The 284,146-nt window shown below is 41.0% G+C and overlaps 1 protein-coding gene across 1 annotated transcript; it reads left to right on the forward strand.

Moving 5' to 3' along the window:
• Nucleotides 1-105,882: 105,882 nt before the first annotated feature.
• On the forward strand, nucleotides 105,883-242,105 carry IGF1 (insulin like growth factor 1). The gene is made up of 5 exons (XM_082254087.1): nucleotides 105,883-105,943; nucleotides 106,242-106,324; nucleotides 113,054-113,210; nucleotides 235,225-235,406; nucleotides 240,985-242,105. Exons 2-5 carry the CDS (start codon nucleotides 106,262-106,264, stop codon nucleotides 241,042-241,044), a joined length of 462 nt encoding a protein of 153 aa, XP_082110213.1. The 5' UTR covers nucleotides 105,883-105,943; nucleotides 106,242-106,261; the 3' UTR covers nucleotides 241,045-242,105.
• Nucleotides 242,106-284,146: the final 42,041 nt, after the last annotated feature.

Below are 284,146 nucleotides of genomic sequence, written 5' to 3' on the forward strand. Positions count from 1 at the left end.
CCCCTAAGCACAGCACTCTCAGATTACACGCAGTTAATAATTCTAATTCTTTTAGAAAGCACCCTTTAGTCCAGTTATTATTAAAGATATTAAAGTTTTAAGGGACTCTGTTGCTATATAAAAACAATAAAATAGTATTAAACCCCAAAACAAAACAAAAAAATCATATTGTAGCTTTCCAATATTTTTTTTTATTTTTTTTTTTACTTTTTTTTTTTACCTTTTGATCCAGTTAGTAAGTCTGTTATTTTTCAACTTCCTTTAATACACCAAAGAATTCAGCAAAAGTAACAACTAGAGTGCCTAGACCAGGGCTGGGACAAGGGGTGGGCAGGATGGGCAGCTACCCTGGGCACTGTGGTGTCATGTGAGGTGGGGGGGCACCACAAGGAGATTGGGGGTGATTTGTATTGAGAAGGAGAACTTGGGGGGTGGCAGGGGGTAATGATTGTGGGATTTATGTTGAGAAGGTGAATTTGGGGGGGCTCCAGGGGGTACGAATTGTTCTAGGAGGGCAAATTTGTACTGGCAGGATGGGGAATTTTTGCTTAGGGGGTGGGCGAGCATGCAGAATAGCGCTCACTTCTTTTTTTTTTGAGGGGGGATTTTCACTGACACATAATGCTCATACATCTTGAGGGCGAAGGGCGTAATTTGGCATGTTCACCCTGGGCTCTAGAGGACCTTGTCCCTGCACTGGTTGAGACAAACCATTTCACACTGACAGGGGTGCTAACAATGATCAGCTTTTATTCATTTATGTAAAACCCTTATGCTAAAAAGAAAAAACTGTTACTGTAACTGCTTAAAAAGCATTTTTTGGTGTTCAGCTTCAAGTAATCTAAATCTGCTAGTGCCGCTAAGGCTGTGTTCAAAATGATGCATGTGCAACTGTGCGCCTGCATTTTTGTGTATTTATTTATTTCAGTAGGCTGCCCTACATGCGACAACCACACAAAAAGAAGTGTGGACACCTTTTTTAAATCGGATTGCACTATAACACATTGCAATAAGTTACCATGTGTTGTGTTGCCTAGCACTACCCTCATCACAGGTTAACAATGCTGCTGTCCAGTGGCAGCCAGTCCATAAGGGCGCAGGGGTGCTGCCCCCCAAAGTTTAAACATGTTAGAAAACTGTTAGCTATATATATTATTATTTATTATAAAAACAAACTGTATTTCATTCATAAAGTATGTGCCGGGCGCCAGACTAATGGGTGTCTGTTAGGTCCTTAAAACTTTGAAAAGCATGTGATTGAGGCTAACAGCTCTAAATGGCTAGTTTTAGATTGTCCTTGGGGCGCAGAGCACTGTGCCCCAAACCCTCCTACTTTTGATCTTTGGTTCTCAACGTGTAGGGCAGGGCTTTGAACCTTTTGTTTTCACCACCAGCACCCCATAACATTTTTAGCACCAGCTGTAACTGCTGCTGTCCAATGGTATCTCCCTTAATCCTTTATCTAAAGTGAAGACACCGGCTCCTTCATCCAGCAAAGTGTGTTACTGGCCAGATCACCAGTTAAAAATAACGGGAAAAAAGCCACCACATTTAGGAGCTGCTAAACTGCAATAAGTTTGCACTTTAAAACCACATTTCCATGAGTGTCCATCTTCTGGGTCCCCAACATCTCTCACTGGTTTCTTCTGCTGACCTCTGCTGCACTACTGTATTCTGTAATAGGTGGAGGTTAAAGGGAGGAACCAATTAGCTGTGACCAAAATGCAATGGGACAGGAAATGGGCTTTAAAAGCCCATGATTGGACCAGAACCATTAGCAAAAGCCAATTGAGGGGGCAGGAGAATGCTAGGAATGTGATTGGAGTGACTAGGAGGTCCATAGACCAATCATTAGGGAATACGCCCCCCAGTATATAAGATAGCCCCCGCCAAATTCCTAGCATTGTTATACAGGGACATGGAAGAGAGTGGAAGCAGTTCGTGGACTTCTGCTACAAAGTGTCATTTAGCATTTATTAGTGTGAGGAAAGGGATATCTAGTGTAGTTAGGGTGCTCTTTTACACTTTAGTTAGCTTTAATTTATTCAGTTTCTGTAGGGAAAGTGTTAAGTGTATGGGGACCATAGTGTAGTGACAGTGACTGCTATGGCAGGGTGACCAAACCCTTCCATATCAGGGTGACCGCTATAGAGAAAAGCTAGTTTCTCTGAAGTCACTTTCGCTGCAGTAATATGGCTTCGCCCCCGTCAGCATTCTTTTTGGCTGCAGGCGTCTATAGGGATCTTTTGAGCACATGTTTGGAGTCAGGCATGACATCTGAACATGTGTATAGGGGGTATATATACACACCCATGTATGTATATATACACCTGCACATATATAGGTGTGAAAGGAGCAGAAAAAAACTACTTGCGCTAATAAAATAATTAACACCAATATAGTTACGCTCCTATCACACCTATATATGTCTAAGTGTAAAATACATATAAGTATGTGTGTATATATACCACTATACACAAGTTCAGATGTTTTGCCTGCCTCCAAAGAACCCAAAAAAATGCCCAAAAAAACGCTAGCGCCAAAAAGAAAACGCCCAGGTGTGTTGTTGCAGGCATTTTTTGGGGGTTTTTGGAGGCAGGCAAAACATCTGAACTTGTGTATAATGGTATATATACACACATACTTATATGTATATACACACCTAGACATATATAGGTGTGATAGTAGCAGAAATATATGCTTGCGCTAATAAAATCATTTACACTAATATGGTTACGCTCCTATAACACCTATATATGTCTAAGTGTAAAATACATATAAGTATGTGTGTGTATATACCACTATACACAAGTTCAGATGTTTTGCCTGCCTCCAAAAACCCCCAAAAAATGCCTGCAACAACACACCTGGGTTTTTTTTTTTTTTTTGACGCTAGCGTTTTTTTGGGCATTTTTTTGGGTTCTTTGGAGGCAGGCAAAACATCTGAACTTGTGTATAGTGGTATATATACCACTATACACAAGTGCAGATGTTTTTCCTGCCTCCAAAGAACCCAAAAAATGCCTAAAAAAATACTTGCTACTAAACCGGCAAGGTGTGAAAAGCGAGAAGCCACTAACCTGTTCTATAAGTGACCTAATACAAACAATCTTTTTTTTTATGGTTCTGGACATGCTACCGAGCTGAAACTCCACAGGTACACTTTTTAGACCCCCCAGATACTAAATCCAAAGGAATTTTTTTTTTTTTAATTTTTCTTTTTTTTTTTTTTTTTTCAATAATTGGCTCTCTATCAAAAATGACAATTTTTAAGAACTTTTTTTGTGTGATTTTGTGTCTGGGGGGTCTAAAAAGTGTACCTTTGAAGTTTCCGCTCTGTAGCATGTCCAGAACCATAAAAAAGATGGTTTGTACTAGGTCACTTATAGAACAGGTTAGTGGCTTCTCGCTTTTCACACCTTGCCGGTTTAGTAGCAAGCGTTTTTTCGGGCATTTTTTGGGGTCTTTTCAGGCAGGCAAAACATCTGAACTTTTGTATAGTGGTATATATAGCACTATACACAAGTTCAGATGTTTTTCCTGCCTCCAAAGAACCCAAAAAAATGCCCAAAAAAACGCCTGCTACTAAACCGGCAAGTTGTGAAAAGCGAGAAGCCACTAACCTGTTCTATAAGTGACCTAGTACAAACGATCTTTTTTGTTATGGTTCTGGAAATGCTACAGAGCTGAAACTTCACAGGTACACTTTTTAGACCCCCCAGATACTAAATCCAAAGAATTTTTTTTTTTTTTCAATAATTGGCTCTCTATCAAAAATGACAATTTTTAAGAACTTTTTTTGTGTGATTAATAGTCCCTGGGGAATGACCCAGAACCCTAGGCACTTTTTAGGGGCATTTATTGGGTTTTAGGGCTTCAAAATGGTGTTTTTTGATTACCGAAGTTCGGGTCCCATTGATTTCAATGGGGTTCTGAAATCCGGGCCGAACTTTCGGGAAGTTCGGATGTTCTGGCCGAACCGAACTTTTGAAAAGTTCGATCATCCCTAATCAAGCACTGCTCATCTCCAGGGCAGCTAAGAAGCTAAGAAGCAGTTATCATTCTTTATGATGTTGTATATGTGTTTCCAGTTTGTAATATCCAAGTGGTGTTGGTCAGTAAGCACTGTCTTGACCAGCCTAACCAGCACTGAGACATACAAAATCCTTGTTCTATTTTCTATTTATACCCAGAGATGTATAGTAACGAAGTAGAACTACTTAAGTATTGTACTTAAGTACCGAAATGCGGTATCTGTACTTTCCTAGAGTAGAATTTTTTTCTCCTACTTCTACTTTTACTTCACTACATTTTTTCGATGATTTCGATACTTCTACTCAAGTATTTTTTTTTTGTGCTGCATAGTTACTCGTTACTTTTAAAAAAATTACCACTGCCAGAACAGTAGATGGCAGGTTGCATAAAGCTCAAAAAATGTGTATAATGTCATTTGTAAATCAGCGCATACGAAAATAAAGGCTGTGTATAATAAAAGCTGCTATACCAAATCTTTCCAATAAAAAGAAAATATGAAACAAACAAATAAATGGTGCTACAGCGCTTAAAGTGCATCAAGAAACTACTAACAAACACAGGTTAATCATTTGAATAAATCATTTGAAATAATAAAAACAATATGATGTTCATACTTTTGACTTCTTTCTTTAATAACTACATAACACAGTACTTGTACTTCTACTTTCAGTACTTGAGTAGAAATTTTTTTTCAAAACTACTGGTACTTTTTACTTTTAGTACTTAAGTAGCAAATTTTTTGAAAAAACTACTTGCAATACTTAAGTAAAAAAAATGTTGAATACTTTAGTACTTCTACTTAAGTAACTTTTTCTGCGAGCACTTCCACTTCTACTCAAGTAATTTTTTGATCGAGCACTTGTACTTTTACTCAAGTAGAAATTTCGAGTACTTTATACAAGTCTGTTTATACCACACAGATTAGAAGTAAAAGAGGTGTTCATTAATGATAAGCTGAACTGCCTTGGGTTCTGTTCAAGCAGGGTATGGCGAACCTTAATGAATTTCAGATGCCGAACCCTACTGAAGTCAATCAGGGCAAATCTGCCAAATTAAAAATGCCCTTTTTCTATTATTATTTCAGGTACTTATATAGCGCTGTCAATTTACGCAGCGCTTTACATTTACATTGCACATTCACATCATTTCTAATGGGCAAAAGGATGTCAAGCAAACAGAATGGGGGATGTGGGGAGGGGGCAGTTACTACCTTGGAGGACATGTAACAATACAAACATTTTTAAAAATTTTCACGTGGCCAGGAGTAGTGATTTTTTTAAAAGCACTGACATTTACAAAGTAAAAGGGAGTTCAAATTACATTTTTCTCCTCGCTTCTTGTTTTAAAAGAGAAAATGGCAGAAATACCCTAAATGTCCCCCAAAATACATACCAGAACCCTAAGGCTCTGTTATGTATTGTGGGGTACCTTTAGAAGGGTCTGTGTACTGTAGCAGGCAATTAAATTTTGTTTGATGGCAATTTAAACTGTGTAATTTTTTTCTTTGTAAATGTCACTTTTACAGAAAACAGAATACAGAAAAATGTATTAATCCCAAAGGGAAATTGGGAAATTGTTGAAATTGTTTTGCTGGAGCAGCAAAAAATAAATAAAATACTATGTAGCATCCCTCCCAAATATATTCTAGACCCATTGGATCTGATATGGTTCTTAAGGTTGTTACCTCATGCAAAAAAAAAACTTCACACACAAAAAAAAAAAAGAAAAGAAAAGTGTGAGACCCCCAGGAAATCCAAACCAGACCCTAAGGGGGAACCATGAGAAAAAAAAAAAAAAAATGTGTGTAGTACCACTAAAACTCCATACCAGACCCTTAATCCTAGCATTTAGCCTGGCTGGCCAGGGAGGGGCACTCCCTTTGAACCATACCAGGCCACATGCTCTCAGCAGTTGGAGGATTGCTTGCTAATAATAAGGGGCCTCCAGATAACACCCCCCCCCCCCACATGTCAATGCGTATGGTACCCCTACTCATTCACAAAAAAAATGTATAATCTATAAATAAATACACCCAAATATTTGACAAGTTTGTATGCATCTGTTGCCCTCTACTGGTAGCTGCTATTATCACAGTGGTATGTACACTTATGTATTAATACTTTCTGTCTTGGGAAGCTGCCTTGAAAACCCCAGAAGGAGGAAAAGAAGACAGAGACAGAGAACTGAACCACATGGTCTTATACACACAGGGGCTGCTACTGCTACTGCAGATTCACCCAGATCAGAAGCAGAGACTATTATGCAAGTGTTCCTATGTTCCAACAGTTTAACTGCAGCTTCCCAAAGCTCCTTGAGTTTATTTCTGAATCCTAGTGGCAGGCGAGTCTCTGTCCTATTGTTATTGGTTCACATGCACAGTGCCAGAGAGCTAGGTCTGTGCTACTGTGTGTGTGTTGCGGTCACCTTTCTGTAATTTAGTAGGCAAACCTGTTTATTGCAAAATAGTTTATATGCAGCTCCTGTTATTCTAGTTAACCATGTGTCTTCTGGTCTTGGATTCTATAGCTAGTTTTAGCTTAGGGCTTAATAATCTGCATAGGCAAGAGGCAGGTTAGGCATCTGATGGCCGCTTCTGGAAGTTAGTGTTAGAGTTGCTTGTCAGATTAGAAACCACTAGGAATGGACTGAAGCACAGAGCAGGTAGGATAACTCTAAGTTCCAGTGCCACGTCACTGTCCCTGCCAGTGAAAAACTGCATTTCAGGCTGGTTGGACAATGCCTGGAGGGTCTCCCCATCACCACAAATCTTGACTTCAGGTCTCCAAAACAAGAGGAACACGACATCGTGATCATCCTCTATCCTTATTATATCTTTGTACACATATCTTTTCATGTGACAACACTGAAGGAATGACACTTTGCTACGATGTAAAGTAGTGAGTGTGCAGCTTATATAACAGTGTAAATGTGCTGTCCCCTCAAAATAACTCAACACACAGCCATTAATGTCTAAACCGCTGGCAACAAAAGTGAGTACACCTCTACGTGAAAATGTCCAAATTGGGCCTAAATAGCCATATGACTCGTTAGTGTTACAAGGTCTCAGGTGTGAATGAGGAGCAGGTGTGTAAAATTTGGTGTTATCGCTCCCACTCTCTCATACTGGTCACTGGAAGTTCAACATGGCACTTTTGAGTGGAACTCCGCTTTACTCTTGACCCTAAGGGCCCACTCACACCTAGCATTTGCTAGACATGCATTTTTTACATGACACGTAAACTGTATTTCAATTATTTTATTAGGCTACCCTACGCATGGCAAACACGGTAAAGTAGTTCATGCAGCTTTTTGCAGTATTCATTTCGTGTGTTCTTTACCACATATTTTGCTGCATGTGTTGCTCTTTTTTGTAAAACGCACATCTGTTTACAAGGTTTGGAGTACCATTAACAATGAATGACACCACAAATTCAACACACGTTTTTACCCTTTTCAGAAACGCACAAAAACATGTGATTTTGCCTGTATTTACAAAACGCTAAAGTGTGACAGGAGCCTAGCACTAAGCTAACCAAACTTTAAACCCAATTCCTACTCCCTACTTTAACTGTTTCTGAGGGATATGTACTGTATTTTGTTGCTGGACATGTCAGGACTCAAAAGTCACAGTTATATGCTAAAATTACATGGTACTGAAAATCCCACGTTTAAAACCCATGAGCAAGAATATACTGTGTTTGTGCTTACCACTAAAGATGGGCCGAACACTCCCCTGTTAGGTTTTCACCAGAACATCTCGAACAGGGATGTATAGAGCCTGTCCCCCCCACCCCAAAGCACCTTGTCTCCATGTTGATGGGGACAAGGGCCTCTTCCCAACAACTCTGGGCTGTGGTTGTCGGTGTCTGCGGGTGGGGGGCTTATCAAAATCTGGAAGCCCCTTTGAACATGGGGCCCCCAGATTTATCCCTACCCATTCACAAAAAAAATCAAAAATAAGAAACACAGGAAACTGTTTTTGACCAGTTCTTTAATAAAAAATAAAAAAATAGTGTCCCTCAATGTTAATCCATCGTCAATCACGATACCCACCAGACTCGAAAAATAATAAAAATGAAAAAACGTTGCACCTCTTTAGAGGCGTCCCACCATCTGCCCGGTCTGCGCTTTGACAGTCCTTATATAGGTAATGAGCAGGGGCCAACCGGCTATGTCACCCGGTGGCACCGCCCCTCCGACATCACGTGATGTCACATGATGTCAGAACGGGCGGTGCCATCGGGTGACATATCCGTGTGGCCCTGCCCCTTGCCTATATAAGAACTGTCAAAGCTCTGTCAAACTGTTATTCTTTATATTTTTCCCGGTCCGATGGACGTTTTGATTGACGATGGATTTACATTTAGGGACACTATTTTTTTATTTTTTATTGAAGGACTTGTCAAAAACTGTGAATCTTAATTTTTGAAACTTTTTTGGTGAATGGGTTACTCTTGCAGGAATGGGCTCTGCTGTTAAAAATTTGAAAGAAAAAAACAAGAAATGACATGCACCTGTCAAACAGTTGCAGAAAAATTGGGCCTTGGGTCTTGGTGGTCCCTGAACCAAAAACATTTTGGGAAGCTAGCATCCCAGATCCCTAGCAAATTAAATTTTTTACATCAGCATCAGGGGCTTGATAGCTGCTGTTGATCCAGGAATGATTCATTTTGATAAATGTCAGCCCGTCAACAGAATCTGTGGACAGACAAACTCTTTTATCCGTCACAAAACCTCCAGCAGCACTGTCCCTTTGGAAAGCATGCTGGAAGCAGGACAGGCCAGTAGCTCAACTGCATTTTGAGCAAGTTTTGGCCAGTGGTCCATCCTCAAGACTCAGTAACCCAGTAGATGCTCAGTTGGAAAGGTCTCCAAGACTACTCTTGCCCCTAGATAATCCTGCACCATATGATGCAGATGCTGCCGACGGTTGCTTAAACCTAACAGCCCTGGGCTCTGAGGACTGAAGAATTGTTTAAAGGCATCTGTCAGCTGGCTGCCTTCGCCACCACTCTTACTTTGACCGAACAAAGCCTCAGAAACATGTTGTCCTGGAAATGGTAACCTCCCAGTGTCTGGAAAGGTGTTACACAAATTTTTCTTCAAGGCGTCCTCAAGATGTTTCATCTTCTGCTCCCTCTGCGAAGGTAGGATGAGCTCTGCAACTTTACCCTTGTAATGTGGATCATGAAGGGTTGCCAACCAGTAATGATCCCTCTTCTTGATACCACGAATGCTCTGGTTCTTTTGCAGGCTTTGAAGAATCAGGAAGTCTATGCAGCGTACGTTTTAGGAGGCATCAGATTCTTGAATCCTCTGGGTCACCAAGAATTACTTTGTCAGGAACTACCTCTCCCCAGCCATGTACAACTCCTGGGGTTTCTGGGGAATGAAAACCATCCCTTGAAGACTGCTATATGTTATCCTCTACATCCATGCTGCCACAATCCTCCTCCTCTTCTTTGTGTTTTGCGGCCCCGCAGGAATGATATCTGCATAAAGGGGGCTTTGAGAGGAAAGGAAGTCATCCTCTTCTTACCACTGATCTGCCTCAAGTGCCTTGTCCATGAGTCCACGAAGCGTGTACTCCAACAGGAAGACTAGAGGGATATCGTCACTGATGCATGCATTGTCGCGGCTCACCATCCTTGTGGCCTCCTCAAATGGTGACAAGACAGTGCATGCATCCTTTATCAGCAGCCACTGGTGTGGCAAAAAAGAAGCCAAGCTCCCCTGAGCCTGTCCTTGTGCCATACTCACAAAGGTACTCATAAATGGTCCTCTGCTGCATGTGCAACCAATGCTGCATTGCCAATGTTGAGTTCCACCTGGTGGACATGTCACAATTGAATTCCCGTTGAATGTCAGCCAGCCGAGCACTGGCATTATATGACTGCTGGAAATGGCCACAGACTTTTCTGGTCTACCTCAGAAGATCTTGTAAGCCTGGGTATCTGTTCAAGAAATGCTGCACCACCAAATTCAGGACATGTGTCAAGCATGGAACATGTGTCAAGTGTCCCTGTCGGAGGGCGGAGAGAAAATGTGTGCCATTGTCGCATACAACTATTCCTGGTTCAAGTTACCATGGTGTCAACCACATCTGAGCCTGCCCCTGCAGAGCTGACAGAATCTCTGGCCCGGTGTGGCTCCAGTCCCCTAGACAGACCAACTGCAGCACCGCATGGCATCTTTTAGCCTGATTGCTTGCATAGCCCCTTGAACGCTTAGGGAGCACTGCTGGTTCAGAGGACAATTCAGCAGAAGAGGCCATAGAGAAGGAAGAAGAGGAGGGGGTGGACCAGACAGATGTGGCAAAATCACCACCAGCTTTTTGGAGGCGTGGTGGCGGAACAAACTCCAGCACTGAACCTTGTCCTGCATCCTTCCCAGCTGCCAGCAGAGTTATCCAGTGCGCCATGAAGGAAATGTAATGTCCCTGACCATGCCTGCCGGACCATGAGTCAGCAGTAATTTGCACCTTGCTGCTGACCGCTCTGTCCAATGAGGCCAAAACATTGCCTCCCACATGATGGTACAGAGCTGGAATGGTCTTACATGAAAACAGATTTCTTTTTGGAACCTGCCACTGTGGTACACCACATTCTGCAAAATCGCAACAGGAGGCAGAGTCTACCAGATGAAAAGGCAGCAGTTGTAATGGTAGCAATTTGGCCAAGCTAGCATTTAGACGCTGAGCACGTGGATGGCTGGGACAGTATTTTTTATTTTTTTATGGTTCAGCAACTGGGGTAGTGAAATTGGCCTGGTTAAATCAACAGGTGTGTACTGTTAGCAGATTGGGTGCAAATACCTGTGGTACCCATTGCTATAAATAAAAAACAATGTGCACTAATCACCGTAATCCCAAACATAACTGTGACCATCTTAACCAATATAGTGAAAATATACAAAACTAATATAAAAGCAATAATTGCTGCCATTGCAGAAAAGAAAATGTTTAGAGAGCTTGTTCAATTAGAGGGAGTTTATATCCATTTAATGTTGCAATAAGCCACTGTAGGCAATCAAAATATAGCCCATGCGTATAGAGGAGTGTAATAATATATGGGTATGTACTCCCTGGAATGAAGCTGGTTTTGCATTTTTTTCTCAACTTTTATTTTGTCATTGCAGCCATGCTGAAATTACTGTGTCATAGTACTGGATTGCAGTTTAGGTCATGTTTGGCTGCTTCTTTAAGAACTCTGTAAGGAAGATGGGTTTCTCTCATGGAGTAGGGAACTAGATTATGGGGGCTGTAGTTTGAAGGAAGGTGGAGACCATGCATCGAGGGATGGACTGGACCACACTCCTGGGGGCGGAGTTGGATGCGTGCTCTCTTGCTTCGGGGAACTCGTGGAGAGCGGGTGTGCGGAGAAGAGTTGCAGGGAAAGACTGACCAGGAGAGAAGCCTAAGAGAGAGGCTTAGAGTGAGCAGAGCGCCTTTCTGACTGAGGAGGACAGCGGTAGTCACGGAGAGGTGACCGGTCCAGTGTGGAGGTTGGAAAGACAGTGAGCGGTGCTGAGAGGGCGGCCTAGTACTGAGAGTGCTGAGAACATTGCCTGTGACGTAGCACCAGAAAGAACAGTATTGCAAGAGGATAAGAAGATCACTACTGGACACTTACGCTGCAGTAAATTGCCTGGAAACCTCAAGTATAACTTCTGCCATTAGGATGCATACATCTGCCATTAGGATCCTTATAACACCTACTCCCTTTGTGGATTACAAATATCACTTAAATAAGTGATTAAGAGCCAGCGAAGAAACGCAAGGCCTTGCTAGTGTAGTGACTACATTGGTTAATCCTAAAGGGCCCGCCCCCCCCCAGTTCTATAGTGTCTATTCCAGTTATGCAGACTGATTCTTATAGCTATAAAGGAAGTAACAGTTATTAACTGAGGATATTAAGTCTGAGTTGCCTTGTAGTGGATATTATGGTATTACATTGCAGTCATTCTCATAAACAGTATATTGCTGAGTGTTTGATCTAAACGGGTGTTCGTCCCTCAGGTCCCACCTGAGTTACTGGGATTTGGGAGACTGACACCCTATTTCTTGTTTACCTATTCTGGTGTATTATTATTGTACCTGTTGCCATTACTTTGTTCCAGTAAACAGTTACACTGGTATTTAAGTGTCAAGAGTATTACTGTGACAGTATTCACTGTCACTGGAAGTTAAAAACAGATAATTAATGGTTTGAATTGCTTCAGATGGGACATATTTGTCAGCAATATCTTCATATAGAAATATGAAGATTTATTCCCATTCCATGTCCCTGCATGTCAGACAGGCTTCCCTATTGTTTGTGTATTGAAATGTAATGTGTATTGTGTTAAAGTTTACCTGTCTCATTGTTAGATGTTAATGACTTCACATTGTTCTGTCCAGATGGCTAGATAATTTGTTTACTTCCTGTATACACTTTCATCTGCATATGCTTCTGTAATCAGGCAGAGGAGAGGGATTGTGTACACTGTATGAGAGTCTAAAACTCTGTTTTCATTGGATTGTGAATGTCAGGGTCTGTTTTCAATAAGGTCCACCTGGGCGGTAACCTTGTGGGGGAAAACTGTATATAAGTCTGTTTCTTGTTCAATAAAGTTAGAGTTAGTTCACCCTCAATCTAGAGTCCTGTCTTTTATTGGGGGAATATACTACAAGGGATTGCTATGGTCTTCCATACTCCCTTGGATAATCACTAAGCTCTTGTAAGAGCTTGTGTAGAGCTTGTTCCTGCTGCCCTCTCTGGGGAAAGAAAGGTTCACCCATGGGAATCTGGAGCCTTGTCATAGGTCCGGGGTGGGTAGGAGATGGCGAGACTCTAACCAAACTGTGGCGGTTTGTGGGGTCTGAGGCGGTTACGGTGTCTCTTTGGAGTGCTTGGAGCCCTCGGGAAGCACTAGGAGCATCAATCAACGGAGGTACCCGGTCGGGGTGCCGGTTGATCAGTTACAATTACTATCTGGAAAAATGACTAAACTTGTAGTGCCAAGTGGGTCGGAGGTTCCTCAGGGTCCAGGGAGTGCAGAGGAGGTTCTATTACCAATCAGCCCCCAAGAGGGTCGTGCTACATTTGGGGGGTCATCCGGGATCCTCTGTGCCACTCCAACCCTGAGTGTGCCCGTTTATGAGCCAGTTCCAGGGAGGGCTATGAATTTGATCCTTGCCAGAGTTTGGGGACGTTCCCAAGGAACCCAGCTGGACCAAAGCATCCAGTACTTCCAAATTGTATTAGAAGTTACTGGAAATGAGTGTACTGAGACAGAAATTCGAAGATGGGTGAAAGCTTTAGCCCCTGACCAGAGGGTCTACCTGCTGCATGCCCGAGCTGATTATGAACTGGATGTCGTTCAGGTTTTATTGGAATGGCGGGAGAGCGTACCTGAGTGCTTCCAGGTAAATGACATAATATTGGATGGGAAAATCCTAGCCCGAGTGTTCTTCCAATTGGAAAAGAAAGAAATCATGAAAGAGGGATCACCATCACCGCCTGCCAGTCCCAGCTCCATGAAAAAGGATGTCGATGGAACAGGAGCTCCCCCTGCTTTGTTCTACACGGATATGAGCCGATTAGTTGACAGTATAGTACAAAATGGGTCCAATGGTGCCAGACAGAGTTACCGGAGATTGCGGTTCTTCTCGGGTCAGCTGCCTACTCCGTTGGGACAAGAAGGCTTTGAGAGTTGGATGAGTCAAGCCACTCAGGCTGCGGAAGAGTGGAGAGTACCTGAAGCAGTGAAAAGGCAGAAGCTCAGTGAGAGTCTGAGGGGCCCTGCCGCTGAGGTGATTAAAAATTTACGAATGGGCAATAAGAATTGTACTGCTAAAGACTATCTGGATGCCCTGTTTGATGTCTTTGGACGAGTTGAGAAGACCACAGATTTATTGTATAAGTTCAACCACGCCCATCAGCAAAGGGGGGAAAGACTATCAGAATATGTTTCCAGAGTGGATAAGATGTTTCACCAGATCCTGCTGAAGAAGGGTATAGACCCTAAGGATGCTGACCGGGTGCAATTGGATAGAGTGCTGCAAGGGGCTCGGCCCAACCACCCCATCACCTTGAAGCTGCTATTGAAAGGGGTTCGGAACACCCCCACTTATCCTGAGTTAATCAAGAGAAGTGAGGGAAGAGGAAGCTCTGCTTGTAGAGAAGAGTCAAGGAGTTAGAGAATTGCTGAACAATGAAGGGCGGAAGAAGAGGGCTGTGGCCCGTTTGGTTTGAGTCGAGAACAGTTTCTCGAGTGATGAAAGTGAGATGGAGGTTGATTTGAGCCATCATGAAGATTCAGTGGAAAAGAAGAAATCAGAAGAAAATTCCAATTCTACTGACCTAATGCTCCAAGTGGCGCAGTCCCAAACCCAAATGTGTCAAACTTTGATGCAAGTTATGGAGGCACAAGGGAGGATTTCAGAGCCAAAAAGGAACTTTAAGGGACTGAATCTCTGACCTCTCCGAGATAGAGGGTGTTTTGAATGTGGGGAAATGGGACATTTCTGGGCCAAATGTCCGAAGCGAGGTCTGAATCCTGAAGTGCTGGATGAGTTGCTGAAAGCCTTGCAGAAGTTTTTTTCGTTGCAAAGAAGGCAGAAAACTTCAGGGGACCTCAGTGAAGGAGCCAATTGAGTGTCCCGCAACCAATCAGGGCTCAAACAATAGTGAAATTGTTCATAGACAACGTAGGGTAGGGTTCATTGCGTCGCCCTCCCCTTGTACCTCAGACAGTTTAAGGGGGTCACCTGGTTTGGGGGAAGAGACACAGGGGGTTAGTACATTCTCTCCCCCCCAGGAAGAAGAAAAGGATCTGGTCACCGGAAGTGAGATCTGTAGGAGTACAGACTGCTGAGTTCCCAGGAAGGGACAAGGAGACAGGAAGGACCAGTGCCCAATGCACAACGGAAATTGTTCACTTCTGCCGAGAAACACATGCCCAAGAAGCAAGTGAGGCCATCCCCCATACTCCCGCTCCAAGTGGAAGGCATTTACACTAAAGCCCTGTTGGATACAGGAGCTCAAGTAATACTGCTATACCGAGATTTCTATCGCAAGTACGTAAAGCATTTCCCACCATGTAAGTTGGAGGAGTTGGAAATTTGGGGCCTCGGGCCTCAGAAGTTTCCTTACGATGGATACATTCCAGTGAAAATTTCTTTCCATCCTGCAATGGGGGAGAAAACTGAGGTGTTTGACACATTAGCAGTAGTGTGCCCTCAGCCCCCTGGTGCAAAGCAGAATTCCCTATTTATTGGAACTAATACTGACTTGGTAAGGAGGATGCTTACTCCTTTAGCCTTGAAAGGCTCACCTACTGAAGATGTGCACCCGCAGTTGAAGCGGGCTTTCCAGTGAGTACTCCAGGAACAGAAGGCCCCTGCTGAGGGAGTGGGGAAGCTGTGACAGTTGGACACTCGGGAGCAGGTGTTGCAGCCAGGAGAAAGAGCATGTATGAAGGCCACCGTTAAACTGTCATGGGATCAAGCGGGTCCCTTTGTGGTGTTGGAGGGTGATCTACTGGGAGAAGATAGCAGGTTGTAGCTGGTCCCACAAATAGTCCCTACCAAGGCCTTGTGGCGAAATGGAGGAAAAGTTTGTCAGTGTTCGAAACATTACCAAGCGGCCAGTCAGTTTGAGGGCTCGAATGGTGTTGGGACGAGTGAGTGTTGCCACCCCTCTATCTCCGAGAGGTCTAGTTGATGAGGAAGATGGGGTTGAGAAAGTGGAAGACCCCAAAACCTGGCACCCTGCTGTCCCATTCAAGTGGGGGGTACGGGTGAAGAGCCAGATATCAAGGTGGGATAAGTTGTTCTACAAGAATGATTATGATGTGGGATGTGCCAAGAGTGCTCAACATCGAATTCGACTCAGTGAAGACAAACCCTTTCGAGAGAGAGCCAGGCGAATGCCGCTAAGTGATCTGGAGGATCTTAGAGAGTAGTTGGCTGAGTTGAAGAAGTCTGGTGTTATTCAGGAGTCCCAAACTCCTTATGATTCTCCTATAGTAGTGGTCCGGAAGAAGAACGTGACTATCCAAATGTGTATTGATTATCGCACTTTGAATCGCAGGACTATCCCAGATCAGTATACTACTCCCAGGATAGAGGATGGCCTGCAATGTTTGTCCGGAGCCAAGTGGTTCAGTGTGCTGGATCTGAAGAGCGGCTAATATCAGATTCATCCAGATGACGGGGAGAAAACTCCCTTCATTAGTCCTTTGGGTTTCTATGAGTTTGACCGAATGCCTCAAGGTTTGGCAGGGGCCCCAGCCACTTTCCAACACCTAATGGAGAACACTGTGGGTGACATGAATCTGATTGAAGTACTTGTGTACTTGGACGATATCATTGTGTTTGGGAAAACGTTGGAAGAACATAAAGCCCATCTGGAGAAGTTTTTTCAGAGGCTGTATGAGGAGGGGGGTGAAGCTGTCTTTGGAGAAGTGTCAGTTTTACCAAACATCTGTCATCTATTTGGGGCATGTTGTATCTGCTGCAGGAGTAGCCACTGACCCTAAGAAGCTTGAAGCTGTCACTAGTTGGCCAAGGCCTAGAACCGTCAATGAGCTAAGGTCCTTTCTGTGATTTTGCTCTTACTATAGAAGATTCGTCAGGAATTTTGCTCAAATAGCAAGGCCTCTGATTGAGTTACTGCAGAAGGAGACAAAAGAAGGGGAATCACAGTTAAAAGTCAGGGAAATGCCCCAAAAAGGGCCTCGGGGATCGAGAGAATTTATTCAGGCCCAGTGGAGTCCTAAATGCGAACATGCTTTTTGGAAGCTGAAAGAAAGCCTCACTAAAGCCCCTGTGTTGGCCTATGCCGACACAACGAAGCCCTACAAGTTGCATGTTGATGCCAGTTGGGATGGACTGGGCGGAGTGCTGTACCAGGAGAATGAGGGAAGATTGCTTCCTATCGCCTATATGAGTCGCAGTCTAACTTCTTCAGAGAAGAACTATCCCATACACAAACTGGAGTTTCTGGCCCTCAAGTGGGCAGTAGTGGATAAACTACGAGACTACCTCTACGGGGCCTATTTCGTGGTGAAGACTGACAATAACATATTAACCTATCTATTGACTACTGCCAAGTTGGATGCCACTGGGCACCGGTGGTTAGCTGCTTTATCTGAGTCCCAGTTCAGTCTGAAGTATCGGCCCGGAAGAGGGAACCTTGATGCGGACGCTTTATCTAGGCGGCCACACCCCACTGACAGAGAGGCGAGAGAGTGGGTGCATTAAACTTCAGAAGGAGTGCAAGCCACATGTCAAGGGATGGAGTATCATCTGAAAGGAGCCCCGGGAGCTGAAATGGTGGGAACCTCCCCCCTCAGAAGTGCCACGGTGTTACTGTAATCTTACTTAAGTAAGGAGTTCGGAGATTCCCCAGCTGACAAAGGAAGATGTAAAAAGGATCAGAAGGAGGACCCTTTGGGTGCCTTGGTGAAGAAGTCACTGAGTCAAGGAAATGCTAGGATTTTATTGTAAAACTCTATTGTAGGGGCTAAAGTGATTCATAAAGACTGGGAGAAGATGAAGCTGAAGGAGGGGATCATCTATCGTGTGAATCCAGTGGAAGATCCAGACGGAGTCTGCCAGTTGTTGTTGCCTGAGAAGCATGGGTTGACCATCTTAGCCGCTCTCCATGATTCTCATGGACAACTGGGGCCAGATAGAACATTTCAATTGATTAGAGATCGATTTTGCTGGTCTTTTATGAGGAAGGAGGTAGAAAGCTATTGCCATTCCTGCATTAGATGCATCCAGAGGAAGACTTTACCACAGAGCTGCTGCTATGGGCCATTTGCGGAGTCAAGGACCTATGGAGTTGGTGTGTATTGACTTCCTGTGTCTCAAACCTGATCTGGGTGGGCGTAGTAATGCCCTAGTTGTGACAGACCATTTCACTGGGTATGCTCAAGCTTTCCCCATGCAAAACCAGAAGGATAGCACAGTTGCTAAAACCTTGGTTGAAAAATTCTTTGTCCATTATTGTCTACCACAACGTTTACACTCTGACCAAGGTTGAGATTTCAAAAGCAAGTTGGTCAGGAAATTATGTGAACTATTAAACTAGTAGTAGTAGTCAAGAACCACCCTGTATCATCCACAAGGGGATCCTCAACCTGAAAGGTTCAATCGCACCCTGCTGAATATATTGGGGACATTGCCAATAGAGAAGAAACAGCATTCAAGCGAACACATTGCCATGAGAGTGCACGCCTATCACAGCACAGTGAATAATTCTACTGGATACTCCCCCTACAAATTGATGTTTGGGAGAGAAGCTCGCCTAACTGTAGATCTGTCCTTTGGCACATCACCTCATCATATCTCGCAGATATCTCGCTGGAGCCGCTCATGTGATCGGCTGTGATTGACACAGCCGATCACGTGGTAAACAGCCAATTTCATTGGCTGTTTACCTTGATCGGGGACAGGACTCATTCATGTTCGCCCCGCTGCGCACCCCCGGGGGCATATGAGGGCCGCCCGGATCGATTTTACAATGGCCCGGTATGGAAGTGGTTAGGAACTCTGTAAGGAAGATGAGTTTCTCCCATGGAGTAGTGAACTGGATTATGGGGGCTGTAGTTTGAAGGAAGGTGGAGACCATGCATCGAGGCATGGACTGAACCACACTCCCAGGGAGCTTTGAGGGATCAGCAGAGGATCATGGGAGAAAAGATAATTTGGGGGCGGAGTCAGATGTGCGCTCTCTTGCTTCGGGGAACTCGTGGAGAGCGGGTGTGCGAAGAAGAGCTGGAGATAAAAAAGGATATTTAAAAAAAAACAAAGATACAACAATCCAACAGCAAAACAAAATGGTTGCAGAATGAAAAATACTTAGTCCTGCTTCAACAGAGTCCAATCAAGCAAGATGGTACAGTGGCTCTCATAAGACTTGACAGATTCCTTGGTTTGATGTTAAATGAGAGCTGACAACTGCAGGGGAAGGCCCTCTTTTTTTGTGACAGGGGTGCTGACAGAAATTTGACCAATTAGGCAGCTGAAGAGGGTGTTTATGATCATGTCACAGATCCAGTTTTGGATGTGCGGTTCACCTAGGAGAGGAATTGGGCTGGTTCTGCTCCTAGTACTTCCTAGGGTAGCGGTGTTTAGGCTCAAAATGCTACTAATTAACTGATAGAGGTAGATAAGTCCTTATAAAGGTTGTACTGTTATTATTTCAAAAGTTGTGAAATACACTGCAGTTTTGGATCCTACCAGGTACGAGAGAAAGCAATGTGCTAAGGACTACAAATAGGGTATTTATAATGGGGGGTGATTTGGCAGGATACCTGGTTGCTCTGCTGATTGCTCAAGCTTGCAAGTTTGATGGATTTATGAGGGCATCTAGACTGAAATGGGGATTCAGGTAAGAGGATGGAGAGAGTCTGCATCTCAAGGAACTGATAAGATATTCTGGTATGCAGTCAAAAGTGTGTCGCGTGTATCAAATGTCTTCCTGGGGGATGTACAGAAAATCACTGCTATCATTATGTCAAGTTATTGTTACAAACTGTTGTGGCTGTTTAGGACCTCAGAGCAATATGGCCGCCTATTTGGAATGCCTAGTATGCTTTACCATTACAAGATTGACCAAATATGGCCATGGTATCAGCCAACATCCTTGCCCCTTTCTTTACATTCAATTGTCCTGGAATGTCTCAGCTGCCCGATGAATGGGACTGTGGATGTGTCACTGATTGCTAGGATGCCTGGCTTCCTAGCAACCCTAAAAAGGAAGCTGTTAAGCACAGTCCCATTAGGCAACAGTAGTATGACTTCAGGTTTTTATTCCTGTTTTTGAAAGCATTGGGTATATTTTGCATCAAATATTGTACCTGTCACACCAGAATAAGAAATGGGGGTGCAGTTGTCATCGAGACAGGTTGGCATTGACTATAATAAAACATTGTTAGAAGTTATGACTCTTGCTCTCTAAGAAGGTCGCAATTAGCAATACAACTCTGACAAAAGCAATAACCCTTCCTGCTCTATCTACAAGAAAACAAAATGTTTTGGTGGCTGAAATGGAGCTTTAAAAGCAAGTGTAAGTATTTCTGGTTGTTGTTCATTAGCTCTGTATCTTTTTGCATGTTCCCTTTAGATGAAAAGCAAATTTTGGCATTTATTTCCTAAAAATATGACAGCTTGTCATATAGATTAGTATCCCATGCTTGCATTGGAGGGATATGAGTAACAACCTAGATGAGTAATATACTATTTTAGCTGTTGGTTTAGGCATCACATAGTAGTATTTTTTAAACGTCTGTTATTCTGTTGATTTTGCAATCAGTGTGGTTTGTTTCAAGCTTTTACAATAAAAAACCTGGGAAAAAACACAGTAGAGGGTTAAAAATTTACAATGCCAGAAAAAGCATGTCATTTAATAAGAACAACAAGAAATAACAGTTGTAACTGTTTCTAGATAGATGATAGAAGTGGGAAGTCATATGTGACAGTAAAAATAATGATTGCAGCAAACATTTCAAAATTGCAAATGGAAAACTACAAAGTACCATGGAAATTTACTAGGGAAAACTTTCATGGGAAATGCACATCAGAAATTATAACTCAGCAGCAAAAGTTTAACAATATTAGGTATTGCAGTGTAACTATAAGTATCTTTATAGGAATAAATCCTTGATATATTTCAGTATCAAGCGAAGTATAACTTTCACTAAAAAAACAGCAGTGTTTGAGCGCACATGGTAACTCAAGTGACTAAGTCTAAGTGTAAAAAGTGCATCCTGAGAAGAATGATGCCATCAGTTGGCTGCTGGAAGTATAATGAAAAGATAAGAATGATAAAGAAGGACTGATGAATAGGGATGATCGAACGGTTCGGGTCGACCATCGGTTCGGCCCGAACATTGGGTGTTCGAGGTTCGGCCGAATTTAGAACTTTTTGCCCAAAAAGTTCGGAATTCGGCAACCAGAACCTCCCAAAATGCAATGCTTCAGGAAATGGGCTTTAAAAGCCCGTGATTGGACCAGAACCATTAGCAAAAGCCAATTGAGGGGGCAGGAGAATGCTAGGAATGTGATTGGAGTGACTAGGGGGTCCCTAGACCAATCATTAGTGAATACGCCCCCCAGTATATAAGATCGCCCCCGCCATATTCCTAGCATTGTTATACTGGACATGGAAGAGAGTGGAAGCAGTTCTGTTAATTTTACTTTAAAAGTGTCATTTAGCTATTTTTAGTGTGAGGAAAGGGATATCTAGTGTAGTTAGAGTGCTCCTTTACACTTTTGTTAGCTTCAAAAATGTAGTTTCTGTAGGGAAAGTGTTAAGTGTAAAGGGACCGTAGTGTAGTGTAGGGTTAACTGGCAGTGACTGCTATGGCAGGGTGACAAAACCCTTCCATAGCAGGGTGACCGCTATAGAGAAATGATCATTTCTCTGAATTGCTTCGGCACAGGCATATGGCTTCTCACCAGCCAAGCATTTTTTATGCTGCAGGGGCTGCCACTGCCAGTGATTTTTTGAGGACATGTTTGATGTCAGACATGACATCTGAACATGTGTATAGGGGGTATATATAGACATATATGTCTGAATATATACCCCTAGACATATATAGGTGTGATAGTAGCAGAAATAAATGCTTGCGCTAATGAAATCATTTACAGTAATATATTTCTGCTACTATCACACCTATATATGTCTAGGGGTATATATTCAGACATATATGTGTATATATACCCCCTATACACATGTTCAGATGTTTTGCCTGCCTCAAAAGAACCCCAAAAAATGCCAAAAAAACCGCTAGCGTCAAAAAAAAAAAATGCCCAGGTGTGTTTTTGCTGGCATTTTTTGGGGGGTTTGGAGGCAGGCAAAACATCTGAACTTGTGTATAGTGGTGTATATACACACATCCATATATTTATATACACACCTAGACATATATAGGTGTGATAGTAGCAGAAATATATGCTTGCGCTAATGAAATCATTTACAGTAATATATTTCTGCTACTATCACACCTATATATGTCTAGGTGTGTATATAAATATATGTATGTGTGTATATATACCACTATACACAAGTTCAGATGTTTGCCTGCCTCAAAAGAACCCAAAAAAATGCCAAAAAAACGCTAGCGTCAAAAAAAAATGCCCAGGTGTGTTTTTGCTGGCATTTTTTGGGGGGTTTTGGAGGCAGGCAAAACATCTGAACTTGTGCACAGTACCACTATACACAAGTTCAGATGTTTTTCCTGACTGCAAAGAACCCAAAAAAATGCCTGCTTTGAAACCGGCAAGGTGTGGAGAGAAGCTAACCCCCTGAGCTGAAAGTTTTCTAATACATACAATCCTTTTTTTTTATGGTTCTGGACATGCTACAGAGCTGAAACTTTACAGGTACACCTTTTAGACCCCCCAGACACAAAATCACACAAAAAAAGTTCTTAAAAATTGACATTTTTGATAAAAAAAAGCCAATTATTGAAAAAATTAAAAAAAAAGAGATTTTTTTGATTTTTACTTTGGATTTCAGATCTGGGGGGTCTAAAAAGTGTACATGTGAAGTTTCAGCTCTGTAGCATGTCCAGAACCATAAAAAAAAGATTGTTTGTATTAGAAAACTTTCAGACAGGGGGTTGGCTTCGCTGCTGTAACACCTTGCCGGTTTAATAGAAGGCATTTTTTTGGGTTCTTTGCAGTCAGGAAAAACATCTGAACTTGTGTATAGTGGTACTGTGCACAAGTTCTGATGTTTTGCCTGCCTCCAAAAAAACCCAAAAAATGCCAGCAAAAACACACCTGGGCATTTTTTTTTTTTTGACGCTAGCGTTTTTTTGGCATTTTTTGGGGGGTTTTTGAGGCAGGCAAAACATCTGAACTTGTGTATAGTGGTGTATATACACACATCCATATATTTATATACACACCTAGACATATATAGGTGTGATAGTAGCAGAAATATATGCTTGCGCTAATGAAATCATTTACAGTAATATATTTCTGCTACTATCACACCTATATGTGTGGTTATGATTAAGCGATTTTTATCGTGAAACGCGTCAACCCGACACGTCTGTCCGTGTATTGCACTGTCTGTCTGCTGTATTTATGGAGAATAAAGGAGTCCTATTGATTTTCATTTAACATCTCTGAGTGCGGTCTTTCTCTTTTTGGATGTCGCTAAGACCTTTTTAACATGCACCTGATGAAGATCCAGGGAGGCAGAGAAGATGAGAATATGTAACGCTCCTGCATTTTATGTATGATGTGGATTTTCAGCTGCAGAAATATTCCACTTCAGTAGTCATGTAGAGAAACGCTGAGACACCAATCCCAACTCCCAATGACTCATCATGTGTGGATGATCTCAATTCAGCAAGTAAATACACACACTCAATAAGATGTTTCCTAGAGTGACTTATGTATATAGTAACACAGTGATGATAGGCTGAAGAGACAGGTTGGGTAGAGATGTTAGATGACAGACACTTGAAAGGAAATGTTCTTGAAAGTAAGATAGTAGCAGATGGGATGCAGATAGGTTTAGCAATCATGTATGGTAGCAGATGACAGAGTAGCAGGTGGACATACAAGAGAGATCAACCCAGTGCAAGAACAGGTGGTAGTAGGCTCAAGAGCTAGCAGATAATGCAGATGTAGTAATAGTCCTTAGTATGCAGAGCTAGATAGTGTAAGCTTTAGTATGAAGGTTATAGAGGTTTCCCCTGTGGGGTACTTATCACTAATAGCAATGTAGCAGAGGAGAGGTTCGGCAAGAGCGGATGATCCGGTAGCGGGATACAGGGATCAGCGCAGCGTGGTTCCGACAGCGAGGTATGCTTGCAAGCATGAGAGCTTCAAGACAGGTTTGCATCAAGGCACAAAGCAGTTGTGAGTGAGAGCCGGCGATCTAAATAGCCATCCAGTCCGGCGCTCAGTGATGACAGCATCAGTCTTAAAGGTGTATGCGCACCTTACCAAAAGAGAATGGTGGGGCGCATACACTTATGAAAGAGTAATTAGAGTACCCAAAGGTACCAGAACATTACAGTACCCCCCCCTTAAGGCCGGCTCCTGAAGGCCTCTGGAGCTGGTTTGTCTGGGTACTTCGCATGAAAATTGCGGATTAATCTAGAGGCATGTATGTCAGAGGTGTTTAGCCAGGTGTCGTCTTGGGGCCCATAGTTCTTCCATCGAACCAAGTACTGAAGTCTTCCTCTGTGGATACGAGAATATATTTGCCATTCTTGATCAAGTTCCTCTCCGACAGGTTCTCTCATTTACCTACAGGTTTAGTAAGCACAATATCCTGTTTGGGGAGGGCCATTTGTCATAACACCCCCCCCCCCCCCCAAAAAAAAAGGGGGCTACATTTAGCAAAGGTAGCACAGAAAATATTCCATTAAATTGGTGGTGGGGGCATAAATTAAATACAGCCCCAGGCTCATGGGACACTGCTGCTTATTTCCGAGCTTTGGACTTTAAACTGCATTGCAAATATAACTCAATTTATACAGCACCAATATTTGATAATTTGATAGTGTAAACATTTAAAATACTCTCAAAAAAGTGAACCAAAAATGTGACACAAATAGTCTTCCAGCATGTGGCTAGGTCACAATCAAAAAACTTTACAAGCACTCCTTAGATAATCAATCAATAGTTCAATATGGTGTATCATCGTAAAATTTGCACTACCGTTTGAGTCTTCCAAATGTGTATCTCCCAAAGTCTTCCCTTCACAGGACTCAGGAAATGCACTTACCAAAAGTGCATGCAGATCTCATTAAAGATTAGGCAAACACAGCTTGTACAGCCTCAATACAGATGGAAATCACACTTGCTCTCTGTTTGGACAGTATTCCTCTACTTTCCATCCAGTCATCCCATCCTGCATCTCATTTGCATAGAAATGCACAAAATAAGTCCAGGGTCTCTTTCTTTCTTTCTTTCTTTCTTTCTTTCTTTCTTTCTTTCTTTCTTTCTTTCTTTCTTTCTTTCTTATTCATCTGTGTGGTCTCCCCATTATACAACATCTCTTTTTTTTTCTCTTTTTCCCACTTTGTTAAAGGGCACCGATATATAGTTTTTCTTGGGATATCTATATATCTCCCTGCTGCCCTACTGGAACTGGGATTATAAGAGGGGGCAGATGAATATGGGAAAACGCCAGTATATCACTGCAGATTTTAACAGAATATAGAACTGTTGCTTAGTGAATATTGGCACAAATTGTTCCTGTCATTTTCACATATATATGTAAATGAATAAATTATGAATTACTGATTTTGAAAATTACTTCAAAATGTTGTAGAAGTTGGGATTGTGTCCCTGAAGAAGAATCTATTATACACAAAGAGTATGAAACGCATTGGGCATTCCCTCTTTCTGTGGACCTTCTGGTCCAACTATCCAGAAATCCCACTTTTTTGGGGGTTTTCTGGCTTGGCGAATATTAACACAATTACCTCAGTTTTTGATACTTATCTGTGATTTTATTATTATTACTTATATTATGTATATGTTATGAATGTCTTTTTTATTTTTTATTTTCTATGAATTAATAAACAATCATTTTTAATATAATTTTATGTATTATTGCCTTCAAAATCCCAAACCTAGAGGAGGTGCTCTTTACTTTTTTAAGTTTATAAAGTACAGCTGTATTGCTGTCCTGCTGAATCAGTAATTAGGAGAGACTAAGAGATCTGCTGGCCACTCAGCTCTTTACCGCTCCGCTCTTTGTGCTCCTAGCACAAGCACAGACAGAAAACAATGCAATCCAACTGACAGCATCAGGCTCTGCCCCTACACATTTCATAATTCAGGACTTTGTCAAGGTCCCCTGCAGCTGAGGGACATTTAATTATTGTTTCACTGTATTTTTTGATATTAGTGAATGTACACTTTTTATGGGTTTGAGCCATAGCACGGAAGGCTTTACCAGATTTTTTATAGCTGTCCATCACCATTAAGCTAAGCCTAAACATTTAATGTGGAACTCTGGGCACGAAAAAAAAAATCCCTTCCCACATACATTGTGTAAAATGCTTTTAGTGTTTAGTGTAAAGGAGCCCTAACTGAATGCAGTGCTTACAGTTAATTTTTGCCAGTTGTGCAGCTGACCCGTCATCGACATTATCACATAAAATACAGGAGCAGTTGCCTACCAGTCCATAATGTAGATTCAAGCTTGGAGTTGGTGTTTAACAGTCAAGTCTAGACCAGTAAAGGCCTTTATATAGGCCATGAGCAGACAAGAAGAGACCACCAGCTGCCGAGGGGCTGAGGTACAGACTAGAAGTTTTCTTCTAGCTGAAACCCATAGAAAATAAAACAATCTACAAATAATGTAGTTTCATGGCCTGAGCTGGGCTTTAACACTTCATTCAGAGACCAGTAAAGACCTTTACTGTATATTGGACTGTTTAAAGTGGCAGGGGCGTTAATCACTGGCATGGGTGGGGCTTAATTCAAAGTTTGGTCATTGTTGAATTTCTGTGTTTTATGTGCATCTTGGATCTAGGGATTCCTCAGACATACAGAAATGTATGTGAGAATAAACCAGCATAGTTCCATGTATGAGAAGACGCTTGCACTTTGTCAGCATTGTAAATTTTGATCACTTTCGTATTTATCAATGCTAAATATATGTATGGAACAGATTTAAGAAAACATATTTGTAGAAGTGGCAACTCAACAATGTGTCAATCAAAATGTGTGCAATACTTTGAACTCATTACTAATATGACTTAAGTAGTTTAAAAAAAAAAAGATGTACGTCATGAAACATAATTCCACCAATTCAATTGCTTTTCATGTACTGGGTCATTCTACTCTGCTCTCATTTTGCTACAGATAGTAGTCCAAAGAAAACCCTGCTGACATTGAAATATGTGAAAAAGATGCCCACTTAGACTAAAATTAAGTCTCACGAAAATATTGAAAAACATCTCCTTGGCAACAAAGGTGCACATATGTTTCAGATCTGCTTGGCTCATAAAATCCTGAATTCAGGATTGAATAATTACACTAAGAAGAAATTTGTCATCATAAGTAAGATACAGGAGTAATATAAAACTCGTGCATAAGACCATCATGAAGTTTTTTCAACTATTGCCTAAAAAAGAGCCTGAGTCCAAAAAAAATGTTCTAAGTAGTCATATTTACATACTACCTGAAACATTGTTTCCTTTACAGTGACCCCTATTCTATGAAGCTGTTTTACCCTAAAGAGTGAGAAATATTTCTTTAGCTTCCAGTTGTTTCTTTGTGGAAACATGACACTGTCAGAGCTGCTAACAGGAGAGGCAGTTTGTCTCTTAAACCATGCTAAACCACTTGCCGACCAGGCCAAAGCCGAATGATGGCTACAGTGCAGTTGGCTAGTTCTGGGAGGGCATACTATGACCTCCTCCCAGACTCGCTCTTCACGCATGCCCCCTGGGGCATGCACCTGGGAATGTCCCTGATCGTCACGGATCAGGGGAAAGAGCCAATGGCAGCGGCCCTTTACCAAGTGAACGCTCCATCCAATGACAGAGTGATCACTTGTCAACAAACAGGTACATGTCTGGTTAAGCTCTCTCCTTGCACGCTGTAAACACCAATCGGTACAGCTTGCGAGGAGAGGAGGGAGACTACTCTAGTGCTCACCCATTCCTCATCCGTGCCTCATCGATGCCTCGTCTGTACCTCATTCATGCCCATTTGTGCCTCATTCATGCCCATCTGTGCCTCATCCATGCTCATTCATGCCCATCTGTGCCTCATCTATGCCTCATCCACGTCTCATTCATGTCCATCTGTGCCTCGTCTATCCCGGTCTGTGCCTCATCAATGCCACATCTGTGTCACAATCATACCTCATCCGTGCCACATTCATGCCTCATCCATGTCACATCAGTGCTCATTCCTTGCCTCATCAATGCCTCATCCACCCTCATTAATTTCTCATCCGTGCTCATTCATGCCTCATCTGTGCTCACTCATGCCACATCCATGACAAATTTGTGCTCATCCATGCTATATCAGTGCTCATCCATGCCACATCCATGCCTCATCCATGCTCATCCGTGCTACATCATTACTCGTCCATGCCACATTAGTGCCACATCAGTGCTCATCCATACCTCATCCAAGCCACTGTAAGATTCTGGTACCTTCGGTACCCTTCCAGCCCATTTCTTCCGCATTGCGTCCCACCTTTTCAGCTAGGTGGAACGCATATACCTGCCTATCTCTTTAAGCCGCATGACGTCATCACTAGGCGCCGCTCTGAGCGGCTATTTCAATCGCCGGCTTTCACTCACAAGGTGTTCGTGCAAACCGCTTGTTATACAGCCTTGTCTGACGCTGCCGAAGCCTCCAGCTATTTACCCAGTATCTGGATAGACCGGAGTCTCGCTACTTGATCCTGTATCTCGCTACTGATCCTGTATCTCGCTACCTGATCCTTATCTCATTACCGGACCCCTCATCTCTCTAAACCAACTAGTGATGAGTACCCCACAGGGGATTCCTTCCTATCAACTTACACTATCTACTCTTGCATACTAAAGACTGTTGCTATCTATGCATTACTATTTCTATCATCTGCACTGTTACATAGATTGCTAGCTCTTGAGTCTACTACCATCTATATCCTTGCACTGAGTTAGCAATTCCTGTACACTTCATCTGCTGTCCCCTACCACCTGTTATTTGTACATGATTGCTAACCTATCTGCATACTATCTATCACCATCTGCTAACACTCCTGAACATTACTATTGAGTGCCTATCATTGCTATCACTACTCACGCCTGTCCTTTCAGCACATCACCTCTATACTATCGTATACAACCTATCACTCCAGGAACATCTTATCTGAGTGTCTGTATATTTGCATGCTGAGGCAGGCTGGGCCACAATGATGAGTCTGGAGAGTTGGATATGGTGATTCAACACATCTCTACACGACTACTGAGTGGAAATTCTGCAGCTGCAAATCCAGTTCACTAAACAAACGCCGGAGCGTTACAGATTGCACGAACCAGAAAAAAAAAAATGGATTCAGCAGAATTAGCCACTCATGTGATACAACTAACACAAAAGGTAGATTCATTAATCCTTTCCCTTGCCGAAGTGAAAAATGAAAATCAGACTTTGAGACAGCAGATAGCCCGTGTTTCACAGCTCACTGCTGCTCAACCTCGTGAGCCCAAAATAAACCCTCCTCTAGTGTTTACAGGTGATCGGAAAAAATTTCGTGAATTTAAAAACGCATGTCAATTGCTTTTTAATTTAAAACCTCGTACTTACACTACAGACCAAATTAAAGTCTGCACCACTATCTCATATTTGTCGGGTGATCCATGGGCTTGGGCAGACTCTCTCTTTGAGAAAAATGACCCTCTTCTTAACTCCTATCCTTTATTCTTAGCAGAACTCGCTAGCTTATATGAAGACCCAAATAGGCAGAGCACTGCTGACAGCCAATTGAGGGCTTTAAAACAAGGAAGGAGACCTGTTGAAGACTTCGTAGCAGAGTTCAAAAGATGGACCCTTGATTCAGGGTGGAATGATGCATCTTTGCGAACCCAGTTCAGACTCGGGTTATCAGAAGCCGTTAAAGACGAGCTCGCCCGAGCGGATTTACCTGGCACTTTGGATGCCTTAATACAACTCAGCATCAATATTGACAGGCGACTGCGAGAAAGAAAGGCTGAGAAAATGGGAGTACCATTATCCAATCCTTCTCGGGTTTCGCCCGTTGACCCTACTCCTATGGAGGTAGGAACCATACACCCACCATTATCGTCTACTGAACGAGCCAGGAGAAGATCTGAAAATCTCTGCATGTACTGCGCCTCCCCGGATCATTTGATAAGCGTCTGTCCCCTTGTCCGCAAAAAAGAGGGTGAGTGTTCACATGTCTTGCTGGGGGAATTAACGACTTTTTTTTCTAATCCCTATCTTTTTATTCATTTGACCTTACAGTGGGACCACAATAGGATCACCACCAAGGCTATGATCGACACAGGATCTTGTGGGAACTACATTGACACTAGTTTTGTTGCTTTAAATAAAATACCTATTATTTCAAAATCTAAACCTGTCTCTGTTAGTTTTATTAATGGTATTCCGTTATCTTCTGGTTTAATTACCAATCAGACACAAGCACTCCTTGCTACTGCTAACGAGTCTCATGCTGAGACCACCACTTTTGATGTATTACCTTCACCACATTTTCCCATTATTTTGGGACTTCCCTGGTTACACATACATCAACCAACCATTGATTGGAAAACACGGACTCTAACCTTCCCCTCTCACTACTGCGAGACCACGTGTAACCTCCAATCATATAAAAAAATCCTGTCCATGGTGTCAGATGAAATTTCACCACCACCATGTTATCAGGATCTATCAGAAGTCTTCCTTGAGAAAAATGCTCAAGTATTGCCTCCCCATAGGGACTACGATTGTTCTATTGATCTACTCCCTAATAGTAAACTACCTTTCGGTCATGTTTATCCTCTTTCTCAGGATGAACTTTCTCATCTCAAGGAATACTTGGATGAGAATTTAGCGAAAGGGTTTATTAGACCCTCTACTTCTTCCACAGCTGCAGGACTTTTCTTTGTCCGCAATAAGGATTTAAGTCTCAGGCCTATTATTGACTATAGGCAATTAAATACCATTACGATAAAGGATCGCTATCCTTTACCTCTCATTCCCGAACTCATTGAACAAGTGCCCGGAGCTACCTACTTTTCAAAATTGGACCTAAAAGGGGCATACAACCTCATCCGAATCCGTAATGGGGATGAGTGGAAGACGGCATTCAGAACCAGATACGGATTATTCGAATATCTAGTGATGCCTTTTGGGTTGTGTAATGCTCCCGCAGCATTTCAGCGATTCATAAATGACATCTTCAGAGACTTACTTGATGTTTGTGTTGTGGTATATCTGGATGATATACTCATTTATTCTCAGTCCTTGTCCGAACATGTAAGACATGTAAGACTTGTGCTATCCAGATTACTCGCACACAATTTATACGTAAAATTGAAAAAATGCCTATTTCATAAGGAAGAAGTACTATTCCTAGGATACATCATATCTAAGAACGGTATCAAGATGGATATGAGCAAGATATCGTGTATACTGGATTGGCCTGTACCAACAACTCGTAAGGCATTACAACGATTCCTTGGATTTTCAAACTTCTATAGGAAGTTCATCAAGAACTTCTCTTCTATTGTGAGACCGCTCACACAACTTACAAGTGTAAAGAAACCATTCAAATGGTCTGAAGAAGCAAATAAAGCTTTCCGCTTGTTAAAATCAAGCTTCACTTCTGCTCCCATACTACGCCATCCAGACCCATCCCTCCAATACATCCTGGAGGTAGATGCGTCAAATATGGCTGTAGGAGCAGTTCTTTCCCAACGACCAACGAATACTTCACCACTCCACCCAGTTGCTTTTTTCTCTAAATCACTAAGTAGCCCAGAGGTGAATTACCCAGTGGGTGAAAAAGAGTTGCTTGCCATAAAACTGGCACTAGAAAATTGGCGACATTTACTTGAAGGTACTCGATTGCCAATACTCATATATACAGATCATAAGAATCTCCAATACCTTCAGACCAACAAGACTCTTTCCCACCGGCAGGTACGTTGGTCATTATTCTTCCTAAGATTCAACTTTCTAGTGACCTACACGCCTGCAGACAAAAACAAAAAAGCGGATGCGCTATCACGGCTAACCGAAGATAACTGCGCCGAAATCCCTTCACTTCCTATAATACCCCATGACCGTATTATTGGTGTTGTTCGTTCCTTGAAGGAAGAGATTCTGCACAGTATAGGACTGGATTCACCACCACCACAACTAAGTGCTGATGCAGAAGGCTTCCTCTACTTTAACGACAAACTCTACATACCTCCTGGTATGCGTACCAAGATCTTGGAATTATCACATGACGTACCTATGGCAGGACATATGGGTATGACTAAGACATTCAATTTGCTCACCAGGCAATTTTGGTGGCCTGATATGAAGACGTCTGTACAAAAATTTGTTTCCTCATGTGACATCTGTGCAAGGTCCAAAATTGACACTACAAAACCATCTGGTCTACTTTGCAGTCTACCAATACCCAAAGTTCCATGGGAAGTTGTGTCCTTAGACTTTATAGTAGAATTACCACCTTCCAAAGGATTTACTACCATTCTAGTGTCAGTGGACCATCTGACAAAGATGGCACATTTCATTTCTATTCGCAGACTACCTTCATCTAAGGAAACAGCGGAATTACTAGTGAAACATGTGTTCAAGCTACATGGAATTCCAAAGACTCTTTTATCTGACCGAGGTTCACAGTTCATCTCCAAGTTTTGGCAAGCTCTATGTCATATACTACGAATTGAGCGAAAACTTACTTCTCCCTACCACCCTCAGACCAATGGACAAACTGAAAGAGTCAACCAGTGCATTGAACAATATTTGCGTTGCTACACCTCATACCTACAGGATGATTGGGTGGACCTCCTCCCTCTGGCAGAATTTGCTTACAATAACGCAACCCACAGTACTACTAAGCAAAGTCCATTCTACCTAAACTATGGGTTTCATCCCACACTTCTTCCACCACGCATCCTGCCATCAAGTAACCTAGTAGCCTCTGACTATCTTACCCAAATAAAAGACTCTCTGGGTTTACTTAACACCACCATCTCACATGCTCATAGCCAACAAAAAAGGTACTACGACCTCCGTAGAAGACCTTCTCCTCAATATGCTATTGGGGATCTCGTTTGGCTATCTATGAAAAACTTAAGGTTAAAGATCCCCAGTAAAAAGCTTGGGCCTTTGTTTCTAGGACCTTTCCCAATTGAGAAGCTCATTGGGAGAGCTGCAGTTCAACTCACCTTACCGGCAGATCTTAAAATACACCCCATCTTTCACGTGTCGCTACTGAAACCACATGTTCCCAACCAAGGAATAAGACCTACCATCTCGCCTCCACCTCCAGTACAAGTTGAGGGCGGAGAAGAATTTGAGATTAAGGAGATTTTGGATTCTCGTATCCACAGAGGGAAACTCCAATATCTCATAAGATGGAAAAACTATGGACCCCAAGTCCTGGTTGGATACTTCTGACGTTCACGCTCCCAGGCTTATACGAAGGTTCCACTCCAAATACCCGGAGAGACCAGTGCTATAGGCCTTCCAGAGCTGGCCTTAAGGGGGGGTACTGTAAGATTCTGGTACCATCGGTACCCTTCCAGCCCATTTCTTCCGCATTGCGTCCCACCTTTTCAGCTAGGTGGAACGCATATACCTGCCTATCTCTTTAAGCCACATGACGTCATCACTAGGCGCCGCTCTGAGCGGCTATTTCAATCGCCGGCTTTCACTCACAAGGTGTTCGTGCAAACCGCTTGTTATACAGCCTTGTCTGACGCTGCCGAAGCCTCCAGCTATTTCCCCAGTATCTGGATAGACCGGAGTCTCGCTACTTGATCCTGTATCTCGCTACTGATCCTGTATCTCGCTACCTGATCCTTATCTCATTACCGGACCCCTCATCTCTCTAAACCAACTAGTGATAAGTACCCCACAGGGGATTCCTTCCTATCAACTTACACTATCTACTCTTGCATACTAAAGACTGTTGCTATCTATGCATTACTATTTCTATCATCTGCACTGTTACATAGATTGCTAGCTCTTGAGTCTACTACCATCTATATCCTTGCACTGAGTTAGCAATTCCTGTACACTTCATCTGCTGTCCCCTACCACCTGTTATTTGTACATGATTGCTAACCTATCTGCATACTATCTATCACCATCTGCTAACACTCCTGAACATTACTATTGAGTGCCTATCATTGCTATCACTACTCACGCCTGTCCTTTCAGCACATCACCTCTATACTATCGTATACAACCTATCACTCCAGGAACATCTTATCTGAGTGTCTGTATATTTGCATGCTGAGGCAGGCTGGGCCACAATGATGAGTCTGGAGAGTTGGATATGGTGATTCAACACATCTCTACACGACTACTGAGTGGAAATTCTGCAGCTGCAAATCCAGTTCACTAAACAAACGCCGGAGCGTTACAGCCACATCATTGCTCATCCATACCACATTTATGGCACATCAGTGCTCATCCGCGCCACATCCATGACACATCAGTGCTCATCCATGCCTCATCCAAGCCACATTATTGCTCATCCATGCCACATCAGTGCTTATCTGTGCCACATCCATGCCACATTAGTGCTCATCTATACCACATCCATGGCACATCAGTGCTAACCGTGCCACACCTATGCCACATTAGTGCTCATCCATTCCTTGTCCATGCCACATCAGTGCTCATCTGTGCCTCATCCATCAATGCCACATCAGTGCCACTACAGTGCATATCAGTGCCCTACAGTGCCTCAAAAAGGTAGTAAAGAAATTTTATGTCCCTAGAGAACCTGATGGTGCTCCTTGCATGTCGGGCCTCTGTATGTGGCCAGGCTGTGTAAAAGTCTCACAAATGTGTTATTGCCATACTCAGGAGGAGTAGCAGAATGTATTTTGGTGTGTAATTTTTGCTATGTACATGCTATGTGTTACAAAAATCTTTTTCTTCATTTTTTTTCCACATTTTCCAAAAACTTTTGGAAAAAAATGACATGTTCAAAAGACTCATAGTGCCTCCTAGATTATGAGTTGGAGTGTTTGGTTTCCAAAAGGGGGTAATTTTGTAGGCATTTTCATTGTCCTGGTTCTCCAGAATGTGATAGGTTGTTAGGAAATTATATATGTAATTTATGCTCTTAAAACGCCTGGAGGTGCTTCTTGCAAGTTGGGCCTCTGTATGTGGCCAGGCTGTGTAAAAGTCTCACACATGTGGTATTGCCACATGTAGCAAAATGTGTTTTTGGGGTGTAGTTGCAAGTATGGTATGCTGACACCTTAAGAGTTCCTTTCACTGGAAGTAAGGGGCTAAGCCCAACCCCTAAAAAATAACCCCACACCATAATCCCCCCTCCACCAAATGATTTGGACCATTGCAAAAAGCAAAGTCCAAAAAGACATGGACCTGTCCTGACCTCAACTCGATAGAACATATTTGCGATGAATTGTAGTGGAGACTCCAAGCAAGCATTTAATTATTGGTAGTCCACAAAAAAAAAAGCAAGCTCTCATCTTTCTTCCTGACAAGGACACAAGGTCTGTGGGTGGAGCCCATGGACTTTTCTTGAACAACCTCACTCTGTCTCATATTACGTAGCAAGTCTTTGACTTCCTGACACAAGGCAGGTATTATATTATGGTGTCATTCCCTAAAAGGGTTCGTATCCCCAATAAATAAGTTGAAAAGGAATAGAGCAGCACCATCTAAGGGCAGCAGTGATTGAACATGTCTTGCAAGGATAATACAAAGGGGGTGAGCACTTGTGGTATATTGAGGTTCATCCGCTCCGCTGGTCTCGGCTGCGCCGGTGGCTCCAGATGCCTCCAGGAACACGGGTTCGCTCAGAGGAAGCCACTGACGTCACATCCAGGTGAAGGAAGAAGTGGGCATTGGACACAAGCTATAAACATGCTCCAAGAATGGACAAACAAGTGCTAACTGACAGATCAAGAAGCTAATGCAGAGGAACAACAGGACATAACATAAACTGAACAAAACTCAATGTTGGCACATAATATCTAAATAAAACTATTTATAATATTGGCTAAGCCACCAAATAAAATCACATGTTACAATGGGCGATCTCAGAGCTTAAAGAAAAGCAAAAAATGACTGCAAAGAATATTAACAAGAAAAGAAAAAATGTGTATAAATTGTCTCAAAGAAGTCTGCAGATGACTAAGCGGGTACATATAGTACTTACTGTTGGAGAATATCAAAAGTAGACAAAAGACCATAAAGGTCCAAAACCTAAAATAACTAACAACTTGCCGGACCGCCCCCCACAGATATACTGTGGCAGGCGGTCATGCGTGGGTCTAGGGGGGAGGGGCGCTTGCGTACCCCTGCCATCCCCGCAATGTTCTGACTCTGTTCAGAACCGATCAGTCATCAGTTCCAGGCCAATGATTTTTGGCCTGGACTAGTTGATTGGTTCTGGCCAATTGCAGAACGTCCTGTGTCAGTGTAATGTGAACACAGGCACAGGATATGATGCAATTTCCTCTCCTGGAGTCTTTTTCAGTTCCAACGTGAGAGGAGATAACATCAACTGTGAGTTCAGAAGAAGCACACTGACACCAGTACAGATAGGCACACATTTAACCCCCGGATCACCCCCTAATTAACCCTTTCACTCCCTGTCACAGTGTACACTATATACAGTATACAGACAATTTACTGATCACTGTATTAGTGTCACAGTTAGTGGTGGTTAGAGGCAGTCCCAGATAGGTTTAGGGTACCCGACATATGTCCCCTTATAAAGTTTTAACCCCCTGATCACCCTCAGTTAACCCCTTCATTGCCCTGTCACAGTGTCACTATTATAGTGTACAGACCTTTTTTTCTGATCACTGTATTAGTGTCACAGGTGACATCAGTTAGCGTAACGCTAGTTAGCATCAATTCAGGACAGCGTCAGATTGCCCGCCACATATTTAGTAATACATTTTAACCCTTTCATTGCCAGTGACACACAAACACACACTAAACACCTCCATTACTAGTATAGTGTCTGAACGGATCAATATCTTTGATCTGATCAGAACTATACTAGCATCCCCAATAGTTTAGTGTTCCCAAAGTGCAGCGTTAGCAAGATCAGCCCCGATACCTGGCAGCACCTGCGTTTAGCTTCTCGCCCCCCCCCCCCCAAGCAGTGCAGAATCAGCAGACTACTGTCACTTCCGATATACAGCACACTAAACTGCAGAATTAGCAGAGTCAGGCCTGATCTCTGCTAGCACTAGCAGTTAAATTTTTTTGGTAGCAATTCAAACAGTCTTCAACAACCAGGTGCTTTTTTTACCTGTGAGTCCCACTAGGTACCTATAAATTTATTGGCCAAAATGGCCAAACAGAGGTACACTAGTGAAGAGACCTACATGATGCTGAGCATGACAGATGAGAGCAATGGAGAAGTCTCACTATCAGATTTAGGCTCAGTATTCAAACCTGCAGACAGCAGCCGCGCCCTGACAGATAGCTCTGACGACGGAATAGTGGTCCCTGCTAAGGTCAGGCGTACCCGACCCCGTTCTTATGTTGCTGGGGTGCAACCACCACAGGGTTCTCGTATGCATCAGAGTGTCAGTACTAGTGCCGCTCAACCTTCTGGTGAACTGACAAGCACCAGCGGCCTAGTACATCTTGGTCATAGTTATACCAGAACTGCAGTAAGACTTGGTGACTTGGCGAGTCCCATAAGTGCAGTTCAAGCTGGTGCAGTGGCTAGCACAAGTAGTATCCCCCAGCCACCAATAATTCAAAGACAGGCCCGTAAAGCCCATAGTGTCCTTCCTGATGTGCTTGCAAATCCTTATTGGGAGCCCACCACTTCTGCAGCGCCCGTACTTCCCCCATTCACTTGTCAACCCGGAATTTAGGTGGAAACAGCCAATTTTGCTTCCCTTGATTTTTATGAGCTGTTTTTCAAGGAGGATCTTTACAGATCTATTATGGACCAAAGCAATGTATATGCCGGTCAATTCATCGCTGCAAATCCAAATTTGACCCTTGCCAGAGAATTTGCATGGAAACGTATCACGGTTTCCGAATTTAAAACTTTTCTGGGCCTATCCCTCCTCATGGGCATTACTAAAAAGAGTGAGTTGCAGTCATTTTATTCCACTGACCCAATTCATCATATGCCTGTGTTCTCTGCTGCCATGGCCAGGACTAGATACGAGCAAATCTTGTGGTTTATGCACTTCAGAGACAATGAACTCTGTCGACCCTGGATATGACTGGCTCCACAAAATTTGGCCCCTGGTAAACCCCTTCAACCAGAAGTTTGCAGCCTTGCATACGCCCCAACAAGCTGTCTGCATTGACGAGTGCCAGATTACATTTTTTGGCTGCCTTGCTTTCAAACAGTTTCTCCCCAGCAAGTGTGCCAGATATGGGGTAAAGATGTATAAGCTCTGTGACAGGGCAAATGGCTATACATGTAGTTTTACAAGGGAAAAGATAACAATGCAGAGCCTCCCAACTGCCCAGAGGGGAGCAGTGGCAAAATTGTTTGGGACTTGGTGTCACCCTTTTTCGGAAGGGGTACCATTTATACGTGGACAACTTCTATACAAGCTTGCCACTTTTTAGGCACCTTTTTGATTTTGGAATTGGCGTATATGGCACCATGCAACCTAATTGCCGGGGCTTCCCCCAACTTCTTGTAGATTCCTGACTTAGACAGGGGAAGAGAGCCTGCTTGAAGTCTGAGAAATTGCTTGCAGTGAAGTGGAGGGACACACGGAATGTTTTCATTCTGTCCTCCAGTCATGCACTTACGACAGTCCAAATTGCAACTGCGACTGGTGTTGTTGGGAAGCCCCTCTTTGTCCACGAATACAACCTTAACATGGGAGGAGTGGACTTCTACGACCAAATGATGGCGCTGTACTTAGTTGCCCGTAAGGCCAGATGCTGGTACAAGAAAGTGTCTGTATACTTATTTCAATTGGCTCTGCTGAACGCTTATATGCCATACAAAGCTTCAGGAAGAAGTGTATCCTTCCTAAAATTTCAGGAAGAGATCATGACAGCCCTTTTGTATCCAGGAGATGTTGTGGCCCAAATTCACTATCCAGATGCAGTAAGCCGCTTGCATGAGGGGCATTTTCCGGATGTCCTCCCTAGTACCCCTACCCAAAGAGCACCCCAAAGAAGATGTTGTGTCTGTAAGAAATGTGGATTTAGGCGTGACACCCGCTATTTTTGTCCCTCCTGTCCTGGCCAACCTGGTGTCTACATCGGGGACTGTTTCTGTTGCTACCACACAGTAGTAGAGTATTAGTATAGGGTACAGCACTGCATAGTGTAGGGCACACTTTTTCACACAGGGTCTCGAAAGATGTTGGCTATCGCATTTTGAAAGACCCTAGCCTGGGACAGTCTTTTTACAGTTACAAAAAAAGGGTAAAAAAAAGTTACAAAAAAAAAAATTTTAAATTTTAAAATGCAAAAAAATAAAAAAGCCAAAAAACAGTTCTCATTTTATTGAGGTAATTTTTCTGTTCTTACTTTACTTTTCTACTCTTTCTGCTTTTACTGTACTTTATAATATGCTGTTATACTGTAATGTTTTATTGTTACTGTGTTTTATAGTTAACCATTGTTTGCTTTGCAGGTACACGCATCAGCCGCAGCACTGATTTGTTTATTCTGACACCAATAGGGTTTTCTCTCACCATATACGTAATCAATGATTGTAGCGCTGTAGCAGGTGATTTCACCACCGCAGTTAAAAAATGAGCATACAGAATATGGGGAAGCATAGGGGATGGGGTGGACACAGAGGGCAGATCTCCCCTATGCTTCACCATATATTTTTTTACACTTTTCTTGGCAGAGATCTCTTCATCCACATCAATCGATGCAAATGGAGGAATCTGCTATGTTCTTTTTTCATTCAGCCCATGGGTTGGTGTCAAAAATTCTCACACATTTGATATATAAACAGCAATCGCACTATGCATGTGAGGTATCATCGCGAATGTCAGATTGAGGGCAGTAATTCTTGCAGAAGACCTCCTTTGTAAATCTCAAGTGGTAACCTGTAAAGGTTTAAAAGGCTTTTAAAAATGTACGTAGTTTGTTGCCGCTGCAAGGGCGTGCGCAATTTTAAAGCATGGCATGTTTGGTATCTATGTACTCCGCATAAGATCATCCTTTATATTTTACCAAACAATTGGGCAAAATATAGTGTATTTGGGCATTAAAATTAAAAAAAAATAGTTTTTTTTTTCCAAAATATTGCGTTTGGAAAATCTCTGCGCAAATACCGTGAGACAAAAAAAATTGCAACACCCTCAATTTTGTTCTGTAGGTCCTCTGCTTTAAAAAAATATATAATATTTGGGGGTTCAAAGTCATTTTCTAGTAAAAAAAAAAAATGTTTTTTCATGTAAACAAAAAGTGTCAGAAAAGGCTTGGTCTTCAAGTGGTTAGAAGAGTGGGTGATGTCTGGCATAAGCTTCTAATATTGGGCATGAAATGCCAGGAGAGTTCAAACACCCCCCAAATGACCCCCCCAAATTATCACAGTTTTGGAGGCCATGAAATGCCAAGACAGCACAACCCCCCCCCCCCCCCCAAATGACCCCTTTTTTGGAAAGTAGACACCCCAAAGGTATTTGCTAAGAGGGATGGTGAGTGTTTTGCAGCTCTCATTTGTTTTGGAAATGTCAAAACTTTGTGACAAATAGCGAGATCTGAAAAATACTTAAAATGCCTCTCAGCAAATAGCTTAGGGTGTCTGCTTTCCCAAAAGGGGTCATTTGGAGAGGTTTTGTGCTGTCTTGGCATTTCATGGCCTCCAAAACGGTGATAGGCAGTGAGGAACAATTTACGCCCTTAGAAAGCCTGAAGGCAGTGATTGGTTTTCGGGGTCCTGTACGCGGCTAGACTGACAAAAGAATTTATTGAAAACATGTGCCTTCAGACAGCAGCCATCTGGGCCCATAAATCTTTACAGTTGGTGGTGCCCCTATCCTTTGATTAATCATTAGAAATGGAAGGATTGGGAAACAAGGATTTTGGACACACTAATTCTATAAAATCAATTTTTATTGAATGATGCATTTAAAAATCACAGACTGATACAAACAGTCCTGTGTTGTCTGAAGCAAGAGACCTGTGAATGGTCTACATTATAAAGTATAACGGTTCATAAAGAAATAAACCTCAGTTTACATATACATTGGTATGCACAAGCTTTAACAATTGAAAGACAATCAAGAGTATACTTCACATCAGGAGATTCCTGCTGACGGATACCCAAATATATAAGGTGCCGGCCAACCGGGTCAACTGATGTCGTACTTAGTTTTCACTATTAGTTTTCAGTATTTACAATTTTGCTCATCCTTGGCGGCGGTTCCCCATCCGGGGAGGTTATCTGTATACCTGCACAGGAGCTCAATATGGGCATACAATATATGGGACCTCTTTAGCTGTGGATTCAAACACAGCAGGTTCCCAAATGTATGATTCAGGATACTAAACACAAAGCGAGTACCCCTACTTTGTGTAAATGACTACCCAGTACCATAGGAGCGTCCTCTAAATTCACAATAATCCTCCTCGTTAATCATCAAGAAATTTGAGATATAGGTCTCACCATACAATGTACAGATAAGTCTAGCAATAGCTCCAGATGAAGCTTTCCGAAGTGAAGCGAAACATGTTGAGCAAAATTGTAAATACTGTACGGTGAAAACTAAGTACGACATCAGTTGACCCGGTTGGCCGGCACCTTGTATATTTGGGTATCCATCAGCAGGAATCTCCTGATGTGAAGTATACTCTTGATTGTCTTTCAATTGTTAAAGCTTGTGCATACCAATGTATATGTAAACTGAGGTTTATTTCTTTATGAACCGTTATACTTTACAATGTAGACCATTCACAGGTCTCTTGCTTCAGACAACACAGGACTGTTTGTATCAGTCTGTGATTTTTAACTGCATCGTTCAATAAAAATAGATTTTATAGAATTAGTGTGTCCGAAATCCTTGTTTCCCAATCCTTCCATTTCTAGACTGACAAAAGGTCTCACACATGTGGTATCTCCATACTCAGGAGAAGCAGCAGAATGTATTTTGGAGTGTAATTTCACATATACCCATAGAATGTGTGAGCAATATATCATTTCAGCGACAAATTGGCATTTTCCTGATATATGGCAAAATATAAAATATTCCATGGACTTAACATGCTTCTCAACTAATAGCTTAGGTTGTCTAATTTCCAAAAAAGGGTAATTTGGGGGGGTTTTGTGCTTTCTTGGCCTTTAATGGCCTCCGAAACTGTGATAGGTAGTGAGGAGTAACATCGACAATTTATGCTCTTAGAAAGACTGAAGGCAGTAATTGGTATTCGGAGTCCTGTATGCAGCTAGACTGCCAAAAAGTCTCACACATGGGGTATCCCCGTACTCAGGAGGAGCAGCAGAATGTATTTTGGGGTGTAATTCCACATATACCCATGGCATGTATGAACAATATATAATTTCAATAACAACTTTTTGTAAATATTTCATTTTTTTTTTTCATTTTTCAAACACCTGTGACAAAAAAATTAAATATTCAATGGGCGCTAAAATGGTGGTGGAAATTGGTAGTCAAGCTCAGAAGTTGTACTGCTGAGGTGGTTTTGGCCATTCTGTCAACTGCAGCATTGTTCTGTTTGTAGAAAGTAAAGGCCTCATCGACAATGGTGGAGAGATAACCCTTGTCAAGAAACTTCTGCCTGAGCTGCTGGCTATGAGAGTTGTAGACTTCTTTTTCTTGTACAATTATGTTTAAGACAGCGGTACTGGCTTTTAGTGATGTTATTGACCCAACGAGGATGATTACAGCTTTCATAGTGCAGGCAAGAGTTACCTGTTGGGGTTTTGATGTAATTCTGAGCATAGATAAAGCCATTATCACAGCCTAATAGCAAGTGAAGGAAGACAAGTGTGTTTTCATCACATACAGAGATAAAAGACAAGCCCGTGACATTGGTGTTTCAATGATCCACAAAACACTGGACTGAGGATTTGGGCCATCCCAGATGATGACCACATCATTGATGTATTGCCCATAAAATACCAGGTGTGAGGAAAAGGGGTTGTTCTGCCAAACATAGCAATTCTCCCACAGCCCCATGGTAAGATTGGCATAGCTAGGGGCAAAATTTACCCTTATTGCTGTGCCATGGCTCTTTAGGTAAAATTCGCCATTGAACTCAAAGTAATTATGGGTCAGAGAAAAGTGGGTGACTTCTAGAATGAATGATGCTTGGCACGCACTCAGTAAAGAGTCTTCATTTAGAAAGTGTTGGACTGCTCTCCGGCCTACAATGTGAGGTATGGATGTGTATAAAAAAGCTACATCAAGGGAGAGCCACAGATGGTTCTCAAGCCTACTTTCTGAGTATCTGAAACAAATGTATAATGTCCTTTACATAGGAGGGGAGATTTTGAGCTAATTGCTGTAGGAAGGAATTAATATATATGGAAAAGTGCTAGTAATACTCTCCATAACTGCTATGAACGGCCTGCCTGGTGGATGTACACGGGATCCTTATAAATTTTAGGCAAGTGGTAGAAATAGGGCCTGTGACAGAAGTTGTGCTTGAGGATCAATGTTTCCAATTTATCTTTAATGCCCTCAGATGAGGCCCTATCTATCATCTCGTGGGCTTCTAGAATGAATTTGGGTAGGGGGTCTTGGGACAATTTGATGTATGTGTTGGTGTCTGAGAGTGATCAAGAAGCCTCCAGAATATAGTCTGATTGGTTTTGGATGACAATTCCCCCACCCTTGTCTGTGATTCTAATGCTGAGATTGGAATTATTGATACGGTGCTTGAAAGCCATATGTTCAGACTGGGTGAGTTTTGAAAATGAAGCCAAAGATTAAGAAGTGAACTCACTGAACTGGCATATGTGAAGGATATCTGCATAAACCCCCTGATAATATATATGGACCTTTTGCAAAAGTGGGATCAAACACTGACTTGGGACGGAAAGCAGTGTGTTGGATGGGCAAGGAAGTAGGGGAATGTTGGGTTAGAAGGTCAAAGTATATGTCCCCATCTTCTGTGTATAACTGTTCGAAGTGAGATAAAGCTGTCAAATCAGAAGGGGTGAAATCAGGGACTGGGTCTATAGATGGGACAAGTTCTGTAGTTGCCCCTGTACAATTATCCTCTTTAAGGGCTTTCATCGTAAAATAATGTTTAACTGTAAGATTTCTAATGAACCTATTAAGGTCCACAAAAAGTTGAAATGGATTTGGAGCTGCTGTAGGAGCAAAGGTGGGACCTCGACTTAATAGGGAAATTTCAGGGGGCACGAGGATATGGTTAGATAGATTAAAGATTTTTATAGCCTGCGGACTTTTCTTTTTATGTTGATTTCTTCCCCCTCTTCTGCCTCGTCTATGAGCTTTCTTTTTGCAGCAGGCAGGGAGGGGGTAGACTAAAAAAGAGTTGTCAGATGTAGCCGGTGCAGATGTGGAGGAGGGGTCCACTGGGTGGGATGAATCTGTATAGGACGGTCTAGGTGAAAGAATATGAGAATTACCGCTAGAGGTCTGGGGGGTAGTAATACTAGAAGAGAAGTGAAGTGCATGATGAAAAGGTGGCGAGGGTCCAGACTGCATGGGACCACCAGAGACCTGAGCGGAGTTGGATATACCAATAGAATTAGATAGAACTAGAATTGGTGGAAACCTGATGTGTATTTGGAGAAATACTATGAGAAGGAGGATGGTTAGAATAAACCTGGGGAAGGGCAGGTTTAGTGTAAGGCTGGACAGGGCTCTGAAGATGAGACCGGGACTTATGGAGGATGCTTGATTGGTTATGATGTGAAAAGAAAAGGGGCGGGGGCTTAGTCAAAAGGCAAGAGGGGTCTCGGTCACCCTGAGAGTTTATATTATTATCTTTGCAATAAAGTTCAATCATTGCTGCACTTAGATGGCGCTTCTCTTTTTCTTTTCAACTTGCTCACAGAATCCCTTCTAGCTCTAACCTGAGCTGGCTGCCGTCTATTACCAGTGTTCCATTCCTAGAGACTGTCCAATGTATGGGCTTTTAATGCACTCCCCAGAGACTCTACCTGCCCAACGCTCACACCATCCAGCTAACAAGCACCCACAACTATTTGTTTGTTGTTATCCCCAGTCAATATGAGATGGTTCAGAGCATTAGTACATCTATAATCTTCAGGTCCAGTCACAAACAATAGTACATGCTTTTCTAGGAGTTGGTATAGCAGTCACTGTTTTTGCAAAGAGAACCCTTGTATGAGCAAGGCCAGTTGATATAGCAGATGTTGATATTGGGAGTCTTCAAGGACAGACAAGGCAACTTTCATGGAAGCACAAACAGCCTCTACCCTAGGGTAGGACATTGCAATGAACTTTCTGGGTACTTTATATATGTCAACAACAAGTTGAGCAGGTAACTGGATGATCATGGTCCCCAGGTTGTAGTGCAAAGATTAATGCCGCGCTATGTTAATAAATTATGCCAAAAAACACCAAAAATCACCAAAAAGTGCTGCTGTGCATAAATCAAAATGATTTAAAGAAATAATGTGCAAAATGTAAACAGCGCAAAAGTTGGTGTGGCCAACCTTGTGGGGTGGTCAGTGCAACAAGAATACAAATATTCAAAAAATTAATAATTATAAGAATATAAAAATTATATAAAAATATATCTCCAATAGTGGTTACAACCCAGTGAAATAAATATTAAAGATATGTGAATAAATACATAATTGGTGCTAGTTGATAGTCCAAAATAGTGTGCATTGCATAAAATGAAATAAATAACAATAGTCCCGATTTGTTCAGCAGATGCCCAGTGACAGTTTCAAATGTTGATCAAATAAAGTCCTTAAGTGCTAGAAAGGCAAACACATGCTGCAGTGGTGCGATGCTAAAAGTGACTCCTCTCCCCAAGAGTGATTCCACTTACCGGACGGCGTGGACCCCTAAGCCGTACGGCGTAAAGGTCTCACAGGCAAAGTCCGGTATCAAATCCGGGCAATGATCCTTGAAATCAACCTGGTGGCCAATATGCATCTCCTAGGTTCTCTCACCGGATGGTGGTCATATAGGGGAAGAAAGGATACCAATAGCGTAATCCTGCTACAAATAAGTTTATTTTTGGCAAAAACAAAGCATAAAACTCACATTTCATGTGAAAAGGACAAGCGATGGATTTACAAGGTGGTAGATCCTCTTTGGATGACAGTGTGCAGCGGGGCTTGGCTCCGGCGTGCGTTCCACCGCTACCGGAAGTGACGTTGCTACGGGCGTAAGCCGGAAATTGCGTCGAAGCGTTTCGCCAGCCAATGGCGTTCTCATAGACGTATTTCCGGCTTCTAGATAGGCGGTCTCTTTATACCGCTCCTAATTAATTGGACATTTCCTTTTCCCGTTGGGTGTACCTGACCTCATGTACACCCAACCGGAAGTCAGCTCCGGCATGTTTACTTCCAAATTGGCTTACAAATATTCACATAACAATATCAGAAACAATGTAAAATTATATAAAAACCCTTAATATTGCGTAAGAAGCCGTACGAATTTGGCGTCCTTTTTTTCCCACAAACAGAGCTTTCTTTTGGCGGTATTTGATCACCTGTGCGATTTTTTGATCACGCGCTATAAACAAAAAAAGAGCGTAAATTTTGCAAAAATAGCAATATTCGGTAGCGAACATCTTCCTTAGTAAATGGGAAGAAGAGGTCATTTACAGTAAAGAGAGACCAGAATTGCACCTATACAAACGCTATATAGTTGATATTTTGATAGTGTGGGAAGGAAGTTCTGAATCTTTTCAGGAATTCATGGATGAAATTAGAACCAATGATTATTCCATCTCCTTCTCTGACACTTGGAACAAGGAAAGTATTAACTTCCTGGATCTGGTCATCTCTAAGAACAATGGCAAGTTCTGCACAAAGACCTACTTTAAAGAGGTGGACCGCAATGGGTACATCCCAAAACATAGTTGCCACCATCCAAGGTGGCTAAATACTGTACCCAAAAGCCAACTGATCAGGATCAGACGTAATTGTGGTGATGAAGATGATTATAATACACAAGCTGATACCATCATCAAGAGATTTGAGGAAAAGGGGTATAACACACAGTCTCTAATCAAAACTAAGGAAGAGGTCCGCCAACTAGACAGAAAAGAAATGATTAGGACACATAAGAAATCAAAGAGTAACCAATATGGCACTGCCTTTATGACAGGTTTTACCCGACAGTATAGGGACGTAGAAAAAATAATGAAAAAACATTGGCACATACTACAGAAAGACAACATCCTTGCACAACTATTGCCACAACGACCACATTTTATTTACACCAAACCTACCACCTTGAGACATAGGTTGGCTAGAAATGTGGTCAACCCTCCCAAACCTCTAGGGACTTTTTTAGACTTGGTAGGGTTTTATTCATGTGGCAAATGTGTCATATGTAGGACGTCTAAAAATAGGGTCAGAAAAACTACTAATTTTAAATTCAACAGTAACGGCAGGTCTTATACTATTGACAAATTCATCACATGCAGTACCACACATGTGACATACCTTTTGGAATGCACATGCAAACTCCAGTATGTGGGACGGACCACCCGCCCACTAGGGGTCAGGCTAAGAGAGCATGTCACCAATATCAAAAACGGTTTAAAAAAACATAGTCTCTCGAACCATTTTCGATTGTTTCATAATAAAGACCCCACCGAACTAAAATTTTGTGGTATTGACAGAGTAATACCCAACTGGAGGGGGGGGAAATCTGACCCAGGGTATTTCACAAAATGAAGGGAAATGGATATATTTTTTAAAGACCCTTCACCCTCATGGGTTAAATATAGATTTTGATCTAAACTGCTTTTTATCCAACTGGTAATGATTTTTGTGTTTTTATCCTGCCAATGACCCTATTTTAAAATTATTTTAAAATTATCTTAAAACCTTTTTAAAAATCCTGTTTAGGTCCTGCCCATGGTTTCACTCCATAGTCCCCCTTTTTTTCTCGTTCTTTATCTCATTGCCTATGTTAAAACATTCACCAAACTTTTTTGCAGGGGTTTTAAACCTGTTTTTAAGGCATGGCCTAATTTTTTCCATCCAATTGAATTTTTAATTTTTAATCATTTATTGAATTTTTAATCATTTTTTGTATTTGTATTTTTACTAGATCATTATTTTTAACACATTTTTTTATGTATTTTTACCATTTATCCTTACGTACATAGCAGATCATATACTTCATCATTTGTAAATATATTTATAAAGTACCTTTTCTAGATAAGGGGGGACCCTATTCTTTGGGGGCTGGATATTGCGGAGATGGTCATCCCCACCAGAACCACCCAATAAGTGGGAATTATCCCCATTAGTAACCCTATTACATAGAATGTTGTATTATTCCCATATATGTATCCAGAACCTTTACAGCTTATTGATTTTAATGAATATGAATTTTAATTCGATTAATTAAATAGCCCATTAATTATACACCTGTTATAAAATTTGGCTCAAATATAACTCAAAATACCCTCGTGATTAAAAGCGGACCAACATTAGAAATGGGAGCATTTTCTGGTTGAGTACGGCTTCTTACGCAATATTAAGGGTTTTTATATAATTTTACATTGTTTCTGATATTGTTATGTGAATATTTGTAAGCCAATTTGGAAGTAAACATGCCGGAGCTGACTTCCGGTTGGGTGTACATGAGGTCAGGTACACCCAACGGGAAAAGGAAATGTCCAATTAATTAGGAGCGGTATAAAGAGACCGCCTATCTAGAAGCCGGAAATACGTCTGTGAGAACGCCATTGGCTGGCGAAACGCGTCAACGCAATTTCCGGCTTACGCCCGTAGCAATGTCACTTCCGGTAGCGGTGGAACGCACGCCGGAGCCAAGCCCCGCTGCACACCGTCATCCAAAGAGGATCTACCACCTTGTAAATCCATCGCTTGTCCTTTTCACATGAAATGTGAGTTTTATACTTTGTTTTTGGCAAAAATAAACTTATTTGTAGCAGGATTACACTATTGGTATCCTTTCTTCCCCTATATGACCACCATCCGGTGAGAGAACCTAGGAGACGCATATTGGCCACCAGGTTGATTTCAAGGATCATTGCCCGGATTTGATACCGGACTTTACCTGTGAGACCTTTACGCCGTACGGCTTAGGGGTCCACGCCGTCCGGTAAGTGGAATCACTCTTGGGGAGAGGAGTCACTTTTAGCATCGCACCACTGCAGCATGTGTTTGCCTTTCTAGCACTTGAGCACTTTATTTGATCAACATTTGAAACTGTCACTGGGCATCTGCTTAACAAATCGGGACTATTGTTATTTATTTCATTTTATGCAATGCACACTATTTTGGACTATCAACTAGCACCAATTATGTATTTATTCACATATCTTTAATATTTATTTCACTGGGTTGTAACCACTATTGGAGATATATTTTTATATAATTTTTATATTCTTATAATTATTAATATTTTGAATATTTGTATTCTTGTTGCACTGACCACCCCACAAGGTTGGCCACACCAACTTTTGCGCTGTTTACATTTTGCACATTATGGTCCCCAGGTTGACCATCTGGATAAGCACCTTGCCCCAGTGCACTTTTGACATTTGGACTTTGGAGTCCTTGCCACTCAACCTGCACTTCCAGATCTTGTCAGGCATTTAACCATGATTGCAGACCAGTTTTTTCCAAGTTAATATAGGTAGGGGGAACACCTTTACTTGCATCAGGGGTAAGCAGCTTAGTTAGGTCCAGCTCCTGTAGAACATTTATGCCCAGAACCACTGGCACATCAGTTAGAGCCGATTCCCGGGTCACTACTGTCCCAACACGATCTGCTGTCTTTTATTGAAGACTTGAATAGACAGGAAAGATCCAATCTTGCATTTGTCCTGAATTGCTGTCAATAAAAGTCATACTCCATGCTAGTTACCTCTGATCCTGTAATCTATCAAATGCTGTCCCTGGTGTCCATTCAGCTCTGCAGGGACCATGGGGCATGAAGATGTAATTTTAGAGTCAAACATGGGATGTATTGGAGTAGTTTCTGCAGGTCGTTCCCCTGCCCCTGGAACTCCTATTTTAATGGCTTACATGGGGGTTTGAGACTCTCCTCTACAGTTTCTAGCAATGTGTACTTAGCAACCACTACACAAGCACTTCAGTTTTTATCAGGGCCTGCCTCAATAGATTTTCAACCAGGGAGACCTGAGTCATGTCTCTCTTAACTGACAAAATGTCTTGTCGGATGGACACGATAAAATTCCCACACAGCTGTTTCTAGGGCAGACATAGCAGAGGGAGCCATAGCTGCCTCTCTCAGAAGTAGCCATTCATCTCTCTTAGTCACTGCCACCTTGGCCTCAGTGTCTTCCTGTTCCCTTTCAACTGTTCCCTTTCAACTGCTTTCAGCACAACGTTAATTGTCACCGCTGCATCAGCTCTCCCCAATCTTGTAATGCCCTTCTAAGAAGGCCAGTAGCTACCCCTGCAATAAACTGATCCTGCACTACACTATCAGGGCTACCTATATCAGCACATCTCTGTTGATCTTTTTCTTCTAGCTGCTTCCACACCCGCTAAATGGCAACTGCAAAGCAGGATATATTCTCATCCTCTTGCTGTCTCTAAAGAATGAACTGCAGTGCTGGCGGAATTTAAAAAAAGGAGTTATTTCTACATCCAGCCCCCTAGCTGAGTAACTATCTGGGCAAGAATGAACCATTCCATATCAGGCAGCACTAGGATAGCATGCCTGGCATCCTTCTCCAAGGAGCTGATAGCTAAATCAGGCAAAAGTGTACCAGAGACTTGGTAAAGGCATGCTTCACTCTCCAATCTTTCCTCTCAATCTGCTAAGGAAATGTTCATGTCATTAAATGTTGGAATCATTGCCAGAGTCACTCCCAGAGACACCATGGTGGCAATAAGGCCCTTGTCCCTTCTGACGTTGCATATCCTGTTGACTTTGCTGTAGGCAAGTGTAGGCAGGGCCTGGGGCTGAGGTCCCTGACTTGGGAGAGATCACACACACAGTCTGGGCTGTTGTATATTATCTTGTATATTGTAAAAAGGTTAACAGAGGAGTTTGCAAATAATAGCTTTGGACACTGTTTTTCAAGTAACAAACCATAGGGTGTTCATACATTTGCAGTATAACATTTAGTAAAGGCAAAGTATTGAAACAGCATATTGCTTGGGAAAACTGCTTCTGCTATAGGGATGGCAAATGTTTATATTAGGTAGCGACACTGTATGTTGCTGAGGAGATTCCCCGATTGCTAGTCCAGATATGGAATGTCTGTCCATAAGCATCCCACACCAAGATGGCCGCCAGAGGTCTCCAGAAGTTGCAACAGTCACTCAGACAGCTGCAAGTTCTGTGACAACCTAGTCTAAAAGAACAACTTTCCTCTAATGAATGTGATCCATATTACTGGATGGAGACCAATTTGCACCTCCTTACACATATACCAAATGTCCATTTCTTTATCTCTAGTTATGAATAGGCAGACTTTACACTTAAATACAACAAGACATAGAATGTTACTGCTGGGTCCATGAACCATCTTCTTTGCATTGATCGCCTGCAGTTCCTAGCAATTCCTTTTGCTTTTATGGTAACGACAAAGCCTGAAACTTCAATAAAGCCTTAGTAATGAAGGATGATAGTGATTCGGAAATTCTGCTTTGAATATATCCTGTGCAGCCCGTGTTAATGTTTCTTGCTAAGTGGTTCTGCAGTACTCTGACATTTTATTTTAGCTATATTTCATAATAGGAAGTCAGTAGCGGAAATAAAGCTAGGTCTAACATAATAAATTTATATTAAATGTGATTAGTGTTCTGCTTAACCTCTTATATTGTTCCTTCTTGAAATGATTTTTAGTGGAACGCTGAGCCCATCTGTTACATAAAGTATGCAATATAAAAAAGATTAAAAGGTGATCACTGACAAAAATATTTTCTTTCTCCACAGACACAGGTTTTATGTTATTTTATAGCACACTCTTAGACAGAATGGTTTAAAGGGTAAGTTCACTTTTAAAAAAAATATATAATAATAATAATAAATGCACATTTTTTTGCAGGTAAAAAAAATAGTATTTATTTTTATTTTTTTGCAGGAGCCTGGGAAGCATTGCATCAGTAATCAGCAGATTGCTGATGCCATGCAGGTCTCCTGCACACTATCAGTGTATCGGCTTACCCATTCATCCCATACGAGTAAGCCTATACACCCTGACAGGAAGACTCAATGAACTACCATGGTGCTCCAGAGTGTTGTGGTAGTTTATTGAGAACTACAAGCCGATAGTCGCTAAGGATGTAAGGGCTTGCAATTCATTCAGACACACGGAACTGTGTGTCGGAATGACGCGGCTGTGTTGGCGGAGCACCTCACAGCTGCGCTGTTTTGCAAACAGTAGCAGCTAGAACAAGGGAACTTCTCCCCGTACTGCTGCCACAGGGTGGAACATTTAACATGTTTCCAAAGGTCAACTTATCCTTTATTGTTGCTATGGACGAAATTGTACAAAAAGATTGTATCTGGTTGAGGCTAGGTTTACACTCATGTGTTTTTTAGTGCGTTTTGCGTCTGCAGAAATGCACTACAGTCTATTTAACATGGTTTCCTATGTGACACATTCACATCTATGCATTTTTTAGCTGCTGCATTTTTGGAAAGGGCCAGGGACTTTTTTTCCTGCAGCAGATTGGGTTTTGCGTGTAAAAGACTTCAATGGACCCGCATCAAAAACACAAGTGTTGCATTTTTTTATGCATTTTGTCATGCAGTTTGCATTTTTTTCTCCTTATCTGGAAAAACTGTGAATAGCCAGTTGTTAAGGAGCAGGCGGTTGCCGTGTCCTTAACAACCGATGAGTCATCAGCTGTCAGTGGGATTCTCCACAGACAGCTGAATGTAGAATAAAAAAATAGCTGGCAGAGAAAAAAAAAATTGTGTGGCGTCCCCCCCCCCCCAATCCATACCTGGCCCTTCAGGTCTGGTATGGATTTTGAGGGGAACCCCAAGCAAAATTGTTTTTTAACAAATGCTGTGGAGTCCCCTCAAAGTCCATACCAGGCCCTTTTTGGAATCTGGAAGACCATTTTAACAAGGGGGCCCCCAGATTTCCCCCTTCTTCCTATGTGAATGAGTATAGCGTACATGGTACCCCTACTCATTCACCAAAAAAAAGGTGTAGTGTAAAAAATTACAGCAAGCAGTTTTTGACAAGTCCTTTATTTAAAGGACAAAAAACAAAAACAATGTCAAAGGGCCTGGTATGGAGTTGGGGTGGGGGGCCCACACTGTTTTCTTCTTATTTTTTCTTTGCCGGCAATTTTTTCTTTTTATATTCAGCTGTCAGCAGGTAACTACGCTGACAGCTGATGATGTATCAGTTGTTAAAGATGCAGCGGCTGCCAGGTCCCTAACCATTGGCTATTCACAGTTTGTTAAGGTGAAAAAAAAAATGCGAAACGCATAAAAACCGCATGCAAACAATTGTGTTCAAAAAAGCTAAACACAACGCAAAACACGCCGGAAAATCGCATCAACCGCAACAGTATAGATGTGAACCTAGGGTAAATATCTTTCTACAATGAAACTAATTATTTATGCCAAGTATGTTGAAAATCAAAAGATTTTTAAATGGTAAGAAAAATGTGAACGGTGAAAAAACACCCTGTCACATTTTGTTATGTGTTACCTTTATGCTTCCAGAGAGATTTCCCTTTACTTCCAATCCCAGTAACTCAGCAGGCAATGAGAAGAAATATCTCCCTAAAATCATGTGAATCCCCTTCTAAACAGATTGTAAAGGTCCTTTAAGAAAGCGGGAGCTTCTCCATTTGGGATTGGCTGCAGAAAAGGTCAATCAGGGGAGAAGAACAGAACCTAAATGAATACAGGACAAAGCAGAGATGAGTCAGAGCTCGTTTACACAGACCATATGCTAAAATAAATCATTTTTATGCAAGGTAATGGTTACTTTTTTTTCTAACTTTATTGAAAGGTCGAAATGACATTTCATGCATTTTTATATACACCACAGAACGTTTACATGTAGAGTGCTATTTAAATTCCTTTCCTCTATTGACCACCTACAGAAGTCCTAGGAAAAATAAGAGCTGCCAGTTGATGCCAATGTCTTTTATTACACACTGAATAGTGCTCCATTTTGATGGAAGAATTTTTGAGGCACAAAAACCTGAAGGGGATCGAACCCTCCTACACTTCAATCAAAATTAAAGAAAACATCTTGGCTTTAGATACACTTTGGTGTAGAGCACTATAGTTTGCTATAAAAGACCATTAATGAGAAAATTACGGGATTTTAAAGGCATTGACCCCCTTCTGCCAGAATGATTCCACAAACATGAGTTCACTTCTTTAAAAGCATATTTTTATTACAAATTCATTAAAAATTTTGGAGTATCAAACCCTTTAAAAGCATCAACACAGCATGTCACACTACTGAATGCCAAACCCTCAGAAAGTATGGCACCCCAATTACATGGACCACATTGTATATAGGATCTAATTATATAGTATCAAATTATAAGTATTACACAATGTCCTGCATTATAGAGAAGGATTTAGCGAGGTGCCCGAACCCGATGTGTTTCCCCCTATAGGCTTCCTGAGGGCTACATGGGGTGCAGTAAATTAAGTTGCTGAAATAAAGATAAAACAAAGGATAATCCTCAAATAATATATGGAATATTTACTATAAAATTTAAACATGCATGAGTTCAAAACATTCACATTGTTCAAAAAACTATGTCCATTCACAATAAAGATAAATACGATAACGGTAATCACTCTAAATGCAGTTCAGGATATGGATGGCACACAAAGTGGTCACAAATAGGGATGATCGAACGGTTCGGGTCGACCATCGGTTCGACCCGAACATTGGCTGTTCGAGGTTTGGCCGAATTTAGAACTTTTTGCCCAAAAAGTTCAGAATTTGGCAACCAGAACCGACCAAAATGCAATGGGACAGGAAATGGGCTTTAAAAGCCCGTGATTGGACCAGAACCATTAGCAAAAGCCAATTGAGGGGGTAGGAGAATGCTAGGAATGTGATTGGAGTGACTATGGGGTCCATAGACCAATCATTAGTGAATACGCCCCCCAGTATATAAGATAGCCCCCGCCAAATTCCTAGCATTCTTATACAGGACATGGAAGAGAGTGGAATGCTGTTCTGTTACTTCTGTTAAAAAGTGTTACAAAGTGTCATTTAGAAATTTTTAGTGTGAGGAAAGGGATATCTAGTGTAGTTAGGGTGCTCTTTTACACTTTAGTTAGCTTTAATTTATTCAGTTTCTGTAGGGAAAGTGTTAAGTGTAAGGGGACCGTAGTGTAGTGTAGGGTTAACTGACAGTGACTGCTATGGCAGGGTGACAAAACCCTTCCATATCAGGGTGACCACTATAGAGAAAAGTTTCTCTTGTGTCACTTTCGCTGCAGTAATATGGCTTCGCCCCCATGAGCATTCTTTTTGGCTGCAGGCGTCCATAGGGATCTTTTGAGCACAGTTTGGAGTCAGGCATGACATCTGAACATGTGTATGGGGGTATATATACACACCCATGTATGTATATATACACCTAGACATATATAGGTGTGAAAGGAGCAGAAAAAACTACTTGCACTAATGAAATAATTAACACCAATATAGTTACGCTCCTATCACACCTATATATGTCTAAGTGTAAAATACATATAAGTATGTGTGTATGAAACTTCACAGGTACACCTGTTAGACCCCCCAGACACAAAATCACACAAAAAAAGTTCTTAAAAATTGTCATTTTTTGATAAAGAGCCAATTATTTAAGAAAACAAAAATAAAATAAAAATTAAAAAAAAAAAATCTTTGGATTTAGTATCTGGGGGGTCTAAAAGGTGTACCTGTGAAGTTTCAGCTCTGTAGCATGTCCAGAACCATAAAAAAAAAAAAAATATTGTTTGTATTTTGTCACTTATAGAACAGGTTAGTGGCTTCTCGCTTTTCACACCTTGCCGGTTTAGTAGCAAGCGTTTTTTTGGGCATTTTTTGGGTTCTTTGGAGGCAGGAAAAACATCTGAACTTGTGTATAGTGGTCTCTGTGTTCATCCAGCAAGCCCATTCCCTACAGTTAGAAAGCAACCCCTAGGGACACATTTAGCCCTTTGATTGGACCTGGTGTTAACCCCTTCCCTGCCAGTGTCATTAGTACAGTAACAGTGCATATTTTTAGCACTGATTACTGTAATAATGTCACTGGTCCCCCCAAAAGTGTCAAAAACGTCAGTTAGGTGTCCGATCTGTTCACCGCAATGTCGCAGTCAAAAATCACTGATCGTCGCCATTACTAGTAAAAAAAAATAAAAAAATTAAAATGACATAAATCTTTCCCCTAGTTGTTACGCAAAGCAATCAATATACACTTATTGGGATTTTTCTTACCAAAAATATGTAGCAGAATACATGTTGGCCTAAAATGATGAAAAAATTAGATTTTTAATTTTTTTTATTGGGAAAGTTTTATAGCAGAAAGTAAAAAAAATATATTTTTTTTTTTCAGAATTGTCGCTCTTTTTTTGTTTATGGCGCAAAAAATAGAAATCACAGAGGTGATCAAATATCACCAAAAGAAAGCTCAATTTGAGGGAAAAAAGGACATTCATTTTATTTGGGTACAGCATCGCATGACCGCGCAGTTTTCAGTTAAAGTAACGCAGTGCCGTATCGTAAAAAATGGCTTGGTCATTAAGGGGGTAAAACCTACCGGTCCGTAAGTGTTTAAACACGTAATACCGCAAATTATTATAGTAAAAATGGTCATGTCCACAAAACCCACAATTCTATTATTTTCTAGACTGATGCATTTAATCTTCTGCTTCTTTTTACTTAGGAATTTTCACTAATAAGTAATGTCTGGATATCTTAGCAGGTTTTCTATTATGGCTTTTATAAAGTTTAAGGTAGTTCTTGCAGTAAAAATTAAGATTCACTTATTAGATCTACACCTTTGCCATCTGTAAAAATCACTGTTGCCACACCCACTATTTGCCACCCTATGCTGTGTACCACCTTATTATTCTTCTCTGGGTACCAAAGGTTGCACCAAGTTGTTCACAGTCCGAGCAACACCAAACTATTTTATAATTTGAGAGGGCTGTACCCAACCTTAGAAAAAAAAAAAAATATATATATATCTATGTCCCTGGTTCTAACCATTTTACTTGTTTCTTTCAGGTTACTAGCTATTACACATTTAAACCATTACGTGTCTGTGAAGTGCTTTAGGCCAAGCTGTTAAATGATAGGTACTACATGTTCCATACCATTCTAGAAATTCTTTCACAAGTCATAAATTCATAGCATATTCAAAGTCTGTGTGATGCAAAAAAAAAAAAAAAATATGTAAAGAACACATATAACTGGGACTTCAATAATACTGGCAAGGAGCACAGTGCTTGGCAGTTTTACAGCTGTGCTGTACATATGGGGAAGTGTTCTCTTCACTCATTAAATGTTCCATACTAAAAGCTCATAGGGATTTATCAAGTAGCAAATGCAATGCATGTTTCTCCCTGAAGCAAATGCAGCTTTTAAGAAAATAGACTGTCTTTATTTGGAGAAGGTTATATTTGTAGGAATTTGGAAACTGCGCTCATTGTTTAAAATAATAAAGGAGACCATTGCCCTAGCTTCTAAACTACTTTTGATACCCCCTAAACCTCAATCTCCTGCCTTAGAGTTATTTTTTGGTGGGCAGATTTGCAGATAGTGGGCAACTGAATTAACAAGACAGGAGCATCAAAGAACATTGCCTTCAAGATGGTGTATTAGACACCTGTCATAAAAGAAATGTTAAGCCTTTCATAACCAAACTCTCCATCAGAAAATGCTAGGTCCTTGGCTGTCATGGTGACCCATGACCTGCTTCGTGTGCTGCTAAGGGTCTATTGGAGCGGGTGCAAGTCCTATGACATCCACCACTGGTAGTGCTGGTTCGGGATGAAGCTCGTCTTGGCTCCTACAATGGCTCAGAGTGAAGAGAAAGTCACCCTTTGCCAGCACATCCATGACATCCCTGAGGTGTGTATGTGGCAACCTCAGCCTGCACTCCGACCAGGTCATGCAACCAACACGTCCCGCTATGTCCCTTGAAGCCCAGTCATGGGGAACTTGGCTGTCATGCTGACTCTATTACCTCAATACTGTGAGTCACTGACCTGGAACGAGTATGCAGATACTTACTCATCCAGTATATCTGCAAATACAAGCAGGTACATACTTGTTTTGGATTAGGTTATACTTACAAACTATTAAGCATTAAAGAAAAAGTTAGAAAATTGCAAAAAACAGATGTTGGATCCTTAGGCCTTACAAAATTCATATTTCAGCCTATCGGTTCAAAAGGGTGCATGTAATCCTTAAAGTTTAACTATATTTTGTTTAGACAAAAAATCTTCAAAATATATAAATATAATCCCCATGCTTAGAAATAATTTAGTAAATAGGTTATGATTATAATGCTGCTACTTTAAAGTGAATAAATAATAAAAAATAAAAAATTTAAAAAAAAAAGACAATCAACATGAAACTAATATTACAAATGAAGGAAATTAGCAGCGCAATCTAGCATGACAGCAACTGTATAAATTCATTAAGACTGTCCATGAAAAAAGTATGTCAGCAATTAAAGTATTGTGGGTAATTTCATTTATAGTTCAATTAATAATAAAGAACCATGGTATCCCAATGTGAATATAGGAAGACAAAACCTCAAGATCCACCACCGATGTGTTTTCACACTCCCACTCTCATGACCACTCACCAGAAAATATTGCCTTCCACTTTCATGGAAAAGGCAAAAAATGCTTCACATAATCCATGCCGATCAACTGAACAGCTGGTCCACACCAGGATATATGCAAAAAAGAATAGCCTCTACTAGTACGATATCATTTATGCACTTAACATACTTTATTCACACAATCGGTGTTACACTCACATTTAATATTCTTAAAAAGTTACATAGAATACCCAAGCCAAATGTATCCAGCCAATCTCACCTTCTACATGCTGGTGAAACGATCCGCTGGAGACACCCGCCAGTCAGAATCAGCTGTTTCTGGATGCCATGCACATATATTATATCTACACAACCATTAAGTTCATTAGGACAGTTCTTGAATAGAGGGCCATAAACTGTACTTGCACAAGGACCATTTAATGACTTTAGTTCAACCAGTGGAAGAAGAGATGTTCCTTCCTTAAAAAAAATGTCTCTTCTTGATTTAGACAGTGCTTGTAAATAAATTGTCTGGTGTGGTATAGAACCAGACTGCATTGATAAACTGTCTTGCATACCTCATTTCCCAGATGTTTTATTTCCGGACTTTTAGATTTCTTGATTTATTTTACAGATTTTTTTTTTTTTGCAGATATTAAAAATAAAAGACTTTTTCAGGAACTTGCAAAATTGAATAATGCAGCAATAGTTTTATTTAAATGAATTGATGAAGTGCTTAGTGAAGAAATTAAAATGGAGATAAAATACCATAAACATATATCTTTAAACAAATTTAAAACAAGGGCTTCCATTATCTTTTTTTGTAATTTTGGGTAGTAGAACACAGCCTCCAACATACCAAAAATGTTTTTTGTGGAATAGATTTTAGCGTTTATCATTTTGTTGTAAGTTAGAATAGCTGTACTCCCCTAAGGGTCAGGTTGTTCCAGTGTACCCTTGAACTGAAGGGAACTCGTTACAATTGAAGGTATGCAAGACTATGAAGAAGACAGTTTTTTAATATTTCCTGTGAATGAAAACTCCCACACTTTCATTAGTTTAGTTGTCTGTTGAGCTTTCTACCTATCTCCTATACCTTTCTTACAAAGTGGAGCCCAGAAAATGCTGTACCCCATATTGAAGATGTACTTTAAACTGTTTATACATGGGCTCTAATGCAATACTAACCAGTGTTTTTATTTCCTTTTCCAGTATCCCATTTGTTTGTTTCTACAGCTATAGTAGAGCTTCTTGGCGTACTTTTAAACAGTGCTCCAAGGTCCTCCTCAGAACTGTTTTGCCCTCCTGTGATCCATTCAAATGATATCTCTAGGCAAAATATTTATTTTTTTAGTTTTGAAAAGTGCAGGAATAGGTTAGACACTCTGTCAAATTTTTATTTCTGTATATGGAGAGGAACATACATGGCCAGTTATGATCTACATTGATGTAAGTTTTTATGACCGTGCGTGGAAAATAAATATCTTTTATGCAGAATGCACTATGAGAAGTGTCTCACTTTGTGTTTCATGACGGTTGAATTGTGAACCCTGTGCCATCTATGAGGAGGATCGTTCCTGCACTGCAATCATTTGGCTTATTAGACCTTTGTAATGAGGGTCATCCATCTCTGGTAAGAGGCGGTGTGATTAGTGTGTCTGGTGGTGGTTCTCCGGGCCTGCGGCTCTTTACACCTTTCACTTTGAAGTGGACACTCAAGGACTGTTATATTCAGCTGAGCTTTTGGGACTTTTTTATACTTATGATTAGCGCAACATCATCTTTATGTAGAGCAACAATTCTTTTTTTTCAGATTCTCAGAGAATTCTTTGCCATGAGATGCCAAGTTGAACTTCCAGTGACCAGTATGTGAGAGTGAGAGTGATAACACCAAATTTAACACACCTGCACGAGTCACATGACACAGAGGAGGGAAATGGTTAATTGGGCCCAGTTTGGACATTTTCACTTAGGGGTGTACACACTTTTGTTGCCAGTGGTTTAGACATTAATGGTTGTGTGTTGAGTTATTTTGAGGGGACAGCAAATTTACACTGTTATACAAACTGTACACTCACTACTTTACATTGTAGAAAAGTGTCATTTCTTCAGTGTTGTCACATGAAAAGATATAATAAAATATTTACAAAAATGTGAGGGGTATACTCCCATTTGTGAGATACTGCATTTATACATATAAACACATTTGCATATAAATTATTAATAGATTAAAACATAAGTATAAAAAAGGCCTCTAGAAATGAATAAAATATTGCCACATTAAGTTTCACATTTCATATGCCCCTCTTTGAGATAGTGGATAGCTTGCAGATGCATGCAGTAAGTACTACTGATTATTATCAGAAACTGGCAGTCTATATAGGGAAAGACATGTAGGAGAATTGACAAAATGTATGAAGACAGGGAGAGACATAGAAAATATGAAAAGAAAAAAGAAATATGGAAAGATCAAGTAGAAGGACAACCGATCTCATAAATTAGTAAGTGAGAACGGTTGAAGGAAACATCTAACAGAAAAGGGAATTTCTAGATAGATCATAAAGAGAGAATTTAAAGGAGACATCAAGTTTAGGATTGTAGATTAAAGAACTTAGATGGAAGAACACTCTTTAAAGGATGAGAATTGAAGTTAGTTTCCATGACAAGGTACAATGGAAAGCTTACATTATTTCCTCCTATGAAGAAAGGAAAATAGGTATCTGCAAGTTTCTGAAAGATACACTTTTCAAAGTTTTTTTTTTTTTTTTATGTTGTTGTAAATGTTTTTTGTATATTGTGGTAAACACTTCAAATACTTGAAAGTGGGTTAGACGTGTGGAGTGATTCACTACCACTATAGTGTAATTATATTGCTCCCACAAGAGAACACAGTTCAGTTTAATTAAACTGACAGTGCCAAAATGTATGTGTTTAAATAGTGTTGCAAGATGCTTACTCGGATCCAGAACCAGGACACCTAAATAAGCAACAAACTCACACTTAGCACAGCAATGGTCAACCTCAAATGGCTGTTCAAAGGGCATATGTTGCACAAGATGTACACTGGACATCGTTATTAAACATGAAGGACACAATGTTTAACTACATAGGGTTGATTTAGCAAAATAAAAAAATAACAAAAAACAATAAAATATGTTTGTAAAGTTCTTATGCTCTGGTACCTATTTACTTTAATAGCAATACTACAATTTGAATGTGCTGGTAGATCAACAAAAACATTTAAGGTTTACTTGTTAAAGAAAAATAAATAGAGGATTTCCTTTGCATTGTGTTGATCTACAGTAAGTTCATCTATGAAGCACAGTCAGCTAAATTATATTTGCACACCTAAAGCATGAATCTTTCATGCAAATTTATAATTTGTTCCTCAGCTGAAAGTTTTAAGGAATTGACATTCAGGCAGAGCTGGTAAATTTAGGACCTCTGAATAACTTGGACCTTTACTTCAGCAGAGATCATGGGACCAGTCATCCTGCATTCATTAACATAAACAGCACCAAATAGAGCACAGATCACCTACCAACCCAAAGCATTGATATATTTAGGCTAATTTATTAAAGGAGCTGAGAATCTTCACAAAATAAGTTGTGTGAGCATTCACTTCAATTATCCAGTCACAAACGGAAAATTCCTAATTTAATTTGTCCCTTATTTATTCTGATGATATTCTAAACTTTTGAGTAAATCAGCCCAATCATATTTATATATTACAACGTTTCAAAACTTGCACTGCTCTATATAAAACCCTAGAGAATATATGTCTATATGTACATGTACAGATATCACAAAGCAAATAAATACTCTTTACATACTGTAAGTGTGAAAAGGATGTGTTAACATACAGTATTACCGCTAACATCATAATAAGCCTAGACTTTGTGATGTGAGAAATAAAACAAAAATTGTAATAGCCTATACAAAAGTCCATTCACTGGAGTGAAAAATTCTGTGCCAAAAGTTCAAATATATATAACGTATCTAACTTGTGTCACAAAGAAGACAAATGGTGCAATACACTATTTGTGTTCCCCCACAGAGATGCAATATCCAGTGAGTGTGTAGTCCTTCTGAGCACACAAGTGGCACAAGTAGGATATATTACATAAAACTGGACTTGTGATGTGGATTTTTTTCATTCCAGTGAGACCAGTAAGGTCTCTGCCTCCTGTTGATACTGGGGCAGTTGGGATACTGTCCTCAGTGTAAAGTCAGTCCTGGCCACCACTTTAAGACACTGCTCCTAGATACTGCTTCAACTCACCCCTCAGACACTGCTCCCAACCACAGCTCTGCCCATCTCTTTCTGGTCTACCTTTGTCTCACCCTCCTTCTCACTGTCAAATTGGATACAAAAAGCCTGGAGCTTAGGGACATCTTTTACATTTTTGAAAAAAGAGGGTACAGATACAAGGCTGCCAAGGAGGGGGAGAAGTGAGAAATTATGGGTGGTTTGGGCAAAAAGGACAGCAAGAAAGCTTTTTAATCATTGTAAAAAAACTTAAATTCTAGGACAAAAAGGGAGAACTTGGCCCTTAAAGTGTATGTAAAGGCATTTTTTTTTTTTTTGTTAGACTGATGAAGGGTTAGAACCACTCTAAGATTTATTTTGCTGTCTGTGTTTTCACTGGGGAGATTCCCCCATATCTATCCAAAACTAGCAAAATAAAATTTTTGCTATGGATGTACGTAACGTAGTTATAGTATTAAAATCGGCTGAAATAGGTTATCATAGCTCACAACAATCAACAAATACTCACGAGAAGAGCAATTACTATGGGCCAGATGCTGGTCTATCAGCCCTGGCAGGGATTTCTGCATAGCTTAACATAAGTAGCAGCCTTGAGGAGCAGGACTGCAAAGGATGGCACACGGTCATCCAAGCATCATATTGCTGACTGTTAGAAAACCTTTCTTGAGGATAATAAAAGATTAATACTTCCACCTTGCCTGCCACAGCTATTATCCACCACTGTCTCCCCATCCATGCACTCAAATGCAAACGCGCACATAGGTCTAGCACACATATTTAAACGATGACTGCACTACACATGCGAGGCACTGCCCTGAACATTGGAGTAACAGAAGAAATTCTAGTGCCCTAGTTCACTTTTAACTCTAAGTTGATAATCTGTAAAGGCTTTTAAAGCGTTGCCTATGGACAATTTTTTTTCTTTTTTTTTCACAATAAATGGACAATTGTCTATCAACAATTTATTTTTTTCACAATAAATGGGCAATTTTAGGTATCAGATTTTGTGGCCAATTCACAGGTGTGCAATTTTAAATCTTGACATGCTTGCTATTTGTTTACTAAATGCAACATAAAACATATTTTAGATTTTACCAAGAAAAAAGGCATTATATTGTGTTTTTGTGCACTATAATTCATTTAATTGTATTTTTTTCCTGATAATTTGTGCAAATATGGTGTGAAATAAAAAATTTCAACAGCCATTATTTTATTCTACAGGGCCTCTGCTTTAAGAAAATATGTAATTTTGGGGGGTTCTAAGTAATTTTCTAGCAAAAAAATAAAAAAACAAAAAACAAACAGATTGTAACATGTATGTGAACATGTAAAAAAATTGCCTAAGTAGGCAAGCCGTTCAAGGAATATTTTTTTCATTTATTTCAGTGAGGCTATATCTACTTCAATCATGTAAAAAAAAATTGCATGTGATTGGTTGTTTAAAGTGAACACGAGTTCACTTGGCCAACTGAAAATGTCCTTTAGTAAATTACCCCCAAAGTCCTTGAAATGGTCTTTATCTTAAAATGTGTACGTACTGTGCCCCAGTTGAGTCAATAGCAAACTTGTGTTTCTGCCCAGTATTGCATGAAATAATTACACAATGTATGTCACAAAATGTTCTAAATTAACAAATAATTGATATCACTTAAACAAATAGTCATCTGAATTACTCCAAATGTATTTCTAGTCTTTTTGAAATGTGTCAGAATGAATATTGCATAACCTAATAAAAAATCCCCAGGATATGCTTTTCTAAGAATAAAAAAGGAAAAAAGGCCAGATGAAAAAGAAAAAACAGGAGATTTTAGATGGTTTGCACTGTATGGCCTTTTGTTAATGTAGAGAGTGTTTATAAAAAAAGCTGCAGGGAAGTAGGTTCTATGTTTTTGTTTGTTCCTTCTTCTATAACCTTAATACCCCACCCCCTACCTGAAGCTCAATAGATCTTCAAAATATCTGAAATGTATGTCTATTGCTAGAATATAGTCTCATAAAACATTCTACTAATACACATACATGTAATAACTTTATAGAAAATAATATATCTAATATTCTTTTTGCATGTTCCCTTTTTCCATATTATTATCTATTGCAAAATAGTAAAATCAAATGTGACACAGGAAATATTCTATGACCATTGCTTGTATCATTTGGAAATATTTATACAAAACAATACCTCTGTATATGGGTTTTCTGAGAGGTAATCTGGCACAGCTGTGTATAGGGCCTTGTGTGCTCTTCCTGAATAGTCAAATGTTAAGATTACCTCTAGCTGTCCACAGAAAGAATGCAGAGCAACAACCCAAACAAATAATTTAATAGAAAATTGATTATTATAATATAAACGAATGTATACATCCGAAATGACTCACATTTAAACCCCCTAGAAACATACAATTCCCCCTTCGGTAATATGTAAATTATGTCAGAATGTACTGTGTGTGTGTGTTTATATATATATATGTATATATATATATATATATATATATACAGTATATATAAAAACAACAACACAAGTTAAAATCCAGATCTTATATACAGTATATAATGTAGTAATGAGAAAATCGGTCTGGGTTAAGATTGTTCATCGAATGCATTGGAAAGTCTAAAAAATTGCAAAATTTAATTTGAACCCCATTAAATCTATTGAGGTGAATCTTGTAAATCAATTATGGCCATTTGCAAGGCTAATAGACAAAGTATTGTCAAACTGTAAGCTGGGCACTGGCATGGGGAATATGTACCATTGCAAAAAAACACTTTAAAAATACTGTACAGTGTGGATATGGTTAATTTTTTTTATGATGATGAGGGTGTCACAGGAAAAACACCATTCCTTTTGAATGCATGCTTAGGAGAAGCATTTAAGCTGTATGTGTTGTTGGGTAAGATTCTCATAGATGGCATCAGTGACACCACTTTCTGGCAACACATATTTTGCATGTATAAATGATTTTTGTATAATTTTACATTTATATTGGATTAAATGTATCAGTAGCACCTCAATCTGATTTATTTCAACTTGAAACAAATATGTTTTTACTGTAGGGAGGTGAGAGTCTGGAGAGTATATAAATCTGTAAGCAGCTTGCTTGGGCTGCAACAGAGGATAACAAGATGAAGCAATGTTTATCATAAAATAAAAATTAGAATGTAATATTTAAGAGCCAACAGCCAGAAATATTGTACAGACTCTCTGCACATCATCTAAGCAGTTTTACTAGGCTGTAATTGAAGAGTTGTAATCCCGGCTTTGCTTGCTGGACCAAGTGTCGGTGGTTAGATTCCACATGTTTTTGGAGGGCAGGGATGGCATTCTGGATAGTGTTGAGCGAACACGGACTGTATTATTCGTGTTCGTACCGAATAATTGGATTTTTGTTACCCGAACACGGACACGGACACTTTACTGTATGTTCGGGTAAAAAATCCATGTTCGGTCGTTTTATTTCCGGGTTTTGCATGTTTTGGCGCTCTTTTCATGGCGGGCTTTCAACAGCCAATCAACAATCGTTTAACTGGTGTGCCTTAAGCTATCCCAGCCATGCCTGCAAATGTATGAGTAGCTGTGATTGGCCGTCTGAAGCATGTGACCAAGTCTTTATAAGTTCGAGGCAGCCGCAGCGGCGTCATTCTGCTGCTTAGCTCAGGGACAGAGCACACATACGTGCTGGCTGCTGATTAGGGAAAGACAGGCAGGGAAAACAAATTGGTGTCCGGATAGAATTTAGGGTCAGGTCGGAGTGTTTAGGCAGGGCGAGTTGTAGGCATTTTAGGGATAGAGTCTGCTGAATTATAGGGTCAGTGTGTTCTACAAACTACAATCGATATTGCTGTGTGGGGTGGGGTCTGCACTTAATCCTGATCTACGATCTCTTCTCAATCCTGTTAGGGAGAGGCTGCTGCTGAATTATAGGGTCAGTGTGTTCTACAAACTACAATCGATATTGCTGTGTGGGGTGGGGTCTGCACTTAGTCCCGATCTACGATCTCTTCTCAATCCTGTTAGGGAGAGGCTGCTGCTGAATTTTAGAGAAAGTGTGTTCTACAAACTACAATCGATATTGCTGTGTGGTGTGGGATTGGAGATAGGCAGGTGTCAGTGATCCACATCCATTTTTCTGTGTGTGGGCTGCAGTGAACACAATCTTTTTGGGGTGCAGTGAACACAATCCTTTTGGGGTGCAGTGATCAAAATCTTTGTGGGGTACAGTGAACACAATCTTTGTGGGGTGCAGTGAACAAAATCTTTGGGGGGTACAGTGAACACAATCTTTGTGGGGTACAGTGAACACAATCTTTGTGGGGTGCAGTGAAGACAATCCTTTTGGGGTGCAGTGAACACAATCTTTGTGGGGTACAGTGAACAAAATATTTGTGGGGTACAGTGAACACAATCTTTGTGGGGTGCAGTGAACAAAATCTTTGGGGGGTACAGTGAACACAATCTTTGTGGGGTACAGTGAACACAATCTTTGTGGGGTGCAGTGAAGACAATCCTTTTGGGGTGCAGTGAACACAATCTTTGTGGGGTGCAGTGAACAAAATCTTTGTGGGGTACAGTGAACACAATCTTTGTGGGGTACAGTGAACACAATCTTTGTGGGTTGCAGTGAACAAAATCTTTGGGGGGTACAGTGAACACAATCTTTGTGGGGTACAGTGAACACAATCTTTGTGGGGTGCAGTGAAGACAATCCTTTTGGGGTGCAGTGAACACAATCTTTGTGGGGTACAGTGAACACAATCTTTGTGGGGTGCAGTGAACAAAATCTTTGTGGGGTACAGTGAACACAATCTTTGTGGGGTACAGTGAACACAATCTTTGTGGGGTGCAGTGAAGACAATCCTTTTGGGGTGCAGTGAACACAATCTTTGTGGGGTACAGTGAACACAATCTTTGTGGGGTGCAGTGAACAAAATCTTTGTGGGGTACAGTGAACACAATCTTTGTGGGGTGCAGTGAAGACAATCCTTTTGGGGTGCAGTGAACACAATCTTTGTGGGGTACAGTGAACACAATCTTTGTGGGGTGCAGTGAAGACAATCCTTGTGGGGTGCAGTGAAGACAATCCTTTTGGGGTGCAGTGAACACAATATTTGTGGGGTACAGTGAACAAAATATTTGTGGGGTACAGTGAACACAATCTTTGTGGGGTACAGTGAACAAAATCTTTGGGGGGTACAGTGAACACAATCTTTGTGGGGTACAGTGAACACAATCTTTGTGGGGTGCAGTGAAGACAATCCTTTTGGGGTGCAGTGAACACAATCTTTGTGGGGTGCAGTGAACAAAATCTTTGTGGGGTACAGTGAACACAATCTTTGTGGGGTACAGTGAACACAATCTTTGTGGGTTGCAGTGAACAAAATCTTTGGGGGGTACAGTGAACACAATCTTTGTGGGGTACAGTGAACACAATCTTTGTGGGGTGCAGTGAAGACAATCCTTTTGGGGTGCAGTGAACACAATCTTTGTGGGGTACAGTGAACACAATCTTTGTGGGGTGCAGTGAAGACAATCCTTTTGGGGTGCAGTGAACACAATCTTTGTGGGGTGCAGTGAACAAAATCTTTGTGGGGTACAGTGAACAAAATCTTTGTGGGGTACAGTGAACACAATCTTTGTGGGGTGCAGTGAAGACAATCCTTGTGGGGTGCAGTGAAGACAATCCTTGTGGGGTGCAGTGAACAAAATCTTTGTGGGGTACAGTGAACACAATCTTTGTGGGGTGCAGTGAACAAAATCTTTGGGGGGTACAGTGAACACAATCTTTGTGGGGTGCAGTGAACAAAATCTTTGGGGGGTACAGTGAACACAATCTTTGTGGATTACAGTGAACACAATCTTTGTGGGGTGCAGTGAAGACAATCCTTTTGGGGTGCAGTGAACACAATCTTTGTGGGGTACAGTGAACACAATCTTTGTGGGGTGCAGTGAACAAAATCTTTGGGGGGTACAGCGAACACAATCTTTGTGGGGTACAGTGAACACAATCTTTGTGGGGTGCAGTGAAGACAATCCTTTTGGGGTGCAGTGAACACAATCTTTGTGGGGTACAGTGAACACAATCTTTGTGGGGTGCAGTGAAGACAATCCTTGTGGGGTGCAGTGAAGACAATCCTTGTGGGGTGCAGTGAACAAAATCTTTGGGGGGTACAGTGAACACAATCTTTGTGGGGTACAGTGAACACAATCTTTGTGGGGTGCAGTGAAGACAATCCTTTTGGGGTGCAGTGAACACAATCTTTGTGGGGTACAGTGAACACAATCTTTGTGGGGTGCAGTGAAGACAATCCTTTTGGGGTGCAGTGAACACAATCTTTGTGGGGTACAGTGAACACAATCTCATACTTCTGAAGATTTGAGGGTGCTGCCTGTTTCATCCTCCTCCTCCTCATCCATCCTTTTAGGGGTACAAACAATAGTAATTGGGGCCTAGTGTGCTTCTGTACGTGTGAAAAACATACACTTTTTTTTTATCATATTTCCTATTCCGCTATTCAATAAAAACCTTTGGGGATCAATTAAATTGCGGAATAGTCTGTGTCGGTACGTGTGAGATCCACCTTTCCAAGTTTTTGGGGTTCATCTCATACTTCTGAAGCTTTGAGGGTGCTGCCTGTTCCATACTCCTCCTCCTCCTCATCCATCCTTTTAGGTGTACAAACAATAGTAATTGGGGCCTAGTGTGCTTCTGTACGTGTGAGATACATACACTTTTTTTGATCATATTTCCTATTCCGCTATTCAATAAAAACCTTTGGGGATCAATTAAATTGCGGAATAGTCTGTGTCGGTACGTGTGAGATCCACCTTTCCAAGTTTTTGGGGTTCATCTCATACTTCTGAAGCTTTGAGGGTGCTGCCTGTTCCATACTCCTCCTCCTCCTCATCCATCCTTTTAGGTGTACAAACAATAGTAATTGGGGCCTAGTGTGCTTCTGTACGTGTGAGATACATACACTTTTTTTGATCATATTTCCTATTCCGCTATTCAATAAAAACCTTTGGGGATCAATTAAATTGCGGAATAGTCTGTGTCGGTACGTGTGAGATCCACCTTTCCAAGTTTTTGAGGTTCATCTCATACTTCTGAAGATTTGAGGGTGCTGCCTGTTCCATACTCCTCTTCCTCATCCTCCCTTTAGGGTAGGAAAAAATTTAATCGGGCCTAGTCTGTGTTTGTACGTGTGAGATACACAGTTTTTTATCCTATTCCGCTATTCAATACACACCCTTTTGGTGTAAAAAACATTAAATTGCGGCATAGTTTGCATATTTGACTGTGAGATACAACCGTGCGATACTGTTGTTCTTTTGTTCTGCTATTCAATAAAGACCTTTCTAGGGCAAGATCTTAAATTTCAGAAATATGAGGAGAGCGTCAAATAGGGGCCGTGGCCTGGGTCGTGGTGCTGCTGCTAGAGCTCTTGTTGCAAGGAGAGGACGTGGTCGATCTGTGCCAGCTACACGCACAAGTGAAACACCTTCCTCAAGTGTGAGTAGGCGACAGAACCTGCATCAGTATTTGGTAGGGCATCATACGCCTCTAGAAGTGATGAGGCCAGAACACGTAGAGGCGATAGTAGATTGGTTTGCTGCTGACAGTGCCTCCAGTTCCTTCACATTGTCTCCCACCCAGTCTACTGCAGAAAGGTCAGAGTTGGCACCTGCAGCCAATGTCCAACCGTCTTTCACCTCACCCCCTTGCAAATCAGGCAAGCAGTCTGAGCCCCAAGCCATACAGCAGTCTCTTATTCTTTTTGAGGACTCTGTCAGCAGGGTTTCCCAGGGCCATCCACCTAGCCCTGCCCCAGAAGTGGAAGAGATTGAGTGCAGCGATGCCCAACCACTTATTTCTCAAGATGAGTACATGGAAGGACCATCACAGCACGTCTCCGATGATGACGAAACGCAGGTGCCAACTGCTGCGGCATTCAGCATTGTGGAGACCGACAGGGAGGGCAGGGGTGAAGACTGGGTGGAAGATGATGTGGAGGACGATGAGGTCCTCGACCCCACATGGAATGAAGGTCATGCAGGTGACCTGAGTAGTTTGGAGGAAGAGGCGGTGGTCGCACAGAGCCACCAGCACAGCAGAAGAGGGAGCAGGGTGCAGAAGCGGAGCGGCCGTGCCCTAGACACTACGCCTGCTACTGCCCAACGCAGCAAGGGAACGAGCGCACCAAAGTCAGCTCAAAAGAGTTCTCTAGCGTGGAAGTTCTTTAGAAAATGTGCTGATGACAGGACACGAGTGGTTTGCACCCTGTGCAATCAGAGCCTGAAGCGAGGCATAAACCTTCTCAACCTGAGCACAACCTGCATGATCAGGCATCTAAGTGCAAAGCACGAGCTGCAGTGGAGTACACACCTTCAAAACCAAGAAACATCTCTGGCTCATCCTGCTTCCTCTTCTGCTGCAGTCTCGGCCGCTCCAGCCACCTCTGTAGTCATACCGGCACCTGCCACCCCGCAAACAGACGATCTGTCAGCAACACCACCACCTGGGTCACCAACAACCATCTCCACAATGTCCCGTGGAAGTGTTCAGCTTTCCATCTCCCAAACACTTGAGAGGAAGAGGAAGTACCCCCCTACCCACCCGCGATCCCTGGCCCTGAATGCCAGCATTTCACAATTATTGGCCTTTGAAATGCTGTCATTCCGTCTGGTGGAGACGCCCAGTTTTAAAAAGCTTATGTCGGTGGCTGTCCCACAGTACGTCGTGCCCAGCCGCCACTACTTTTCCAGGCAAGCCATCCCTTCCCTGCACAACCAAGTGGGGGAAAAAAATCAGGTGTGCACTGCGCAACGCCATCTGTGCCAAGGTCCACCTAACTACCGATACGTGGACCAGTAAGCACGGTCAGGGGCGTTATATCTCCCTAACGGCACACTGGGTAAATGCAGTGGCGGATGGGCCTGAGGCGGATAGCAATTTGGCGCATGTCCTTCCACCACCGAGGATTGCAGGGCGCTTCAGTTTCCCTCCTGTTCCTAACTCATCCTACTCCGCTACCTCATCCTCTACCGCCTCCTCACCCGGACAGCGTAATACCTTCACCACCAACTTCAGCACGGCCAGGGCTAAACGACAGCAGGCAGTTTTACAACTTGCCTGTTTGGGGGACAAACCACACACCGCGCAGGAGTTGTGGAGGAGCATGGAACAGCAGACAAATGAGTGGTTGCTGCCAGCGAGCCTCAAGCCCGGCCTGGTGGTGTGCGATAACGGGAGAAATCTCATAGCAGCTCTGGGCCTAGCCGGTTTGACGCACATCCCTTGCCTGGCGCATGTGCTGAATTTGGTGGTGCAGAGGTTCCTTAAAAACTACCCCGATATGTCAGAGCTGCTGCAGAAAGTGCGGGCCGTCTGTGCGCACTTTCGGCGTTCTCACCCTGCTGCTGCTCGCCTGGCAGCGCTGCAGCGTAACTTCGGCCTTCCCGCTCACCGCCTCATATGTGACGTGCCCACAAGGTGGAACTCCACCTTGCACATGCTGGAAAGACTGTGCGAGCAGCAGCAGGCCATAGTGGAGTTTCAGCTGCAGCACGCACGCGTGAGTCGCTCTGCGGAACAGCACCACTTCACCACCAATAACTGGGCCTCCATGCGAGACCTGTGTGCCTTGTTGCGCTGTTTTGAGTACTCCACCAACATGGCCAGTGGCAATGACGCCGTTCTCAGCTTAACTATCCCACTTCTATGCCTCCTTGAAAAAACAATTCGGGCGATGATGGAAGATGATGTGGCACAGGATGAGGAGGAGGAGGAGGAGGATGAAGAGGTAACATTTCAAAGGCTTTCAGGGCAGTCATTCGCAAGGGGCTCTTAGGGTGGGTTCCTGCACACACAAATGCCAGGGACACAATTGTCCAGCAGGGGCACAGTTCTGGAGGATGAGGAGGAGGAGGAGCTGGAGGAGGAGCTGGAGGAGGAGATGGAAACATGTTCACAGCAGGGTGGCACCCAGGCCAGCTCATGGCCATCACTGGTGCGTGGCTGGGGGGATACAGAGGACACGGACGATACACCTCCCACAGAGGACAGCCTTTCGTCGCCTCTGGGCAGCCTGGCACACATGAGCGATTACATGCTGCAGTGTCTCCACAACGACCGCCGAGTTGCCCACATTCTAACTTGTGCTGATTACTGGGTGGCCACGCTGCTGGATCCCCGTTACAAGGACAACGTACCATCCTTAATTCACTCACTGGAGCTCGATCGCAAGATGCGCGAGTACAAGCGCACGCTGGTAGATGCGATGCTGCTGGCATTCCCATCTGACAGCGGGGCCACAGTGGAAGCACAAGGCAGAGGAGGAGGAGGAGGAGGTCGCCAACGCAACCAGGGCACCGCCAGCACCTCAGAAGGCAGGGTTAGCATGGCCGAAATGTGGAAAAGCTTTGTCAGCACGCCACAACAAACAGCAGCACCAGCAGCTCAGATGGAACGTCTTAGCAGGAGGCAGCATTTTACCAACATGGTGGAGCAGTATGTGTGCACACGCCTACATGTAGTGAATGAGGGGTCTGCCCCCTTCAACTTCTGGGTCTCCAAATTGGGCACATGGCCTGAGCTTGCCCTTTACGCCTTGGAGGTGCTGGCGTGCCCTGCAGCCAGTGTATTATCTGAACGGGTATTTAGCACGGCTGGGGGTGTTATAACAGACAAGCGCAGCCGCCTGTCCAGAGACAATGTGGACAAGCTCACGTTCATTAAAATGAACCAGGCATGGATCCCACGGGACTTTTCCGTACCTTGTGCAGAATAGCAATGGATACCGACCTTACCCACCCATTGTTCCATTTTTGCTCTTTCTCACTCTTTTGGGGTGTACCCTCATTTAAAATTTGTGAAAAGAAGCAGTGTTGGCTACCTCGTCCTCCTCCTCAGGGCCAGATTAACGTAGGGGCTATTGGAGCTGCAGCTCCAGGCCCCTACCTTTTATATAGGCCCCGGGTTGGCCATATTCACTGTGACCGCTCTTCTGTCACTTGTAAACACAGAAGTCTGGCTTCTATGCTCGCTTCCCCAGGCAGCACCCTCAGAACCTCCCCACACAGCGCGAAGGCCTGACAAGGAGGGACAGTTGCCGATGCATGGATGTGTTTATGGGCTTCAGAGACAGCATCCCATGTTGAATTAGGCATGCATGGCTGCACCCTTCCTCCTCTGGGTGCATGCCAAGGCACGGCCCTTAAGGCCCTTCAAAATCCTCAGCACCAAGACCATGATGCTCTTAATCCGGCCCTGGTCCTCCTCCACCGCCGCTTCCACCTACACCGCCCATAGGTGTGCGCAGCCTATTGCATTAGGGTGTGCACCCCAAAGTTGAAATACACATGCATGTGTTTGCCTACATGTACATGGCCCCGATACATTACTCTCCCTGCTGGCAAAGAGAAATAGAGCAGAGCAGGTCCGAGGGAGATCTTTCCCATCTCCTCACTGGCAAACAGAGCGATAATGCTATGTGCCCTAGGTGATTAGGGTGTGCCCAGGTACACCCGGCACACCCTGTGCGCACGCCTATGACACCGCCACATCCACCACCACCTCAACCTCCCTCCTACTCCATATGGGCCTCGTCCTTCAGAGATGAAGAACATTGTTTTATTTTTCTGTTTTTTTTTTGTTGTTTTAAGTTATTTCCCTATCCACATTTGTTTGCAGAGCACTTGCCATGCTCTTAACTACGTTTTGCTGCCATTTGCAGCACTCTAGCCCTTTCCATTGGTGTTTTAGAGCCATTTTAGTGCCTTAAAGTTCGGGTCCCCATTGACTTCAATGGGGTTCGGTGTCCGGGAAAAGTTCGGTAAAAGTCCGGGACACGGACCCGGATTTTTTTTAAAGTTCGGCCGAACCCGTCGAACACGGACATCTAGGTGTCCGCTCAACCCTAATTCTGGACAAAAAAAGCTGACTTTCAGATGCTGGGCATAGGGGTGATAGAGTAAAACCTTTTTCTTCCACTCCAGCAGCTGTGATAAAGACACCTGTCTGGTTAAGATGTAGATGGCAGGGTGGGGTTAGAAGGCTTATGGTAAAATTCAAGCCCACGCTTGGCCTTACATAGCCTGGAACCATGCTGAATCTCTTTCCTACTTGATGTCCTGTGGGGTAAGCCTGGTAAACCTCTTGTGAGACTTGAGAACCTGAGAGTTCATACCTAATATTGATTTTCCCTGCCAGACACCAGATCAAGTTAAGTGGCAATAGGAAATACCAAAAAAAAAAGTAAGGCACCCTGAACTCATGCAACATAAATTTTGGCATAATTCAAACACCCAGGAACCCCAGGTGTTGCTCACAGTCACCCATAGTCAGGAATGGCTGTTCACAGCTGGACTCGGGTATACGCCAGTACTTGCTTAAACACTGGTTTAGCATACAGGCATAATTCAAGAATAAAATATTTTCTGCTTTGTAATACACCCATACACTATAGGATTTGTTAAGCTTGTACTAATGTATACCCAAGTGCAGCCATGTACAACTATTTATGTGTTTGCACCTGGGTTTCTTGGGCAGGTGGAATATCCCATAATAATTCATTATTATTCATCAGCAATAACGTGCAAGGGTCCTAAAAGTAGATCAAATATATAAAAACAAAACATCAGTTTTGTATTTCCCAGTGATAAATGAATGAATGATAAATACCTAAAAAAAAAAAAATTTAATTCTATGTGTATACAATGTAAACAGAAAAGTAATTCATGGCAGATATTTTTGAGTAGAAGTGTCAGTTCAACTATTAGGAAATGTGTGTAGTAAGAAAGTGGAAAAATAAAAAAATAAATAAAAAGAAGAAGGCTATTTAGAACAAATTGCCAATACAACAAGAAATTGATATGGGTTTGACTTTGTTAGAGTAAATTCTGATTGGGTGCATTAGGTAAAAAACTAGGGTTATGTTAAAATATCTCTGGTGCTGAAAAATTTACCTACTATCTGACCATCATCTCATCAGCCCAAAATATATTTGTAGCCTTGACCATAATAAAATAAATACAGTATGTACAAAAACACTTTGAAGTGCTAATATCCAATGTAGACATTGGATAGAATTTGAAGGATGAGCTCTAGTATATAATGGTGTATGTTACAGTCCGACATACGCCTTATACAGTCTCAAATACAATGCTCCATCAGTAACGCTCATGATTGGAGAGCAGTAGTTGTGACCGTGATGGTGTTACATCAAATGGCTGGAAATTGACCGCTGCTTTCACACATAGCACACAAGTCTTAATTTTCAGTTTAATACTGGGGAGGGGTATTTTGAAATAAGCTGAGGCTCAATTACAGAAAAAAAAGTAAGACCTTTAATGGCATACCTTTCTATGCACCTTCAGTTTGTGTGACGTATTTACTATGAAGCTACAATGGGGAGTAAAATACCTTTCAAATTAACAAATTCTCATGCGGGCTCAGGCCCCTTTAACTACATTTCCCACAACTCCCTAGGTTCCTGGACAAGATACATTTCTCCACTTACCTCCTCAAGAGACTAGAAAGGCAGATCTGCTGCCAAGTGAGAGGCACTCCACTGTCAGAATCGGCATGTGGGCAGTTGGGCAGGAATCTAATAGCATGCAGCTGTTAGTGGGCCCTGAGGACCGGAGTTGAGGACCACTGATCTAGAAGACCCAGCTACTGTTGGGAACATTTTCCTGTTTGCTACCAAAGTAAAGAATTTCTAGAGGAGTGTTTCCTTGTGTTTTAAGGCCTGGGATCCCTCCAGCTGTTTGCCAGTGTTACCAAAGCTACCCTCAACGTCACTGTGAGGGATGCTTTCTATGAAGATTAGCGCAAGTAGCTGTTGGAGTTCTGAACTATTTTACTGAAGTACTGATTCTCAGCTTGACTGTCTGTTGTCAAAGAATCTTATAGAGACTATGCTATGCAGCCATCTTTCCTTGAATGAGCCACAGAGAGACCACTGTAAAGAGTCCATGTTTGTGCAGCTTTCATTATGCTGCAGTATATGCATGAACTTTTGTCACCCTAAGTCTGTTTTGCAATATTAAAAATAGGTGTATAAATAAAACTAAAAGTCCCACGTATACACTAGCAGCACTTCAGGGCTACTCTACTTGAGCCCTATACTACACCAAAGGTAAAACCACAGATTGGTACTGCACATGAAAGCACAAGTCCCCAAACAAAGTAGTCACTTCACATATGCATAACTTATAATCGCAAAAAGTCCCAATAGTGTGCTATGAAATCCTCTTTGCATTTATCAGCCCGGGCGGATCGAGTGAAGCGCCAGTACGTACGGGAGCAACAGGTGCTCAGGCTCTTTTACATGCTTAGATTTTGAGGAAACAAATGTGAGTGTAAACTTTTTATTTGATTGATGGAATAAAGTTTATTTGTGTTACAGATTACACTATGGGTCCCCTTTATGTGGCCACGGATATTGGAAATTATCTGGAGGAGTGCTGGTTGCTTCCCAGAGAAGGTTCCGGACCAGGGTGTGTACAAGCAGACCGAGGTGGAGAGCCAGATCCATAAGATCATCCAAAACACCAGACTTTTGTCTTAAGGGTACGTTTGCACTACCTAAGGGGCTCAAGGAGGTGTGGTGGAGGTGTTTTTGCCATCTGCTCTTCAAGTCTTGATAAACGCAAAGAGGATTTCATAGCACACTTTTGGGACTTTTTGCGATTATAAGTTATGCATATGTGAAGTGACTACTTTGTTTGGGGACTTGTGCTTTCATGTGCAGTACCAATCTGTGGTTTTACCTTTGGTGTAGTATAGGGCTCAAGGAGAGTAGCCCTGAAGCGCTGCTAGTGTATACGTGGGACTTTTAGTTTTATTTATACACCTATTTTTATGCTTGAATAACCTTATATAGCAGCAGCTGTTAATCTAATATTAGTGAGTATTGTTAATATACATAGCACTATTTCTTACCATTAAGCGCTGAGTGGGTAGGTATTGATATCTTGTCCTCTTACTTCATACCTCCCAACATTTTAAGATGGGAACGAGGGACACCTTTTTTAGCAAAAGCATGTAGGCATAAGACACATCCCTTGCAAGGGCCCCCTAAAAGGAGAATAATACAAGAAAAAAAGTTAAACCCACAAGTGCTTTTTTAAAACCACTACTATTCCTTTATACTAGCTTTTGACTTTTACAAATGCAGCAATTTAGAACTGGGGTGAAAGGTTTAGTACTGTGAAACACTTTATGAAAGATACATAGGGAATTTTCTATACATCTATATAGATCAGACCAAAATGAGGGACAGATTAGGAGGAAAGAGGGACAGAGGGACTTTGTTCCAAATATGGTACAGTCCCTCGAAATCAGGGACAGCTGGGAGCTATGCAAGTTACCTATAGGATCGCAGGCAGTATGAACTCCAGACATGCATAATAAAACAACTGACAACCATTGGATTTCAAATGGTCATGGCCTTATTTATTGGTTTTCACAAATTCTATAAAACTTTATAATGCAATTCATCATATCTTTTTTCCACTTAAAATATTTTAAACTGTTAAAACAACAAAAACCCTGCTCAGCCACTAAGACTCGATCTGTACAATACATTCAACTCCCGCTCAAATAACGGTTCCCTTTCCTAAAGAAAGAGACTTACCACATAAAAAGACAGTGACGGGGGGGGGGGGGCGTTGGATAGGTGGGGAGCTCCTCTGGTGACTGGCCCCGAATATCCTCAGACATCCCCTTAAATTGGGGCTCACCCTGATTCTGTAAACTTCCAAAAGGTCAGCTGACCTTACTATTACAGCTGGCCCCCTGAGGTTTCCAGAAGCTTCTTCGACATGTGACCTTTCCTGACCTATCCCAAGTCCCCCCCCCCTTGAATTTAATCAAAGGGGGGACTTGAAACTTCCCAATCCGCCAGGATCCCATGAGGGAAGGGGGGGCCCTAAGACAGGCATACCACTTCTTCTCCCATTCAGTTAAAATTCTAAACATACCATGATATAAGATCAGCTAAGACAAAGTTTACAAGGCCCGCTATTTAGAAACCGTGTAGTTTTCTGTCTTGAATGATATTTTTTAGTTCTGTAGCATTGTTCTAAAAACAGAACCCCACTGGGTATTATATAATATTATAATACTGAGTAATGTAGAAGGCTGAGACGGAAGCAGACAAAGCTTCATATTCCTCTCCAGCCCACAGCTGACTGCAAATGCCATTTAGTAATACAAGGATACAAGTGTGCATTTTGTACACTGTTTGGTTTCTGACATTCTGGTTTTGCAGATTTATGTTTTTGAACGTCTCTCCTTTGTAGTCTGGAATAATCACAGCTCTTATCATAAATTAACTTCTTAAAGCTCCTCTTATGCAGCTTTCTGGTTGGTTTCTCTATGCCAGCCCTTCTTAGCCAAAATCAAAAGAAACTCTTGGGTTCCTCCAAAGGTTACTAGGGATTTCTTGATAAGTGATAGACTGGTCTCCCACACATACTGACCCCCTAAATAATGTAATGTTATCACTTTGCATCAACTATATTTAGTTTAAATTCATATGAGGAGTTTCCATGATACACAAAGTATTGGGATGCCTACCTCTTTACATGCACATGAATTTTAATGGCATCCCAGTCTTAGTCCATAGGGTTCAATACTGAGTTGGCCCACCCTTTGCAGCTATAACAGCTTTAACTCTTCTGGGAAGGCTGTCCACAAGGTTTAGGAGTGTATCTGTGGAAATGTTTGACCATTCATCCAGAAGCACATTTGTGAGGTCAGGCACTGATATTGGAGAGAAGGCCTGGCTCACAGTCTGCACTCTAATATATCCCAAAGGTCTTCTTTCAGGTTGAGTTCAGGACTCTGTGCAGGCCAGTCAAGTTCCTCTACCCCAAACTCGCTTACCCATGTCTTTATGGACCTTGCTTTGTGCACTGGTTCAAATCATTTGATAGAGGGGGGGGGGGTTATGGTGTGGGGTTTTTTTTTGGGGCTTGGACTTGGCCCCTAATTCCAGTGAAGGAAACTCAGCAATACCAAAACATTTTGGACAATTTCATGCTCCCAACTTTGTGGGAACAGTTTGGGGATGGCCCCTTCCTTTTCCAACATGACTGCGCACCAGTGCACAAAGCAAGGTCCATAAAGACATGGATGAGCAAATTTGGGGTGGAGGAACTGGATTGGCCTGCACAGAGTCCCGATTGCAACCTGAAAGAACACCTTTGGGATGAATTAGAGCAGAGACTGCGAGCCAGGCCTTCTCGTCCAATATCAGCACCTGACCTCAAAAATGCACTTCTGGAAAAATGGTCAAACATTTCCATAGACATACTCCTAAACCTTGTGGACAGCCTTCCCGAAGAGTTGAAGCTGTTATAGCTGCAAACTGTGGGCCAACTCAATATTGAACCCTACTATTGGGCTAAGACTGTGATGCCATTAAAGTTCATGTACGTGTAAAGACAGGTGTACCAATACTTTTGTTAATATAGTGTATATATTGTATTTGGGGTACGTACATGAAAAGTCTGTTTTGGTAGGAATGGGGTACCGGCCAGGTAAGTCTACATTTACTTTTCACTTCCTATAATTCATGTCACATTTTGGTACTGTCATAGATAGGGTAAAGCTGCAATGTTAAAGCAAGTTTGGTGACATCATGCAGAACATACACATATTTGAAAAAAATTATAGCTATGACTTTCAATATTATTCCACATTAGATATAAATTAAATAGGTCCTCTTTACTGGCCAGCAGGGTTACATGCTGAAGAATTGGTCATCGCATTTCCACAGGTTAATAGACACTGGATCTGTTTCATGGTTGCTCCTTTTAATGAAGACTTCACATTAAACTGAGACTAAATGTCATGCTTCAGGTGCTGGAAGGATCCTCTACAACACACAGAGGAATCCTTTCTGGAGACATGGAAGCAAGGAGAGGACAGCAGGAGCAAGTCAGCACATCCAGAAGATCTCCTGAGAAGTCAGACGGGTGGGCTGGTGAGTCTGGGAGGACTGTGGAGAGAGCAAGTGTCAGTCTGGGAGAACTGCGGAGAAGTAGCCAGGAGGGCTACTGAAAGAGGCAGCTGCAGCCAGGTAGGCTGTCAGTGCCTGAAGAGGTACGACTGGGATCAGTAGCCACAGGGATGTATGCTGGAAAGGGATGGGATCTATGTTCAATTTGAATGTACGTTTGAACACACGAACAACCGGGGGGCTCGGCAGGAAGTTCGCCCACCGACAAGCGCCCCATAAAGCACTGCGATCTCGCAGTGCATTGACTTCTGATGATTGGCCAAAGCATGCACCTGACCTGTATGCTTTGGCCAATCACAGCACAATGTACTATGAGAGCCATTATTGGCCAAAGGCAGGGTGCCTTTGGCCAATCATGGCTCTGGGGATAAGTTCACACCCCACACTATATAAGGCTGCTTACACGCCAGCCGTGTAAAGTGTGTGGTAGGGATTAGGCAGGGTAGTTAGTGGATAATGTGTTCAGTTTAAGTGCAGTCAGTGCAGTGTAGTTTTGTGAATCTTTTGAATAACTGAGTATAGTGGTGCCACTGTGTTGGTGTGTACAACATTTCTGTGTCACACCACTGATCCTATTTTTTTCATTAATATTTTTTTGCATTTTTATTTTTGCTGCATTATTAGTACTCCCCCATCTGTGTCGCAGGTGCTATTCCTTCTGCATCTGCAGTGGTTTTCCTTTATTTCTTTTTTGTGGCGCAGTAGCACTCATAATATTTAGGGCATTATTTTCACCCCCCCTTCTTTGTCACAGGTGGTGCTATTCCTTCTGCATCGCAGGTGCTATTCCTTCTGCATCAGCAGTGGGTTTTTTTATTTTTATTTTTTGTGGCGCAGCAGCACTAATAATATTTAGGGAGTAATTGTTCTCCCATCTTCTGCATCCCAGGTGCTTTTCCTGCTATGTCAGCAGTGGTTTTCTTCTTTTATTTTGTGGGACAGCAGCACTAATAATAACAGCGTAGACACCCCACCCTCTTGGGAGGGTGGGGCCCTGAGCTCTAGCTTTAAAATGAATGCAGCACACACCTGCATCATTAGTTGCTTGCTTCCCATAAAACCTGGCCCAGACCAACATATTAAACAGTGGCATTTACTTGCCCTGCCACAGAAGCTTAAAGTGGTTCTAAAGGCAGAAGGTTTTGCATTAAGATAAAAAACCTTCTGGGTGCAGCAGCCCCCCAATACTTACCTAAACTCCATCTCGATCCAGCGATGTTGCATGAGAGCCTCAGCTGTCTGGGACCCGGCTCCTCATTGGCTGGGAGAACAGCGGGTGACATTGGCTCTCACTGCTGTCAATCAAAGTCAGTGGGCCAATAAGGAGAGAGAGGGAGCGGAGCCGAGACGTGGCTCCATGTCTAAATAGACACACAGAGCAGTGACTCAGCTCAGGTGCCCCCAGAGCAAGCTTGCTGTGGGGGCACTCGGCAGAAGGGAGGGGCCAGGAGTTCTGGCGAGGGACCCAAGAAGAGGAGGATCTGGGCTGCTCTGTGCAAAACCATTACACAGAGCAGGTAAGTATAACATGTTTGTTATTTAAAAAAAAAAAAAACAAGACTTTACTATCAGCCTGTTGTTAATTCAGCATAGGAAGGCCATATTTATGACAGTGTGCCTGTGGCTTCTAAAAAACCGTAAGATAGGTAGTGGGGGACCATTTTGATTAACAGTTGTGTAAAGAGCAAGGTGGTACACACCTTATAGGTACAAATACAGTCCTTTTTGATCTGAAAGCATAAATAACAGACCTAAATCCAGTACTGACTGAAAGCAAGATGGAATTGTGGCCATGTGCATATGTGATAGCCAGGCAGCGGTCTTACATTGGCTTTTTGTTTGCCCATACATATGTGTTAGCATACAAGGTTTGTATTTAATCAGCAACAACCACTGTATGTCATTACTGTGTGCATATTACATTGTATGACCACTAGATGGCAGTGTTACATTTGTGAGTTCATGTTTTTGTCTATGCCTCAAAAGGAATAAACGAGTTCCTGCTCCGAACAAAAGCAGTGTTCAGTGAAACAACAGACTGTCTGCCTGTACTTTGTTTAGCTCCAAAAGGTTATGTCTAACAGGTTATGGGCCCAGGACATGTTACAGAAGCCCAGGATATAATACAGATTACCCCCGGATATAGCCAGATACAGTGAGCTAAAGCAAGTAAGTGCAGGAGACAGCAACAGAAAGACGAACAGCAGAAATGGCTGCTGCCATCCCCTCAGCAAAGTTCTCCATTGCAAATCTGACAAATCAGAACTACCAATCTTGGAAATTCAAGATGAAAATGCTGCTTATAAGAGAAGGTACGTGGAAATGTATAAATGAACCAAGACCTGGACAGCCCACAGAGGAGTGGTTAGACAGAGATCAGAAAGCACAGAGCACAATCTCCCTGTGCATAGATGATGATCAAATCATACATATATGCAACTGCCAGACTGCTAAAGACATGTGGGAAGAGTTACAGAAAGCACATGAAAGAGTTAATCTCAGCAATAAACTGTATTTAATCAGAAAGCTCTATCAGACTAAGCTACAGAAAGACCAGGACATGCAGGACTATATAAGACAGACCTTAGAGATGGTGGAGAAACTGAGAGGGATTGGAGAAGAGATAAAAGATTTCCATGTTGCAGCGCTGTTATTAAGTGGACTTCCTGAAAGTTATGAGACACTTGTCACAGCACTAGATGCACGTCCAGATGATGATCTGACACTGGAATATGTTAAAGGCAAGCTTGTTGATGAATACAAGCGCAAAACTGAAAGCATGAGTAATGTGAGTGTGTGTTCAGAGACAGCTTTAAAGACAAAAATCAAAAATAAACACAGTAACGTGCAGCTAGAAAAGCGGGAATGCTTTGTGTGCAAGAAACCAGGACACCTAAAAGCAGATTGTAGAATCTGGAAAGCTAGAATGCAAAAACAAAGTGCATTGCAACAAGCTAAGAATGTCATAGAAACAAAGGAGTATGCATTCGGATCCAAAAATGGTGTCACCTCTGTGCAAGCAGGGTGTGTGGACTCAGGTGCTACAAGTCACATGACAAATGACCGAAGTTTCTTCACTCAGCTTGATGAAAGCAAAACAGAAGGGATAACTACAGCTAATGGACAATTTATGAAATCAGTGGGAATAGGAGATGGCTTTCTATACTGTCCTATCTCTCCAGATATCACTAAAAAGATCCATATGAGGAATGTTCTGTATGTGCCAGATCTTGAAAGCAACCTTTTGTCAGTAAAGAAACTCACTAACCAAGGCAATGTAGTCACATTTCAGGGTGACAGTTGTATCATAACAAAAGGGGATTGCTTGCTTGCAAAGGCTAAAATCATAGATGAACTGTATCAGCTGAACTGCAGTGAAATGGTTAAAATAGCCAAAGAGGATAAATATTCAAACTGCATCCACACTTGGCACAGACGATTGGGGCACAGAAATTCTGATACAATAAAGAAAATAGTTGAGAATAACTATGCAAGTGGTATTAAGATTAATCCATGTGATCACATAATGATTTTTACAAGCTGTATTAAAGGAAAAATGGAAAGGACACCTTTTCCCAAGCAGACCAACAGCAAATCCCAAAAACCTCTGGACTTAATACATTCAGATCTTTGTGCTCCAATGAAAACTATGACTCCAGGAAAGAAAAAGTACTTCCTGACCTTCATTGATGATTACTCCAGATATACCACAGTATTTCTACTTCACAATAAGGATGAAGTGCCAGAGAAATTAGAAGAGTATCTCGCTCAAGTAAATAATATTTTTGGCGGAATGCCCAGAGTGCTACGAACAGATAATGGCTCAGAATATACAAGTGTTAAAACACAAGCCATTCTCAGGAAGCATGGAATTATGTTCCAGACAACAGTTCCATATAACCCAGAGCAAAATGGAGTTGCAGAGAGAATGAACCGCACACTGTGTGAAAGTGGGATGAGCATGCTATTTGATGCTGATATGCCAACTACATAAGCTACAACAACTGCATGTTATCTTCAAAATCGTTTGCCGGGAAAAGCAACAACAAAAACTCCATATGAACTGTGGAACAAAAGGAAACCAGATTTAAGACACATCAGAATTTTTGGAAGTAAAGCCTATGTACACATTCCAAAAGAAAAACGTACAAAATGGGATGCATGTGCAAAAGAAGGTGTACTTGTGGGGTACAGTGAATCTCAAAAAGGATACAGGATTTTACATCAAGACACGAACAAAGTAACAGTCAGCAGAAGTGTAATTATTGATGAAAGTTCTGTGTGCTCAAAGTTTGAACAAACTATTCAAACTGAGAAAGAATCAACATCAGTCACTCAAGAAAATAAGGAAAGTGATACAGAAATAGAAATTTCTGCAGAAGATTTAAAACCTGAAACTGAACCAGAAATACCTTCAGTCAGAAAATCAACCAGAATCAATAAAGGTGTTCCAGCTGAACGTTTCTCTTACATAGCTCGCAGAGCTGTTCAAACTGAACCAGGTTCATGGAAAGAGATGCAGAAACTGCCAATGCATGAGAAACAAGTATGGAATAAAGCCGCTGATGAAGAAATGACATCACTCAAAGATCTCCAGACATGGACACTTTCAGAGCTACCTCAAGGTAAACATGCCATAGGATGTAAATGGGTTTTTAAAACCAAATGTAACTCTGAAGGGAAAGTCTGTCGGTACAAGGCAAGGCTGGTTGCTAAAGGTTACTCACAGAAGTTCGGTGAGGACTATGATGCTACTTTTGCTCCAGTTGCTAAACAAAGTACTTTCAGAACACTAATGACAGTGGCTGCCATGCGTACAATGATTGTGAAACATCACGATATTAAGACAGCTTTTCTTAATGGTGATATTGAAGAAGAAATTTACATGTCACAGCCAGAAGGATATTTGAAAAAGGGACAAGAGCATCTTGTCTGCAAGTTGAATAAATCTCTTTACGGCCTTAAACAATCAGCTCGAGCATGGAACCTGAAGATTAATTAAGTTCTACTAAATGAAGGATTTACAAGAAGCAAAGTTGATCCGTGCCTATATGCTAAACAAGTAGACACTGAGTGGATGTATCTGCTAATTTATGTAGATGACCTGATCATTGCTCACAAAAAACAACAATGAAATTGCAAAGTTAACAGGAGTACTCAACAAGCACTTTGAAACTAAAGATCTAGGTGAAGTGACATATTATCTTGGAATTGACATCCAGCGTTAGAAAGATGGAAGTTTCCTGTTGAATCAGAGTGCAAAAATTGAATCTATTCTTCAGCAATTCAACATGACAGAGGCGAAAGGAGCAAGCACACCTATGGATACAGTCTATCCAAAGTTAGAAGGAGAAGATGATCTTCTCGCATCCAATGAACAATACAGACAAGCAGTGGGGGCACTTCTCTACATTGCAACCACTACACGTCCAGACATTGCAGCCAGCATGTCTCTTCTTTGCAGGCGAGTTGATAAACCACGTCAAAGAGACTGGAATGCGATCAAAAGAGTTATGAGATATCTGAAACAGACAAAAGACTTAAATTTGAAACTGTCAGCAAGTGGTAGTTTAAACCTCGTAGGATATGTGGACTCCGATTGGGCAGGTGATCACAGCACACGCAAATCCACAAGTGGTTACTTATTAAAATTGGGCGACAGTCCTATATCATGGTCCAGCAAGAAACAGATGTCAGTGGCATTGTCCTCTACAGAAGCTGAATACATATCTGCAGCTTATGCCAGTCAAGAAGTTATGTGGTTACAGCAATTACTCAAGGATCTTGGAGAAGCAACATCAGAACCTACCGTCTTATTTGAGGACAATCAGGCTTGCATTAAGCTTGCAACGAGTGAGAAAATTAATGGAAGAACCAAGCACATTGATGTCAGACATCATTACATTCATGACTTAGTTGATCAGAAAGTGATTGTACTTGTGTATTGTGAGTCGGAAAAAATGATTGCTGATGCTTTGACAAAGCCACTAGCTAGAACCAGATTTGTGGATCTTAGATCAGAAATGGGATTGACATAGATAGTAGTTGTTGAGTGGGGGTGTTAGCATACAAGGTTTGTATTTAATCAGCAACAACCACTGTATGTCATTACTGTGTGCCTATTGCATTGTATGACCACTAGATGGCAGTGTTACATTTGTGAGTTCATGTTTTTGTCTATGCCTCAAAAGGAATAAACGAGTTCCTGCTCCGAACAAAAGCAGTGTTCAGTGAAACAACAGACTGTCTGCCTGTACTTTGTTTAGCTCCAAAAGGTTATGTCTAACAATATGCGTCTGTCCACCACTGTGAAAGATCTGGCACATGGTCCTTAGGTTGAGGGGACCGCTTGGGGCGCACACATCATATGTTTTCCCAAAACTCTCCCAATGAATAAAGGCTGCCATTATGTTCTGTTTTTATTGCTACAATATAAACCAGTGCAGGGCTGTTTTAGATTTCAGCAATACATTCTCCACAACACTTTAAGGAAGTCCCCATGGGAAGGGGAGGGGCATGCATTATAGAATGGCTTTTTTGAACAAATGGTGTAGAGTTGCCCTAATATTCTAACATGGCTAGGCATGCAGTCTGAGGGACTTTGAAAAGGAATGCAGCATGCTTTTCACCAACCAAATCTATCGGGGGGGGAACAGGGGGTTGCCAAAGGGTGGAGCCACTGGGGTATGTACCGACCATAAAGGACATCTTCTGCAGCTCGTATCCCATATGTGCCGTGAGTGTGGTGATGAGGTGAGAGCAATTCTAATTGAGGTGGCGGCACATATGATGATAATGAACTAAAAAAGAAATTGAGCATTTCACACTCATTTCATATGGACACTTTATGATTAAAAGGGGCTTTTTTATTATTTATGTTTTTCTTTCTTTCCACTTGCTTGACACTTATTACAAGGTAGTGCATCTTATTGTTTGGTTTATTTAATGTATGGAATACAGTAGAGCTGTTTTTCAGCACAATTCTGGATAAAATGAAAATCACAATTTTTGTGCTTAGAATAAAGATCACGATTCTCGGCATAACATCATCTTTTACATTATACAAAAAATTGGGCTAACTTTACTGTTTGTATTTTTTCCCAAAAAACTGCATTTGAAAGACTTCTGCGCAATTACAGTGTGACATAAAAGATTGCAATGATTGCCATTTTATTCTCTAGGGTCTCTGTTAAAAATATATATATATAAAATGTTTGGGGGTTCTAAGTAAACAAAAAATACTGATTTTAACTTGTAGGCAACAAGTGTCAGAAAAAGGCTTAGTCTTTAGGAGGTTAAACTGCCCTCACTTAAAGACGGAAGTTCATTCCTTTGATCTAAAAGAAAAAAATGATACATTGTAAAGCATTGTGTTTAGGGGTGTTGCTAGGTGGGAAAAAGACCAGGGGCTTCAGCCCAAAGGTATATTTGATCCCACCAACGCCCCCTTCCGACATCAGAAGGGGGCGTGAAGATCACTAGGAAGCTTTGCCCAGAGATGGATTAAAGGTCAGTTTAACACCAATTATAACATTTTGATAGGGCGACTCCTCTGGACCCCTTTAAATTACACAGCCCCCACACCTCTATACCCCTTTACATTACACAGTTCCCCCCTCATACCCCTTTACATTACACAGCCCCCACACCTCTAGACCCCTTTACATTACACAGCTCTCCCACACACCTCTGGACCCCTTTACATTACACAGGGCCCCCACCACACCTCTGGATCCCTTTACATTACACAGCTCTGCCCCTCTGGACTCCTTTACATTACACAGCCCCCCTCCCACACCCCTGGACTCCTTTACATTACACAGGTGATCATAGCAACCAATCACCTGCTTTATAACTTGGAAAGCTAACTCTGCCAGCTCCCACTATCTATTCAGCACTGGTATGCAAACTGTATACTATAGCCCCATACTTCCCAACTTTTGAACTTCAAAATGAGGGACACTTGAGGGAGAAAGTGACCTGTGGCACATGTAGCATGGGAAAATGGGTGTGGCCAAATGCTTAAAAAAAAAACACGCTTCCTTGTACTTATAAAAAAGCTTTGATTGATGTGCCACAAGCTGGAGTCTCAAGGACACAAACCCCAGTACAATAATTAAAAAAAAAAATAATACAAAGCTTTCATTACAAATGGTTTTGCACACACTGTGGAAGAGTGCATTATGCTAAGTGTGAAAGGATTCAAGAGTGCGATTTGTACAGTGTGCAAAGTTCAGGGGTACATTTCATACAGAGCGCACAGTTCAAGAGTGTGCGTTTTACAAAGTGCAAGGTTCAGGAATGCGTTGCACAGAGTGCAAGGTTCAGGAATTAGTTAAACTACATAGACACTAATTAATTAAAGATAGCACACTTATCTTAAAACCTTGATTAGCAGCATACAGGGACAGAGGGAAGAATGGCGGCATCAGATGGATAATAAATAAGTGCAGCCTATAGCAGGACATTCAGCAGTGTAATATCTATCCAGCAGACATGGGAGTAAGTCACACATGTGCAAGTCACAAGCAAGTCTCAAGTCTTAACCTTCAAGTCTCAAGCAAGTCCCAAGTTACTGTGGTGAAAAGCAAGCAAGTCAAGTCAAGTCCCTGCTAGAAGTCAAGCAAGTGAAGTCATTTATTTTGGTCAAGTCACAAATCAAGTCAAAATACTGATCTACCCCAATTTTCACCTTTAAATCAGTTAAAAGTCAGTGGTCAGGAAAGGTTTTTTTTTTTTTTTTTTCAACATTAACAAAACTGCTTAGTGCTTTTATCTTGGTATAATAAAGAAACACTTTGAATGCCCAAACAGCTCAAAATCCTTCGTCCGGTCATGTTTCAACACCACAGTCACTAAAAACATGTTAAGTATTTCCATTGTTAAACAGCCAGTGTCCTAAAAATCAGAACACACTGAGGTGTTTTAAGTGACTGTGGTGTCAGAAACATAACAGGAACATTAATTTTGCTTTACCACATCTTTAGAAAATGCAAATATTTAATAGCTTAAAAAGTAAAGTAATTTCAAGTCATATGTCTCAAGTCAAAGTCAAGTCTCAAGTCATGAATACCAAGTCAAAGTCAAGTCGAGTCTTTTATTAATTTTAGTCAAGCAAGTCTCAAGTACTCAAACTAGTGACCTAAGTCTGACTCAAGTCAAGTCATGTGACTCAAGTCTCCCAGCTCTGCTATGCAGCACATCCATGGATTGGTGGGCGAGCTGGGGGCGGCCGCAATGAGAGTGACTGGAGCTGTCAAATCAAAGCTCTGATGTTGGGTAAGGGTGGGCCTTTTGGAGATCTATTTCTATTCTTGTTGGCAGAGTCAAGATAAAAAAAAACACAGAGAACTTTAAATATAAAGTACAGGAGGATTGTTTGAAGATGCTTCTAACAGGATCTTATCAGCAGAGACATATATTCTATAATGTATGACCCAATTATGGCTGGAGATGCTATAAACATGACTCTGTAAAACCTGCAAAGAAGCGACAAAATACTTACCTCCTCTGCCATCCATGATGCTGAACACAGCTTTGATGTTGAGAAAGAAATACAAAAATGTAAATAAATTAAACCAACATGGAAACATCAGCTTGCAAAAAGATTTATTTAAAGTCTGTAACTTGAAATGTTTATTATTGCAGTGCTAGTAGTGAGATGTTCTGTTAATCAAAATTCAAGTGTAAATGTAAACGGCTGTTTGATTATGTGTAGCAGGTTTTTCAGGCATTGAGCCTGATGTGGGTCTGCCATTGTTACCGGTTACCTCTCCAGCCCTTGTGAGCTGTGAAACTGGGTGTAAGAACTGAGACATGAACAACTCCGGCATCTTTGTTTTGTTGTTTTATTGTATTTAAGGGGATGGGAGAAGGGAATGAGTGGGATACTCCTTTAGGCTCAACTAAGTACAACTTGGGACTTTCTCAGAAAATGTCTGTTAACACTGTCTTGACGCCAGCCGACGCTAGCCAATGCTAGCCAACGCTCACTGACGCTTAGAACACACTGTAACTTGAAGGAAGTGCTGAATCCTCGACTGTGAGTCCAGAAGATCCAAGACTATAGAATAATGAGCTTCTAATGCTGCTGCACTGCAAAGTCACTGACTTCTTCCTCCAGCCTTGCACTGGCTTGAGATAGATTGTTATGAATTCCTGTATGGCTGCAACTCTCAACCAATACACTGTACACTGTCTCTTCAGGGCCCAAACTGCAGGTGCCCCCTTTAACTCTTCAGGGTCCCCTGACTAGGTACCCCCTCTGTCACTTCAGGGTCCTCAACCTAGGTACCCCCTTTACAGCTAGCTGATATCTGGATCCTAGAACCTTCTCCGGTGTGGTCCCCTCTAACACTTCAGGCAGACCCCCAGGGGCAATCCTCAGTACTCACAACCTGTGTAGGTTTTCCTGGGACTGGACCCCTCTCGCTCTCCGCTGGTTCTCGGCACACTGGATCTCCCTCAACTCAACTCAGCACTCTCTGGATTCTCAAGAACCCCCCAGAGACATCCCCTTCCTCAGACAGGAGGAGAGACAGTCGTTTTCTCCCTCCTGGGATTCTGCTCCTGCCAAAGACACAGAGTCACGCATTTCCCTCAAACTTATTCCCACTCCCAGAATCCCTTGCGGCATAATCTGCCTTCTGGGGTAGTTACAAGCCTGAATGTGTCCTCTGATTGGGTTTCCTCCACTACCCTATGAGAAGCCTCTCACAGGAACCAGTGGCAAGACTCCCCCTCTCAGCAGGCACACCTGGAACCCATGACACCCTGGCAAAAAGAAATCACGGCCCTGCTGTTAGGCAGACAAGGCCCACTATACATTTGCCTAGCACCTACCTGTAGGGTGCTACATATGCACTGGACAAAGAGGCGTAGTCTGACATACCGGCCCCACTCTTTGTCCCGTGCATAGACAAACAGCTGGAATGTATACATTGCTGGCCAGAAAGGAAGCTGGCAGGTGGCGGGACCAATTGTAACTACTGCATGTGTACTCAAAGCAGTGTATAACTGAGGTTTATTATACACTGCTGTGGGTACAAATGCAGTAGTTACAATTGTTTACGCCCCCTGCCACCTTCCTCCCCAGCCAGTGGCTGTTTGTCTATGCACGGGACAAAGGGGCGGAGCCCCACATTTTGGCCCCGCCCATCCCTGACATCAGTGATTGAATTTGACAGCTCCAATCACTCTCATTGCGGCTGCCACCAGTAATCACTAGATAGATGTTACACTGCTGATATGCAGCCCCAAGTTGCCGGCCCACCCCAGGCCTTGAAAAATGGGGCTAAAAATGCTAAATAAGCAATAGGAGACCCGGGGCTTTTTGGGGGCCCACTCGGGCTATAACCATGGTCAGCCCCCCCCCCCTCCTGATTGTGATTATAGTTATCTAGCAGCCTTAACAATGTTGATAAACATTTGCTGTAGGCTCTTTTTTTGACAGCTGTGAGTGAGCAGAGAACAGCTCTTTAAGAATTGAGGACATGCTGTTTTAAGATCGTGAGGAGGGGTGAATCGAGATTGCGATTTTTTAACGATTAATCGTTCAGCTCTAGTATACAGTATATATGTATTAAAAAGGAGCTCTTTGGGTGATTTTTATATTACTTTCATCATTTGGGTACAGTGTTATCACATTTAATATTAGGATGATAACTTGCAAGGGTGGGTGGCTAATCCTCCCTCCTTGTATGACATCTTGTCCTCAAGTTGAGAAGACAAGGGCCTAATCTCCATTTTCAGCCCACCAATAGGGATGTAGAGGTTTGTGTGTGAAACTTATCAGAATCTGGATGATACCCAGCCCTAGGGAAATGGGTACAGGGCATATTAGTACCCCTTATTACTCATGTCTACAAAGATTTAAATTTAAATAAACACACAGATCCCTTTGCAAATTCCTTTAATTAAAAGAAAACCTACAGATGTAGAAAAATAGGTTTTAATAATGTTTTCCACTGTAATCACATATTCCTGAGATGTCAATCGCAACGGCTGATCTTTACCAGATGCACTATCATTGCTAAATTATACATTCAAAGCACTGTAGGAATGTACACAGTACAGCTTTCGGGGTTACATGATGTCATTGACCATATTTGGTCCCTTCAAAGGCATAGGCCTCTTGGCTCAATAATTAGTCTAGGGGTTTCTTTTTTGGGGTTTTCTTGAACAGGAACTTGGATAGGGATGGGGAGCATGGCATACCCCAATCTGTAGAACTTAAGGACTGTTAGGCTGAAATGTACTGTCTCATGGCTGACATGTACAACTCCTGGATACACGGGGCACATGTAATTAGTATGGCACACTCCTGGCTGTGTGTATTGCTAGAAAGTTTTTTTCTTGGGAGAGTGCATGTGATCAGCACAAGGCCAATCAGCACTGTCCAGCCAGAAGGTCATGGGTCCTGCGGCCTCATAGAACAGTCAGGGGAAAATGAAAACTTCTCTTACAAGCTTTAACCAGACGTTGATAGAAGTCACAGGACTGCTCTAACTGTTGATGATAAAAGGTGTTTAGCAGTTTATATTTACTAAAACTATTGCATTTCAATGTTCTGTTTACTGTAGGAGACCAGATATAGGGAATGCAGGGTCCTTGGTTTAGTAACACTTTGAGTAAGCTTTGAGAATTTAAAATATATTTTGATTTATTGCCATGCACAACATTCAGATTCTGACTGCTCCAGTTTTGATAAATTTCCATCAAAGAGTTTTACAGATAGACACTGATCATTATTACACCTTGATAATGTTCTTTTTTTTTACCTGGAGTTCTTTGTTGTCTAGAAAGTGCATGTGTTACATTATAGAATCATTTTGCTTCCAGTTTATAATTTCCCAGCTTTTCCGTGTCAGATGTAGTAAACCAGTATTGTAAAAAGTTGCATTCTCTACCGAGAACAACCCAGTTTTAATTCATGAGAACAAAAAGAACAGTCTTCCAACTCCACCAACTATGTGACGTAATTTCTTAGATGATCCTTTGACATGTCACTGCTTTGTTTGTTATAGTTTACTGGAAAACCAATGCCGCTATTTCTTTCTACAATTAAATGGAAAGGTCTAGTTTCAGTCTCGACTTCTGACTTTTACTTTCTACAGTTATGCATTACATCAGCAGGAAACAGGAACAGAAAGCAAGCTACGATTAATCAAATTTATCCCATTTGCTGCTCACATTTGCAATTAGCTTTGCCCCAGCTCTACTCATGTGATTGCATATTACATTTCTGGAGTTCAAAGTTATGTTTAGCCAATTGGAAATGAATTTGAAATTAGTGATCCAAGCTGAATAATGCATTTCAACTCCTTAGGGACAAAAAAAAACATAAGTGGTTTGCCAGTGGCAATGCTAAAGTTGAACATGCCAGTAAGTGTTGTTGATTAAGAATTCACTGGTTAGGTCCCTGAAGATTGTGCCTTGAGAAATCTTTACAGTTTTAAGCCTGTCTGAGGTGTGCAGTGACTCAACAGTCAGCAGGGCACCAGACTATGGATGCCAGCCAGCATTTTTGAAATAAACAGATGTCCAGACTTCCCTAGATTTTGCTTGGTCATTTTTTTTAGTTTACTTTAAAAATACAACCTAAAATATGTTTATATATGCAATCTATTTTTACAACACAAATAAAAAGTTCCTAAATCCAAAATTATATTTAGATAGCAGTCAAATACTAAAATAAAGAAATCAGCATTAGCAACTACATAATTTTCTTTATATATTTTATTTAATTAGCCAAAATGCCAAGGAATATACGCCCAGCAGCACCCAATAATATATATTATAATTTATAGCTATAGTTTTTCACTGATGCCTGTATTAGTCAGCCCAGGAGTCCCATAACAATATATGAGATGACCCTGAATCTTCAAACTGTTTGCAAAAGGAAACATTGCAATACAATATGGCATACAACAATCAAAGCTATAAAAGTGGTAAACACGCAGAGGGCTTGATTTATTAAAACTGGAGAATGCGAAATCTGGTGCAGCTGTGCATTGTAGCCAATCAGCTTCTAACTTCAGCTTGTTCAATTAAGCTTTCACAAAAATAACTGGAGGCTGATTGGTTTCTCCTTCAAATCTTTTATTACAAAAATAAAACAGCAGAGTTGCACCAGATTTTGCACTCTCTTTTAATAAATCAACCCCATAATGTACAAGGTGGTATCAAAAAGTTTTGAGACTAGCTCTGTTTACAGAAAAGTACTTTATTTATCTACGTATGTTTACACACTATCACTTTCAAAAGAGTCCCCTTGCCCAGCAATACAGAGTTTCCAGTATTCCTGCCACTTCTGGAATTTGTCTTGGAAGTCTTTTTTTCAAAGCGCGTCAAGCACCTTCTGCGATTCACGCTGGATCTCTCCAATGGTGTCAAAACAGCGACCTTTGAGCTGGATCTTTATCTTTGGGAAGAGGGCGAAGTCTGAAGGAGCCACATCCGGAAAGTAGGGTGGGTGCGGAAGAGAGATCATGTTGTTTCTGGCAAGAAACTCACATGTGAGGAGAGCTCGATGACAGGGTGCATTGTCATTATGGAGCAGACATGGTAGCGCATGTGGTAAGAATAGCACCAGTTGCAAGGCTCCCAATGTACACAGGACAATGTCTTTTGGCACACTGACTTATGAAGGTCAGTGCTCCCTGTGACTGTGCATGCAGCTTTGTGCTGCCATTTGTTGGAATGTTGCAAAACTAGTCTCAAAACCTTTTGATACCACCTTGTATTATGGTTATGGCTATAGATATTTAAAGTGGCACTTCAAAAGTTATACATTCACTATGGGCCACATGTTTCCTACGATTTTTTTAAAGAGTTATTAAACCAAAAAACAAATAAGTAATTTATTCATTTTTTGGGGCTTTTCCCTCTATGTTCTTTTGGTAATCTGGCCAGTAACACACTTCCCGTATCATACAGACACCACTCTGGATGAAGGAGCACAGGGGGCAGATTTGGACAGCAGCATTGTCAGTCTGCGGGGAGGGAAGTGTTAAAAGTACTAGCAGATTTTAATACACTAACAAATTGACAACACCATAGCTCAGTGGGAGTAATTCCCCCATCAACATTGTGCAAATCACACCATCTATATCTGGCTTAAGTTACATGGACCCACAGATCGATACCAGCTTTTCTAAGGGATACTGCAATCTCATATGCTTTGTCATTTTAAATTATTCTTCAACATTTAAATTGTTCTATTTAGTAATCTTTAAAAAACACCTAAAACTTAGTCATGCACAGAAACATTATTTATTTATATTTTGACACAGTATATGTGTGTACATCACAAGTTTTCATTATAAAAATATAGTTTGCTTTGTATTTAAGGCCCCTTTCACACTATCCGTCCGTCGGACGGACTCCGTTTATCTCAGCAGGGGATCAATCCGCCGATACCCCGCTGAGCAGGAGAATGACAGCTGTCAGTTCCCCATACATCTCTATGGGGTAATCGGACCGTTCTCATCCGATCCCATCCGATCTGCTGGACAGATGGAAAATAGGGTTTCCATCCGTTCAGACTTGACAGATCGGATGTCAGCGGACATGTCTCCGCTGACATCCGATACCCCAAAGGGATGCATGGGGGGACCGTTCATATCGGTCCAAAAAAACAGACTGGGGGATCTGAACGGTCCGCCTGTGTGAAAGAGCCCTAAACACTATGGGATCTCTGAATGGGACACAAAAATGAATGGTATTAGGCTATTTCCTGTGCTGGTTGAATGTTTTTCATTAATTATAACAGAATGTTCCACATTTGGCTGCTAGATGTCAACATGCAATTTGCTATGCATATTTTTTATCAATACACCCCAATGTGTTACTTTAGTTATAGTAGTTTTTTGACAGTTCCCAGAGAGGCAAGCATCTTATGTCACGATAAACCAGACTTACAAAAGCTACTCATAATACAGTCTAATCAACATAAAAGGACATTTCCAAATGATCAAAAAACATTTTGTCATATACTGTAGAGGAAAACAAACCAAACCACAAAGAACATGGAAATTTTTTTTTTTAAATATACATTTTTTAAATAAAGTGGCTAAAATCCATTTTTTCATTAAATCCAGGTAGGGAACTGCTGCTCAGTTTCTATGCTGATCATGTCTCCTTGAATCTGTATGGATTCAGTCCAGAACCTGTATATAAGATCCTCTAAAGCAGGATACACACTATACAACTGTTGTTGTTAGATTTCCTTTAGAATTACCTTCAACTATGTAGTACAGGGGCCTGCCTGATTGCACACAAACTGAAAGTGTTTAGATTTGACCTCATATTATATGTTTTTGGTAAATCTAAAGGAAAAAATCTAAAGACAATTGTATAGTGTTTATCCAGCTTAAGGCTCCATAATGTTCTAAACTGGTTGATGGCTGATCATGGGGCAATGTTCCCTGTTTTTGTACAATGTTGATTTTCTTTAAGGGGTGAATCATTTTCCCTCTATAGCAAGAATTGCATGTTATACACCCCATGTTAAATCACATAATCTGTCTTTTGATGCAGCCTTAACTTTCTTCCATCTAGAACCTATATTCTTTCCCCTTCTTTACTGTTTTTACAATATTAAGACATTTTACACATAAGGATATATTTCTTTTCTCAAAGATTTTTTTTCCAAAAGTTACTTTTTACAAGTAGATTTTTCAATGATTTGGCATGTTATCTAAGGTTCTCATCCACAACTGATTTGTATTTACTATCTGTATGCAAAATACTGTACATCAATGTTTAGTTAATATTTTAATAATCTGATCTGTTTGATTATTGCGTAAATTAATCATCCTCGTTTCTTTATCATTTGATTCACTTCTTTTTATTACTTTTTACCTTTTGCAAGTTCTTCCCTTGTATTCTTTTTCACCATATAATTTTTAGCACTCCCTCTTCATAAATCTAAGTTTAATCCCTTTTGCCTTTTGCCTTCTTTTCAAAATCAACATCCTTACTCTCAGATATTGTCCTTTTGGTAGTGCAATTATAACATGTTTTGGATGATGACTGCCTGCTCTCAATATGTTATTGCTGGCTCTATCCTTTCAATATAATTTAGATATTAACCACCTCTCTTCATTATTCTCCAAAGTTATTTTTAAAAATGTAAAAAAAAATAGAGATTCTGTCCTTGTCCAAAGACAAATGACATTCATATAATGAAGCCATGTTTCAACATATCTCATAAATTTATGTAGACTATCCTCAACAAAGATTTAGTGCTGCTATGACCTTAGAGATGGGCAAACTTGCAAGCATATATAATACTGATGTGTGTGCCATTTGTCCTTTTCATATCCCTTCTTTACTGAGTCAATCTTGTCTGTTCTTTAGATCCCTTCTATCTTTAATTTTATTATTGGGAAAGGTGGCTTTATGCAAATCATTATTCTATCCAAATGCCAAGGCTCCCCTCACATTGAATTACATCTCATGCTTTGCTGGCTTGGGGCCCGTGTAGACGCCTGACCTGACTTGCTATTTCCCACCCTTGTAGATACCATATGAATGGTTGTTCCAGCAGACTCTTGAGCCTGTCATTGATATATATTTTTTTATGTCTCTTGATTATTGTGTTATACTCTTATGTTATCTGGCTTGCCTATTTTTTGAGGCAATTATTATTGCTAATCTATATATAGCTGTTGCTACAGCACTATGTTTATGAGATTGTATAAATGCCACATTAAAAAAAAAAATGTATAAAATAAAAACCTGTCTGGGTGAACAGCTACTGTTATGTAGTGCCCCCTGTGAGGGTCACTGAAACAGGCTGTATTTCTGTTTGATTTTACCTAAAATGACAAGAGTGTGCACTCACAGTGGATTTTGCATCCACCATATACATGGATGTGTCACAGTCTGGGACCAGGCTCAGTGTCCAATAGCTGAAGCAGCAGGCAAGTTTATGGTTATTAACAGGTCAGGTTTGGTACGCAAGCAGGGGGTAGCAGTATAGGTGCAAATAAGAGAGTAGCTGGTGTTCAAGCTGGTGATACCATAGGTATCAGAGCTAAAGTTGGAGAGTGATAAGAGTGGAGAATCAGCAGCCTAAGGTTGGTACATGAGTAGTGGATGTAAGGTTGCAGTGTATCAATAGCAACAAGATGCAACATACTAGCATAGGTACAATATTCTAGCAAACAGAAAGTGTGGGGACATGTTTTAAATAGAAAGTTCAGTGGAGGAACAGTGTGAAGCTAGTTAAATGAAAAATTTAAGATGAAGAAATGTGAGTAATGAGACAATAAAGATTTGAAAATGTCCCAAAAAATGATGGCCCAACTTAAAGTGGAACCTTATGAAAAAAAATTTAGATGGGTGAACTTACCTGCCTGTCTGGCCCTGTACAGTGAGCTGTGCATGCAAGCTTTTAAAGAAGGATCATGTTTCTTTCAATTTTAGAATAAAATAGCTAGACCTTGTCCGCTACATGGAAGGTAAGAAATGCTCTGCAATCTCTGTGATCAGCATGTTTTTTTTTTTTTTGTCAATGCCTTATTTCATTTCTCCCTGGGCTGGTCATACACAGTTCCTGCTGAACTGGCCCAGATTTAAATCGTTAATGAGCAGGCTGAATATACCAAGTTGGTTGATGGTCGATCAACTTGGGTACAACCAGCCTGCCAGATTCTCTTGTGATTATTGCTAGCGGTTGCTATAGCCGCAAGCAATATTCACTGTCTTCTCCCTATGGAGGGGGGGGAGTGAGGGAAGCCAATGGCCTGGCAGAAGGGATGTCTGTGTTGATGTGGGAATCAAGTGAATTTATTTCCTGCAACCCGTGGTCTGCCATTATAAGATAGACAAACCCAATCATCCTGAAGATAATTGAAAAAACACCAAAAGTACTGCTCCAGGGTTTCATTGGTCCTCTCAATCTGACAGTTAGATTGAGGCAGAAGATAAATTAATTGTAACTCCTAGGTCTGTTCAAAGGCTCTTCCAAAAATGTGACACTCAGTCAGGCACTACATTACCTGAGATTCCACTGTATGTGGTCTAAATATTTCTTAAACCAACTGCTCTACAGTCCACTCAGTTATGGAGTAGTGGCATAAAATGAGCCATCTTAATGAGACAGTTGATGATTACTAAAATAGTGGTCATCTCTAGTGTTGAGCGAACACGGACTGTATTATTCGTGTTCGTACCGAATAATTGGATATTTGTTACCCGAACACGGACCCGAAAACTTTACTGTATGTTCGGGTTTAAAATCCGTGTTCGGTCATTTTATTTCCTGTTTTGTATGTAATGGCGCGCTTTTAATGGTGGGCTTTCAACAGCCAATCAACAAGCGTTTAACTGGTGTGCGCCATCACAGCCATGCCTACTAATGTATTAGTAGCTGTGATTGGCCATCTGAAGCATGTGACCATGTCTTTATAAGTTCAAGAGCCCCAGCGCGCCACGTCATTCTGCTGTAGTTTAGAGACAGAGCACACATCATACGTGCTGGCTGCTGATTAGGGACAGACAGTGATTCTGTGAAAAATTGTGTCCGAAAAGAATGCAGGGACAGGTCGGAGTGCAGGCAGGGAAAGTTATTAGAGCATTTTAGGGCCAGGCTGGAGATTAGGCAGGGTCAATCTACATCGATTTTGCTGTGTGGGGGGTGGTGCAGTGAACGATCTTATTGAGCATATTAGGGCCAGGCTGGAGATTAGGCAGGGACAGTCTACATCGATTTTGCTGTGTGGGGGGTGGTGCAGTGAGCAATCTTTTTGCCCTCACTTGAGCCCACTGAGGAGGAGGAGGAGGGAGAAAAAAATCTATTTTTATCAGTCTGTTGTGTGCAGCGTTCAGCTATATTTCACTACAGATTGCTGTTCTAATCTGCTATTAAAAAAATAATTTAAAGGGTTTTTTTTTTAAGAGCACTTGCCATGCTCTTAACTACATTTTGCTGCCATTTTCAGCACTCTAGCCCTTTCCATTGGTGTTTTAGAGCCATTTTAGTGCCTGAAAGTTCGGGTCCCCATTGACTTCAATGGGGTTCGGTGTCCGGGTCAAGTTCGGCTGAACCCGCCGAACACGGACATCCAGGTGTCCGCTCAAATCTAGTCATCTCTTGTCCATGATGAGTCATCTGTCCTTCGTGCTTGTCTAGAACAGTGTTTCTCAACTCCGGTCCTCAGGGCACACTAACAGGCCAGGTTTGCAAGAAAACTAAAATACATCATAGGTGATCTGCTTTGCTGCTCATTGATTGCAGTATTATAGTCTGCATCTCCCCAAGGGAATACTTAAAATCTGGCCTGTAAGTGTGCATTGAGGACTGGAGTTGAAAAACACTGGTCTAGAAGACAGTCTTTAGGCAGAACAGATCAATTCTAAAGGGGGTTGTTTTCTTTCTTTTTTTTAACCAGCAAATTGAATAAAAAAAACACAGATCCCTGTATCAACACAACGATGTTGAAGGGGGGATCTCTCCTGTTGAGCTATTGTATACTGACAGGGGGATTCCCATTGACCATTGGCTGCATGCACTGATTGAATGTTGGTTTTCCTGCATGACCATTCAACAGAAGCCAGTCGTTAAAACAGTGTTGGTCTGTGGTCCCTGAGGATGAGCATTGGCTGGAAACAAGTTGGGCAGAGCTGCTCATGTGACGTCACGTCTTCGCGATCGCTGCTCGTGCCGGCGATCCTGATGTGAGTGGCTATAGTTTGCTTTTTGCTGTATATTGATTTGTTATGGTAATAAATGATATCTTTTTTATTAAGCACTGATATATGTGGAAATTATATGGAGATGAAAGAGTGTGAATTAATCCCTTCTATTTGAATAAGGCTGGATACCTTGCCTAATCTATGTGGATGTGTTACAGAGAATGTTTTAATCTGTCCTTCTACCGTACTAAGACTGGGAACCCTGGGGTGAAGACACCATTTGAGGATAGCCAGTGTGTAAATGATAGGCGTTTAACAAAGTAGCATCTGGTGAGTTTGCATTGCATGTGGGGTGAAGGAGCGAAGCACTACAAGTTTGTGTTAACCATCATGGGTGCACCTCCCCTGTCTGTTTTACAATGGATTAATGACATATTGCACCATGATGCTCTTATTTTTTTTCCCCCCTCTGTTTTTTATGTACCGTTTTGTGGAAGGAACACCTATGAACTTTGACAAGACTCTTTCCTCCTCCCCCTTATCGGGAGAGGTGTACAGGTACTTTCATTGAATCCTGGCTACTTTCGTGATATTTTCACAAAAATCTCCTTTTCATTCAAAAGATTAAGTAACTTTGTTGGACTTTTGGATTGATGCCAGACTTTATTATCTGGTTAATCTAATTTTATTGCATTTCATTAGCACTGCAATTTGACTATTATATCATCCAGGAATGCAATGATAAACTGATCTAAAAGATCTTGCAGCACATCACTGATAAAATGTTGAAAGGCTGTGGGTGTACTGCAAAGGCCATTTGGTATGTCAAATAATTGAAATGTCCATACCTGGTTCCAAAAGCAGTTTTCCATTTGTCTCTTTGACAAATACAGATGAGGTTATATGCCCCCCTAAGTCTATTTGGTGAATATTTCAGTGGGGTGGTGCCTTTTAAGCATTTTAGGAATTAAAGAGAATGGATAATGGTTTTTAATAGTGATTGCGTTTAACTCCCTGTCTAGTCAAAGCATGGATGCAAGGTAAAGTCTTTCTTTCCAACAAAGAACAGGGTTGCCCCAAAGGAGACATTGGGCCCTGTTCACTAAAACTGGAGATTGCACTGGAGATGCACCAGATTTTGCACTCTCCAGATTTAGTAAATCAACCCAATTGAGTTTTTGATAAAATCCTTCTTTAGCATCCTATCCAGAAACTCTCCAAGCATTTTTTATTTAGGCTTAGATAAAGAGAGTAAATATGACCAAATGGTATTCCTGCTCTTTAAGAAGATCTAAAAACAGTCATAAAGGGGATTAGGAGACAATTGATCAGCATTCTTCTTATCACAGACATGTCATGCTGTTGGGTAGATCTTTCCTCAACTTCTAATTTCTTGATCAGAGGATAACTTGATTGACAAAGTTCTTTACAAAATATTCTTTATAGAGGTCTGAAGCAAAAGTTAGTAGACAGTCCAAGGTGTAAGGAAACAGTCCAAGGTGTTTAGTAAGAGGCATGATTGAAGGAAGAAAATAACATTCATGGGAGGACACTTCGACTCACCAAGAAAAGAGAAGTGGTACAGTGACAACTGAGATGGAAGGCAAGGATCCTATGTAAACCCTGCAGAAAGATCTGTGGAGTAAAACATGTATCTAGAGACACAGAATTATCTAGATGGAAGTACCATTATTTCACAATATGGTTTGCTTTTAGTGGTTTGATTTCACTCCTAAATGGTTGCAGCTGTTCACCCTGGTACACACACTGGATCACATTTAGTTTATATTACATAGTTACATACATAGTAGTTGAGGTTGAATAAAGACAATAGTCCATCCAGTTCAACCTGTGTAGGTGTGTGTGGACGTATTCATTTCCCATAACCCATATTCTTGACCTTTTTCACTTTTTGGGTTCTGTGCATACTTTATGTGTTTTTGTTTAAGATTTATTTTAATTATTCATCATACTTTTAAACTTGAAGCACATAGGAGTGCACAAGTATTTTATATATATATATATATATATATATATATATATATATATATATATATATATATATATATATATATATAGTTGTTTACTTGTTGCCCTATTCTGTTATGACCTACAGTTGAATATGAATCCCATAAGAAATAAAAGAAACATGCTTTTCCTGCTCACCCATGTTATCTGTAAAAATGGTACAATTAATTACCAATTCTCTAGAAGAATATAAACTTTTGAGCACAAGTATAGTATGTGTAGGAGAGGCATGACCATGCTGACCAATCAGAAATGCTCTGTTCTGTCCCAGAGTTCCTAGGGAGAGAAGAAGAAGAACAGAATAGTTTCCATGTAGAGGGGGTTTTTGATCTCTATAACCCTATGTATAGTCGGGTTTGCCGTCGTCCCTGGTCAAATGTTGTATAGGTTGTTGGTACCTCAGGCCAATAAGGGGTGGGACTTTTGAGGCAAGTATGGAAAATATGGAAGAAGTACAAGCAAAATCGCAAATAATAAATAATATTTAATCCTTAAAACATATGTACAATGGAGTACAGTTGCGTGAGAGGGTTGATTTTGCTTGTACTTCTTCCATATTTTCCATACTTGCCTCAAAAGTCCCACCCCTTATTGGCCTGAGGTACCAACAACCTATACAACAGAATAGTTTCCAAGCCCCAGGACTGCTCACTGCACTGATGGTGAAACTGTAAAACCCACAGGGGTAAGTTCACTGGGACTGGGGTGGGGTGGGGTGAGCGAGGTGTAGGGCTCTAGCTCACCCTTTCATTTTTTTCTGAAAAGGTGAACTATCACTACCACTATCAAGTTTTAAAACTTTAAACATCTCAAAAATTGTAAATGACAGAACATTTTGAATGCAACGCTCTATGGTGCATCGCTGTGCGTTGCATTGCACTGCAACACTTGTGTTGCCTTAGTGCATCTAGGTGCCTTTCAAAACAAAAGGCAATGCAAAGCATGTGCATTTCCTCAACACGTAGATGTATATCGGTCCTTAAGTTTGTAAGAGATAAACAGGTGTCAAAAACCCAATGGTTTGCTAATGCAAAAATTCAGGTAAAAATCTGTACTGTTACAGACAGTATTTTTATAGGCACCTAAAATCCAAATTTCATCTTTAGACTACTGCTGCCACCCAGTAATGACCTGGTGCCATTCTCTGAAGCATTCTCCTGGGAGCCCAGGGTGGCTTTATGGTGAACCCCATGGAGCATGTCCAAAATAGGAAGAGGGTTCAACAATGCTGGACATCATTCAACTCAGTAGAAGAATGGTGTTGGATCTCGGAGTTTGAAGGAAGCAGCACCAAGCATAGGGTAAATATTGCAGTGAAGGCTGTGTTTGTTTGTTTTTTGTTTTTTTTTTAAAAGTCTGTAGTATTAATTTTCTTTTAAACTAAAGGCTAGAATTACTTTTTTATGGACTGCCTGGATGTTTGTCTTCCCTGCATGTTTTATGCTGTGGTGGCAGTGTGGAAGGAAAGAAGTGTCTTCCAATCTTCTTATGGAAAAGAAAACAATCAAAGATCAATTACAAAAGATTTTCCAATTGTGCCAGCTGGTTGTCCCTATGCCATGTCCCATTGGGGTCCTGTGAATAAGGTGAGGTGCAGAAGTGGCCTTAGCCTACAGTTAGTGCGTCCTGCATGCATAGGGTTAATTACATAAACAGTAACCAAATGTTACCTTGCTGTTAACTAGGAACCCTTATGACACTGACAATATAAAAAGAAGTCACACGATACAGCTGTAAAATTATATAACTTAAAGGTTACATGTTGAAATGCAGCTAAGCACTGAAAAGTCTATGCAGAAAAAAAAAAACACAGCTGACTTGAGGTTTCATACCACTAACTCAGTTAGGGGATTTGAATGACATCACAGCCTATGAGCACATACTGTAGACCAGCTGCAATTATTTAAATGATGCTGTTATTTTTGTTTTATATACAATTTAGGTTTCAATGTTTGTCAGTCATTTACCGATTCTTGGAAATTTCATATGCTTCTCATGGCAAGTATTGTGATTTCACATGGCAACCTATTACAGTTCTGTTTAGAAAAACAAAGGGGGAAAAAACATCTGTCAATTCTATAAAATGGCTACCAGATCATGTTGCAGATTGCAATAAAAATCCATTTTAAGTCATCATATTTTCCTCCTGAACTTTTATCACTGTGTACGTCAAACAGATTGTATTGATTGCTTGCAGAATCCTACCTACATCATGCAAGCTTCATGGTAAAAGATGTGAGAGAGGAGGCAGCACACAAACCAACAGGCTTCTTTCCATGCCTTTTATTTTTTTTTTTTCCATTTTTTTTTTTTTTTTACAATGTCACTAAAGTGCAAGTAAAAATAAATATACTTTGTGATCCGGTCCTGAAATACTAAGGTATGATAGAAAAAAAGTCCTCGCTCAAAGCTCAAAAACTTGCCAGAAGAGGGAGAGAGTGAAAACAACTGTTCTCCCAGCTGTTTCCTGTCTACAGTGTCTGTGTAAATGTAGATAAATGTGAGGATTTTCTTTAAATCCTTCTTCTGTTTGCTAAATCTGACTGTCACTGCTAAAATCAGAGCAGATCATACGCAATGGAGTAAAGTCCTCAATTTCAAATGTGACATAGCTCTGAATATCTCTGTGGATTTCCTTTTTTTTTTCCTGTTATCTCAGCTAACAATCTCATTTGCAGACCCTGTACTTAAAGAAGCCATGGAAAAAAACAACTGTCTCTCAACACAATTATTTAAGTGCTACTTTTGTGATATCTTAAAGGTAACTCATTTTTTTATTTCCTCTCTTTTTTTTTTTTTTTTAAATGTCTTTTTTATGCATTGAAACATTGACTAGTGTCTCTTTTATTTCTGTGAATGCTTGAAGTAGACTTTTTCCTGCCCAGCTGTCATTTGAAAAATGCTGAATTTGCATTTTTTGTATATGCTGTATAACCCTTCTTGTATAGAGCAGCTGCAAATAAATGATAACTTTAATGTTTATTGTAGTGTACTTTAATAGTGATGCTATTTAATAGAATGCTATTGCTGAATGCAACCTGTGATTATTTGCATATTCATTTATTTGGATTGCACTGAATAATGTTTTGTACTTACTATGTATGAATTTTACAATGCAATGCATTGCACCTGTTCTGTTGCACATATTAGTACAGATATACAGAAAGAATGCATCAAGAGTTTGATTTTCTTTTTTTATTACTATAATTCTGAAGCACTAACATTTAAATATAATATATACAATTATTATTTTTTATTATTATTAAGATTATTATTAGTTTTCTTTTTAGCAATTCTAATTATTACTGCAAATCATACTTAGTAATTGATGTAAGGTGCCAGTTTGAGACAGAAGAAGAGTTAACTTTTTTTAAATCCCCTGCATACTTTAAAATGCATGCAGATGTATAATTTCACATCCGTTTTTAATACTTAACTCTGTCAGTGAGTTAATTGTACAACTGCCATTGTGGAGCTCCTTGCTGCAGGGTTTGAAGGGTTAATGTGATGTACTATGTTATTCAAGACATTTATTTTTGCAACATTTTATCTGTTGTATTTGAAAACATTTTAAGCTTATTTGGTCAGACTGGTTTTAGTGACCTTTCTTGCAGTTGCTGGCAATGCTTCAAGTTTCCTTTCTCAGCATAAAAAAAAAAGTTTCTGAAGGCTGGAGTTTTCATTTTTTTTTTTTTTTTCAATAGTTTGGAATGAGCTCATGCCATTAGATCAGCCACTACAAGTATTCACTGTAGGCCTTCTCTATAAAACAGATGATTGCTGCCCATTTGTAATTTATTTGTTTTAGGCTGAAAGAGTGACAAACACATTGTAATGATCATTAAGAAGTAATCTCCTTCTTGGCTGCTAGGTTTTATATTGTTCTGTTTATTCGGAGAATAGGGTATGAACTTATTTTTGGTTAGCTCTAGACTTCAGAGTACAAATAAGTATGCCAAACTTCTGCTTTCATATTTATGTACTACATAACTGAAGAGGAATAACTAAAAATGACTAACCTTTAGATGGACTCTGAAAAAAGCACTGGGATATGCAACAGTTTAATAATTAAAGCAGTGTGTTTCACCAACTTTGTCAGTTTTTATAAAAATATTATTATGAAATATTAAGTTCAATCAGATACCGGTCATTTTATAAAGTCATAGAAAGCTCTTGCCTCCATATAGCGATAGGACCAAAAATGTTAATTTTACGCTGCTGATTTCTTCGCACACAACACTGTGTCTTACATGTTGTGACATATTTGCATCAAAAGATTGGCTCTATAGTAATGTATTTGTCCTTAGTGTGGGGGGGGGGGGGGGGGTATAGAGTCATTTGCATAGACTGGTTACAGAAGTGTTACTGGAACACAGTGGGGTTGATTTACTAAAACTGAGGAGTGCAAAATCTGGTGCAGCTCTTCATTGCAGCCAATCAGCTTCCAGGTTTTAATGTCAAAGCTTAACTGAACAAGCTGAAATTAGAAGCTGATTGGCTACAATGCACAGCTGCATCAGATTTTGCACTCTCCTGTTTTAGTAAATTAACCCCAGTGTGAGTTAGGGAGTAAAACATAAGAGACCTTATAGCAAATTATTTTATTACTATTTGCACTCCTACTAAATACATTGTAATAAAAGGTTAACCTAAGCTCTGCCCTAGATTAGCCTACAAACGTGAACTTGTTAAAGGTAAATTCCAGGTATGGATATTTTCTACATATGGCGCTTTTCCACTACATGGAACCGAACGGTTTGGCTCGCTTTTGTGCTTTTCCACTGCATGGTACTGCATGGTACCACATGGTACGGTGTTGGAACAGTTTGGTATGGTACGGTATGATGGCGCTTTTCCACTACATGGAACCGAATGGTACGGCTCGCTTCAACAGTACCACCTCAGTTGTGGTTCCAAGAGGGCCGTACCGGTACCATATCCCACAATCCTTTGAATGCAGCCTTGACTGTTTGTCACTACTAGCCACTGATTGGACAGAGAATCATTGTTATCCCACCCACTTACTATTAGTTGAAAAGCAAACCGTACCAAACCGTACCAAACCGTTCCAACACCGTACCATGCAATACCATGCAGTGGAAAACCAAACTGAGCCAAGCAGGGCCGAGTGGAGCTGAGACGGTACTTGCAGTGGAAAAGTGCCAATAGTTATATTGGTCCAGTTGAGACCAAGGTAACTAAGTATACACAATACCTGGCTGATGTAGATGGAAGTAGATTCTACTACTCGAGCAATCTCCATTTGCTTCCAGGCTAAGCAGCTGCAATTCTGCTTACTAAACACAGAAGTTAGTCGCTTTGCACCAGTGCCATTCAGAGAATGCTTTGCATTTTCTTTGCATTTGCATTTTCTGAATGAGTGAAAAACATCCTCTCAGTGGACAACGTGGAGAGGAGAGACTGTGATGTCACGCTCTCCATCTTGTCCAATCGCAGAATGCTTTGCTTTCATTCAGAGAATGCAAGGAATTCTCTGAACAGCGCCTGTGCAAGGCAGCCAACCTTCTGTGTTCAGTAGGCAGATGTGCAGCCACTCTGCAAGAAACCCGGAAGCAAATGAAGATCCAGGGGCATCAGCCAGGTATGGATTGGTACATTGGTTCGAGCTGGTAACTGTTTATTAAATATCCATACCTGGAATTTATCTTTAAGGCAAATATTGGTATACCTGATTTTTTCTCTCTACTGCAGGTAGGTAACACCAATCTTGTTCCTCCCCCAGCCTGAGACTGGACAATAAAGAAGAAGCAGCACACTGATAAGCTAATCATAGGCATGCGCAGAGGGTGTGCCGAATGTGCCTGGGCATACCCTAGTCAACCTGTTGTCTGGGCCCTTGCCCCCCTACAGAGCTGCTGGCTTCCCTCCTCTCCTCTTCTGCCGACTGCTGCTGCAGGCACAAAGGAGGATGTTTCAGGATGGAGAGCAGGGGAAGGGGCCAGTAAATATGCCATTTATAGGCCCCTTACTTTTCTGAATAAAAACAGTGAGCGATCAGTGGCAATCACTCATTCATACCTGAAGAATAGTAAACTGTGTTTACTACGCTTTGGTTTGGGAATGAACAGAAAGCCGAACAGAAAGCTGAACAGAAAGACAGCACTGAGCAAATTTTTTCACTGTCCAGTGCAGCTGAGGCTACATGTTTGATTGAGCTTTGGGGTGCACACCCCAATGCAATAGACTGTGCACACCTATGAAGCTAACCTCTCTTTTACTCTGCTTCCGCCTCCTATCAACATGTTTCTTGTCAGCACATTAAACCTTTTGTTTCTTTGTGCTGTTTCTCTACTACTCTGAGCATTGCTTTTTAGGGACTGCAAGAGGGTGATACAATGTCAAATTTAGGTACTTGCATCTTTTGAATCTGAAAAATACATGTGATAATGTATTCATAAGAAACATGTTTGCATCTTTTATATCTGTCTGGAGTTCAGATTTAACCAAGCTAGCAAATATAGGGAAATCAGCCTCTTGGTTTCTTTGAAGGCATAAAAACCTCATAATAGAAAAATAGGTTAATGATTTTACACATTTCATGGTTTGGGATTCATGTTGCACTTTATCACTCAAGAGGCACACAGAAATTTAGAGCGGGAATTCTTTAAATCATTATTTATTAACCATGCAATAAAGCAGTTCATTTAAATATTTTAAACTTTCCAACACTCGTGACCTTAGTGGTAAACCAGCTCTTGTCATAATGCAAATGTAAAACTCCCCATCATTCTCTAGAAGTCCATTGAATTTTATCATTTAACACAACCCATTTCAGCATGTATATTTTAAACGTGGATATTCTGTGTGAAATAAGCTGCACAAAAGATAACTTCATGACACCAAAACAAACTTAGAAGTCTGAACGTTCCACACTAAAATCATTTAGGATTGGGCATATGAGGTATCTTGATTACGTCTATGCTATTTTTAAAGCCAGAAAATGCAAATGCTAGTGTCACATGTGATAGCATTCTAAGACCCCAACAGTAAAAATGAAAAAGTTTATACTCACACAATGAAAGATGGGAATTTGTATTGAAATGCAGGAAGTCTCTCAATGGGGTTGGTTGTCAGTATAAGGTAAATGAGAGTTCTGGAGGGTTTCTGCTGACTGTAGCAGACATATGATAGTACTATCAGACAGTGGTTCTCAACCGTATTTAGACGAGACCCTAGTGAATAGGGATGATCGAACCTTTCAAAAGTTCGGTTCGGTCAGAACATCCGAACTTCCCAAAAGTTCGGCCCGGATTTCAGAACCCCATTGAAATCAATGGGACCCAAACTTCGGTAATCAAAAAACACCATTTTGAAGCCCTAAAACCCAATAAATGCCCCTAAAAAGTGCCTAGGGTTCTGGGTCATGCCCCAGGGACTATTAATCACACAAAAAAAGTTCTTAAAAATTGCCATTTTTGATAGAGAGACAATTATTGAAAAAATTAAAAAAATTAAAAAAAAAAAAAGAGATTTTTGGATTTTGACTTTGGATTTAGTGTCTGGTGGTCTAAAAAGTGTACCTGTGAAGTTTCAGCTCTGTAGCATGTCCAGAACCATTAAAAAAAAGATTGTTTGTATTATGTCACTTATAGAACAGGGATATGGCTCCGCTATTTTCAGACCTTGCCGGTTTAGTATCAAGCGTTTTTTTTTTGGGCATTTTTTGGGGGTTATTGGAGGCAGGCATAACATCAGAACTTCTGTGTAGGGGTATATATACCCACATACTTACATGTATATATACCCATACACATATATAGGTGTGAAAGTAGCAGAACACTATACTTGCGCTAATGAAATAATTAACACCAATATGGCTCCGCTCCTATCAAACCTATATATGTGTAAGTGTAAAATACATATAAGTGTGTGTGTATATATATACCCCTATACAGAAGTTCAGATGTTTTGCCTGCCTCCAAAGAACCCAAAAAAATGCCCAAAATAATGCCTGCACCAAAAAAAAACGCCCAGGTGTGTTTTTGCAGCAGGCGTTTTTTTGGGCAGGCGTTTCAGAAACTGAATAATTAAAGCTAACTATAGTGGAAAATAGCACCCTAACTACACTAGATATCCCTTTCCTCACACTAAAAATTACTAAATGACACTTTGTAGCAGAAGTAACAGAACTGCTTCCACTCTCTTCCATGCCCCTGTATAACAATGCTAGGAATTTGGCGGGGGCTATCTTATATACTGGGGGGCATATTCACTAATGATTGGCCTATGGACCCCCTAGTCACTCCAATCACATTCCTAGCATTCTCCTGCCCCCTCAATTGGCTTTTACTGATGGTTCTGGTCCAATCACGGGCTTTTAAAGCCCATTTCCTGAACCATTGCATTTTGGTCGGTTCTGGTCGGTTCTGGTTGCCGAATTCCAAACTTTTTCAGCCAATGTTCGGGTCGAACCGATGGTTGACCCGAACCGTTCGATCATCCCTACTATTGAATGCTTCCAAAAATCTTTTTTGCCCCTGACAGAAAACAAAAAAGTTAATATTCACAAAATATAAGTATGGAAATACAAAATATGTTGTAAAATGCTGGAAAGCTCTGGGTTCTGGAGGGGGTTAGGTGGCTCTGTTGCAGACTTTTTGGCCCTGTAGTGGATGAAGTTTCGAATAGGAGCTGAAAGCAACTTTGGGGGTTGGATCTCTAGAGAGGGCTGGGGGTCTCTTCAGGAGGCTGAGGGCTTGCAGTGGCACTGTGAGACACTGTTGGAGGTTGGGGGCACAATGGGGAGCTGGAAGCTCTGCAGCAACCTAGGGGGCACTTCAGTGGTCTGGGTAGCACTGCGGGAGGTTGGGGAGCACTGTGGGGGCTGAGGGTTCTTAAAGGCTTAGAGACAGTGTGGGAGGCACTGCAGGTCACTACAGGAGGTTAGGGGATCTGCAGCTGGCTGGAAGCCCCCGAGACATGAAGCCACGGCCTGGTAGCAGAACATGGTATGGGGATTAGGATTTATTGCTCTAGGAGCTCAAACTTTAGAGGTATTCTGTCCCATATACCTTTATGTTACCTGTTGTTTTCCATTGTGTGCAAAGGAGAACAACAGGTAATGCTTGTATGCTAAGCTTATGGAAGACTAAAAATTAAACATACTTTGCATACTGGATGTGCATGTCAGATGAGCATTGGTTTCCAAGTAATCAGACACCATATTCATACATCCAGCGCAGGAAGTTAAAAGGTTATCAGATAAAAGCAGGTGCCAAATGCTTTGACCTATCCAACTGTGTGGCATCATACATCATTATGAACTACAGAAAACTTTGTAATACTGGATCTGTGATTTCAGAGTTTTGTAGGAGTCCAAGGAGAAACAACTCAAATGTTAGAAGGGCAGATCAGTCAAACATTAATTATATTAAACAGCATCATTTGTGCCAAGATCCATGCGCATGTCAAGTATATCAGTGTACAGTCTATGAGAGATTCATATTCACTGTATGTGTTTCTTTCACAGGTTAGGATGCACACAATGACCTACATGCATCTCTTTTACTTGGGCTTATGTCTACTCACTCTAACCCACTCAGCAGCTGCTGGCCCAGAAACTCTCTGTGGTGCTGAGTTAGTGGATGCTCTGCAGTTTGTATGTGGAGACAGAGGCTTCTTTTTCAGTAAGTTTATGGCATTTCTTAATTTTATACCCTGATTTTATCAGACACCAAGAAATGTATTTGTTGTCAGTTTTAAAAATTGCATGAAGCTCATATGAGCTCCTATATGGACTGCATTTTGGTGTTGTGGCTTACAGGCAAGCTTAAATAATGGGCAACTCTTGACAGAGCAACAGACTGCGTTGACAACAAATGTGCCATTTTGTTGGAAGCTTTATTAACAATTTGAATCAAGCTCACTCGTCATACAGTGGGGTTGATTTACTAAAGTAAATCATTTTCCCTTTGCAAACTAAAAGTTAACCTAATTTAGAAGATACTGTGAGCTTATGTTCACTTTGAAATCGAACCCATGTGCAAGGCAGATTAAAAATAGGTTTTTCGTTTGCACATTGATTAAATGATGGTTACACCATTTTTATTTAAATAAACATTCAATAAACATCCCATACTTATTTGTAATACCATTGCTAGCAGTATGGGGTGGGGGTAAAAGTTATGTTTATGGGGGGTTAATGTTAAAAGAAAATACTACTTTAGTTATTTTTAATGTTATTTTGTTGCATATATTTATAGCATACTACATTTTTAACTGCTATATAGTCATTTTGTGTGCATTTTATAGAGTAACAGAAACTGCACTATACCTTGAGTCTAACCAAAGAAAGATTCTCAAACCTTACAATATATACACAGCTTTCTTAAGTATACCCTGATACCATTTGATTTATTTTACTAGTCAAGTTCCTTCTATGATACGTAGCTTAATTTAACCGTTAGCTGTGTTCTAAATGGTGTTATTAAAACTCCAACCACATTTCCGTTAGTTCCATAGTATATTTCGAAAGTGGTTTTTATCATCTTCAGTTTTGCAATCCGCTTTAGTCATTATATGCTTATCTTAGCTGATATCAGAATAGGTAAGCATTTACTGATCTATAGCTGGTGCACTGAAATCATTTGATTGGTATACTGAAGTTGAAGTGTACGCATATATCTAGCCACCTGCACATTAAACAAGCAGCTTTTCAAATTGGATAATTATATCACACAAAACAAGTTTCTGTTTGGCTCTGTCATTCTAATAAAAAAAAAAAGAAAAAAAAATTAGGAACCTTCTGTAAAAAAACAAAAACAAGAATGGGCCAGCATCTTCCAGAAAGCCACTGAAAGGGGATATCTGTCTACCCCAATGGGCATGTACCAGTGGTGCTTCTTTTCCTTCACTTTTCTACATCAACAGAGAGAAGGGCTGAAACCCGCTTGCGGTCCCTGCTTGTTTTAAGAATTTATAAATCTCACTGTGCTATAAATGGACTTGGCATCCCAACAAATTTAATTATCAATGCTGTTGCTTCAGATATTTGCTTGCCCTCTTGTGTGCTTTCCATATTGAGTGTTATCAATTTGGTTGGCCTCTTATTCATTCCATAACTATTTTTAACAGTGGTCTTGGTATGGATACTTTTGGACCGTATTTTTTGATTCACAATGTTTATAACGTAACGGTTCACACTTTCAGTGGTATAGCTTTTGTGATAGCTTCATGCCAGTAAAGCTCATGAAACAACAATATGTAAGTGACTACTCATACCCTTTCTCCTCACCTTTATCTCAGTGGTTTGTTTACATGGCTCGGTGCTCATATTCAGCAAATTTCCTCTATACTAAGAATTCATCAGATATACACTTCAGAAAGAAACTCGGGTGGTTATACCATTTTAATAGTGCTTATAACTTCAAGATTTTAACTCTGTACAGAATTTATAAACATAATGAAACGGGCTATAGTTCACATAGTAATCAAAAACTGTGAACTTAACACACAGAATTATTTTTTTAAAAGCAGCAGTATTGCTCCTTAAAAACAAAGAAAAAACACTAATCTATAAAGAACAGGGGTGTGCTTTACAAACATACATTGCATTTTACTGTCTTTGGGACTCTGAAGCCAATGGAGTGTAATAAAAATGAATGAGAGCAGAAAAAGCTAGTAAAACTGATTACGTGGCCTGTCACATCGCATCACCAGCTTTCCTCCGATCTTTTCTCTGCTGTGTTAAAGTGTATCTAAGAAAAATAAATTTTTTTAGTTTTGAGTACTATGAGGAAAAGTTTGACCCTCTGTCAGATTTTTTGCTGTGTCCCCACTTTTTGTACTGGTGACCATCATCCCCGAGAAAGAAAGTGAAGGCAAATCCAAACTTTTGTTGTTGAGTCTTCAGTTGTCCCTAGCACATGAGGTAACAGGAAATAATTTCCAGGGACAACTGTCTAAGAATGGATTTCACTTACTTTGGAAGGTTTCCCCTAACTTCCTTTTGCATCTCTAGAACAGAAAATGAAGGGAAATTTTCCCAATGGTACACATGCAGACAAAACAAACCCATGGAAGAGAAAACAGAGGTGTTTTCTCTTCCATAAATCAAAAGAGTTTTGGCTATAGACCTTAAGAGAGAGAGTGTGGGTTTTATAGACTGCATACATGGTTGTGTATGACTTAGCGGTTTATGATGGAGAGAGCATAGTAATATCTCTTCTCTGTTGTGAATCAGCATATTCGTTATCAATGGGTTTTCCACTCTCAGTCAAAAGTAGACACATTCAGCAATAGGTAAGGTTAAAAGTTGTGCAATCTTTCTTCTCACCCCTAGAAGGTTGTCCAACCTCCTCGGCCCCATTACCAGGGGGTTTGGGACATCTCTCTACTTGTTGTAATTTCCCCAAAGCAGACTTGTTGCTATTAATTGAAACAATTTCTTTTAGGAAACACCAGAATTTACTATTTGTATCTCCATGATATTAGTCACTATGGTTGAACCATTACGGTTACTACATACTTCACTAAGTTCATATAATGTACTGTATATCAGTGTATTTGAAATGTGAGGCTGTGTTAATTTCCCAATGCTTTACTTACAAAGCAAGCTGTACTATTGTTTTGAAACAGTCCTAATTTTATTGTACTGCACCAGATACAACTGTTGTGGCTCAAAATCTTGCAGCTTCTAGGAAAAGTCCAGCATAATAGAAAAATTTTGCTGAGTGGAAACTACCCACAGTCATGTTCTTACAGTTTTCTCAACTGCGAAATGTGAATTTGATGTTTTCTTAGGAATACGCTTAACATCCTGGAAATTGCTCATTAGCTAGAAAATTTAACCTCTGACTAGATTTTTCCATTGCATTTGTGGACAATGCAGGTGACTTAGTGTAGAGTTCACTGGATTGCTAAGCCTAAGCAATTCCTAAGAATTTACTAATTTCCTTTCCTTTTACAACACACTTGTTTGATGGAAACATAAAGAAACTATTTGGGGGATATATACAGTATCTCACAAAAGTAAGTACGCACCTCACATTTATATAAATATTTTATTATATCTTTTCATGTGACTACACTGAAGAAATGACACTTCCGCTACAATGTAAAGTAGTGACTGTAAAGCTTGTATAACAGTGTAAATTTGCTGTCCCCTCGAAATAACTCAACACACAGCCATTAACGTCTAAACCGCTGGCAACAAAAGTGAGTACACCCCTAAGTTTAAATTTCCCAATTGGGCCCAAAGTGTCAATATTTTGTGTGGCCACCATTATTTTCCGACACTATCTTAACCCTCTTGGGCATGGAGTTCCCCAGAGCTTCACAAGTTGCCACTGGAGTCCTCGTCCACTCCTCCATGATGATATCACGGAGCTGGTGGATGTTAGAGTCCTTGCGCTCCTCTAACTTCCATTTGAGGATGCCCCACAGATGCTCAATAAGGTTTAGGTCTGGAGACATGCTTGGCCACTCCATCACCTTTACCCTCAGCTTCTTTAGCAAGGCAGTAGTCGGCTTTGGAGGTATGTTTGGGATCCTTATCATGTTGAAATACTGCCCTGCAGTCCTGTCTCTGAAGAGAGGGGATCATGCTCTGCTTCAATATGTCACAGTACATTTTGGCATTCATGGTTCCCTCAATGAACTTCAGCTCCCCAGTGCCAGCAGCACTCATGCAGCCCCAGACCATGACACTCCTGCCACCATGCTTGATTGTAGGCAGCATTCCCTCTGCTACACACAGTGACAAACTTTACTAAAAAGTATTATAACTGGTGTGATATACCACTGGCCCCCAAAACGACACATTGAAGCGGGGTGTTATATAACAATATATTTTCGTAATAGTGTATTTGGATACTGCAGTAATTTTGCCTGTTTTGCTGCATTCCCTCTGCTACACACAGTGACAAACATTACTGGAAAAAAAGTATTATAACTGGTGTGATACACCAGTGGCCCCCCAAAATGACAGATTGAAGCGGGGTGTTATATAGCTTCTTCCACATATACTGCGCTTCTCTAGAGACTTTTGTCACAAGGTTATTTAAAAAATGACAGGCAGAGGAAGAGGCAGGCCCTTCCACAGGGGTGGTAGGGGTAAGGCAGGAGCACCAGGCCGGAGCCAAAGTGGGAAGTTGCAGAAGGTGCGTTTGATTACGTCAAAGGACGCACCAGACTTGGTTGAGTTGCTCACTCAGCCTTCCTCTTCTGCACCCTCCTCATCCTCTCTATCTGCACCCTCTTCACTCTCTGCTGTGTGCACCCCCAAATACACAACCACCAACACCACCACCACCATATACCCTCCGCTTCAATCACAGGAATTCTTTTCCAATTCATCACAAGACATTTCCGATGCGCAGCCATGCTTGGCATCGGATCAGGAAGAGGAGGTAGCAACAGCCGCCACTCAGCAGTCTGACGACAGTACCCAGATCAGTCCAAGGAGGTTGGTCCCCGCTGTTGCTGCCTACTCTGAGATCTCTAATGTTAGTGGTGGGGAAGGTAACGTCGATGATGACGTGTCTATGGACGTCACGTGGGTGCCCACAAGAGAGGAAGAGGAGGGGAATTCAGAGGGAGAGATGGACCAGCAGATAGGGAGGAGAAGCAGGCCGAACTTACATTGCACAGGAGGGACAAACCTGACTGCTAATGTATCAGGAGCGAGCCATCAACCATGTATGGTCACATCTGGCACTCCCAGGACGTGGGCACATGGCTCCGCAGTGTGGGCTTTTTTTAACGTGTCCGCTGCTGCCTATAGTATTGCCATCTACAGCCTTTGCAGTCAACGAATAAGTCGCGGTAAGCCCAACACTCACCTAGGGACGACCGCCTTAAGGAGGCACCTGGACTCCCATCACTGAGCCCAGTGGGAGCAACGCCGTCAGAACCCACAAAGCCACACTCCAGGCTCTTACTGTCTGGCCTCTTCTCCTTCTCCTCTCTCCTCACAATTGTCCTCCACTCCACCTTCCATCATGCCATCCTCACGTTTTTCTGGATAAAGGCAGGCTTCCGTGGCCTAAATGTTCAAGCGTAAAAAAAATTATGACGTCCGAAAACCCTCGTGCCCAACGGTTGACCTCTGGCTTGTCGGAACTGATAGCCGCCAACTACTCCCATATAAACTGGTGGACTCTGAGGCCTTTCTAAAATTTTTGGCCATTGGAACACCACAATGGAAGGTCCCAGGAAGGAAATATTTCTTGCAGAAGGGCATCCCAGAGCTATATGGCCATGTTCAGTGGCAAGTGAATGTATCTCTGGCACACAGTGTTGGTGCCAAGATATATCTGACCACAGACATGTGGTCTAGCAAACACGGGCAGGGAAGGTATATAACTTTTACTGCCCACTGGGTGAACCTTCTGATGACCATCAAGCATGTAACCCATGGCACCCATGTAGATTTAGTTTTACCGCCACGGTTTGCATGCAGGCCTGCCTCTTCTTCTCCTCCTCCTACTCCATCCTCCCTTTCCTCCAGCCACAGAATACAAAGTTCTTTGCTGTCAGGTGAACGCCTGTGGGCTAATTTTTGGGACCTGTAATGGCTGACACTTATTTATCCTGTGAATGCCTAATGTATCTCCAGCCACAGAATACAAAGTTCTTTACTGTCAGGTGTACGCCTTTGGGCTACTTTTTGGGGCCTGTAATGGCCGACACTTACTTCTGTATCCTGCGAATGCCTAATGTACCTCCAGCCACAGAATACAAAGTTATTTGCTGTCAGGTGAACGCCTGTTGGCTAATTTTTGGGGCCTGTACCGGCCGACACTTACTTCTTTATCCTGTGAATGCCTAATTTTTCAGACTGAAATTGAAAATCAATGGGTCTGTAAACGTTCCGCTAAATTGTGGAACGGATGCGGACCCATTTTACAGATGTATGAATGGACCCTATATGTATTTGACATGTATTTACCGGCTGCTGTCAGTTCTGGCTGATTTAGGCTAAGCTATTACACTAAAACCGAGCAATATTAGAAAAAACAAAATACACGTTATAACTGTATAAACTATTTATATAACTTAAAAAAAAAAAAGTATAGCAACTTTTCCAATAGCAGGATCATCTCCTGCACCCCTTTCATAGCCTGGCGTTGCCTCTCCTGCATGGCCTTCATGCGCTCCTGAATTTACGAAATTTTGCAGATAAAAAAAGAATGCTTGTCAATCGCAGATTCGCTTAATACTTCTGGTTTGTCAGTGTTCATGTTGTGGGACTATGTGTGCACAGCTAGTAAGTATTTTGTGGCTGCAAATATGACCTGGAGGTTTTTGATGTTCACCTGCCATTAAAATGAATGGGACCCGCCGCGAACCTGCGGTTCGCGAACATTTGAGTGAGTTTGCGTAATCGCGTTCGCAAACCGTCCCATTAGATGTTCGTCCAACACTATTTAGGAGCAGTTGGGTGTTTTTCTCAGCAGCCCCTGAACTCTCCACTATGTTATCTTATCTGTCCATGTACACTGAGACGTTTAGAGTCGTTTAGAGGCAGTTGAGTTTAGTGGCATTCTTTTGAAAGCAAAAAAAAATGTGTTCAGACTAAAGTTTTTTGGCATTTGAAATGCCAAATGCTTGTAACAGCGTGTAAACACATCTAAACACCGTAACTCGCATTTATAAGTGTTTAGTTTATAGGTGTTTTCAATGGGGATACATTTCTGACCGATTTACAATGTAAAAATGCTTCAAAATGCAAACGGTGCTCAACGTGCATAAAAGCGGCATGTAAACACGGCATATCAGACGTTTTTAACCGTCGGTTACTAGCTGTCAATTTCCAGCTTTCAGGAGAGGTTTTCAAACGTCCCGTGTACATGAAGTCTTCATATTATACAATGATATTGATATCTTTAACCCAATATTATCCATCCAACCATTCTAGGACAGCTATATTGCAGTATTGTGTATGTTGTGATGCTATTCTGTTTTTGCATGAAATCTTCAGAAACGGTTCGTTTTAACTTCTATTTCTAATCTTTTCTGGATTTGAAACCTAATACTGAATATCCAATATTTATATATATATATATATATATATATATATATATATATATATACAGTATATTGTTTACATTTTTGCAGTTTAGAAATTGTGATTGCTAATAAGAAAATCTAATTTCTTCTTGTAAACTTTTTGCTTGATCATGCCTGTTCTTCTTTCCTATTGGTCAAAAAGGCCACCTGTACCATTGAAAAAAATATTAGGGAAGCAAAGCAGTTGAAAGAGGCAGAACCAAATTTATACATATAATTCCATAAATTATATGTTCAGCTCAAACTACTTTTAGTTTGACATGCGATTCTCACTGCTAAGTTCTGCACTTTTTTTAACGTATGATCTGTCCAAATTGTGCAGGCATTTATTGATTTATCTTAAGGGGCTGTTGATCTTATGAATCCTTTTTGAGAGCAAATCTTAAAAGGAAGAATTCATATTACTGTACTAAAAATTATATCCTTTGGCCATAATGCATAAGCTGACCAAAGCCATAAACTGACCACCTGTCTTAAAGACATACAGCAAACAGAATGAGATTTATTTAACTGAGAGGTATCAAGTGTGATTGGGATGTAATTTTATAAATGAAAGCCAGTTTTATACTTTATAAACAGTTGTCTAATTTTTTGATACAATTATACCCCAAACGTTTTTTTTTTTTTTACATTTCTTGAACTCCTCCTCCTGCAATCTCCTGGGTTCCCACAATCCCTTTGGCTCCTGGACAAGCATGGCAAATGTACAATTTCCTTTTTTCCACCCTCTGTAGCTTAGAGAGATCATTCTTAATAAGGGAGAGTTGGCTGGGCATGTGATCTGCAGCCAAGTGTTTGGTCCTGAACTGTTAGCTCCGACATGCAGGCATCTGGGCAGGAGTCCAACAGAACGTGTCTTCTAGAGAAGACCCAGCCACTGTGGGGAGTACTGCCAATTCCTACTAGAGTACTGTGCTTTAAGTAGGTGGCCCTTCCTCTCTAACTGCCCCCTTCTTCAAGGCCCAAACAGAACTCATGTTTAGATTGTTAATCCTACTCTGCTCCTGTTTAGAATAGTTCAGGCTAGAGCCACCCTCTATTTATTAATTCAGTGGAATCTTTTACCTGTTACTGGTCTTTGTATGATAAATTTGCACATGACTATAGCATGGATCCTTTTAATTTGCATTTACAAACGTAGATTGCTTACTTGCTGTAGTAACCACTTCGACTGATAAGTCACTTGCATCAACATTATTTACTACATCAATATCCTATTAATATTTGGGGTGAAAAATCTTAACCTGCTCTTGTTGCATGCTTTTGACACATCTGACCTTTTGCAGGAAAGTTCTGCTCGGTGTGTGTTCTAACCCAACCATTCTCAACCAAAGTAGCAAGCATGCATGTTTCTTCCCTGAATGTACACAGACTATGAAAACAGATACATAATCTACATTCCCCTGTGGCACATACATACAGTATATGAGCTCCTTCCTAATAATTTTAATTCTTTAGCAAAAAAAAAAATAAAAAAAGAAAATATTCAGTTCTGAGAATGTTCATGTGATATGTCCCATCTGTTTGTGGAATAGTTTACTCAAATAGAATGATTTTTTTTAACCTTGAATTTGAGCATGGGATATCTAAATTCTGAGTCATGTGGGATGAGTTCAATTGCAGGACTTTCCTCATAGCATTTGACAGTAAAGTGAAAACCTAGATATTTACTAAATGCTCCTTCTTTAATGCACTCTATTTATTTCATAGAAAACTATCTGGTGTGTATGCAATTATGCATACTTTAATGCGGAGAGCATCATGGATGAATTTAGACTTGTTTTTGGTGCTGTCACAGAGTTAAAACATTGCTTTCTACTAAAAAAAATCGAGTACAACTTCACAAAAGAGACAGTTATAGTCACAGAATCTTCTGCACAGCACAGGGACTGCACACAAAAATTAAAGATATGCACGCCTGTGGAAAATAAGGGGTTATTCAGACAGAGGATCAGGGGAGAATGAAAACTCTTCCTACAAGCTTTAAGCAGAGACTCATAGAAGTCACAAGACTGCTATATACTGCTGATCAGAAAAGGTATTTTGTTTATATTTACTAAATTAATTGCATCTCCATGTTCTGTGTACTGTGGTAGACCAGATATAGTGAATGCAGGCTCCTGGGTTTAGTACCACTTTAAGTGTCTTGAAGCAATCTTTCTTCTCTGATTTAATTTAGCATTTAGCCTATTCACATTATTAACTCATTGTAGTAGGGTAAATGGGCCGTACCTTTATTGCAGATTAGTATAACTCATGTTTATTGAATGCAATATTAAAACAAAAAATGTATTCTAACCACTTACAAAACTAAGCCATTTTAGTGACCACATCTGATGACTGCAATACAAAGCTGACATCTAAACCAGAAAAACTCACATTTTTAGATAGCCAAGCAGCAAATCCCTTCAGCTGTGGCTATAAAATCAGTAGCCAGCCTTGTTATTATTGTAGATGTACTAACTTCTTTATCCTCAAGGAACTTTAGCAGCCAATTTAAGCTAAAGCAATTGCACTTCAACTGTCTACTAAGCGTCATAAAGTAAATATGAAAGTGTTGTCAAGTAGACAAAATGGCATTCAAGTTATTTTTTTATTTTTTTTTTATTTTAGATATAATTAAGTATACAGTTTCCATAAGGTTTTAGACCTTTAGGGCATATGGCAAAAGAATATGTAATCGCTGTAACACTCAGTTTGGAGAGCATACTGTCCAAAAAGCAAAAAATCTCCATTATTTAGTTGTTATCCTAAGCATAAAAGGCTTTTACTGTACCTTACTAGAACAAAAAGGGGTCCTCTCAAGTACATCTCATTATGCTGTTTGTGAGTAATATGGAAGCCATTTCTGACCATTCTGATGCGTCCTCCTAGTGCACCATTGCACCCGCTTTCCCCGTTACTGGCAGACATAATCACTCCATCCACAGCACTGCTAAAGTTTAGTACGGGGGAATTCCTACAATGATTACTTAGTTCCACATATAGATCCCCTCAGCCATTTGCTTTCCTCTTATAGAGCTAATTAGGGACATTTTCCAGGGACAACCCTTCAGAACCAAATACGTTCCCTGGAATTTATCATAGTTTATCTAATAAGGATTGCAATTGCTTCAAGAATAAGAAGTCCAACTGCTAAAATATGACACACATGCTGGCACTGGCATATTTGAAAATCAGACAATACAAGGTGTGAACCTGAATTTGCAGGTTTAAAATATCTATAAACCCTTACATCTGTGTAAATCAAAAAATATATAGTTTTCTACTTTTTTTTTTCTTTTTTTTTTTTTTTTTATACTTTGCTGCATTTCAGTGCTGCTGATTTCCTGCACTATAGGAGTGGATGCATGGCATTTCTGATGATAGCTTTATGAATAGTTACCATTTCTTTTATGATTGACAGCTTATGCAAAACTAAAAAAAGTTAGAATCCCAGGCCTGTGCACAGTGTGTGCCGAGTGTGCCTGAGCACACACTAATCACTTCTGAGCGCAAGACACAGTTGGGGGCCCAGCACTAAAACTCTCTGTTCCAGCAGCCAGCACTGAAAGTAATATAGCTCCGATGCATGCAGAGTGGCAGCGGGAGGCGGGCGCTGGAACCCTCTCTGTGTACCAGCACCCGGCACAAGAAGCAATACAGTCTAGGCAGCTGGGCTTTTTATCATCGGAACCGGAACCTCCAGCGCTGGCCTCTAGTGTCTGCACACATGAATCCCTCCCTGCTCTCCTTATACAACAGAGGAGGGAGCAGGCCACATGGCCGCTCTAGCCTCACACCCGCTGTATAAAGAGAAGCTTGCGGCAGCTGTCTGCCCACTCACAGTAAGTTGTAGATTCTGTTCTGTTAGGGAGAGGAGAGCTGCTGTTGTTATGGGACAGGGAAGGCAGAAGAGCTCTGTACTGGAAGGAGGGGAGAGCTTTCTCTTGGGGAAAAATTGTGGGGGAGAGCACTGTACTGGGGGGGGGGGGGGGGGCTGTACCTAGCTCACGTCTTAACTATACATGCACTTTGTATGTAGCGCACACCTGAACTCTGCACTCTGTGCATACCTGAACTGTGCACCCTGTGTTTAGTGCAAGCCTGAACTCTGCACTCTGTGCATAGCGCACACCTGAAGTCTGCACTCTGTGTGTAGTGCAGTCCTGAACTCTGTACTCTACATAGCACACTCTCGAACACCGTAATTCTGTACATAGCACACGCATAAACTCTGCACCCTGTACCTAGCTTACTCCTGAAGTCTGTACTCTGTGCTGGTGCAGTCCTGAACAGTACACTCTGTACGTAGCATGAACCTTGCACTCTGTACATAGCGCACTTCTGAACCCTACACTCTGTACATAGCTCACTTCTGAACTCTGCACCCTCTATGTAGCTCATTCCTGAAGTCTGAACTTTGAGCTGGTGCGCTCCTGAACTATACACTCTGAACGTAGCATGCTTCTAAACCCTGCACTCTGAATGTAGCGCCCTCCTGGGCCCTGTACCCTGTACATAGTGAACTCCTGAACCCTCCACTCTGTACATAGCATACTCCTCAACCCTACACTCTACAAGCCCTGCACTCCTTATGTAATGCACTCCTGAAACCTGCACTTTTTTTGTAGCAAATTCTTAAATGATGCACTCTGTATGTAGTGCACCCGTGAACACTGCACTTTGTGTATTTCACTGCTGAACCCTGCACTCTATATGTAGTGCACTTCTCAACCCTGTGCATGATGCACTCATGGTATTTAACAATGCCCCATTAAGACCTACCTACCCCAGAGTTAGTGCTGTTTGGTCACACCTACCATTTGATGTGGCATGTTGTCTTCCTGTGGGAAGGGGGTGTTTATGTTTATGGTAAATGGTCAGTGGGGGGGGGGGCTTGTTGAGTTCCTACAACTATTCTCTAAGAAAAAAGCCCTGGTGTGCAGAGTTATCCTGCCCCAGTACAAGTAAAGTCCCAGCCAAGAAAGAGGGGCATGTACATTGCCATTACCATGTATGCAGGAGTGTGGGGATGGGAGGGGGTTAGCTTTTACTGCCATTACCACTAATTCATTAATTCAGGACTGGGGAGTGGAAGTTAACTTTCACTGGATCCCCCCCCCCCTCCCTTTGCATTAGTGGTCATGGAAGTGAAATTATAACCCATTATCTCCCCTTCTACATTTTTTGTTATGACAGTAAAAGTTAACCCCCCTCACCCTGCCACACACGCTTTCTGTTGCCATCTCCCTGGTAGGGGCCCCAGTGTATTACTTTGCCCAGGGGCCCATGATTCTTTTAAGACCACCCTGGCTTGTGTGTAGGTGGGGAGATGGGAAAGATCTCCCACTGACGGCTCTGCTTATAAGAGAAGTGTGGAAGTGTGTGTATATGTATGTTTGAGCTTTGGGGTGCACGCCCTAATACAATAGGCTGCGTGCACTTATGCTTAGAATACATCCGGCCCAATGACAGTTTCTCGTGCAGAGTGCATGTTTTTTCAACGTACACTAGAACTCAAAGTATGTGCCCTACATGAGAAATAGTCACAGCAGTGGATATATTTTACCTGTTTTTAGCCTTTGTACCAGCTGTCAATAAAGAAAATACTATGCTGTGAGTGTGCATTGATTCTACTTTACTTTGGCAATTATAATATATTATCTACCAAAGAACACTACCGCCTGCACCTATGAAAAGGAAACAGGATCACTTTGGGCATATTCCTTATTACAGCAACTTTTGTCTACAAGAGTCAGTATACAGTAGGTGCCACACATCTTTCCACCACATCAGGGGTAGAAAGCCCTTTAGAGGCCAAGATCTACCTGAACATGGAGGAGATCAAAGATCACAAGGGAACAGCATGCTTTTTGATAGAAGAGAATGCAGCAAGTCCCTATAAAAAGGAAGGGAGTTTTTCAGGGGTCAGTAGTAAGTAACACCAAGTTCAGTTTTCAATAGTAAATAACACAAAATCCAGGGGTCACTAGTAGGTAACAGAGTCCAGAGGTCTTTATTTAATAGGTAACACAGAGTTCAGAAGTCAGTAGTAAATAGGCCAATCTCCCTTTAAAAGATATATTCTTTTGTTGGGCCTGGAATTCAGACTGCAGAAGAGATTGGGTGGCTCCGCAGCTTGGTCACCCTGGTACACAAGTCTACCTGCCAGGATACCTGGTACCTTTTTGAAGGGCTGTGTCTCAGTAGAAGGGGCTGTGTTATGGATAGTGAACTGACAGATGTTTTTTTATGTGAGAGCAATTGAAGGGTTTGCCCTGTGAGACTGTGAGTTGTATAGGCTGAGGAAAATTGCACTGTATTGACATTGATTTTATTTGACGGGTGAATTGAAGCATTTTTCTGTTTTTTTTGCACACGAAAATAAATGTAAACTCTCAAAGAGACAGTGCTGTTTGGTACTTTCTTGCCCTAGAGCTACTAATCTGACTACGTTGCCTGTCACACCAAGAACAAAAATTATATATATTAAAGGTTACCAGTCTATAGAAATGCAATGTCCTTGTCAGTTCATGTGAGCTGAACTGAAAACACAAACAATGATGTCCAGTCTAGATGACAATCACGGGTTTCTCCATACATACTACAAAGTGTGTCAGTGTAGTCATTCTAGTATAAGAGGTAGAAGGCTGGGACGGGAATACTAATACAGCCACCTCATCTAAGGACTCGTAAGTTGCAAAACATAACATTTTTTGGGGAGGGTTTGGGAGAGAGGCTATGTCACTCTATTACTGGAAGTGTCTGAAAAATCACCTCAATGGCAGGATCACCAGGTAATATTTTATTGAAAGCTGCAGATTAAAAATACTGAAAATTTGTTTTTCAATTACTTTACATGTTCAGGCTCATATGAGATTTTAGTGTGTGTGCTTTTGTCAGTGGCGACCAGGGATGAAGGAAATGAGTGGAATTTTCCAACAACCACTTTGCCTTAAAAAGTCTGGAGATTAGTAAGGGCAGAGATGTGGAAGAAGCTACTTTACTGAAGAGTTCACAGCATAGCAAAGATTAAACTCCATGCACATGTTGACAAAAGAACAAACAAGAGGCCAGACAGAACATTGCAAGGCAAAGTTATATTTATATATTATGTGACCTTTGCAGGTTTTTAGTGTGCATAATGATTCAGAGTATTGAAATAATATGCAGAAACTAGAGTGACCTGGCCAGCTGCTGCCAGTACCCAAATCGGATCTTGTTGAACTTTATCTGTAGAATGGTCCTCTCCATGGCTATGTGGTCCAGCAGCTTTTGTACATCTGGTAGTTTGCTGTTATAAAGCAGCCTGAAGGTAGCATGAAGCCTTTATCTTCCTTCAACTGATGGTTTAGCTGAAAATTGTCCACCTGCATTAACATGGCTTTCTAGATATAGGTGGCCAGCAAGTTATTGACGTACCTAGGACCTCCTCTTGCAGGTGGGGGAGGTGATCTGAAAAACATAAGGATGGCGTTCTGGCTGATGGATTTGCATCTGTCAAATATAGATACAGTATTTGGTATAGCCATTGTCTATAGGATAAATAGGACAAGACCTTTTTTAACAATAAGAGAAAATTTTACATTGAATATAGCATTTTATTAGCTTGATTTTGCACTTACAGTTTGCTTACAATGTCAAACACTTCCTTATCAAAACATAACAGTCTGACAGTATTAATTGCAAGTATTCCAGCTCTTCTTCTCAGCATCACTTTCCCACAGTAAAGTACCAGAGATAGCAAGGCATCTCAGCATTAATGCCTACTGAATAACATGCTGATATCTATATTGCTGTCAACAAACATCATAAGCTTGGCCAAAGCAGATCCAACCAGTGATTCTTTTTTGAGAAAAAAACTTCCCCAAGTAAGATCAAGTACAAAATTAACACCGCAATCAAGTTGAATTTTCTTGTCTTTTTAACACGTGTCTGTAACCTCAACCATGTTGTGTTTAGAGACACATTTTGTAATGTATGCATGAGGATTTGTAAATGTAACCATCAACAGGAGCAGGACAGGTTCATATAATGCCCATGACTGGCAAACAGTATGTGTGGTCCAGGTACAGTACTCCATGCTGGGCTTGGCAGCAATTGTTGGCTGTAATAATAAACCTTACTTGCAGTGGAAAATAGTTAGGAAATATGGGGTGGGGTTACGTCCTTAAAAACCAGGACTCTCAAAACTTTAATGGTGCACTCCAGAACAGCAACAATGTTTTCACTAAAGATAATGTTACCTAACACCATTTGAAATTTAAAGTGGCATTTAAAAAATGTTGATTGAATTGGCTATGATGAGATAGGAAAGTAAAAGGAAAAAGAAATCTAAAAAGTTGCCTCCATTATCAAAAATTCCCAGTCTTGATTTTTTCATAAAAATGTTTTTCAGATATATACAAAGTAAAGATTATAATAAGTAAACTTATTGGGAAAGACAAGCTTTGAGGTAGCTACAGGATGATGATAAAATTAAAATAAAAGATTCCTCATTAAGGGATCAAATGTTGGTATTATGGACCACAAATATGAGTTAATGTGTCACAAATTATTGGACCATTCACAGTTGTACAAAAAACTAAAAAGTTTAGTACCAGTTTAGGTTGGGATAAAGTTGAATTTTCAATCAAATTAATGAAGCTTATGAAATTGGGGTACATAATGGTCAAATTAAACTTATTAAAGGCTGAGACCCCAGATTGCTATCTTTTACTCATTATGTAAGCTACATAAAGACTTTATACACGCACACGCACACGCACACACAGACACTTCCCAGGAAGACTGATAAGTGTGGGATGTGACAGTCAAACTAAAATGGAAAGTTGCTGTATTGAGGACCATCTTAAACCTTTGGTTATTAATCTTCCGAAATTGGAATCCAAAGAGTGCATTTTTGGTAGGTTTGGCCATTGATGCTCTTTTTTCAAACATCCTTCATGATATGGAAATAAAAGTGGTGTACAGCAAAGAGCAAAAAGGAGCTTAATGAATTTATTTTAAGGCTGGTGAGGTCCATGCTAATTTATAACTACTTCATGTTTGGTGGGAGCCACCACACCCAAGAGCAAGTTGCAGCAATGAGCATGACTTGTGCACCGGCCTGTTCTGGTCTGTGCTTAAGTTAATAGGGGGCACCAAACATTTACTAATGACAATTTATAAAAATTTGAGAAATATGTGGCTGCTTGACATCAATTTGTTGATGATTTCATGCTATTGGGGACAGAGACAAAGTCCTGCTTAAATAATTCATTCAGAAATTGAAAGTAAATTGTATGAATTTGGTGGTTATCTTAGCCTATAGTCAACAACATTTAGGGTTTTGAGATTTAATAATTGGAAATAACAAGGAAAGACATTTGATTACTGCATTCAAAGGAGACAGCTAGTAACAATAATCTTATAGAAAATAGCCACTATCTAAAACATACTTTATTTGATAACCTTTAGACCATTATCTCTAAACAAAGTATAATTTTATGGAAGGAAAATAAATTTACATAGAATGAAATGAGGATGATTGCCACCCTTTGTAGTCAAGCCGATGGAAAATATTAGAGAAGCATCAGGGAATCCTACAAACAGATAATACGTTAAAATAAGTTGTTGAAGAAAGACTTTTAGGAAAGCTTAGGAAAGCCAAATCACTTAAAAACATGCTTGTAAGTAGTCTCTCTAGACAGATTGCATTGGATCCCAGAAAGTGAAAAATGTTACTTTAGTCCTTTCCTATACTTAGTTTAATAAAAGGAGAAATGTATGATCTGTTCGCTCCTCTGAGTACCCCCTGTGACAAAGAGTGACGTAACGCATCAGGGCGTGTCAGTCAGGAGATCGGAGGAAGATTCCCGGAGTCATCAAAGCCAACGGGGAAGGGGTGAGGACTCAGGGGAGCGGACTGATCATACTTGACACTTGCTGTTAGCGCTTATATTATGTATTTCATGTAAGTGGATTGCAACTCATTTTAAATAAATGTTTACATGTGTTACGGTATAATACTAGTGGAGCTTTTCTTTTCACATGTGATCTATGGAGTGACCACTAGAGAAAAGGGCAGGAGACAATTTAGCCTATCTAGAGGATTCCACTAAAACTTCTGTTTATCAGTGCTTGTGCCCAACCATGTGAATGGGGGGCAAAAATATTTGGTGAGTGTCCATCTGATGGGAGTGGAAGTGAATGTCACACAGCGGTGGTGGTTTGCGGTGACTTAATCTTTCATTCACGGGACCTATATCTAGTTTTGGCCGAACTAAGTCAACATTATTGTTTTGAATTATTCTGTTTTGGACTGTGCACTGATTACGATTTATGGTTGGACTTATTTTTATTTAATAATTTTTTTGGTATTTTCATCTTTTGGATTATGCTAGTACTCATATCCAAGAGTACTCTCCATATTTAATTAATTCATCATTAATTAATCATGTATTCACTAATTATTTTTGCACTGCTGGTGGTTTACACTTAATGTGGTTTTATTTTCACTTTTTATATATTTTGAATATTTGAAAGCAGCAGCATTAATTCATTTATTTATTTTGTGTTATTTAAGTTTAAAGCGGGAGAGATTTTACATTATATTGCGGCGCAAATACATGGATATCCTTAATCAAACCTCAGCATATAATAGTGACTGCTGTATATGTGCATCACAGTCAGTGCAACATTTAGGCCCAAATGGTCACTCACACTAAATCAATGTCCAGTGATTGCAGGCTTAAAATGCATTATGTCAAGGTTATACTTCACCCATCTCCAGGACCATAATGGCAGGAATCCTCAATTTCCAGGATTATACTGGATATAAGAGTTTTTTTAAAGCATTATGTCCTTCTTCAGACATGATTTCATGAAAAGAAAAAACCTGAAAAATCATCTGTATTTTTGTCTCTGCTTCTAAGTTTCCTTGTTTGCCATTGGTTAATTAACTTCTGTTGTTTAATATCCATTGTACTTATGAATATATTTGTATGATTTCTTAGTTATTTTAACCTTGCCTAAATAAGAAAAAAAAGTATTTTTGAACACTTATACTTCATAATTTACTCAACCAATTAAAGATATTGTCTACAATTCCATTTCCTTTTAAAACATGTAATGAAATTATCAAATAGGTACTTGTGTTGATACACCACAGACAGATTGCGAAACTCCCAGATAATAATCATGTGATCAATGTTTATGGCAAATTGGACTGGTTTTAATTTTGAAGGGTTATTCGACCACTTGAAAACATGTCCATAAATAAATTAGCCTAAATAGGGAAAAAGTTGGTCCCCATTGCTGTACCATGGAAAAATTAGCATGAAAAAAAACAAAACAATTATTCTAATTCATAGATATGTTTAGTAAAATGTTCAGACATTGCTACCTGCTGACACTACTTTCCTTGTGACCCTATATATTTGGAAAATATCTGTAGGGGGACCTGCATTATCTTTGCCATGGTCATCACATCTCTTTGTCGATTGCATTTTAAGCTGCAAGCAATAGTGTTGAAAATGCATATTTCTATGTACTTTGTGAAAAAAAGAGGAAGGAAGAAGATAGTTTAAAAATTAGCCTATGTCGTGTTTTTTTAAATAAAAAACTGCACTGTGTGAATATGACATGTGTCCTTGAGTAAAAATAAAATACAGAAACATTATTTTAGCTCCCTAAAAGGAATGAAAAATGCCCAATGAACTGACTATCCGAAGGGGGTGGGGGTGATTGAATTTTTTTTATTTTGCTTAGAGTCTTAGGAACTAGGTATGAGATTTTTGCTCATAATGTGTGGAATAGATGGAATAGATATGTGATGCACAATGTTTTAGTTAGGTCAGGTACTTGTGCTTTAGCAAGACCTGTAAAACACAGCACATATTAAAAGTTGAACAAAAATATATTAGCTTTGATGGCAAGAATACCATAAACCAGGTTGGCTGGAAGCCAAGCTAAGAATGATAGGCAGGCTCACTTATGGTAAAACTAAGCACACAGAGCACAAAAATTTCATGAACGGTGGTGGCATACATCAAAAATGGTTTGCAGGCTTCCACTCCATTTAAAGAGACCCACTGAACCATCAAAAATTGTATGAATTATTTACTCATATTCTATAAATGGTATAATCTATTGAGAGTCCCAAATACCTTGATTTCTAGTGAGAATTCAATGAGTAGATTTACATACTGTACATACCCTAGACCTGTGTGCAAAGAGAGTTGTCAAAATGGTTAGATAATACTCTGCTATTTAAATTATCAATTGTGCCAATAATACTGTAGGTTGCCCAAACATACGGCAGCAACTTTCCAATTTATCCTTGGTATATGCTACATAAAATCTATTAAAACAGGACCTGCCAATTTAGATTAAAACAATATACTGTAGTATAAGGGCAATAATCATTTTTATATCTCACAGCTGAATTATTAGTAATTCACACTCATTGCTTTATAATAATTCAACTCTTGTACTGGACACAGAGTGATGTTCAGCTTTTGGAAAATTTCCAAATATGGGCTCTAAAAGTACTAATGGGTCAGCAGGGTTTGAAATGCCTGCATCTATGGGGTCCCTGATTGGACAGGACAGATTCTTAACTGAGAAATTTGTCACCCATGACATCGACCTATGTTGTAACCAGTTACTGTAAGATGAGTAAACTTATATTATTTTTTACTTTTTTTTTTTAATTACTTTGTGACTTTAAGCACTAGTGGCATCTCAGAAGGCTTAAACTGAATCTACAAAAATAAAGTATCAGTGTTGCTTTGTAGCCTGATTTTAACAACTTTACTACATTTTGCCTAGTTGGCAAACTTTAGTGCAGCATTTTTGATGATGTTGAAATTGTAAAGTTTGTTGTACAAGTTGCTATAGGAGTGTGTTTTTATGTTACTGGCAATATATGAAGGGCATATATACTTGAGATGCAGTAAAATGGTCAGTTTACCCTATCAAGTATTTGTAAAGGTAGAAGGTCACTGGAGTTTCTTCCTTGGCAGGGTCCCACACGCTATTTGCCAAGCTTTTGTGAAATTTCTGATAGTCATTCCTTCATGGTGGCTTCATCTTCAGAAGCAGTAGCTGAAAGCTGAGTAAGATTAAAATACCTGTGTCTGCAAATGCTAACAGCAGAGGCAGTCCTGCATCTCTGACAGTAATATAGGCTGTGTGGCATGAGCTTAAGATGTTAGGACTGTGATTTTTCAATTTGTAAGAATATGTTCTAGCTGTAAGTGTATGTGTCCTGTTAGGAGAAGTTGTTTGACATGCTTGGAATTTTTAGAATTTGTCTTTTGGTCTGAGCTGAATAAAGCTAGTGGGCGTATTTGACCATGCTGATAAATGTTTCAGTTGAATTGTCTGACAATTCTGATGTTTGTTGTCTGTGTTAGGTGCTTGTAATTTACAATTGTTGGAATAGACCTTTTAACCTTATAACACAAATGTACTGTTCCAAGTGAATGGTCACATGGTATCAGTATTGTGCTGGTACGCCCAGATGCACACAGATACAAAGCAGGGAACAGGTTTGGTCTATAAACATTAATCTTTGCATATTCTTATAATGTAGTATAAGCTTTAACCAATTGGCTCTGGAGCAATTTTTTTTATTTGTTGCATACATGTAAAAATCTTCGTCTTTGGCAATACAATTACTTAAACCCCCAGAACGTTATATATTTTCTGAAAGCAGAGGCCCTGTAGAATAAAAAGGTAATAGTTAAACATTTTTATATCACATGATATTTGTGCAATTCTTTATTACAAATCTTCAGAAAAAATATAATAAAATAAAATTTTGTGCAAAAAACACACAATATAATACCCATTTTTGGTTAAAACATAAAAGATGAAGTTGCATTGAGTAAATAGATACCAAACATTTCATGTCTTAAAATTGCGTAAGCCTACAATATCTCCAAAAACTATGGTGCCCAAAAGTCTCCATAGGTGACGCTTTAAAAGTATTTGCAGTTCATCAATTTAGAGTTAACTAGGTGCTCCTGTGCTAGAATTATTGTTCTCACTCTGATGTTATCGGCGATATGTCACGCATGTGGTGGGACCTCAGTTTACATGCACGTGCGCACCCTGGGCTTGCATTTGCGCAGGGTTGCGGGGCAACAGGGGTTATGGCAAATTTTTCTAAACATTTTTTATTAAAATTTTATTGACTATTACTTTATTAACTTTTTTCTTTATTTTTTTTTATTTAGTTTTACTTGATTGCTATCACAAGAGGTTAAAAAAAACCCTAGGTTAAATAAAAACTGGCGCACAACGGGGAAGAGAAAGTAATACTAGGGACTTCACGAGTATCACTAGGAAAACAGGGGATCAAACAAAGGAATAGATGTCACACAAAAGGACAGTTCATAAGTCCTTATAAAAAGGTCCATAAGAACAAAAATTCCCAAAAGGCAATCCGTAGGCAACTCTTGTGACAAGTAGAAGATGCTTGGAGCCAACTGGAAGGAAAACACAGGCGCCACTCTAAGTGCAGAATCTTGAGATTTATTAAAAGAAAGGAAAGGTACTCACAAAGATAATAGTGTAAAAAATATATACAACTTATACACAATCCTAATTAGGCTGCTGGCACAATATTGCTGCTGGACAACAACATAAGTATAAAAAAGAGTAAAGGTGCAGTGCTATACAATAATAACAAAAAATCATATAAGTTCATATCTTTCAAACCCCATAGGAGATGTCCAGAAGAGATAATAGTATTAAAGTGCAGCTAAATAGCATATGCGTGAGGAGACCACCACCGATACCCGATCGCATTGCCTCTTACCCTCCACTTCAGACCCTCATAACAAAGGTCAAATGTGCTACGGGCAGCAATCAAGTAATATCTCCAATATCAATGTTTCCTCTCCAAAAATCTGGAACGTCTCCAGAAGGATTTTATAAATCTTGTAAAGTGACAAAAGAGACTGTGTAGAGATTTCAACCAGGTTTATTAATTGGCTAAAATAACACTCACATGCTGGTAATGTAAACTCGCATATCTGTTCAAAAACCACCAGTGTTCCCAACCAGCAAGATGGCTGCCGCGTCCTGGCATGTAGTACCATTGTGCTTATCCAGCTCCTCCCTATGCATTTCGTCATCCGATGACATTGGCAGGGGTGTGGCTAGAAAGATGCCTCAGCCCTCCTCTGCTGTCACTTTCAGCAATGTCTCCTCTCTACTGCCTCCCGACTCACCTCTCATATTGCACAGATCGGCTTGGTTAGATGTGTCAGCTTGCTGTACTGGTCATGAAATGGTACATCTGAAACCAGAAGTGACATCACTTCTGGTTTCATTGTTTGCATGTAAGACCGAGGCATGGATTTGCTATGGTGTTACAGCGATCTCTCTCTCTTAGCCTGTGGCTGTGTTCCTGGACTCAGTAAAAGCGGGGGAGCCCGGAAACCACGGGAGGAGGGAGGCACCATGCTGCCGGTTCTGTGAAATGGATCAGCCCCCCTGATACATATCTGACCCCCCCAGCACAAATCTGCACCCCTCCCAAAGCCCCCTGGATGAATCTGTCCCCCCCAACACAAGTCCACTCCCTTCCCAACCCCCCCCCCCCCCCAGCACTTATCCAATCCCCACCAATGCCTCTCCTTCTAACATATGTTCTTTCCCCTCCCAAAGCAGGGTGGGGGGTGAGATGATGAGGGGATTCACCATCCAGTCACAGCAACTGTTAGCCTCTCATTGGGTTTTACAGGTTGCTGACAACAGAGCTGGACAGTGTGCCTGTTCCTTCCAAATGTCAATGCTAGAGTCCTAAAAAGTCCCAAATGCTAAACATCCAGTGTGTATAAGGTCTTACAGGGCAATGGATGCTATCATAAATGTAAGAGAATGCCCCTAATCACCTGCAAAGACTACTCTTTTGACTAAAACAACATTGGTAGGCCATGCACAAAGATGTTTTGGTTTTTAATGCCTGGTTGTGTTTTTAGCCCAGCAGGGTCAGGTGGGTTTTTTCATGGAAGCAAGCTGAAAAGAAAAACATGAAAATAGAAGAGAATTTCAAATAGATCTGAAGCATAGTATATCCATGTAGCTTAAAATGAAACTCTGGTTAAAAAGAAAAACCAGTTCACGTATAGTTAACTATGAAAAATGCCTCCTCCAAATCTTCTTTGCACATGTGCAGCTCAGCAAACAGGCAGGTGTATTTTATTGTAGAACAGACATTCTTCAGCAATAAAAAAAACTGCCTGCTCGCAGTATACAACAGCAGAATATATACATAAGAAAAAAAAAAGTTAAAAAATTTTAATTTGGCAGGGACCAGAGATTTTTATCATTCCTTAAGGGCAACAATAAAATGAAAAATTCCTTAAAAAGACATGTTTGGTGCTGCCTTTAACCTGCCTGTGAATTAGTGTATCTCTATGATGTACACAACCTACTAAGGCAAACTGACATTTGCAAAGAAAAAAAAACATTGTTTATGTAGCACTGCCCCCTAGGGGACTGCAGGTGATTGACACTTTTGGATTCTCCTGGGTTACCCGTAGCAACTGCATCCAGAATTCTTGGCACTTTACGTTCTTGGCTCAGTCAATGATCAGTCTACGGGTAGATGTTTTTGTTGTTTTTATTTTATATTGGGATGGGAGATGGGATGAGTGGGATACTCCAACTTTGAACTATTCACAAGCTCTGAGGACTTCTAACTTGAGGCTGCGGCAAGGTCGCTACTTCATCCTGCCACTTGAATGAAGCTGAAGTAAATGTTCCTGTTGGTATTTCTCGTCAGGGTACTCCCCCAGTACCCCTTTTCTCTATACCGGCTGACACCCATCCACTGACTACACTCTCCGGAGTGATCCCATTCCTGGGCAAACCCCTGGGCAAGATCCTCTGTATTCACGATACTGCTTTTCAGATTCTCGCAGTGCCCCAACTCCTCAGTCAGCTCTCCTGGACCTCTAGGTTCAGCTCCACACTGTAAGTTCACCAGGCTGACTGCCTGTGACCATCACCAACTGCTGCAGAAGAGAAGCCAGCCGCCACCCTCCTTCTGGGATTCTGCTTCCAGCGCAAGACCTCTACCTCATGTGCCCCTGGCTTTTTATACTCTGCCCCACAATGCACCGAGATAAACAGTCTGTGCCAATCCCTGGGGCTGTATCAAAAGCCTGTGTGTCATTGGCCAGGTTTCCTCCACTGTTCAATGTGCCCCCCCATTGGACACAGTGGCGACACTCCCTCAGACCAGATACATCACACACTCGAAATACTGAGCAGACCTAACTCACAGATTCTGCTCCCTGTTAAGCAGAGTGCAATACAGAATTTACCTGCTGCTCCTCTGATAGGTATACAGAGCCAAAACTGTACTCACTCTCTAGCACCGATCTCGGAGGGTGCTACATCTAAATTGATGGACAATGACAACTTTGGTCCCTTTGCTTCTGTTTATAAACAAATGGCTGGGGATTCCTTCATCTATATCAACCCGTTATCCAAGATGAGGGTCTAAAATACAGTACAGTGGGTAAAATAATTATTTGATCCCCTGCAGATTTTGTAAGTTTGCTCACTCACAAAGAAATGAAGGGTCTCTAATCTTTTATTGTAGGTGTATTTTAAATGATAGAGAGTGATAGAGATTTTTTTTTCTGGATTTTTGGTTGATATTCTGTCTCTATTGTTTAAAATACACCTACTGTATGATAAAAATGATCGATCCTTCATTTCTTCATAAGTGGGTAAACTTCACAAAATCTGAAGGGGATCAAATAATTATTTTCCCCACTGTATAGTTTATTGGGGGATCCCCACATACAAAAAGACCCTTATCTTTGATGTCAAGGGGGACAAAAAAAAAAACATTGAGGGCTTCCTACAAAGGTACAATGTTGCAGTCTAATCACTGAGGGGAGAGAGAGAATGAGGTAATGAAACCCCCTGCCTTCAACACGCTGAGGACATTAGTTAATCCTATGCAAAAAAAAATTGTCTTTAATATAATAGTGTACAGTATTGTGAAAAAATAGGTACACCCTTGTCCCAGAAACTGGCATTGCCTCTAAAGCAGAAATTACTTAACCGCTTGCTGACCGCCCGCCACAGTTGTACAGCGGCAGTCTGGCGCTCCAAGGCAAAGTGCCATACATGTACAGTGCTAGCCTGGGAGGAGCTAGGGGGCGATCGCACACCGCAGGAGGCGCGCTCCCGCCCCCGCTCGTCGGCTGGGGAGTCAGTGCGTATGACCGGCAGCTCTGATGGCCGCCGGCCGCTCGCGATCTCCAGTGAGATCTGCAGTGAGAGAAGGACAGACGGCTGATGTAAACACAGCCATCTGTCATTCTCACTAAAGTAATCACAGAGGTTATGCGATTCTGCTATGTAGGATCGCATGTCTCTGTGATTACATCACAAGCCACACCCCCTGACAGTTAGAATCAAGCCCCTAGGGACACACTTAACCCCTTGATCACCAGTAAAGTTAACCCCTTCCCTGCCAGTGTCATTTTTACAGTTACAGTGCATATTTATAGCACCTATTACTGTAGTAATGTCACTGGTACTCCCAAAAGTGTCAAAAATGTCAATCAGGGGTCTGATCCGTCTGCTGCAATGTCGCAGTCCCGCAAAAAAAAATGCAGATCGCCACCATTATAAGTTAAATAAAAAACAATAAAAATGACATAAATCTTTCCCGTAGAAAGTAAATGCAATAACTTTTGCGCAAACCAATCAAAATACACTTACTGCAATTTTTTTGACCAGAAATATGTAGCAGAAAACAAATTGGCCTAAAATGTTAAAAAATTTTGATTTTCATATAAAAAAATGTGAAAAATATTGTTATTTTTTTTAAATTGTCGCTTTTTTTTTGTTTATAGCGCAAAAAATAAAATTTGCACAGGTGATCAAATACCATCAAAAGAAAGCTCTGTTTGTTGGGAAAAAAAGGATGCCAATTTTGTTTGGGTACAGTGTCGCACGACCACGCAATTGTCCATTAAATTCACGCAGTGCCGAATCGCAAAATAGGGCCTGGTCTTTGAGCAGCCAAATCTTCCCGGGCTAAAGTGGTTAATGTTGAGATTTTGCACAGCTGTCCACCAGTCTCTGACACTGATTAGGGGAAATGTTTGGCCACTCCTCAATGCAAGATTCCTTCAATTGCAAGGTGTGTGAAGGTTTCCTTATCTGAACTGGCCATTTCAAATCCCACCACAACATTTCAAATTGGAGTTTTGGCTAGGCTAGTCCTTTACCCTCCAACTCATCATTTTAAGACATTCCTTGGTGGATTTTCTAGTGTTCTTTGGATAATTATCACATTGAAACAATCATTTCTGGTTCACCTTAAACTTTTGAACAGATGGTCCCACATTTTCATAAAGCTCTGGGTCCCAATTGTTAGCACGGGGCCTGCAGCACAAAAAGAGATATGCAAATAGGTGGCCACACAGAAAAAAGCCCAGTCTAGTGGGGCCGCATATTTGTGTTACGTCAAGGGGTTGACTTTAACTGTGTTACTGAGTTTCATCTTACTTTCTTCCCTTGAGCAGCATTACATTCCAGGAAGTTTTAACTTAAAGCAGAACTTCACCCAAAAGGCGAAGTTCCCCTTTTCCTCCACTTCTCCCAATATTTGTAAAGTTTTTTTTGGGGGGGGGAGCGGGTACCCTATTTTGACAAGTAGCCACTCCCATGTCCGGTCAGATTGCCGTGAAGATCTGAGTGGAAGTCCCCCCCCACCCCTCCCCTCCCCTCGCAGGCTATTGGGATATGTGACAGGTCTCAGGAGACTGCAGGAAGATTCATGGGGCTAAGCATGGCTCACGCTTGCGCAGACGGCAGCCGACTGTGAAGCCGCAATGAGTCACAGTTGGCTGCCCACAGTTAAGATGCCAGCGCCTCTACCCGAAGACCGACAAAGAGCCGGATTGGGTGAGCACATCGCTGGATTCTGGGACAGATAAGTGTGTGTTTTTAAAAGTCAGCAGCTACAGTATTTGTACCTGCTGACTTTGAAATGTTTGTTTACAGAGTGGAGAACCTCTGTAAGGATGAACCTTAATCAGCTGGGTGTCCTCCATACCTTTCCCGATATGGTAAGGGTCTAATGCTTATTAAGTTGGGGGTGCTAAGATAGAGAGGAATACTTACCTTTTTCCTCATTCCCTTAACAACTAGTGGTCTTTTATAATCCCACCTCAGCCTCAGAATGTAGGAAAAGTCTTAACAACCTCACGTACAATGCTGGACTGCTGGTCCAGCAATTACAAGTTACCACAGAAGAGGTGCTGCTTTGTGGACTGGTCATACATTGTGGAACTGGTTGGAAATAAATGTACAGGACCAAACAGTAAGGTAAGTATTACTCTGAATTGCACCCCTTCCCCTAAATTAAACAAGCATTAGCTCATTACTACGTATATGAGGGGAGCACTGAAACATTATCTTCATAAGATGGCTGAAGTTTAGCTTTAAATATCTGAGGACTCAACACTGCTAACATTCACAGTATTTGTTCAATGTTTCAAAAGAACTCTATTAAGGTGGCTTAATCAAAACAGGACACTAACACAGTCAACATATATTAAATTAAATCAGACCCCATTTAATATATCTCGACTGTAATGTTCTCCTGTTTTGATTGAGATGTTGCAAATCATTCTGTAACAGTTTTCCTTTTTTTTAACAAACTTTTGTGACCTGGTGCATGTATAGACTATAGTATCTTAGAGTCTGCTATTTACTGAAATAATATGTTATATGCAAACGGGTACCGTATATTCGGGTGTATAAGATGACTTTTTAACCTTAAAAACATCCCCCAAAAATCGGGGGGTCATCTTATACGCGGATTATAAAATGTAAGCCTTAAGATAATTTCAGGTTTACGACTACTTTACATAGTTTGTTTGGGCGAAGCTGACAAAAAACGAATGTCCCTAATCTGTCAGCCCACTGAATGTGCAGTAATACTGTATCCATCATAGCTTTGGCTACATACAGTATTCCGCACTGAGCCAATCACGGCGAGCAATGTCTTCTGTTAACCACTTACCGCAAAGTGACGTATGGGTACATCGGCTGACTTTGCGGGGTTATACCGGGGTGATGCCTCTAGCTAGAGGCATCACCCCGGTACCGTTGTTTAGAGCCAGCAGTCGGCTTTCCGGCGGTAATGACCGATGTGGCTCGGGAGCTGCTCAATCGTTACCCCGGCGAGCGGGAGGGGACGCCCGCCGCCGCCTTCAGTGGCTTTGCCTGGGTCTCCCGTCCCACCGGCACCCAGCCAGAATGTCTGCCAGCTGGATAGAGTCCCGATCTAAGCCGGATGCCAGGTTACTCTGCTACTAAAGGTGGCAGGTTCAAAAAACAAGTGTATTCAAAAATGCGGTTTTCGGCGTTTTGAATACATGGAAGTGTAGTGGAGGGGCCTCAATCCCTCCATAAAGAGTACCTGTCACTGCATATTGCTGTCACAAGGGATGTTTACATTGCTTGTGACAGCAATAAAAATGATCAGATTTTTTTTTTTTTTTAAGAAACCTGTGATGAAGTAAAAAAAATTAAAAAAAATAAATAGGAAAAAAAATAAATACATTTTAGCCGCCCCCGTCGCCGTTAGCTCGCGCATGAAAGAAAACGTATATGGAAGTCAAGCCGCGAATTAAATCACTGTTCCAACCACACATGTGAGGTATCGCTGCGATCGCCAGAGCGTGAGCAATAATTTTAAAAAAAGAGCTACACTCCATCTCTAAACTGGTAACCGTTAAAAAATTTTAAAGCGTCGCCTATTGAGATTTCTATTGACCGTAGTTTGTCGCCATTCCACGGGTGTGTGCAATTTTAAACCATAACATGTTGGGGATCTATTTACTCGGCGTGACATCATCTTTCACAATATACAAAAAAAAAATGGGCTAACTTTACTGTTTAGTTTTTTTTAAATGCAGTGAAATGTGATTTTTCTAAATTTTTCCAAAAAATTGGCGTTTTAAAGACTGCTGCTCAAATACCGCGTGACAAAAAAATATTGCAATGACCGCCATTTTACTCTCCAGAGTCTTTGCTAAAACAATATATATAATTTTTGGGGGTTCTAAGTAGTTTTCTAGGAAAAAATACTGATTTTTAAGCTGTAAACAAAAAGTGTCTGAAATAGGCCTGGGGCTTAAGTGGTTAATGAACACAAAGTCTGCTCAGATTAGCTGAGTCAAAAAGGCAGGCTGATGATGCTACAACCTCTGACTCCAATCTGAGCTGGTTTTTTTATTTATAAATAGAATACATCACTCGCCGTGATTGGCTCAGTGCGGTAAACTGCATGTAGCCGATGCCCCACATCCAGCGGGCTGACAGATTAGTGGGTGTAAACAAAATATCTGCTAGACATCGTGGCTCCACCAGCAAGAATAAATAAAAATGAAGCATTTTGAAGGATTTTAACTACCAGTAAGTAATAACCATTTTAATTAAAATGATTTAAATTAAAACATATGTTTTTAAATGGTGTTGCCTCGGAAGGGGCGTAGTCTTATGCGGCGAGTATAGTCCAAAACCTACATTTAAACTGGAAAATAGGGAGTCGCCTTTTACGCCAGGCATATACGGTATATACACTTTGACTTTTATATTTATTATTTTTTATTTGTAAATTTACTTTTATATTTATGACATTATTGACCTTTGTATTTGTGCTTGTTTTGTAGCCATGGTGAAGAGGGAATGTCTTTGTTCCCCAAAATATGTTGGCTTTTTTTTTAATATGAATCAATTTTAACTTTAAAACCTTGGACTTTCAGATATTTGTCTGGCGCTCTCATCTCTGGATTGTATGTATAAGCAATAAAAACCTGACAGGTGTACTAACCCCTTTCACTCCAAAACTGGAAAAAAAAAAAAAAGTTTTGCTTTCAGTTATACTTTAGGTAGTGGACAATTTGGTGAATTTCAGCTCTCTGGGTGAAACACACAAGCCAGGGCAAGAAGGACATACATTCTCTTTGCATTTGTAGGCTTAATCGAGGATTTTAAATAGTGTAACTTAAAAATAAAATAAAAGATTTTTTGCACGTTACATCTTTTACCTGGCTGAAAAAAAAAACAGTAAAATAACAGAAGGCTTTGTTGTTAATTAAATATACTGTTACAAAAGATATGTTTCAGGTGGCTATAATGCTGATTTCCAATGAACTGGGCTAATGTACCAGATGAAATCACTTCCAATGTGAAACTAAATTGAGTGGAAAATACTGCAAAGAATGATTACTTGACATGATTATTTAAACTACTGTCAGTTTTATTCAGATTTAACGCATTGTTTAGTCTCTTGTTGGCAATAGTCATCTAAAGAAGCACTTGGCAAGCTTCAACATGATTCTTGGCACAGAGACTACCTTTACTTTTCTCTAGACGTAAAATACCAAGAAAAACCCTTGAATTACATGACTTCTGGCAATTTGCTCTTAGTAGTTGGACACAACTTTTTGCACATGGTCTTATACCTTTCCTGACATAATTTCTTTGTAATCTTTGATTAGTCGTTTTACTCCCTGGGCCAAATTGTACAGTTGACAAATACCACACAGTGTTTAATTAAAATCATTTTCTGCTATGGTAGTATGTATGTGCAAATAACCTGCATATTCAGTGTTTTAGTAGAAAGGGCTCATTATTCCACATATTGGAAAGCAAGCATGAATAACCTGAAACCAGCGTTACAATTCCCTTTGTACATGCTGTAATTCTGCTGTAATTCATGACACGAAGAGGCATATATCAAGAAGACTGAAGCAACAAGAATTAGGTTCCTCTTAAGTACTTTCAAGGGTTCATTCGAAACAATTTTTCATGTTGTCATTTTTCCTGGAATGTAAGAACTGTATTTTGTACAATTACAAAGGCTTGATGGAGAACTGTTCATAAAGTTGCTGAGCTATGCTTATGAAAGGCAAGAAGGCAAGACTGAATCACAACAAATCTTCCATAAAAATTCATCCCAAAGGTGTTCTATCGGGTTGAGGTCAAGTTTCTGTGCAGGTCAGTCAAGTTCCTCCACCCCAGACTCGCTTATTTTAGTCTTTATGGACCCTGACCCAATGTCCACCGGCACCTGCTGATCAATCTGTACACAAGCAGAACCACAATCTGCCTATGTAAACAAGGCAGATTGCCGTTCTGTCAGTACAAAAGCAGGAAAACTGATCCATGCCTTCTACTAGTAAAAGCACCTCCCCCACTACACTGTAATACTAGCTAGACAGTTGGATCGCCCCTGATGTTTAACCCGTTCCCAGCCAGTGTAATTAGTACAGTGACAGTGCATATTTTTAGCACTGATCATTGTATTCGTGTCACTGGTTCCTAAAAAAATTGTGTGTTATGTTAGTGTCCAATTTGTCCATCTATAAGTCACTGATCGCCGCCATTACTAGTAAAAATAAAGAAATAAATAAATAATCCATAAATATATTCCATAGTTTTTAGACACTATAACTTTTGTGCAAACCAATCACTATACGCTTATTTGGATTTTTTTTACCAAAAATATGTAGCAGAATACATATTGGCCTAAACTGATGAAGAAATTTGATTTGTTTACATTTTTTTATTGAATATGTTTTATAGTGGAAAGGAAAAAATATTGTTTTTAAAATTTTTGTTCATAGCGTAAAAAAAAAAAAAATACAGAGGTGATCAAATACCCACTGCCGTATTTAGCTATGATCATGTGTGTACATGTATGCCAATAAATATGGGGTGTGCTCTACCTTGTGTGTGGCTATTTATTTATATTACAATTATTGTGCATAGTTTGTTTTTTTCTTTTGCTAACGAATGCTGTTCTGAAGGATTATTACAGAGTAATGTTTGCTATTCCATGAGATTACATGTATTAATCTTTTACAGTCACATATCCGTTATATGCTAATTTGTTTTTCATGTTACATTTATTTTATTTAGACTATAGAATTCTAATTATCTATGTTCGTTCTTTAATAATACTAAACTATTATGCAAGTCTAATGGTACTTAGCACATTGGCTTAGTGGTCTGCGCTCATGAGCAAGAAGCTATTAGGTCATGAGTTCAAACCCCAACCATGCTAACGCCCTGTGTGTTCACTAGTGTTTGATTAGTTTATTTCCACACAATAATATTTTTGCTAAATAACATACCACTCATGCAATGGAGCATGCAAATTATGGAAGCAACTGTTCTGATGTGGAAGTGGCAATTAGGTGTTTGCCAATATTCAGCATACTCTGCTGTTTAAAATTTTGGCAGGTGATACCTTGCTTGGGATTTGAATCCATGGTTTGTGTTTTTCTAGGTACGAGTGCTACCTACTAAGATGAGCACAATAATGCTTAGAATATACAGTAGTACCATGATTAATGAATGAACACAGATCAAGAGAATCTATATTCCCCCTAAAATACAAATGCAAGATCATTGCTAAATCGTCAAAAATTAGTAGATGTGATTTGTTTTTCTTCTTTTGCTGATATTTATATTATGATCATTGATGTAAGAGTTATATCTCTATATATGTCAAACGTTTTTTGTTCTATTTATATATGTTCATTCTGTAATCATGGTACTTCTTTATATTTTAGGTATAATTGTACACAGCACAGTGGTCACGAGTTCAAATCCCACACATGCTACCACCTCCCCAGAATTGCAATGGCAAATGCATATGTGCTTTGGAAAATGCATAAGTGCCATCAGCGAGAGATAAATTGTTTCACGCTGATGGCAAATATGCTATCGCCTATGCGCATATCCATTTGCCATTGAAACTTTACAGAGGTGGTTTGAACCCAGGACCTAACTTTTACTAGATCAGAGTGCTAACCACTAAGTCACTGTGTTGATCAGCTTTATACCTTCCGGTCCAGAAGTGGTTAAGTGAGGCATATGTAGACACACTCAGCTGTCAGGGAAAACTGGTAAAATGTGACCAGAGATGACTCTGTGGCATTTTCTGTGAATAGTAAAGTTTTGATTGGGTGACATGTTAACATCACCAGGAGGAGGCAACAAAAAACAAGACACGTATGTATGGGGTGGTGAAAATTGGTAGCTAAGTGACATGCGTATAGAGTTCATTATGACTATACAGGATTTGATTTTAGCCAACAGTTTGTGGAGCATTTGCTAAAATGCATACACACATTCCACACTGTATTTACAGGAACATGTACAAATGCAGGAAGTCTACTGTGCATAGAATCAGGAAGTGACTTGTGTTCTGAGTATCACTAAACACAAAATTCCAACACTACATCCCCCTAAACCCTGGGAACACCCAGACATCTCCCACACTTACCTTGCAAATCAGCAACATCTCATAAAAAAAAAACAAAAAAAAGTGATCTTACCATGTTAACTTGCAATTCTGATCAGCACTAACACTTGCGTCCGAACATCCTTCAACACACATGAGGATGCCCGAGCAACCAGTTGTGTGGCATTGCGAAAATGTGTTCAATATGCTTATTTTGCTTAATAATTATTTTGAAAAATGGTGTTTAAGGGGTGGGCAACTGGTGATTAGAGAAAATGAATATTTAATTTGACATGTTTAATAGTTTAGCAGGAGGTCCTAGACCATAGCAAAAATCATTGGAACCTGAAAATCAGCATTGGAGCTGTTAAAAGCTTGCTCTTTTAGTTTTGGATTTATACTTTATCTATTAAATGACTTGCATGTGTGCAGAATAAAATTATTTTGTAGCAAAGTAGATTTAATAGAGATTGGAAGGTGTGTTAGCAAGACATTCAACTTCTAACATATTTTTTTAAACCTCAACATAAAAAAAATAAATTCAAACCCATTCTACATTTTATTTGGACCACCATTTTGTTCATCCAGTTACTTTGCCTAAAAAATTGATTGGCATTTAATGTTGCAACATTATTCAAAGCACTTTACAATATGGTTAGAAGGGCCCTGTTCTAAAGAGCTTATAATCTCAAAGAGAAACACTTAAATTGGGCACACCTTAAATTTCAATGCAGCAACTCAAAATGGTACTCAGTAGTTTGTATAGCCCCCATGTGCTGGTATGCATGCCTGACAACTTAATGAGATGATGTCTGGTGTCCTGGGGTATTTCCTACCAGGTCTGGACCAGGGCATCAATGAGCTCCTGAACAGACTGAGGTGCAACCTGGCAGTGTCAGATGGACCGAAATGTCCCAGGGGTGTTCTATTGGATTTAGGTCAGGCGAGCATGGGGGCTATTCAATGGTATCAATTCCTTAATCCTCCAGGAACTGGCTGCATACTCTCGTCACATGAGGCCGGGCATTGTTGCGCACCAGGAGGAACCCAGGACCCACTGCACCAGCGTAGGGTCTGACAATGGGTCCAAGGATTTCATCCCAATACTTAATGGCAGTCAGGGTGCCATTGTCTAGCCTGTAGAGGTCTGTGCGCCCCTCAATAGATATGCCTCTCCAGACCATCACTGACCCACCAGCAAACCGGTCATGCTGAATGATGGTACAGGCAGCATAATGTTCTCCATGGCTTCTCCAGACCCTTTCACGTCTGTCACATGTGCTCAGGGTGAACCTGCTCTAATCTGTGAAAAGCACAGGGCACCAGTGGCCGACCTGCCAATTCTGGTGTTCAATGGCAAATGCTAATCAAGCTCCACGGTGCCGGGCAGTGAGCACAGGGCCCACTAGTGGATGTTGGGCCCTCAGGCCACCCTCATGAAGTCTGTTTCTGATTGTTTGGTCAGAGACATTTACACCAGTGGCTTGCTTCAGGTTATTTTGTAGGGCTCTGGCAGTGCTCATCCTGTTTCTCCTTGCACAAAGGAGCAGATACCAGTCCTGCTTATGGGTTAAGAACCTTCTACAGCTCTGTCCAGCTCTCCTAGAGTAACTGCCTGTCTGCTGGAATCTCCTCCATGCTCTTGAGACTGTGCTAGGAGACACAGCAAACCTACTGGCCATGGCATGTATTTATGTGCCATCCTGGAGGAGTTGGAATGCCTGTGCAACCACTATAGGGTCCAGGTATCGCCTCAGGCTACCAGTAGTGACACTGACCCTAGTCAAATGCAAAACTAATGAAAAACAGTCAAAAGAGATTAGTAGGGAAAAAAATTTCAGTGGCCTCCACCTGTTAAACCATTCCTGTTTTGGAGGTAGTCGCATTGTTGCCCATTTAGTGCACCTGTTGTTTACTTCATTAACACCAAAGCAGCTGAAACAACCCCCTCTGCTACTTAACTGACCATTAACTGACATCCCAGGAGTTTAATTGACTTGATGCTATACTCTAATTAAATAGTGCTTCTTTCATTTTATTGAGCAGTGTACATATCTCTCTCTGTATATATGTATATATATATATATATATATATATATGTGGAGAGGGAGAGAGAAAGAGAGAGAGAGAATAATATAATAATATCTGTTCCGAAAACAGGAAACATTACTCATTACTAGCATTGTTTTTTAAAAAAAAAAGGAATAAGAAGCGACATAAAAACCCAGCAAGGACAATTTATTTTAGGAATTAAGGAGTTCCATTTACAAACCTTGAGCCTTTAGAACCAATCTAATTGAACAAGCTGAAGTTAGAAGCTACTATGCATACGTTTTAGTAAATCTCCCCTAGTATGAGTACTCTGACAAGTAAGATGATGTTTAAATTGTAAGTTTAGGTTTCATGCTATCAGAATTACAAAAGTAACCACCTTAAATTAAATGATTATATTTAGAGTATATCAGACCTAGAAAATAACTTTTTCTAATTGTACCTAGAAATGTTTGAACCAATTTACATCTGGCTTGTCTACATGTACCGCCTTATCACAGATTTTAGGATTTTTCCTAAATGCTTGAACAGTCACATTCTGAAATTCCTCCACATCAGGATATGCTATCTGCAAAATGTGCCAATGTCATTTAATACAAGACAAAACATGAAATGAAAAAACCATGATAATGAAATACAAAAAGTAACTCATTCCCCTCAAAAGAAAAAAATCGCGTGCACCAAAAGGCCCCCACATCCATTATTTTATATTATGATAATTAAAACTAAAATTAAATGTATCAGGAAGTCAGATTTACACGCAAAAGCACCTTGTCTATATGCAAAATTATATGACATACCATAATGTTCAATTCCAAGGGACGGGCTAGGGCAGTATAGGAGCAGGCTAGGGCATTATAGGGATGGGCTAGGGTGGTATAGGGATGGGCTGAGGTAGTATATAGACAGGCTAGGGTAGTAGATAGACAGGCTAGGGTAGTAGATAGACAGGCTAGGGTAGTTTATGGACAGGCTAAGGTAGTATATAGACAGGCTAGGATAGTATATGGATAGGCTGGGGTAGTATAGGGATGAGCTAGGGTAGTATATGGACAGGCTAAGGTAGTATATAGACAGGCTAGGGTAGTATATGGACAGACTAGGGTAGTATATGGACAGGCTCGGGTAGTATATATAAACAAACAGTATAGTAGTATATAGACAGGCTAGGGTAATATATAAACAGGCTAGGGTAGTATATGGACAGGCTAGGGCAGTATATAGACAGGCTATGGTAGTATATGGACAGGCTAGGGCAGTATAGGAGTGGGCTAGGATAGTGTAGGGGCAGGCTAGGGTAGTATAGAGGTAGACGGAGCGGCCCGGGGGGGGGGGGGGCAGTTGTCATCATGACACACAAAACTGCTGGAAAAAAATCTTGGGCATCAATTTGCTGGGTAAATAGAAGTGAGGAGAGACGGCTGTGGTTCAATTTGCCCCCACCCCTCTCAAAGTTCTGCCTGGGTCCAATGGACCCAGTGGGACCCATGGTAGGGCTGGCCCTGGTTATGGTATACCATTTATAGCGTTTTTGAAAGATGGTGTTATTTCTAAAGAGATTTCTCAGTATGTTTGGGTCCATCATCAGATTATACCAGTTCTATACATGTTACCCAAGGTGCACAAACCACACACCCATCCCTGCCCTATTGTGGCAGGGGTAAGGTCCTTTCTTATTCCAACTGCTACTTTATTAGATAGAGTTTTGTCTCCCTTGGTTCAGAAGACAAGTGCATACATTCGAGACACTGACAGTTTTTGTTTTGTCCAGGTTGAACTCTATGTTCTTATGTACAGACAGTGCTTTAAGTGGGCCGGTATGCACTGGTACTCAGTACCGCCACTTCCAAATATGGCTCTTGAGCATACCGCCACCTCTCCGTGTGTCTTAGCGTACCAGTACGCTCATTTTGGACATCTGCGCCCTCAATCCCCCCCCAAGAATATTTTCCACTCCAGAGGCAAACCAGTCACCACCAGTGAGTCCCCCTGCTCCGGAGCCCAGCCCAGGCCAGGGGGGGGGGTGCTATGTGGGGACCCTGATGTGGCGTGGGGGGGGCGAAAAAATGTATAGGCTATAATAGAGTACCGGCACCTCTTTTGGGCCACTTAAAGCACTGTGTACAGATGGTTATTATGTTTCATTGTGTGTCATTTCTGGATTACCACTTTATAAGGAGTATGTATTATGCCAATATCCAGCTTGAGAAATCCTAAAGTTTACTTGATGAAGGGGTGAGGTAAGGTAATTTTCACTATATGTTATGACAGGGACAGTGGTGTGGGCCAGATGGGATTTCTCTGCATGAAAGTAGATTTATCTTTTGAAAAAGTCTGCAAGTTTACATAATATACCATTATGTAGGTTTACTTATGTGCTTAACTGCTTCTGGTCCGCGCTATAGCCTATATACGGCTGCAGCGCGGACTCAAATTTTCGGGAGGCCGTTTTTAAACGGCCTCCCAGAAGCAGTCTCCCCGCGCGCTCCCGAGAGCGCGCATCGGGGAAAACCTGTGTCGGCCATGTCCCTTGGACACAGCCGATCACAGATCGTGGTGAATGGCCAATCACAGCGGCCATTCACCACGTGATCGGACCGTCCAATGAGAGATGATCTCATATGTAAACATATGAGATCATCTCTCATCGCCGGCGCTCCTTCCTCACACGGAGCCTGCAGTGTGAGGAAGGAGGGGGAGCCTCACAGCGCCGGGGACACAGAAGAAATGTAATCAGGGCACCGATCACCAGTGCCCTGATTACAAGAGGTAAAACACATACACAAATTGCCCACAGTGCCCGCCTACAGTGCCCCCCCATCAGTGCCCACAATCAGTGCCCATAGTGCTGCCAGTCAGTGCCCATCAGTGCCTGCTCATCTAGGCACTGATGAGCACTGACTGGCAGCACTGTGGGCACTGAGTGTGGGCACTGATGGTGCTGCCCATCAGTGCTCATCAGTGCCACCGTCAGTGTCCATCAGTGCCATCTGCCAGTGCCCATCAGTGCCGCCTATTAGTGCCCATCAGTGCCGCCCGTCAGTGCCGCCTCTCAGTGCCCAGCAGTGCCACCTCTCAGTGCCCAGCAGTGCCGCCTATCAGTGCAGCCTATCAGTGCTTATCAGTGCCGCCTATCAGTGCCGCCTATCAGTGCCGCCTATCAGTGCTCATCAGTGCGGCATATTAATACCTCCTCATCAGTGCCCATAAGTGCCACCTCATCAGTGCCCATAAGTGCCACCTCATCAGTGCCTATCAGTGCAGCCTATCAGTGCCCATCAGTGCCGCCTCATCAGCGCACATCAGTGAAGGAGAAAAATGTATTTATTTTCAAAATTTACTCGCAGAAAATAAGAAAAACTTTTTTTTTTTCAAAATTTTCTGTCTTTTTTCTTTTTTTTTGTAAAAAATAAAAAACCCAGAGGTGATTAAATACCACCAAAAGAAAGCTCTATTTGTGTGAAAAAAATGATGAAAATTTCATATGGGTACAGTGTAGCATGACCGCGCAATTGTCAGTCAAAGTGTGAGAGCGCTGAAAGCTAAAAATTGGTCTGGATGGGAAGGGTGTTTAAGTGCACAGAAGGCAAGTGGTTAATTTACTAATTGGAGGTATTGACTATGAACACGGCCTCTATGGCTATATGTTTTTAAGCTGGTACTTATGAGTCATGCATGTTTAAAGTATGTGAATTGAAGTGAAGAAAATACATATGTTCCTTAACACATCCAGAATAAAAGTTATTTTTATATCATTTTTTTGTTCCAAAAAAGGTTTTTAGGAATTGCTAGGAAACCCAATATAGTAATTATAAAACTACTTGTAATAAGGTTGGAAAACCAATTGGCAGGAAATAAATACTTCTTATATCCAATTTCATTATTTTAGAAAATTGACGTAGTTTTGATATAAATTAATTTTTCTTGGCTTATTTTTTTTGGTGCTTTTCCCTATTAAAATGTACTGAACATCATTGCCAAGATAAAGTAGAAAAATCACATTCTATGGTTTCCTGTATGTATAAGAAAATATTTCCATTTTATAGTACTTTCTGATACATTCTTTTATTATTTATCTTTCTTATACTTGATTTTTCACTATATACAATATATATTTATTTATTTACAGTAAATATTGTATATGCTATGCAGCCCATGTAGAAATAATATTGGGGTACATTCACTGAAACTTCATTCTACAATTTGTTGAGCCAGATTACATTCAGTAGGAAAGTACTATATAGCTATAGTTTATGAAGAGTGGGGCACTGTGAGGCAGAATATAAGAGAAATAATAGAATGGAAATTCCAACAGCAAATATTCCATCAAATAACCAGCCAAACTTAAACTGGTAAACTACACATATAATCCTCCAATCATAACAAAGTTGGTAATTTGTAGATTATATGGAGTTTTTTTCCAGCCCAGCCCTGGCTTTTGCCACAAAAAAGCCTTTAATAAAAGTATTTCTAGGAATCAGAGTCTTGATTAAATGGAATGAGGTTTTAAGTACACCAAACAACCTACATGCTGATTCAGGTTTTTGATAGTAAAACTGTAGATGATAAATTATGTTCCAAGAATCCTAGAGCAACATCCAATGTGCAAATTGCAGAAACCTATAATAAGTATAATCAATAATCATTTTACTAAAGCCAAAGCAGTACAGGATATATTTTTATTGGTTGTTATGGGTACTGCACTCCATTTAGGACTGTTTGCACTTACTGAAGATCAGGAAGATGTACATGTCAATAAAATGGTTTATTTAATAAGGCAGTGCAAGGAGCAACAATGATGTGCAAAATAGAGTAAGGCCTTGTAGGATGAAATGAGTCAACTGGTTTTATCTGTGTTTATACACTGTGGTTTCTCAGTAAACACGAAGATCTTTAAGAGCAGAAACTGGTTTTGTGGATCATCTTAATGGACAAAATAAAGTATACATATGGCAATTTTCTTGTCCAGTTTCATTTAATATTCAGGCAGTAAGATCGGTAAAATAGGATTTATGGTTGGGTACTGTAACGGATCCGATAGTCTCTATGAGAGAGATCCGTGCAGCTTCTACCGAAATCCCCGTGGAAATAACACCAAGAAGTGAAAATAGCTCCCAATCCCCCAAACATAAGTCGAGACTTCATGAAGGGGTAAAAACAAACTCTTTATTGAACAGACACACAGTCAATTTATACACACATGGACACATCCCCCTCCTCATCAAATTACTAAACACAGTTCAGGGGTTGAATGACTACTTTATCATATGTAGATGAAATTGTATAAAGGAACTGAACTAATTATCTAGCCATATGAACAGAAGCGACCACAAACAGTATTTTTAACAGATGACAATTACTCAATCAACCTGAGCCAATTAACTGGAAGACGGCCGTCCTCGAGCTCATGAAATACAATACACATTATCAAACAGAGGGGGTAAATCAGCATATTCAATGGTGTCTGGAACACAGAGGGTTGAGCTGATGACATTAGCATCTGTCGCGAGAAGTACACATCTAAGCATGGCAACATGGGACCTAATCTTCACACCTCTGGAGAGACATTGTTGACAACTATCACTCTCCCTTACAGGCAAAACTTCAATTTTGTCACAGGTAGAATTATGCTTTTATGTAGTTTTTATTTTTTTCCTAATAATCACTAGAAATATGTATCACATTGAGATCCAGATATCTGAAAAACCCTAATAAGTTTAATTTTAAGTGGTTGTAAACCTGTTGGAAAAAAAAACCTGCAAGAATAAGTCATAAAGAGCTAGTATGCATCGCATATTAGCACATCATGAAATACTTACCTTTAAACGAAGCCCTCTCAGTGGCGCCTGGTCACCGCTGAGAGGGCTGACATCTTCTCCCATTCTTTCTTCCGGAATCGTGGGCTCCAGCACTGTGAGTGGCCAGAGCCGTGATGATGTCACTCCTGCGCATGTGCGGGGGAGCCCTCGGTTCTGGGTAGAAGCTCTGAAGTTCCGGCATGTTACGACGGACCTTCAGAGCGCATGTGCCGCTGACGTCAGCGGCTGCATGCAGAGTGAATATCTCCTAAACTGTGCAGGTTTAAGAGATATTAATTTTACCTACAGGTAAGCCTTATCATAGGCTTACCTGTAGGTAAAAACAAGAAAGCAGGGTATACAACCGCTTTAAATACCACTGTAATTGTTGACTTTTACAAAGGTGGACAGAAGGTTCTTCATTTGTGAGATGAGAGGAAACACAAAACAGTGGGTGTACTGCTGGCAAGCTTGTATCTTTGATAATCAACAATTTTTGAAAGCAAATCTTATGGCAGTTGCTATGGGTTCAAAGACTTAAAAAAAGCAGGAGATAGGGTATAATAGCTGCATTCCCCTTTCATAACAGTAAGCTGCAGCTACAGTACATCACCTCAATCCCATGAGATTTTAGAGGTGCCACTATGAAGATACAAATCTTTTTTTTTTTTTTATGCCCATGACCCAAAGATTGGTTTGGGAAACACTGCACAAGGCACATTTAAAATGAAGAGGATATTGTATTCCTATCACATACTAAATGTATAAAACAGTATAGTACTATCAGTAGCAGCTGGCACTCCATGGGTCGGGGCTCAGGGGGGGGGGCAGACGGACCTGACCATGGACCACACCAGCTCCAGCCCGTACCGCACACCATATCCGCCCCCCCTGTGGTCGCTGGCTCACTCACCCTGTGCTGCCCCTGGACTGACATGTGGAGGCAGCAGCGGAGGCTTCCCCCTCAGTCTCCTCCGTGTCCCCCTTCGTTGGTTGGGCTCCCCCCTCCTCCCTCCTCCTTCTTCGCCAATAGGATGGCTTCTCCTTTCGGCCAATCGGGAAACAAGTCTCAGGACCTGCTTCCTGTTTGGCCAGGAGGAGAATCTGTGTTACAATAGCAAATATTCATTCTCTATTGTCACACAACTGGGTGGGCTCAGGGCGCAGTGCTCTGGGAATGGGAAAGGGTAGGAGAAGGGTAGCTTAGTCCATTGACCTCATGTGATCAGATAAATCAATGAGTGTTTCCGCAGGATCTGCACTGTGGTCTGCATTTTATTCATGAGTTGTAAAAGGCAGGCACAATATGGAGTAAACACTACTGTGTTACTGTATCCAGCTAAAAGTCCATCTGAGATTCATCAAATCCGACCCCCATTTTTCTTTTTTTATTTATGTATGGGATTTGTTTACTTTTTTGTCTGAGTTTACATGTTATGTTTGTCTTAAACATGTTTGAATCCACTTACTGGATCCTTTGATCCTGGTTACAGTATGGAGGAAAGTGATAGATTTGATATTACCAGTTACTGCTGCCTCTGCTAAATATTCATTCATTTGCTCTAATATTATCTTAGGAAAGCTATCATTTTAAAATGAAAGGACAGTTTTTTTTTTTCACATATCTGGACTCCTATAAATCTTGAATTCATTATGATCTCCATTTATTTAATAGACCAATTTATAATTTCTTACCAGAAGTTTAAAAAAATGACTGACTTGTGGCTTGAGTTAGCCTAAAGGCCGGTACACACGATGCAAAAAACGGAAGTAAGATTTCGTCTGACGAACGACCTGACGATTTTTGGATTGTTAGTATGGTGCTTTTGACAGCCGATTATGAATTTTCGGATGACAAGATCAGGATGTGCAGGCAATAAAATTGTTATCGTACATCAACACAATGTCCGATTTTCATTTAATTAGTACAGTTTTCATCCGAAAAAAATTGTAAGAGGAAGACTACGCATGCTCAGAAACGAAAGAAAACATACAAAAAAATTCAACACATGACATCACTTCTGAAGTTGAATTCTGTTGTACGGGAATTTTCGTATGAAAGTAACCTCTTCACTTTCCATATGAGACTAGCATGCAACAAAAATCGGACGCAAGATCCTTCCATAATCTGATCGTGTGTACGAGGCTTTACCAATGCTTTCATAGTGTCAAAAGTGGTATTGTTTGCCTTCTTTATAATACACACAGGTTGATTTACTAAATCTTAAGAGTGCAAAATCTGGTGCAGCCGTGCATTGTAGCCAATCAGTTTCTAACTTCAACTTGTTTAATTAAGCTTCAACTAAAAAACCTGGAAGCGAATTGGTTTCTATGCAGAGCTGTACCACATTTTTCACTCTCCAGTTTTAGTAAATCAACCCCACAGTTGCTCCATTAGTAGTCATACCAAGAGTGTTTGTGACTTGAAGCTGCCTTTTTTAGTATTTGTCCCTAATGGAGCCCCATTGGAACATACTCTTCCTTTAATATTTTTCATTGTGATAGTAATAGAGGGAAAGATGTATGGAGAATGATACTAGTTGGGGACATTTCTTTTGTCTTTACTACTGTTGTTAAGCTGTAGGGATATTTTTTATTTATAAAAGAGAGTAAGCGAGCGATCACATTTTATTACTACCATAGACTTTATTTAGTACATTTTTCACATCTAAATATACACGTGAAAGATCTATATTAGTTAAATTATGTTTCCTCAATATCAGTTTGAAGTTTGCCAGTGTAGCTTAATTATAATGTGCAAATTGTGTCAAATTACTAATCTGTATAGATACTGTATGCTTTTAGAGCAATCTTAGTACCATGGTGTTATACTGTGAGAAAACTTACTGAAGGCATGAAAACTCATCACTGCACCCTTAAAAATGATTTAATGAGCTTGCTGAGGATATGTATGATCCAGAGTTTCCTAATAGTTTTCTGCTGATTGAATATTCAGACATGGAGGTTATTTATAGACAGCTACCAATCCTCTTTTGGTTGGAAAGTTTTATTTTTAGCAAATGCCTATGTCAACTGTTAGCAATTTCCTGGATATCAGCTCCTAATCAGTAGCTATTTTATAATGTATATTTAGTCTTGTTTTTTTTTTTTTCAAATAATGAAAAAGAAGAGAATATCAGCATCAAAGGAGGATATGCCCTCAATCAGATACAGAGAATGAACAGTATATGAGGCATTTAACAGATGTTTTGTTTACATACTGAGTAGTCTAAGCATCAATCTATAAAATGTTCAGGAAATGTGAGAACAAATAAAGGAACAAAAAATACCTTGTGTTGATCCATTCTGTTGTATACCTTCTTAGTGGTCTTGCATGTCAAAATGGCCATTGCTGTAATAGTAGCGTGGTTGATGCATTATGAAGTTCCTCATATCATACAGTCAGTGGAGGGAGGGCATGAGATAACATTATAAATATAGTAAAGTTGGTGGGGAAAGAAGAGAGAGAAAGAAGTTCACCCTAACACTAAAATATGTAAATCTACAGGCATCCACAATCTAAGACTAACCTCTCTAAGCCCTGTAAAGAAGAAATCGCTATACATACTTTTTTGAAGCCACTCTGATCCGGACTGAACTGTCAGTGGCGGCTTCTCTGTAGAGGAGGGTGTAGAAGAGGCAGCCGACAACAGAAGCCCAGAAGCAGATAGTAACTCTATGGGTGATGTCAATTCCCATTCATTTCCTAGCCATTGTCGGCTGCCTTCTCTGCAGAGCTTCCATTGCAAGAGACTAGACTGGAGATGCTTCAAAAAAGTTATGTATAGCGATTTCTTCTTTACAGGGCTAGATAGGTTAGTCTTAGATCGTGGATGCCTGTAGATTTAGAGATTTTAGTGTTAGGGTGAACTTCTACTTAACTTAACTACTTTATCTTCTTTCTCTCTCTTCTTTCCCCACCAACTTTAACATGAAAGGCAAAAAGAAGTAAGTAAGGAATCCGACACACACAGCTGCAGTTAGACAATAGGTAAAAGTCAGTACTTTTTGGATTCTGTAAGTGTCCCATGTACTCCAGACAGTGTTAGATTTATCCAGCTTGTTACCTTTTTTCGCCGTTAGGTTTTTCATTAATTGTTCATCTTTGATCAGGTTTAGTAAGTCATGCATAGAGAGGAATTGCCTGTTTGAATTTCTTGGCAATTAACCACTTTCTGCCAGTCCCAGCATTCCTTTAACAAGTTCTCAATGCCCAGGGGGCAGGATGGATTGACGATCATGTGACCATTGTGATTGGCTGTTTTACTACCAATGGTTTTGCTTTGTTTCTGTTACTGTAAAAAAGTTGTTTTAGGACCACTAAGGCTTTTTCTACTTTACCTAGGTCTAAGCCTCTTGATTGTGTTCAAAGATGTGTGATTTTCCACTGGGTTGAGAAGTTGGGATGTAAGCGCTAGAACACTTACTGAATGCAATGGCCTCCGATGACCAATTTATGTGCTTCCCAAAATGATGGAAATGTCAGGAATCAAGTTAAGTTTCTCCAAGGGATATCTGTCTAGTAGCTGTCGGAAGCGAAAGTTGGTACACACAATCTGAATAGCTGCCCGTTAAGCAGGAACCAGCTGACATTTGGAAAGTGTGTACAGCTGAAGGTGTAGTCACTATCCACACATATGTCACATTAGAAGGAGAGTATACTGGAGATCAGGGTAGTGAGTCCTGGATCCTTCATTACATACTGTATGTCCCTGAAATAGTAGCATGAGTGCTGATGATAGTGAGTGGATCCAGTATTCAGGATGAACATGGTGGGTGTTCTAGTAATTAGTAATCTAGTAAAAAAAAAAGTAATCTAGTATTACAATATACAGCATATGTATGAAGAATATGGAGCAGATTCAAATTGTTGGCTTCTAAAAGAAAATAAGTAATTTGTCTTTGAGAAAGCACATACAGATGCCCCTACTTTGAAGAGAGGTGTAGAATTTTAACATTAACACAGGAAACTTTTCAACAATTTTCTCATGGGTTCTATCAAGATTACACTTGTGTTCACACTTTTGCAAATTTGATGTTGGTTTCCCTGCATCCAATTCGCATGACAGGAGATTGTGACCTCAATGGAGCCAGTTCACACATCTCCAGGGCAGCCGCAGAGCACATTGCATAGGGGTCCTGTGCATCTTTGGCTTTGATTCAGGCCTGAATTCAGGCAAAAATGTGGGCCTGATTCGTCCCTGAAACAGAGAACAGGGACGCACTGGACCCCTGCTGTAAGCCGCATCGGTATTAGGTGTGAACCCAGCCTCAAACCTTGGTCACTAAGAAGTTAAACATCCATAATCTGCTATAAGCCAACATTGTATATGGAAACACAGATAGCATTTGAAGAGGATTAGAAGTAAATGTTGAGACTGTATGGCCCATCTATTGTTACCTAATACACAATGTTTCTTTTGTGAAAAAAGTAACACTAATGTGTTAGATTTATCTCAACCCTTTCTCTAAAGAAAAAGGAATGAAAGATCAGGTCCTGATCACATAGTGATTTTCCAACAAGTTGGAGAACCTTTAAGTGCAACAGCAAACTCCTCTATCTGCAGTAGGCAGTCATTACCACCCCCTAGAAGAAATGGCCCAATCGGGTTTATAATAAGAACTTTTTGGGGTTTTCAGGCCATTTATTGCACTTATTTCAGCTTCTATAAATTGACAACTCAATCACCAAGAATAATAGGAAACATGAGATCTGCACATTTTACCTGAAATTTTGCAGTAGCTATAACGATCATTTTCCATAATTATGGTACAAATTGTCATTAAGCACATTCATTTGTAGCTTGTGAGGTTAATGCTTTCTTGTTCTTATTTCCTAATTAGAGCAGCTTAGTGATGGATGGATACCATATGCAATAACTACTAGTTATCTTTGGCAGCATTATTTTACAGACAGGCTTTGTATAAGCTATGTTTAGATAGCTGATGTATAAAGCTCGTGATTAGTTTATAACAAACATTCTAATTAACTGAACTGCATAGAAAAGAGCCCAGTTCTCTAAATGGGTTCCATGTAGGTTGATATATTTTTTATGCCTTGGGTGCATTTTAAGAGTGTAGGAGTGATATGAAGCACCTTTTATTGATAAATGATCCTTTAGAGCCTCTGTTGTAATGTCTGATTCAGGTTGTGGTTCCAACGCTACTCAGAGTAGAGGTTGCATGATGGAATGTGAACATATTATAAGGAATTGCAGATGTACAACATAACCTTTTACATTGTGTCAAAGCAGGCCCACAAGGGATTAATCTACAATTCCAAAGCAAAAACTGATCATAATAATGACAGGGGAATGTCAGATAAGTGCCACTTTCTCTGATTATTTATCTGTTCAATATGAATAGGTTTTATGTTAGAGGTCAACACAGACTAGAAGTCTCAACTGAAGCAAATCAGTCCTGAAATTTATGAGTAAAATTCTCAGCTGTATTACAAAGTACATTGCAAACCTTTTCTAAATTGCTTGGCAAACATAGTGAGAGTTTTATAGATATATTTAATCTGGAAATGATAAAACATCAGGACCTGTGTTTTAGGAACAACAGGGAATAGACATTTGCTTGGCAAACCATGACTGGATTTTTTAATCCTGTTGAGCATTTTGCAGAGAACTGATTTAAAATAGCTAGGGGACTTAAAGTCTACAGTTGGATGCATAATGCATTTGGCTGTCAGGGGGTGACACTAGGAAGTAACGTGCATATGCATTTTTTTTCTTTGCTTCTTAGTCTGATACTTGTAGATGTCGTACAACGGTACCTATGGAGGTGGTAGAGAGATCTGGGATGGGTGCCACATTTCTGCAGAAGTAAGAATTCCAGAATCTATGATTCAGCAGATAGTAAAGATAATATATTGAAAAAATGCATGTTCTTTCTGAGAATGCACAATAGACTGTCATTACAGGGACTATTCAGTAAAGCAGTATATATAGCTTTAATGGACTAAAATATGCAATAATAAATAGCAACCAGCAATTTTATTTTGGCAGACCTGAGAGTAGTGTAGCACTGCCCCCTCAAGGGCTGCTGGACTTCTCACCTTTTCGGGTCCCTCTGGGTTACCAGTAGCAACTGCATGCAGAATCTTAACACTTTACTCTCCGACTCAGTCAATAAATGGTCTAGGGGTTGTTGTTTTCTTGTTTTTATATGGAAATGGGAGAAGGGAAGAGTGGGATACTCCAAAACTTGAACTATTCACAATGCTGAGGACTTCTATCTGAGGATGCGGCTAGGCCGCAGTTTCACCTTGCCACTAGATGAATTTGAAGTAAAGTTCCTGAATAGACAGCTTGCTTAGCACTTATCTTCAGGGTACTCGTCTAGCACCCCCTTTCTATCCACCAGCTGACACCCATCCTCTGACTACTCTACTCGGGGGTGGCCTCCTTCCTGGCCAGCCCCTTAGACATGATCTCCTGTACTCACGATACTGTTTTTACAGGTTCTCCAGTGTCTCAACCCCTCTAGTCAGCTCTCCTGGAGCTCTGGGTTCAGCTCCTTCCTTCTGGCTTACCAAGCCGACTGCCTGTGACCATACACCAACTGCTGCAGAGGAGGAGGCAGCTGCCACCTTGCCTCTGGGACCCTGCTCACCAGCCAAAGACCCCAAAGACATGTGCTCCTGGCTTTTATACCACACCCCACAATGCCCTGAGACTATAAGTCTGTGCCAATCACTGGGGCTGTATCAAAGCCTGTTTACTCATTGGCCAGGTTTCCTCCACTGTCCAATGTGCCTCCTGATTGGACCAGTGGAGACACTCCCCAGACCAGATGAATCACACACTGAGCACATTGAGCAGACCTAACTCCCAGATTCTGCGCCTTGTTAAGCAGAAAGCAATATAGAATTTACCTGCTGCTCCTCTGATAGGCAGACGGAACCAAAAACTATACTCACTCTCTAGCACCTACCTAGGAGGGTGCTAAAGTAGAAATCATGTGAGTTTTTAAAAGAGTAATAATGGATGCATCAGTTACTTACATAAAATATGCAGCTAAAATTTGCTGCTGAAGCTCATCTGGTGCATTTTGCACGACTACTTCTGAGTATTTTAATCCATTTGAGCCTAATACCTTCTAGATCAGGGGCTTGCAGTACACATGATACTGATGAAGGAAAACCCTAAGAGTTCCTGAAAAAGTTTGGCATTTCTTTATGCTGTATGCACTTTAAAGGATATGGAATATTATTTGGACTAGTCTTCATGCTTTGTGTGGCACTCCTTACTTTCCAAAATGTTGTAAATGTTAAAAGGTACTCTGTCACTGGGCGGAAGGGGGCTGCTCTATAGCACGTATGAAATGTGGGCACCTAAAGATGTCTGCACATGCATGCAGCAGTCTCCCAAACCTTTCTGTCACAATAAGTTTAGCAGGTGAAGATTTATTGGGCAAAGCCAAAATACGTCCATTTATTTTGACCCCTTGCGCATTTACATTGGCCAGTGAGTCTGGCCATGATAGTGATGGGTCAATAGTAATGTGTGGTAGCAGGGTTCATTGACAAGCTTTGACCATGACAAGAAGGTTTGGGAGGCTTCCGAATGTTTAGGCACCTGCACATACCCCCAGCACTTCATATTTGCATACTTTTTCCCCTCTCCCTAACACCACAGAGTCTATTGAAGGATGATTTGAAGTATGTCTGTAAAGAATACCTAATGCACCTAAGATAACTTAGGTGCAAAACTGCTGGTGCCTGTACGTCAATCTATGAGCATCACCTGGATAGATGGCAGACACTGCAAGAGTATGCAAATTCATGCTAATGCAACAACTGGTCACCTGTAAATCCTTTTCTTGCGACAATAAATGTTTTTGACTTTCAGTTGTAAGTTATTAACTCTTATGGTTGAAATGTTAACAGCTTTGATGTAGCCACCTCAGAAAGATTTGCTTTGTTGCTATGTAGGTTTAAAACAGAACTGTTTCATTTTACAATTTTAAAAAGTTACATGGCAGCAAAGCTTTACTATTTTACAAAGATTGTTTTCTGCTGCTAGAGAACACTTTGTTCCTAGCAATTGATTTCAGACTACGACAAAATGGCCACTGCAATTTTACCTCTACTGGATGGCTAAAGAAGAAAGAGAAACGTGGCAGACAGGAATGTGGATGTGACGTCAGAGGGAGGACAGTTTAGCAGCACAGTCTGGAACAGGGAAATCAAGAGAGACTTCAGGGAGATGTTCTGCTCAAACTTTCAGATTACTGTTCAGTGCCAGTACAGCGCAAAATTCGGCCCGTTTGGCAAGTGGCTGTCCTCACTAGACAAATGTTGATCGTTTGATTACATAGTTACATAGTTACATAGTTAGTCAGGTTGAAAAAAGACACAAGTCCATCTGGCTCAACTAATAAAAAAAAGACAGTAATGAAAACCCAACCATACAATCCCATATACACAATCCTATACCCGCACTTGATCCAGAGAAAGGCGAAAAAACCCCAGCAAAACATGATCCAATTTGCTACAGCAGGGGAAAAAAATTCCTTCCTGATCCCCCAAGAGGCAATCTGATATTCCCTGGATCAACTTTACCTGTAAATATTAGTACCCACTTATATTAAGTACACCCAGGCAAGAATCCAGGCCTTTTTTTAAAGCAATCCAGTGAGTTAGCCAGATCCACATCTGGAGGGAGTCTATTCCACATTTTCACAGCTCTTACGGTGAAGAAACCTTTCTGTATTTGGAGACGGAATCTGTTTTCCTCTAGATTTAAAGAGTGCCCCCTTGTCCTCTGTGCTGACCTTAAAGTGAAAAACTCAACACCAAGTTCGCTATATGGACCTCTTATGTATTTATACATGTTGATCATATCCCCCCTAATCTCCTCTTCTCAAGAGAGAATAAATTCAGTTCCTCTAATCGTTTCTCATAGCTGAGCTCCTCCATGCCTCTCATCAGTTTGGTTGCCCTTCTCTGCACTTTCTTGAGTTCCCCGATATCCTTTTTAAGAACTGTTGCCCAAAGCTTAACTGCATATTTAATGTCAAAGGGACAGGTTGGAAAATGTTACTCAATTGGCAGCTTCATCCAATCAGCTGCAGCCACTGATCAAAGTGCTCTGACAGTGGCAGGTGCTCCTGTCAGAATAAATGCCCAGATGGAGGTGATTCCTCCATCCACCTTGTTTGTATGGATGGAGGAATCAGAGTTGTTATTTTTTTTATTTAGGCCACAAAAAAAAAAACTAATAGTCTATGGCCAACTTAGGGCAGCACTTTTTTTTTTTTTTTTTTTTTTTTTTTAAAGCCCGTAGCGTGTGAAACACACTCAAAAGACTTCACCCGGTGCATAAAAAAGTGCACACACACAAACGTGAGGAACACAAAAAGTGCACAGGGTGTGCAAACAAATGGTCTTCCCTCCGAAGAGGTAGGACCCGAACCTCGATCCCCCGGGGCGCAAGACTCCTGACAGGGATTTAAGGTACTCATGGTCTGTCTGGCCGAAACCAGACTGACCCCGTTCTTCAGGGGGACTGCCGAAACAGCCCCCACCGAGTACTAAGTGGGGCTCCCCCGAAGGGAGACCCCATGAGAGAGGGCGGACCAAGCCAAAAGGCCATATCCACCCCCTCCCAAGTATTAAGGTAGGGCCCGAGGACCCACACCCTACAAGTCGTGCAAGTGGAAAAAAAGGTGATAGAAAGTGACAAACTACAAAGAAAAAGCACACACAAACAAAAAGGTGGGGGAAGGGAAGTGGAGAGGTGAATTAGTGCCCTTGTGAAAATACAAGGGCAGGCCTTCCGGCCGGAATAAAAATTCCTCTGGTCGAAGCCAAAAGGCCTTGCCCAAGAGGCAGGTGCTTAAAAAAAGTGTGCGTAGGTGCAGTGACCATGGTGCCGAAAAACTCAAGGCGAGCTGCCCCTCACCAGTGAGAATTAAGGCACCCCTGGGCTGCCACCCCAGGGGCACATACACTACGGGCTTTCTCTACCCCGGCCCAATGGCCAGACCGAGTGTAGCCCTATCCTACCAGGAGGCATCAGAACTTTGGACAGCTTAGGGAGAACCTGCCTTCAACTGGGGACAAGCCTTTTGCAAGGCCAGATTCAACCCAGGAGGAAAGGCTCCCCCACCGCCACCGCCGTTCCTTACCAATCACATCCAGGAGCAGTACTAACTGGCCGCAGATCCAGTTTTCTCGCTCCCTTCAAACTGGTAGGGGCGGACCCATTCAAATCAGGAAGGCATTGGAACCCTCCGGCTTTCTCTGGTTTGGCCTACTCCGGTCCTCCAGTTACGCCCAGAGCGCCCCGGTTAACTTCGGCCACCACCGATACTAATCTTCAGGTTCCATTCCAACACTGATAAGAACAGATACTACACTTGATCTTAGCCAAAAGGCAGAGAAGCGACTTAGGGCAGCACTTACATTAGTCAGTTTTTTTTTTTTTTTTTTTTTTTTTCTTTCAACTAGAAGATTGGACAAAAAAACTTACCAATTCCCCCATCCACACATTCACTGACTGAGAGTAGAAAATGCAACAGGGCATAGGACTACAGCAGTAGATTGAAATGTAGTCAGTCCCAGCTGAATCAGTGGAATTTTGATCCATGGATACATAAAATCAAGTGGTGCAGCGTTAAGCTAAATTCTATGCACAATGAATAATATTAAACATTAGAAAGTATGCCAAAAGTCAATGTGCAAAACATAAAGTTTAGTAAAATGTGCAAACATGCCAGAAAACTATATAAATCACAAAAAATTATTATACATGGGCAATAAAGTCAATGAAGTGCTTAAATTGAACTGTATTTGTTCTGTGAATTGTTTAAGAAATCTCCAGTAGAGAATCACTCCAAGAGTACTGGATTCCTCCTCCGCCACTGGATCACCCACCTAAAAGTTAAAAGAGTGAACGCTCAAAACATCCTGATATTGCATGTGTGCTGGAAATGGATAGATGTATTCTACATCCATACCCTGTTTCTTGATGTGGGCATCAAACTTACCGTAAATGTTATCTGTTACTGTAATTTTCCTTCTATACTGTTTTAAGGTGAGCTTGTTCCTTTTTTGATAATATAATATAGAGTAGCTCTGGTAGTCTGTCTCTGTAAGCACGACACCCACCTGTCCCATGTACCCCATTGCTGCATCATGCTTTAGAAATGAAGATAGTCAATCCATGTATGGCCAGTCTAAGAGAACTGATGAGACCTTATGGTTGCATTGTAAGTGCCACATGGTCTATGCAAATACGTTTGTGGTGCTACAGTGCTGTGGTGCTAGCATTGCATTACTGTGCAACAATACAAAGCTGCCATATCATTAATTTGTAGGATGATAGACTGCATTGCACGATTAAGTAAAAAAATGTTCACCTACACACATAAAGGATAATGGATACATACAGAATAATGCTATACAAAAGTATCTTCTGAATGAAGAAAACTCTCTGGGAAGAGACTTAAAGTGGTTCTAAACCCACTGATTTAACTGTTACTCAAAACAGTTACCATCAAAGTATGTTGTGAATGATAACTGTCGCAGTTGCCTGTGCTTTCACCGAACTGTCAAGCCATCAAATATCTGGTGTCATAACTGATCACACAAGCAACCTCCATGGCAACTGCACATCAAATACAGGCTAAGGCTGGCCATACATGTTTCAAATCTCGGCCAGTTTTGCAGGAACTGAAACTGAGATTCGAAATGTTAATGGGCAAGCTGAGTGTACCAAGTTGCTCAATTGATCAATTGGTCAACTTGGTTATAACCAGCCTGCCTGATTCTCTTCCAATTATAGCAGCTATAGCAGCCACCAACGATAATCACTGTCTTCTCCCGACAGGGACAGCTTCCCCCACCCTCCCTCCAGTAGAGGACAATTGCTCGGCAGGAGGGATTCCCCTGTTAACACTGTCTGTGGTTGCAGGAAAGGAATTTGCACCACGTATAGCATGCCTATGATGGCAGCTCCCTTGGCTGTAAAGGATAGGAGGGTTTAGTTATGCTTTAAAGTGTATGTAAACACTAAGAATACATTTTCATTATTTGCTCTCTTTTTGGTCTGTTAAAGATATCATTGAGAGTGTTTTAATATATTTGTGTAAATAATTAAAAAAGAAATAGCAAAAATATTGTGAGCTGATAACCTCCTGTAGTCTCTGCCTCTGGACTGTTATCAGTTACCATTGTTCCTAGCTATCTCCTTGAACTACACCTCCCCTTGTTCTAACATACTCCCTGTTCTAGGGTGACAACATAAGAAGAGGAGAAGGCGCCTCTAAGTGCAACATGAAAAACATTTATTGGCACACAAGATAATAACACTTACAAAATAGCAGTGTATGGCAGGCATGTCAGGACATCCCATCGGGTTCTGTTCCGTTTCCTTCAGCAATCCAACAGCAGGAGGGGAGATGAAAGTGGAGAGCCTTAACAGGGAGGTCCTGTCGTCCGGGGCTGTGGTGGAACGCACGCCTCACTCGTGCAGCGCACAGGGCATAGTGACGTCAGGGGGCAGTGACACGTACCAGAGCATGCACAGTGGAGTTTCTTCGTCAGACCAATACAATGTGAAAGGCGCCCAAAGTTAAATAGGGAGAGGGGCAGGGTAGGGGGTGTGGAAAAAGGATAATAATAAGCAGCAGATGGAGGCGGAGACAAAGGGTAAGAGTAAGCTTTTTTTTTACCAAGGATAAAAACGTGCATCTCAATAAAAATTATTAGATGGCTATTAGTTAAAAACATCATTATATATAAGATCATTATAGATACATAGTGATAAGAAAAATAACTTAAAAAACACATGAGAAACACATGGAAGTAAATCAAATGAAAATATGAATATACATATATCTATAGAATATATAACCTAATGGTTGTACTAAAAATCAGCCAAAGTCACAATGATCAAAGCACTGATCACACAGTGCATATAAGATTACAGTATTTAAAATATAACAGTTCATAGTTATGATATATACACACAATTTAAATATTAAAATAATATAAAACCAGGGAAAAAGAAGGGGGATGGTAAATATTTTATATAATGTGTATGTGTATGTGTATACATATATATATATATATATATATATATATATATATACGTATATTTATACAAAAGAAGAAGATACCTCTAATCCATGCAATATTTGTATGTACAGTAGCTCACAAAAGTGAGCTACTGTATTTAACCTCCACCTTTCACCAAGTGAAAGGTGGAGGTTAAATAGTGAAGAAGAAAAAGAAGAAATTCCGCTTATGCGGGTTTAATGATTTGGACATTATTTGGACACTATAAGCACCTTTATTCACTTATAAGCACTTTATATTTACCTGCTTTCTATATATGTGCATTGAATGAGCACTTGTCACTTTATTTCACATTAAGTTTATCGATTTATAGCAAAGTCCATTTTTGTGATGACAGCACTAGAGCACTTTATATAGATTGTATAATATATTGGAAGCAAATACACCTTTATTGTTTTATTTATTTTAGGTCACCTTTTAAGTGTGTAGGTTTATGATTATTTATTGACTTTGCACACCATTATAGAGATAATTTATTCTGATTTAATATCACTATATAATTTTTACACTATTGAATGAGAGTCATTTAAGTCTTCCCTGAAGCGCGATACCCCCCCCCCCCCCCTCCTCCTCCTCCTCCTCCTTCTCCTTAACTTGTTTATACACTGTCTGGCTCACAGAACGGGTATACGCAGCTTTAAGGGGTGTTTTATATACATATTTAATCCTCAAGATAGCGCGAGACACACATCACTATCTATATTCCCGATCTCACAACTCCGTCTCAGAACACAGAGCGGAGACGGAGCTGTCATCCACCGGCTCAGCGGGTTGGTGGATCGATCCCCCCCAGGACAGTCAGGGCTAGTACATTTCATAATGGATAGTCTCTGAACTGTCCCAGGTTGCACTTACCTTTTAGAAGAAATACTTACCTTGAAAATGTCTTGTCCAGCGCTGCCATCTTAGGTGTGGGCAGCTGAAGGCAGAGCATCCTCTTCGGTGTCCTCTTCAGTCCCACAATGCCCTGCACCGGCCCCGCTCATCAGTTCCGGTGCAGGCACGGCATCCCTGCATGCCCAGAAGCTGTTTAGCAGGGAATGACGCGCCTGCACCGGAACTGACGAGCGGGGCCGGTGCAGGCACATTGATTCCTGGGAGCAATGACGTTCAGCTCCCAGGAGTCAATGCAAGAAGGAAGAGACGGCACGGGCTGCGGCCGCAGAGGGAGGAAGGAGAAGAAAGATGAGTATATTTTCTTCAATAACAAGGTAACTAAAGAAAATAAAATCGGGACTATCCATTTGTTTTTCAAGTGAATGTCAGCAAGCAGATGGCCCAAAGTCGTTTTTGAGGCCGGAACTCCGCTTTAAGCTGTGTCAATCATTTTTTTGCTTTAGTAATTGGATTTGGGAGTGGAAAATAGAAGAGGGCAGAGAAACACTGTTAAACGCTAAGGTGGCTAAACGCGCATTAACCCCAATGCAAAACGCTTCTAAAAGCTCGTTTTTACAGCCACTTTTTCCTGCTATCCGTATTGGCTTTACAGCTCTTTTTTTTTTTTTTTAATGTCCTATGTGCATGAGGCCTTCTAGTTTCATCCAGAAGATCATGATATATCCAGAAGACCATGCGGGAATTTTCTTGACTCTATATTTAGCTGATAGGTGGGAGACCTGATTCCTTGAATGTCTTCCCCAGCTGTGAGTCATGCTGAGTCCTATCTCACTTCCTAGAACTGCAGTAAGAACCAGACTATTCTAAAAATAGACCTCTCATAAACAGACACTAAATTTGACCCAGGTTCTTTTGTACGCTATATAAATGGCAACTTTTTACAAACGGTTAGTGGTTTCTGCAGGGAAAAGAGACTTCACCAAGTGTCTATATAAGGCTTAATAATGATAGAATTAAGAAATTAGATTAAGATTTCTAATTGTGCTAAATTATTGAACCGTCACACCTACAGTTTGACATTTTTTGTCTGGTTTACTTGTATTTTTCCAGATGCTGGTTCTTTTTATAACTGCCCTGCACAGATGGCGTAGAGCTTATGGATGAGGCTATGGTCCCATCAGAGCCATTATAGCACAGCTGAATGTACAGAACTGTCATTAGCTACTGGAAGTAGCAGGTAGCATTCTTTTCTATGAATTGCTCCCCAGGTGATCACTGAATAAGTACAGTACATTTAAAACCCAACAGGAAGAGTCTAAACCAGTGATACACAGCTGGTAGTCTGCAATCATGAGTATAGCCAGTAAAAAAATGTGCTATAAATACCCATTTTCTTTTTGTTCATCCTCTTCATCCTACAGTTTCCAGAAATTAAAATAAGAGTCCAGACTTAGTCTTGGCACTACCAATGACATCTCACTGGTCATAACTAGGAAGGGTGTCTGCATTGTTAAAGTGTTACTAAACCCACAACAGTAAATACGTCTGTGTATGCAGTAAAGCATGCTTGTTATACTAACTGAGGAACCTAAGGTATTAATCCTCTGCATTGCGTAAAAAGGCTGTTTGATCCTGTCTTCTCTGATAATCCCCTTTTTCCACTGTCCCCAATCCATCTCCTGACATTACAGAGCCTTGGGGGAACCCTGTACATGCTCAGTTGGGTTTGTATTGATATAGAGTTTTTTTTCCTTTTGTCTTGGGAGGGTGCATGTGATCAGCACAGGGCCAATCAGCACTGTCCAGACAGAGGATCAGGGGTCCTGCAGCGTAATAGGACAGTCAGATTAGAATAAAAACTCCTCCTAAAAGCTGTAACCAGACAAAGATAGAAGTCATAAGACTTATGGGTAGTGCTTATGGGAAAAGATATTTAGCAGTATACATTTATTTACTAAATTAATTTAATTTCCATGTTCTGTGTACTGTGGAAGACCAGATATAGAGAAATAGCACAGTACCAATTATCACCGCTAATTTTTAATAATAAATCAATGAACGGGATCAATGCACCTTCTGTGCCTAATTGCATCAGCTGAAGGGAAATGATAAACATTGATAGATTTTTTATTTTTTTAGTGCTAAACTGGAAGAGTGCTGCATTGGTATTCATCATGTGCAGATGGAATAAGTAGCAAGGGATATGCTTTTAAAATGACTGGATAATTGAAGTGTATATTTATAGAATTTATTGTGTGCACATTCTCAACTCTTTTAGTAAATCAGTCTCCATGTTATACCTACCATAGCTCTTGCTTATTATTTTCCCCTTCCACTGGCGAACCTTGAAGGGTCACAGGGGACACAAAGACGACCAAATTCAATGCTCCAGGGGGCCCATGACGCCTCCCTGTCACAGGTGGTTTTCACTGGGAAAGGAGAAAGGGCAGAAAGTGCTGGAACTGATCCCAGTATTTTTCTCCTTCATCTGCTGAAAGCCTGCTTCTTCTCCTCTCCTTCCAGCTGGCATTCAGCGGGTGCAGGAGGAAAACACAGGGGATCAGTTAAAGTATATGCTGCCTCCAATGTCCCTCCTATCCAGGTTCCACTTCCTTCATCTACCTGGGAGCCCCTGCGTGCTCCCTGGTCAACCCCCCCCCCTCTGCCCCCCAGTGCTGATGGCTTCTCCTCTTCTCCTCTCCCGTTGGCTGCTGTGGGGATCCTTTCTGAATGGAGAGCAGGGGAAGAGGCTGTTAAATGTGTCATTTACTGGCCCCTTCCTTTTCTGAATGAACGGTACCAATCACTCACCGTGTTCATTCATAACCGAAACATAGAAAACTGTGTTACTTTCATTCATTTTGTGCAGCTGAGACTGCAGAGATGGAGATTGAGGAATGTGTCCACAATCTCCTTCTTCTGTTTTAAATGTGAGACATCAGGAGTCTGTTTAGACCCCTGATATTTCCCCAAAACCTCCCAAAAGGGCTGCTAAAAAAGATTAGTAATAAAAATTAAAAAAAAATTAAAAAAAAAATAACATTGTAAAAAACAATTTAAAACATTACAAAAATAAAAATATACTGGCACCGTCCACTGCCCAACTGATGCCATCCACTGCTCTACTGACAAAGTCCTCTGCCATACACCATTCACTACACTGACTGACACTTTCCGCTGCCCTACTGATGCATCCACTGATTTTCTAACATCATTCACTGCTCTACTGACACTGTCCACACACTCTCCACTGCCCTACTGACCTTGTCCACTGCTCTACTGACTGACCCTGCCCGCTTTTAAGTTAGGCTAAGTTTATATTTTAACAGTGGTATTTGTTTTATTACATTTTTATATACAATTTTTCCTTAGTTAGGCCATCCTAGGTAATTTCTTAAAAAAAAAAAAAAAGGATGCTGAACCCCAGTGATCTTTGAGCTCTTTTATGTTATTCAAGTAGATATCCACCTCTCAAAGGTTGCCTGCCCCTGCTCCAGAGTATTCAAAAGAATTGGTTTGTCAAATGTTTCTCCAAAATTTTTTTAATTACCCTCTCAATATGTAATTAAAGATCTTCAATACCTCTTTAGACACTCAGAGTATCTTGGCACACAGTGGGAGTATCTTGGCGCGTGGTGGAAGCGGTGGGTGGTAGTGGGGGTCCCCAGGTTAACTATTGCATCAGAGCCCATAAGCTTTAAGCTACAACTCTGGCCCCTTCCATATTCACAATTGTTAGATAAAACTGTTTAAAGCCATAAGTCAATATGTTTTTTTAAAATGTACTACTGATTACTTAGCAAAGCTTTAGGTTCTCTTTGCTGAATATATACAGAACATAGTTGTTTAAGCTCTTTAACTAACACTTAGATACTGGGGTAGAGAAAACCATTTGTGCTAACCTTAGAGTATGAGATTGCTAAACCTGATGTGAAATTCAGGCATATCTTAAGTGTGCATTTTTATAACTAAAAAAACATGGGAAAATTTGTTACTAGGGAAGCAATAAGAAGCAACTTGACTGGAGATCTGAGAGAATTGTTTAATAAGCCTACTCATCCTTCATCCTATGGAGATGAATTTTAGTCTTGTTTTATTCCATTTGTCAAATTCTTAATCATCAGCTACTTCATGGGCAAGTTATTTTGCTCTGCATATTTGCTGCTTATTTTTATATCCATTCTTTTTCCAAGAGATATATTTTCCTTGGCATAAAGGAATTGGTGACTCGCAGCATGTAGAGATTCAGCAAAAAGCTACTGAAAATGTATTTTGTTCCCCTGAGACTAGAGTATGCGGAGAAACATGACACTAACATTAAAATGGCTTCTTTATGAAATGCCGAGTACCATCAGTCAGTGTTCTCACATAGTATTATTCCTTGCTTTCACCAAAGCTAAATGTGCAGTGTTTTGGTATAGACTTAAGGATAATGTCACATTTTCTAGCCATTTTTTTCAAAGTCCAGCTACCATTTTTATCATTACTGCCATTATTGATTTGTTTTCAATGCATCTATACAATGGGACAAGCAATCTCTATTATATCACAATATGTACTGTGACATACTGAAGCAGAGAATGATCCTTCGGAGTCTGGGCCACAGGGCAGTATTCAAACATGATAATGACCCCAAACACACCTCCAAGATGACCACTGCCTTGCTAAAGAAGCTGAAGGTAAAGGTGATGGACTGGCCAAGCATGTCTCCAGACCTAAAAATGGCTAATTGGGCCCAGTTTGGACATTTTTCCTTAGGGGTGTACTCACTTTTGTTGCCAGCGGTTTAGACATTAATGGCTGTGTTGAGTTATTTTGAGGGGACATCAAATTTACACTGTTATACGAGCTGCACACTACTTTACATTGTAGCAAAGTGTCATTTCTTCAGTGTTGTCACATGAAAAGATATAATGAAAAATTTTACAAAAATTTGGGGGGTGTACTCACTTTTGTGAGATACAGTATCTCACTTTTGTGAGATACTGTATATATATTTATTCAACCTGTTTTAGGTGTTTGTTGACAGAAGGCACATTACGTAACGTTACCATTCATTTTGCAAATGGAGGCTGTTTGCAAGTTAAAGTGATTGTTAAGCTTTAGGATTTAAGCTTTAGGATTTTTATGATTAAAATAACAAATGTGTAATACTTACCTGCTCTCTGCAATTGCTTTGCACAGACCAGCCCAAATCCTCCTCTTCTCGGTTTCCCCCTCCGGCGCTCCTGGCTCCTTCCTCCACCAAGTGCCCCCCCATAGGAAGCCACTGGCTATGGGGGCACTCGTGGGGGCTCGCTCCCGATTTGGGCTGTTTGTGTCTATTCAGATACACAGCCTGGCTCAGCTCTGCCCCCATTCTCTGTTTAGAGGTATTGAGTGACAGCAGCAGGAGTCAATGGCTCCCACTGCTCTAAGCCAAGCCCGTGAGAGCCAGGAGAGGGGAGAAGAGCTGCTGTAAGGCGCGCGCAGCGCTGGACAGAGATCGGGCTCCCAGGAGTATTTAGGGGGGCTGGGGGGAAGCTGCAAGTAAAAGGTTTTTTTTACTTTCATTCAGAGAATGCAAAACCTTTACATCCACTTTATCAATACTAAAGATTATTTTGTATTATAATTGTCTTATAGTTGGGTGTGCCAATTTGGCAGAATTATTTGTGCAACACACTTGACATTTTCATTTAGCTTTTGCCTCTCAGGATGCTGTACATTTAGTATTTATTAAGAAATACAACAGGGACAATCACCCTGTATTAATGTGTTAGGTAAATTAACTTATCCCACTTTACTATCCTAAGAACTTTACATTTATCCTAGAGCAACAGTTATTACATTCTGTGATCAGGAATTTAGTGGCGCTGCTGCTGCTTACATCATTATAAGCTTTTTTTTTATTTTTTTTTAATAGAAAGATATTTTGAATCAGTTACAGGTCTGTCTGTGGACGGAGATTCCAGAAGCATATTCATTTTTCTAGATTGGAGTTTTTTTTAAATAAAGTTAAAGATTACTTTGAGCTGTTCAGCTTAAAAAAGCATGTCCACCAAAACAATTTTTTTTAAGTGTTACAAAATCTAGGACCCTGCATTCACTATATCTGTTCTTGCAGTGCACAGATAAAGGAAATTCGATTATTTTAGCAAATATAAACTGCTAAATACCTTCTCTCATCATCAGTTAGTGCAGTCTTGTGACTTCTATCAGTGTCTGGGTAAAGCTTGTAGGATGAGTTTTAATTGTCCCCTGATTGTCCTATGAGGCTGCAGGACCCCTGACCCTCTGTTTGGACAGTGCTGATTGGCCCTGTTCTGAACACATGCACTCTCCCAAGAAAAAGAAAAAAAACTCTATAGCAATACACAACCAAACTGAGCATGTGCAGCTGTGGAAGAAGGGGATGATCAGAAAAGACAGGATCAAACAGCCTTTTTACACAATGCAGATGATTAACCCCTTAGGTTCCACAGTGAGAATAACCTGGAATATTCCTGGTGTTTCTTTGTTTGTTTCCTTTTTTCTGTGGATTCCCCTTTGGCCTTGGCTGTTGTGCTATTCAATAGAGCACCCATTAACATCTCTGGCCTGGTTTCTTGCCTGCCTTCCCTTTGTGGTCTCGTTGACCTCTACTGTGTGCCTCCCCCCTTGCTGTGTTTGGGATCATGATGTACCACCTCCAAAACCTTCCAGAGACCAGACCTGTGTACATATGTTTTTAATTTTGGGCTATGTATAATTGACCTAAACATCACCATAGTTACTATATACTCCACACAATAATGTACAACACCCCTGAAGACGGATAACCTCCAGAAACGCGTTGGGTGTATCCATCCCTACGGCATTTGTCTGTTTTGCTATTATGTACCCTATTTACATGATGTGGTCATTTTTGGGTTAGCCACCCTATGGTTTTGTCTTTACATGTTCTATATATGTGTTCTTTGTCCTTTTATTATCTTTGTAATAAAATGTATATTTTTTATATAAAACTATTACTACTATTTTTTCACTGCTATTTTAGCAGCAAATGATTGTCTAAGACCTTAAAAGTCCCATTGGGGGTTCTCCTCTGGCCACAGTGAGAATAACAAGCATTCTTTACTGCATATACAGACTGATTTTATTGTTGTGGGTTTTATTAACCCTTTAACTTTGAGTGACCTAGGGTGAATTACACACCATCCAACCTGTCCCTATAAATGGCAATTTTGTGAGATTCCTATCAGCATTTGATTGTAAGAAAGTTTACATAAAATTGAAATGTCTGTAGTAATCTATCATCCACTGATTGCTCAGCTTCATTCATTACCAAACAGCAATTTTTTCAACCGAAAGCTAATGAAAAGCTTGCAAAATTTCTAAAAATGTCTAAGTGTATAGTTAACTTCATAAGATTCTTTAGATGAAAAGATCATTTCACACAAGATCACAGTTTTTTTGCCCTGCCAAGTTATGACCTCACTCAGATTTACTAACTGGATAGCATTTGTGACTGCACTGCTTATAACTCCTGAGCTGTGACTTTAATTTTGCCATTGTAGCCTCTAAGCATTTGGCTCAGTTACTTTTTCACAAATGTAATCTTTCCTCACACATCTTTATCCATGTTGCAGCATAGAAGTATTACAAATATTAGTAGTCCTGTCAGCTTTATGACTATAAATTTATATTTCATTAAAAAGCATATCTCATTGTTGGAAAACAAATCATAAAGCAAGCCAGACATGGACTATAATGAACGTACAAAACTACCGAGGTCAAATAAGCTACAGTTACTGTTTATATCTTCCGGGAATTGCATAACTTTCCTAATATTTCATTGCACATAAAATGTAACCTGGGGCATTCTAATTATATATGTCATGAATTACAGTTTTCCAACATTCAAACAAGGGTGAAACCAAACTGTTGATAAATCATATATAAAGACATTTTTATATAAAACATTGTGTTTCTAAAAGTGGTCCTCTTCCTTTCTCAAGCATTAAATATAGTGCTACATGGTGCTCCACCAGCGGTTTCAAACACGCTATTTCTTTGTTAAATCAATGTACCGTTTGCATTTGCTACCTACAACTTTCACTCCTTCACGCCTACCAATGCAGTACTCCTCTAGCTTTGCACTCATCTATTCACAGTCTGAGCTATTCCTACCAGAATCCAATCAAAATATTTGCGATTTTTTTCATTTAAATTCATAGCAGAATGCTAAAGAGGTTACCCCAATATCAGCCTATAGAGAGAGATACTTGAGATAAGATGCATGCATGCATTCAAAGTATTGTGCTAGTTTGAAATACTTTATTCACCAATGGTAGGGGACAGCTTCCCAATGCATAAAAAAAAGAACTGAGAAAAGAAGCAAACTACCACTCAATCCACTAGGAACAGGGTGGAAGGAGGGTGCGAATAAATGGGACTTTGATTGTACCTCGGAGAACAAACAACCTTTAAAACAAAAACAAAAAAAGTATTTATTACAAAGGTTAAAACAAATATAATCCATATTAGTGATCGATCGATATAGTTTTTTCATATACCGATACCAATATTTTGGTCATCGCGTAAGGGTATCGGCCACTATCAGCCGATATTTTCGTACATGTAAAAACATTTTTTTTTTTTACTTCACAGGTACTGTTGTGGAGGGATCTGGGGGTCTAAAAGACCCCAAACCCCTCCGCTGCACTTAAAAGCATTCAAATTGCCAAGTTTGGCTGTTTTGAATGCTGTAATTTTTTTTTAATCTTGCACCAGTACCCGGAACTTCCGAGTTTTTGCATGGAGACCCGATCAGAGCCGAATGCGGCTTTGATCGGGTCTTCGGCAGCCATGCCGGCTGGTTGCCCAGGTCTCCTGGTGGGACGGGAGACCCGGGCAAGCCGCGGAAGGGGGTGGAAGCGGGGGACGTCCCCTCCAGCTCCTTGTAAAAACAGCCGAGTGGCTTTTCAGCATTGGTTGTCATTACAAGACAGCCGACCATCGGCTATGGACGCCGATACCAGGGTGATGCCTCTATCTGCAGGCATCACTCCGGTACAAGCACTTTGCCGAAATATTAGCAATTTCGGTAACCTCCGGGGCCGATTCTGATATATCGGGGAAAGTGTATATCTGCCCTCGATATATTGGTCGATCCCTTATCCATATGTTCAAAAAGTGACCATCAATTGTTATTTTTTAGAAAATCATCCTAAATTGCATCATCCCATGGAATGTAATTATCAGTATATGGCATCTTTGATCATTGTGTATTGAGATGTATTCGCTTCTGCAGGATCCAAGCCACAATACACATAGTGGATGGTGGTCCACACTAGGAAATAAAATCAACAGGGAAATTATCAAAAAAAGCCTTTAATATTTTAAACACATATATTACCTTAACTTCCAGGATCTTAAGATTGGGATAGATGATGATGCTACTATTATAACAACCATCTTCTGGAAACCTACCTCCACCAATGATTTGCTACATTGGGAGAGCCAACAACCTACATCCCCTAAAATGTGGGCAATTTATGAGAGCTAAAAGGAACTGCTCTACTGATGTATCCTTTCAAACTGAAAGTCTTTAATTGGTTGAGAGGTTCAGTAGATGTGGTTATAATCTCTGTGACTTAACAAAGTCTTATTAAAAAGGTGAGCACTGTCCCAAGGGAAACGTTACTTGGACAAAAATGAGCCAAGACAGATGATAATGGAGGTATGCGTATTATAGGGGCATTCTCAAATCAATCTGGTGAAATTTTCAATGTAATTAAAAAATATTGGGACATGCTACATAATGCTAAGAATATATCTAAAATCCTTCTTAAAAGCCCCATGATCACATACAGAAGAGGTAGAAACCATAGAGACATGCTAGTGCATAGTCATTTAGGAACTGTCCAAAAAAAAAGTCGTTCCCACCAGTGTTAATTTCGTCGACTAAAACCGACTAAAATGTTTTCGTCGACTAACACAATTCAGATGACTAAAATACGACTAAAACTAAAATGGCATTTTAGTCTTAAGACTAAAATACGACTAAAACTAAAATGGCATTTTAGTCAAAAGACTATAACTAAAACTAAATCGAAATTTGCTGCCAAAAATTAACACTGGTGCATGCTCAAAGCATAAATAATAACATATTAGATTTTTCACTCCAGGACCAGCAGTAGTATATAATGAGTTTGGAAATTGTAGAGAAATGCTTAAATAATGCATTACAAATTACAATTGAACTACACCCATTCGATTATAGATGACTAAAATGAGTTTTAGTCGACTAAAATGTAGGGCGTTTTAGTCGACTAAAATATACTGGAGTTTTAGTCGACTAAATACGACTAAAACTAAAACACTTGCAGAAGACTAAAATAGGACTAAAACTAAAATGCCATTTTAGTCCTAAGACTAAGACTAAAACTAAATTGAAATTTGCTGCCAAAATTAACACTGGTTCCCACATGGGTACTGGAAAAACTATTAGGAAGCCATAGATTTGGACATTCCAAAGCATGCCCTTATATTCCCTCTGTTAAAGAATTTGAGAACCCCAAAAATAGAGAAATTATCAAAATACAAACATTCTTCAATTGTAGTATAAAGGGAATCAATTATGTTATGAGGTGCACATAACCATTTTTGTGTTTGGGAAAGACAATTTTACAATTTAGACACGGGATTGGAACATGTAAATTACATTGCGCAAAAAAAATAAATAGACTTATTGCTAGACATGTCCATGAAAACATGATGGTAACGCTGCAGTATTAAAATTTTGGACCATAGAACAATTTAAATTGGGCCCAAGAAAAGGTGACCAGGATAAACATCTATTGAGACTGGAAGCAAGATGGATCTTCCATCTTAATTCTCATGCTTCATCTTAGCCTTAATGAAGGCTTTACATTTCTACCTTTCGTACGTGATTAAACATTTTTGGATTTATTGTTTAATAGCCTTGTTTAATATTAATATTTGTATTGATCATATTGATATTTAGGAAAGAAAAATAATCTACACTCACTTTTGATCACTTTTTGCTCGAAAGAAATTGTATATATGTACAGGACAATGATATATGAGATAGGAGCAATCTAAACTAAGTGATTGCCTTGTAGTTCTGATTTTCATTCACAAGATGGTGTGGTGGCCATCTTTAGCTTTCTTACCTCTGACGAAGAGTGAAACATGTTAGGTTTGGGTGATTTTATTTTTGGAGCACCATCTGACTTTATTTTCATTTAGGTTCACGTGATTTAATTTTTGTCCTGACACTGGATATAGTGATATATGGGGCTCGTCCATCAGTGGTGATCTGTGTCCACATGGATGAGTGTACCCGTATATTACATATCTGAGAGATAGATATTTTCATAGTTCATAGGGCAGAAGACAGATAGCCCATATCTTTAGTAAGACAATATACTTTCTCTTTTCTTGTTCATCTCATTGTTATATGTGACTAATAGATGGGAGGAGAGACAGATGTACCCCCATCTTTTTATACCGGCTGGTGCTGGTGAGTAGACTTTGAGTTTACATATTCTCTTAATAGCCTGCAGCCTTTATATTGAATATAAGAGGATGTAATAATAACCCTCATATTGTCTATATCAAGAGAAGTTTCACCAATTAACTGTTATAGTTATTTACATACCTTTTATGATTCATAATAAAGGTTAAAGGGTAACTCCTCTTTCGTGGGGGAAAAAAAATAACAAATAAAGAACTCTATAAGACTCTGGTCCGACCACATCTTGAATATGCCGTCAAATCTGGGCACCGGTCCTCAGAAAGGATGTGCTTGAACTGGAGAATGTCCAGAGAAGGGCAACAAAGATAATTAGGGGAATGGAGGACATCATCTATAAGGAAAGACTACAAGCATTTAACTTATTCTCTCTGGAGAAGAGACGCTTGAGAGGGGATATGATATCAATGTACAAATACTGTCCTGGTTACCTTAGCATAGGGAACAAACTTTTCAGAGAAAGGGAATTCAATAAGATATGGGGCCACTTAATAAAACTAGAAGAAAAGGGGTTTAACCTTAAACTGCGTAAGGGGTTCTTTACTGTCAGAGCAATAAGGATGTGGGATTCACTTCCACAAGCAGTGGTATCAGCAGGGAGCATTGATAGTTTCAAAAAAATATTAAATGGGCACCTTAAAGACAACAACATACAGGGGTATACAATGTACGGTTAACAGAAAACACACACATCATAGGTTGAACTGGATGGACTGGTGTCTTTTTTCAACCTCACTAACTATGTAAGAAAAAAAACAATATAGCGTATACAATTGCGACACAAATCATATTGTATTTAAATGTTATTAAACAATACCTTTCCTTTTCAATCTGCAGATGTTGTAATTTTCTGAAAATTCAATGCAATATGGCTACCTGGAGCTGTTCTGTACACAGAATGTGTACTGACCACACCCCAGAACCATCATTTCCTGCTTGTGTGATTGGCTCATAGATTTTCCCAGAAGTCTGCCTAAGTTACAAGTCAGATTTCTGGCATCCCCTGCAATAAAAATATCATTTTTGGTGAGATACTCCCAATAGGAACACATCTAAATGGATGCAGGCCCAGCAGCTTTCCTCATTAGAGCCTTGCAGCTGCCACAACTGACAGATAATTATGAAACCACTCCCATTAGACCCACTCAGCACAGAGGCACAGACGAACAAACAATGATTTCTTCAGAATAACAAAAGGTAGGAATCTGCAACAAAGTTTGTTAAAATCCTTGTAATGTACAGAGATCACCCAGAGGGGAATGTTTTTTTCTCAACAAAAGGGGAGTTATGCTTTAAGTTTTAGATAAGTGCCAATTTGGTGCGTAGGGAAGCACACCCTTAAATAGTTCTAGGGTAAAAGACAAACAGACCTGTCCCCTTTTTTAGAACTATGGGGGAAAAAACATATCAGTGCAGAATACTGTCTGATCTAGATATTTTCAGGAGCTAGAGTGTTCTCATCCCATATCCCATATGAAAATCAGATCTCTATTTCATTTCAAAGAAAGAGGGTGAAGTTGTTCATTAAGGCCTGGCTTCCTACAGGTCTTTGGTACAGGTACAGATAATTGATCCAACTACCCTCTTTCTGTTAGTTGTTAAAAATCTTTAACCAAGTGTTCCCAATCAGCTGCTAGACTGCACAATAATGGCCTCCTGGTGAATTTCAGTATGTGAATTCAAGAAGTCCAGTGCCTATACAGTATATATGCAGCTGTTTCTTCAATCAATCAACAGGTAATTATATCCAATAGGTTCCAATTAATGGGTTTAATAAAGCCCCAGTTTCTCTGTGTCTTCCTCAAACATCTTCACAATCTCTCCAGTGTATGCCCCCCAAAAAGAAAAAATCATATAGTGCAATATCTTACAAACTATAAAACACTTTCCACTCATGGGCTCACATGCATATATACCTACATGCATGTGTAGCCATCAGTGATCAGGGACTTTGTGATTTTCCTTTTGTCTAAATCCTTACCAAACAAAAAAAAAAAAAAACATCAAGCCCATCAATCAAAATTCAATAGTGCAGAATATTAAAAACTTCACTGTTTTTCAAATCTTTAATATATTGTGCTTTCTCATAAAAGTGCCAAACAGGGCTCATTCCCCCATATACCAAAATATGATTTTAGAGGGATTTTTTGCGTTATTAGTTAATTTTATTTTTTATGTCATGCAACACAATCAAAGACCACCCCCCCCCCCCTCCTCAGCCCACGAGGTGAGGATAACTGGAATATAGAAGAAAAAAAATCTCTCCCACCAGGCGGTAGCTGAGAGGTTCATGAACGCCTCCATTTCAGCAGCACACAGAGCGCGGGAGAAACAAGGGAGCCCGGGGAGGAGCCTGGAGCCAAGTGAGACCAGGGGGAGGAGCGTGACTGGCAGTGTTGTGGTACAGCACAGTCAGAGATGATGATTTCTCTTTCCCATCTCTGTGGAAGGTGAGGCAGGCAAGCAAGCTGTGTAAATTATTGAACCAGTCCTGCCTGTGTGCCATGTATACAATCTCTGTCATCCCATGTGCCATGTATACAATTTCTGACCATCCCATGTGCCATGCATGCAATCTCTGACCACCTCATGTGCCATGTATGCGATTTCTGACCATCCCATGTGCCATGTATGAAATCTCTGGCCATCCCGTGTGCCATGTATGCAATCTCTAATCGTCCTGTGTGCCATCCATGCAATCTTGGACCATCCTATGTGCCATGCGTGCAATCTCTGACCATCCCATGTGCCATGTATGCAATCTCTGACAACCCTAAATGCCATGAATACAATTTCTGACCGTCCCATGTGCCATGTATACAATTTCTGACCATCCCATGTGCCATGCATGCAAACTCTGACCACCCCGTGTGCCATGTATGTGATTTCTGACCATCCCATGTGCCATGTATGAAATCTCTGGCCATCCCGTGTGCCATGTATGCAATCTCTGATCGTCCTGTGTGCCATCCATGCAAACTCGGACCATCCTATGTGCCATGCGTGCAATCTCTGACCATCCCATGTGCCATGTATGCAATCTCTGACAACCCTAAATGCCATGAATACAATTTCTGACCGTCCCATGTGCCATGTATGCAATCTCTGACAATCCCATATGCCATGTATGCAATTTCTGACCATACAATGGGCTATGCATGCAACCACTGACCATCTCTTGTGCCATGTATGCAATCTCTGATCATCCCTTGTACAATGTATGCAGTCTCTGACCATGTCTTGTGCCATGTATGCAGTCTCTGATCATCCCTTGTACAATGTATGCAGTCTCTGACCATGTCTTGTGCCATGTATGCAGTCTCTAACAATCTCTTGTGCCATGTATGCAATCTCAGACCGGTGTGTGTACCATGTGTGCAATCTCTGACCGCCCGCATGCCATGTATGCAATCTCTGACCATCTCTTGTGCCATGTATACAGTCTCTGATTATCTCTTGTACCATGTATGCAGTCTCTGATCATCCCTTGTGCTATGTATGCAATATCTGATCATCCCTTGTGCCATGTATGCAGTCTCTGATCATCCCTTGTACAATGTATGCAGTCTCTGACCATGTTTTGCGCCATGTACGCAGTCTCTAACAATCTCTTGTGCCATGTTTGCAATCTCAGACCGGTGTGTGTACCATGTATGCAATCTCTGACCGCCCGTGTGCCATGTATGCAATCTCTGACCATCTCTTGTGCCATGTATGCAGTCTCTGATCATCTCTTGTGCCATGTGCCATGTATGCAATCTCTGATCATCCCTCGTACCATGTATGCAGTCTCTGATCATCTCCTGTGACATGTATGCAGTCTCTGATCATCCCTTGTGCCATGTATGCAGTCTCTGATCATCCCTTGTACAATGTATGCAGTCTCTGACAATGTCTTGTGCCATGTACGCAGTCTCTAACAATCTCATGTGCCATGGATGCAATCTCTGACCATCCCATGTGCTATGCATGCAATCTCTGACCACCCAGTGTGCCATGCATGCAATCTCTGACCATCCCATGTGCCATGTATGCAGTCTCTGATCATCCCTTGTACCATGTATGCAGTCTCGGATCATCTCCTGTGCCATGTATGCAGTCTCTGATCATCCCTTGTGCCATGTATGCAATCTCTGATCATCCCTTGTGCCATGTATGCAGTCTCTGATCATCCCTTGTACAATGTATGCAGTCTCTGACCATGTCTTGTGCCATGTACGCAGTCTCTAACAATCTCATGTGCCATGGATGCAATCTCTGACCATCCCATGTGCTATGCATGCAATCTCTGACCACCCAGTGTGCCATGCATGCAATCTCTGACCACCCAGTGTGCCATGCATGCAATCTCTGACCATCCCATGTGCCATGTATGCAATCTCTGACCATCCTGTATGCCATGTATGCAATCTCTGACCGTCCCATGTGCCATGTATGCAATCTCTGACCGTTTTGGTGTTTTTCTTTTTTTTCCTGTAAATTAAACACACTCTATGCACTAGAACCACTATAGCTTAATGAATATAGTGTCTTGGCCCTGGAGCAAGTGGATGTGGAGCAACTTTGTTAAGAGAAATCACCCAATCCTGTGTCATAGCGGTTGCTGGGGGTAAGGTATTTTGGCGTTTGGGTAAATGAGTACTGGGGAGGGTCACATGTTTGGCACTTTTATGAGCACAAGAACATGTGAGCACAATATAATAAAGATTGGAATAACAGTGGAGTTTTGCATATACTGCAATTTTTAATGTTACTTTTTACATGTGACATTGAGTGTAAAGAGGATTTGAATATCAAAGGTGGTCCACAAGAGGAAGAGGAGATTTGAATTGATGGTTGTGATGATTTTTTCTGTTTGGTAAGGATTTAGACAAAAATGGGAATCACAAAGTCACTGATTACTGGAGGTTACACACACATGCTACAATGTGAGCATGTGAGCACATGAGTGGAAAGTGTATTATAGTTTGGAAGATGCTGTATTATATACGTTTTTCTGCTTTTGGGGATAAACCAGAGAGATTGTGAATAGATTTATTTAGGACACGGAGACATTGGAGTGAAAAAAAGCTTTATTAGACCCATTGATTGGTGTATGGGTTGCAAAATCTAGTAAGAATCTCTTTCCAGTGCTATAAGGTGCAAGCTATCCATCCTGTAACTATGACATCCAGTACCACAGGGCTTACTAGATCACCATTTGAGATGTCATAAACTTGATCTCAAATGTGCTGCCATTTTGTCTTTCATACATAAAGTGGATTGCATGAGCATCTCAACATGTAAACTATCCTTGAAATGGCGTAATATAAGTCTCTTACTATTAGGTAAGACTGTGGATTTCTCCTTATCAATAAACTTGCAATATTCACAATGACCACCAGTGAACATTTCCATGGCAAGAGAAATACATTGGTCTGTCTGTACATTAGCTTTAAAGTGGCTCGATATCAAAAGATCCCTTATAGCAGTGTTTTTCGTAGATTGTCGTAGATGTTCCTCTGTCATATCTAAACATGGTGGACGTACAGCGACATGACCTCTGGCAAAAAAGCTAGCGCTCCCACCCACTAGGTACAAGTTTGCATACAAAGGGGCACATGTAGTCCCCATCACCACTCCCTGCACCTGGAGGTAGTGGGAATTGCTGAATACAAACATATTGTGTGTTAAATAAATCTAAGGAGGCATATAAAAAAAGCATCATAATCATATTGTTCAACACCAGTTTTGTTTAGAAATATACGAATGGTTTCTAATCCCTTTACGTGTGGAATGTTTGAATATAGCATTTCCACATCTATGGATGCCAATACAGTTTCAGATGTAATGTGTACATTTTCTAAAATTATGAGAAGGTGGAGTATACCTTTTAGATACAAGGGCAAACCCCCCCCCCCCCCCTTATGAGGTCTTAAATAGTCACTGATAACAATGCTTATGTTCTGCGTTAGGCAAATGATCACAGAAACTATGGGTTTTCCTGGGGGGTCTGAAGGATTTTTGTGCATTTTCGTTAATGCATAAAATGTGGTGTCATTGGTTCCTTCATTTCTGAAAACTCTCCGAGATCCTTAGATATAGTCCCCTGTAAGAAGGCTTGTTCCACCTATTCAATGATTTTTTTTTATTTCTTTCCAAGATGATACACTCCACTTTTTTAAACCATGTTTTATTTTTCAAAATGTTTTCACACATGCTAACATAATGGGTGATATCCATGAGAACAATGTTTACCCCCTTATCTGATGATTCGATGGTGACATTTTCTCTTTGCTGTAAATTCAAAAGGGCCTGACAATGTTTCTGTGACAAATTGCTAGATCCCCTAGAGCAGGGATATGAAAACTGTGGCCCTCCAGATGTTGCAGAACTACAAGTCCCATGAGGCATAGCAGGACTCTGGCAGCCACAAGCATGACATCCAGAGGCATGATGGGACTTGTAGTTTTGAAACAGCTGGAGGGCCACAGTTTGCATATCCCTGCCCTAGAGTGTGACATCTCTTCAATGTCCTTTGTGACTAATGTCACAAAACATCGACCTTTGCATTGGTTTGAGATTGAAATTTTGTGGATTTATTTGTAAACCTTTTCTGAGAATATATTGTGTCATCACCTGCATCAATCCCAATAGACCATGAGGCAGATGGAGAGTGTTCCACTTAGAATCAGGTGTCTGCCTGTGACTCATTCTCCAACTCTGTCAACATCTTCAGTGCCTTGCAATCAGCTAGTTTAAAGTCCCTCAAGCCAGGTAAAAAGCTCTCCAACGTAACCTGACTGTTTTTGCATTATCTCATATTGATCATTGAATTTAAAAGCAAATATATTTAGATCTTTAAAAAAATGCAAAACTATACTGTATATGCTGTACTGTATATACGTATACTGTGTGTATATTATATATATATATATATATATATATATATATATATATATATATATATGTGTGTGTGTTTTGTGTTTGCTCAGGGAAGTTGTTCTTATGCTGATCTCAGCTTCAATAAACATTATGTCAGAAGCTGAGAAGAACTTTGGTGGCTCTTAGCCACCAAAGTACCCTGAAGTGAGAAAGAAAATTTATCAACTGTACTGCTTAAGTATTTAAAGCAGGGCTCCACCCAAAAGGGCAAACTCTGCTTGTTCACACCCTCCCCCCCCCCTCCACATTTGGCACTTTTTTTGGGGGTGGTGGGTACCAGTTTTTGACAGGTACCTGCTCCCACTTCCTGGTAAGATCGCCTCACGGCAATCTCTGTCATGTCCCGCCCACCTCCCTCCCCCCACTGCCTTCTAGGACCTGTGTGTGTCCCAGAAGACAGCAGGACCATTAAGAAAACGTAGCGCGACTAGCGCATACACAGTAGGAAACAACCCAGCACCTGCACCGGAAGCCAATGGACGAATCGGCTTGGGGTGCCGACATCACAGGATCCCTGGATAGCTAAGTGTCCTAATGTTAAAGTCCTAATGCTAAAGTCAGCAGCTACAGTATTTGTAGCTGCTCACTTTTAATTAAAGCTGGAACTCCGCTTTAAGAAAACATAAGAAAAGAAGATGGTTGCAAACCACCTACCAGCTTTGAAAACGATTGACTATAAAGGAGACCTGGCAGGATACCGAGCCTTCTTCACAACTCAAGAGTAGGAAAATAGGGTGGCTATTGAACTGGACAACAAGACTGCAATGTAAGTATGGCTACCTTAAAATGGTACAATGACCCCGATAGGATTCATTAGGAACAGTGTCTTTTACATTGCACGCATAGAAGAACAAAATATAGACTTTTATTTGCAGTTGTCAAGGATACTCACAAACTACTTCTGTGTGCAGATATTTGTGAGAAAATAGAAGTGCTCACACAAAATATAGATCACAATGTGTTAACAACAGAGCATGCTGATCCTAAAACAGTTAAAAGTTCACCCCATTATTTGAGTAGTTTACAACTGACTACAAAGATCTGTTCCTTGGCTTCCAGGAGAATATCATCTGGAAGAGGACACAACTGTGAAACCAGTGTAATATCAGCCACCATCAAGTGCCAGCTCTGTGCTGATCGGAAAGACTTGAATAAGACATTAAAACACTTACATTATCCAATGCCTACTATATAAGAAGTGCTCAAGTTTAGCAAAAGTGTGCATTAATTATTTTGGCTGGCCACTGCTTGTGAAAAAAAACAGCAGAGACAACATGAAGCAGCCTGCCAGGTGTAAAGGTTTTTGCAGATGATATCAAGGACTATGTCTATGGTTGTGGGGACACTTCAAAAGAAGCTACAGAAGTGCATGACAAGAACCTGATTAGGCTCTCAGAAAGCTAAACCAAAAGTTAAAAAACAAAGGCTGAGACTGGGGCATCAACTAACAGCCGAACCTGTGCCAAGATCCAGAAATGACAAAAGTTATTATTAAGAGATGACAAAGCCAGACAATGAACAAGCAGTCCATGGACTTTTAGTATTTACATTGAGGAAAATAAGTATTTGATCCCCTGCAGATTTTGTAAGTTTTCCCACTTACAAAGAAATGAAGGTTCTATAATTTTTATCATGGGTGTATTTTAAATTATACCAAAAATCCAGAAAAAACACATGATACAAAAGTTATAAATTGAATTGCAGTTCAGTGAATAAAATAAGTATTTGGTCCCCAAGCAAAACATGACTTATTATTTGGTGGAGAAGTGTTTGGAGCAAGAAAAATGATGACTATGATCCTAAGAACACCATCCCTACAGTCAAGCACAGAGGTAGAGACATGATGCTTTGGGGCTGTTTCTCTGCTAAAGGTGCAGGCCGACTTTGCCGCATTGAGGGGCCAATGGATGGGGCCATGTATTGTAAAATCTTGGATGAGAACCTTCTTCCCTCAGCCAGAACACTGAAGATGGGTCGTGAATGGGTCTTCCAGCATGCCAATGACCCAAAACATACTGCCAAGGCAACAAAGGAGTGGCTCAAGAAGAAGCACATTAGGGTCATGGAGTGGCCTAGCCAGTCTCCAGACCTTAATCCTATAGAAAATGTATGGAGGAAGCTGAAACTTCAAGTTGCCAAGCCACAGCATAGAAACCTTAAGGATTTAGAGAAGATCTGTAAAGAAGAGTGGACAAAAATCCCTCCTGCGATGTGTGCAAACCTGGTCACCAACTACAAGAAACGTCTTAAGTGCTTGCTAATAATGGTTTCTCCACTAAGTACTAAGTCACGTTATGCTTGGAGATCAAATACTTATTTTACTCACTGAACTGCAACTTAATTTATAGCATTTGTTTTATGTGTTTTTTTCTGAATTTTTGGTTGATATTCTGTCTCTATCATTTACCATACACCTATGATAAAAATTGTAAACCCTTAATTTCTTTCTAAGTGGGCAAACTTACAAAATCGGCAGGGAATTAAATAAGTATTTTTCCCACTGTTTTAACAATCTAGCAAAAATCTTAAGCTGGCCATAGATGGATATTTTTTTCTTGATCAGCCAGCCAGATCATCAAAAAAAAAAAAAAAAACGAACTGATTCGCCTATTTATACATTCATGGTGGATGAGGTATTGTATTCTGAAAACTTGGACTGAAAATGTATTATAGTGTGGGGAGTCTTCTTTGACTTGTCGTTTAGGTAGTGCTGCTCTTGAAAAGTCTGCCATATACATTTTGGATGCTTTTTATATGTCATATTTAGGTTGTATTTTTTAAATTGTAGCATCATGCGCTGTAAATGTTTTACGGTTCCAAGAAGTGTTTTTTTTTTTTTTTTTTTTTTTTATACTTTCCATTGGCTTGTGATCAGACTCAATGTTGATAAGCATTTTTCAAAATTTCTATTAGCCATATATAATGGGCAGACATTCCTGTGCCATCCTCTATGTTCCTCTAAACATATCTCTGCTCTGCTGGTGACAGTGTGGGTGAGACAAATTTAATTGGCTGTTCATTTCGCAATAGAGTTGCTCTGAGTCCTTTTCTAATTGCCGTCACATTGAACTGTTCAAGGGATTCATCGTGGATGGTTTGCCAGACCTATCCACTGTCTTTGAATATCTTGCAAAGACATGTGCATAAGGCTCTGTCACAAATGCTTTCTTGAATTGCACTTTTCTAGAATTACAGTCATATTAGAAAGTCTTGTGGAAAATTTATGACTGCCATGCAACAGATTTCTTGTGATTTCCAACAAATTTAGGTAGTACTTTCAAATGGTTGTAAACCCATACGTATACCTAGTGAAAGGAGTAGCCTCAGGTGATACATAAAGATAAAACAAATCCTCCTAAATACGTTGTATCTGTTTATCTGCAGCCCTCTCTTCTTCTACATTTGTTCAAAGGGCAGAATTTACTCAGTCTGAGCCTGCAGTGGGTGGGGATCTTTACTGACACATTGTACATGTCAGAAAGGACAGCTCTGAGATCTGATTGGAGGAAAAGGACGCCCCCCTACACACACACACACACACAGGCAACATGCACAGCTGAGGCCATCAATCACAGTGTGCTTTGGCTACCTCCCCTGTTCCATTCTATCTCTTTTGGATTTGGAGTTGGGAAAACCTGTCAGAAATAACTCATGCAAATAGCAGGGGAACCAGGCAGCAGACAGAAAACACACTCAGTGCATTGGATTGAGACAAATACACACTATAGAGGGAAGAAGCCATTGAAAAAGAGAACAGATTAGCTTTGCTGAGTTTTTAAGGGTGTCTGATACCAGATTGCAACAAATCCAACATTTACTTAGCAAGATTAGATTCTAGAGATGTTAAGAACAACTGTTCAATCTGGATGGCATGACCAAGGTAAAAACACCAACTTGTTTAAAGGAAAACTGGGGTTTTGAAGATAAAACCAGTATGAAGAATGGAATTCTGTAAAAATGTCACAGGGTCATAATACCCTAAAGTATTCACCCAGAAATGATAGCATTAACCCTTTCAAGTCAACTAGGCATCTAAACACACCTTCCCGGGGCTAAAGCCTAGTACACACCATTATGTTTTTCTAAATCATTCAACCCAGTGGGTTGAACAAAAAAAACTGTCAGCTCCAGTTGGAGCCACTGTACTAACAATCCGTTGTTATTATAGCAATCTCCCCCACTGTTCCATTGTGTTCTAACAGGGGGAGTGCCCTCCAGTCAGAACACTCTGGTCAGCGCTCTCAGCTATTGGCTAAAAACGCTGATTAGGAGCTGATCGGCTGCTGGTTTTCCAGCATGTTCATCCAACAGAAGCTGGCCGAAAAGCCGGCTTCTGTTGGAACGGCTGCCATACACAAGGGCCAAATGTCAGCTGATTTTTATTGAACTGGCCGATGTCATCTGACATTCAGCCCGTGTGTACTAGGCTTAAGAATGTGCTACTCTGGTTACAAATGGCTTCAGACATAATGAAGCAATAAAGGACTGTAACACCTGCTATGAATATTTACAAAAGAAGGCAAAGGAACCCCTTATGACACAAAGATTACCAAATCTACCCTGGAGTAAGCTGAGTTGAAACTTACTCTGTGTATCAGGACAGAACATCCTAATAATAGTCAATTATTATTCAGACTTCTGGGAGGTACGTGCACTGTGTTACGCCATTTAAAAAAAACAATAATTGAATGCTACAAGGTACATTTTAGTAGCCATAAAATACCTGACTTCCTTATCACAGATATTGAATCACCGTTTGTTAGTTCAGAGTTTGACCAGTTTTGCAGAAAGTGGCAATTTGAACACATCACATACAGTTTAATGTTTTCTGACATCTACAGTAACATAAAGTACTGACGTCAGTCAAGCTTTACTATGTTTGTTGTGTGTAACAATAAAGTTGTTGTTTGGCATTATGCTTTTCTGAGCCTCTTGAAATGCCATCTGGAGTCACAGTAGGACTTATGCTTGTGTTCAATAGGTTTGCAGATGATATTACCTGGAAGAAAAAGTGTCTTTGTAGATGTGTATCAGACTAATAGAAATACATGACATGCAGGCGAAATCCAATACCCATAGCTCAACAGCTGGAAAAAAGGAACAAAAATGTTACCTAAAAATAGCAAGAAATGCACACGCATTGTGCTCTATTTACCCAGTGTCCAACATGTGGCTCTCTGACCATTGCAGTGGGTAAGGGAAGTGGAAGAATTCATTTGGAAAGAGACTGTATTGGCAATGCTCTTTTGCAGTCTTATGTAACATGTTCTCATGCTGTTTCCTGCAGCATGTCTACAATCTACAACCACAGCTGTAACATGCCCACAGCCTCTGACCCCTGTAGTATCTCCAGAGTTTTTGACAATCTTCTGTAACATTACAAACATTGCATATTATAGGTGGGCCTTTTCGTGATGTTAGGTGATGTAAATTGACCAACATTGGACTAGGTAGCATTAGCTGTAAATTAGAAAAAAGTATTCTGTCAACAAGAACAGGTGCAGTGGGGTGTTCCCAGTCTGCAGTGGTCAGGATCTACTAAAAGTGGTATAAGGAAGGAAAACTAGAGAATCAGCGATAGGATCATGGTGGCCAAAGCTAATTTATGCTTGTGGGAAGGAAAGGTCCTGTGTAGTCCGATTGGATAGAAATGCTACTGCAACTCATATTGCTGAAAAAGTTAATGCTGGTTCTGATACAAAGGTTTCAGTGTACACAGTGCATCACAGTTTGTTGCATATGGGGATGCGAAGCAGCAGAATGGTCAGGTTCCCAATGCTGAACCATGTCCATGCCTACAATGGACGCATGAGCATGAGAACTGGACCATGGAGTAATGGAAGAAGATAGCTTGATCTGATGAATCATGTTTTCTTTTGCATCATGCGGATGGCCAGGTGCGTGTGCGTCGCTTACCTGTGGAAGAGATGGCACCAGGATGCACCATAGAAAGATGGAAAGCCAGGAGAGGCTTAAAGGGTCTGCTACCAATGGCTTGGTTCCAGATAACACAGCATACATTCAGAGCAGTGGCGTATCATCCATGTGTGCAGGGTGTTCACTGCACATGAGCCCCTGAGGGGGGGGGGCACTGTGACGCACCCTGCACCCATGGATGATCGAATGGTTGACAGTCAGGGATAATAGGTATGACAGCTGCTAGCACCGATCCACCTGTATGACTTTTCAGCTGACAGTCGCTTCTCCTCCTCTCCCTCCTGTGGCTGTCACCTGAAAAGTTATACAGGGAGACTGGTGCTAGCAACTGTCCCCACCGCCGTACCGATCATCCCAAACTGTCACCCATGACCTCCTCCTCCTCCGGCAGTCCTCCGTGTCCTCCTCCTCTTGCAGCCCTTCATGTCCTCCTCCTCTTGCAGCCCTCCATGTCCTCCTCCTCTTGCAGCCCTCCATGTCCTCCTCCTCTGGCCACCGTGCCCTCTTCTCCTGCCCCCCTCCATGTCCTTCTCTTCCTCCAGCCCCTCTCAGAAAAGGAAGGGGCTGGTAAACATGTAATTTAATGGCCCCTTCCTTTTGTGAATAGGGAATAGTGAGCGATCACTATCGATCGCTCCTGTGTCCTTTGAAAACTGAGCAGAGTAAACTGTGTTTCTGAATGAAAAGGAGCCTCCATCTCCTGTCCATTCATCTTCAGTGCCGAGGCTGCTGAGAAAGGGACTGGGGAATCTCAGTCCTCAGGCCCTTTCTCTGTCTCAAAGGGGAGATGTCAGATGTCATAAAAATCAATAAATATTAAAAAAATAAAATTGGAAAAAATTTTAAAAAATTGATCAAAAATAAAAATATTAAAAAATAAAATAAAAAACAACTGACACCATTTAACCCCCCCCCCCTACCAACACTGTCCACTGACCCAGAATGTCACAAGCCCCCTTGAGTAGAGATACTCCCAAATACACAAGTGCCTCGTACACACGCAACGATTATCGGCCGACCGATCGTCCGTCTTTTGTCCTGAGTTGTGTTTTGTTGGTTGGAATGTGCCTAGACTGCACACGAATTTTCTCGGCCAACAAAAACCTACTTCAGAAGTGATGTCATGTGTTGGTTTATTTTCTTTGTGTTTTTTCTTCTCTGAGCATGCCCAGACTTGCTTATCAGATTTTTGTCTGCCGAAATCTGTACTGACTGCACGAAAATCGGCCGTTGTGTTGACGGCCAACAAAAATTTTATAGCCTGCACACCAGATTTTTTTCGGCCGAAAAGTCGGAGTCGGTTGTCGAAAGCATCATACTAACAGGCCGAAAATCGGCCGATCGGACGTTGGCCGAAAATTCCCGGCCAATAATCGGTGCGTGTGTACGGGGCTTAAATCTGATTTGATTTTAACTCTGAAACTGATTTGAGAATGAACTTTAGTATACAGTATCTCAAACTTTCAACTCTATTCATAATTAATTCTTCCTGCTGTGATGGAGTTACATTCATAAAATGTGATTACACACCTACTGTATATTACAAGGGGCAGAAGGCAAATGGAACACCTTATTGTCCTAAGTTATATATGCATATGATTTAAATCTGATTTTATCTCTAACAAATCAGAATTTCATTCTGTGTAATAATTTGAAGGTCTTCTTTATCATCAAAATTATGCAGGAATGCTAAGAGTTATTTATGAGAACCAGTGACATCTGAGTGGACTTTGCTTGATACCCCTATTAACCCAGACAGTTTTGATGCGGGAATCCCTCATGCCCAGCCATTGTCTTCTCGCAGCCGCTAGCGATAATAGCAGGTAAAACCCAGAAGGCTGGTTATATACAAGCTGATCAATCGATCAACTTGGTACATTCAGCCTGCCCATACACAGTTCAAATCTTGGCCAGTTCCTGCTGAACTGGCCAAGATTTGAACCGTGTATGGCCTACCTAACTCTGCAAACAGCCTTGCACAAAAATCAAATACCAGGGGAACCTTGCTTAAAAAGAGAATTTTTGGTTTCTTTTTTTTTTTAATATATACTTACCTAGGTGGATGCAGCATCAGTCCGATGCTGCATCTGTCCCCCCGTCACCTCTGCACTAAAAACCGAGTGATCGAACACTGCCGAACGCTCGGTTCTGACAGCTCCCCGAGCAGACAGCTGCTGACTTTCAGTCAGCAGCTCTCTGTTCTGCCTCCTCCTTGCTCATTGGAGCGCTGAGCTGCGGCCGGCTCAGGCTCTCACCGACTCACTGAGAGGCTAAGCCGGGTGTCGGTCCAGGCACCTGACGGATCCCGACATCCATTGTCATGATGACGCAATGCTTTGGCTATACTGCTTCTTTAAGTATTGTTCATTTGTAATCCCTTTCATTTTACTGTTGTTAAATGTCTGTGTTGTAACATCTTTTCTGTAATTATTGCCTTGCATGATGTGAACATCTCCTATTGGTGGAGCCAATGTCCAGTACCCAGGGTAGGAAATTAGCCTGGCTCATAGAGGAAACTGTGATTTTGATCCTAAGGATAGCTTAGGAAGAGGTGTTTGAAATCAAAACTGAGGAGTAAGGAAATTGAGGCACAATGCACTATTTAAACTTTTTTTTTTGCTTGGAGTTACGCTTTAAAACATGTGGTGCAAGCTACTGTTTGTGTGTAAATGTTAACTGCCAAGTTATCCTGCCCCGGAGACGATTACTCTGCTGATGCTTAAATTGTCGTGCGAGCTGAAAATTTTCTTTGCAGGGTGAGGCTAAGAGTGTATAGTGCGTCACACTCTACTCTACATGGACTTTATGAAAATCATGATTACATAGATATAGATTTAAGATACGACAAACTGGTATGGTATTTTTTGATCTAAATGGAATCAAACAGACTATAGTATGAAGTTATAAGAACTAAACTTAAAAATGATGTTTCATTTGGATGATAAGATAATTTAGGTAATTTGATAAAAATGTGATTATCATAGCAATTAGTAATGAAACATACGGTTGTAAATTAGACCTAAACAGGGCTCATTAACACCGCAATTTCTGCATTTTACAATTTCTGCATTTGTGTTTATATGCGTCTTCAGTACGTTCACATGCGTTTGCAGTACGTTTCCAGAGAGTTTGCATTGCATGCATTTTTCGTAATTTTTTTTTTTTTTATTAATTTAAGAAAGTCACTAATTTGCATTTACATGGGTTTGCAAGTGTTTGTGTGCATTTGCAGAACATTTTCACACATTCATGTACGTTTGTGGTGCTGCATTTGTGATGCATTTCGATGCGGGAAAAATGCAGCATGCTGCATTTTTTTTATACACACCTGAAAGTACTGCAGTGGTATAAACTAGACTCATTGCAATATATTCCTTTCTCTTGCATATGTGTTTTTACTACATTTAAGCTGACTGCACCGGCATATCTTCCAACTGTCCCTGATTTTGAGGGACTGTCCCTGATTTTGAACAAACTAAATATGTGAGATCAGATGGAGTGGGATATCTTTTGGAAAATAGTCATGTCCATATAATTGAAAAACAACGATAGGTGAGGCCAAAGGATTTGGAACAAAGTACTTCTGTTCCTCTTTTCTCCTCATTTGTCCCTCATTTTGGTCTGATCTATATACTTATATATAAAATGCACTTTTTATCTTTCAAAAAGTGTTTTCAAGTGCTAAACCTTTCATCCAATTTCTATATTGCTGCAATTTTCAATTTCAAAAGCCAATATAAAGAAATATTAGTGGTAAAAAAAAAAGCAATTGTGGGTTTAACTAATCATTTTTTTATATAATTCTCCTTTTAAGGGGGCGTGACAAGGGGTGTGTCCTATGCCTACATACTTCTGCTAATAGATGTCCCTTGTTCCCATCTCAGAAAGTTGGGAGGTATGCATCTGGTGTAAATGAGCACTGCTGTATTTATGCTTAGGCCGACAAGGGCAGGCTATTCCCGGCAGGCGGCCCTTGCGCGGTGATGTAATGGCGCCGGGCTGCGCCATTTTTAAATGTAAGGGGCCTCAAGGTAAGTGAGATCCCTCCGCAGCAGATGCAGGTGCTTCGGGCATGGTACAGGAGATTCTCCTGTACCATACTGCCCACAGCCCTGCATCTCCTGTATGATGCTGCCCACAGCCCTGCATCTCCTGTACCATGCTGTCCAGTGCCCACAGCCCTGCATCTCCTGTACCATGCTGCCCACAGCCCTGCATTTCCTGTACCATGCTGCCCACAGCCCTGCATCTCCTGTACCATGCTGCCCACAGCCCTGCATCTCCTGTACAATGCTGTACCATGCCCGCAGCACCGCATCTCCAGTCCATGTCCACAGCCCCTGCACCATGCCTGCAACCCCTGCATCTCCTATACCATGCCTGCAGCCCCTGCACTATGCCCACAACCCCTGCATCTCATGTACCATGTCTGCAGCCCCTGCGCTATGCCTGCAACCCCTGCATTTCCTGTACCATGTCTGCAGCCCCTGCACTATGCCCGCAACCCCTGCATCTCCTGTTCCATGTCTGCAGCCCCTGTACTATGCCCACAACCCCTGCATCTCCTGTACCATGTCCGCAGCCCCTGCACTATGCCTGCATATCCTGTACCATGTCTGCTGCACCTGCACTATGCCCGAAACCGCCACATCTCCTGTACCATTTCCGCAGCCAATTCAGTATGCCTGCATCTCCTGTACCATGTCTGCAGCCCCTGCACTATGCCCGCAACCCCTGCATCTCCTGTACCATGTCCGCAGTCCCTGCACTATGCCTGCATCTCCTGTACCATGCCCGTAACCCCTGCATCTTCTGTACCATGCCCGCAGCCCTGGAAGATTTTCCCCCTTAATGACCAGGCCATTTTTTGCGATTCAGGACTGCATTACTTTAAAGGGCAATTGCACAGTTGTGCGAGACTGTACCCTAACAAAATTAATGTCCTTTTTTTCCCCACAAATAGAGCTTTCTTTTGGTGGTATTTGATCACCTGTGCCATTTTTATTTATTGCGTTATAAACAAAAAAAGAACAACAATTCTGCTATATAACATTCCCCCATAAAAATTTAAAAATCTAATTTTGTCATCCTTTTAGGCCAGTTTGTATTCTGCTACATATTTTTGGTAAAAAAAAAATCCCAATAAGTGTATATTGATTGGTTTGCGCAAAAGTTATTGTGTCTACAAACTAGGGGAAAGATTTATGTCATTTTTATTCTTTTTTTATTTTTTTTTACAAAAAATAGCGGCAATCTGCGATTTTTAGCGGGACTGCAACATTGTGGTGGACAGATTGGACCCCTAACTGACATTTTTGACACTTTTGGGGGGACCAGGGACATTACTACAGTAATCTGTGCTACAAATATGCACTGTTACTGTAATAATGATACTGAGAGGGAAAGGGTTAACCCGGGGGTGATCAAAGGGTTAAGTGTGAGCCTAGGGGGTGTTTTCTAACTGTATGGGGGAGGGCTTGTGAAATGACCATAGAGACCTGTGTCCCTATATAGAAGGATCACAGGCGCTCTGTGATTATTTCAGAGAGAACAACGGTCATCTGTGTTTACAACAGCAGACCGTTGTTCTCTCTCAGCAGGGAGTGATCGCGGGTGCCCAGCCGCAATTGGTGGCCCGGTGGATTGGCATCCCCGCTGCCTAGTGGGGGCCCCCAGGAGCGCTCCCACTAATCAACGTACCCATACAAAACAACAAAATATACAAGTAGGCACTTTGTACCCACTTTTAATGTACAGAGAGGAAGAGGTGGAGCCTAAAGAGGACGGGGTGTGATTTACAGATGACAGGGCGGGTCTGAAACAGTAAAGGGTGTGGCCTTGACAGGAAGAGGTGGCCCATAGGTAAATTAGGGGGTGCACGAGTTTAGTCTGGCCTAGGGCAGCACAAAACCTAAATACACCACTGTAAATGAGCCATAAAGGAATTCTATGGTCACTTTCGTTTTATAAGATCAATATTGTAATACAATAGAATCACAAACAATAGTTATTTTTGACAATTCAATATAATCTTACTTACTAAAAAAGTAAGCTTACTTACTTTCCTTTCATGTTGTGAGTCATGCTTGTCTGTTGGTCATCTCATTCCCCAATTTCCTGGATTCCCTGCATGGTTTGCAGTTACTTTTCTGCTTATTCCTTCGGTTTGCATTAAATTATTAAGGACTACATTTTTCATGGCACCTTGCTGCTTGCAAGCAGTGATTCCTGTACTGAAACTCCTACTTGTAGCACCTCTATAATTCAGAAGACAGGCTTTGTGAAATGTGTGACACAGCAATGCCCACACACAGCTTGGAACAATGTAACTATACATATACCACACCCGTGGGATGCCTCTAGAAGCTGGAAATCACAATGTAACAAAATTATCTTGCCCAATAAAATATATAGTTGTATGCAAATATTTAGTTTATATGGGATAAATATATGATATGTGTGTATATATTGAAAGACTGTTATGCCTGGTACACAATTTTTTATTTTTTTTTCTGTTTACCCAGCGGGTTATGTGATGTTAGTACAGTGATCTCCCCACTGAGCTATTGTGTTATGAAAGGGAGACTACACCCAGCCCCCCCCCCCCCGCCAGAATACACAGGTCAGCGCTCACAACCATTGGCTACCAGCACTAGGGATGATCGAACGGTTCGAGTCGACCATCGGTTCGACCCGAACATTGACTGTTGGAAATTCGGCCGAATTCCAAACTTTTTGCGGAAAAAGTTCGGAATCCGGCAACCAGAACCGACCAAAATGCAATGGGACAGGAACTGGGCTTTAAAAGCCTGTGATTGGACCAGAAACATCAGTAAAAGCCAATTGAGGGGGCAGGAGGATGCTAGGAATGTGATTGGAGTGACTAGGGGGTCCAGAGTCCAATCAGTAGTGAATACGCCCCCCCCCCCAGTATATAACATAGCCCCGCCAAATCTCTAGCACTGTAATACAGGGGCTGTGGAAGAGAGTGGAAGCAGTTCTGTTACTCCTGCTGCAAAAGTGTCATTTAGCAATTATTAGTGTGAGGAAAGGGATATCTAGTGTAGTTAGGGTACTATATACCACTATAGTTAGATTCAATAATCTAGTTTCTGTAGGGAAAGTGTTAAGTGTCAGGGTGACCGTAGTGTAGTGTAGGGTGAACTGACTCTGACTGCTATGCCAGGGTGACCAAACTCTTCCATGTCAGGGTGACCACCATAAGAAAAAGATAATTTTTCTTAGAATTTTTAGTAGAGCAGGGATGGGGCTCCGCTCCTTGTATGCCAGGGTGACCGAATTCATCCATGTCAGGGTGACCGCCATAAGAAAAAGATTGTTTGTCTTAGAATTTTTAGTAGAGCAGGGATGGGGCTCCGCTCCTGTCACACCTAGGCGTTTTTGTTTCAGGCGTTTATTGGGCTTTTTTGTGGACGTCTTTGGAGGCAGGCATAACATCTGAACTTCTGTGTAGGGGTATATATACACACACACACACACACATATATGTATATATACACATACACACATATAGGTGTGAAAGTAGTGGAACCCCATCCACACGCTAATGAAATTATTTGCAGGGATATGGCTCCGCTCCTATCACACCTATATGTGTGTATGTGTATATATACATATATGTGTGTGTGTATATATACCCCTATACAGAAGTTCAAATGTTATGCCTGCCTCCAAAGACGCCCAGAAAATGCCCAAAAAAACGCCTGCAACAACACACCTGGGCGTTTTTGTTGCAGGCGTTTATTGGGCATTTTTTAGGGCCTAGGAGAGAGTTCAGCCATTGTCCAATCCCTTGGAATCAGTAACATTTGATATACTTTTGAGTAGTTAGCCAGTTTGTTGGTGTTTGAACCTATTGTCTTGAGTGCTATAGTTGCTTGTTTTCTATGGTCCAGCGTTTTCATGGTTTGCTAGCATCGGGTGTCACTGCAAAGCTTTGTCTGTAATTTTATGCTTGTATTATTGGTGTAATATTTCTTTGTAAATAACTGAGCTGTTCATGTTCAGTGTGTAATACTTGTTTTATTGCTGACCTACACTTTTCAAACAGTGAGAAGTGGATGCTAATAATATTGATATTATTTATTAATGTCCATATTATTATTTGTTTTAAGCACACCCTCCTCATTTTCTTTCAACAGTAGTAGACACAGCTACGTGAGCCAAGCGGCTGCTTCATTGCATTGTCAGTACAGGGGATTTTCACTTGACACAGGCACCATTCAGAGATCACTTTGCATTTTTTCAACGAGTGCAAAGTGTTCTCTGATTGGAGGACAAGAAGAGGCAGGGGCGGTGATGGATCAATGTATCTGTGTAAAAATATCAATACCTGGAATTCTTCTTTAATGGGATTAGTCTAGAAATAATCGAAATTCAGTGGGGGAAACAAATATACAGTTTTAAATTTTGATTATAGTTACACTTTAAGCAAATGATGAAGATCCCTGCAAATGACATAGTAGACAACATAAATGTGAGATCAAGGAATTTATCTGGAATGATTTCCAGGGTATTCTGGCAGTTAAGCCATTCTAGTATAAAGTCTTATTCTAGTATTACATTTACAACATTTAAAATTCATAGAAATCTAATTAGATTAGGCCATAGAGAGGGAGGTATGAGCCAAACCACTGCTGACTTTAGATTGTATAAATATTACTGATAATGAGCAGTGCTGTATTTCATACACAAAACATTATTTATAAATCACCAGGGTTTCCATGGAGCAATACGTTCAGTAGATACAAGCAGAAATGGTTTCCAATATTTCAAATTGACTTTTTTAATAGCTGGATTAGGTTTAATATATATTTATGTTGTGTGTGTGTAACCATGCAGTAGTTTGGGAAAAACAGCATTAGAATATCAAATAAATTATTTTTGTATACTGATAAGCAGACATGCTTTACTTTAGTTGAATATGTATTTTTTTTTTCTTGTGTTAAAGTGAGATTCAAGCCAAAATGTTTTAATTAATAACAACCTCAACTACTATGTAACTATGTAAAAAAAAAGAGGTAAACTTACCTGTTCTATGCAACTACAATGCACAGAGCAGACCCTTACCTCTTCTTCTGGAAGTCTGCTTTTCTTTGCTGTGGGTGTCCCCTCAGCAAGGGCATTGCATTACTGAGCCAGACTGTGGGTGTCCATAGGCAGAAAAAGCACAAGCATACCACCCACCCTCTCCCTCCTAACAGGAGTTTGACTGACAGCAGCAGGTTCCTATGGCTCCCACTGCTGCCAGTGTCTCCTGTAAGACTAGCAAGTCTGCAGCTTGGAAAGTGCTGGATTGAAGAGAGGAGTTGAGCGACAGGGGAGCAGTTAATAGGGTGTTTTTTACTTTATTGAAGGGAATGCATTAAGGTAAAAATAGTTAAGCCTAGTACACACCATTATTAATGGAAACAAACTGACAGCTATGGTAGGAGCGGCTGTACTAACAGTCCAATGTTAGTACAGCAATTTCCCCCACTTAGGTATTGTGTTCTTACATGGGGACGGCCCCCCGCCAGAACACTCCGGTCAGCGCTCTTAGATGGTATGGCTGCCATTTACCAGCTGCCAATGGTAGGCCAGTTTCTATTGCACTGGCCGATGTCGCCTCGAATTTGGCCCATGTGTACTAGGCTTTAGAACCACTTTAGGCATGTACAAACTGAGCTACTTTATCAAACATATGTGTGTAGCCTGTAGCCCCCTTTTTAAAGGGGACTTCCAAATTCTGATAAGCCCCCTGTCCGCAGACCCCCACAACAACAGCCCAGAGTTGTGGGAAAGAGGCCCTTGGCATGTGTCCTGGTATATTTCAGGAGGGGGGTGCTCACTCACCCCCTCCCCCTTTCCTGCATGCTCAGATAAGGGTCTGGTATTGATTTTGGGGGGCCCCATACTGTTTTTTTTGGGCCTGGTTTGGATTTGGGGGGGGGGCATGCCATTTTTTTGTAAAAGTTTTCTATTGCTGGGAAGGTTTTTTTTTTTTCATTTAGCTGTCAGCAGGAAAGCCCATTGACAGCTGATGACTTATGCGTTGTTAAAAACAACCAGCAACCAGCTATTCACTGTGCCCTGATTGGGCAAAGCTTTCCCAATCAGGGCCTAGAATGCACTATGCAGTGCGCAGTGCATTGTTGGTTGCTCAGCGGGCGAATATCCTGCCGAGTGCCCTGCTAATTCGGGTGTTCGCCGAAGGGGCAAACAGGCGATGTTCGGGCTGAACTTATGCTTGGTCCGAACCGCTCACCCAACGCTAGTATGGTATAGAATGGTATGAATGGTATAGATAGAGAATACTGGACTTTGATCCATATGCCAATTTAAGAACATGTTAATTAGCAGATGTTAAGTTTGCATGTGGAGGGAAATCCTTCTTCCCCTATCATGTTCTGAAAAACACTTTCTAAATCTCCTTCAGAAACTGTTGACTTGTGAGTTTTCCAACTCACAAAAACGCATGGCCCACTGTCACTGATATATGTGTCTTTGTGGGCTGGAAAACTGTAACTGCAACATTATTTGGGAGACAGTTGGAAGACTTTATGCCAACCAAGTTACAATACATCTTATTTTTTTACCAGTTTTATAAATACTGACTTATATTACTATATTGAATTTAAAAAAATACAGTAGCATGAAAAGTTTCATAATTTTACTGTAAAATGAAGAGAAAAAAAAAAAGATTTTTGTCTATCACAGCAGAAAAAAAGATGAGTCACTATTGCTAGGAATCTGAGCCTCGACCCTTAGATTTTCTGCAGATGTTATGGCTAGATGCCAACGAACTATCTGTTGCGGAGAAGCTATACAATTTAATCATCAAGGATTATCTTAACAATTTATATTTCAATTTCAATATAAACTCAAAAGCCTTAAGAAGAATTGCCCATTTGGATCTCTGGCAACCATGCATGTTTAACTGTAAACACAAGGTCATTTTTTTTTCTATCTGATCCTCCCAATTTTGCTGTTGTCTGATGTTCAAGTACATGTTGGGAAGCTTCCAAAGAATGCGCACTTGCAGATTTGAGCCCAGGCCCACAAACTATGTGTGTTCTGTAAAGCCCTTTTAAAGTGCGTTTCCTTGCAATTAAACAGTGAAGAACTTATCCCTGACTAAGACTGATCTGATTTTTTCCTTGTGTGGTTAAACTTTATTACAAGGATACGTCAAATGCTTGGCTGCTTTTGCTTCTTTTAAATCCCTTCGCTTTCTTATTATCTTTTGTTAGTTTAGAAAAGCGCAAGCCTAAGCAACCACTCCTAGGACCTGTAATACAACAGGGAATACATGTTGAAGCTTCAGATCACTGACACACGATACACCCAATCTGGTCTCCTACTTAGGAGATGCCAGGGGCCAACAACACAATTCGCTTATGCAGAAGCTTATTATCAAATGTATACTGACCATATTTAAATGTCTTTGTTTTGTATCAATCTCCATGACAAACATTTCGGTACGCCCTCCTTCTTGGCTTTAAAAATACTGTGTTAAACTGTTGATTTACACCAACTTGTGTCTTATTATTGTTATGAAACAAGCTTCCCACTTTGACAACCACAATGAAATGTGCAATGCTAAGCTATCACTATACCAATGGGAACAATGCTGGCTATATAAGTGAACCTTACTTAAAACACAATGAGAACCACTCAATCTGCCACATGTACTGGCTCAAGAAGGACAAAACCATAGTTAGAAAAGACAAATGGATCAATCCATTCAAGTGTAAATTTAGTAAGATCAAACCAAATCAAAGCAAAAAGACGATTAGAGTAGTTGCTCGGTGCTAGACTATTTTAGGCCCTAGGCAAGACCAGCTACTTGCGCCCCCCCCCCCCCCCCAAAATAAAATAAAAAGGGAAAGGGTTAAAAACTCCTCTATGTAATACCCAGTGACCCTGATCTGATGGTTCCTCCATGTTATGCTGTCATACCCAGTGACCCCCATATTCCTTCATGTCCTTATGTCCCTCTATGTCACACCCAGGGACCCTGATGTTTTTCCATGTCACATCCTGGGACCCCAATATTCCTCAATGTCATGCTGTCACACCCAGTGACCCCAATGTTCCTCTATATCACACCAGGGGCCCTGATGTTCCTCCATGTCATACTCGGAGAGACCCTGGTGTTTTTACATGTCACACCTGGGGACATCAATCCCCCATGGCACACGAAGGGACCCCAATTTCTCAGGGCATACATGGTGACCCCGAAACCCCTGTTACACCCAGTGACCCCTATCCCCCATGTCATCCCCCATGTCACACCCGGTGACCCCGATTCCCTTTCACACCAGGGATCCTCCATGTCACACCCCGGGACCCCGATCCTAATTCTGGGGACACCCACTAGGCAGTATGAAGAGTGGTCCGCACTCTGCCCTCCTTCACCGTGATTCCTTTTCCCGGGACGCTCCTCTCCTGGACCACAGTGCTCACCACGGCTCCAACCGTCTCGTGGTGGATGGAGAAGCAGCAGTCAGTCCCGAGCTCCGGCTCAGGTTCAGTTCTCCTCCGCTCCCTTCTTAATATCGACCCAGGGACGTGAACGGCTGCCCACCAGCTCAGTGCAGAGTATCACTCCCTGCTCGGGGTTTAGGCCACTCAGCTCCAGCCGAAGAGGATCATCATGCAGGCAGCACTCCGGTGGGCTCCCTTCCTGCCTATTGGGCCCCCCCCCAAACAGCGGTGGAAAGCCAAGGCCTGGTAGTTCTGCCACTGCCCCAGACACCTATCATCTTCCTCTGTCCCTTCTTCCTCGCCCACTGCCACCTCTCCCCTCAGCTCACAAGGATCATTAATGATGGAGAGAGAGTGCCATGGCTGCGCCCCTAGGTGGCAAAGCGCCCTAGGCGGCTGCCTAGTTTGTCTAGTGGAAGCACCGGCCCTGCTCATGGGTGGTTCTTACAGCAAAAAAGAGTAAAAAGAGTGTAAAAAGAGTGTTTTCTGCTACCAGTATATGGTACAGCATTCAGTATATAAATCCATTGTATTATTTCACATACTTATAAATATTTTTTTCTCAACATTTACATGCAGACCATGGTGTCCAGCAAGGTGTCAGTTACACGGGCTGGGACAAACTATAATATTGCCAGCAGCATATAAACTTGCCACTGTTCAATTAAATACCCTTGTCACTGTAACTTCTGCTGAACAGTTTGACCTTTGTATGTGCTGTAAATATCAAGATATAATGGCATTTGAAATAAAAAATGCAAAATGTCATTTTTCTACATAGGCAATTATTAAAGATAATTCAATGCATCAGCATGTTATATAGCTACATTGGTCCAGCCTAAACCAATGTAACTATGTACAGGTGCATCTAATTAAATTAGAATATCATCAAAAAGTTAATTTATTTTAGTAATTCAATTCAAAAAGTATAAAAAAATAACATATTTTATATAGATGGGTTACACACAGAGTGATATATTTCAAGCAATTCTTTCTTTTAAATCTGATGATTATGGCTTACTGCTAGTGAAAACCCAAAATTCAGTATCTCAGAAAATTGGAATATTACATAAGACCAATAAAAAAAAAAAAAGTTAATATAAAAATGTTGGCTTACTGAAAGGTATGTCCATGTACAGTATAGTATGTACTCAATACTTGGTCAGGGCTCGCGATCAGCCTGTGGCACTGCTGAGGTGTTATTGATGCAGTAATTCATGCGAGCCCTGACCAAGTATTGAGAGCATATTTTACTGTACGCGGACATACCTTTCAGCAAGCCAAGATTTCTGTATTAAAAATCCTTTTTTTTTTTTTTTATTTGTCCTATGTAATATTCTATTTTTCTGAGAAACTGAATCTTGGGTTTTCACTAGCTTTAAGCCATAATCATCAACATAAAAAGAAAGAAAGGCATGAAATATATCACTCTGTGTGTAACCCATCTATAGATAATATATGAGTTTCACTTTTTGAATTGAATTACTGAAATAAATGTACTTTTTGATGATATTCAAATTTTTGAGATGCACCTATATATGACATATCTGATTGATGCTGCTGGAAGCTGGAAATGACCTAAGTAGACACCGCTACTTCTGTGATCTCCACTTGCTTCCAGATCCAGTGACGAGTGGCTGCTATCCTGCATTGTAAACATGGGCATAGGCACCATTCAGATAATGCTTTGCATTTTATGAATGAATGCAGGACAATAAGCCATCCAGTTGTGTTGCAGTGCTCATATGCTAAAAAAAAAAAAATGTGATGGTAAAGTAATACAGAAATTAGCTCATTAGTTCCTCCTTTCACTATCCAGCCATGGGCTTGGGGAGAGAGAGGACCTGTAAGAGTTGCCCATAGCTCACTTGAACACTCTTTGTAAGTATTACTGTAATGCAGTCAGGTCACACAAACAGTAATACAAATGCTGTTCTTTTAGCATTTTTTTTTACTTGTGATGTGCTTCAGCAAGGGTAAAATACTGTATGATAGCAGCACATTGAAGTGTCCGTGCACTCTCCCACACAATGCAGTGGCCTGGGTCTCCAGCATTTTAACATGCCTCTATGAAAACTGCTCCAATCAACAGTTGTGTTATGCACTATGTCCTTTCTCAACCCTTTGGCTTAGCCACTACTTGTTATTCTCCCAGCAATGGCATTTGGCTACTCATTTTGACTACTCTACAGTCCTTCACGGAGGAACAGCCACCTGTTAAGATCTGAGAATGTTGGCACTTAAAAAAAGAAGTATACCTCTTGTGGGTCACAGGACTAAAATGATTTTGTCCTCTTGTGACCCAGAGTCAACTTACAGCAGGCTCTTGCCTGCTATCAGCTGACGGGGCAAAGCTGCACCAGGCTCTGGAAGGATCCTGACAATATTGTTTGGATCCAGTCTGCTGTCCGACTGACAGCTGGCTCCCTATTTCAGCACAAAGCTGAGAGCCTCAGCGCTGTTGGAACAAAGCAGAGAAGAGTGACTGACAGACTGCTCTCTACTTGGAACAAGAGAACTGAGCAATCATCAGTTGTGTGACCACTCAATTTTTGGTCTTAGAGCTGATGTGGGAAAGCTGCAGCATCACAGTTGCTGCAGCACGGAGGTGAGCATGAATGTTTGATGTTTTTAAAAAACAATATTTCTCCTGTACGTTCTAGGAACACATGATTACAGTGCATGCAAATGAAGAAAGCATTCCGCAGTAGTGGTCTTTAGACCCTAAAAGTAACATTCTTTTACTGACCTAGTCTGTGTTCAGAATAACTGTCATGTACCTGGTTGGAGGCCGGAGTGCTGAAAGGACTCCCCTTGCGGTTAAGTGCAAAGCACCCCTGAAGGTGGTATGCTAGGCCCAAAGAAGCAGGGGTCGCCAGCTGCGATAGGCTGCAGAAGTGATGTGCACCGGATGACGGCTAGACGAGCAGGGCAAGAGCCCTTCAGATGCGTCAGGTAATGCTTGATAGTGGGGAGAACTGGGAGCCAGGTCAGGAGTCAAGACAGTAGTCATACACAGGATATCAGCCAGGAACAGTGGCAGGGAGCAGAATCAGGAACAAGCCGGGGTCATACACTGGAAATCAGGCAGCAGCAGGGTCAGGAGGGTAAACCGAGGTCATACACTGGTAACCAGGCAGAAGCAGAGTTGGTAGAACAAGCCAAGGAGCAAGGACTGAAGACAAAATAGGTCAAAAACTAGCCAGGTCTGTAAAAGGGAATCCAATAACAGAAAAAGCAGAACACAGAAACCGGAAGCTGAAGATCATCCAGAAACTTGTAATCAGACTGCTGACTTTAAATAGGCCACTGGGCACCGGGATATTTCACGCAGTGTGGGCGCCACGGTGCATGTGTGTGCGCAACTGCGCATCAATGTTTACAACCGTTTGCGCTCACGCGCATGGGCATTTGCATAGCACCTAGATTCCCACAATCTGCAATTCCGTTGGGCATTAGCAGATGTGCCAGTTCTGTAAACCATGCTCTGACAATATTATTACACTATTTTAACTCTGTGTGAGGCAATCATTAAAATCTTAATTAGGATCTCCTAATAAGATCAATAGGGATCATTTACTAGGCCAGTAAATAGCTTGAATTTTATACACAGTAGATACGGTTAAAATCCTTTCCTTAACTTTTTCTATATGCGATGAGGAGCCAAACATTGCTGAACTGAAGAAGACATTATTTCTCAGAGCAGGAGTGATCCATCAGGATTTGTGTAAGGAATTTGCATTTGAGTTCCTTTGGCAGTAAATTGCATGGACGTTCGCAAGAACGTTACATGGAATTTCATTAATCACCCTGTCTATGAGGAATGATCCTCTATACAATGTCCATTATAACAATGTTCTTAACAGTAGTCACTGTTAAGTAATATGCTCATGTGGTTAACATTTTGGGAGTAGAACTGGTATTAAAATCCAAGAGCTGTCAAAATTTCCCAAGAAAACAAAAAGTGCCCTGTGTTTTTCATATGCTGACTTTTAGGCTTAGTACTGTTAAAGAAAAAATATGCAGAATGAGCATCAGCAGATAGCTGCCCAGATAATCTGTCAACATGTGCCTGGTCTCTGCACAAAGTCTCATCTCAAAGCCCTATGAGTTTAGCACTTACCCATCTGTAAAGCAAAACAATATGAGAGCAACCACTCCAGTCTTCCTTTGAGGTGTACTGGGTTGTGAATATAAATTAAAGGACTAGGGTTGCACCGATACAGGGGTAGACTGGCAACCTTCAGCCCAGGGGGCAAGTAGAAACCAGAGGCCCATGGTGCAGTGACTTGCCCCACTCTCCCTCTTCCCATCCTCCCCCTGACCCCCATTCCAAGCTGAATCCCTGCTCCAGGTACTCTCTACTCACCAGCTGAATCCGGGTTCCTTTTTCGTTTCCGTTCCGTTTCCTTCTGATAGGTCCAAGGTGGACTTCCTAATCTCGTTGCTCTCGGACAAGGCCTTGGCCTGGACGAATCCCCTATGGGAGATTGATATTCCTGTGATACTCGATTACCTGAGTTTTGTTGCCTCCTTTCGTAGGGTATTTGATATGCCTGCTCGCTCTGCCTCTGCTGCAAAGCAGCTCCTGTTCATTCAACAGGGTATACGAACCGTTGCCAAGTATGCCATTGAATTTTGTATCTTGGCAGCAGAGGTGGGCTGTAATAATGAGGCTCTGGTGGCTGTCTTCTTTCATGGTCTCTCCGAGGCATTGAAGGATGAGATCGCGGCCAAGGATCTCCCTGACAAGCTTTTGGCTCTCATTTCCTTCCTGATTTTGATCGATACCAGGCTCAGGGAGAGACCATTGTTTAAGGAGTGCCTGCAGGGGCCTCCTACCAGATTGGCTTCTACGTTTTTTTCCCACCCATTCCTACCTTACCTCCCACGCCTCCTGGGGATGGTGTGTCTGGCTGTGAACCCATGCAGCTGGGGTTCACTTGCCTTTCCGAGGCTGAGCGGGTCTTTAAGAGGAGGGAGGGCTGGTGCCCGTATTGCAGTCTTGGTGGGCATTTCCTGAAATCTTGTCCGACCAATCCAGGGAAACGCTCGCACCTAAGGTCCTGTCGGGGGCAGATCTTAGTTGGAACTTCCTCGTCCCCGGTTTCCCGTAAAGATAAACCACTAATCACAGTTGTGGTTACTCAGACGTTGGTAGATTCCAGGGCTGGTGGTTACTTAATTGACAGTACATTTGCTGCTGCCTCGTATTTCCCCACTAGTTATCGAGGGGGTTGATGAGAGACCCCTGCAACTGGCACAAGTTACCTACGAGACTGTTCCAGTTGATATGGCAATAGGGGCTGTTCACAGGGAGTCGACCTGTTTCCAGATTATTTCGTCCCCGCACTACTCTGTTGTTTTGGGGTACCCTTGGCTTCAGTAACACAATCCGACATTTGATTGGCAGACGGTGGAGATCCTCTCTTGGTCTGCACAGTGTGGCACTTTTTGTATCCATGGGCCTGTTAGGGTACTTTGTACCTTCTCGGATTCAGTGTTGCCTACTGAGCATCAAGTATCAGTATCAAGATGTATTTAAGGTGCGTGCTGATTCTCTTCCTCCTCATGTGCTATAGATTTGAAACCTGGTGCCATTCCCCCTTGTGACAGGGTTTATCCTCTTACAGTTGCGGAGAGTAAGGCTATGGAGGAGAACGTTGTGGGTGCGCTAGCCCGGGGGCACATTTGCAAGTCCACTTCTCCAGCCAGGTTTTTTTCATCGTAAAGAAAGAAAAGGGGGGGGGGGTGAGTTGAGACCTTGCATTAATTATAGGGGCCTCAATCGCATCAGGGTCAAGAATGCATACCCAGTCCCATTGATTGCTGAATTGTTCGAACGCCTCAAGGGAGCAAAGATCTTAACCAAGCTTGACCTAAGGGCCACATATAACCTTGTAAGGATCAAGAAAGGCAATGAGTGGAGGACCGCATTTAATACCAGAACCAGTCATTACAAATCACTGGTTATGCCCTATGGCTTGTGCAATGCACCTGCTGTCTTCCAGGAGTTCATCAATGATGTCTTTCGTGATATGTTGCAGCAATGCGTGGTAGTCTATTTGGATGACATCTTGATTTACTCGGACTCCATTGACTCACACTACCTAGATGTCAGACAAGTGCTCCAACAGTTGCGTGAGAATTGGCATTTCAGTAAGCTTGAGAAATGTGAATTCCACCTGTCTCAGATTGCCTTCTTGGGCTACATCATTTTTGCTGAAGGGCTCTCCATGGACCCACAGAAGGTTTCAGCTGTTCTACAATGGCCTCGCCCCAGTGGTCTTCGTTTCATTCAGCGTATCCTTGGGTTTGCCAACTGCTATCAGAAATGTATCAGGAATTTTTCCTCTTTGGCCAAACCTATCTCAGATCTGAGCAAGAGGGGCAGCGATTCCCACAATTGGACACCTGCTGCCATCCAAGCTTTCGAGGCCCTCATGTCTGCTTTCGCTTTGGCTCCTATTCTGTTTCATCCCAATCCTGGTTTGCCCTTTGTCCTAAAGGTGGATTCGCCTGAAATAGGAGTAGGTGCCCTCCTGTATCAGCGTCAGACACCTGATGTACCCTTACTTCCTTGTGTGTTCTACTCTATGAAGCTGTCTCCAGCTGAATGCAGTTATGAGATTGGAGACAGAGAGTTCTTGGCCATTATCCTGGCTCTCAAAGATTGGAGACACTTTCTCGAAGGTTCTGTGGTTCCTGTTCTCATTCTCACTAATCATAAGAATCTGACGAGGCTCACACCCCATTAGGCCAGATGGGCCTTATTCTTGTCTCATTTTAACTATGTGGTTTCCTATTTGCTGGGCTCCAAGAATGTTAAGGCTGATGCCTTCTCTCACCAGTATTCTGAGTTGTCCAGGGAGGACTCTGTGCCCACACCGGTCATACCTTCAGATTATATCCTGGCTGCTATCCACACCAACTTAACCTCTCCTCTTGGGGAACAGATCTTAACTGCCCAACCTGTTGCTTCCACAGAGAGACCTGCTGGCAAATGTTTTGAACCTGAGGTGTTGCACATCAGACCATTGCGCACGTACCACAATTCCAAGACTGCCGGTCATCCTGGTAGGAACCAGCTGTCATGGGCTATTTCCCATCAGTTCTGATGGCCATCTCTCCGCACTGATATTGCTGCATATGTGGCTGCTTGTTTGGTCTGTGCCCAGAACAAATCTCCTCAGCACCTTCCCTTGGGCGTACTGCATCACATTCCCAATGGGGAGCATCCCTTGTCTCACCTGGCCATGGGTTTTATTGCAGAACTTTCAACGTCTCAAGGTTACGTGGTTATCCTCATGGTTGTCGACTGGTTCTCCAAAATGTTCCAATGTGTTCCGTTTAAGAGGCTGCCTACCGCTCAGGAGCTTGCCTTAGTGTTTGCCAGGGAGGTCTTCTGTTTACACGGGTTGCCTAGGGAGATTGTCTAAGACCGTGGGAGTCAGTTTCTGTCTCTAGTTTCTGGTGTGCCTTTTGCTCCCAGTTGGATATTCGACTCTCCTTCTCCTCGGCCTACCATCTGCAGTCCAATGGTGCCGCTAAGCATTCCAACCAAGCTCTGGAGCAATTTCTCCACTGATATATCTCTGACCATCAGGACAATTTAGATACAACTCCTTTAACAACCAATGATGACTCATTCAGCTGTCAGTGGAAGCCCCCTGTTGACAGCTGAAGTTTAAGCAAAGTCCTGGCAATTGGAGCCGTGAAGAAAAAAAAAACAGCCGGCCAATGTGTATCAACAACATTGCTCAGCCACTGAAACAGAAAGAAAAAAAGAAACATTGTTTCTTTTTGTTTCTTTCCCTTTATTCATCTACAGATCAAAGGGATGAACGTCGATCTGCAGGTGAAGTCAATATACAGCAACCTGTCAAGTAAAAAAACATGTTTTTATTTTTTTTAATTACATTTTTCTCTGTTTAACCCCCTTATTAACCCTTAATTTACTCAAATCAGCCCTAATTAACTCCTTATTCTCCTTCTCCATTTAAATATTATTTTCCTGCTGATTTATTTTTTTTGTTCGTATCCATTTTATAAACTATTAATAATTGCAACTTTTCTTTTTTTTTTTTTTGCTTTGTTCGCTAATATTTTTACACCTTTAATATATATCAACAAGTTTCACATTGAAAAAAGTGCAAAAATTTAAGAAAATAAATGTATTTAATTTGTAAATAACTTTTCAATGCTTTGTACCATCGCTCACAGCTGAAGTGTAAACAAAACAATTGTGCTAGGTTTTGGTAATTGGTATCAGCAAGTACTAAAAAAAAAAAAAAAGTATCAGTACTAGTACTCAAAAAAAAAAAATGGTATTGGTGCATCCCTAACTAAAACCATGCATATAGATACAAAATGACTAGGAAAAGAAGTGTATTATATCCACGGAGATCAGCTAGTGCATTTGATGTTACCTGTCCTCTTTTTATACATTAAATGTAAGAGGTCCTCCTGGATAACTGACTGCAGGATGTAACTTTTATTTATAATTGGCCAGGTTTTCCTATGAAAAAATAGAAACATTTGTATTTCTTCCTTATTTAGTATTGCTTACATTTTCTGACATTTTAGCTAGGGTGTCATGGTTCAAAGGTCACCTAAAATCTGCTTGACCTCACTTGTTGTACACTGCAGAGTGGCAAAAGAACACAATGAGCAGATAGTGTCTTTTTGGCAGTTCTTTTTCGTCTAGCATACTAGAAAGCTAAAGTTAAAATATTATCCAGTTAGTCAGACTTTAACCACCAAATCTATTTACAGAAATGCAAATTTACTGTGTAATGCCATGCAACCAGTAACCCCTACAAACCATATTTATTAGTACATGCTACAATTGAATGACTGAACATACACTCAAGCCTTGCACTGTAACAGTGGGGTTGATTTACTAAAACTGAGGAGTGCAAAATCTGGTGCAGCTCTGCATTGCAGCCAATCAGCTTCCAGGTTTTAATGTCAAAGCTTAACTGAACAAGCTGAAATTAGAAGCTGATTGGCTACAATGCACAGCTGCATCAGATTTTGCACTCTCCTGTTTTAGTAAATTAACCCCATAGTCTTCACGTTTACAAGTAGGTCTTAGATCTTGCATGATTGTAATGCATCATATCTGTAACTTGTTCAGACAGCACCATATGCAGAGAACAATGAACTTGTGTTGCCTTAAAGTGTTACTAAACCCAGGACCCTGCATTCACTATATCTGGTCTCCCACAGTACATAGAACATGGAAATGCAATCATTTTAGTAAATATAAAATGCTAAATATCATTTCTCATCAGTTGTGTATAGCAGTCTTGTGACTTCTATCAGTGCCTGGTTGAAGCTTGTAGGAGGAGTTTTCACACTGCACTGGCTGTCTTAACCCCTGACCCTCTGTCTGGACAGTGCTGATTGGCCCTGTGCTGATCACATACAGTCAAAAAAAACACTTTCTAGCAAAACACACAAAACTGAGCATGTGCAGTCTGACTCCAGTAACTCTCTCTAATCCTAATCTGTTTTGGAGTCAGTGGAAGAAGTGGAGGATCTGTGCATACAGGTTCCACAGTGAGTATAACAAGCATGCTTTACTGCATATACACATTGATTTTACTGTTGTGGGTTTAGTAACACTTTAGGTCAACAAATCAGCAAAATTCAATGTAGCTTACTTTATTGAATTTCCCATCAATATGCTGGTGATAGTACATAACCATTATTTCCCTAGATAGAAATTAGTAAATTGAAAAAGACATCTACTGATAATACACATTTGCTCATCTTGATCTCTGTATTGAAATAAATAATAAAGCACCGAATAACAACATTTTCACAGATCCCTTTGCTTTAGATCAAGACTTTGAAAATTTTTATCAGTACAAGTGTCATGTTGTATATTTTACAAATATTCCCAAGCTAAAAATGTAGTGCAGTACAATTAAATAGAATAATACATTGGATATTTATTTAACAAAAACAAATAATCACAAACATCCCAAAGTATTTAACCAAACAAATGATATATCCAATTTATTATTTATTTGGGTATATACTTTGGGATGTTTTGTGATTATTTGTTTTTGTTAAAGCGGAGTTCCGGCCCCAAAATCGACATAGTCGATTTTGGGCCATCCGCTTGCTTATGGTCACCTGAAACAGAAATCGATAATTACGATTTTTTTACTTACAGCCCGCGCCGTCACTTCCGCTTTGCAATGATTCCTGGGAGCTGAACGTCATCGCTCCCAGCAATCAATGCTGTTTCGTCTAACTGACGTTGGGGCCGGTGCAGGCGCGTCATACCTTGCTAAACAGCTTCTGGGCATGCCCAGAAGCTGTGGAGGGATGACGTTGCAGCCCGGAAGTGACGGCGGAGGCGGCGCAGTGCATCGTGGGATGGAAGAGGACGCAGAAGAGGATCGCGCTGGCTTCAGCTGCCCCCACCTGAGATGGCAGCGCTGGAGAAGAAATTTTCAAAGTAAGTATTTCTTCTAAAAGGTAAGTGCGAACCGGGACAGATCAGAGGCTATCCATTGTGGAATGCACTAGCCCTGACTGTCCCGGGGGTATTTTCATTGAAATTTTTTTTTGGTGGCTGGAACTCCGCTTTAAATAAATATTCAATGTATTATTCTATTTAATTGTACTGCACTACATAAAAACATGTATATATTTTGTGTGGAGTATAATGAAAAAGCAGCAAAAATGGCTGGTGATATACGTATATACATATTCATAGGGTGTAGTGACTGAGTTGATTGTTTTGCACTAATTTAAACAGGTTAAATTGAAATTAATAATAAGTTTTACTTAGAGGAACCTTTTTCAACCAGGTTGCCCAGGTACCCTATAACCCTACCCCAGCCCTGCTGGAACATACCTAGGTTCTATGCCTAGGTCACTATTGACACATGGCCCAACTGCTACAGAAACAACTAGAGATAGCAAAAAACAAGCACACATATGCAATTTCTTTTGAATATTGCCAGAGATGAGAAAAATTAAGAGCACCACATCCCTAGATAAGGTAAATACAATAGGAGGGGCAAAGTGGGACTTTAAAGGTGCAAATGATGGAGAAAAATCTGGATTCTCATAAAAATCACATTTTATTGTTACATAAAGGACTAGGACATGACAAACATAACTTTAAAATGGTAAAAAGCAAGAAAGCACTCGATCATGTCAACTCTACATGTTTCCCCATCTTCATAATAGCTTCTTCAGGAGTTTGGACCAGTAGTGAATTTACCCTTTGCTTCAAAACTTGAGGGGCAGATATACTTGGAAAGGCCTTAACGATGATCATATGGGAATTGACGTTGAATTCACTACCAGATCACAGGAAGATGATCCCTTTATAAAGATAAGAGAATCTTATAGAATATCCTCCATAGATGAAATAACTATGGTAACAAATGCTGAGAAGAATATGTATATATAGGTATATAGTATTTACCCTGGTGGTCCGGTGTTGCAAAGAAGCCCAAGCTTAAAAGCAGCATATGGTTATCCTGTATAAGTAGCCTAGTTTTCAGAGACCCCTTACACCATTCGCTCCAATAGGGAGCTGCAGGAAGAGAAAGAAGCAAAGATTGTCCTTGAATAATGATGAAAAGTAATCATAGTGAAGACTTAATATCAAGAGGAATCGGCCATTACCGCATGTTTTGGCATAAGATCGTCCTGTTCCCCGGTGGTCCAGTGGCATACTGACCACCGGACATCAGTATGCCACTAGACCACCGGGGAACAGGACGATCTTATGCCAAAACATGCGGTAATGGCGATTCCTCTTGATATTAAGCCTTCACTATGATTACTTTTCATCATTATTCAAGGACAATCTTTGCTTCTTTCTCTTCCTGCAGCTCCCTATTGGAGTGAATGGTGTAAGGGGTCTCTGGAAACTAGGCTACTTATACAGGATAACCATATGCTGCTTTTAAGCTTGGGCTTCTTTGCAACACCGGACCACCAGAGTAAATACTATATACCTATATATACATATTCTTCTCAGCATTTGTTACCATAGTTATTTCATCTATGGAGGATATTCTATAAGATTCTCTTATCTTTATAAAGGGATCATCTTCCTGTGATCTGGTAGTGAATTCAACGTCAATTCCCATATGATCATCGTTAAGGCCTTTCCAAGTATATCTGCCCCTCAAGTTTTGAAGCAAAGGGTAAATTCACTACTGGTCCAAAGTGTGAGGTTATTTATCTATTGATGCCTTTTATGAAACTTATGTAAATTGTTTCCCCACATTGCAGCCGCAGTTTTTCCTTTGTGTCACTTCTGGCTTGGCTCGCATCTCCTCTATGGGTCAACCTTAAGGGGTCAGGTCTCTCTGCCTCCTCCCGTCCACCCATCCTTGTCCTTGTATCCCGTCATTGCTATTCCCGGCAAATAAAGGTCCAGGTTTTTTTCAAGGTACATTTTGCTGATATTATATTTATTGAAATTAGAGATGTTTTCTGGGCATTCAATATAGGACCATTGATATATGTCCGTTGTTTGCTTATTTGCTTTCTCTTTGTCATGTTATTCTCATATTTTTTTTCTTTTTTGTAAATTTAGAAATGTTCACTCTCGAGAAATGTCTATTAAACTCCTGAAGAAGCTATTATGAAGATGGCGAAACATGTAGAGTTGACATGATCGAGTGCTTTCTTGCTTTTTACTATTTTAAAGTTATGTTTGTCATGTCCTAGTCCTTTATGTAACAATAAAATGTGATTTTTATGAGAATCCAGATTTTTCTCCATCATTTGCACCTTTAAAGTCCCACTTTGCCCCTCCTATTGTATTAAGCACACATATGCACCTATATGGCTACAGCTTCGGTCTGATGCTGCAGCTGTCCACTGCTGGCTCAAAAATTGTCTGGAAATTGTCAAGAAAATCTGACAGCGGTTTTCTTCCTTAGAGCCAGTTCACACAACATGTAGTCCAGTGCATTTTTTTCTGCATCAAAAACTCATGGAAAGTAGGTTATATGGTTTCCAATGGCAAAGTTCACACCAGTGCTTGCAGTTCCAGTGCGTTCCTGTTCCAGAAAAAAAAGTAGAACGTGCTGCATTTTTCATGCACTGGATTGTACTGGAACACATTAAAAATTTACCGGAATGTACCTAAAATGCACACACATGTCCTTATTTAAGGTTAAGAAAAAAGAAGGGGGAAAAAGGCACTGGACTGCATCAAAAATGCACAACGCATTAAAAACGCACTGGGACACATAAAAAACGTGCATGCAGAAAAGCACCTTGAACACATCCAGACTGCGTTTCTATGAACTGAATGTATGTGTTCCAGTCCGCTCTTGCTGCATTTAGGTGCGTTCTGGTGTGTGTTTGATGCATTTTACCATGTTCCAGTACAGTCCAGTGCAGAAAAAAATGCAACATGTTCTATTTTTTTTTTCTGTAACTGGAACGCACTGGAACAGACTGCACTGATGTGAACTATGCCATTAAAAACCATACAAGCCACTATCTACGCATTTTTGATGCAGAAAAAAATGCACTGGACTGCATGTGGTGTGAACTGGCCCTAAATAAGAACATGTGTGTTCCAGTGCGTTTTCGGTGTATTTAGAAGCTTTCCGGTGTGTTTTTTAATGCAGTTTACCACGTTCCAGTACAGCCCAGTGCAGAAAAAATGCAGCATACTCTACTTTTTTTTTCTCAAACTGGAACGCCCTGTAAATGACCGCACTGGTGTGAACTATGCCACTGGGGAAAACCATATTACCTACTATCCGTGCATTTTTGATGCAGAAAAAAAAGCACTGGACTACATGTGGTGTGAACTGGCCCTAAGGAAGAAAACCGCTGTCAGATTTTCATTACTGTCCCTGTTTTGGGATTTCCTTTCACTTCCTCTACAGGTGACCAATCAGACAAAACAGGAAGAATGAGGAACTCAGAAAGCAATTCAAATTTGACAGAGGTTCTAACCCTTCTCCCCTTAATTTAAAAATGTAAAAACAAAAATGTTGTCTGGAGTTAATCTTTCATCCCGAATCACACATATGCGATGTCAGACATTGCATGTGATTCGGAGTGCACTGCTCTGCAAATCACATGCGATGTCTGTGCGATGCGAATTTAGCCATAGAGATTGTAAGGCTGAATTCACATAGGATTCGGCAGAACATGCACAGGACCCTTTTTTGGGTCCGCAGCAGAATCAGATCGCATGGGTGTTCACACCTATGCGATCCGAGTCATGTCCGAACTGACAGTTCACACTGCGATATGTGAACTGATCTGGGGGTGCCGTAAACTTTGTATTGACACCCCCAGCAATTCGCATGTGGCAGTGTGAACTGCCTGTGATTTGAATGCGATGCGGGAACCTGCAGTGGATTCGCAGGGTTCTCGCATCGCATATATGTGAACCGGCACTTAATTGTTCATATTTGATGTCATAACAAATATACAGTGTTTTCACTGTGCAAATAAATACAATGATGCCAACCCCCTTTATAGGTTGAAATATTTACAGTGACACTGCGACATGTTCACAGTTGAAAAATAAAATGTAAACTAAGCAGAAAAAAATGCTATCTAATTGTCTTATCTCAGACCTTGAAAAATTGAGTCTGTTTCCTAGAAAAGTGATTTTGTCATGCAAAGCATTTCTGTTGCCAGTTAAAATTTCTTGGCTGTTGATCTCACGTTCTACCCTGGAATCTGACCTGGTCTAAAAAATAGTGCTGTGCTAGCGGGGCTCGCGCCCTTTAGAGCAGTTCTTTTCTATAGGATTATATGATTCAGTATGTGGTTTCCTATGTAAAACCATAGCATATATCCTTCCCTTAGGAGTATTAGCTAAATGATGCCAGAACAAGTAGTTCCAATGTCACATTATACCATGCCCCCTTCCACTGCTTCCCTGCTGCTATTTGATTTACTTAGTCAAGTCTGTTAATGTGGATTGTTAGCCAAGAGCACGGTGAATATTTTGTTAATAAATTATATTTTTAAAATATGTAAAGTACTTTTATCTAGCAGAAGGCTTTGTCCTCGCTGACACCTTACAGCCTAGTAATGATAAACACAATAAAAATAGGCCAAGATTCATTTTTGAATGATTGAATATTGGATACCATGGTCACTAAACCAAGGGATTTGTACAAAGTAATAAGACTTAAGTGGGGTACACACTAAAAGAAAATCGGGCGGGCGATCGTCCAATTTTCCTCGTTGTTTAACAGCTAATTTTGGAACCGATGAATGAAAATTCGTACGAAAATTCTCGTACAAGACATTTTTTTCGTTGTTTATTGTTTCTGATTATGCGCAGTCTTTCTTTTTGGATTTTTCTTGTACAAAAATCGTAGGAAAACGGTACACATTACACTTTTTTTTCCGTACGAGAACAATTTTTGGAGTTTGTCCCTTCAAGAATTTTCATACGAAAATTTTGAATCGGCTGTCGAAAGTTGTGTACACACTGTACGAAAATCGTACAAAAGTTCTTTGGATGAAAATTTTCACCCGATTTTCTTATAGTTTGTACTAGCCTTTAGCAGTGAGTCAAATGTAGTCAGGGCCGATGCTCGCATAATACGGCTTAAGTAGCCGCCTTATGCCTCGTACACAGGATAAGATAATCGTACAAAAAAATTGCTTTCGAATTGATCGCACAATAATCTGATCATTAATACACAGCTTTCAACAGCCGATCACGACATTTTGTCCAACAAAATCCAAAGGGACAAACAGGAAAACTTTTGTCGTACAATAGCCTAGCAAAGGTCAATCATTTAATCAGTACAGTATGTAAATCGATAGACAAAGACCACGCATGATCAGAAACACGGAAATAACCTGGAAAAAGCCTTCCTGCCATTGTTTTTGTTTTGACTAGGTAGCTACGCAACCAGGAAGCTTTTCCAGAAACGTACGAAAATAATCATACGTTTAGTACGCATTGTTGAATTCGTTACTACAGTAGTATCATGCAACAAAATGTGAATGATAAGTCTGATCGTGTGTACGAGATATTAGGGCACCAGGATAAGGGGGGTGGTAAAATCCCAGTCCTTAGCCACTTGCTGGGGATTCTGATTTTTACAGTGCTGCAGATTTATTTATTTCAGGTACTTATATAGCACCATCAATTTACATAGTGCTTTACATATACATAGTACATTCACATCAGTCCCTACCAGGGGCGGCCCGTGCATAGGGGGCGCCAGGGCGCCGCCCCCCCTAAAAAAAAGAAAAAAAAAAGACATAAAGAACAATAAAGTTATATAAAAAAAAAGAAAAATCGGTTCGCCGGAATCCCCGACCTATGCCAGGTGGCTAAAGGGGGGGTGGGGTTTACGACCCAGAAGAGGCGCCGATTGGCTGCCTTCTGGGGGCGTAACCTGGGCGCCGGAAAAAGCGCTTGGCCACCCCCACCTTCGTGATATCCTGGCTGTGATTGGTCCAGTCTCCAGCCTGGACCAATCACAGTGGGACATCAGCTGGCGACGTGACGCGTGGGGCGGTGCACCGCCCCAGCGTCATGATCCCCGCCTTCAGTTCCAGCCGAGCAGCATGCGGAGAGAGAAGACGACGTGACCGCTCCGCTCAGTTCTTCAGGAGGAGACGGAAGCCAGTCAGGACTCAGATCGGGCGGCGGTAGGCCTTCGGATCCAGGCAGGCCACAAGGCACGCAGCGTGAGGTGAGGAGGTGACGGACGGTCACGCCGGTCGGGTCGGAAGAGAGGAGTCCAGCCCTGTGCAGCAGCAGCCCGGTAAGTGAGTCCTCAGTTCTCCTCCTCCTCCTCCTAAGGCCTCCGTCCAGTGTCATGCCAGCCAGCAGCCATTGCCATGCCAGCCAGCCAGCAGCCATTGCCATGCCAGCCAGCCAGCAGCCATTGCCAGCCAGCCAGCAGCCATTGCCATGCCAGCCAGCCAGCAGCCATTGCCATGCCAGCCAGCAGCCATTGCCATGCCAGCCAGCCACATGCCATTGCCATGCCAGCCAGCCAGCCAGCAGCCATTGCCATGCCAGCCAGCAGCCATTGCCATGCCAAATTGCCAATGCCATTGCCGCCATCCATGATGAAGCACAGCACTAGTCTAGTCTGGGCCCGGCCAGGGTAACTTCATAAATCTTGCACCGTGACCTGCTTGTACCTACCTGTTCTGGCCTGGCCTGGGTCCATCCATCCATGATGGATGGATGGATAGACCCAGGCCAGAACAGGTAGGTACAGGCAGGTCACGGTGCAAGAATAATATCAAGTTACCCAGGCCGGGCCCAGACAAGAGTGTGCAGATATCATTATATATATCATCATGGATGGATGGATGAAAGGGTCAAGTACACTGGTCACGTCATTGAAAGGGGGCATGTACGCTGGTCACTACATTGAAAGGGGGCATGTACGCTGGTCACTGCATTGAAAGGGGGCCTGTACGCTGGTCTCTGCATTGAAAAGGGGCATGTACGCTGGTCTCTGCATTGAAAGGGGCATGTACACTGGTCTCTGCATTGAAAGGGGCATGTACGCTGGTCTCTGCATTGAAAGGGGCATGTACGCTGGTCACTACATTGAAAGGGGGCATGTACGCTTGTCACTGCATTGAAAGGGGGCATGTACGCTTGTCACTGCATTGAAAGGGGGCCTGTAGGCTGGTCACTACATTGAAAGGGGGCACGTACGCTGGTCACTACATTGAAAGGGGGCATGTACGCTTGTCACTGCATTGAAAGGGGGCCTGTACGCTTGTCACTACATTGAAAGGGAGCCTGTACGCTTGTCACTGCATTGAAAGGGGGCCTGTACGCTTGTCACTACATTGAAAGGGGGCATGTACGCTGGTCACTGCATTGAAAGGGGGCATGTACGCTTGTCACTGCATTGAAAGGGGGCCTGTACGCTGGTCACTACATTGAAAGGGGGCATGTACGCTGGTCACTACATTGAAAGGGGGCATGTACGCTGGTCACTACATTGAAAGGGGGCCTGTACGCTTGTCACTACATTGAAAGAGGGCCTGTACGCTTGTCACTGCATTGAAAGGGGGCCTGTACGCTGGTCACTACATTGAAAGGGGGCCTGTACGCTTGTCACTGCATTGAAAGGGGGCCTGTATACTGGTCACTACATTGAAAGGGGGCATGTACGCTTGTCACTGCATTGAAAGGGGGCCTGTACGCTTGTCACTGCATTGAAAGGGGGCCTGTACGCTTGTCACTACATTGAAAGGGGGCCTGTATGCTTGTCACTGCATTGAAAGGGGGCATGTACGCTTGTCACTGCATTGAAAGGGGGCATGTACCCTTGTCACTGCATTGAAAGGGGGCATGTACGCTTGTCACTACATTGAAAGGGGCATGTACGCTGGTCACTGCATTGAAAGGGGGCATGTACGCTGGTCACTACATTGAAAGGGGGCCTGTATGCTTGTCACTGCATTGAAAGGGGGCATGTACGCTGGTCACTACATTGAAAGGGGGCCTGTACTCTGGTCAATGCATTGAAAGGGGGCATGTACTGTGGGATTAGTGCTAGCGGGCCTGTACTGTGGGGTTTGTGCTAGGGGTCCTGTACTGTGGGGCTTGTGCTAGGGGGTCTGTACTGTGGGGCTTGTGCTAGGGGGTCTGTACTGTGGGGTTTGTGCTACTCTCAGTCAGTGTATCCCATAATAGGGTGTCTCTCACAGTATATCCCATAATAGGGCCCCTGCTCCCTATTGGATATACTAGTACTGAGAGACCCCTTAATGTATGTGATACATTGGGAGAATTTGTTCACGCAAGCAAAATACAGGGGACAAAATGGGTGGAGTCAATAAGGGGTGGGGCTTCTGAGAAATGGGAGGGGTCAAAACAGAAGGGCGGGGTCTTGCGCCCCCCCCCCCCCCATCTTAAAACTTCACCAGCCGCCACTGGTCCCTACCCTCAAGGAGCTTACAATCTAAGGTCCCTAACTCATATTCATACATACACATACCAGGGCCAATTAACCTACCAGCATGTCTTTGGAGGGTGGAAACCAGACTAAACAGAGGAAACCCACGAAGGCACAGGGAGAACATGCAAACTCCAGGCAGGTAGTGTCGTAGTTGAGGATTCGAACCAGCAACCCTTTTGCTGCTAGGCGAAAGTGCTAACCACTACACCACTGATGTGATTTTTTACAGACTTCCGGCCACTATACTGAGAGTGTGTGTACTTTAGTAAAGGTGACTTCCTGCTTTCACGTGGAAGTGACACACGTGGCTTTGAAGCCACCTATCACTTCCACCACTGCCGCGATATGCAGCCCCCCCGCCATGTTTACCTAAGTCTGCTGTCTTACCTGCGGACCTGGTCCTGTCATGGCAGGTGCTGCTGGGAAGGTCAGCAGAGCCTCCATCCTGTACACAGACCATCCTCCGTCAGCTCAGCCTCCATCCTGTACACAGACCAGAAGTGACGTGTATGATGTCACTTCCTGGACCGGGGCATTCATTCTCTGGGATTTGTGCTGGGGGAAGCAGCTGGTGGAACACGGTCTTTGTTCCATCAGCTGCAGTGGATTAGAACTGAGACATCCAGGGTCTAATAGACCCCAGGTGTCTCCATAAAGATAAACTGTCACCTATATGCTATCACATAGGGAGCTATTGGTCCCCTGTGTGATAGCAATAGAAGTTATGTAAAAATGCACATACAGTAGGGAGATACATAAAGAATTTGTAAAAAATTCAAAGTTTTTTAGAGCCCTCCATATACTTACCTACAAAAAATGCGTGTGTTGGGGCACCTTTGTATGAAAATAGCGATTGTCCTACACGTTATATATCAGCACATACACCAGAGTGAGAGCAATAATTTTAGCACCAGTGCTCTAGCGTAACTCTAAAATTATAAACTTTGATAAAATTGATAAACTTAAAGTGTTGCAGGCACACGCAACTTTAGGGTTTTACCTGGGTATCTATTTACACGGCACAACCTCATCTTTTAAATTTTACCCAAAAAATTAGGCAATAAATTGCATTTATGTTCCCAGAAATGAACTTTCATGTATTTTTTACTATAATGTTGCCTTTCATTAACAGTTGCACTAATGTCGTGTAACATAAAGAAATTAGAACTACCAACATTTTATTGTCTAGGGTGTCTGCTTTCATGCTTTCAAAAAAAAATAAAAATAATATTTTGGAGCTTTTAAGTAATCTTCAGGCCTAAAATCATTTTTAAAACAAAGAAAAAAAATTTAAAAAATGGCCTGCTGTTGTAGAGAGGTTGGTGGGAGGATGGTGGAGAGAGGTGGTGGTGGGAGTACGATGGGGGGAAGGGGTGGCGGGAGGATGGTGGGAGGGAGTGGTGCCGTAAAATGCACCTTCGCCTAAGTAGACAAAAATCCTTACATCGGTTTAGAATGTAGTCATGAAAATGTAGGTGTTTAGGTGAGTTCAGATACATAGCTTTTGAGTTGTTATTGCAATGAGTTTACAATATGTTACCATTTGATTGTACAGTGGGGATCGAAAGTTTGGGCACCCCAGGTAAAAAATTGTATTAATGTGCATAAAGAAGCCAAGGAAAGATGGAAAAATCTCCAAAAGGCATCAAATTACAGATTAGACATTCTTATAATATGTCAACAAAAGTTAGATTTTATTTCCATCATTTACACTTTCAAAATGACAGAAAACAAAAAAATGGCATCTGCAAAAGTTTGGGCACCCTGCAGAGTTAATATCTTGTACTGCCCCCTTTGGCAAGTATCACAGCTTGTAAACACTTTTTGTAGCCAGCCAAGAGTCTTTCAATTCTTGTTTGAGGTATCTTTGCCCATTCTTCCTTACAAAAGTCTTCCAGTTATTTGAGATTTCTGGGCTGTCTGTCACGCACTGCTCTTTTAAGGTCTATCCATAGCTTTTCAGTTATGTTGAGGTCAGGAGATTGTGAATTCCATGGCAAAACCTTCAGTTTATGCCTCTTGATGTAATCCCCCGTGGATTTCAAGGTGTGTTTAGGATCATTATCCATTTGTAGAAGACATCCTCTCTTTAACTTCAGCTTTTTCACAGATGGCATCAAGTTACCATCCAAAATTTGCTGAAATTTTATTGAATCCATTTTTCCTTCTACTCGTGAGATGTTCCCTGTGCCACTGGCTGCAATACAACCCCAAAGCATGATTGATCCACCCCCATGTTTAACAGTTGGACAGAGGTTCTTTTCATTAAATTCTGTGCCCCTTCTTCTCCAAACGTACCTTTGCTCATTCCGGCCAAAAAGTTCAATTTTAACCTCATCGGTCCACAGAACTTGTTTCCAAAATGCATCAGGCTTGTCTATATGTTCATTTGCAAAGTTCAAACGCTTATTTTTGTGGTGAGGACGTAGAAGAGGTTTTCTTCTGATGACTCTTCCATGAAGACCATATTTGTACAAGTACCACAACTCCAGTGTCTGCCAGATCTTTCTGGAGGGATTGTGCAGTCAAACGTGGGTTTTGAATTGTTTTTCTCACAATCCTGCGAGCTGTTCTGTCTGATATTTTTCTTGGTCTTCCAGATCTTGCTTTAACTTCCACTGTTCCTGATGACTGCCATTTCATAATTACATTCAGAACAGAGGATATTGACATCTGAAAACGCATTGCTATCTTCCTATAGCCTTCTCCAGCTTTGTGAGCGTGAACTATTTTCAGTTTCAGTTTTCTAGACAACTGCTTAGAAGATCCCATGGTGCTGATTGTTGGGGCAAGGTCAGATGAGTCTGGGCATTTAAAACCTTTTAGATTGACATCACCTGGTCTTCCCAGACGATGATTGAGAACAATCCATGACACTGGCAGGTCTCAGCCTTGCAAAGGAGGCAGTGCATGCTATAAATTCTGCAGGGTGGCCAAACTTTTGCAGACGCCATTTTTTGTTTTCTGTAATTTTGAAAGTGTAAATAATGGAAATAAAATCTAACTTTTGTTGACATATTATAAGAATGTCTAATCGGTAATTTGATGCCTTCTGGAGATTTTTCCATCTTTCCTTGGCTTCTTTATGCACATTAATACAAATTTTTACCTGGGGTGCCCAAACTTTCGATCCCCACTGTAAGATAGATTGCATTCTTCATCCAAAGTTTGCCCTGGGGCTATTGCTACACATGAATCGGTATTATTTGCAAATTAAAATTTTACTGCTTTCATTAAACTCTGCGGCAAATTTTCTTGCTAAGGGCAACTTCCCTTGCAATTGCCAAGTCTTCATTTTCTATCAGTAACCTGCACCACAGGACTTCCAATTTGTTTGAAAGTATAAAATAGCTCTTTAGAGTTGGATTGACACCTTTTCGTATTTTGTGTGTTAACCGTAATGCATTTTAAGCGCTGCTGTTGTCATCAATTGGCTAAATAACACAGGTCGATGCATTAGTGAAGATCAACCCATCACACACGTGATCTAGCACTATTTTATCCTTTTGCTGACAAACCTGGCCTCCATTTTTCAAGTGGTCGGCTTCTGTTGGACCAGTTGCCGTACACAAGGGCCAAGTATCAACCATTTTTTATTGAACCTGCCGATGTCGCCCAGCATTCAGCCCGTGTGTACGGGGCTTTAGGCTAACACGGAGGGGCATTAAGAGGCAGAATAAAAAGCACCAAATGCCCCTTAGAAGCAGCTATAAAAACATCCAGTGTGTATGAGGTCTAAAGACTTTTATATAGGTATCCACATCCAACTGCTGGAAGAAAAAATAATACATCCCCATGCTGATGGAGCAAGCTGTGGTGATATAGAACAACACTTTGGGATTAATGATAAGCTTTGAGGTATTTCCTAGGTCCTTTATGGCTCCGCAGCTCAGTCTGTGGTTATCAGTTTCCCTCCAACACAAAAGGCAAGAAATTGTATGTGTTCATCATTGTCTGGCTTATGGTCAACTTCCCTTGCAATTGCCAAGTCTTCATTTTCTATCAGTAACCTGCACCACGGGACTTCCAATTTGTTTGAAAGTATAAAATAGCTCTTTAGAGTTGGATTGACACCTTTTCGTATTTTGTGTGTTAACCGTAATGCATTTTAAGCGCTGCTGTTGTCATCAATTGGCTAAATAACACAGGTCGATGCATTAGTGAAGATCAACCCATCACACACGTGATCTAGCACTATTTTATCCTTTTGCTGACAAACCTGGCCTCCATTTTTCATTTGGCGGGTGGACCATTTTTGCTATTTTATACCCAGGATTAAGTAGTTATTGCAAACTGGGAACACAGAGCGCAAACTATTCCTATCTGTATAAGATTTCTTACCACAATATTTGGATAGAAGTCATATATTTCGATGTTTGGATCTTTGGTTGGATCCAGGAGATCTGGAGAGGGAATCCATTCTCCACTATTGAAAAAAAACTATCATATATAAGTAATTGTCTCTCCTCCCTCCCTGACAACATTTAGACTCTTGCACACAGGACATTTTTTAACTCTCCTAGAAGCAAACAGCGTTTTTGCAGATAGAAGTGTCTAAAGCTTTTACAAGCTTTTAGGAGCTTTTACAGGCGTCAAGCTCTTGGTTGCTAATTCATTTCATTGGCCAGAATAAATAATTTATTCTGACCATTGAAATTAATTAATGTTCAGGCACTGATGTTTAGGCATGTTTAGCAGCTTCTAACAGCTTTTAGTAGGGTCAAACTTTTTTTCTACCCAAACTCTGTCACTCCTGGATGCACTGGCAGTGGTGTTTTCTTGCCTCTAAAAGCTCCTGCCACTAAATGCTGCTAAAAGCCGATGTGCATGGACATCCCCCCTCCACCTGAACACTCCGATTAGTGCTCGCAGCCATTTGCTGCATACGCTGATTGGGAGCCGGCCAGCTGCTGTTTTTTCCCAGTATGCTGGTCTGACAGAAGCCGGCCAAGTGGTCGGCTTCTGTTGGACCAGTTGCCGTACACAAGGGCCAAGTATCAACCATTTTTTATTGAACCTGCCGATGTCGCCCAGCATTCAGCCCGTGTGTACGGGGCTTTAGGCTAACACGGAGGGGCATTAAGAGGCAGAATAAAAAGCACCAAATGCCCCTTAGAAGCAGCTATAAAAACATCCAGTGTGTATGAGGTCTAAAGACTTTTATATAGGTATCCACATCCAACTGCTGGAAGAAAAAATAATACATCCCCATGCTGATGGAGCAAGCTGTGGTGATATAGAACAACACTTTGGGATTAATGATAAGCTTTGAGGTATTTCCTAGGTCCTTTATGGCTCCGCAGCTCAGTCTGTGGTTATCAGTTTCCCTCCAACACAAAAGGCAAGAAATTGTATGTTTTCATCATTGTCTGGCTTATGGTCATACTACTACAATAGGAACTATATGAATTAAGCATCCTCATCAGCTCCCGGAGAAGTACTGGAGAAAGTTCCCGGAGAAAATGTGTTGGGCTCAATCCCATCAACAAGCAATGATAAAAGTGAATGTTGTATACTTTTGTACTTTTGCAAGTATAATCCACTTGTGTTATGAGATTGTATTTCAGCCTTGCATTTTTATGGTTGGAAAAAAAAATGAATATTATGCTGATAAAATGATTGGATTTTAGTTTGACACATGTTTGACTTCTATACAATACCTTTAAAATCCCAAATAGTTACGTTTTTAGTTGTTTGTGTATTTCTTTATTAATACCGGATCACAGCTGCCACCTCTATTACACCCGTCACTACAATATTGTTGACCTTCCCCATAAATTATTAATGGAGATATACAGGTCATATAGGTGAAATATGATAGATCAAATTGATTTTACATTTTGGCCCACTTGTAACCAATAACAATAACAACCAATAGCAATCAATAAACCGGCAGTAACTTGGTGAAGCAATGACATTTTAGCAAATTTTTTGTTCACTGGTAAGGTGACTATGAAGGTTTGTTGTTTAATGCGTCTTAACTGAACATCTGTTCAGTGAATCAAAAAACTCAGCCAATGAGTGACTCATGTATTCTTTAGTTTGGATATCCTTTAAACGTAACCTGTTACTGACCTGATGTAATAAACTTACTGTTTTGTCTGGGATTTTGATGAAATGCTGATTGCAAATCTGCCTGGAACCTATTCATGCTGAACTATTGGTGATGCACCATGTGTACATTTTTTAAACACTTCCCAGGTTAAAAGACACAACTTTATTCACAGTTTCCAGCAGTCTGCTTTTATGATGAACACTGTAGCCATTTTTTAACATTAAGCTGTGGTGACTTATAATTCTAATAATTCACCTCAATATGGGCTAAAAGTGGATGTAAACCTCTGGCAAGAAATATGAACAAAGCATATGGCTCTGTAGTATGTACTTGTCTCAAGCCAGAACACTAAGGGTTTGATTTACTAAAGGCAAATAGACTGTAGACTTTGCAAAGTGCAGTTTCTCCAAAGCTTAGTAAATGGGGAAAAGCCTCACTTTGCAAAGAATACTAAATCAAGTGCAAGGAAATTTTAATAAAAAACAGCATTTTTGCTGGAATGTGATTGGATGATGGGAGTCATCAGAGCTTCTGCTCATTTACTAAGCTCTGGAGCAACTGCACTTGCAGAGAGCAACTGCAATTAGCAAAGTGCACAGTCTATTTGTCTTTAGTAAATCAACACCTAAGTTTCACTTCTGTCTGGTGCCATGTTCCTCTGCTATCTGCATGAGTTACTTCTGACAGGTTTTCTTGACATCAATAGGTAAAAAAAAAAGAGACAGGAGAGGGACCTCCAGCACACAGCCTTTGATTGACAGCCTTAGCTCTGTTCCTGTGTGCTGTGTGAAGGGGGTGTGTCCCTTCCCTCCAATAAGCTTTCACTGAGCTCCGTGGAGTGTAATGGCCCCTCCTGCTTTCTAAAAGCTCAGACAAATTGTAGACATTCTGCACTTCGAACAGCTGTAGAGATGAGAGGGCTGCAGATAATTAGGTACAACTTATGCAGAAGGATTTGTTTAATCTCTGTGTATCCCCTGATCGGTCACTTCACTGGGTATCGCATCAAAAGGTTGCCGTGTAGTTTAGGCCCTTACCCCTATGAGAATACCAGCAAAAATTGATAGAAAAAAAGGATGGGGCTTTGCGGGCCAGTGGTAGTAGAAGGATCAGACGCAAAACCAGTTTATAAAACCAAATAACATTTTATTAGTTTATAAGGTAAAAGGCATGGACTACCATGCATATTTTGTATAAACAGACTAACATACAAAGTTATTAAAATCAATCAAGATGAGTCATTCACATTATAGAAATACATCCCGTGAGGGAAACAAAACCAAAAAGCCTGTGTAGGATGGAAGGTAGGTCTCAAGGTGGAATGCGGTCAATGTAGGTCCCCAGCAAGCCGACGCGTTTCGCTCAAGGCTTCCTCAGGGCCTGAGAGACCATGACAGACCGGTATTTCTATAGATAATATAAAACATGACAGGGTAAGTATTAGTCACTTATAAGTCCATTAGCAACTCATCAATAACATTATTATACATTATTACAAGTGGTTCTGGTTTTGTACTGACCCTTATTGGTAATGACTCAAAGAGGTGACAAAGTTGTGGGTATATGGAAGGGTTTACAACCACTTTTAAGCCAAACTCCAAGCAAGCAGTTAAATAAACATAGGAAAAACACACATGGGTTTTTTTTTTTTTAATCTGCCTCAGAATATGCATTTTATTGCAGCTATTTTTGTTATTCAGGCACTCCTGACAGACAAAACATATATTTAACTACTACAGCAGCAGCACAGCCTGGTGAAGATCACCTGATAAAACATAACCCTGGCCTGCTGATTGAATAGTGAATGGGCAGCAGTATGTTCCTTTAAAATGTAGTAAACATCTGCTGGACTGCTTTGATGTAATACATGTCTTTAAACAGACTTTTTACACACTTCAGTAGAGACCTATTCTGATTGCTGAATTCTTCCAACTCCACCAGTCTAACCCAGGGAGATCTGACATTTTCTTCCAGACATTTATGCAACTGTAGCAGACAGTTGCACACTTTATTTGAATTGTTCTCTCTCATTTTACTGGTCTTTCAGTGTGCCTAATGATGACAATACTCATAAAAATCATCTGTCTTACATTCATATTTTTTATATTCATATTTTTTCTTTCTTCTTCAAAAGCCAGGGAAAGGTTTTGGAAATAAACAAAAATAGGTGTTCTATCGGGTTGAGGACAGGGCTCTGTGCAGGTTGGTCAAGTTCTTCCACACCAAACTCGCTCATCCATGTCTTTATGGACCTTGCTTTGTGCACTGGTCCAAATCATTTGATGGAGGGGGGATTACTGTGTGGGGTTGTTTTTCAGGGGTTAGGCTTGGCCCCTTAGTTCCAGTGAAGGGAACTCTAAAGGAATCAGCATACCAAAACATTTTGGACAATTTCATGCTCCCAACTTTGTGAGAACAGTGTGGGGATGGCCCCTTCCTCTTCAAACATGACTGCACACCAGTGCACAAAGCAAGGCCTGTAAAGACATGGATGAGCAAGTTTGGGGTGGAGGAACTTGAGTGGCCTGCACCTTTCCCGATAGAACACCTTTGGGATGAACAAGAGAGGAGACTGTGAGCCAGGCCTTCTCACCCAACATGACCTGACCTCACAAACGTGCTTCTGTAAGAATGGTCAAACATTTCCATAGACACGATCCTAAACCTTGTGGACAGCCTTCCCAGAGGAGTTGAAAGTGTTATAGCTACAAAGGGTGGGCCAACTTAATATTAATTCCTACGGACTAAGACTGGGATGTCATTAAAGTTAATAAGCATGTAAGGGCAGGTGTCCCAATACTTTTGGCAGAATAGTGTACTTCTACTGCAGAACTATTTTCTGTCAGCCAGCATTATTCAATGTCTTCTGGGCTCAAGTCATCCTTGACCCACCCCAGCCTGTAGACAGTGAAAGGAGAAGTAGGACATTGATGAGCTCATTTCTCGGTCACTCTGCTTTCTCTTTCTATCAGCATGCTTCTTGTCAGCACATATTGGCTTCATGTGCTGCCCCTTCCCCTCACATTCCATTCCCACTGTACAGGGACAGCAATAGGCTGATACTAGGTCAAATTCAGGTACTTACATTGCATTCACTTGTAGGCGGTTGATGTCTAATAGAGTGGGCCATACCTGCATAGAAAAAGCATTTTGGTGCCAATTGCTATCAACATTAATGTAAGTCAAAAAGTTTTGTCTTTTTCCTTTTCCTAGGGCCCATTCTATCTTAACTCATCCCTGCTTCTATAGTTTTGTGGCAGCTCACTGCCAGCTTATGTCATGCAAGACATTTAATAAACTCTACAGGTACAACAGTGCAGACAGAAGGCTAGAGGAGCATGTGGTCCATATGGGAAATTCTGTGTTGACTGCATCTTCCATTTAAAACAAACAGTTAAAAAAATAGATGCATATGCTCATTCTCCAGTATTAGCATTCCGAGTCTTTTGCTTCACTTCAGCTATACAACTGTCAGTTCAATTGTTTCAACTGAACAGTTCAACTGCCTTACAAATATCAGTTCTAATGGTTAAAATGAATGCATGTTTTCACATATCGTTTTAAAAGGATCACAATAGTACATTTACCTAACTCCCCTAAAGATCAACAAGTATCAAGTATAACATGATTTTTTTTCCATCTTCTGGGCATGATCTGCCTTTAATCAACAACTTTTATTGATGATGTTATTAATTTTATCATACGTTTCCTTTTCCACCAGGCAAGCCAGTAGGGTATGGATACAACAGTCGACGTTCTCATCACAGAGGAATTGTGGATGAATGCTGCTTTCAAAGCTGTGATCTGAGGAGGCTAGAGATGTACTGTGCTCCTATCAAGCCAGCAAAGTCAGCACGATCTGTACGTGCTCAACGTCACACTGACATGCCAAAAGCCCAGAAGGTAATTTAGCATTAATGTGAAGGTGGTCTCAGACAGGTGCTATGGCCTTCTCAGGCTAAGGTTGCATAGAGCTTCTCATGCCTCCAGTGGTATAATTAAGCATCAAAGATTTCTAATTCTTTACCCTAACTGCACTTTTTCAGTTTAAAAGTCAGAAACGCTGAGAAAAGTTTGGATTATGTTATACAGTACATTCAGGGATTTTTGGAAAAAGGTTTTCCCATCTGTCAGGAAATCAGAAATCCCTCATATGTCCAGAGCACTCAGGAAAATTATAATGATTTTCAGTCAACTTTATTTTAATTTTCTGACAGTTAAGGGTTTTAAACGGCTCGCTTTTGATCTATACTGTATGTACAATCTTTTTTTAAGAAATAATAATTTATTACACAATCAAGCGTTTTCATGATACCAATATATAGCTTAAGAGAGAGGACAGCTGCCACTGTCTGCCCTAAAATTTAGTTTAGTTGAAACACTCAGACATAGCTGTTCTATAAGATATGAGTCACTCCTGTGACTCATTTACTGGCATATGTAAATTGCAGCTTAAGATAAAAATTCTATAAACAATGAGATTATTTCAACAAAAGGGCAAAATGAGGGAACATTTGGCTCCAACCCCTGAAAAGGAGAATATAAAATATTAATATACAGTTTTTTTTTTTTTAATCCTGACCAAACTGACCAAGATAAACAAAAATCCTGACCAGCACTACACATTCCCTTCAAAGAAAAGGGGTATCTTTCTTGATATATATATATACACATATATATATATATTTATATATATATATATATATATATATATATATATATATATATATAATATAAAGCTAGGGTAACTAGGGTTGAGCTTGGGGTTCTGGCCAGTTTCATGGTCGAGTGAACCCAAGCTGTTCGCATTTTGCCAACTGAGTAAACTAATTGAGCAGATTTAGCCAGTTCATTCATCCGCCTGTAGCAGCTGGAAGTCATTAATTTAGTGTCAATATTACTACTGCCACTAAACAACTGCTTCTGGCCACCTGTTTGATAGGTTTTTAAATTCTTTCAAATTGTAAACAAATCGCGGGGCATCAAGGGTGACGTCATTGTCCAAAAATGATCACGACCAGCATCCCCAGCCAGTTTGTTAACAATCAGCTACCAGCTGGGGAGCTGTCATTTGCAGCAAGAGTACAGCAGGAGAGAATCATTGCCACATGTTGTTGTATTTGTATAGGTAGGTCAGTGGAATGTCTTGATTGACGATTGATCTACATCACTGGTTGATGTGATTGACATTAGATTTACACTGTGGGGCTACATAATTAAATTTATTTTGTCACTTTTTTAGCAAATGAGTAACAAGAGGTACTATGTTCCCTGTTTTTATTCATGTAGGCAGGGGTCGGATATCTGGAGGCATCCTTTTTCTAAAGGGGGTTTCCAGATTCCAATAAGTCCATTTCAAACCCCAACATCAACTGAGCCAGGGATGTTGGGATGAGGCCCTTGTCACCTTCAACAAAGTATACAGTTCAGGAATTTTGACTTTGCTTGTACCTTTTTTGTTCCAGGTTAGTGATTCCAAATGTACAGTAGATATCCCAGAGAAAATCAGACACTAGCACTTTCAGGAGGAGATCAGCGATGATAGGCTACATACTTGGCTCAGCACAGGTTTGCTTGAAAGAGGCATTAAAGTATAAAAATATGTTAAAAACATTTAAGGCAAAACATGCAGTTTTGCTATTTTAGCAAAGCCTTTTTGTATTGGAATCACTTCATAGAAGCATGGGTGAAGGTGAGTCATTTCAAAATTAGCTTAATGCAATTTATTTGAGTACTTTATTTCTGTTTAAAAAAGAATTGTGATTCCCAATAAAACCTATGCTGAGCTGATGTAACTAAACTTAATAAATGTAAGATGCCATTTTTAAATAATTGGTGGGTCTGTATGCCTGTGTAGTTATACTTGTTTACAAATGGTTGGCATGTGACAGGTTTACAATGAAGGATTGAATTAGGAAGGGGGTAATGTTTTACATATAAACTACTGCAAAATATATTAAAACATAAAAGCAGCAAATATCATTTAAAAAAAAACAAAGCAATTCAACTGCAAACATATTTTTCAACTACAAAGAGTAGTAAATTATATGCAGTAATGAAAATAACACATGAATTAACCCTATAGACCAGGTTTATTCAATTAGAGTTTATCCAAAGGTTGCTAGGGGTTCTTTAAAGTGTGGATGACTGTTTTCACATTTGATGGTGCTTGCATAGTTCTGGGACCAATGCCACTTGTAAGAGCCAAGCGGCATGACACCAATATTCTTTTTTCTTTCTATAAGTGTGGTATTCTACGCACCACTGTAAGGGGGACATTCTTCCCACTGACTGTTTGGCCAGCTTCTTTCAGAGGAGCATGCTGGAAAACCAGCAACTGACTGGCTCCTGATCTGCGCTCTCAGTCAAGGATGGAGAGCGCTTATCAGAGTGTTCTGGCAGGGGGGGCCATCCCTCTTTTAGAACACAACAGCTCAGCAGGGGAGATCCCTATACTAATGTGGGATCATTAGTACAGTGGCTCTGACCGAAGCGGTCAGCTTTTTTTCGTTCAGCTGATGGGTTGAACGAACAAAAGCTAGTACTGTGTACTAGGCATAAGAAAGAAGAGCAGCCCAATATAAACTTGAAGGAGCCGCTTCAACATGTTCAATCTTACCACTGGATTCTGAGTGGTAGCCAAAGGAGAAGTCTACCTTAGTCTTTACCAATTGGAACAAAGCTCTTCGGATATAAGTGGCAAATCTTGGCTGAAATCACATGGTGTGTGAGCGTAAAAATCTGATGATCTGCGATCAAACAACAATTTGGCCCAGGAAAAGAATTTGACTTTCAAATAAGCATTTTTTTCATTAGACCATACAGTCCTTTCTTTCATTAATTTAAATTCTAACCTCACAAGTCCCAAGATGGGACTTGATATCTGTAAAGAAGATTTTGATTTTGTCTGAATGATTACAAACACACACACACACATAAAAGAGCAGAGCCCAAAGTGTTTGACTAAGGCCAGCCATACACGGAGAGACTTTTTCTCGATTTACCCATCAACATAGACAGTGATGATGTGGAAATACCTCCTGTGGGGCCATTGTCCTCCCCCGACACAAAGACAGTGATTATTGCTAGCAGCTATAGCAGCTGCTAGAGATAATTGCAGGTAAAATCTGCGATCGATCAACTTGGTACATTCAGCCTGCCCGTACACGTTTCAAATCTTAGCCGGTTCCTCTTGAACCAGCCGAGATTCAAACCATGTATGACCTGCCTAAGTACTTATGGGGTCCATCTGAGTATTGCTTTCCTCAAAATCCCTCAAGGATCTAAGGCTGACCATACATGTTCACTCATCTTGTACAATTTTCCTTTAGATTTACCAAGAAACATTTAATATTAGGTCAAAACTAAACAACTTTCAATTGTATCCATTTAGGCAGGCCCTTCCACTACATAGTTTAAGATAAATCTAAAAGAAAAATTGTACAAGAAAATTGAACATGTATGGCCAGCCTAACTTACTGAAAACGGAGGCCACTTGAAGCCATTGAAATAGCTCATACATCAACTTCAAAGGACACCTTTTTTTGTACAGTTTCCTAAAACTAAAATTCAAGTGCAAAAACTGATGTCTTTCTTTAACCAAAACAAATCTGCACTAGTTGGAAATGTGGAATTCCAAATAAGAACCTCCAGGTTCTTTCTGATGTACTGTACACCAATGTAGCCTATGCTTCAGGTGAGAGAAAAAAGGTACTCCAAACCATGAGAAGTTGCTGTGCTTAGTACCAGTTCAGTAACAATGTGCACAATCAATTGACAAATCTCTTGCTTGAGCACCTCAGACAGTCTCCAAAATAGACTGGGAAAAGTCTGGGAAATAAGGGTGGTGCCAGTTAGCACAAAGGATTAAAAAAAGAATGGTTGTGAAAATAATAATTCTTCTCATGCCAAAATTTCTCTCAAAACCAAGTCAGTGACACATTTCTGTCACAATCCAAGAAATGCTCACAGTTAATACTCTTGTTTATGGATGCAACTGTCCTTTACAGCAAATAATTACTCTGGGTAAATACGTAGCAACCCCCAAAGCTTCCTTCATCCAATCTTTGCAGTTCCAATGAGGCTGTAGGACCATCCTAGCAGGATAGTATTTGCCCGGTTGATGATCATTAGAAAATCGAAAGATTGCTTGAGGACTCTGTTGTGCTGCACAACAGGATTTATGGTTCATTTCATGAATACCAAAGCCATTGATGGAGGGCCCCATGAGCATTTTGTTTCAGTGGAATGACTTGCTCTGTGAGTTTTTGGCAGGATCACAATTCATTAATTTTTACTTTAAAAGAAACGAAGGGATTTATCTCAGTGGAAAGAAAAAAGTTTGCAGTTTGCTTGAGGTAAAGACTCAAAGTGCCTTGTTTGGGTATGATATCTGATCTTGTTGCTGTGACACAGAGGCTAGGCATTTCACTTAAAAAGGAGCAGGATAGCAATAGACCTTTGGCCTACATGAGTAAAACTTACAACATACAACTGGCCATGTTACCAGGGTAGATGACATTTTACACTAGACAATTCCTCCTTAACATCTTCCAACTGGCCTTAGCAGACGACAACCATTATAGCATCACTGCTAAGGCTCCGTTTTGTAGTTACATCTCAGAAACTCACTAAAATGCTGTGTTATAGAAACAAAGCCTTGGCAAAATTGCAAGACTTAAGAGCCAAATGATAATACACAATGAAGCCCACCTCATTATTACCTGTCAGGTTCCAGTTTCTTACCAGTCCCCAAAGCCAAGCTCCAAGGAAGCCATGATTTGCATAAACTTCCCTGAAGATAACTAACTAGCCTGGATTTCATTTGAAATTGACTGCTGTATACTATTAGAAGGCATGTGTGATATAACCCAGCAGTTCTGGATGCACAGTTAGCCAACGGGGAAAAAGATTGTTTTGTTTGAGTCCATTCACACTAATACGACTTGTCAGGCGACTTGTCAGCCTGACAAGTCGCGGACCGTCGCGGTCCTTTGTGTGGTACAGGAACGGTTCTAATAGGAGCGACACAAGTCGCTCAGACTTAGAAAAAGGTTCCTGTACTACTTCGGGGCGACCTGGAGCGACTTGCATAGACATTCTTTTTATGAAGTCCGTGCAAGTCGCGCCGAAGTCGCGCTGCACGCGACTTCACAGGTCGCCCCCGAAGTTGTGCCGCTTCAGTGTGAATGCGGTGTAAGGTGCAGAGTTGATAAATGTTTGCAGCAACAAGTAGAAAAAGGCTTGGCCAACAGCAAGCAAGGAGATAAGGAGAAAGGACTTCTAAAAATGGATATCATACACTTGGACCTGAATATACACATTCATGCTGTCTTAGGAGACGCAACATTTCCATTTGTGCTGCCTCTACTGTTTGGGACTGTTTATTGTTTCATTTTATAAATATTCTTTATCTCAACACATACATTGATGCATACTAGTAATACTCTGTGTAACAATTTTTAATGTATGTGTATTACAGGAAGTGCATCAGAAGAATGCAAGTAGAGGGAACACAGGGAGCCGAAGCTTCAGGATGTAGATCCTGTTACCACTCAAAGTCTTGAAGAATGAATGTGGCATGTGCAGGATGTAATACTGAAAAGTTAAATCAAACAGGGAAAGACAACACTTCTCTCAATCAATGGGCATTCAACCTCTGAACAATACAATTCCACACGCTGTTGATGTGCATTCCAACCAGAATTATAACAACTCACATAACTGAACTAGTGCTCTGTAATCTTTCACCTGTTAAACATGTCCTGCACAAGCATTTGTTTTAATAGCCTGTTTCCCCTAGAGGTCCAGAATAAATGGCCTTCTTGATTGCACTAAAATTAATCAATGTTTTTTGGGTACTGGAGGCCTGACCCAGATTTGTCTGAGAGTTCCTTATATTTGCACTTCTCTTCCTGGGCTGTTTAGTATCCAGTGTCCTATAACATTGTTTGCCTGACCTTCTGTATTTGCACACTTTGATTTCCAATAGAATTAGAAGAAAAGATGTATTTTCCCTTTCCTGATGTTCCCGAATTCCCACCATTCTCTGAGTATGGGTTGGGTTCATACATTTCACAAAAAAATGGCTGAATTTATCCACCTATTTTTGAATATAATAAGATACAGCAGTTAAACACTTGTCTAGGCTCATAAGTCACTGATCTATCTTGGTAACAAGCTAGTTATTTGTCCAGTGGTAAACATTTGTGTTCAATCAAAGTAGTAACCTGTATATCACTAATGCACATATATAATTAGGTATGTAGAGCTGTAAAATAGTACAATGGTGCTACCGTATGTTGCAGTGAGTGTTGTGTGATGATCTGGTCAATAATGCTAACTGGTAAAAGCAAACATATTTTCTATAGGCTAATACTGTGGCCTTATTGCTGTATTTGACATTTAAATCTAAGTAAGCTAGTAAGTAGACTCAATGCCTCAACGTAGTTCGATTTTTGAAGTTTAGAGTTGCACCTTTTTTTGTTAAGTACAGAACCTTATTCAATACATTCAAATAATCACGTTACATGTTTTTGGAAAGATGACCGCACTATTGATCAGCATCCCCTAAAACTATCTAAAGTGAAATTTGATGATCTGTGGTTGCTAGCTTTCAATACCACACACAAATTCTGCTAAGGTTGTAATTAATGTTAAAGTGTACCTCTGAGGAAGAATAATACATTTCCCATTCCTAACACAAATCAACCTCTTTTTTAATGCATGCTTATCTCATCCTACACAGGTTGCTTCCGCACTGATACTCCTGCAACTCCAAGATCCTAGGGCCAGAAGAAACTGATTTGGGTCCTCCTCTTTAAATTATTAGTTAAAATCTCACAAACAATAAAAATCTCACATGTAGTTGAGCCCAAAGCTGGCCATACACCAGCATATACGCATTGGAAAATAATTTTTGGGAACATTTGTTAAATTTTCTAATGGTTAGTAGGACTAAATCAAAGTTTATTTTCTACCATAGTGGTAAGAAAGTTCAAAGAAGCAGGATGGAAAATAACGACATTCTAACTGTGAATGTAGTTTTTGTTTGGGGAAAAATTGTGCTTTTTGTATTGCAACCTGTTTCATGTGCCTGGAATTCTAATCAAAAAGAATGTTCTGATGAACAATTTTTCTATGAACTTTCGAAAGAAAATCCAAATGTGTATGGGCAGCTTTAAAAGCATGGGGATACATTTAAGATTTTAATCACTTGTGAGCAAGAGAGGACTACCTCAGCCAAAATCAATCCTGTTTTCATCATTCAGGTGTTGATTTGCAATGCCTCCATCCTCCCTGTATTTTTCATTTGTAAAAATAAAAAACTGATGAAAATTGCATTAGTGTAATCAAACACAAAGCCCAGAGCGCTCAGAGATAGAGTTGAAAAACACTGGGTTACCCGCCGAACGCTCATTAATGTTATAGAATCAAAGGTGGATGTCTGAGCTCTATAATGTTTTATTTATCCAAATTAAAACACCTTTACAATAAGTATATTTGAGAAATTTTCCTAGGTACCTTTATGTATTAACTACTTGCCGACCGCCCGCGGCAGGTATACTTGCGGCAGGCTGGCTCAGCTGCGCGAACCGCTGTACCTCCCCCCACTAGGCAGTGGGGAAGCCAATCCATGGGGCCGGCAACCGCGATTGCCCCCGGGCACCAGCGATCGCTCCCCATAGAGAGAGAACGACAGTCTGCTGTTGTAAACACACCAGACCATTGTTCTCTCTGGAATGAATACAGAGCACCTGTGATCCTCCTGTTTAGGATCAAAGGTCTCTGTGTTGATTCCACAAGCCCATCCCCCTCACAGTTAGAAAACACCCCCTAAGCATACACTTAACCCTTTGATTGCCCCTGAGTTAACCCCTTCCCTGCCAGTGTCATTATTACAGTAACAGTGCAAATTTTTAGAACTGATTACTCTAGTAATGTCACTGGTCCCCCCCAAAACTGTCAAAAATGTCAGTTAGGGGTCCGATCTGTCCGCCGCAATGTCGCAGTCATGCTAAAAATCGCAGATCACCGACATTACTAGTAAAAAATAAATAAATAAAAATGACATAAATCTTTCCCCTAGTTTGTAGATGCAATAACTTTTGCGCAAACCAATCATAATACGCTTATTGCAATTTTTTTTTACTAAAAATATATAGCAAAATACAAATTTGCCTAAAATGATGAAAAAGTTTGATTTTATATTGTATTTTTTGTGGAATATTATAGAGCAGATAGTGAGAAATATAGTTTTTTCTTTTTCAGAATTGTCGCTCTTTTTTTGTTTATAGCACAATAAATAAAAGTCACACATGTGATCAAATACCACCAAAAGAAAGCTCTATTTGTGGTTAAAAAAAAAAAGACATCAATTTTATTAGGGTACAGCATTGAACGACTGTGCAATTATTCGTTAAAAATAACGCAGTGACAAATCGCAAAAAATGGCCTGGTCATTAAGGGGGCAAAACCTTCCGGGCTGAAGTGGTTAAGGTAGCAAGCAACCAAGGCTTTTGTGCTGATATAATGGAATACACATTGAAGATCATTTATAGTATCACTACAAACCAGGATATTAAATGTATGCAATTTGATTATACGTTCATTTTTTTTTTTTTTTTTCTCTAAAAACCACAAAATGTATAGAGACTTTTTCCTCAGCAGTTACATTCTGTCTTTTTCTAAGTAGAAGTCCAGACCTATTTCCTCTTCACACTGAAAGATATTTGTCAGCATCAGAACTGGGGGGAAAATGGTTAGTAATAGCTAATTCATAACAAACCAAATGAAAACAGTCCTTCTCCGAGAGGGTCCTGTCATAGCATTTAAATGATTGCTTGGGTCAACTTGCAGAAAAGTTTCTGTATAGCATTTAACAGTTTTGTTGCGCTTAATTTGTACAGCAGATGTCAGAAAGGACAGATCCCTAGAGTCAACTTACGTCAATCCATTGAATCATGACCCATGTTCCATATGTGGCTTAAAAAGGAGGAACTTTCAGTTTATGGGAAAGACGCTGCCCATTTGTACATGCTAAAAGTATTACAGTTATTGATTTTGGAGTTACTAAAAGTCCTGTAATCTCTTCAGCAAATTTTTAAAATAAACTTGTCAAATATGAAGAAAACACAATTAGAGTTATGTAGTACTACAGGCACCTTTATAGACGAATACCCATACAAACATTTTAAACAGTTTTATAAAAAATTTCAGTCTACAATATCATTTAGGAGAGCTTCACACAATAAACTAAACTTCATACCCCCAATAAGACAACTCTAAGTAGCAACATGGAAGCATCACCAATAGACTTTACATTTTCTGGCATTGCAGCAAATCCATTCAGACATATTTAGGCAGTCATCTCCCTGTTTGCCATTATATCTAATCAGATTTGCCCTAACAACGTGACAAAGGCAATACAATGAGAAAATACCTGCCTGTGACAATGGGGTGGGCGGAGATGATTTGATGTTACTGCATACAAGCATCTGAAGCAATGCACTGCATATTATAAGAAAATTTAACATCAGAGTTATGTTAAATCCTTATGTCTGGGAGATGACTGCACTTATACCATTTTAAACCAATTCATAGTTTTAAACCTCACTGTATCAATGAACGTGTGCAATGTTTTATTTTATAGCTATAGACCAGTTAGACTTATAATAAAAGAGCCTTTGCTCAGATCAGGTAGAATTAGGCTACTGTTAAATTATTACTTTAGTACCTTTAAAGGGCTGGTGGTATCCTCACACAGCATGGTTCATTTAGTTGTTAAATTGACCCTATGGGGTTGATTCACTAAAGGTATTCAACGTGAACACAGGTTCACCCTATTAACCAACATTCACTTTTCAAAGTAAACATTCATTCTGCTAAGTGAACAGCCTTTTCTTTGATAAATCAACTCTATTGTGTCTGCAACCAGGTGGATCTATCTCAGCCTTGCACATAGAGAATAATTATCCATAATTATAAGCCCTTATTCATACAGACTTATGTACAATAGTGACCAGTGAAATAACAATGTTGTGCTGTTATTCCTCCAATTTAGCACATTTAAAAAATAAAAAAAAAATTTGGGATTCACAAACCCTAAAGGAGACCTTTTCTCAGAAATAGTCTTAGCCCTTTTCTCAAAAAACTGAACTGTGCCTTTATTGAAAACACGTCCATTTGATATATGAAGACATTTTCAGAAATATTAAGGGCAGGTTATGCTAAAATTCTAGGGGCAACCAAGGCTGATATATCTTTTTTTCTACTCTTTTTTTTCTGGCAAGGAAAGTCTGGTAGAGAAAGCTAGGGTGTGTAAAAAAAAAAAAAATGCAAAAGCTATAAAGATTTTTGTAAAAGTGTTCTAATTTGTGACGTACACCCCCATGTCTCCTGCAGACTGCTGTCACAGCACAGGAAGGAAAATGTATCATTTAAGATGTCATTGGAAATGGTCAGAAGAACTTATCAAGGCTTGGATTTCCACTTGGGGATATTTCTTTAGATGTCTTGGGAAATTTCCCCCTGAAGACACAGACCGTAATAGAAACCCAACAGGGGTTCTGCTCTACCCTATTCAAATTCAGAGAAAATTTCAACTGGAATTATTTTTTAATGTAATGGCATTACATTAAAAAAAATAAACTTTTTGTTGTGATTCACAAACCCTAAATGAGACCTCAGAAATAGTCTTAGCCCTTTTCTCAAAAACGGAACTGTGCCTTTATTGAAAACACGTCCAATAGATATATGAAGACATTTGCAGAAATATTAAGGGCAGGTTATGCTAAAATTCTAGGGGCAACCAAGGCTGATATATCAGTATGATCATTCATATTTTCAATTTCCAGTTGTGCTCAATTAAACAGTACATTGAATATGTAGCAGATTTGCTTTTACCAGTTACTTTACTGACCAGGAGTGGTAAAGTGGTGCTATTGATTTTTTAATGAAGTACTTGACTAAAATATAATAAAGCATATTAACTATATATTTTTAAACCTAGGAAACGACAGTCTTTGTTTAAACTGATTTCGCTTGAATTGTTTTTTATGTCATATATTTTAAACTCTGTGCCATCTAAATTTTAATATTGTCATCCTAATTAATGTGTCTGCTGGAACCAAAGCTTTGAAAAAAGGTTCCCAACATTATATGTACATGTGTAGACTTAAATGTCTAAATGCAAGACCATAAGCTGTGCAAAAGACAGTTTTTGCCTTTGTAGGTATTTTTTTTTTTTTTTTTTTACTTTTTTTTGTTAATTAGTGCTGACCAACCTTACTGCACTTTATGAGATATATTTGGAATAGTATGTCATTTTTGTGGCAAACTGGTAAAAAATACAGATCACTTACATTGATTGTCTTGTATAATCTCTTCATTACCTGCAATGATCACTAGAGAAAAGTTTTTAAAGAACAAATGTATTTTTGTGCAGTTATCCTTTAATTTAACAACTCCACAAACACACACACACACACACACCAAGGTCTTATACTCACTTGTCCAGGCTTCTGTATAATTCACATGTCGTGGATCATTTTTTTGTGCATTCATGGAAAAATTACATTCAGTCCTACAGTGAGGCTGTATGTCATATATCACAACAGTAGGAAGTATCTCCAAAGGAATGAATGAAAATTTCAGGGCATGAGAAGAAGTAAAGGACTTGCAAGATAGTTTGTAGTTGTAGCTGAGTGAACTGCTGTATTTTGGCCTAGGCCAACAAGGCCTAGGCCTAGGGCGGCACTTTGAGGGGGGCGGCAAAAAAGCCCCCCCCCCCGCATGAAAAACAAAAAAAAACCCGATCCGTTCTGTGAGTCCCGTCTGCTTGTCTGCTCCTGCCGCCTCTTTTACACACACAGTCCCCAGCTTTCAGCAGTGAAGGGGGCGTACGTACTTGCTAGGGAGGGAGGTGTACGTACTTGCTAGGGAGGGAGGGACTGACACCCCCATAGAGCTGCCAGTGACTGGCCAGATCGGCTGCACTTCATTCAGTGGGTGGGGGCGGAGCCTGTAGCTCCGCCTATCCTCCTCCTCACGGCATGTAAGGGATACTAACTTCTCCCCAGGGCAGGTCTATATATGTCGAGGAGGAGGAGAGAGAGGAGGACAAGGAAACCCCCAGGCCAGGACATCCGACAGCAGGTAGAAATCACGATTTTAGGTTACCACTGCTATGGCCACAAATATTAATTCCATTTAAACTTTGCAGTACATGAACTTTCACTGCATGTGAACTGTTAAATGAGTTTGCATTGGTTTCAGCATGTGCAACCTGCTCCATGCATGCTGAAACCAATGGAAATGCATTTAACAGTTCACATGCAGTGAAAGTTCATGTACTGCAAACTGCTACAAGCTTTAACCACTTCTGGACCGAAAGGTTTTCCCCCTTAATGACCAGACCATTTTTGTAATTCAGGACTGTGTTAATTTAACTGACATTTGTTCGGTTGTGCGACTCTGTACCCTAAAAAAATTGATGTCCCTTTTTTCCCACAAAAAGAGCTTTCTTTTGGCGGTATTTGATCACCTGTGTAATTTATATATTGCGCTATAAACAAAAAAAGAGCAACAATCTTTTTTTGCATTCTGCTATATCACATTCCCCAAAAAAAAAATTTAAAAATCAAAATTTCTCATCCTTTTAGGCCAATCTGTATTCTGCTACATATTTTTGGTAAAAAAAAAAATCCCAATAGGCGTATTTTGATTGGTTTGCACAAAATGTATCGTGTCTACAAACTAGGAGAAAGATTTATGTCATTTTTATTTATTTCATTTTTTTTTACTAGTAATGGCGACGATCTGCGATTTTTAGTGGGACTGCAACATTGCAGCGGACAGATCGGAGCCCTAACTGACATTTTTGACACTTTTGGGGGGACCAGTGACAATACTACAGTAATCAGTGCTAAAAATATGCACTGTTACTGTAATAATGACACTGGCAGGGAAGGGGTTAACACAGTGGGTGATCAAAGGGTTAAGTGTGAGCCTAGAGGGTATTTTCTAACTGTATGGGGGATGGGACTTGTGAAATGACCACAGAGACCTGTGATACTAAGTAGGAGTATCACAGGCACTCTGTGATCATTTCAAAGAGAAGAACGGTCAGCTATGGTTACAACAGCTGCCCGTCCTTCTCTCTCAGCCGCTGGCCCTGTGGAGTGGCATCCCCGCTGCCTAGTGAGGGCAGGAACGCGCGCTTACCCCCAACAGCGCTCCCACGAACCAATGTACCCATACGTTGGTTTACGCAGCCGAGCCAGCTTGCCACAGTAATTCTGCGGTAGCCAGTCAGCAAGTGGTTAACCACTCTCCGACCGCCCGCTGCAGTTTTACTGCGGCATGTTGGCTTGGCTGCGTGAAACAGGAAGGTGTGTGGCATTGACAGGAAGGGGTGGGTCGTAGTTAAATTAGGGGGTGCACGAATTTAGTCACCACTGGAGCCTGGGTGGCTTACCATGGGCCATAGCGCAAATGTTCCAAAAAGCATGGACAGAGGACTGTGAGGGCGCTAAGGGGGAGTAGTAAATTAAAAGATAGCTGTACTAAAGTACAGTTATGCTTAAAGCTTTTAAATCTCACATTTTGTATTCCTTGCATTACAAATGGGGAAAAGTGTAACCAACTTAACATCACTGGGTGAGAATTTGAACTAAAATAAAATGGTAAAAAATCGTTTGATCTAAATTAGCCACTTGCCGACCGCCCCACGCAGATTTACTACTGCAGGGCGGCTCGGCTGCGCATAATCACGTAGATCTACGTGATTATGTGCACGCAGTTTCAACGGCGAGTGCGCGCCGTCGGAGCAACACTCCTGCTGTGATTAGACACAACGGGAGCCAGACCGCGGGAGGAGCGAGCTCGATCGCTGCTGGCCACCCGCAATCTTCTGCAAGAATGACAGAAGAGCCGCTTGCCTATGTAAACAAAGCAGGCGACTCTTCTGTCAAAGAGGCAGGGAAAGATTGTGTGATTCAGTTAAGATGAATCACCGCTCTATCTCTCCCTCTGTCCAACCCACCCCCCCACACAGTTAGTAAGCACAATAGGGAACACATTTAACCCCTTGATCACCCCCAGTGTTAACACCTTCCCTGCCAGTGTTATTTATACAATAACCGTGCATGTTATTTAGCACATGTATTAATGTCACTGGTCCCAAAAAAGTGTAAAAAATGTCAGTTAGGGGTCGGATCTGTCCGCCGCAATGTCGCAGTCCCGATATAAAGCCGCCATTACTAATAAAAATAAATTTAAAAAAAGTCCATAAATCTATCCCGCAGTTTGTAAACGCTATAACTTTAGCGCAAACCAATTAATATATGCTTTTTGGGATTTTTTTTTACCAAAAATATGTAGCAGAATACAAATTGGCCTAAACTGAAAAAATTTGATTTTTAAAAAAAAATTTTAAAAATTTGATTTTTTAAATTTTTTGTTTTTTGTTTTATAGCAGAAAGTACAAAATATTGTGGGTTTTTTTTTTTTTTGTTTTTTTTTTTAAATTGTCGCTCATTTTTTTGTTTATAGTGCAAAATCTAAAAACCACAGAGGTGATCTCAAATACCACCAAAAGAAAGCTCTATTTGTGGGGGGAAAAAGGACATCAATTGCATTTGGGTATGGTGTCACATGACCGCGCAACTGTCAGTTAACCACTTAAGCCCCGGAGGATTTGGCTGCTAAACGACCAGGGGGTATTTTGCGATTCGGCACTGCGTGACTTTAACGGACAATTGTGCGGTCGTGCGACGCTGTACCTAAACAAATTTGACGTCCTTTTTTTCCCACAAACAGAGCTTTCTTTTGGTGGTATTTGATCACCTGTGCGATTTTTTGATCATGCGCTATAAACAAAAAAAGAGCGTAAATTTTGCAAAAATAACAATATTTTTCACATTTTTTTATATGAAATTCCCCCAAAAAAAAAGTAAAAATCAAAATTTTTTAACATTTTCAGCCAAGTTGTTTTATGCTACATATGTTTGGTAAAAAAAATTGCAAAAAGCGTATTTTTATTGGTTTGCGCAAAAGTTATCGCGTTTACTAACAAAGGGAAAGATTTTTGTCATTTTTGTTGTTTTTTTTTTAAAGCGTAATGGCGGCGATCTGCGATTTTTTTTGCGGTACTGCGACATTGGGGCGGACAGATCGGACCCTTGACTGACATTTTTGACACTTTTGGGGTTACCAGTGACATTTCTACAGTAATCAGTGCTATAAATATGCACTGTTACTGTAAAAATACACTGGTAGTGAAGGGGTTAACTTTATTTGAGAGGGAGGGGCTGTGTGTGTCCCTAGGGGCGTGATTCTTACTGTGATTGGCTGTGACTTGAGGTGTAAGGACACTGATCAACGGTTCTACATAGTAGAACCGTGTGATCAGTGTTTTTACACCGAGGAGAATGACAGGCAGCTTGTTTACACAAGCTGCCTGACTTTCTCCCTCTCCCCCGACGATCGCCGAGTGACCGGCGGACATCGGGGTCCGCCGGTCACACGCGCGGCGGGGTCTGTGACTGCGTGGGAGCGGGAGTGCGCCTCCGGCGGCGCGCTCGCTCCCCAGACCCTCCCAGGCTAGTGATGTTAATTAACGTCACTTTGCCTGTGAGGGGCTGACCGCCGCAGTAAATTTACTTGCGGCGGTCGGCAAGCGGTTAAAGCAACGCAGTGCCGAATCAAAAAAAAATGGCCTGGTCATTAAGGGGGTAAAACCTGCTGGAGCTGAAGTGGTTAAATGGAAACTAAGAGAAACAAAAGAGGTTGCTATTGCTGACTTCCTTCTGAAAATGCTAAATACCTGGTCGGAATGCCTATCCTATAACTTTAGTACACTTGGGTTTATGGACCTGGAACAAGAATGCAGATCATCAAATCAAATTCAGAGGAAGCTATATTAATGTCTACTTGTTCCAATTCTATACTTTCTAAGTACAAGTTTTAAAAAAAGGTTTACTGTTCATTCTGGTCTGGTTGGATACTATCTGCTTAAATCACACGCCATCTTGTACTTCTCAGGTTCTCTCCCTGCTGACATTTTGGCTCAGTCCATCTAAAAAACTCTAGCTTTTCTGATGCCAAAGGAGGCTGCTACACTCTATGAAAGCTAGCTGGTAGACTTTAGGTGATTAAACAACCAGCTAAGAGAGAAGCTGTAAAAAGTACTTATGAAAAACAGCTTCCAAAAAAAAAAACTGGTTTAGACTCCACCAATTCGCATATATAGAAGAACTCAAAAATATACTTTATTACATATATCAAATTTAAAACAATATCACACTACACACATACCAAACAAACATTAAAAACATATAATCCACCTCTCTCAAGCATGAATCACTCATACAGTATCTCACAAAAGTAAGTACACCCCTAACATTTTTGTAAATATTTTATTATATCTTTTCATGTGACAACACTGAAGAAATTACACTTCGCTGTAATGTAAAGTAGTGAGTGCACAGCACTGTATGTATAACAGTGTAAATTTGTTGTCCCCTCAAAATAACTCAACACACAGCAATTAATGTCTAAACCTCTGGCAACAAAAACCAAAAAGGTGTGTTAAATTTGGTGTTATCGCTCTCACTCTCTCATACTGGTCACTGGAAGATCAACATGCAGCTCATGGCAAAGAACTCTCTAGGGATCTGAAAAAAAGAGTTGTTGCTCTACATAAAGATGGCCTAGGCTATAAGAAGATTGCCAGGGTCCTGAAACTGAGCTGCAGCACGGTGGCCAAGACCACACCACAGTTTAACAGGACAGGTTCCACTCAGAACAGGCCTCGTCATGGTCGACCAAAGGAGTTGAGTGCACGTTCTCAGTGTCATATCAGTGTCATATCCAGAGATTGTCTTTGGGAAATAGACATATGAGTGCTGCCAGCATTGCTGCAGAGATTCAAGGGGTGGGAGGTCAGACTGTCAGTACTCAGACCATACGCCGCACACTGCATCAAATTGGCATGGCTGTCATCCCAGAAGGAAGCCTCTTCTAAAGATGATGCACAAGAAAGCCCCCAAACAGTTTGCTGAAGACAAGCAGACTAAGGGCATTGATTACTGGAACCATGTGCTGTGGTCTGATGAGACCAAGATAAACTTTTTTGGTTAAGGTGGTGTCAATCGTGTGTGGCGGCAACCAGGTGAGGAATACAAAGACAAGTGTGTCTTGCATACAGTCAAGCATGGTGGTGGGAGTGTTATGGCCTGGGATGCATGAGTGCTGCTGGCACTGGGGAGCTACAGTTCATTGAGAGAACCATGAATTCCAACATGTACAGTGACATACTGAAGCAGAGTATGGTCCCCTCCCTTCGGAGACTGGGCCACAGGGCAGTATTCCAACATGATAACGACCCCAAACACACCTCCAAGATGACCACTGTCTTGCTAAAGAGGCTAAGGGTAAAGGTGATGGAGTGGCCAAGCATGTCTCCAGACCTAAACCCTTTTGAACATCTGTGGGGCATCCTCAAATAGAAGGTGGAGGAGCGCAAGGTCTCTAACATCCACCAGTTCCGTGATGTCATCATGGAGGAGTGGAGAAGACTCCAGTGGCAACCTGTGAAGGTCTGGTGAACTCCATGCCCAAGAGGTTTAAGGCAGTGCTGGAAAATAATGGTGGCCACACAAAATATTGACACTTTGGGCCCAATTTGGACATGTTCACTCACTTTTGTTGCCAGCAGTTTAGACATTAATGGGTGTGTGTTGAGTTATTTGGAGGGGACAGCAAATTTACACTGTTATACAAGCTATACACTCACCACTTTACATTGTAGCAAAGTATAATTTCTTTAGTGTTGTCACATGAAAAGATATAATAAAATATTTTCAAAAATGTGGGGGGTGTACTCACTTTTGTGAGATACTGTATATACAATACGTATAATCTCCTATACTGATAACTTATCAACATAACAATTGTGTAGAATTAATATGAGTGAGCCCAAAACACTTGATGGATTCTAGGTGATCCTAAAAATGGAAGATAGTAATACATTTAATTCCCAGGACTGAGCCATTAGGTAAATAATTTGTTCCTAATGGAAAGCAAACATACTGTAGACTTATGCCCCGTACACACGTGCAGATTATCTGCAGACTTTTCCCTGCAGACTTACCTTTTCTATGTAGTGCAAGGGCCTGCCGGATTGCATACAAATTGAAAGTGTTTAGGTTTGACCTCATATTATATGGTTTTGGTAAGTCTGCAGACAAAAGTCTGCAGATAATCTGCACGTGTGTATGGGGCATTAGTTCCAAAGATTGAACTAGTGGGTAGATTAGTTATTTCAAGGTGTATAAAGCAAAGAGTCTTAGGTAATAATCAAAGTTCCAGAATGTATTGATGGTATGCATTATAGAGCCTCAGATGTAGCACTGGCTACACCAATAGCCATATTTATAGGTCCCTGTGGTGCAGAGGAGGCTATTAAAGAAAGCCTGTATAGTTCCCACAGATAGCTAGGCTCATATTCCACTGAAAACACCTCCCTTGCACGCCAATAGGGGCTCATTCCAAAAAGCCATGGGCTTATAAAGCTTGGATCTTAAAGTCAATATAAAGCATATGCAATTATGTATCCATAACTAAAGTCCATATATTCAACATGGTAGCCTCTGGCTCAAAACAAAGTTAGCATGATATTGCATATGTACATATTGTATATTCTATTGATCAGTCGATATGGGATCATGGAGGGTTGAGACCTGTGTGTACTCCCAGGCATATATGATAATGTACCCACAGTCTGGGTGCATACAGTCTATGTGGTCAAACCAGAGCTCTTGCTTTTGGTCCATATAGCATGATATGGCTCAGATCCAAAGAAAGATAATATTCAATGTATATATATATATATATATATATATATATATATATATATATATGTAGACTTATCAGTCCATACTGGATCACTAATGAGAAGGTGGGCTGTAAGGAGCAAAGCCTGACCGGTTTCGCCAGCTGCTTCAGACGCATACACTTGGCTTCATAATCAGCATGTGTTTAGAAAATGTTTAAAAATGGCCGCCATGCCGTGTTCCCGCTGGCGTTATAACCTCATGCACGCATGTGTAGGATTTTACTGTTCACGCACATGCGTGAATGATGCGATCGCCCATATATGTGCGCACTACTCCAGCGCGCACATAACATGCGCTATATCCGGCTCACCTGTGTAATTTAAGGAAGCGGTTACTTATTCCAATATTCAAAAATCACAAAAATAAATGTTACTGATTATTAAATTAATCTAATCCAAACACAGGAGGAAAAAAATGAAATATACAAAATTAACAAAAAAACTGAAAAAAATTAAAATTTACACATGATGAAAATCCTGCCCATGTAAATCCAAATAAAAAAAAAAACCTTATATGTACTTGCAATATATACATCATCGACATGTAAGTGTCATAAATGTAATAGTCCACTGACTTGTTCTCCAAAAAAATATTTATTTTATTTTTATTTTCAAATGTTATGAAATTGTATCTCCTATATTTATAAACAGGTATTTATTTCCAAAAATAGTAATAGTAATAATGAAAATTTGTATAAAATAAAATGAAAAACTCAACAAAAAAAAGTACATATGATATAATCTTCCTCCCCACTTCTCACTCCCCCCCCCCCCCACCCCTTCCTTTCTCTCTCCCCAGAGTAAGCCCAATTCCTGAGGCAGTTGAGGCCCTTGAGATCAGTCACTATTTTAAAAAAAGGAACAAAATCTAGACTGTCATTGAGGCCAGGTGGTTTGGTGGCCTCTAGCTCCCAAAACCACCTGGCCTCATGTTGCAGGACCACTTGGTCGAATTTGCCACCCCTGTTGTTTTGAGGTACAACTTCCAAAATCCAACATCCAAAATCACTCCTGCTGTATTACAATTTGCTTTTTGCTTACATTTTAAGATTATTTCTGTAGGTAGTTAAAGAGTATCACCTTCTAAAATGTATTGACATTATTTACACGCACTGCATCTACCCCTGTTCCCAGGGTGGTGGAAAGGCTTCCATGTTAGGGTGCTATCTACCAGGAGGTCACCTGTCACCTAGGGAGCGAGCCCTCCTATGTACCTAGAATTTTCATAATGATTTACATCACTTCAGGACTTTTATTGTACAGGATTTATATAGTGCCAACAGTTTGCACAACGCTTAACAAAATAAAGGCAGACATTACATTTACAATACACTTGGTACAAGAGGAATCAGAGAGCCCTGCTCATTAGAGCTTACAATCTAAGAGGGAGGGTCAATTAATAAAAAAGGTAATAACTGTGGGGGATTAGCTGGTGGAGTAACTGAAACAGTGTATTGGTTAGAAGCCAGGTAGGCTTCTTTAAAGAGAAGGGTTTTCAGGGATCGTCTAAAGATGGATAGAATAAGAGACAGTCAGACAGATTGGAGTAGAGAGTTCCAAAGGATGGGAGAAGCTCTGGAAAAATCCTGGAGGCTAGCATGGGAGGAGGTGACAAGGGAGCTAGAGAGCAGGAGGTCTTGGGAGGACTGAAGAGAGTGACTTGGTTGATATTTTGAGATCAGGTTAGTGATGTAGCTGGAGACAGAGTTGTGGATGGCTTTGTAAACTATTGTTAATACTTTGAATTTTATTCATTGGGTGAGTGGAAGCCAGTGTAGTTATTAGCAGAGAGGGTTTGAGGACACCGAACAGTTTGTAAGGTGGATGAGTCTTGCAGCAGCATTCATTATGGACTGAAGGGGGGGATAGTCTATATAAAAGCATACCAATGAGGAGGGAGATGTAGTAGTTGACGCGAGAGATAACCAGGGAGTAGGGATGATCGAACTTTTGAAAAGTTCGGTTGGACCAGAACACCCGAACTTCCCGAAAGTTCGGCCCGGATTTCAGAACCCCATTGAAATCAATGGGACCCGAACTTCTGTAATCAAAAAACACCATTTTGAAGCCCTGAAACCCAATAAATGCCCCTAAAAAGTGCCTAGAGTTCTGGGTCATGCCCCAGGTACTATTAATCACACAAAAAAAGTTCTTAAAAATTGTAATTTTTGATAGAGAGCCAATTATTTAAAAAATTATTGAAAAAAAAATTAGATTTCTTTGGATTTAGTGTCTGGGGGGTCTAAAAAGTGTATCTGTGAAGTTTCAGCTCTGTAGCATGTCCAGAACCAGAAAAAAAAATGATTTGTATTAGAATTAATATAGAACAGGGATATGGCTCCATTATTTTCACACCTTGCCAGTTTTGTAGCTGGCGTTTTTTGGAGGTCTTTGGAGGCAGGCATAACATCAGAACTTCTGTGTAGGGGTATATATACACACACATGTATGTATATATACACATACACATATATAGGTGTGAAAGTAGCAGAACACTATGCTTGCACTAATGAAATAATTAACAGGCATATGGCTTCTCTGCTATAACACCTATATGTGTGTATGTGTATAAATACATATAAGTATGTGTGTATATATACCCCAAAAAAATGCCCAAAAAAAACGCCTGCTGCAAAAACACACCTGGGCGTTTTTGTAGCTGGCGGGTTTTTTTTGGGCATTTTTTGGGTGTCTTTGGAGGCAGGCATAACATCAGAACTTCTGTGTAGGGGTATATATACACACACACATGTACGTATATATACACATACACATATATAGGTGTGAAAGTAGCAGAACACTATGCTTGCGCTAATGAAATAATTAACAGGCATATGGCTTCTCTGCTATAACACCTATATGTGTGCATGTGTATAAATACATGTAAGTGTGTGTGTATATATACCCCTATACAGAAGTTCAGATGTTTTGCCTGCCTCCAAAGACCCCAAAAAAATGCCCAAAAAAACACCTGCTGCAAAAACACACCTGGGAGTTTTTGTAGCTGGCGTTTTTTTGGGCGTCTTTGGAGGCAGGCATAACATCAGAACTTCTGTGTATGGGTATATATACACACACACATGTATGTATATATACACATACACATATATAGGTGTGAAAGTAGCAGAACACTATGCTTGCGCTAATGAAATAATTAACAGGCATATGGCTTCTCTGCTATAACACCTATATGTGTGTATGTGTATAAATACATATTGTGTATAAATACATATAAGTGTGTGTGTATATATACCCCTATACAGAAGTTTAGATGTTTTGCCTGCCTCCAAAGACCCCCAAAAAATGCCCAAAAAAACGCCAAAACGTCTTTGGAGGCAGGCAAAACATCTGAACTTCTGTATAGGGGTATATATACACACACACTTATATGTATTTATACACATACACACACATATAGGTGTTATAGCAGAGAAGCCATATGGGTGTTAATTATTTCATTAGCGCAAGCATAGTGTTCTGCTACTTTCACACCTATATATGTGTATGTGTATATATACATACATGTGTGTGTGTGTATATATACCCCTACACAGAAGTTCAGATGTCATGCCTGACTCCAAACATGTCCTCAAAAAAGCCCTATAAACGCCTGCAGCAAAAAGCAGGGTGACAGGGGCGGAGCCATATCCCGGTTCTATAAGTGTTCTAAGAGAAACAATCTTTTCTCTATAGCGGTCACCCTGAAATGGAAGGGTTTGGACACCCTGCCATAGCAGTCAGAGTCAGTTAACCCTACACTACACTACGGTCCCCTTACACTTAAAACTTTCCCTACAGAAACTAGATTATTAAATCTAACTATAGTGGAAAATAGTACCCTAACTACACTAGATATCCCTTTCCTCACACTAATAATTGCTAAATGACACTTTGAAGCAGAAGTAACAGAACTGTTTCCACTCTCTTCCATGTCCCTGTATTACAATGCTAGGAATTTGGCGGGGCTATCTTATATACTGGGGGACGTATTCACTAATGATTGGCCTCTGGACCCCCTAGTCACTCCAATCACATTCCTAGCATTCTCCTGCCCCCTTAATTGGCTTTTACTGATGGTTCTGGTCCAATCACAGGCTTTTAAAGCCCATTTCCTGTCCCATGGCATTTTGGTCGGTTCTGGTTGCAGAATTCCGAACTTTTTCAGCAAAAAGTTCGGAATTCGGCCGAAACTCGAACAGTCAATGTTCGGGTCGAACCGATGGTCGACCCGAACCGTTCGATCATCCCTACCAGGGAGTGAATTAGAAGCTTGGTGGTGTCATTGGCTAAAAAGGGACGTTTTCGTGACGGAACCTCAGACCCACACTGTACTTGTGATTTTCCGTCAGTATACGGCTTCCTCACAGTCATGAACACAGATATCAAATCCCAGCTGCTGTCATACAAAGCTAGCCTGACACTTAGTTTGTATACTGGAAACAACTAACTCCTTTATTGAAAAAGAAACAGACTTTTATACACTTGAGAAGTATGTCAGTCACTACATGAATAGATAACGAGGTACAGCTGACTCATGGCTAATCCCAATTAACATGCTAATTAACTTATTACACTTAAGCCAGCCTGGAAGAACAGACTGCCAACACCAAAGCTAAAACAAGGTACAATACACATATCATAGTGTAAATACTGAGAACCTACCGTAAACAATAGGTGAGCAAATCAGCATAATTTACAATGCGTAGAAGACAGGTGTTTGAGCTGATGACATGCATCTGTTACAAGTCTGACCAACTGAAGCAGTCCAAACCATCAATTTATCTGTAACATAGTTTTTTTCACTCTCAGTGACGGTGTGTACCGTCACAGTATTCTAGAGATGTTGCGGAGGTTAAGGCGGCATGATTTGGATATTGATTGGATGTGGGCCTGAAAAGACAGTTCAGAGTCCAGGGTTATCCCTAGCACCCTGGCATGTGTGGAAGGACTGATAGTTGTGCCTTTGATCTTGACAGAGAAGTCAGGAAAAGGGGCTCGTGGGGGAGGAAATATTATGAGCTTTGTTTTAGATAGATTAATTTTGAGGAAGTGGTGTGACATCCAGGCTGATATAGTATGTCTGTTAGTAAATCAGTGATGTGTGAGACTGATGGGATGAGCTGAGGGGTAGAGAGATAGATTTGGGTGTCATCAGCATAGAAATGGTAGTGGAAGCCATGGGAGGCTATCAACTGACCCAGGGAGGAGTTGTAGATCGAGAACAGTAGAGGTCCAAGGACAGAACCTTGGGGGACCCCAACGGTAAGAGGAGGTGAAGAGGAGTAGGTGGAGTTGTAAGTGACACTGTAGGTGCGGTGAGATAGGTAAGATTCGAACAGAGAGCACAGCCATGGAGACCAAGCAAAATTTTATTTTTTAAGGATGAGAGGGTGGTCAACTGTATCAAAGGTAGCAGAGAGATCCAAGAATAGGAGTACGGAATAGTGACTATTGGTTTCAGCTCTAAGTAAGTCATTTGTGAGCTTTAGGAAAGCAGTTTCTGTGGAGTGCTGCGGGCGAAATCAAGACTGAAGGGGATCAAGAAGGTTATTCTAAATGAGGTGATCACTTAGTTGGTTGTAGACTAGACATTCAAGGAGTTTGGAGGCAAAAAGGAGTAAGGAGATGGGTCTTAGGTTGTTATAATTGGTGGGGTCTAGTGAGGTCTTTTTTTGGTGTGGGAGTGACTAGTGCCTGTTTTAGAGGGTTGGGGAAGATGCCAGTAGAGAAGGAGAGGTTGAAGATATGAGTTAAAGAGTATAGGTTGGAGCCAGATGGTGACTGTAGTATTTGAAAACGAACAGGGTCCAGGAAGTTAGGTGGGCGTTAGAGAAAAGTTTAGTGACTTCCTCCATAGTAGCTGGGTTACACAAGGGAAGTATTGATTGGGCAAGAGGACAAGGAGTGTAAGGTGAGGGAGATATCTGTAGGGTTGAAGGAGAGAGAGTTTAGGGAGAGAGGATGCAAAAAAGAGAAGGAGAATTAGGGAGTGCATATTACAGGGTGCTGAGATTAACCTCCCTGGCGGTAACCCCGAGCGTGACTCGGGGTTGATTTTTCATACCAGGATCGGTAACCCCGAGTCACGCTCGGGGTGGATGTGCAGAGAGCGCAGCGGTGTTCTCTTACCTTCTCCTGGCGATCCAGCGATGATCTTTCATTGCTGTGACCGCCAGCCGAGATCCCCGCCGCTCTCCGTCGGTGTGATCACTTCCTAGTTCCGTTCCCAGCAGCAGCAATGCTGCATGGGAGCGGAACTAGGGAGGGAAATTCTAAAAAAAAAGTTGCACAAAACACAAACACATTACACATTTTATATTATATATATTATATGCATATATATATATATGCATATATATATATATATATATATATATATATATGCATATATATATATGTATATATATATATATATATATATATATATATATATGCATATATGTATATATGTATATATATATATATATATATATATATATATATGTATATATATATATATATATATGTGTATATATGTATGTATATATATATATATATATATATATATATATATGTGTATATATGTATATTTATATATGCACACACACACATATATATATATATATATAAAATTATATTATTGATTCGATCATAATTCATGCGTTATATATATAATATATATATATATATATATATATACACACACATATATATATATATATATATATATACACACATATATATATAATATATAACACATGAATTATAATCTAATCAATAATATAATTTTATTATATATATTATATAACAAAATTATATTATTGATTCGATTATAATTCATGCGTTTGTGTTTCAAATTTATCACATCTGGGATGTCTACTAGAGTCTTGTTTTGGTCAGGTTTAAGTCAGTAATTACTAAGAATTGTAGGCCTATAATACATAACGCCAAATTTCCATGAAAAGAATTGTACCGCTTTTGGTATGTAATTCCTGACAGAATCATACCGCCAGGGAGGTTAAAAAGCAGACTGAATAAGAGATTAAAAAGTTGTATAGAAAGACAGGTCACCTGTAATTTGTTTAGTGTTTTGCAGTTGTCTGCTGTGGATTTTCGCTTTGTGCATTCACTGAAGTGCTGAGCCGAAGTGTAATACCTAATCCAACATTAATACTTTATCCAAGATGATAGTTGCCAATGTAATCCCTGCCTATGCGACCCCTGCCTGTGCATCCCCTAGAAAGGGCCTACATTTATACTGAGTAGGGTGGGGGTATTTCCAATTAATCATTTAGGATTGCCTAGGGGGAACACATGGCTAACAGAACAAAATTCTCACACCAAAGGCAGGCTACAAGAAACAGCCAGCAAAAGAACAGGATGGCAGGGTTATAAAGATAACATCAGCTCATAATTTAGGTATAGACAATAAGAAAGCAAAATAAACATTACAGTTATATGGACAGAGGTAAAGAATTTGAAAGCAGCATAGATTACCATTAAGCACATTTGAATCAGTTGCAGTTAAAGGTGGATTTTGAAAGCAGCATAAATTACCCGTGGAGGGATAGAAATAGAGACTTCATCCTTATATTTTTAAAAATAAGTCTTCATAAGAGAACAACTATTGATGAATTAATTATGGGGGTTTGTGTTATAGGCCCCTGAACATAAAGGATGAGGAAGAGAACTCAGCTCCTTTCACAGACTGAAATGGCTGGGAAACTGGGTAATGTAATTTATAAAGGTAACTTCAACTATGTTGATTGAGCAAATGGAACTACACACCTAAAGGCTTTTAATTTTTTAACTAAAAAGAACGCTTTGTTGGATCGATTTATTTTGAACAACTCAGAGCTGAATGCAGATGTGCAAATTAGAGCCAACTTGGATAACAGTGATAATAGCTACTTCTGGACCAGGCCTTTTTCTGACACTTGTTGTTTACAAGTTAAAATCTGTTTTTTTATGCTAGAAAATTACTTTGAGCCCCCAAACATTATATATATTTTTTTTTTCAGCAGGGACCCTAGAGAATAAAATAGAGAGCGTTGAAATATTTTTTATTACGCTGTATTTGCGCAGCAGTCTTACAATCGCAATTTTTTGGGAAAAAAATTCCCTTTTTTAATAAAAAAATAAGAAAACAGTAAAGTTAGCCCAATTTTTTTCTATAATGTGAAATATAATGTTACGCCGAGTAAATAGATACTTAAGTCATGCTTCAAAATTGTGCATGCTCGTGGAATGGTGACAAACATTGGTACTTAAAAATCCCCATAGACGACATTTTGAAAATTTCTACAGTTTACCAGCTTAGAGTTACAGAGGAGGTCTAGGGCTCAAATTTTTGCTCTCGCTCTAACGATCGTGGCAATTCCTCACATGTATGGTTTGAACACCGTTTGCATGCATTTGTGTGTGCAACTTGTTTGCTTCTGCGTGCAAGCTAACGGGGACGGGGCGCTTGAATTTTTTTTTTTCCTATTTATTTTATCTTTTATTTTTACACTGTTTTTTTTTAAAAAAAAATTAATCAGTTTTATTCCTATTACAAGGAATGTAAACGTCCATGACTGGACCTCTTTAATGTGAGATCGGGGGTCAAAAAAGACCTCAGATCTCACGTCTACACTAAAAAAGAAAAAAATCCGTATGACGTCGCTCAGTTCCTCCAAGGCTATAGAGTCGAGTGAGGACCATCTTGCACTCACTCAACTTCCTGCCTGAGAAGACAGCAGACTGGATACTTTTACCCGCTACCGGGAAGCGTCGGGGGAGGGGTTACCTCTCCTGCCGCCCATAAGGGTGATCCCATGGTGAATCCCCCGCTGGGACCACTCTTATGTTAAAGTGGACCTCCCACAGTTTAAAAAAATACGGGGGTTATGGCAGCTATCTGCTGCCATAACCCCGGTATTTAACGCCAAAGTACCGACATAAAACTGCGGCAGGCAGTTATAGCAAGGAGAGGCATGTTGATATGACAACAACCAAAAATTTCAAAAAGGCTGATTTCAGTCAGCTGTGCTCCTTACTGTATAACGCTAAATGGGACCAAATAAAAAAAAAAATGACAAGTGGGAATGCTTTTAAAAAAAGCTAATAAATATGAAAAAAACTGTTCAAAATTAAAAAAAAAAAAGTTTAAAACAGGAGGGTCATCCTTGGCAACTGGTAGTTACAAGGAATGCAACAAAAGATGTAAGAAAGGAACCAGAGCATTTAACCACTTGACCTCCATAAGATTTTACCCTCTTCATGACCAGGCCATCTTTTTCTATTCGGCACTGAGCAAATTTAACTGACAATTGTGCGGCCTTTAACCACTTAAGCCCCGGAGGATTTGGCTGCTAAAGGACCAGGGGTTTTTTTGCGATTTTTTACTGCGTGACTTTAACGGACAATTGCGCGGTCGTGCGACGCTGTACCTAAACGAATTTGACGTCCTTTTTTTCCCACAAACAGAGCTTTCTTTTGGTGGTATTTGATCACCTGTGCGATTTTTTGATCACGCGCTATAAACAAAAAAAGAGCGTAAATTTTGCAAAAATAACAATATTTTTCACATTTTTTTATATGAAATTCCCCAAAAAAAAAAGTAAAAATCAAAATTTTTTAACATTTTTCGGCCAATTTGTTTTATGCTACCTATGTTTGGTAAAAAAAATCGCAAAAAGCGTATTTTGATTGGTTTGCGCAAAAGTTATCGCGTTTACTAACAAAGAGAAAGATTTTTGTCATTTTTGGTGTTTTTTTTTTTAACGCGTAATGGCGGCGATCTGCGATTTTTTTTTCGGTACTGCGACATTGCGGCGGACAGATCGGACCCTTGACTGACATTTTTGACACTTTTGGGGTTACCAGTGACATTACTGCAGTAATCAGTGCTATACATATGCACTGTTACTGCAAAAATGACACTGGCAGGGAAGGGGTTAACTTTATTGGACAGGGAGGGGTTAAGTGTGTCCTAGGGGCGTGCTTTCTACTGTGTAGGGACATTCCTATTGGTGTAAAAGCAAAGATCAACCGTTCTACATAGTAGAACGGACAGATCTTTACTTTTACACAGGGAGAACTGACAGGCAGCTTGTTTACACAAGCTGCTCTGTCTTTCTCCCTTCACAGGAGCAATCGCAGTGTGACTGGCGGACATCGAGTCCGCCGGTCACACGCACTGACTTGCCTGTGAACGAGCCGCGGCGGGCGCGCGCCTCGGCGGGCGCGCGCCCGCCCGCGATAGGCTCGCAAGTCAGTGACAGGCGAGTGACGTACCGATACGTCACTCTGCCTGGCCGGGGCTGACCGCCGCAGTATATAGTCGTGCGGCGGTCGGCAACCGGTTAAACACTGTACACAAACAAAATCTACATCATTTTTTTCATACAAATAAAGCTTTCATTTGGAGCCATTTGATCACCACTGGATTTTTTTTTGTGATATAAAAGAAAAAAAGACCTAACATTTTGATAAAAAAAACTTCAAATTTCTTTCATAACTTTTGGCCAAATTGTATTTTGCTACATGTCTTTGGTAAAGTAAAATCCCAACAAGTGTATATTGATTGGTTTGTATGACAGTTATAGCATCTACAAACTATAGGATATACTGTACATAGGAATTTTTATTTATTCATTTTTTTATACTACTAATGGCAGTGATCAGTGGCTTATATAATGGGACTGTGATAGTGCAGCAAGAAATCTCACATTAACTGACACTGGGTAGGAAAGGGTTAACATCAAAGGGTTAAATGTGTGCCAGCTATGTGTAATGTGTGTAAAGTGCGCTACTTTTATTAAGGATCTTGTTTTTTTTCCTTAGCAGGAAAAAGAAAAACCCAGCAAAATCCCCTCTTAGTGAACAGTGCTCAATATTGTTAACAATCACAAAGCTCTGTTCCATGAATCACTGAGGTGATCTGCGGTTGCCAGCAGCCAATCACTGGCCGAGACCTGCAGATTAGCTTGTGCTGTGACGAATCACAGCCAACACATGATCCATCGCAATGAGGCTGCTTTAACACCGTATTAGTATGTTAGGTGATCTGCAAGCCAATAGATTACAAAAAATATCTCCACAGTAAGTAGAAATAAACAAAATTCCATTTTTTAAATATATTAATAGTAATCAGGTAAAAAAAAGAACACATTTATTCCATAAAAGTTGAACACAAGAAGTTGGTCACAAATGACACCTGATCACAAAAAAACAGGTTTAATCACTTATCCACTGGGCACTTAAACCCCCTGCCTAACCAGACCAATTTTCAGCTTTCAGTGCTCTTACATTTTGAATGACAATTACTCAGTCATGCAACACTGTACCCATATGAAATTTTCATCTTTTTTTTCACCCAGATAGAGCTTTCTTTTGGTGGTATTTAATCAACATTTGATTTTTGATTTTTTGCGCTATAAATGAAAAAAAAGCGAAAATGTGAAAAAAAATGAATTTTTCTTTGTTTCGGTTTTAAAATTTTGCAAATTTAATACTTTTTCTTTAAAAATTTTGGCCAAAAGTTATACTGCTACATATCTTTGGTAAAAATAACCCAAATAAGTATATATAATTTGGTATTTGTGAAGATTATAGAGTCTACAAGCTATGGTGCCAATCACTGAAAATTGATCACACCTGATGTACTGACGGTCTATCTCATTTCTTGAGACAATTAACAAGCCAGGAAAGTCAGATACCCCCAAAATTACCGCTTTTTGGAAAGTAGACATTCCAAGGTATTTAGTAAGAGGCATGGTGAGTTTTTTGAAGTTTTAATTTTTTCCCACAATTGTTTGCAAAATTAAGATTTTTTATTTTCACAAAATTGTCATATTACCAAGTTATTTCTCACACACTGTAAAGGCATACTTGCAACTACACCCCAAAATACATCCTGCTACTCGTCCGGAGTATGGTGATGCCACATGTGTGAGACTTTTAAACAGCCTGGCCACATACAGAAGCCCAACATTCAAGTAGCACCTCCAGGCGTCCTAGGAGCATAAATTACACATATCATTTCCTGACAAGCTATCACACTTCTGAAAGCCCTGGAGCAACAGGACAATGGAAACTCCCACAAAATGACCCCATTTTGGAAAGCAAACACCCCAACACATACTCTAGGAGGCATTATGTGTCTTTTTTTTTTTTTACACAAAGTTGTCAATTTATAAGATATTTCTAACACATAAAAGGGGGGGGCAAAGAGCCGCGCTAGTTCAAGAAAAAAGAATAGGTACCCAGCCTGAGACCAGCACCTCCCAACTGGAAAGATTAAATTATAATGAAAACAAGGCAGCCAGCACAATAAGATATGATGGATCCACAAATAACAACATAAAAGTGCAGCGCCTAAAGGATGGTAATAATGTGCTAAGCAGATAAATCAATAGACACATTAATAAATCATCACAGTAAATGAGCATATAGAGTAACTCTCATGAAAAAGTCCAATTGATGGAAACACAAAAGAAGACAGCTACTGGCGTTGCAAAACACAGTCTCTCAATAGCTTGATGTGAACAGAGGAAGTGAAGAAAGGAAGCCGCTCCCAACATAGGATAATAATCCACCACTGTGCTCGATGTAAGTGCACTCTTACCAGGCTGAGTGGACCCTTATTAATTATTGAGCGGTCAAGCAGGCGTGTGAAAATTCTCTCATGGCAAGATAGCATATAGGGAGCTAATCTTCAGTACATCCACTTCCCCAGTACGTTCAAAAAGCCATGGAAATTAACCCCTTCTGGTATTTTCTAGGTCACCAAACCTCCGGTATACACCTCATAAAAGAAAGGGCTTTGATCGTGTAGTATGTATAGGCTTTTATTTCATAAATCAGAAGAATATTACTCACATGAAAGTGGATGACACAGACATGTAAACAAAGATGGCTGCGGCTAGTGCGTGCTTGCGTGCGTCATGCGTGCTGGTGCGTTTCGTCATCACAGACGTTATCACAGGCGTGGCCGGCGTTCACAAGCACGCCTTAAATAGAATAATAACACAGGGAAGCCTCATCTAGACCAATCAGAGGCCTCCCGAAAGTGCACTGTCATTCACGATTAATACAGGCATCGATACCCGGAAATGCCAATCGGCAGGACTGTAAAGCCCAATGGTGGAAATAAACTAATTATACCACCAAACGTTGAAAACTTAGCAATTTTTGCTGGAAAAAATCAATAGATAATGGCTTCATTAAATAATTAAACTGGTCCCCAGATCATGCAGGGCACAAAGACCCGAGGCTAAGCACCATAGGATCTAGGTCCCTGCATGACATATCTGGATAAATTAAACAGCAACATTAGAGGCAACTCAGTGGGAAAGAGTTGTAAATAAAAAAGTTTTTAAACCCCCAAAAAATAAATGAATATACCATCTGTATCAAATCCTAATAATAAAAATCCTAAAAAGGACATATATGATCAATAACAATAATAATAAAAATACATATAAAATATAAGCAATAAATATTGCATATAATCTGGCTCATTTTTCTAGGATGACTAAACAGCTCTTCTATCTAGGAACATATATCAAGTATAATGAGCCACTAAATAATCATTATAAATCCTTGATAATACATGAGCTAATTAAAACAAAATAATAAATTTAATAGTGCCTTAGGCACCCGAAAGGACACCAAAAATGAATGAATAAAAATTAATGAAAGCGCATAAACTATAAATACGCCAAATGGTGAATTTAATAATACATAAATGCCTAAACAGAAACAGGCCTTAAATAGGAGCTAACAGCAAACATATGTGTCTAAATAAGACACAAATCGCAAAAGCCCAAGGTGGACAAGAACTGGGGTGACAGCTGGCCCACATCAACTACTGTTGATGTAGCAGTTGACATCCCAGTCAACATTAAGTCCATGAGGGGTGTAACACTTTAAGTCATAGATGCAACGAGTTTCGCATCTCGAGATGTCTCGCTTAACGTTACCACCCCTCCAGTGGGCAGTATACCTGTCAATCCCAATGGTCGATGTTCCAGTGGTCTTTTTATTGTGGCATTCCAAATAGTGTCGCGAGACACTATGCTTGGGGAAGCTACACCTAATGTTACCCAGATGTTCATTAGTCCTCACTTGCATGGTCCTGATGGTCCTGCTCACATATTGAAGGCCACATGGACATTCTAAAAGGTACACTATGTTTTTAGTAGCACAAGTAATCAGAGAATCAATGGTGTAAAACTTGTGAGTAGTGTTGGACTGAAAAGTGCATATACTCCTTTTGATGGAATTAACCTTACAAACAGCACACTTCTTGCAAGGGAAGAAGTCTTTCATCTCTGGAAAAAAGGATTGTTTGGTTGGTCGGTTGATGATATTAGGTGCCACTTTTAACTGTAGAGGAGGAATCCCTCGGTATACAACCGTTGGTTTGTCACCCACCACTCCAGATAAGAGTTTATCATTTAGCACTTTCCAATGCCTTGAAAAGATGGTCTTAATATCCCTGAATTGCTGGGAATAAGAGGTGACAAAAGCCATGCCAAAGGTATTGTTAGATGTGACATCCTTAGGTTTATCCACTAACATAGCAGACCAATCTCTTCCAGCCACATCATAGATGACAGAATCTAACTCTTCTAGGGAGTAACCCTTATCCACAAATCTCTACCTCAAGATCTGAGCAGGGGCTTACCGTGTGATTGGCCAGAATGGCGCCCGCCAGGGGCGCAGGCCGAGGGGGGGGCAGAAAAACACTGGCAGTGTAGTGTAGAAGCAGTGACTTACTGCTCCTCCCGGTCCTCTGTTCAGCCTGCACCCCCCGGGCCCCGCGGCTGGCGCCCCCCGCCGCTCCGCTCCAATCCCGGAAGCCGCCCGCCCGGAGCTCGCTGTCCACACAGTCTGTGTGTGTTGGAGGCCGGCGGCTCCCCTCGTCACAGGGCTCTGCCCACATAACCTCGTCATCAGCAGGCTCCTAGCTCCAGGCTCAGCAGGCTGCCTGGTGGAGGATGAATGGGGAATGCTGCACTCTCTCTGCCAGTGAGTGACAGAAGCTTAGCTGGCTGGCTCCCAGGTACCATTAGAACTTAAAGACATTTTTTTAAATTCAATGTAAAGTAGACCATTATATATATATATATATATATACATATATATATATATATATATATATATATATATATATATATATATATATATATATAATATATATACAGGATATGGTCTCTATACTGCACTATATAGAGTATATATGTAGAGGAGGCCACATTGTGTGTGTGTGTGTGTGTATATATAGTGCAGTATAGAGGACGCCATATCCTGTGTGTATATATTATATATATGTATATATATATATATATATAGTGCATTATAGAGGAGGCCACATCCTGTATATATATATATATATATAGTGCAGCATAGAGGATGGCATATCCTGTGTGTGTGTGTGTGTGTGTGTATATATATATATATATACAGGATGTGGCCTCCTCTATAATGCACTATATATATAATATATACACACAGGATATGGCATCCTCTATACTGCACTAAATATATATATATACACACACACACACAGGATGTGGACTGGCCTCCTCTATACATATATATATATATATATATATATATATCGGTGCCACCTTATCAGGGCCCATCAGTGCAGACTCATTAGCGCACATTATTGAAGGAGAACAATTACCTGTTTGCAAAAAATTTTAACAAACTAAAAAAACAGTGTTTTTTTTTTTTTTACATTTTTTTTGTCTTTTTTTGTTTGTTCAGCCAAAAAATAAAAAATAAAAACCCCAGTAGTGATTAAATACCACCAAAAGAAAGCTCTATTTAGCCTAAATCTCATCTGACTACTATGCTTATATGCAATATCTGTTTCTGAGTCAAAACAATTGAAAAAGGACTGTATAACCTTAACATTATCTTTAATGGATACGCAGACAATTAAAAATTAATAGAAATTGACGTAAAAAGACAAACAACAGAATTTCTAAGGGCTCTTTCACACGGAGCAGACCGCATTGTGATCCACTCCGGCACTTTTTTTTTTTTTTTCACGGAGCGGATGACACTTGTGTCATCCGCTCTGTATGTCCGCATATCATCCCATCCGTTTGCGGATGATATACGGACATAATGTATGTCTATGGGCATTGCGGATGTCAGCGGAGTCCGAGGGTTCTGTTCCGTTCCAAAAAACGGAACAGAACTGGAAGGACGAAAATCGGATGTCATCGGATGGTCATTGATGGGGGGGGGGGGGTGCCGATACAGCTTCTCGCCAAGGGCGCTGTAGACCCTAGGTACGCCTCTGGATCTGAGCCTGCTGAAAATAGACTCTTGGGGACCGACTTCAGCCATGAAGGGCGGTGACAGCTATCGGAACCTATGAAACTGTTCCAATCAGTTGTCTTAAAAAATGTGGTGGTGACCAGAGAGTTATCCTTGACAGAAATGTTTGATGTTGTGGGCAGTCAGGAAACTCTGAAACTCTTGGCTTGTGAATTGTGCACCGTTGTCTGTGACAATTTCTCTGGGGTATCCAAACGTAGCAGCGAGATGTAACAGTATGGAAATTGTCGCCTTAGTCGTCGGCTGGGTAACAGGAATGACCTCAGGCCACTTTGAATGGGCATCAATTATGATCAAAGAGGTGTGTCCTCTGATCGGGCCTGCAAAGTCCAAGTGTAGGCGAAACCAGGGAACCGTGGGCCAAGTCCAGGGCTGGACGCACCCTCGAGGAGGGTCTCTTGCAGTTTGTGCACATCTAGCACACGCATTCACATATGTCGTGATATCTGAGTCTAGGTTCGGCCACCACACATAGCCTCGGGCCTTTTGTTTCATACGTGTGCCCCCGGGATGACCAGTATGTAGCAAGTACAGAATGTGTCTCCGGAGGGTCTGTGGAACGATCACTCGGTCTCCCCATAAAACACAGTTGCCAGCCACAATTAATTCCAGACGCCTACGGAAGTAAGATTCAAAATCCTGTGTGACAGTTGCAGGCCAACCGTACCGTACCCAGGAGAGTATTGTCTTAAGGAAGGTATCCTTGGCTGTATGGGCTGCTACCTCCCCACAAGACAGAAAGGACAGGCTGGTGTAACGACAACTCTTGACTGGTGGACAAGAGTCTGTTAATGTCCTTGTCAGACGGGACATGGTGTCCGCATTAGCATTGGCATCATGGCTGCGATACTGGATTTTGTAGCTATATGCTCCCAAGAATAGGGCTTAGTGTTGAAGACGGGCCGCAGTCGTCTGGGAGATTTGTCAGGGCTAAAGATCTGAAGGAACTGGTTTATGATCAGTCAGTGTGGTGAATTCCCTCCCATACAGATAAAGATGAAATCTCTTAATTGCCCATATAAGCGCTAAAGCCTCTTTGTCAATGTGAGAGTAATTGCTTTCTGCTTTTGTCAAGGACCTGGAGGCGAATGCCACAGGTTTCTCTGACCCATCTGGTAAAACGTGAGATAGCACAGCCCCTAGACCATAGGGTGAGGCATGACAAGCCAAGGTGAGAGGCCTTTGGAGGTCATAGTGCACGAGTATGCGTGACGCCAACAGCTTTCGCTTAGAAACTTCCAAAGCACGTTGGCATGCAGCCGACCAGTTCCATCTGGAGTGTTTCTCCAAAAGCTTGTTCAACGGAAACAAAGTGTGTGCTAGATCTGGCAGGAATTTGTGGTAATAGTTCAGCAAGTCCAGGTAGGATCGCAGCTGTTGGACGTTGGTTGGGGCTGGAGCTTTTACTAAAGCATCAACTTTGGCTTCCGTGGTGTGTATACCCTCTGCATCCACAAGGTGGCCACAAAACTCCAATTTAGGTACAATGAATTGGCATTTCGCCAAGTTCACTTTTAGACCCTGCTCTTGGAGTCTCGCCAACACAAGCTCCACGTTACACTTGTGTTCCTGGTCCGTCAGGCCCGTGATGAGCATGTCATCTAACAGGCACAGTGTGAAAGGAATGTCCACCAAAATCTCATCCATTTTGCGTTGCCAAATGGCGGGGGCGGAGGCTACACCAAACACCATCCGATTGTATTCATACAGTCCCTTGTGAGTGCTGATGGTTAGAAACTTGCGGGACGAAGGGTGGACCTCAAACTGTAAATAAGCTTGCCTGAGATCAAGCTTGGTGAACTTTTGACCTCCTGCAAGAGAGGCAAAAATGTCATCTACTCTGGGTAGGGGATACTGGTCTATCTCCAGTTGAGAATTTAGAGCCATGCGGAAATCGCCACAAATGCGTAAGTCCCCATTCGCTTTCTTTACTGGTACAACTGGTGATGCCCACTCGCTCTGCTCTACGTTTGAGATGACACCTTGTTCCTCCAGCCGCCTTAGTTCAGCTTCCATACCTGCTCGGAGTGCGAAAGGTACCGTCCGAGCTTTGAAGAACCTAGGCTAGGCGTTGGGTTTCAGCCTGAGTCTCAAACAGTCATGCTTTATTTTCCCCAAATGGTTATCAAAGACTTGTGGGAATCGCTGTTTCAGGGATTCCATCCATCCCTCTTTATCTCCTGATGGGATGGTCACGGTGTTGCAGGGGTTTATGGCGATGTCTGGCATGCCAAAGTGAGCAATCCAGTCTCTCCCAAAGAGAGGGGGTCCTCCATGTTCTAGGATATATAATGGCATTCTCTTTGTCTGACCCTTGTAGGATACCTGTACTTTCACGTACCCCAGTGGTTGGAGTATCTGCTTTGAGTATGTCTGCAGTTTGATTGGTGTTGGACGGACAGTTGTTCGGATCAGAAGTTTTCTCCATTGTTTCTGGGTGATAACTGAAACTGCTGCTCCTGTGTCTACGTTTCTTTCCTTCCACGGTTACCTCTACAGTCATTGCTGAGGGTGCTGAATGCATATGATGTATGTCCAATCTGTGGAGCACTTCCTCATCCTCTGATTCCGATGACGATGTATATCTTCCCACCATATATGCCTTTGTCCTGGTGTTCAGAGGTTGTTTATTTCGCACCTTCTTACTACGGCAGACTCGTTTCAGATGGCCTGCTTACCACAATTATGACAGAACTGATCCTTAAACCGGCAGACTTTGTGATCATGGTCTGTATTCCCACAATGGTAGCAAGCTGACTCCCGGCTTGGTGAGGGTCTATATTTCCAGTTAGCTGCAGTTGGCTTGACTGCTGTTCTGAAAACTTCCTCTTTAACCTCTTCCTTTCTGCTCTGGGGGTTCAATGCCTCTGTATCTTTCACAGCCATTTCCATCACTTAAGCTATCTGAATTGCCTTTGTAAGGGTAAGGTCTTTCTCTGTTAACAGTCTCTCCTGGCTAGACTCACTATTTAGTCCCATGACAAACTTATCCCTCAGTGCAGTCGGTAAGTACTCCCCAAAAGAACAGGTTGAGGCTAGTCTGCGAAGGGCGAGCACATAAGCCTTAATATCTTCACCCGACTGTTGCTGTCGCTGATAGAACCGGAATCTTTCTGCAATCTCTAGTGGTTTAGGCTGGAAGTGATTTCCTAACAGTGTCAGGAGCTCTGCCAAAGTCTTAGTTGCTGGTTTTTCAGGGAAAAGGAGATCCCTAAGAGTGTCATATGTCCTAGCACCAACCACTGTCAGAAATACTGCTACTTGCCTGTCGCCTGGGATGGCATTTGCACCAAAATACTGTTCCAGTCTCTCAACCCAGGAACTCCAGGATGTCTGTTCTCCATCAAATTCACTTAATGTCCCGATCAATGACATTTTCCTGCTGGGCTCTGTGGGTGTTTGTATCCAGGTGACAATCCAGAGTTTTTTTTTTCTCACACGGATATTAACCTTGTAAATCCCATCCTCATTGCCACTGTTATATTCTCCGTGTTGTGAGAGACACAGGACTCTGATCTGGAACAACGGATGTTTATTCAGTACTCACTGTACACTCCAACATGCATTACAGTACAGCTCGGTATATCAATGCATCTCTTACATGTGTCTAAGATGGCCACTCTGCCCCTTGACCCTTGTCATCACTCCTGGGTGGAGCCAGCCTTAAAGTAACAATACATGTGAAACCCTTCAGGTATAACAATACCTCTTCCAGAGAATCAACTCTGGTCTTCTGTCTCCAGGGATGAACTCCTACTCCCACTTCGCCATGAAGAGATTAGCCATGCTTGGTGCAAATTTAGCACCCATGGCTACTCCCCTGGTCTGAAGGAAATAAGAACCCTCAAACCAAAAGTAGTTGTGACTCATGGCGAAGGAGAGGAGCTTCAGAAACCATTCCCTCTGGTCAGGGATGAGCAAAGGGTCCCATCCCAAAAAAGTTTCAACTGCACTATGACTATGTTCGTGCGAAATTATGGTGTAGAGGGAGACCACATCCGCAGTCGCTAAGATGTACCCCTCCCTCCACACCACTCCCTCCAGTAACCTAAGGACCTGGGTAGAGTCCCTAAGGAAAGAGGGGGTGGTCATCACTAAAGGCTGAAGGTATCCATCGATGTACTTACCCACCCTGGATGTAACCGAATCAATCCCACTGATGATGGGACGTCCAGGGGGATTAACCGGATCCTTTTGGATCTTTGGGAGGTAATAAATTACCGGGACCCTTGGAGCCACAGGTACCAAGAAGTGTTTCTCCTTCTTGGTAAGGATCTTTTCCTGGAACCCTTTATTCACTAGTTTGGTGAGCTCAGACTTGAACTTAGAGGTGGGGTTGCCATTCAAAGGGGAGTATGTCTAGTGATCAGACAGGATCCACGACATCTCCCCAAGCTAGGCCGACTTATCTAGAATGACAACCCCCCCTTGTCTGCAGGTCTCACAACAATATCAGTTCTCTCTTCCAAGGTTTTTAAACCAGCCTTAAACCTCTTATCTATATAGAACCTCTTAACATTCAAGGATTCTAAGTCCTTAATCACTAGATCCCTGAAAACCCCCAATGAAGGAGCCAGGGTTCCAGGGGGGTTAAAAAGAGAAGCGTTAAACAAGCTTGAGTATCTAACACCGTCTCTCAATACCACGCTATCCTTAACAGGATTAGAAAGAAGATAGCGTTTGATATTCAGTTTGCGAGTGTTTTTCTGAATATCCATAAATACTCTGATTTATCCAGAGGTTTAGTCGGAGCGTGTTTAAGACCCCTATCCAGAACAAACAATTCATCGTCAGTGAGACCAGAGCTGCTAAGGTTAAATATGCCTTCCCCTCTTACATCCTTTTCCTTTTCTTTTCTGTGCCTCCTCCCCCCTCTGGAACCTCTCTTGGGTCGATGTCGGCATCGTGCTCGTATCGCTCCCTTAGAAAAAAAGGAGGATATGTTTGGGGGTACTCAGCCCTTCTAGGGGGTTCAAGCAATTGGTCCTGAGAGTCATTCCTGTAAGGGGTAGGCTGAGGATGCTGAGTGATGAGTCTGTCATCACGCCAGCTGTACTCATCCTCCCGATATTCCTCCAAAGGTGAAAACCTATTATAGGTAGGAATATGATTCTGCTGTCTCGATTTTTTACCCTTTTTCTTTTTAGATGATATCTTAGAAAAAGGCGGTCCATAGGGGGCTTTCTGAGAGTAGCCATCACGAAAAGGAATATTATTCCTAAGTTGGTGAAAATCATAAGGGTTGTTATTCCTATATTGATGAGGGTCATAAGGTCCAGACTTCCAATGTGGAGAGTTGGGACAGGAATACCTCAGTGGAGAGTGATTCAGAGCCCTCTTGGTCTAATGTTTATTCCTCCTGGGGGCACCCACCCCTGGACCTGCAGAAGTACTAGGCAAATTCTCCCCAAGTAGCCTTGTTGGGGGGAGATCTAAGTCTCCACCTTCCCTATTCTCTTCCCTTTTGTGTTGCCACTTAAATACAGAGTTAGCTTTGTAATCTCCCACATCTCGGAAGTACTTTTTCAGTTTTTTTTTTTTTTTTTTTTGTTCCAACTCCTCTTTCTCCAGGAATTTCTTAAGATCCTCTGATTTGGTCTTAAAATCAGAGGTATCTGAGTAGGGAGATAACTGGGTTTTAAGTATGTTGAGTTCCTCGTCAAGTCTTGTCAGTTTTAACCGTTTACAGGTGACGAGAAATCTCAGCATGCTCAATCCAGCATCATTAAAGAACTTGAACCAAAGGGCAAGGTCTTTTTCATCCTCTTGGGGATTGACCTCCCATCTCAGACTCTGAGGGACTATGCCCTCTTCTAAATATTTCTCCATTAGCGCTATGTCCCAAGTGACATGTGTTTTGGAGACCATAATGTTCATAAGACGGATAAACATACCACACATGTCTGACTAATTAGAGTCCTCTGTGCCACCAAAGGCCTCCTTAAAGTTGTTAGCATGTTTCTCTCTAAAGGAGAATATATCCATTAGTCTTACACAAACTCAAAAACACCAGCTGCAGCTCTAAGTGATCATACACAAATCGAACAAAAAACACATAGCATGTACATAGAAAAAATGACACCTCAAAATACATTCTGCTACTCCTCCTGAGAATGGCGAGACCACATGGGTGAGACTATTACATAGCCTGACCACATACAGAGGCCCAATATTCAGGGAGCACCATCATTTCCTGACCACCCATTACACTTTTGTGAGGCACTGTAGGGCACTGATAAGCACTGTAGTGGCACTGATGTGGCATGGATGAGCACTGATGAGGCATGGATGTGGCAAGGATGAGCCCTGATGTGGCATGGATGAGGCAAGGATGAGCACTGATGTGGCATGGTTGTGACTGTGATGTTGTTCAGCCTCACTGGAGACTAAAAAGCCTGCTGTGAAGCGACAAAATGCAAGGAGCTGGCCATAAAACCAGAATGTTCAAAACAACTTACCAAAAGGGGAGTTGCACTGGCAAAACAACTTCCCGATAGGGGAGTTCCACTGGCAAAACAACTTTCCGACAGGGGAGTTCACTAGCAAAACAACTTCCTGACAGGAGACTTCCACTGGCAAAACATCTTCTCGACAGGGGAGTTCCACTGGCAAAACAACTTCCAGACAGGGAAGTTACACTGGCAAAACAACTTCCTGACAGCGGAGTTCCACTAGCCATAGTTCTGCAGCATAGAAAATGTATTACTGTGCCAGCACCCAAGGCTTCATCTGCCCGTTTGCAAGACATACCTAGCTGGGTCATGATCAACATTGGAGAAAAAAACCCTTTCATTACAGGAGGCCTTTTCCATTGAGCCCACTTCAATATAGGGATGGGAGTGACCATGGTCCTAATCATCAGGCATTGAGACACTGAAAGGTGAAGAGAGGAAAGCCAGGATTACACAGCATCCTACCACCAGTATACTCATGTGGGGAAAAACAATGTATCCTGAACCGTGATGAATTAAACCTTCAGTCATTTTTTCATCTTTCCATCTATTAAATCCTCTGCTTTGTTTTGACTTTGGATAGTAAATTTTTTTTTCTGCCAGTAAATACCCTATACAGTCCACTTCCTCTTTCTTATCTAAATAAAAAGCCTAGGCTAATGACATCATGCACAGCTCTCTCTCTAACTCTCGTGAGATTTTGCAAGCAAGGGAGGAGGGGTGAGTCATAGGAAAGCCAAGGAGAGCTGGAGGGGGTCTGGATGAGGGAAGAGATAACAGAGGACTGCAGAGATCCATGAGTGTTCATCGAGAGAGGAGAAATGTGCGGGCAAGCAGTGATGTGAGTCTGTCTGTAACTCTGTATGTCTGTATATATGTGTGTGTGTGTGTCTATATATATATATATATATATATATATATATATATATATATATATGTGTGTGTGTGTGTGTGTGTGTGTATATACAGTGGGGATCGAAAGTTTGGGCACCCCAGGTAAAAATTTGTATTAATGTGCATAAAGAAGCCAAGGAAAGATGGAAAAATCTCCAAAAGGCATCAAATTACAGATTAGACATTCTTATAATATGTCAACTAAAGTTAGATTTTCTTTCCATCATTGACACTTTAAAAATTACAGAAAACAAAAAAATGGCATCTGCAAAAGTTTGGGCACCCTGCAGAATTTATAGCATATAGCATGCACTTAGAATGTATGTGGGAATGAAAACTATATAAGTAATAGGATATAAAAACACAATGGGTGTGTAATATGTGTGTAAAATTAACACTATGTGCTGATAAATAAATGTGTTCAATACCTAAACTGCTTATTGAGACTCAACATAAATATGCAAATATATGTAAATGTAGGTATAAAAATATAAAAGCATATAAAGATAGTATTAATAAATTATGGTGATAAGGGAGTTAGTGTGCAAAGTTGCTAAAAAATAAATATAGTGCACTAATCAAACTAAATAAGGTGCATTCCGAATAGTCATAACCATCTATTCAATAAAGTGCAACTGCATACTCATAAGCAATGAAAATAAATAAGTGGGCGAACTATGTGCATCCCACACTGGTGACAATATAAACACTAGTAAATAAATAAGTGCAGCCGTGCAAATAACTATATAAATTATGAAAGTGAGAACCATATAAATTCAAAGGCTCAAAAAGCAGGTTCTGTGTATTTTAAAATTGTCCAAAAATAGTGCAATCAGAGCTGGTACAGAAATCATAAAGTTCTATAGTCCATATAAGGATGGAGTAAGGTGCTCTTTTTTTCTATGAAGCCGGGAGTGCAGTGAGTGGTTGGAAGATAGGGTGCTCCCCCTCTCCTGGGGTCCTGTGCTTACCGGATGTCCGTACCCCTACAGGGGTAAATGGCGGGTCGATAACAGGGATCGCTCCCATACACCGGCAATCTGGTTCCGTCCTATCCTTCCTATTACCACTCGTATCCACTCCTTTCTCCGGTACACATAGGGGTTAAAGCATCAGGGAGAGAGCTCCAGTACAATTCCCGGGTATATGAAAAAGGGGAAAAACAGAAGCCTCCGATAGTGCAGGATTGCCTTTAAAACTTTTATTTAGATTCCAAAAAAGACATGTACTCACATAAAATCAACATGCAGCGCATCCGTATGGCATAGGGTCCGCAACTACCTCGTTCGCGGTGCTCGCCTGGGATCAGCGTGCGTCTCAACCGCCGGATATGCGTTCCTAGCCTCGGGATCGTTCAGGCGGAAGTGATGTGGTCACGTTCTCGACGCGTTTCGTCACACTGACGTCATCTGGAGAAGCACATATTACACACCCATTGTGTTTTTATATCCTATTACTTATATAGTTCTCATTCCCACATACATTCTATGTGCATTTGCATGTGTTGAACTTGGTCTTGAACTATAGGAGCCTAACCCAGATTTCCCATTAACCTACTTTCCTGGCAGCGCCAATCACTTCCCTTTTTGACATTTACACCTGACGCTCCCCCATTGGGGGTGCATCTTTTGGAGTGGGCAGCAGCCATTAGTGTTTTATTTATAGAAATTTTACGCACTATTTTATAGATAGCTTATCCTAAGAGCGGATCTTTCTTCTTTTCTTCATATTCACACCCTTTTATAGGGTGTTCCTTCTGCAGCTATGGATATTTTTAGTTACATAGGTAATAGGGAAATCGATATTGAAGAGATTTTTAACCATGAGCGAGTTTCCACCAACCAGAATCTGAACGATCTTTTTAAACAACTCAAACATGACATGGAAAAACAACTCAGGGTCTGGTGGGACATCTCCACGTTGGAGATGTATAGTAAAGAAAAAATGACACCAAGGAGGCTAAGATGGGAGGTCCACCCCAATGATGCCCTCACAGATGAGGGACTAATGGACGAGTGGTACAATTTTTTTAACAGATGTGAGACTGAACTACTCAAACAAATTATAGGTAGGAGAAAATTCAAATTAAGAGAAATAGAGGAAAGAATCACCAACCTGAAAACTTTACTGACCCCGTTTGCAGACACCAATGATTACAAGACAAAGGAAAGGGAACTGCACACCTATATAGCAAAATAAGATACAGAGGTACAAAAAAAGAAACAAAAGAAGTTCGTCAGGGACACATTAGACTACAAAAACAATAAAGTCTATAAATGGCAAGCATCAATAGGAGAAGAAGCCATGGAAGTACAGGATTCAGTACCGGCCTATTTGTCGAGGGAAACTACTCCGGATGAGGATGAGGGAGATCATGATGAAGAACCCATCACACCTTTGACCCGGACACCGGCCACACCATTCCCCAGAACCCCCCAGGAATTGGAATTTAGGCCAACCAGGCCCAATGGGGAAGTAAGACCGAATCCCACCCGACAAGACGAGGATCAGAGGGAACCCCTTCCTAGACCTCCCAGGACCCCAAGGGAGCCTAGGAATATAAGATATGAAAATGCTGAATATGAAACACCGAGGTACCAGAGGGAGACCAGATTTCACAATCGTGAATATATATCCCCATACTACAGAATTCCCACTTTCAACAGATTTTCACCACTGGGGAACAGGAGGAACTTCACACCTAGGGAGGACGGTTGGAACGATAGAAGACATTTTTTTCAAAGGAACAACCGTGGGAGACCCCCGAGACAACAGGGGTGGCATCAACGTCCAGGAGGAATGAGACCACCCGGCTACATGGACAACAGATGGAGGCAAGACCGGGACAACAACTACGGTCCAGGATACATGGGCAACCGGTGGAGACAAGACCAAGACAACAACCAGGGACCAGGATACATGGACAACCGGTGGAGACAAGACCAAGGCTACAGCTTCGGACAGAACTTCCAGAGAGGGACAATGAACCAAGATTTTGGGAGGCAGAATTTCGGGAACAGAGAATGGCGAGGAGGAAACGCACCAGGGGGAAACGGGGGGGCAGAAAGAAAAAGAAGGCGCGTATTTTAGGGAAGGGTAATTTTTAGCAAAGAAGAACTTGAAGTTTTAGATTTAGGCCTGAAATATGCGCCTAGAAAAGATTTGGACAGATTTGAGACGTACATCGATGTACAAAAATTCATCAGGAAGCTAAACATCAAAAAAATTTTTAGTCTTAAGGGGACACAGAGTCAAACTACCAATACACATTTTAAACACACCAAACTTAGAAACAGATCAACTTTTAATCCCAAAGTTCCTAACAATGAGTGCACTAATGCTTTTAAAAAAATGGTTGAACACGAGATAAAAAACCTTAACATAGAAAGCAAGTACAACAAAAGAATCTGGAAAACAATAAAACAACTGGAAGATAATAAACAGGTGGTCATTCGCCCTGCCGACAAAGGGGGGGGCTTGGTAATTTTAACCAAGGAGGATTATGAGGAAGAGATGCAGAATTTGATACAGACCCCAGATACATATCAGAAGTTGAGAAAAACCCCCATTAAGGAGTATAAGAAGAAATTAGGGAAATACATTGAGAAAGGAACGAATCTGGGTATTCTAACAGAGAAAGAAGCGAAATACTTAATCCCATCCTCCTCAAAAACACCAGTGATGTATTTTCTTCCTAAGATTCACAAGCGACTGGAAAAACCCCCAGGGAGACCCATCATCAGTGGGGTAGACTCACTCTTTTCAAGACTGGGGGAATATTTGGATCAATAACTCCAACCACTGGTACCTAAAGGGAAATCGTATCTATAAGACAGTGCACAACTCATTAGGGAACTACAAAATTTAAAGGTAGAGGAACATAGTTTTTTGGTTACAGTGGACGCTAATTCACTGTATACGAGCATTAGGCAGAAGGACGGACTAAAAGGGGTAAAGAGAGCATTACACGAGGACTCCAACCTGAAACAAACGCAGTTAAATTACATTTTGGAAGGATTACAACTGGCTATGTCTAGTAACTACTTCTGGCATTCAAGTGATTTTTACGTCCAAACGAAAGGTGTTGCAATGGGGGCTAGATACGCCCCCAGCGTAGCTAATTTATTTATGAACCTACTAGAAGAAGAACTCATTCATAATACGCAAAGGCCCCATTTGAGTCTTTACCGAAGATACATAGACGATATCTTTATGATATGGAGTGGACCATCAGATACATTAGGCTTCTCCAGATGACGTCAGTGTGACGAAACGCGTTGAGAACGTGACCACATCACTTCCGCCTGAACGATCCCGAGGCTAGGAACGCATATCCGGCGGTTGGGACGCGCGCTGATCCCAGTCGAGCACCGCGAACGAGGTAGTTGCGGACCCTATGCCATACGGATGCACTGCATGTTGATTTTATGTGAGTACATGTCTTTTTTGGAATCTAAATAAAAGTTTTAAAGGCAATCCTGCACTATCGGAGGCTTCTGTTTTTCCCCTTTTTCATATACCCGGGAATTGTACTGGAGCTCTCTCCCTGATGCTTTAACCCCTATGTGTACCGGAGCAAGGAGTGGATACGAGTGGTAATAGGAAGGATAGGACGGAACCAGATTGCCGGTGTATGGGAGCGATCCCTGTTATCGACCCGCCATTTACCCCTGTAGGGGTACGGACATCCGGTAAGCACAGGACCCCAGGAGAGGGGGAGCACCCTATCTTCCAACCACTCACTGCACTCCCGGCTTCATAGAAAAAAAGAGCACCTTACTCCATCCTTATATGGACTATAGAACTTTATGATTTCTGTACCAGCTCTGATTGCACTATTTTTGGACAATTTTAAAATACACAGAACCTGCTTTTTGAGCCTTTGAATTTATATGGTTCTCACTTTCATAATTTATATAGTTATTTGCACGGCTGCACTTATTTATTTACTAGTGTTTATATTGTCACCAGTGTGGGATGCACATAGTTCACCCACTTATTTATTTTCATTGCTTATGAGTATGCAGTTGCACTTTATTGAATAGATGGTTATGACTATTCGGAATGCACCTTTTTTAGTTTGATTGGTGCACTATATTTATTTTTTAGCACCTTTGAACACTAACTCCCTTATCACCATAATTTATTAATACTATCTTTATATGCTTTTATATTTTTATACCTACATTTACATATATTTGCATATTTATGTTGAGTCTCAATAAGCAGTTTAGGTATTGAACACATTTATTTATTTATTGATTTGGTATCAGCACATAGTGTTAATTTTACACACATATTACACACCCATTGTGTTTTTATATCCTATTACTTATATAGTTCTCATTCCCACATACATTCTATGTGCATTTGCATGTGTTGAACTTGGTCTTGAACTATAGGAGCCTAACCCAGATTTCCCATTAACCTACTTTCCTGGCAGCGCCAATCACTTCCCTTTTTGACATTTACACCTGACGCTCCCCCATTGGGGGTGCATCTTTTGGAGTGGGCAGCAGCCATTAGTGTTTTATTTATAGAAATTTTACGCACTATTTTATAGATAGCTTATCCTAAGCGCGGATCTTTCTTCTTTTCTTCATATAGCATGCACTGCCCCCTTTGCAAGGCTGAGACCTGCCAGTGTCATGGATTGTTCTCAATCATCATCTGGGAAGACCAGGTGATGTCAATCTCAAATGTTTTAAATGCCCAGACTCATCTGACTTTGCCCCAACAATCAGCAACATGGGATCTTCTAAGCAGTCGTCTAGAAAACTCAAACTGAAAATAGTTGACGCTCACAAAGCTGGAGAAGGCTATAAGAAGATAGCAAAGCGTTTTCAGATGTCAGTATCCTCTGTTCGGAATGTAATTAAGAAATGGCAGTCATCAGGAACAGTGGAGGTTAAAGCAAGATCTGGAAGACCAAGAAAAATATCAGACAGAACAGCTCGCAGGATTGTGAGAAAAACAATTCAAAACCCACGTTTGACTACACGATCCCTCCAAAAAGATCTGGCAGACACTAGAGTTGTGGTACACTATTCCACTATAAAGAGATACTTGTACAAATA

The sequence above is a fragment of the Pelophylax lessonae genome, assembly GCF_965119305.1.
Source record: "Pelophylax lessonae genome assembly, chromosome: 4".
Lineage (NCBI taxonomy): Eukaryota > Metazoa > Chordata > Amphibia > Anura > Ranidae > Pelophylax > Pelophylax lessonae.

Coding starts and splice junctions, on each gene's coding strand:
- IGF1 (XM_082254087.1), top strand. CDS start 106,262: ATGGAAAAAAACAACTGTCTCTCAACACAATTATTTAAGTGCTACTTT. Junction 113,211..235,224: donor AGACAGAGGCTTCTTTTTCA/GTAAGTTTATGG, acceptor CTTTTCCACCAG/GCAAGCCAGTAGGGTATGGA. Junction 235,407..240,984: donor ACATGCCAAAAGCCCAGAAG/GTAATTTAGCAT, acceptor TGTGTATTACAG/GAAGTGCATCAGAAGAATGC.